Source organism: Zootoca vivipara, chromosome 2, assembly GCF_965207765.1.
Source record: "Zootoca vivipara chromosome 2, rZooViv2.hap1.1, whole genome shotgun sequence".
In the NCBI taxonomy this organism is placed as follows: Eukaryota; Metazoa; Chordata; class Lepidosauria; order Squamata; family Lacertidae; genus Zootoca; species Zootoca vivipara.
The window spans coordinates 6,056,328-6,306,646 of record NC_142584.1 but is presented as its reverse complement, the minus strand read 5'-3'; the positions used below and the strand labels follow the sequence as shown (position 1 = coordinate 6,306,646).

Genomic DNA, 250,319 nt, shown 5'->3' with positions numbered 1-250,319 from the left:
CTGAGTGTTGCAAGATTCAGGAGACCAAAAAAATCAGAAAATACTTCACACAGTATACAGTGGTACCTCGGATTATATACGCTTCAGGTTACAGACTCCACTAACCCAAAAATAGTACCTCAGGTTAAGAACTTTGCTTCAGGATGAGAACAGAAATTGTGTTCTGGTGGCCCGGCGGCAGCGGGAGGCCCCATTAGCTAAAGTGGTGTCTCGGGTTAAGAACAGTTTCAGGTTAAGAACAGACAATCTGGAATGAGTTAAATTCTTAACCCGAGGTACCACTGTAGTCAAATTCTGGATGTTTGTCCCCTTTAGGGGCAGATGGACAACAGAAGTGGCAAACAGATTAAAATTGCTTTAAAAACCTTGGCTCTGAGGACCTCGTGTGTAAGTCAGGGAAGTGTCTCCTGTAATGATAGGACACTGTAAGGTAAGGGTAACGGACCCTTGGACAGTTAAGTCCAGTCAAAGGCGACTGGGATGCAGCACTCATCTCACTTTTCAAGCCAAGGGAGTCGGTGTTTGTCCACAGACAGCTTTCTGGGTCATGTGGCCAGCATGACAAAACCGCTTCTGGTGCTACAGAACACACTGACTGTATCCAATGCTAGTCCTACTCAAAATAAACCCATTAGAATTAATAGACATCACTAACATTCTAAAATTTCCTGCTTTTTCATCATGTAAGTCTCAAAGCAGTTTCCAACAATAGAATAATATGCAAAATTTAAAACAAAAAATTGGGTCCATTAATTTTAATGGACGTACTCTGAGCAGGAGTAGCATTGTATGCAACCCACGGTGCTCCAAAAGCTTTGGTATCTCCTGCAAACTCTTAATACCTAGCAATTTTAGTGAAATCTTCCAGATATCTGGAATTTTGCTGGATAATAGATCATTCTGAGCAGAGACTGCGATGATAGGTTTTCATAAATCAAAATATACTGGTTGGGGAGCAAAGCACAGAGATCGGGTGTGGGTGTGTGGACTGGCAACTAATTTGATAGAGTAGCTATTTTTGTAACCCACACTTCAACAAGCCTACCCTTTAACTCCCAAGACATACTCCAGCTACTCTTGCCTCAAAGTGTTTACCTCTCTCCAACAACACATCTGACCACGATAATTTGCCCCTGGGTTTCATGGCAGCCAAAGTAGTCATTTGCCTGACTCAAGGTAATGCAAAATACTCACCTAAGCCCTGCCAAGGACTGATGACACAAACCACACCAGAAGTCATTACTTAGGAGAAGAAATCTGTGAAGGAAGAAAAGGTTGCCTTCCTACGACCCTCCACTGTTTCAGGTAACGTATTGCTGACTGTTGTTGCTTTACTTTCAACACTGAACCAACATGGTGCCCTCCAGATGATGCCCACTCTACATCTGGATGCAGTGAGACCCCAGAAAGTGAAAGGCAGTGGTTTTCAAACTTTTCTCTGGGCCAAACTGATTTTTTTATTGATAAGAAACATTGGAAAACAAAAAGAAACAACTCCTAGCAGTACTTAATTTAGAACATAGAACACAGCTATTTTATAATATGATCATGAGACACCCAGAAAATATAAAACAATGTAGGTACATAAGGACATGAATCATTCCTAAATATGTCGTTTAGTCGTGTCCGACTCTTCGTGACCCCATGGACCAGAGCACGCCAGGCACTCCTGTCTTGCACTGCCTCCCGCAGTTTGGTCAAACTCATGTTCGTAGCTTCGAGAACACTGTCCAACCATCTCGTCCTCTGTCGTCCCCTTCTCCTAGTGCCCTAAATATAGTTTAGATATTTCTTTGATTGTCCTTGAATCTTCCCACTACAGTTGCCATCCTCTCCTTGGGCCACAGCCTTTCAGAACCACCGGCCTTCATCAATCTGCAGGACTTCCAAGTTTGGGAACCTGAGTGCCTCCTTTTTTTTGCAAAACCTTTTTTTTTGGTAAAAAGCGCTCATACCAATAACAGTTAATTGTAATCAAAATATAGAAAAATAAAATAAAAATGTCCAGTAGCACCTTAGAGACCTACTAAGTTGGTTCTTGGTATAAGACGTGTGCCTGAAGAAGTTTTCAACTGCGTCAGACCAACATGGCTACTTACCTGAAGTTAATTGTAATGATGATGATATGGGGGGAGCAGTCACTTCAGCTGATAAGATTATTGAGGACAAATGTTCTGATAACAGTGTTACCAATGGGATGGTCATAAAAGGAGATTGTCACCTGTCACGAATGACCGTCTCTCCTATCATTACAAGTGAAGGTTGTACTGAGGAGCACTTTAAAAGGGACCAGTATCCCAGACCCATTTCTGAATAAACTTCTTTAAAAGTAGAATCTCTCTTAATTGCTTGCACTGTAATTTGCTCAACATTACTTTGCCCAACATGCTGGTCAGTTGAAACAGAGGGAAGTAGTAAGTACAGGGCTCATTTTGGGATCTATGCAATAAAATGCTATTGGAGCAAATCCATTTCGAAACTGCAGCCAACCTGGAAGCCACTAGGGGGCAATCTACAATCGTTTGAGCCAGGCTTTACTATTATTTTTTCTTTCCGTAATTGTGTATGGATTTAGTTGCAAAACTACCCAACAGCAGTATATACAGGTAAGTACTGTAAATTAATAATACAAATAACAGAAGTTGTTTTTGGACAATATTTGAATAATTGCTTCTCCAAACAAAAATAGAAAAACCTTTGCATATACAAAAGCCAAGCAGCAGGAATAAGCTCTCTCTCCTAACCTGCTGCCGCCATGTTGGATTTTTTTTATTAAAAAATGTGTGTAGGAATCCTTTTATGTTTAGCCCTGCAAGTCCCTACCTGCAGATTGAAGTGCTACTTTCAACAAGACACAGGCATGCTTCCTGAGAATGTCTCTACCAGACAGTTGGCTACTCCTAACACTAGAGGGCAGAACTGTTGTGTTTAAGAAACTGTGTGGCAGAAACAGCAGAACCACGCAGCATCTTGAAGGCTAGGGCCATGGACTCAAATCCACTTGCTGTAGATGAAGTGGTCCACAAGACAAGGATGTGGCATCCAGGCAGATTATTCTTCATTTGCTTTGGCTGAAAGCAAATGCAACATAACAGTGGGTCACAGCAGGTTCTTCAACCATCATTTAAACGGCATATTACTTTTTACAAATATGCTTTCACCCATCACCTTATAAAACACACACACACGCATTAAATTACACATGCAAACATGTGATGGGAGGCATGTGCTGGTGATTCCACAGGCGCTGTTTAATAAGGGCTCTCCACAGCTGGTTTTCCTTGACTCAAGCAGCATCACATTGAAGACTTCCAGAACCAGTTTGTTTTTATTTTCCTTTAAAGGCACTGCCAAGTTCTGTATTGAATTTGGTGAGAGTGTTTTCCAACAGACCACACTGCTCTTCAAATGCTATGCTACAGGTTTCCTTGCAGTAACCATGTTTCTCCAAGTTTATACTATTACATTGATATACTGCCTTTTCTCCAAGGACTTAACGTGACATGCAAGGCTCCCCCCCCACCACATCTGTTTTATCCTCCAGCAACCTTGAAAGGTAGGATAAGGCCTAAGGTCAACCAGTGGCTTTAATGGGAATTCAGGTTCTTGGTCTGATGTGCTTAACCATGGCACATATACCACACTGACGCTGCTATTGAAAACATTGTGCAGCCTCTGCCCTGAACACTTTACAATCAGTATGTTTGTACGTATTACACAAAAGGAAGGGATTAGTAATGCACTAAGACTAAGCAACTTGCCTCTCTCAAAAAGGGGGTGTGAGAGAGTGAAAGGAGGGAACTGAACCCAAATCGCCTTCACCACACATACAAAAACCCATTCATCTCCTGCTTGGTTTCTCATGCTTGCAACCCCACAATTCCTAATCATGAACCTGTCATCTGCACACACGCAACAACGGTCTCAAATGGACACCCCTCAACTTAACTGCAAAGAGAACACAGTTTGCCTTTTCAAATCAGATGGAAAATGCACCACGCTGAAGCATTTCTCAAGAAATTTCAGGATAGATATGGATTGTGGCGAATGTCTTGTGTACTTGGCTTCAAACACCAGTAGTGAGAATGCACTGAAGTCAGAGTAAAGAGTCCTGTGTACACAGCCTCAAACAAGCTATGTTGCAGTAAAGTGTTAGCACTATGATATGAAGGGTACTTTGGAAAGATCTATATATTGGAGAATTTCATTTATTGAGGGCAACCAATCTGAGTTTCTTTTTTAGGTCTATATATCCTTGTTTCAAATATGTTTGACAATACCTTGAGCATTTCTTTTCAAAATGGAAAGGCGGGTATAAATATTTAATAGTAGTAATGTGTACTTCTCCAAAGCCACATCTGGAAAATGCTTGATGTTTTTTAATCATTCCTGAGTGATTACTGCAGTTGTCAGGTTGAAATCAGAGCTAGGTTTAAGGTGGTGCAGGAAGTTCCTTCTCGCAGGGCACCAAGCCAAGGGAGCGCTAATAATAATAATAATGGACAGAGCATTGGGAGCTCACCCCATTGCGTGAATTCAAACTGCCAACCTTACGATCGGCAAGCCCAAGAGGCTCGGTGGTTTAGACCACAGCACCACCTGCTTCCCTAATCATCATCACCATCATCATCAACAATAATAATAATACCATCACCTATATTTATATGGGTACCAACTGAGAAGATGTTTTAAAAAGCAACTGTGCCAAAAGGAAATATTGTGAAAATACAAAAAGAAAAATTGGGAGGGCACCAAATTTTGCCCTTGCTCAGAGTGCCATATTACCAAAGTCTGCCCCTGCTGAGATGGAGGCAAGGGAATAGCTTAGCCTTTAACAAAAGTGTGATCTGGAGAGATCAATAGGAGACACTTTTCACAGCATGGAGACCAACATTTTCACCGGCTGTTTTCTGTGCATTATTAAGCCGCTGCAGGTAGAGCAGGTTGAAAAGTTGGCAGGACAACCATGGAAGTGTTATCAGACTCCAGGCAAGTGCTTTGTAATACAGCTTAGGCTGGGGACAGTCCCTCTTGTCCAGTTTACCAGAAGCCCCATATTACAAGCTGATGTTGGCAGGAGGCTCCAGTGAAATCAGATCCCAAACATATGCTGCAGTAAATTTTAATTAGAGAGATTTGGGACACAAAAGGGCTCTCTGCAGGCTTTTGCAAGCATCATAAGGGAAAAAGTTCATGTTAAACAGTAACAGCTGCAATACACCAAGACGATGCGTAGAGAATCAAGCAACGTGACAGTTCCAGTGGTCACATTTGAACTTCTGTGCAAATACTGAATTGGGAGCTAACCAATGTCAGCCTTCCTAATATTACTGAACTTAAAAAAAGGGGGGGGTGTCATTTTCCAATAATCTCCAGTTCTAACCAGTAGCTAATTATAAAACAGCCAGTTAGCTGGGGAGGAAATGGGGAAATGTCCTGGCACACTTCTGTGCTACAATAGTTTATGCCAAAACTGTATATTTGCTAGCCTTTAATGTGTGACAAGACTCTTTGTTGCTTTTGACTTAGCACAGCTGTCCCTCTGGAATTTGTTTGGTGATAGAATCAAAGAATTGTACAGTAGAGTTAGAAGGGACCCCAAGGGTCATCTGCAATGCAGGAATTTGCTCTCCCAGTGCATATATGATGTCTCTAGGGGTGTTCGGTCTGTGAGCAGAAATAGCTGAGCTGTACAACAATGACAGGTGTATTGTTTTTCACTTGGTGGCGCTGTGGGTTAAACCACAGAGTCTAGGGCTTGCTGATCAGAAGGTCGGTGGTTCGAATCCCTGCAACGGGGTGAGCTCCCGTTGCTCGGTCCCAGCTCCTGCCCACCTAGCAGTTCGAAAGCACATCAAAAGTGCAAGTAGATAAATAGGGGGAAGGTAAACGGCGTTTCCGTGTGCTGCTCTAGTTTGCCAGAAGCAGCTTTGTCATGCTGGCCACATGACCCGGAAGCTGTCTGCGGACAAATGCCGGCTCCCTCGGCCTATAGAGCGAGATGAGCGCCGCAACCCCAGAGTCGGACATGACTGGACCTGATGGTCAGGGGCCCCTTTACCTTACAACAATGACAGGTGTATTGTTTTTCACTTGTACATGTGTAGAGACAGTGCAGTATAGTGCTTAGAGTGTCGGACTAGGATCTGGGAGACGAGGGCTCAATTCCCCACTCAGCTATGCGTGTATTGAAGTAATCTTAAAGATGCAAAAACTGGGCCAGAAAATAATCCCCAACGTTGACTTAAAAGTGACGCATTTTTAATAAAGTGGGGGCTTATTTTCCTTCTGCTATCTGTAACATTCTGCTACGTATTGTTTTGGAGCCCTTGCTCTCTAATGGTTAAGGTAGGAATGGCTGTTTTTATTTTGGAAATGAGAAGCACATGATTTCAGCAACAATAACGTGAAGGGAACAGAAAGTTCACATGGCAGAAATTGACAGTGTTTTCCAAACCACAAGTCCCAGTGGGACTACCTCCCCCCTCCCCCCCCCGGCTGCCTGTTCTTTCAGTCACCTCTTCTATGAATCTCCTCTGATAGCTTGTAGGTTTTCAAATATTCCTTAAAAGGTTTTCCACATTTGTCAAAATACAGACTTTTATATGCCTAGCTACCAGTCTAAAGGCTCCTGTGCTTTTAACAAGGGCATGGCAGGAGGCAATTCAACTACCAATGCTTTCTCCTGTTATAGAGCTATAATGGGGGTGGGGGTGGGGGTGGGGGTGGGGAACCAGCACCTTCTGAATGCCTGCCTGCAGCTTTTGAAGGCCAGAAAAAGGTAACATCCAGCTATGGCTGTCAACTTTTCATCTCACAGCTGCAGCTGTGGCTTGTGGGGAATCTTAGGTCCAGCAGCCAAACCTGTCTGCAAGTCCTCTTTGTCTGGGCATACCTCTCACCAAACCTGCTCCACACCTTCCATAGGTACTTTTACCTGTATAAAATGTGTCCTTGAACTACATACAATAACACACCTTGCTATCCTGGATGGAAGACAGAGAAGTGCATATACGTGTGGCTATAGAAACCTATGAATTTTGTATGGCTGAAAGTAGCTTATCGTGCAGAGTCACATCCATTGCGCTTCTCTTTTACTTCTGGCCACACCCACTTTTGCCTATGGCCACACCCACTGCTAGCATGTGACACACACACACACACACACACCATGAAGTTTCCTGTAAAAGAATGGAATCCTCAGGCTTGAAAAAACCTTTGCCACTCCTGATCTACAAGTAAGGGTTCGCCCACACTTCCAATAGGTTCTTTTGTTCCACTGCTTTTCCCAGGGAACCCCACTATTTACTGCTGAATCAGAACAAACATCAGTCAGGTTTTCTGCAGATTGACATTTAGAAATCGCAGGACAAATGGAAGAAATTGCACGACAAAGGGATGTGTGGGTGAGCCCTAAGTGGTGGTCATTTATTTTGCCATGTCATAAAAACCTTCACCTGCTAATTTCAGCAGAACAAGTCTGCAGCCAGAGAGACTGGTTGAAAAGTCCACAACTCTAGTGTTTTAGAAATGAGTTGGAAGGTGGGAAACAGGCAGGCATGGAGAATAACTGGGAGTTGGTTGTGTGATGCTACTCTCTCCCTTGTAAATACAACTGCAATTGTGGGGCATTCTCTTTTAACTTTTGGGCCTTAGCCAATTTGGCTTAGATGATGATGATGATTTGTGTATTTCTCCCCTTTATCATATTCAGGGCTAGAAACTTGCTTGATCCTCAGAGCGTTGAAAAGCTGTCAAATTGACAGGATTGTCATGCAATTGTCCAGCTACATTGGCTGCAGATGTACAGAATGATTCTTGGTAAAGGGAACAATAATTGCCACGTGTCACAAGGGAAACTTGGGGAATCCTTCTTGCAAAATGCCTATTGGTGAGTCTGCATTCCCAGAATGCACTGCAGAATGCGGGCAAATGGGGGTGCACCAGACCTAGCTTGTGTTCTGTTAGGTGAAGAAAAAATTGTGGTGGCCATTCTCCGAGGATTGTATCCCCTGGGAAGTGCAGAAGATCAAAGCAGCAAATCTATTGTGAGGAGGTTGGTGAGAAACGCTGAGAAGATTGACAACACTGCAGAAGTGATGAATTGACATGAATGCCTGCCTTAGGTGCCCACCCAGGAAGAGGAAAATAATATACTTGCTATGGGGTGGAGAGATGTCCAGCCCAACCTATACAGGATTTTTTTTACCAGATCACTTGCACATTTGGAACCTCTGTTACTACAACCATGCAGCATCTCATCAACTGGAGACCTGATGTAATTGAGGCAACATAAGCAACCAGCTTATGGTGGCGCTGTGGTTAAACCACTGAGCCTAGGGCTTGCTGATTAGAAGGTTGGCGGTTCAAATCCCTGTGACGGGGTGAGTTCCCGTTGCTTGGTCCCAGCTCCTGCCAACCTAGCAGTTCGAAAGCATGTCAAAGTGCAAGTAGATAAATATGAACCGCTACAGCGGGAAGGTAAACAGCGTTTCCATGTGCTGCTCTGGTTTGCCAGAAGCGGCTTTGTCATGCTGGCCACATGACCTGGAAGCTATACGCCGGCTCCCTCGGCCAATAATGCGAGATGAACGCGCAACCCCAGAGTCAGTCACGACTGGACCTAATGGTCAGGGGTCCCTTTACCTTTAAGCAACCAGCTTTCTGTCCTCACTAAGCTTTCTGTCCTCACTAAGTACCAAATCCATCTTTCTTCTCATAAAACCTGGGAGTCACAAAAGGTGGTAGACCCTCCCTTAGTGGAAAGTCCAGTTTTTCCTCCTCCTCCATAAGTGTTGGACCAGTAAATAAAGGGAGAGTGATGTTTTAGTGGCCATTAGGGCTAGACAATTCTTCTCCGGGTCAGAGGAGAATTTGGGAGCTTGAAAGGACCCATCTCTCCTTCGAGTCAGGCTTTTATGAGCCTCCTCTGAGTCAGAGCTTGTTTCCCTGGCATCTCTAGCAAAGAAATAGCATGGCAATATGTACCACAGCTGGAAGAGAATTCTTATCTTGACATCACTTAAGCCCTCCCCGTCTGTCGCTGACCCTCAGCCACAATCCTGCTCAGTGAGCACTTACACGCTGCAGCCAGCTCAGCTGCCAGAAGGAGGCTGCTGGAGCCTTAAGAAGGGCAACTGTGCCAGAAGAGGCCCTCTGCAATCTCCTTCCAACCCAGCTCAGAGATGATGAATACCACGTTCTCCAGCAAGGACACTTACTCTCCTGGGGAAGCTGCTCCCACAGTGGACTCTCTCATCACCTCCTGCTGCACCCTAGTGACGGGGGCATGGGTGCCAGGGATCTCGGTGGCCACAGATGTCCAGAAGAACCAGCATGTGGCAAGGATGGTACAAATTGCTGTCCTTTGTGTCCTCTGCCTGACTGTCATCTTCGGGGTGTTTTTCTTAGGCTGTAACTTGCTGATCAAGTCGGAGAGCATGATCAACATGCTGATGAAAGACAGAAGAACCTCCAGGGAAGTCGAGGTGGTTATCATTGACACTTAACAATGGAAGCGGACAAGGGGGGAGAATTTCACCAGCCTTTGGGAGTTCAAGGATGTTTTGCGGAGTTGGCTGTTAGATCCTCAAGTTGCTACTCTTTAATGGATGCTAGAAAATGAGGTGACAGAATGGAAGCGGATTCACACAGAGAAGGATGTGCTTGTCCAAAATGTTATTTGGAAATCTGTGCTCTTCCTAGTTATTTTTTCTCTCCCCCCCCCTTTGGGTGGATTTTCCTACACAGAGACTTCATTGAGCCTGTCTGGGTTTCAAAAGCTGTACAAAAAGCCGAGACCGAGGGCAAAGGAACTGCACTTTTGTGCCGAAATCTTCGTGGAATGGGCTCATCAGTACGTTTTTGTGATCAATGTTAAAGCCTGCACCTGATGTGAGACTGAGTCTCTTTGCTGCTATTGCAATTCTGGTTTGTCTTGAGGAAGAAGTGCAGCCACACCCTGGAAGAAAGAAAGAAAGAAAGAAAGAAAGAAAGAAAGAAAGAAAGAAAGAAAGAAAGAGAGAGAGAGAGAGAGAGAGAGAGAACACCCACAGAGACACTTGAAATGCATCCAGATCATTTGAACTCTGCCAAATTGGCTGCATGTCAGAATTGCCCCCATTCGTAACCTAAAATGGCCAATAAGCATGGTCATCCCTCTGCTGAGAGACCCATGGTTGCTATAAGCTATTTCATTGTTGTTAAATGTAGTGTAAACCCAGTGAGGGTGTGTAGCAGCGCTGACAGTGATGGGTTGTTTATTGTGTCCTTTCCAAACCTATTAAATAGGCACAGAAATGGTTCTGATTGCTGTTCAGTCTCAACTCGCATCCATGCTCCTTCTGCAGGTCCTGGATACGCAAGTTCAAAATGAGAAAGGCTCAGTGATGAAGCAGTCGCCAACAAAGGTATTTCTGGGTAAGAAGTGAATTTTGGCCTGAGGTTATTGAGAATTGCATTGACAATATTTAGACCGAGTACACACCTTACCTGTAAAGGACAGAGCTTCTCCCAGAGAATCCTGCAAACTGTAGTAGTTTACCCCTCAAAGAGCTACAATGCCTAGCACTCTCAACAAACTACAGTTCCCAGGATTCTTTCTTGGTGTGTTTGCAGCATCAGTTAGGAAGGAGCCACTTGATCAGGGTCCTTGAAGGGCGAAAATGGATCCTTATGGTATAACATTCAGCCTAGACTACAAAGACGTTTAAAGGGTTAATTAAAACAGATTCAATTATTTCTCTTGAAAAGAAATATGATGGTTTGGGGTTGGCATCCCATACTTCAAGTACCAAATGTTGTTAGAAAGACAGTTTGGCTTTATTCCTTGTTGCCAAAGAAAATGTAAAAATCATTTTGCACCTGTACCATGTGCTGGGGAAAAATGACATATTTGCAATGTGTTGAAGTTAGCTCAAGGGAAGGGATCCTTACTTATGGTGGACATTCTTGTTGCCCTCTCTCCTCTGATAAGCAGGCTTTTCAGATTGGGGGGTGGGCTCAGTGCCGGATTTACGTATAGGCTAAAAAAGCTATAGCTTAGGGCCCCACTCTCTTGGGGCCCCCCACAAAATTTAAAGGAAAAAACAACTGGATGTACATTTCCAAAATATAAGATAAAAACAAATAAAATAAAACCTACATACAGCAAGTAATGCCCATTAGTGGACTACTATGGTTATATTATTATATAAAAAATGCATTAACTACAATTGCATTGTACAGGTTATAACACTTAATTTCATATTAATAAAGCTATTTCTAATTATTAGTAGTTTGCATCATATATTTACACCTATTATTATTTAATGTTATAGCAAGTTTCTAGAGACTAGATTATGAGTCTTTGTAAATTGTGTTTCTAAAGGAACTTTTGTTATTGCCAAATGCCAATGTGTTTGCATTATTAAGTTTGTTATGAATAAAAAAATCATTTTAAGTTAGAGCTTAATAATTATTTCACTATTAATATACTTCTTCTTAATTGTACAGTATTTCAGTCCAACAATTCCTTTGATTAAATACGTATTTTATTATGTGCAAATGGCTTTAGATACCTATTAGGTCCATAAATTACCATATAGTATATATTCAACCCAGCGACAAATTGTTGTTGACAAAGGACAGCTGGACATATAAAGGGCCTCATTACCTTCAGTAGCTTCGGGCCTCACCAGACCTAAATCCAGCCCTGGGTGGGCTACAGACCAACCATATTTTGTACAACTGACTGACTGCTAATAGTTCAGGATTGTTGGTTGATATTTCATCAGTGGGAGCTCATGTCAGAAGGACTCCTGACCTGAGAGCTGTCATTGCTCTCCACATTTGGAGATCGATTCCCTATCAGGTCTTGCTGAAGGTGACATTCACCAAGCTGTAAGGAGCAAACTGTGAGACAACACATAGCTCCTAGTGAGAGAATAAGAAAGAGGGAGATGAGAATTTCTTGGGGAGATGAGAAGCCGTGGGGAGCAATTTCTATCTTCTTCTTCTTCTTTGGTGATCACTCGTAGCCGAGTAAGATTGTCTTCCATACACACAGTTTTAACAATGGGTCCGTAAGTGGCTGTGGAGGCCAATTCTGGATCCACACGTCCTTCCAGAGTGGGGACATTGGTTTCCAGGCGGGTGTAGATCATGGTGTGCCAAGCGTGCCTTCCTCTTAGCACATTTCTCCCTTGCGTCCTGAGATCAAGTTTCTTCAAAGCCCATGACACCTTTGGTAAAGGCTGTTCTCCAACTGGAGCGCTCGCAGGCCAGTGTTTATCAATTGTCAGTGTTTATACAGTACTACATTTTTAAAGATTTGCCTTGAGACAGTCTTTAAATCTCTTTTGTTGACCACCAGCATTACGCTTTCCATTTTTAAGTTCGGAATAGAGTAGTTGCTTTGGAAGACGATCATCAGGCATCCACACAACATGACCAGTCCAACGACATTGGTTGCTCAGGCAGATAAAAGAAATGTTTCAATCTCCTTGTAGCGGAGACTGAAATAAACTTGACCCCGATTCCCCAAGCAAAAGGGTCTCTCCCCCCCCCCCCGGGCCTTGTGCTGCAAAATCTTTGTAGCCACACTAATCCAAGACCGGAGATTAGCGCAAATTTGTATTTCATGTTTCCCAGTTAATCCCTGCAGAGCGCTGGCTGCAAAAACTTTCCTCACAGAAGAGGATCAGAGCCGTCGCCTGCGGTGAGGGCCAGAGCCAGCGAGGGATGCTGGTCTCAAATCTCCTGGGTTTAATTCAAAGACACCAGGGACAGCAAGATTTTAAAAAGAAGGAGTTTCTCGTACTTCGGCTGAACAGCAACCCCCATCCTCAAGCACACAGGCAAGAGGATATCATTGCCTGTCACCTACATGCATGGAGCACATGCTGAACACCTGCTTTGTATGGCTGAGTTAATCCAGAGGTGGGCAACCTGTGGCCCTCCAGATGTTGGGGCTGCAGCTCCTCTCATCCTTGAACACTGGCCATACTGGCTGGGGCTGGTGGGAGTCCCATGACTTCTGGAGGGTGCCAGGTCTCCCCTACTTGAGTTAACTCATGAATGGCCAACTAGCAATCTGAAAGCTGGACCTGGTCTCCAAGCAGGAACTTTGGCAGGTAGTTAGATACAAAAAGTTCAGCTCCACAGCAGCACAAATCTGCGTAAAATGTGCATGTGGTCATTGATATGTGGAGGTGAATTTCAGTCTCGGAGCAAAATAAGACGGTGATTTGCTGGAGTCTCACCGGTATTGTGCTTTGCAGGCCTGTATGCAAAGTAAAAAAACATTTTTCCCCCAATGAATTAAGAAAGAAAGACAGGAAGTGGAAAGGAGATCTGGGGCAAAAGAGCCAGGCCTCCTGGAGCACTTTGCACTCCTATAACAAGAACCCTTGCCTTGGAGGCAAATTTATCTGCCTTTTGGCAGCCCTACCAATTTTAGAAAGACTGCCCAGTGCCCAGAGTTTCATTTTGAGGCAAAGAACAATACAGTGGTACCTCGGTTTATGAACACAATTGGTTCCGGAAGTCTGTTCATAAACTGAAGCATTCATAAACTGAAGCGAACTTTCCCATTGAAAGTAATGGAAAGTGGATTAATCCGTTCCAGATGGTTCCGCGGAGTACTCAACCTGAAGTGTACTTAACCCGAAGCATGGGTGCAATTGGTTCCGGAAGTCTGTTCATAAACTGAAGCGAACTTTCCCATTGAAAGTAATGGAAAGTGAATTAATCCGTTCCAGATGGGTCCGCGGCGTTTGTAAACCAAAAATTCGTAAACTGAGGTGTTCATAAACCGAGGTTCCACTGTAGGCAGGATTCAGCTGAGTTGTTGCTTGCACAATAATACAAGGTCAGTTTATGCAAAGCGACTTCCTCTTTGCCCCCCACCCACCTGTGCCCCCAAAATCTGCTCTGGAGGGTTGGGGGCAGGTTTAAGGGATGTGCAGAGGGAGGAGAGGGTGGAAGTCTTGTTCCGCAAGTGGACTTTGTTCTGGGCATCCATATGCCATGTTGACCACCACCCAATGTTTTCAAGTTGCAAGAAATATGTATTCCACACTTTATTACTTTCCAAATCAAAAAGTAGTTCATCAAATGTACACAGGTAATTCTTGGCATCTTCACGTAAAAAGCCAGCAGGTGATGGGTAAGTCCAAAGATCACAATCTATTGAAATGCAGTCTTGGTGTAAAGAAAAAAAAGCCATTGGCCTATGAAGTACCTACCTAAGGCCCCTTTAATCATATTGTTGGGATATCTTAGATGAAGACTCGGAGATAACAACTCATTATTAACAGCAACCCAGATGGCTGTATGTCAGAAATGGAAAAAGCCAGACCTGCTCCCCACCCTGCTTCAAGGGAGGCCTGGAGAGCAAGCATCTGGGATATAGCTTATATGATTAAATTAACAAACATAATAAAGGTCAGCGAAGGAAGGCAACAAAATAAGTTGGTTGAGAAACTGAGCTCATTCATTTTGTATTGGAATAATACAGGGCATAACACAATTAATCCACATACATTATTAGGTGAGTATAGAATGACTCAGCAGAAATACAGCAAAGTTACAATACAGGATGTGTAATGCTGGGCTGCGGAGTGTTAAATATGACCTTTGCATAGGGTTCACTTTGTTCCAGTTTAGTATCCTTGAATAGCTTTTTGAACCTCAAGTCACTTATTCTTAAATGTTTGATTGTTATGAATGATCGTCAATGTGAATCACATCACTGAATCTAAGATGCAATGATAAGGACAGGAGATAATCTCCTACAAGGGAGAAAATGATGTATATTGAAATGGATTTATGGTACATAATTTAGAGTAATTTTAGGGTTATGATGCATAATCCATCTACACTTGTTATCTTAAGCATCTTTGTAATTCAATGAAATGTTCTGTGTATTAGAAAACTAAAGTTGGGGGGAGTTAGACAAATAGTCTGATCGGATAGATGGCATTTCCCTGTTTTTCTGTGCTAGGGAGCCAGTCCCAATGAACATTTCCCCCTCTGTGGCCACGAGCAGCTTTTGGGTATTTTGATTTAGACCTGGAGTCACCCAGTATAAGGATGATTTTTTGAACTCAGGAGGAAGACGCTTGGAAGCCTTTTTTTCCACATAGCACACAGCTAAAGAATGGAATTTTCTACCACAATACATAGAACAGGATGCTGAATTCGATGGGCCTTCGGTCTGATGCAGCAAGGTCCTTTGGTATGTTCTTACTGGGGAATAGGCATGCAGGAAGGTAAGGCTTCCCTCTCACATGCCCCTTGTGTCATGGTCTGCTCTTAGGCCCCATATGCATTTAAAGCAATATTATACCACTTTAAACAGTCATGGCTTTCCTTCCGCAAAGAATCCTGGGAACTGTAGTTTCTTCTTCCCATGGAACTGTGGGAATGGTGCTGCTAAATTGTCTGCTAAGAGGCTCACAGATGTTCCACTGTCATGTGTGAAAATATCATTGACAGACCCTACAAGTGTCCCTGTTCTCCAGGGATGTCCCTGATTTAGAGAAGCCGTCCTGGTTTCTAATTTAATCCTGGAATGTCCTGTTTTTCCTTAGGACGTCTCCTTTTTTCATCAGAGAAACGCTGGAGGATATGGAGTTATCCGAACCCAGAGCCATCTGAGGGCAGCCCTGTATAGGGAAGTTTTTCAAGGTTTAATGTTTTATTATGTTTTTATATATGTTGGAAGGCACCCTGAGTGGCTGGAGCGACCTAGTCAGATGGGTGGCATTTGCAGGATTTATAAAGGGGGCATACAGCACCACCTGCTGGCAAGAGCGTAGACAACATCAGGAGAAAATTTCCTGCAAAACTACATGGGTGAACATTTTAGAAATGAAGAAGACAGCCTGTAATAGTCTTGTGTTTCATGATTAGTGGTTCATATATAGTGAGCTAGAGAGGAAGTAGAAAAATAAACAAATCCATTGCTGCAGAGGCTGAAAGCTCAATAAAAAAAAATAGTATCAAAAGTTTTCAGCCACCTGGAAGAAAATGCAGGACTTAAGCAGATTTAAAACAAATCTGTTGATTTTTCACATATCATGCAAACCATCCTTTTTCAGAATTTCAAACTAATTTAGGATGAATAAATGAATAAATGAATAAATAAATAAACACAGCATATAACAATGGCTGTCTTTCATTTAAAGACTGATACAAGCGGGTGGCTCTGTGGGTTAAACCACAGAGCCTAGGGCTTGCCGATCAGAAGGTCGGCGGTTCGAATCCCTGCGACGGGGTGAGCTGCCGTTGCTCGGTCCCAGCTCCTGCCCACCTAGCTGTTCAAAAGCATGTCAAAATGCAAGTAGATAAATAGGTACTGCTACAGCGGGAAGGTAAACAGCATTTCCATGTGCTGCTCTGGTTCGCCAGAAGCGGCTTTGTCATGCTGGCCACATGACCTGGAAGCTGTACGCTGGCTCCCTCGGCCAATAACACGAGATGAGTGCCGCAACCCCAGAGTCGGTCACGACTGGACCTAATGGTCAGGGGTTCCTTTACCTTTTTACAAGCACACCATTTCCATCTTATCTGTTTTTTTTAAATAACTACAGTTTGTGAGTTTCCTTCCATGCAGATGGAATCTGCTCTCCTACCATAACCACATTTAACAAATTACATAAAATTGGTGTTACTAGTCCTTTTTATAAAATGAGACTGTGTAACCATCTTTACCTGGTGACTCATTTGTTTTTAGGCTTTTAATTGTATCATGTTTCCCTGCACTTGTGATGGGACTATTTAGATCATTTTTGTGTTCATCTGATATTTGCTTTACCCCAACTTTGTCTAACTATTTGCTTCCATCAGCCAGGCCACCATAACTGTGCTTTTAACAGCAGTCTAATGTGAAGGTGGTATTTATTCCCCATGCTATGAAAAGAGAAGAGAAGTCACATACTGATTTCTGCCCATCAAGCTCCTTTTAAAGGCAGCACTTGGTAATATATGTATTGTATAGCTCTTCACATTTTTGGACTACAGTATCCCTCTAGGGTTACCATATTCCAAAGCCCCCAAACCCGGACATGTTTGGGGTACACACCCCACCCCACATCTCCCTCACTCGCCTCCTCCCTGCCTCTGACCCCTTCCTCACTCTTTCCTTCCCTCCCCTCTTTTACCTTTACCTTCAGCCTCCTGCTCTCCGGAGGATGGGAAGCTGAGCGGCCCTGGGAAGACCGTGCCAGGAAAGGGTGCTGGAAGTACAGCCAGGCCTGGCAGCCGCCGAAAACCCTAACAATCCCCCCCAATATAAAATTTAAGAATAATCATAATAAAAGTTCAAGGAATAAAAACCCCAAAACATGGACATTTCATATAACATACAAAAATCTGCCCAGAGGGGTATGCTGCCCCCCCAAAGAAAATCCAGACATATGGCAGCTCTATCTGACCACGTGGACTGGAGAGGGTCAGTCTGACTCCGGTGGGGGGCTGGAGGAAAAATCGCTCTGGGCCTCTCTCTCTCTATATATATATCTATGTGGCAAGTTTTGTTTTTATGCAAGTTGGACCCAAATTGTGACATGTTTTCTCAGCTAAAGAGCTGCAAACAAAGAGATGTGACTTGGCAGAATCCACTCTTTTTTCGTGGTACCTGATAAAGGGCTTGCCGCTTAAATGCTCACAAACATTAGGGGGAAACGATTAGACAAGATTAGACCATGTCCAGAGCGCATCCTCTCAGAACCAGCGGGTCCTCCTCACTCTTTTTTGTGGTCCCTTATTTCTTCATGCGTGTTGCACGTGTTTTGTTTCATTGGTGCTCTTTGGTGATGGCGAGGGGCGCAGAGCTGCGTTGCGTCAGCCTCATCCTAAAGCGCAGCTCCTCCCGGGTGTGTGTGTGTGTGTGTGCTCCTTTCTCATCAGCTCGGCGCGGGTAGGAGCGCTGGTCCCGCTGCTCCTATATTTCCTCTGATGGGAAAGAGGCTTTTCGCACATGCCCAGAGGCACTCTTCAAAGCGCGGGGGGGGGACATTGCTTATGACGTTGCAGAAGGGCTGCGCCCTGGCGCGGAGAGCGCGCGCTGCGGTTGGGTGACCCCTGGCCCGTTCAGTTGCCCGGCCTGCTGCCACTCGCCCTTGGAGAGCTATAGCCGCCCTCGCCCGCTCCCCTCCTCCTCCTCCTCCTCCTCCTCCTCCTCCTCCTCCTCCTCCTCCCGCGCTTCTGCCTCTCTCTCTCTCCCCCCCCCCCGCTGCCTGCCTTCCTCTCCCACCCTCCTCTCCCTCATCCCGCCTCCTCCAATCGCGACCGCCCTTACTGCCGGGTGGGCTGAGCTGCCCGCCTGCACGCCCAGCTGATCCGAGGCTCGGCCATGGTAATGTCTGCCGCTTTGTTATTCCCCCTCCCCCGAAGATCCGGGGCGGAGATGGGTTCGGGGGCGGAGGGGTTCGTGTGTATGCACGGTGGAAGCTTGCAAGGGAGAGGGAGGGACGGAGGGGAGACGGAGGGGACATCCTCCATGCGCCAAATTGCCCCCACGTCTTTTGCACCGAAGGGGGAATGGGGATCGTGCTCCCCACCCACCCACCACCACCTCCTCCTTCTCCTCTCCTTTCTTGCTCCCGCTCAAGAGGCTTCAGTGCAATGAGGTGGGTGCTGGGAGGAGGGTGCGCAGCCGGATAGTGAGGCACCCTGCTTTGTGCAACTAGATACACATGCATGCACCGTGCCAGAAAGGAATGGGGATGGAAAAATGCAAAAGCATCCAGATCTCTCTACAGGTGCATGCAGAACTACATGAACCCCACATGTGCAAACAGTCATGTGCAGATGTGTGAATAGGTGCACACATAAAGCATGTGTAGATTTTACACCGGCTTTATCCCAGGGGATGAATTTGAAGTGAACAGTATTCCTTGCCAAGGTGTTTTGGGATCACAAGGAGAAGCTACATTCAGTTGAGATAGCAATCTTCCCAAGGCCACCCAGTAGTGAGCTTTATGACTGAGCAGGAATCTGAACCAGAGGCTCTCGCAGGCACCCTACACCCTGCCTGCTCACTCGTCTATATCTATACTCACACACAAACACTGTCCATGGGAGCAAGCACGCAGCAATAAATGGGATGTGTCATACAAAGGTATGCACACCCTGATGTAGGCATGCAAGGATAGGTACGAACACCTACTAAAGCACATAAATGCACAAATACACGCACTGATTAATATACATAAAAACATAGGCACATTTAAACGTAAATTGCATACGAGTAATCTTTATTTGTCATGTACTTCTAAATATAGGCACATGTGGAAGGATGCATGCTTGAAGGCCCACCTGCAGATAGACATTGCAGACAAATGTGTAGGTGTAGGCACAAATACGTGGACCCATTGACCTAGATACATGTATACACATGCATAGGCAGATAATGTGTATATAAAATAGGTCTGTTCCACAGCCAAAGTGGGATCCAAACTGCCATTCGAGACAGTGAACTGGGCTTAGAAAATGACTTCAGTATTGGGCAGAGAGCATCATAGTAGTTTGTAAAAGGTTCCCTGAGGATGGAACCAGTGTCAAGTTTGCTGGTGTCAGCTCAGAAATGAAAAGGGAGTTATGTGGGAATAAGCCTTGATAGATTGCAGTAGAATGAAGTTCCATGCAAGAAGCTGAAAGAGCCCCATGGCTTCCCTGTTTAAGGTCAGTCGTTAGGAAAAGGAGCACAGCTTAGTTTCCATGCAGAAAGTCCCTGGCTTGATGATCTCTGGCATCTCCAGGTAGAACTGAGAGACTCCCCTGAAGAGCATTCTTCAGCCTTGGGTCCACAGATGTTGCTGGACTTCAACTCCCATCATCCCCAACAGGTTTGACCAATGGACAGGGATTATGGGAGTTGTTATTCAGCGACATCTGGGGACCTAAGACTGAAGAACAGTAGACAAGTGCTGAGCTAGAGAGACCAGTCATCTGACTTGATACAAGGCAGCTTGTTATGTTCTGATTTAGGGCAATAAGTTGGGGGCTAGGTGCTATGTCCTCACACTGAGATTTCCTCTTGCTCAGTTATAGAAGAGGGCAATTCAGAATTGTCTTGTCCCTGCCCAACTCTTTCCAAATCTGGGATCTACTTATGTTGGAGGGAATAAGGCATTGGTGCCATTCATGTGTCACTCCTGGAGAGGAGCCTGACGACACGCTAAGTCAATCCATGCTAACCACCTGTGCTAGAAGGAAAAAGTGGGTGGGAGTTCTTCAGGAGCCAACACTTTGCCCAGTCACGGTAAGCCAAAATTTGGTTTACTGTGAACAAATGAAGTCATTCTCTAGATATGCTACCATTTCCCACCAAATGTTGTTGCTCAAGACCCCAATGTTGCCATTACTTATTACTCTCCATCTCTGCTCCCAGTCATCCTCATCTCCTACAACCTCTATGTTCATCTCTATGGTATGTTCCCATTAATCCAAGTTTGCTTTCCAAACCTGGCCATCCTCCACTTGTCATACAGATAATGGGCAACTGAAAGGATCATTAGGCTGGAGCACTTGCCTTAAGCTTATGGTGTTTATTAAAGGGATGGCAGGATTTATGAAATTACGAATGGCGTTGGACAGAAGAAACATTTCTCTCACACATCCTGTGTCAGAACTTGGCATCACCAACAAGCAGTAGATTCAGGAGGAATAGCAAATAGAAGTGTGTTTTTCACACAGAAGTGCATTAATGGATGTTCATTATTTGTTCATTTATCCCAGTTATTTATTAGTCACTTTTCAGGGTCAAGCCCTTCTTAAGGTGATGTACAAAGAGAAATTAAAACAGTAGATCATCAAGCAGAATACAAAGCATTGACTAGATACAGGCCAGTACTGTAGACACAAGAGAGAAATGGAGTGAAGTCACGAAATCTCTCAAGAAAAAGCAGTAGGGGAAAGTACAAGTTTTTAAGACTCTTGAAAGCCAGAACTTAAATGGCCAAGTGAATGGTAACCGAGAGAGAGTTCCATGACTGTGGAGACACCACAGAGAAAGACCTGCCTTGTGGGGCTTGCCCAGTGGGATGGAGCTACAACAGTAGCCTCCACACGTGTTTAGTGGGAGGGCCAAGATCAGGACCATGTGAATGGACTGGCGGAGCCAATCTGGTACTCCCACACACAATCCCAAGCTCACTGCCTCCTTTCCTCTCCCAGTAAGCACCAATGACATTGCTGCCAAGAGGCTATTGCTGCAGCTCTGCCCCACTAGGCAAGCTCACCAAGCCAACCAATTTCACTGGGTACACAAACACATTAGGAAGTCACTACTGCAAGCTGGGGAGATGGCCATTAGCTTGCTTGCTTTTGTTATTTAAGGGCTGGTCAAATTCAGCGAGAAGAGATCTATCAGTGGCTGATAGCCATGATAGCTAAAGTCCAGACATCTGTTTAGGATTCTTTGGGTTAGCCTGTTTTCCTGGACTGGTTCTCCTAACCAAAAGGCACACTTGAGTCTCCTGCCAGTAGCGTCCCAAGTCAGTTTTCTGCCCATGTACTTCACAAAAGAATAAAGAAAGCCACTGAAGCCTACTCATTTAGGGTGAAAAGTATTTCTCATTGTGTGTCAGGATCTTAAGATTTGATTATTTGTATATTCTAACTCAGCAGGGGAGATCCAGAAAAACTAGTTTGGGGGAGCCAAAGGGGTGGGCAAAGGCAAGGATTAGGGGAGCAACACATTAAATGCAAATTATGCTGTAACTGAAAAGAGGGAGCAAGTAATTTTGTTTTGGTTGGAGGAAGGCCAGCTAACACTTGGAGTCATTCTTGCAGCTCAGACTGGCATTTTAACACTGCATGAGGAGTTAGATTACAAGAGTGTGACTTGGCAAAGGGGGATGAGTAAACTTCAGGGACTGAGCGGAGATTTATTCCTGGGTTTGCCCCATCCAAACCCAATATCTACCCCTTGCACCACTTTTCACTTTAGCTGTCTTTGCCCTCCCCAACAATAAACTTGCAATTACTACCACCCCACGCTTATTCTCTCCCTTCCCCCTCTCTCTTTGCAGTCAGCTCCAGATTCAGGCAGTGGCCCTCCGCCTGGGCAGCCAGCCCCATTTCCTCCAGCTCCACCGCCACCACCAATTCTGCCTCCCCCCTTTGTAAGTTAATTGCTTGTATCTCAGCATGTTAAGCTGCCTTCCGGTTCTTGATCCTGTGCAACGGGGTGTATGGTCTGTGTGTGTGTGAGAGAGAGTGTATAAAGGTGTTATATGTGACAGGTGATGCATTTTGCTTTATCATCACTATGTGCGCCACCTTGGGCTCCTTGGTCGGAGAAGTGTGTGTGTTTGTGTGTGGGAGAAATAAATTTAATATTAAATAAATGTGAGGATGTGTTTTGAGTACATGTGAAAGTGGTGCGAGTGTGTGTTTGTATCTACTCTTTATATACCGGAGCAGCAAAATAATAATTGTTATACTAATAACCATATAGCACCAATAGTGTGGATGATGTTTTGCAAAGTATAAGACAGGAGTGGGGAATCTGTGGCTCTTCAGATGTGGCCGAACTACAACTCCAATCATTCCTGATCATTGTCAGTCATGGGCAGTGAAATGCTTTGAAAGTCTGAAGGGTCATTACAGGCTTGGGTGGAGTTCAGATCCTGTCGTTTTTCTACACGTTTCCTTTACTTGAGTCATAGTGCGGAATTGCAGCATGTGAAACATGGACTGGAAACGGTTGTCTGGACTTCGGTCTGCCTGGTCGCCATGTCCGCGGTAGGATTTTGTTAGCTTGTATATGCGGACTAATTGCCCTCCCTATCTGTTGAAGTGCAGTGCTGCTGTGGGAGGTGTTATCCTGTGAAAGTGCCCTGATGTTGGACCCAATTTGCTTCTACTTGTCAGAGGCCCAAGTCTTGCCTTGGTTGCTGGCAGCTGTTTTGGATACATGTGACTTGGGGTGTATTCTTTCACTTTTTCTCCTTGCTCCTAGATGCCTCATCCTGGGATCCCACCTCCGTTCCCTCCAATGGGGTTGCCCCCATTGGGACCGCGCCCGCCCCCTATGCCGCCCATGCCTCCGGGCATGTTGCCTCCCCCCCCAATGATCCCACCCATGCCTGGGCCACCACCCCTTGGACAGGTAATGCCTTTCCCACAAAGCCTTTATTTGTCTTTCTGACCATCTTCTTATGACTTATGCCATTTTTTGGTTGTTTGTCCCAGATGCCCACAATGGTACCACCAATGCTGCCTGGGATGATAATGCCTGGGGTGCCAGGTGGGCCTGTTGCTGTCTCTGGAGGGGTGAGTATCTGGGAGGGGCATAGATTTCAGGGAGTTATAGTGAGATAAGGGCCCCCAGTTTGTGGCATGGCTGCTGGTAGTGGAGTTTGGTGACATGCCTGCATATCAGTAGGACGGCCTCCTGATCTTCTTGACTGTCACCTACATTCCTGCTTGCCTCTCCCTGCAAGTAGAGGGCGAAGCAACCCCAGGGCGCAAAGGGTTGTATGTGTACTGCAGTAGCCGCTGAAACTGGGTTGTTTATTACTCCGAATGTGGCATGCGGTGCTCTTGATGCAGACAAAGTCCAGAAGAAAAAGGTTGGCCACATGATTGGAGAAGGGTTTCCTGATGGCTGCTACTGCTAGGGTCACCAAGCTGTGGGTCGTGTTATCAATTTGGCCCAGGCAGATGTGGCAGCGTTGGCTGGCCTTTGATGTAGCTCGAGCATCTGGGTATGAAGATGAGTGTTGAAAGAGATAGTCGGTGTTGTTGGGCCTTACTAAATAGGCAAGAGGATAGGCCAGTGGCCTGTTTTTCAAGGGCAAAGTTGTCATGGGAGGGGGTGACTTAGAATGGTGGCGCAGCACCTGTGCGCATTAGCATGTACACACATGCTTAACTCTTCACATGCCTCCCACTTCTCTGCTCCAAATCACTTTGCCTAGCCAATATTTTTGCAACATGTAGAGTGCCTTGCGAGCAAAGAGGCTCAGGAATTCCCTCCAGTTACGGACAGAGCAGATTCCAAATGCCTTGATTTAGTTCCCATTTCTCTTTTGACAGGCAGGTCCTGCAACAGACCCATCCAATGGTGAGTATCCCAGTGGATTTGTCCTTGAGGGGAGGGTGCATCCAGATCTGGAGCAGGCTGTGTGTGAGAAATCCAACAACAGAGAAACCTTTTCCTCCTCCCCCTGGTCTTTCTTTGCAATGGAGTTACTGTGCCTTCTACGGCTGCATGCTGTATCCTCTCAGGGCAGAGAGGAGCAATAACTACATCCGTTGAATTTTTGCCTGATTCGTTTCTCTCAAAGGCACAGCACCTTTAACCAAAAAACACTGGCAGTCCTACTATCCAATGCCAGTCCAGATTATATGGTTATTTGTGTAAGCTGCCTTTTGCTACCCCTTTATAGAGAAATTGAAATTGGTTCCTAGAAGCTTGAACCTCTTCAGTGCTAAGCCACCATACCTGGTCTAATCTCTGCTCTCTTGATTTGCAGCCACGGCGACCCAAGGAGCCCCTGTGGTGAGTAACTTGCCAAGCACCAGTTTCAGAGGAAGAATTAAATGCTCTGTTGTCACTCTTTTTGTTACGGGGAGTTTAAGTGCAGCCTCCTTCAAGGTTGCACTTCCATGGCCAGCTAGTTTGCATGTTCCCAGCTCTCAAAACTCCAGCTTTTATTTCTGTTGCTGGAGAGAATGTGATTCTTCTCCCAGCTGGAAGAATTATTTGTGTCAATGTGAACGTTGTGTAGAGATGTGGCTAAGGCACTGACTGGATAGTACCTGTGAAGTGGTTGATGAGGAAGAGGCACAACTCATGGTGAGGAAGCATAGCTCAGTGGCAAGCAGAGGACCCACCCTATTCAGTTTTTAACACTGTAGAAAGTGGTTTACGGAACGCCTGCCAGTGGGCATCTGCTGTGTGTGGCTTGTGCTTTGCCGCTGCCACCAGCACCTGCCTTGCATGGTGGCATTGTAACAGGGCCGTCTTAAGCGCCCCTCGTGCCATGGTGCGCCGGATCTCTCCGGCGCCCTCCCGCCCCATTTCCCAGCGCGGCGGGCGGGCGGGCAGGCACAGGGCGATCTCTCCGGCGCCCTCCCGCCCCGTTTCCCAGCGCGGTGGGCGGGCAGGCGCAGCGCGCTGTGCGGCAAGCGGGCGGGCAGGCACAGAGCGATCTCTCCGGCGCCCTCCCACCCCGTTTCCCAGCGCGGTGGGCGCAGCGCGCAGCTGCGCGGCGGACCGGCCGGCCAGCGGGCGGGCGCAGCTCGTGGCGCCCTGCTGGCAGGCCGGCGCCATGGTGCCCTGCGCCACCCAGCCTATAGGTAGGGCCGGCCCTGCATTGTAACTTCATGGGTATTTTGTCCCAGAAACCTTGTGCTCATGTTCCTGGGCCTTGTTTTGAGAGACTGAAGAGCAATCTGCTCTGGTACTTTTTCCTCTAGTGCTGGATCTTCTGGATTTGTGCAAAAGCAAATCCCCAAATAGAAGCTGGGAAACAAGGAACAAAACTGGAGTATTTTTGGCCCTGGGAGGGGAGGGGAGTTTGCATGTGTATGTGATGGTTGAAGCTCCTGCACCAGATGAAGGGTCTCTCGCAGCTGCAAGGGGTATTTTGTTGATGATATAGAATGGAGAAAGAAAACAAAGTGTGGTTGCTTATATTTGTAAGCAAAATACAGTGTGTCAGCTTAGTTTTCATTTCCCTCTTTTGTATAATTTATTCTGGTTCTTATGGGAAGCAGTAAAGAAACTAAGGTAAAGGTAAAGGGACCCCTGACCATTAGGTCCAGTCGTGACCAACTCTGGGATCGCGGCGCTCATCTCGCTTTATTGGCCGAGGGAGCCAGCGTACAGCTTCCAGGTCATGTGGCCAGCATGACAAAGCCGCTTCTGGCAAACCAGAGCAGCACACCGTTTACCTTTCCGCTGGAGCGGTACCTATTTATCTACTGGCACTTTGACGTGCTTTCGAACTGCTAGGTTGGCAGGAGCAGGGACCGAGCAACGGGAGCTCACTTCGTCATGGGGATTCGAACCGCCGACCTTCTGATCGGCAAGCCCTAGGCTCTGTTTAACCAGGGTGCTAAAACCCCCCAACTTCTTGACTATAGGAAATTTATTACTAGACAGCCTTTCCCACAACTCTGAGACTTAAGAGATTTTCTCGTGGTGTTGCCTACATGGTTTGAACCCTATCTTCATAATCACAGGTGCTAGAAACTTGCTTTTTTAAACTACTACTTATTTATTGAAAATGGAAGCAGATATTCTCAGAATACTGATTTTTTTTAAAAAAAAAATTGCCCAGTTCGAGTTTCTTTTTTGAGATGGTGTGATTGTAAGATATCCGTGCAAGAGGAACCTGCTGCAAAGTGTCCCATTTTCTTCTTCTTCTCTTTCTCTTTTTCCTCAGAAGCCTTCATGGACTGAGCATCGGGCTCCAGATGGGCGAGTTTATTACTACAATTCTGAAACCAAACAGTCAAGCTGGGAGAAGCCAGATGAGCTGAAGTCCAAGGCAGAAGTGAGAGCCCTAGTTAGCTTTGCAGGGTGGGGTGGAGCATTACATAAGATTCAAAACGTAGATGCCTTACTCTTTGTTGAGTTATCTTGAACGCTGAGGAGCGGAGGACAGCGGACCAGAGATAGGAGCTAAGGGACAAAGGGGGTGGGGGTGGGGTGGGGGGTGGCGGGAATCCTGTGAGCTCACTAAGAAGCAGCCCAAAGAAAAAGCACATTGAGGGTTCTCAGAATCAAATCCTACAAGGAATGGTTGAAATGGCTGGGTATGTTTCACCTGGAGAAGATTAAGAGGAGACACGATAGCAGGTCACCAGATATCTGGAGGGCTGTACGAAAGAACATGAGAATAGGCCTGCTGGATCAGGCCAGTAGTCCACCAACTCCAACATCCTGTTCCCACAGCAGCCAACCCACAAGCAGGACCCGAGAATAGGCGCACTCTGCCCACCTGCAACTGGTATTCAGAGGCTTGGTTCTCACTACATCGTTCTATCCCATAGGAGTGAATAGCAACCATTTGCACATTCTGGGGATAGTAAAAATAAATAAATAAATAAATAAATAAATAAATAAATAGGGGGAGACCACTGCAGCCAAGGTGAAACTTGTTCCTGTCTTCTTGTGCCCCAATTACTGACACCCCTGCCTGCTCCCATCTGCTTAGCCCCGTCCTGCATTTTGTCTCTTGGTCACTCTGGGCTGTGACAGTGTGTTGGGCGTTGGCTTCTTCACATACAGTACACACAAATTTACAGGTGGTCCTTTTGACTTTTAAAAAGGGTGGATGGGTGGGGTGGGGTGGGGTGGAAGGTTTTCTTTTCTTTTTTTCCTCTTTATTTTTTTAATCTTTATTGTACAAAAAATAATACAAAGAATGATACATCTACATACAAACATCACACAAAGAATGAACAAAGATTAATACATACACATACATACCATACTCATACACAATACACACATACCTAAAGAGCTAATATTTATAATGTATTCAATTTCTTTCTTCTGAGTTTAAAATCCAAAGAAACATATCTGACCTTCAAGATAGGAAAAGAAAAGTTTAGAGAGAAAAGAACAAGGAAAGGAGATGGATTATAGGGGAAAGTAAAAAAGAAAAAGAAAGAAAAAGAAAAAGACAAGAAAAATAAAAAAAGAAAAACAAGGAAGAAAAAGAAAGAAGAAGCCTTGTTGACTGACATCCTCTGTCACTTCCACCACACTATACACAGGGATTTACCCTTCAGTATTTTTACACATAGAACGTGGCTGTGTTTAGAATAACTATGCAGGAATATGTACAAGAAATTTAGAGAGTCTTTTCTTTTCTTTCATAGAACTTATGATAATGTGACTATGATTTAGATTATGATTAAGTATAAGTGTTAACATGATTATGACGGGCAAACAGAGGACAGTGTGTGTGGGTGGAAGGTTTTCATGAGGGAACCTTGTCACCATCCACCAGACCTCTTCCATTTTAGGGAGAGTGTAGGCAGCTCCTAAGGCGGTCCTTTCTCTCCCTCCTCAGCTCCTGTTGTCGCACTGCCCCTGGCGTGAGTACCGCTCGGAGACCGGGAAACCTTATTACTACAACACTCAGAGCAAGGAGTCCCGCTGGACCCGTCCCCGTGACCTTGATGACATTGAAGGTGAGGGTCTGGGCCGCCAGGAGGTGATTAGGCTGCCATTCCTTAAGCGTCACCATGGTGACCACCCTCTGCCTTTTGTTTCCTCAGCACTGATCAAGGAGGAGGAAGAAGAAGCAGAGTAAGTCCCTGTGGAGGAGCTTCACGTGAGGAAGGAAGATGCTTAACCATCTGGCATCGGGTCCATTATTCAGCATCCAAAAAACTAACTTTCTTGTGTTGAAGTTGCTTTTAGAGAGAGCAAGGGGTAACGGAAGCTGTTGGGACTCCAGATCCCATCATTCCTGACCACTGGCTCTGCTGGTTGGGGTTGATGGGATTTGGAGGCCAGCAACCCCTGGAGGGTCCCAGACCCTGTTCTTGCCCTTATGGCCAGTGCAAGCAGCTTGAAAACGTCCATTCCACCTCCAGAAGAGGCTCCAGCAAGAGCCACAGTGATTGAGACTTCCAAGGCTCCCAGAGGCCCTATTTTATGGTGTGCCAGCCTTGTTCATAATAAAATAATAAATAATAATAATAATAATAATAATAATAATAATAATAATAATAATATTTGTACCCCGCCCATCCGGCTGGGTTTCCCCAGCCACTCTGGGCAGCTTTCAACAAAGATTAAAATACATTACAATGTCACACATTAAAAACTTCCCTAAACAGGGCTGCCTTCAGATGTTTTCTAAATATCAGGTAGTTGTTTATCTCTTTGACATCTGATAGGAGGGCATTCCACAGGGTGGGTGCCAATCCCGAGAAGGCCCTCTGCCTGGTTTCCTGTAGCTTTGCTTCTCGCTGTGAGGAAACCACCAGAAGGCCCTCGGCACTGGACCTCAGTGTCCGGGCAGAACGATGGGGGTAGAGACGTTTCTTCGTGTATACTGGGCCGAAGCCGTTTTGGGCCTTAAAGCATCTCTTTCTCTCTTTCCCCTGCTTCTAGCCCTTGCCAATGAGAGAAAAGATCTCTTTGGCAGGTGGCAGAATTATTTATTTAGCTATTTATTTATTTAGAGCATTAGTGCCCTGCCCTTCAGCCCAAAATGGCTCCCAGAATGGCTTACATACAGCCAATGCAGAAAAGGCCTGTTCTCATGTGGTCACCCTCCGAACCTCTTATGCAGGCATCGGCAACCTCTGGCCCATGGAGGCCGTTTATCCGGCCCACGGGCCGCCTGTGAACCGAGCCACCCGCTTGGCAAGTCCCCTGCGCGCTGCAGTAAACCGGCACAATGGTGCCGGAAATTGCGTCTACGCAGCCACAGAAGCGATTTCTGGCACACTGGACATTTTGGAAATGGGCAGCCAGCACCGGAAATCGCTCTGCGCAGCCGCGGACATGTGCAGAAGGCATTTCCGGTGTTCCGGACATGGGCAGCGCAGCACCGGAAAACGCTTCTGCGCCTGTGTGTCCCATGTCCGGCCCACGGACGATAGTCCGTGGGAATCCTCCGACCCATGGGCAGAAAAGGTTGCCGACACCTGTTCTTATGGGAGAAGGCACATGAATAAGTGCCTCAGAGGATGATTACAGGGTCTGGGTTGGTTTATATGGGGAAAGGCGGTCCTTGAGGTATTGCGGTCCTGAGCCATTTAAGGCGTTATAGGTCAAAAGCGGGGACCCAAGTGGCGCTGTGGTTTAAACCACTGAGCCTAGGGCTTGCTGATCAGAAGGTCGGCTGTTCGAATCCCTGTGATGGGGTGAGCTCCCGTTGCTTGGTCCCAGCTCCTGCCAACCTAGCAGTTCGAAAGCACGTCAAAATGCAAGTAGATAAATAGGAACCGCTACAGCGGGAAGGTAAACGGCGTTTCCATGTGCTGCTCTGGTTTGCCAGAAGCGGCTTTGTCATGCTGGCCACATGACCTGGAAGCTGTACGCCGGCTCCCTTGGCCAATAATGCGAGATGAGCGCGCAACCCCAGAGTCGGCCACGACTGGACCTAATGGTCAGGGGTCCCTTTACCTTTACCTTTAGGTCAAAAGCAGCACTTTGAATTGGGTGCGGAAACTAACTGGCAGCCAGTGTAGTCAGAACAGAATTGGCGTTATATGCTCAAACCGTCTTGCTCTGCTGAATTCTGCACCAGCTGAAGTTTCCGAACTGTCTTCAGAGGCAGCCCTACGTATAACCAGAGCATAGAAGACAGGTTAGGCCAGGCATAGGCAACCTTGGCTCTCCAGATGTTTTGGAACTACAACTCCCATGATCCCTAGCTAAGAGGGCCAGTGGTCAGGGATCGTGGGAGTTGTAGTTCCAAAACATCTGGAGAGCCAAGGTTGCCTATGCCTGGGTTAGGCTGTCCCTGTCCGGATAGGGGCGCAGCTGGGCCACCAGCCAAAGCTAATGGAAGGCATTCCATGTCACCAAGGGCACCTGAGCCTCAAGGGACAGCGAAGGACCCAGAAGTACCACCAAGCTATGTATGAAGGGTGCCAGTTTCTTCTGTGTGTGTTCTGGCGCACAATGTTCCCAAGCCTGATCTTCTCCCCTTCCTTAGGAGGCAACAGCAGCCTCAGCAACCAGAGGCGCCACCGTCGGGCCCTGAGAGCCCCGCCCCATCCTCCGCAGCCACCTCAGACACAGAAGGCACCGGGGGCATCGAAGGACAGGAAACGGCAGGCACTGAGGGCGGGCCGACTGTAGCTGAGGAGGAGATCGCAAGCAGGTGACATGAGGGGCAGGGGACAGAGAGGGTGTGGGATTAAGATTAAGGCCTCCTTGGGTCTTTTGCCGGGGGGGGGGGGAACGGACTCCAACTGCCATCAGCTTCAGCCAGCGTGGCTGATGGCCAAGGATGATGGGACTTGTGGTCCACAGCACATAGACAGCTACAGGCTCCCCCATCCAGGCTTGGCTTTCAAACTGGGGGTTTGTGGAGTCCCCCCCCCCTTGGGGAATTGGAAAGGGAACACCAAGCTGGGGGTGATGGTAACCTGTTATGGGAGTGGTATGCTATTCCTGCAAAATAAGCCTACAGCTTCCCCTCCACACACACTATTGCAGGAGGTGGTAGAGCTCTGGAGTGTGTCATTTTGCTGTGTGTGTAGCGCAGGAGGTGTGGGCTGGTTGTTGGTTTTAATATTCCCATTAGGGGGCGTATAAAAGCCTAGTACAGCAGAGAGAAAAGGTTGAGTGTAGCCCTGTTCCTGATGTGCTGGATTCGTACAAACAGGGAGGTTTTATTTTGTTATTAGGGTGCATTAAGAAAAACAACAACATGACATGCCCACCCAGCTGCCGGAAGTGGTACAGGCTAGAATTCTAGCACCCGCTTCTTTGGCTCCATGGAGGGAGGGGCTGGTGAGTTCCTGCCCTTCAAGGATGCTGAAGCTTCCACCCTTTGGCAAGAGGTTGGGGAGGGTGTGGGGGGGGGGCGGGAGTAAAGGGAAGGAAGTAGAACTTATTTAATATCCATTCACCCCCGTCCACAAATCCAAATCACTTTATTTCAGCTTTAAGCTCATAGAATCCACAAAGCCTTGTGTGTGGAAGTTGGGGGGGGGGGTGTCTGTACCTCCCATTATGGCAGGGCACTGCATCCAGTATCAGAGGTGTGGAATGGACCTGGGACTCAGAAGTATTGAGTTTAGGTCCTCCTCGTGAGTTGCCCACAGGCATCTGGCTGGCCATTGTGAGAAGGGAAGACCCGGATTTATTGGGTTTTTTGAAATGAAAAAATTAATTACAAAATTGTCTAGTAGCACCTTAGAAACCAACTAAGTTTGTTCTTGGTATGAGCTTCCGTGTGCATGCACACTTCTTCAGATACACTGAAACGGAAGTCACCAGACCTTTGACTTCAGTGTATCTGAACACAGCTACCTACCTGAATCTAGAACCTTGGGGGTTTTTTTTGTTTCTTGGGCCAGTGGTGATCCTGTCCGGAGAGACGAGGAAGAGCGTGGCACTGGCAATGCCTGGAGCAACAAGGAAGAGGCCAAACAAGCTTTTAAGGAGCTGCTGAAGGACAAGGTACTGATAGGGGCAGGTGGGTGGGCTGGAGGACCAGAGATTCCCTCCGAGGAACGAGCAAACACATAGCCTGGATTGGCACAGTCCAGGCAAAAACTTGACTACGATTGCGTTAACTGGTCAAGACCACATAACACCGGTCTTGAAACATCTACATTGGCTCCCAGTACATTTCCGAGCACAATTCAAAGTGTTGGTGCGGACCTTTAAAGTCCTAAATGGCCTCGGTCCAGTATACCTGAAGGAGCGTCTCCACCTCCATCATTCTGCCCGGACGCAGAGGTCCAGTACCGAGGGCCTTCTGGCGGTTCCCTCATTGCGAGAAGCCAAGTTGCAGGGAACTAGGCAGAGGGCCTTCTCAGTGGTGGCGCCTGCCCTGTGGAACGCCCTCCCAACAGATGTCAAAAAGGAAAACAACTACCAGACTTTTAGAAGACATCTGAAGGCAGCCCTGTTCAGGGAGGCTTTTAATGTTTAATAGATTATTGTGCTGTATTTTTCTGTTGGAAGCCGCCCAGAGTGGCTGGGGAGACCCGGCCAGATGGGCGGGGTATAAATAATAAATTATTATTATTATTATTATTATGAGATGAGGGGCGAAGTGGGTGGGGCCAGTCAAGCTGGAGTGGGAAGCATAGCTGCCAAGTTTTCCCTTTTCTCGCGAGGAAGCCTATTCAGCATAAGGAAATTTCCCTTAAAAAAGGGAGAACTTGGCAGCTATGGTGGGAAGGTGGTGGTGCCATTTTAGCTGAAATGCTGCTGCTCTCTGGCTCCAGGGTGTCCCAGCAAGTGCATCGTGGGAGCAGGCCATGAAGCTCATTAGCACCGACCCGCGGTTCAGGTACAGTCTGGAACGAACGCCCCTTCCTTCCCCACAATGTCATTCCAGCCCCCAGCCTGCTTCACTGCACAGTTAGAAATCCTGACTGTTGTAGGAAAGAGAAAAAGTCCAGCTAATCTTAGACTTTTCCTGGCCCAGAGTGTTGTCTGGCTGGGAATTCCCTAGCACTCCTGCCCCCATCCTCCCTCACCCCTTGTCACGGATGGGTGCCGTCTCTGGAGAGCAACCCTTGATGACTCTCTTGCATTGTGCCCCAGCGCTTTGCCCAAGCCGAGCGAGAAGAAGCAGGCTTTCAATGCTTACAAGGCTCAGCGGGACAAGGAGGAGAAGGAAGAGGCCCGGCTCCGGGCCAAGGAAGCCAAAGAGGAGCTGCAGCGCTTCCTGGAGCAGCACAGCAAGATGAGCTCCATCACCCGCTACAGGTAGAGGGTGACAAAGTTGCAGCCGGGTTTCTTGCAGGGGGCAGGGCTGTTGCAGAGGGACAGGATCCCAGTGCGGTAGTTCTCTTTGAGTAGGGGGGCCCTTTAAGGCTCTTCAAGGAGGGAGCTAGGATACCTGCAGGTTTCTTCCTGGCCCTTCCCACCCTGTTCTGAGTCTGATTTGATTGGCCCTGGGCAGAGGAGGTGTCACCCCATGTCTGCCCAACCAATGGGTAGAGTCAAGTGCAAGTCATCATGGTCTAGGCTCCATGTTGGGGTCTGGCATAACCCATCAATCAAGCTTAGACCAGGAGGGTGGGATCATTTTACAGCTCAGAGTCCTCATTGGTGGAACTGAGGGGGCTTGAACTGGAAATGCCGAGTAATCTGGAGTTTGAATTTCAGAGCAGAGGTAGCTTCTGGTTGCTGTTGGCCAGGCAAGGGAGAAGGCCCCTACTGCCCGTTGTTGATATTAAGCCTGGCCAATCACGAGGGCCATTGTATTGGATAAAATATATAATAAGAGTAATATAGGAGAAAACTGGGTATTGAAACTTGCTTAATCTAAATCATATATCCCAGTTTACAGCGGCCCTTTAAAGTACACTTCACGCAGAGTATACGCAGTGAAGTGTACTTGTACCTGGCTAAGAAAACACCACCAAGAGCGTAGGGAATTATCTCCCTTATATGAAACCCCTTACTAGCTGCACACTTGTAAAAGTATACAGATGAAAATACAAACGGTTGGGTTTCTTTAACTGAAAAACAAACTGACTCTAAAGAGACTTTAAACTAAAGATAAATGCTTTCTCTCTTAGCAGCTTTATCTACCCACGTTCCAACCTTCAAACCATTCCAAACCTCCCACAAACTCCCACATAACTCCCCAAGAATTAACAGCAAACTAGCTTTATAACTAAGCAACTCTCATACTAAGATTCAACTGGGAATCTCTTAAACTCTGAGCCCCTCTTACTGAGATTCAACTAGGAATCACTTAAACTGAGAATTAAATCACACTGAGAGATATTTAACTGAGAGAGTGATCTACTAAGAGATGCAGAAGACTTTCTGGCAGAGCCTTATATACAAGAAGCAGAGCCCACGCCTGTGAGCAATTAACAGAAATCACCGGCACCTGTTTCTCTTAAACAGACAGTATTTACATTAGACCGGCTCTAAAGTAACTTGACTATTCAAAAAAATCCAACACATTGTTGCATGCCCCTGCTCCCTTTGGTGCCTGAAGAAGAAACACATACCTTCTGTGGCAGATCACGGGGCATAAGTCCCAGCTCCAGCCTGCAAAATTCCCCTTTCAAGCTCCAGAGCTTCTGTTAGCTCTGCTTTTCCCCACAGTTCCAGTAGGAGTGTTCACATGTTGCAGTTAAACTTGTACGCTTATTTGCATCTGACGTGCAGCAAGCGTACAGCCTATGTACCTCTGTATACAACTAGCTGAGCTGAACAAATCAGCAAGCGCACAGCCTTTCACACAAACACTTGTACCTGTGTTCCGTGTAATGTGGGAATAAGCGTCTCGGCACTAGTTAAAAAGAGAGAGAGAAGAATCGAGCTTGGTGCTCCTGGCTGTGGCCACGGCAGAGGGCCTCTGTGTGCATGCGCCCCCCCCCTGACCACACTGCAGCAGCATCACCCCCCTGCCGCTTGCTTCCTTTCTTTTCTTGTCACCCCAGGAAAGCTGAGCAGATGTTTGGGGAGCTGGAAGTGTGGGCTGTGGTGCCAGAGCGCGACCGCAAGGAGATCTACGATGACGTTCTCTTCTTCCTGGCCAAAAAGGAGAAGGTAAAACAAAAACAAGGAGTGCGAGCAAAGGAAGGCAGAGGTGGTTGATTGTTTGCGGCAAAGCATAGAATCCAGGTGTTCCATCTCCCAGAATTCCCTCCCTGCCCATCACCTCCCCAGTCCTCATAATGGAGAAGGCTCCCGGAGCTTGGGGGCAGGAAGCCAAGTGCCCTGCTGGGGTGGGTTCCATCCCCCAATGCTGTCCTCTGCCCCCCACCTAGGAGCATGCCAAGCAGCTGCGCAAGAGGAACATCCAGGCTCTGAAGAGCATCTTGGACAGCATGAGCCGGGTCAGCTTCCAGACCACCTGGTCCGAAGCCCAGCAGTTCCTCATGGACAACCCCAGTTTTGCTGAGGATGAAGACCTGCAAAGTGAGGCACCTTCCACCTTCCTAGTCCTTCTCTCTTTCCCCCGCACAAAGCCCCCTAGGCGAATGCACACCCCTCCCAGGTGGAAGTTCCAGAATCACAGGGGCTCCTATGAGGCTCTGTGCGCACGGCAAAAATGTCACACCAGTAAGAAAAAGACTCACTAACGGGGTGGGGTGGAGCCCTTCAGTTTACAAGTGGGAAAAAGCTATCGATATCCAAATCTATATATGTTGTTAATGAATAAAACAAAGGGAGGCCCTGAGGCCCTGAAATCCTAAATTCTGAATACTGTGATTAACCCCTTGTATTAAATGTATTGGGACCCAGGTGACGCTGTGGGTTAAACCACAGAGTCTAGGGCTTGCTGATCAGAAGGTCGGCGGTTCGAATCCCTGCAACGGGGTGAGCTCCTGTTGCTCGGTCCCAGCTCCTGCCCACCTAGCAGTTCGAAAGCACATCAAAGTGCAAGTAGATAAATAGGGACTGCTCCGGTGGGAAGGTAAACGGCGTTTCCGTGTGCTGCTCTGGTTCACCAGAAGCAGCTTTGTCATGCTGGCCACATGACCTGGAAGCTGTCTGCGGACAAACGCCGGCTCCCTCAGCCTATAGAGCAAGATGAGCGCCGCAACCCCAGAGTCGGACACGACTGGACCTGATGGTCAGAGGCCCCTTTACCTTTACCTTTACCTATTAAATGTATTATGTTGGTGTGGCCATTTTGGCTGTGACCTGTTTTGAGTTTGCTGTGCTTTCCAGAAGTCATGAAAACATTGGTTCTAGGTCTATAAAGCGCAGAAGCAGTGCACAGATGTCCTGGCCTTTGGCTCTCCTTGCTGCTGCCACCCCCACCCCACCCCCCTCCAGCACCACATGCCTCTCTCCCCACCCAGATCCACCCCCAGCCAGAGATGATAGACTCCCCTCCCTGTTTCCCTGTGCTGTAGCCTGCCCCACCTTGCTGGCCCAGAGTGCTGCACCCTCTTGCCCAGCTGAGCTCGGGCCCCTCCCACCTCTTTCAGACATGGACAAGGAGGATGCCTTGATCTGCTTTGAGGAGCACATCCGGACCCTGGAAAGAGAGGAGGAGGAGGAACGTGAGCGCGGCCGGCTGCGGGAGAGGCGCCAGCAGCGCAAGAACAGGGAAGCCTTCCAGGTAGCTGCAGCTCGGGGGGAGGGGTGGCACGATCAGTGGGGGTGAACCCTCAGCTCCTGTTTGGGAAGTGGGAGGCAGCCTTGCGGAAGGGCAGAGCACATGGTTTGGTTGCAGAAGGTCCCTGCTCCGTTCCTGCCTGGGGTTGTTGGGGGGACATCTGCCTAACGCCCCAGAGAGTTGCTGCCAGTCAAAGTAGGCAACGACTAGGCTAGATGGACCAAGGGCTTGATGGGAATGAGGCAGCTTCATACCTTCTCTCTTGTAGCTGCATTTGTAATCGTCTGCTGCTTTATGTCCCTGCAATCATCTTGAGCAGGGGTAGGCAACCTAAGGCCCATGGGCCACTAGCGACCACGGGGGTCGTTTAATTGGCCCATGAGCCGCCCGCTTGGTGAGCCACCGCGCGCTGTGCTAAACCACTCATGCGCGTGTGCAATCCGGCCCACGGAGGGATCTCAGCTTGAGTGAACCATCCCAGGCGGGCATTGCTGCCAAGTACCCCGTTTTCCCCGGGAACCCCCCGTTTTTACTTACCTTTTCCCGGTGGTCCCCTGTATCACTTCGTCTCCCGTTTTTCTTCGTTATTTTCTCCTGCCGGCGGCCATTTTTTTCCTTTCTGATTTGCCCTTCTATGGGCACCAAAAATGGCCGCCGCCGGCTTCAAAAGTCGCATCTACACATGTCCGGAAGTGCATAGACGTGACTTCCGGTGTTGTCGGTGGCCATTTTTGGTGCCCATAGATGGGCGGAGCGACACCGGAAGTTGCGTCGACGCACTTCCTGACATGCATAGAAGCGACTTTCGAAGCCGGTGGCGGCCATTTTTGGTGCCCATAGAAGGGCAAAACGACACCGGAAGTTACGTTGACGCAACTTCCGGTGTCACACGGCTGCCGGTCCCGGATTCTGCAGTCCGGGACTTGGAAGGTAAGCAGGCAGGGTAAACCTTGCCATCCCCTGATCTTGAGGATAAAGAAATTGTTAAGATGGTTCGGCAACAGAGCAAAGGCAGAGCCTATTTTGCATGCTCTTGAAACAGATAGTGTTTGCTTTGACCTGAAAAGTATTCCTGATTTCCTAGGAAGCGTTTGGAGAAGAGGTCTTAAAAAAAAAAAACAGCCCTTCCCCCTCCCAGTATGATCTGTGTTTGTCATGCATAGGGGGAATGTGGGGTTTTCGGGCCTGCTTTGGAGCACATGGGCCGCCCCCGCCCCCGACAGGGCCTGTAAATGGGGGAGGGGCTGACTCCCCGATCTCTCTCGCTCTATCGTAGAATAACCAGGCTGCTTCTTGCTCAGGCCTTCTTGGACGAGCTTCACGAGAGTGGCCGCCTGCACTCCATGTCCACTTGGATGGAGCTGTACCCCTCCCTCAGCACCGACAGACGCTTTGCCAACATGTTGGGCCAGCCTGGTAAGCAGACGATGGACAGGAGCCCCTGCCCCCACCCCCTTCCCAATAGTAACCCTCATCCAAAGGGGATGTGTTGAAAGAGAGAGCACCAGCTGAGGCACACAAAAAGGTTCCACAGGAGCGGGTGAATTTTTACATTGGGTTGTGCTCCTGGTAGTGATTTAGTTGAGCTGATGTGACAAGATGGGCGTTCCAGCTAACCAATGGGAAGATAAAGCTGTCGACCGCAGAACGTTCGTAGTCCAACTTCTGTGAAGAGTGGTATTTGTCAGTGCGGCTGGGATTTAAAAGCACCACAAAAACAAAAGAGAGAAAGCAATTCCACACCCACAAGGAATTGCCCCCGAAGGAGGAAAGAACCTGTGAGGGACAGGGGATATCGCGAAGTCCCTCCCCTCCTGAGTTCAAGCCCATCCCCGAGCACAGGGGAAAGCAGAGAGAGTTCCGATGCCAGTGGGGAAGCAGGAAGTCGGGGCCGAGGCTCAGGCAAGGTAGAGGAGCCAGGGTCCCAGGTGGGACAGGAAGGGGCGAATAAGGGGGGGAGACCCATCCCCCCAACTCCGGAATTACGCAGAAAGAGGAGGGGAAAGAGGATGGGTCTGCCAAAGCTTTTGTGTTGGAGAAAGACACGCCAAAAGCCATTCGGAGGTTCTGAAACCGACTGACCACATCACTCCGTGTAAATAGCAATGACTTCAGCACTGTAAATACGCAGCACCAATAAAAGAATAAAATGCAGAGCTGCGTAGCGTCGTTACTCTGAAGTAGCCCACTCCGGCCACTGTGACAGAACCCTTTCCAAAATGCATGGGGCATCAGTAAAAATGGTTGCTTCCAGAGACAGACCATTGTCTTCTCTCTTGTTCTTATGGTGGTCAACATGGCTTGTTTCATGGGATTAAAAAAGCGCTCTTCTGCTAATGAAAAGTGCTCAGTGGAGGAAAGGGATGGGTGGAGGGTTTGGGGAGCTTCCATTCCTAGGTTCTGTCCCTTTTTTATTATTATTATTAGTTTAGTTTTCAGAGGGTATAACTCAGAGGTAGGAGAACATGCTTAGCCTGTTGAAGATCCCAGAGCCAGCCCTCATCATTTCTAATTAGATTCTAATTAGCCCTCAGATTTTTAATTGGAAACACTGAGGATTGAACCTGGGATCTTCAGCATGAAGATTGATGCTTGAAGCCCTTGAGCCAGAGTTAGCTTCATTCAAGTTTTTAAGGCAACTTATCTTATCTCAGTGTTTTTCAGACTCCCTGGCTTTTTGGGAGGGGGATACATTTCCTGCATGGAGTTTTCTGCTGCTGAATCTCTGTAACATTGCACAGGATTCTGGAGAATGTTTTTAATGCAGGGGTTGAGGAAGCTGTGGACTTCAGCTCCCATCAGCTCTAGCCAACATGGCCCTGATGGTCAGTGATGATGGGAATTGTAGTCCAGCAGTATCTTGAGGAGCCACCCCTGCCTCACCCGTGTTCTAAGGTCTTCCATTGATACAGGGTTCTTCACTTTCACCTGGCCTGAACTGAGAGTGAGTTAGAGAACACACTTTCCTGTTCTTCTGTTGTTGCAGATTTCTGGGTGAGACGGGGGACTGGTACTGGTCTACCAGGGATTGTTGTCTGCCATTTACTGGGCCGCTGATAAACTTCCAAGGAATCCCGAGGCAGTTCGATAGCCACCGTCTTAAAAAGCTTCCTTTTAGCAGGCGTGACTAACGGGATGTGTTCTTCTCCCCTTCCCCTTTCACAGGCTCCACCCCACTGGACCTGTTCAAGTTCTACGTGGAAGACCTGAAGGCCCGCTTCCATGATGAAAAGAAGATCATCAAGGACATTCTGAAGGTGTGGCCATACTGTGCATTGGAGGGACATGGAGAGAAGGAAACACATCAGTTCTTCCTGGTCTACTGCTCCCTCTCCTGAATCCCAGTGGTGACACCCAACCTGTGCTTCTCTCCATGATCCCAGAACTGGTTGTGCCTTCTCCCTGTGTGCAATCACGATTCTTCTTCCACAAGCTTCTTCTCTTGGCAATGAATCCATAGTGTCATTTCAAACATTATTCCTTCACAAGCAGAAAATCTGCCATGTTTTCATATCTCTGTCAGTTTCACTGTGGTACCTTGGAAGTTGAACAGAATTCGTTCTGGAAGTATGTTTGACTTCCAGAACGTTCGGAAACCAAGGCGCGGCTTCTGATTGGCTGCAGGAAGCTCGCGTTGGCTGCAGGAAGCTCGCGTTGGACGTTCGGGTTCCAAAGAATATTCGAAAACTGAAACAATCACTTCCGGTTTCCGAACATTTGGGAGCCAAAACGTTCGACTCCCAAGGCATTTGAAAACCAAGGCACGACTGTACAGTCTACCTTGTGTCAATTTTACTTTTTCTGAATTAAAAAAAAGTAATGAGTGAAAATTGACCTGTAACAGATGTTGGAGAGAGTGATTTGGAACAGGCTATCTTGATACTTTGTGGTTTTTGGAGGGAAATAGGTAAAGGGCCCCTGACCATCAGGTCCAGTCGTGTCCGACTCTGGGGTTGCGGCGCTCATCTCGCTCTATAGGCCGAGGGAGCCGGCGTTTGTCCACAGACAGCTTCCGGGTCATGTGGCCAGCATGACAAAGCTGCTTCTGGCGAACCAGAGCAGCGCATGGAAACGCCGTTTACCTTCCCGCCGGAGCGGTCCCTATTTATCTACTTGCACTTAGATGTGCTTTCGAACTGTTGGCAGGAGCTGGGACCGAGCAATGGGAGCTCACCCTGTTGCAGGGATTCGAACCGCCGACCTTCTGGTCAGCAAGCCCTAGGCTCTGTGGTTTAACCCACAGCGCCACCTGAGGGAAATAGGGGAATTCCTAATTCTGTTGTTCTCTTCTGTGTCCCTGTCCCCCCCCCCAAAAAAAAATCTCTCCTTGGTAGGACCGGAGCTTCAGCGTAGAAATAAACACAACCTTTGAGGACTTCGCCCATGTCATCAGTTTTGACAAGCGTGCTGCCACGCTGGATGCCGGCAACATTAAGCTGACTTTCAACAGTGTGAGTAGGGCAGGGGTCAGTCGGTGTGCCTCCAGACTGTCAGGGGGAGGGATTCCAGGGCATACAGTTTGTGCGATTAAAATGAGTTAGAGGGATCTGCCGCTCTCACATGTCAGTTCCACTTTCAAAAACAAGAAAAAACAATTGGACTGATTACTGTTTGGAAAGTGATGGGGAAATGCGTTGAAAAAAGTGGGATGCACAAATGAGCAATGGGGAGCCATGGAAATATCCCACAAGCAAATCAGGATGAATGCACATTGTAGCAATAACATCTTGGCTGAAAACCACACTAATAATCCTCAGTAGTCTTAATCTCCGCATAAGCTGTGTGCAAGCATTTCAGGATAAGTGCTCTATAAATAGGTTATCTGGAGGAGTCTGCGTTGCTTGCACAAGATGTACAGCACAATTTCCAATGGCTAAGTGCATCTGAAAGGCAGGGGCCAACATGCCCCTTCAATACAGTGACTGGCCCCTTGTTGGCTCCAAATAAATGTTCCTTGGGAGCAGTGGAGACTGTAGGGGCACATCATAGGCGGCAGGATACCCTCAACCCTCTTTCATCATACTAGGACTTGGGATTCACTGGATGAAGATGCTGGGCTAGGGGTGGGGGGTGCAGAACAGTGGTAATCTCAATGTTGTCCCAACTCCCATCAGCTCCAGAATGCTTGGCCTGTTGTCAGGAATGATGGGAGCTGTAGTCTGAAACCCTGGAGAGCTACTGCTAGTCAGTGTAGACAATACTGAGCCTATGGACCAATAACCGGATTCAGTTCAAGGCAGCTTTGTATGTTCCTATGCCTGATCTGGCAAGGAGGATAATTTTGCTCAGACAGTGCAAGGAATGGGAGAGATCCCTAAGGGCCATTCGGGTTCTGTGATAAAAGGCAAGTGGAGGATAAGAGGAATGCCCTATGGTGATGCCCCCCTCTCCCCGCTTCCTTGCCCTCAGCTGCTGGAAAAGGCTGAGGCACGGGAGCGTGAACGGGAGAAGGAAGAAACTCGCAAGATGCGGCGCAAGGAGGCGGCATTCAAGAGCATGTTGCGCCAGGCAGCTCCTCCACTGGAACCGAACACTGCCTGGGATGAGGTGAGGTTTTCTGCGCTCGGTTGCAGGACCAGCTCCAGCTGCCTTTATCTAGAGTCGCATGAATAGACTACCAGAGAGGAAAACGAGCAGGGCTGAAGTTCAGAGATAAGGCACATGCTTTGCATATAGGAGGTCCCAGGTTAATTTCTGGGGATCTGGGAGAGGCTCCAGTCTAAAATCCCAGAGAACCACCACCAGTAAGTATAGGCAATACTGGGCAAGAGGGGACCAATGGTCTGATTCTGCACAAGGCAGCTTTCAAAAGCCTAGTGTACTGACACATGCAGAGGTGCATTGGGCAGCCTCCTTTGGAGGGCAGGTAATTCTTCTGCATCAAGAGTGATCATGTGATTCTATCAAACCTAGTGTATAGCAGTGTTATTTACCCCCAGTTGAGGACGACTGGAAGGCAACAAAAGCAGACCAGTGACTTGTGCCAAGACACAGCATGCCTCTTCTGTGGGTGGGCTGCTCTCTGCCTCATGGGAAACCTTTACTTATTTTCATTTTTTGCAGCATGCACTTTGGGAATGACTGTTTCCAAAACCTAAAGTTGATTGATCTTCCCTAGAAAACTTTTTTGTCTTAATGCAGTTGATGCAAACACTTTAGTGACTGCAGGCATTCATTGCCACTGGATGCCTCCCTCCATCAGGAATAATCTTGCAACTTTTGTGTGAAGCACCTAAAGCGTTTCCTGTCTGAGGAGGAGGGGTTAGGATATCCTGTTGGGAATCTGAGGTGAGGTACCCACGCAGTAGAAGTTGCCTCCAGCTCCAGTCACCACACAGAGGCTTAAGGTCCAAAATAGTTTACTGCTGTAGAGGATAAGGCTTCAGTAAGACAGTTCCAAACATTGATGTATACATACAGCTTGTAGGCTTTGCAGATACAGATATACAAGCACAAATTATCTCTATTGCTGCAGCTTAAAGACATAAAACAGACTCCGACTCACGGACAGACTCACTGACTGAGTACTGAGCTGACATGCCTTAATCACTTATATAGACATAGCTGCCAAGTTTTCTCTTTTCTCGCGAGGAAGCCTATTCAGCATAAGGGAATTTCCCTTTAAAAAGGGGAGAACTTGGCAGCTATGTATATAGATGGTACAAGTCCATTGCCATAGCAGCTGGCTTGGCTGACCTTGCTCCCTGTTGGCTTATCTCATACTTGGGGTGAAGTGTGCTCATGAAGGAAATGAACTCTTTCCTCCATGTCCAGTTCCGGCAACATGCCCACCCCCCTTTTTGCCTTTCCTTTCCAGGTCCGAGAGCGGTTTGTCAACAACGTAGCCTTTGAGCAGATCACGCTGGAGTCAGAGCGGATCCGCCTTTTTCGTGAGTTCCTGCAACTAGTAGAGGTGAGCAGGGACTGATTGGGAGGGTCAGAGTGGTTGAGCCTCAGCGGGAACTTCCGCTATGGGGATCTGTGGGGTGGGATTGCCTGATGATGAGAGGCTGAAGTAGTGGGGAGGAGAGGCGGTGGAGAATTTAGCAAGCCAGGAAGACTGTACCAGAAGAAGGGCTAGCTTGGGATTTTTTCCCCTGCAATTTGGATGGACACCGCTCTCTTTGTCTCTCTCTCCCCACAGTCCGAGTGCCAGCATTTCCATGCCAAGGCCAAGAAACATACCAAGAAGCCCAAGAAGCACCATCGCAAGCGGTCTGCTTCGGTGAGACCAGGGTAGGAGGGAGGGAAGGAATGGAGGGGTGTGTGTGACTGAAGTCAGGGTGGTGAGACACGTTCGTCAAAGCCAAATGGCAACGAGTCTTCTTCCCCCGTCCTATTAAATCTCTCAGTCCGTGTTGGTGTTTTTGCAGCAAGAAGCAGAAACCCAGTGGTCTACACCTGCAGTGGAATAAGGTGGTAGAATGGACTGCACCCCCATATACACAATTGCCTGTGATTTTTTAAAAAAGAAATACAGTGGTGCCTCACTAGACGAATTTAATTCGTTCCGTGAGTCGCTTCATATAGCAAAAAATTCGTTTTGTGAAGCGGCTCCCATAGGAACGCATTGAAGTGCGGTTTCCCATAGGGTGCCTCGCAAGATGGGGAAAAAATTTCATCTTGCGAGGCACCCTATGGGACGAAAAAATCCATCTTGCGAAGCGCGCCGTAGGAAACTTCGTCTTGCGAGTCTCCATTGAAATCGCAAAACGCATTCATCTTGCGAAAAATTAGTCTTGCAGGGCATTCGTCTTGCGAGGTACCACTGTATCAGCAAAAAGGAGCCGACTAGCTTAGGACTTTTTCATGGAAGTCCTTGATTTTTCACTTGCAGGGAGTTGTCTATCCAAAACTGGCATGTGTGTCCACACAGCAAACACAGAGTCCATTCTATCACCCTAGGATTCTTGGCAGTGATTTATATAATTACATAAGATTTAAATAATTACAACAACAAAAGCCCAAAATTAAGTCGTTTTAATAAATGAAAGCATCTCAATATATATACAGTAAAATTAAGCAATCCCCACATAATTCATAAAAAGGTCTAACAAGATAGAAAGACATTAAACCAGTTACAGTAAAAAATAAGCATCTCCAAGGTCAAATCCTGACCACACAAAGCCTCCAGATAGTCTTCAGGCATCCTGAGTAGCAGGTTGTGCAGAGCTCACAAGCAAGACGGTCTCTGGTCTCTTCAGAAGCGGCAGGTGGGTCCACCAGGGTCTCCCAGGCCAGGTTGAAATGGGCGCAGAAAGGAGTGAGCTAGCCTAAGACCTTCCTCCTTGACATGCTTGGTGTTTACTTGTGGTGATAAGCCCTTGTGATGTCCTGTGGTTTATTAAATGGCATGCCGGGCTTCCTAAGTGCTAGTCTGCCCTCCCTCTGGGAGTGGGTGACGGACGAGTGCAAATTTCTCCCCCTCAGGGCTCAGAGTCAGGCTCAGACCACCCCCATCGCACAGCCAAGCACAAGAAACGAAACCATTCGGAATCGGCTGGTTCAGGACCATCGTCGTCACCTGATTCAGGTAAGAGCGGGGCATTTTGTGGAGCCAAGCAGCTGATTCAAACTGTCGTTCTTGTAATGGCCGCAGTGGGGAAGCTTCCTCTGCCTGAGGGCCACATTCCCTAGTGGGCCACCTTCCTGGGTGGGGGCGAGGCAATGGGGTGTCACCCTTCTTTCGGCATAGTAGGGTGCTGGCCAGCCATGCAAAAGTCAGAGGTCTCTACATGGGCATCTCTCCACTGAGGACATCAAGAGCCATTAATATGGTACGAGGATGGAGTCCAACAAGGTGGAAGAAGTGGAGGCCGAGGTGGGGAATGTCTCGAGCGCCAAAAGGAGAGGCGTGGAGGGCCGTGTGTGAGGTTCCCCACCTTTGGTATACAGAAACCCGCTCGCTGTGTGTGAGGGGCAGTGCTGGATTAAACCCAGCCCGTGGAGGCCCCTAGGCAGTCAAAACCTCAGGGGGTGCTCCCTTGCAAATTATCTCCTAATATGTTTGTGATTTTACCAACCAACCATTTTAATAAACCAAGGGGCGGGGCCCCTAAAATGCGTGGGGCCCATAGGCCAGTGCTCACTCTCACCTATTTGGTAATCCCGCACTGGTGAGGGGGCTTTGGCACCCACGCAGATCACGTGACACCCTGGCCACCCCTCCGCCTACCTGCCGAATCCAGCCAGTGTGGAATGGGCAGGGATCCACGGAGGTTTGCCCGCAGGCGCGTCTGTCTAAACTGGCTCTTTTGCCTGCTCCCCCTGAGGGAGCAGCACCCTCATGCTGTGCCTCCCCCCCTCTGCCCCCTCTGCCCACAGAGCACAGCACCAGGCGCTCCAAGAGGCAGAAGAAGAAAAGCAAGAAAAAGAGGCACAAATCGGTGAGTCCCATGGCAGCAAGCAATGGCAGGACGCGGGTGAGACAGGTGGGGGTGAGGCAAGGGGCTGGAGCAATACGTCCAATGCCAGGTCTCCGGGGACCGTTGAGGGGGAGGGATCTGTTAGGGATGCAAGGCCAGGTGTGTTCCACGCTGACCGATCGGGAAGTGGAGTTCTGTGACCTGGATGGCTTTGTCCCAGGGGTGGAGGCACACAAAGCAGGTCATTGCCTGGGTGGGAAGGAAGGAAGGAAGGAAGGAAGGAAGGAAGGAAGGAAGGAAGGAAGGAAGGAAGGAAGGAAGGAAGGAAGGAAGGAAGGAAGGAAGGAAGGAAGGATTCATTCTTCTCTATTGAGGGCAGACATAGAACCAATAATGGACAGTGATGGCAGGGAGTTGCCAATGTCGGCTCCATGTTAGAGGAGTTTCATCAGGAATTAAGTGTTGTTTGGCAGTGAGACCGGCCTCAGGAGGTGAAGAGCTCTTGTTGGCTGGAGGCATTTAATGAAGAGGTTGGACGATCCATCTGCCAGGGAGGCTGCTGCAGCTGCAAGAGCCCTGCGACTGTCCAGCAGAAGGCTGGACTAAATGGTCTCCCAAGTTCCTTCTAGTTCTGTGATTCTGTAGCGTGAATTAAGCAGATTTTCTTCTTAGCTGCATCATTTACTTTGTTGCTGTTTACTCATGTTTCTGTGTCTGGAACCAAGGTCAACGTGCTATGAAAGCCCCTTTCACCTCAAGAATTCCAGCTTGATTTCTCCCCACCCCAACTTCTCGCGCTTTTTGAGATTTTGAGTATATATTTGCAGTATTTAAGGAATTCTTTTTTTCAAAAAAGAAAGAAAGCTAAATTTCTCAGGATGCATAGTTGTACGCAGTGCAAAATTATGTTGTATTTATGGGCATCATCTCCCATTTAATGAACAACACAATAAGTGGCAGCATTTGCATAAAGCAGGAGATGGAGGCTGATTCATGCCACATATATCACTTGATATTTCATCACTTGATGGCACACAGCTGGATGTGTGGACTGAGTCCATTGAAGCGCATGGTGACTCGCAAGTTCTGTTTGTGGGATTGCAAAGGAGCCATCACATGTCCAGTCCTATAAGGAGAACATGCACTAAGGCCACACTAGTTGTAAGCAGTTCACATCTTCTGCTGTCAAATCACCCAGTGTGTAAGGATTGTGTAGAACAAAGTCAAGTGATGCACTGGCACATAAGTGTGTGTGAGAATGAGACCTGTGTGACTGCAGAGTCAAAAGGGCGGGAATGTGCCCATAGAGATCCATATGTGAGCCGTCATTCGATGCTGCACTCTTGCAGGCTTCAGACACACAGACGTACACAGACATACCTGTACATAATTTGATTTCTCTGCATCTGATTCCTGCACGCAGAAAGGTTGCCAGCTGAGTGTGTGAACTGCGATTCCACTAAAAACACTTTTATTTCAGGTGAGCTGAGCTGATATAAAAGTTCTGTGCTTGAAAGTGCCCCGAGTGCTTCAGAGACTGCTGGAAAATCCAGTGGGTTGGGCTTGTTTCGTGTTTGGAGGATCAGGACAGCTGATCTACAACACCTATGTTTTCTTTTAATGTGGTTATAGCACGTGTCCTTGGACCATTAGTCAGAACTATTTAGGTACCATTAGCCAACTATTCATTTATTAACACTTTCCTATATCTATTGCATGCTTTTGGCACACTGTAAATGACATTATGTGCTTTAATCCACAGGCAGTAAAATGTGAGGGAGTGTTTTGCTTTGGAGCACGGGGAAAAGGGATTAGAATCAGAAAATTTTTCCATGCCCTCATGATTCTGCGGTCAGAAGTGTTTGTGTGTTTGTTCTATGATGACGCAAGCACATTACTCAGTATCTGGTGCAAAAGGCAGCATCCTGAGCATCTCAGCTTTATCTTTTTCAAATAAAGATTCTAGACCTTATGATTGCAAAGATGTACTTGAAGGCACAAGGGCAATGCCTTATGAAATCTCAAGCCAGAGGAGTTTCTGAGTAAAGGTTTCAATATCTGTATCCTTTTCCCACATTTAGAGGCCAAGTGGTGACGACAGCAACAGTGCCTTTTCTGCAGTGGCCCCTTCTGCTCTGTATTGTTCTCTTTCAGAGGCGGCTCAGCTGACGCTCAACTTGGATTAGCTTCAGGCACAAAATTAAAAGTGTTTTTATTTGCCCAGGTTTTTACCACCACTGGTTCTTATTGCTTCTTGCTGCTCTTTTCTTTTGACCGTGTAGTCTTTTTTATTTGTTTATATTTTGCATTGATGTTGTCGGCCACCTTGGAAACTTTGTAGTCAAAGATACAGATTTTATAAATCAGGGGTGGGCAAACCTGTGCAGCCCTCCGGATGCCACGGGGCTCCCAGCTCCCATCACCCCTGACTGTTGCTCCATCCTGGATGCCGCTGATGTGAATTGGAGTCCCAAGAACTCCAACAGGAGGGCCTCAGGTTAGCAGTACTGTTGGATTCTGATCAGAGCAGCAGCAACCACATTACTAGGGGATCCAGAAAGAAGCAGGGTCACTTGAGTCCAGAACACAACTTGACAGCTAGTTAAGGCTCATTGATTGTCTCAGCACAGACTCCTCACAGCCTTGTCTGTAGTCTTTTTCTGCATTGCCTTAGCCCACTCCGGTTTTGCCACCTTCTCCCCTATGTTGGGCTGGTCACCGCTGAGCTGGCTGGGCCGCTAGCTGCCCCCCGTCGGCTGCCCCAGCCCAGGCCCCTTTTGCCCTCGAGTTTGCAAGCTGCTTCTTTTACAGAACAGCCCTGAAAGCGAAGCTGAGCACAAGAAGGACCCGACCCGACCAGACGAGTGGGAGCGAGAGAAGGCCCCTCCGCGACCTGAGGGAAGAGGCCACTCCCCTCCCCGGGGCACCAGGAGGGAGCGGGTGAGACTTGGCAGGAAATCAAACGGCACCAGGGATGGTGGGTGGGAAGAGGCAAGAAGGATTTGGAAGTGGGGAGGCGGCGGCAAGGTGAGGTGGCGGGCGGGCCTTGTGCAGAAGACTTCAGGAGGCGGGCAAAGGTTCTGGGGTTTCTCACTCGCTCTCCTTTCCCTGGCAGAGTGGCTGGGATACCTCAGAGAGCGAAGAGCTCAGTGAAGGGGAGCTGGAACATCGGCGCCGGACTCTGCTGCAGCAACTGGGCGACCAGTAACCACCGCAGCCTCTTTGGAGGCTCCCCTTCCACACACGCCAGACCCAATTGGTCCTTGTTCCTGCGTAGGCTGTGCCTTCCTTTGGCTGCGACAGCGCCCAAGCCAAGCGTGCGCACTGCTCTGGCCCGGAACCTGCACAATTGGGCTGCAGTGCCCCCCCCCCACAACCCCTGCTTGCTTCTGAGTCGGGAGCAGGCCCTGCCCACTGGCAGGGACAGCCTCCATCAATTCCCCCTGTCTGCATGGAGCCACCAGGACAGGGAGGAAGGATTTGGATGTACTATCTGGACCTAAAATTCAGAACCAGCCCTGGGCCTGAAGAGGATTAGGAGGAATAGGGTTAGGGGCTCCTCCCTGCATCAGTTGGCAACGTAGCACAGGAGCAAATGGCATCTCTTCTCGACGTTTCACCAGGGCTACACCTCCTTGGCCTAGAACCAGAATGGCAGGGTCCAGTTTGTTTATCACAGCATCAGCCCTGCCTGGGGAATGTGGTCCAGGAATGGGGACAGGATGTATGTTCCTGGTTGTTTTTTTGTTCTTTTTTTAAAAAAAGGTTTGTCTCAGTGACTGGATCCTTCTTTCTGGTTGCAGTACCCCTTGTGTGTTGAGGATTCAGTGGGATTTTTCAAACAATATTTATAATAAACTTGGACTAGAATTATCCTTCTCTGGTGGGCCTCCTGTAGAAGACTGGTTTAAATTTGAGAAATCCGAAGCTTGGGTTACCTTTCTTTCCTGGACCTTTTTGGGAAAATATTGGGGTGGGTGCGTTTTGTTGCATACCACAGATCTGTGGCTGCGTCTGCTCACCAGCATAGTGGGGATGGGGATTTTCGGAGGAGGGCAACAAAGGTGTGTTTTACACCGGCTTGCACATTGTGGGCAGATGTGCAAAGGAGGGAGGAGAGTCAAGTCGCAAAAGGAAAGCCGTGCAGAATCATGGAAGTGCATATAATAAACAAAGCACAAGCATATTGTGTATATATGCAACAATAAATATGCACAGAGACATTCGTCAGTAAGAATAAGCAAATTGTGCAATGCTGGTCAGTTTATTTGCACAACTGATTTTTTTTTATTGATGGATGTCACACTTTTAATATATCTAATTCAGTACACTAGTGTTTGTTTTATTGTGTGCATTTGTTTGTTGTGCGTTCCCCCACAGCTCCCATCCTGCCAATTCCTTATTCTTTTGCAAATGTGAAATGCAATTCCAAAATCTGGCAGATGGGTTCCTTTAGTTGGAACACCTGAAATGTCAGGAAAGTGTGGCAAGCTTTCAACTTCTCCATAACTCTTCCACTGGGCAAGATCTTACACAGAGCACTAGGTGGGGGAGTACATAAAATAGGCTGTTGTAACTTGTAGTCCTAAAGTCAGCTTGTAGACTCGGTTCTAAGTTGGGAGATCTCAGGATGAATAAGTCTCTTTCCCAGGTGCTACAGCTACCAGGCTATACCGTTAAGATTTTGAGATGAAGCAGCTGGGTCACACAGATCTGTCCTAAACCTTAAAAACAAAGCACACAAGTTCCTGGGGTAGGTAGAGAGAAACCCAGGAGTTTTTAAATTCAGCAAAGCCTGCGGACCGGTTCATTTGGGCCGTGTGCATGTTTAGAAACCTCTGGCTCTTCTAGAACGCAGCGTTCAATACAAAGAGGAAAGATGCACCTGTTTCGCCCAGCTTTTGGCCTCTGGCAACACACACCACTGGGAGTCCTGAATAGGAATGTGAGCCTTGGGCTAGGAAAAGGTTCTGCAGCCCATCTCTTGTCAGGTGGGCATTGTCCCAGGAGCTGAAAGCAAAGTGTGGCCAAGAGGAGGTGAGGAAACTGCACAAGTCTTAAAGCAAACGTGGTGATGGTGGGGTGGGAATAAATCAGACCCTCGGAGACAAAGCTCAGGTAGATAGCCTTTTTTTTCTTGTTTTATTTCCCCCGCCTTCTCCCATTAGTAGAAATTCTGTACAGTTCAAAGGGGGGGGGAGGAGGCACTGGCTTACAAACAGTCATTAATATTTCACATGTACAAAAAGTTACATCTAGCTACACAAAAGGACTACGATGGAGTGGATACACTGTAAACTGTCCAGAAGCAGCACCAGGAAGATCCCTGCCTGCTTGGATTTAGCCTTGCTTGCCCTGTTAGCTGTGGCAAAGGCCTTTGAAGGGGTGGTTGGTCCCTTTTGCTTATAGGGTGGGTGGGGAAATAGTGTTTGCTCCAGGGGCAACTGTGTCTGTAGCCCAGCTTCCCCACTTCCAATTAGTGTTAAAATAGTGTTCACTGCGTGTACTTGTAAGCAGTTACACACCCACCTTTATATATATATATTTAAGACTTAGAGCAGGGGTTTCCAGCACGGTGCCCGTGGGTGCAAATGTGCCCACAAATTTTGCCCATGTGGTCCCGCTCCCCAAGTTCAGCTTGAATGAAGCATTGGGGTATGTATGTGTGTGTAAGAGAGAGGCCTGCGGCACTTTCTCCGGTTTGCAAATGGGCCCATGGGCCCCCAAAGGTTGGCGGCTGCTGACAGAGAGAGAGCTCTGTTTCTTTGCTAGAAAAGGCAAATGTGTCGTGAGTGTTGGCAGTGTGTCCTGTGAGCTTTGGGTCTATAGTGCAGGAAATGCGACAACCTTGAGCCAGAAAAAACATAGATGTTCACAAGAGTCAGATTTCCTCAAATCTGCTGCAAAAGAATCATTGCACAAATATGTGAGCTTGGTGGTGGTGGTGATGGTGGTGTATTAAGGGAGCTGATTCACATATGTGTCAATCACTGAGTCAAAGCAAGGCCCACATTCTGTTTCCAAAATAAGCCAGCCAGATGCTTCCAGGAAGCTCCAAAGGAAAGCCCAGTGTTTGCTCTGCTAATTCTCCCCATCTTCTAGGAGTCAAAGGGGTACTGAGACCAATCTGGTGTAATGGCTTAGAGAATTAGGAGTAGGTCTGGGGAGACCTCCGTTCAAGTCTCCACTCACTTTGGCCAGTCACCTTCTCACACCCTAACCCACTTCACAAGGATGTTGCGAGGATGAAATTGGGCGCATGGTAAAGGGAGAAATTTGTTTGCCACCCAGAGCTCCTTGGAGGAAGGAGCAGCATTTTAATATTGCTGCAAGGAATCACTATGTACTGTCACAGCCAATATATGTTGCTTCCTCAAGGAGATGTGTGACATCTGAATGAGTGAACTAGCATAACCCATCAAACTACTCCATTTGGGATTACATGTTCTGGCTCATCTGGTGACAACTCATTTGCACAGTGCAAACCTGTGCATGACTACTTAGAAGTAGGCCCCAGTAAGTTCAATGGAACTTACTCTCAGGCAAGCAAATATAGCCTCGCAGCCTGAAACATGCAATTCCTGTTGCAGCAATCAACAGATTGCATGTGTGAACAAGACCCAACTCCTTCCTCCTGTAAACAAGTTGGGCTCATGATTTAAAGTGGTCACCCCTAAGAGCCAAGAACCCAGAACCAAGTAATTACTTAGACTAGGGTCCATACTGCTTCATACTGTTGTGGCAATGGGCTATGCAAATGGATCACTCTGGTCTAGCATCAAGGTTTAAGAGCTCTGTGTAAGCACGCACCTGGGCCTCTTCCAGATGGTCACTATTTTGTAATTCAATAATTTGCCAGAAAATTTAGATCATGCAATTAAAGTGGATTTTGCACTCATGCACAACGAAGGCACTTCCATTTTTTTAAAAATTGACTTTTTGCAGGGAAACAATGGAAGGTAAGGGGTAAAGGTAAAGGTAAAGGGACCCCTGACCATTAGGTCCAGTCGTGGACGACTCTGGGGTTGTGGCACTCATCTCACTTTACTGGCTGAGGGAGCCGGCGTACAGCTTTCAGGTCATGTAGCCAGCATGACTAAGCCGCTTCTGGCAAACCAGAGCAGTGCATGGAAACGCCGTTTACCTTCCCACCTATTTATCTACTTGCACTTTGACGTGCTTTCAAACTGCTAGGTGGGCAGGAGCAGGGACCTTAATGCAGTGCCATATAACCACACAAATCAGAATGAATGCTCAATAAGCAGTTGGCATTATCTATCTATCTATCTATCTATCTATCTATCTAGCTAGCTAGCTAGCTAGCTAGCTAGCTAGCTATCAATCATCTATCTATCTACCTACCTACCTACCTATCTCCTCACAAACTTTTTGAAATCAGGATCAACGTCCAATGAATAGATTTGCCTGGAAGAGCCTCTGATTGTGCCGGTGTCCCAGATGTACGAAGGAGTAGGAGCTCATGTGTTGGGTTTTTGCTATGCACAACTGCGTGCAACACAGTTGTTGAAGGAAGATGTGATGTCAAGAGTGGGATTAAAAGTGCAGCCATATACACACTACGTGTGAAAAACTAAGGGATTCTGGGGCATGCTTTTAGTGGGGGCAGGAACACTCATGCTTTATCCTACAAAAGCGAATTGGGGGGGGGGGTCTCCAAGTGACTGAGTGCATCACTGGCATCCCAATCCTTTCTAATACACCAGCAGGACATAAATCAAATTGAACCAGTCAGAATTTCTCTCTTGCACACATACGTACATAACACACATCCCCAGTGCCTCTATTCGTGTTTCCCATGCTCCTTGTTTCCCACACTTCACTTACAGCTTCTAAATACATTCTGCCCTGTATCTGCCCAACCCACCTACAAAGCTGTTTTTCTTCCACTGCCTTCCAGTTGCAGATAGGGCTGCCAGGTCTTTATCTGCAGCTGGGCCATCGGACCAAGAGCGCAAGCCTCATTTCCTTACCAGATTCCTTTGGCCACCCTCCTGATATATGAGCTTGCTGAAAAATAACACTAATGCCACAGTTCCATCCTCATAACCACCAACATGGATTCAAATTTCCACTTAACCTATTAAGTAGGCATCGAAATGGTGGGGGATTTTACTGTTCTTGTTTCCACACATATGCATATTACAGAGTGGTTAAAGACAGCCTTGCAAATAAAATCTGCAAGAGTTACTAGTCTACAAGAACGGCTAGTGCACTGAGTCACTAATACAGGCACCCCCAAACTGCGGCCCTCCAGATGTTTTGGCCTACAACTCCCATGATCCCTAGCTAACAGGACCAGTGGTCGGGGAGGATGGGAATTGTAGTCCAAAACATCTGGAGGGCCGACGTTTGGAGATGCCTGCACTAATATCTCTGTTGGTATTTCTTGGCCTCAGCTACCTCCCTCCACTGCCCCCAGCTTCCCCATCTGGTCACCTGGAATAAATAGCTGATTGCAAACCTATTTAAAGGCCAGTAAGGAGTCTCCACTCTTGCTTAGGTGAAATGCATCTGGCTGGTCACCATTGGAAACAGAATGTTGGACATTGGGCTGACCCACAGCAGATTTACCTGTGCCTTTAGTGGCTCAATCACACACTTGCCCCTCCTTTGAATGGGATGATGTGACTGATTTCAGTGGACATGCTTCCCAGCCTAGTGACCTTCCTCTCAGAAGGGAACCTAGCTGTTGAGGAAGATGCAAGGTTCCTTCCTTGCAGGTAACCTATACAAATTGGGAAGTTAGAGGCAGCTGTATTTTTGACGGAAGTGAAGATGGTAGTTGATATGCAAAGTATGTTGAGGTGGATATGGCTGCTAGATTTTGCAGTGGGGGTGGGGGTTGGCTTCTTTGGAATACCTGGGTTCCCAAACCTGGCCACTGATTTCTCCACCTCACCCACAAATGGTTTGAATAACGTCAGACCTTCATATTCACAGGACAGAAACAAAAGGCAAAATATATCCAGCATACAATGACCAAAAAGAAAAAGAAATGAGTCAGTCTAGGACCTGGCAGTTCTTTTGGCAGAATAATTTGCTGTTCCACAGAGCTCCAAAATTTACAACCCATTCTGCTCTGCTGCACCCCAGCAAAGTGATGGAGCCTTGCTCTAAGGCAGGCACCCCCAAACTGCGGCCCTCCAGATGTTTTGGCCTACAACTCCCATGATCCCTGGCTAACAGGACCAGTGGCCGGGGAAGATGGGAATTGTAGTCCAAAACATCTGGAGGGCCGAAGTTTGGGGATGCCTGCTCTAAGGCTTCCTTAACTACCGGTAGGAGTAAGCACCATTGACTTCAATGGCTTTACATCTGAGTTACCATGCACAGGATGAACATACAGGTGAAACTCGGAAAATTAGAATATCATCAAAAAGTGCATTTATTTCAGCAATGCAACTTAAAAAGTGAAACCAATATATGAGATAGATGCATGACATGCAAAGCAAGATATGTCAAGCCTTTATTTGTTGTAATTATTTGTTGTTAGGCGGGTCAATTATAAATGGAATGGAATTAATGAAATGTAATAGCGATGTTTATTTTTGTTTTGTTTTTATTATTGTAACTGTTTGTTTTATTACTGTGGAATTTCCAAAAGAAAGCATTTGTAAAAATTAAAATTAAGTTGCCTTACTGAAATAAATGCACTTTTTGACGATATTCTAATTCTCCGAGTTTCACCTGCCTTACACTGCATCAGTCCATCTAGCCTAGTAATGTTCGCTCTGACTGGCAGTGGCTTTCTAAGGTCTCAGGCAGAGAGGGAGAGGCCTGAACCTGGAACCTTACAAAGTGCAGGCTTTAGGCTCCTAGAGGTCTCATCTAAAATACAGGCCTCAGGTTGCCTTTGGGCAGGATTTAAATCCACAGGCGCAAACCTAGCAGGGGTGCTAGGCCCAAACCACAGAGCCAATTTTCCCCAGGACACAATAGCTCAGCCATAAGCACTGGATTCCCTGCAAGAGTCACCCTGAGAGTCTTTGGCACGGTTTATATACAGATGGTTAATGCAGGGAGATGCTTCTGCCATGACTAACACTCTAGAACACCAAGCATCGCTGCTTTTCACAGGTGTGCCCAAACAGAAGGATTTGCTGAGTCCTTCCTGATCAAGTGGTTGATTCCTTCCATTGTCTAGGTAATTGGATGCCACAGGGCCTTGGCACGTGTTCTGAAATCGCAATTATCTCTCCACAGACTTATGGGGCCAAAGTCACATAGGAGCATTCTGCTGTGCAAATGCTCTTGTGAGTAGTTGGCCATGCTTTGGAGCCTGGGATCAAAAGATCAACAGGACTCACCTGGGTCGGCCTTGGAAAGAAATGTGGATGAATATTCAAATACAGGAAAAAGGACAACTTCATATTCGTAAGCTCTGCTGGAGCCAGCCCTATCTAAAGAGCTCTTTGGTGTATTAAGATAAATAAACCTCTTTCACATAAAGCTATAATTGCTTCCTGGTTCCAGAAAGTGGCTAAACCCCCAAGGGAGTAAAGTTGATTCCCTGAATTAAAAACAACTGAAGAAGCAATCCTGCTTTCATTGTCGAATGGCTTTATCCTAATGCTATCTGCAGCTCTAATAACTTCTGGACTAACATCTTTGGTCGGGGGAAAACATTAAAGCAGGTTAAGAGGAGATAAAGCGGGTCCTCTTTTTCCGATTGTCTTAAGAAACATCATGGCCTGGAAACAGGCTGAGGTTCAGAGAGGAAGGCAGCAATTGGCCATCATAGTGCAAGGGCCAAAAGTGGTCTACCTGCCATTTAGTACGATGAGTCAGGCACCAGAGGCGGCTGATTCCTGGCACCCTCATGAGGTAACATTGACTGGAAAGTTGTTTGCTGAAAGTCTCACTGATATGAAGTGAGCTCATTCCATTTATTTCAATGAAATGTTCGCTGATGGGTTCTGCTCCATGATACTTAGTGGGAAGTAGAGAGGGGTGCCATTTTGACCGTGAGGAATTAATGGCTACAAAATGGCTCCCTCCTGCATGCTAATATCTCACTTGCTATCTTTGTTACCTGCTAGGCAGCAGTTAACTTCTTGAGGATGATTCCCAGGCTACAATTTGGTGATTTTACTGCAGGTATGCAAATGTAGGGGGGCTGGCCTTAGGGATGGAGGAGAGTTTTGTTCTGTCCCCCTTTTACGGGAATCAACGAAGTTCCCATGCAGCCACCCTGGACAAATAACACGATTCAGAACATAATTGTCCTCTGTATTTTGCAATAAAAATTCTCAGGTCAAACAATGTACCAGAATGCGTCAAAAAGGCGTATTTTAGAAAGACATGCATTTAGAAATGCATACACTGAGATAAAATACATATTTATGAACGGATTTTGGTACATTAAAAAGACACAGTTGGGAAATAAGAAAGATCCATTAAGAAGACACAGTTGGGAAATAAGAAATAAGAAAGGTTCTGAAAGATGCAACATTCATACATAACCATTGGTACTTGTTCTGAGGGGTTCAAGAGGACATAGCAAGCGAGCTAGATTTGACCCTGGTGAGAATTAAGGCATTTGGTCCAGTAAATGAGAAGAGAGCTGTATCTAAAACCCCATACATGAACTGGAAGCATAATTTGGTCCTCTGGAAAATAATGAGAATAAGAAAACTAAAAAAATTAAAAACTGGGCAGCACCAAAAGCTGCCTGTAACCTACCTAAGATCTTTCTTTTGATAATCAATGGTTGGCTCATCGCCGTCGTTTCTCTGCTGTGCGAACACCAGGGTCACTTTGTGCAGTTGAGACATGAGACTTTTGGTCTGAAGGTTTCCCCTTTTGAAGAAGGATTCCAGTGGTTTTTCGAAAGGCCATCGAAGCCTAGCTTTTAAACTCTTCGGTGCCAGCTCAATAGACTGCTGCTCCAAGAAGACCACAGTATTGCTGAAGACTGCTCTAGAAAAACGATGCTGGTCCACAAAACCAGTGCCATACACAAAGGTCTACTAATGGAAATATTCCCCCCGCCCCCCCCAAAAGAAAACATCCCACACTCCCACATTGCATTGTGACTCCAGCCATGATGATGTCCTCAATTCAGTCAAAGTGCAATTTTGGTCCGGATGCTCAAAGGGCTGAAGGGGGAAAGTCAGACACCTGCTGGCCAAAGGCATTTCTAAACAACCAAAACAGTCTTGTCCTTGTCCAGAGCTGGCTCAGCGAGGGGACAGGAGGAGCAAGGGCTTATGGGAAGGGCCATATATGTACAGATTAAAAAATACACCTTAAATAATAAAGAGAATAACAATAATACTGTCGCAGTAAGGCACTTCCTAAATGTCCCTTTGGTTCTTCAGCTTAAAATGTTTGAAAGGATGGAAGTTTTTTTTTCTTTGGCAAAAAAAGAACTAGGCCTGGGCTGTTGGGAATGCAGCATCAGCCCATTGGAAAGGCAGGATATGCAGAGCTCTGTGGGAGAAAGGAACAGCCAGTCAGGACACTAGTAAAGAATTGCTGGAGAAACAAGGCATAAGCGGTTGCTGTCGGGGGCATTAAAGACTGTTCTTGTACCATTTGGAGTGGGGTGCAAGGCAGGCGGCAGAGCAAGAGTTCTTGCCCCTTGGGGGCATATAACCACCACCACCCCGGCCACCCCTCTCCACATTCCCCCTTTTCAGGCAAGAGCATACGAGACGCTTCTTTGCCAGAGTATCAAACGATGGGTTCCGTGGCAGGCTAGAAAAACAAAGGGGCTACCCCCTCTCCCCGCCAGTGGGGACTATGGAAGAAGACTGAAGGCAGCTGCTGAGGCCAGTTCTCTGTCCCAAGGGCAAACTTTCCGTTTTGGTGTCTCCTACTTAGGCAGAAGCAGCAAAGCAGAGGATAAAAGGCTCTGGGCATCCAGAGAGCTGTTGTTTCTTACCCTCTGCTGCGGATGAATTGAGAGGGGACTAGAGGCAGATGGTTCTTGCTGCTATGGAGGGGATAAAAACAAAAATTAGGCCAAATTGGGAAGCGGTGGGGTGGGAGGGAAAGCTCTTCTCCCCTGGGGGCTGGATTCTGCCCTCACCAAGCCTTGTAAAGAGCCACAAGGTCTGGAAAAGCACCAGCTCAGCCAATTGCCAGGGATGTCATGGTGGGAGTTGGGGATGGAGCTGCTAAATCTTTAAACCAAACTCTCTGGTGCCCAGCCTCTGTGGCTCCCAGCTCTATCTGCACATCGCTAATGATGGGGAATGCCTGAGTTGCAGTTGAAACAGTGCAGCTGATTCCCTCACAGTCCACATGCGCTGGGACTTCACTGTGCTCTTGAGAAACCACTGGGGGATCAGATCAGTGCTGCCTTCTCCATGGGTGCACCCCAAGGACACTGCCTGTGCTCCCCACTGTTTGCTACTGCACCAAGCTGGCACTGTAGGCAGTCAGTGCGTGGACATGTTCGTAAGTCAGGGGTGAGGAACCTGTGGCCTCCTAGATGTGGCCGGACTACAGATCCCATCATCCCTGACCATTGGTCAGGCTGGCTGAGGCTGGTGGGAACTGGGAGTCCCAGGGTGCCTTGAAAGTCTTGGGCTTAAACCCGTCCAGACACACTGTGTGCAATCCAGAGAAAGCTAAGGCATGCCTAAATAATCAGACCTGGCATTTATCAGAGCGCCAAAAGTCCTTCGCGGACAATCCAGCCAGACTTAAATGTGATCAAGCCTATTGACCTTAAAGGTAAAGGTAAAGGGACCCCTGACCATTAGGTCTAGTCGTGACCAACTCTGGGGTTGCGCGCTCATCTCGCATTATTGGCCGAGGGAGCCGGCGTATAGCTTCCAGGTCATGTGGCCAGCATGACAAAGCCACTTCTGGCGAACCAGAGCAGCACATGGAAACGCCGTTTACCTTCCCGCTGTAGCAGTTCTTATTTATCTACTTGCACTTTGAGGTGCTTTCGAACTGCTAGGTTGGCAGGAGCTGGGACCGAGCAACGGGAGCTCACCCCATCACAGGGATTCAAACCGCTGACCTGATCAGCAAGCCCTAGGCTCAGTGGTTTAACCCACAGCGCCACCTGGGTCCCGCCCCATTGACCTTAACTGTACTTAATTTTGTATTGGTCTGTGGCCATTATGTCAACCATCCTTAGAATAACCCTGTAAGCATTATCTACCCCCATATTGCAGATAGGGGCTGAAGTTGAGAAATTGTGGCCTTAAGGTTGCCTAACAAACTCATGGCTGGCGTGAGATTTGAAGCTGGAGTTTGACAGTTGGCATTTACTACATCTCTTTGTACTTTCAGTCATTTTTATGAGTAAAATGGTGGCGGCAATGACTACTAATGGTGCTAAATACATGCAAGCATCTAGGAACACAAAAATATATGAAGCTGCCTTATACTATTGGCCCAGCAGCCCAGTAAGAACACATGATGAGGCTTCCCGGATCAGGCCAATGGCCCATCTAGTCCCGCATCCTGTTCTCACAGTGGCCAACAAGATGCTTCTTGGGCGGCCCACAAAGCAGGACCTGAGAGCGAATGCTGCTCTCTTCCCACTTGTGGTTCCTTCCCAGCCACTGTTTTTGTCCACTCTGCCTGGCAGTGGCTTTCTAAGGGCTGACGACCTTTCTTTGCCACTAGCTAGCTGATCTTCTGGGAGACTTCAGTGTGCACTTAATTCCCATTTAATTCAGCAAGATTTGGGCATGCCTCTGTATTGCGCCCAGTTTTCATATTCAGCTCTTATATGGAAACAGAAAGAAGTCCGGAGATGAAAATCCGCATGAATTTTGTCTCTTTGATTAAAAAAAACCAAGCTTGGCCAAAATATAGCCTGTTTGCGGTGGAGTGGGAGCATAAATTAAAATTATCATGCAGATCATATTTTGAACAAATGAAACTGTTAATTATTCTATTTGTAGCTCCCCTTCCTCCCAAATATACATTTTGGCTGTAATTATACAGGTACTTTTCCAGGAGAAACTCCCATGGGACTCAGCGGGACTTGTTTTTCAGTAAACATACATAGGCTTCAATCTTGATCTCACTCCATGGTTTTTTAAACAGTCTCTTTCAGATGTATTGAGTGGGTGCAGGAGGAATATTTGAACGTGCCTTTCCAAAAAGAACCATATAGAACTCTATATTAAGGCACGCTGAAGTGGTACAGTCCCTAAAGGAAGACGTACCTTGAGAGTTTGCTGCTTGTGTAAACTGGCCTTAGGTTGTAATTGACCACACTATGTTGACTGCACAGTAAGACGGTGCTGCTTTCACCCCCAACAAGAATGCAGGCAGCAACCCCCACCCACCACCCACTCTTCAATCAAGAGAGGATTTAGTAAAGCTACTCTAGTGCATTAGTGTGATAAGGTGATCTGATAAACAGACTGGAGAATGATGCATGCAAATCAAGACAGGGGGTCTGTAACAACCACATCATGCCAACCATGCAAGGTATATAGACGATAGAATTGTAGATACCAGAAGATGCCTCTGGGGCCATGCAGGGATTCTCAACAGTGAAAAGGAAGCTGCAGTGAAGGGGCTTTTTTTTTTGAGGGGGGTCACTTTTCTTTTAAAATACTTAATTTCTGGTCCTTTAAATCAACCAGCAAGTTTCTATCCTTCCTGTTAGCAGAGAGAACCCTGGAAGGCAGTGCGCAATTCTGTCCAAAGGAGAATTCTGGCAGGTGCAGCTTGTCGTGTGGAAGTGAGGGGGAGCTGTCCATGCGGAAATTTTCTCTCTTTCTCTTTGCACAACTAATTGAAATGTACCAGAGCCTCATCTTGTACATCAGGTCACCTTGGAGGCAGCCTGGAAAGAACAGCTCACACAGCCACCAACTACTGTCATGATTCCTGAGCAGCACCGCTGAGTCCACAAAGCCGACTCTCTCTGTAAACCTCCATAACAAAATTTCCATGACCTGGCTTCGGACTACAATTCCCATCAGCCCCGGCCCCATATTGGCTGGAGCTGATGGAAGTTGTGGTCAAAAGAACCTGGAAGGCACCAGGTTGGAAGTTAGGCTGCTGTATAGTATAGTGATGGCGATTCTCTGGCAAGTGGGGCCTCTGAGAAGAGGATGGGAAGCCCCGAGCTCATGGGAGGAGACAGCAAGACATGCAGGAGGGGAAGCCTGGGCTCTGTGGAGGGAGGTGCTGCATGCAGAAGAGGAAGAGACGATCCACGGGTACCTTTGACGAGGGAGAGGGTGGAGCTAACAGTTAGGCTCGTCATGGTGGGATGGCTCGCAGAAAAAGCGAGACCCCCGCTTCGCTGTGCGGGCAGTGAAGGGGACGCTCTTCAACACTGCGGGGTGGGAGGGGAACGGACAAAGACATACAAGATACGTCAGACAGCTAGAAACACGGTGGGCGGCTTATTTCACAGAACGTGGATGCAGCTGTAGTATATCACGTAGGGGTCTATCTCACAGAAAGAAGCCCAGGGCCAGAATTCTCTCATACACATTTGAAATAAAGGCTCTGGGAAGCGAAATGCATCATCATCCCGCCAGTTTCCATTTAGACACGGCTGTCGCTGCTTTGTTGTACAAGAGTGGTAGCGCCAGTGTTATTAATAACGCCTCTCGGGAGGCTACATTAGAGGTGGCCTATGGGCAGTCCAGCCTGCAAAGCCACAAACTGACCATATGGCAAGGAGGGCATATGGCTCTTGTACCTTTCAATGGGGACACAGGCAAGGGAATTCCGGGTTTGGTATGTGGGGGTGGGGAAAGCTTGCCCTGCTAAAAATTCCCTCACCTGCACAGCTGTACAAGAGCCTTGGCCTCCTTTGCAGCTGGTCACCCTCCTTTAGCCTTCACCAACCTGGTGCCCTCTGGCTGATTTGGTCTGATCCAAAGCAACTGGAGGGCACCAGGTGGGCAAAAGCTGCCCTGAGGAGTTCCCCCACCTCATGCAATGACCCAGCCATGCCAATTTTCAACACAGTGCTTCCTATGAGGTATATGCTAGGCCCGGCTCATTTTGGGGCCAAGTGCAGCACGATATGCTTCTGCCCAGGAGAACAGAGCGTCACCTGAGGCTGTAAATGTCAGCCATCTCTGCTGCTCAGGGCTGAGCACCTCAAGTCATTATTGCCATGGTAGTACAAAAGTGTTATACTGCAGGTGGCGGGGAAGGGCCTCACGGAGCCAAGCAAATACCACAACAGGGGAACATCAGCACAGAAGCAGGCCAATGTCACTCCTCACCTAAGCCTGAGGAAGGCTGTCCACAACTGGCGCCTGATTTATGAGCTGTGATATATTTTGTCTTGTGGAGCAGGGCCACAGACATGCCAAGTAGGCACAGAATGAGTGCAGAAAGCCATTTCCACACCCAAACACACACACACACTTTCTCATTTTTGTATTTTCTTAAAAAAGAAAATAGTTTCTAGTCCTTATGGGGGCAAAAATAAGACGCTGCTGTCGTGTGTGTGTGTGCTTTGCAGATATTAGGCTGCACAGGCCCTTAAGAGCCCACCTTTTGCTTTATTGTTGGAGGGGATGGGCTGGAAAAGGAAGAGCATTTGGGAAAGAAATAAAACATTGCTCCTTCGGGAGACTTCCGTTCACAGTATAGGCAAATAAAAGGGAGGAGCGAGAGGGGAGCATTATAGAGGCCCAGAGATACAGTGTAGGGTTTGGCCCTTCACTTTGAGGGCACAAGCAGTGCCTGAAACGCCTTCTTTTCTTCGCCCACACAAAGCCACAACAGTCACTGGTTGGGGGGGGGGGAGGGATATGAGCACAGCAAAGGAAGTGGATGTCCCCCTGCCTCAAGGTGGGTTGCTTACCGGTGATAATATCCTCAATGGTCCCATCTTTGCCTTCATAAACAGGCCGGTGGTCCTTGGCTTGGCGCCGCCTCAGCTCAGCAATCAACTCTTGCTGCTGCCACTTGTTGCGCTGCAAAGGCAACTGCGGGCAGGTCAGGAATTAGAAGGAAAAACAGCCCCCACACCGTGCCCCGCTGTCCATGACCCTGACTGACGCTCCTACCTGACTGACAGGTGCAGCCACTTTGAAAATGTGTGTGTGTTTGTGTTTGTGCACCCCCTCTCTCTTTCAGGGATTAAAAGGGGCCCAAAAACACAGCAAGGGCCATGCGTGGACTTTCTCGTGAGACCTTTCACTAGCAAGGAAAGGCTTCCGTCTGCTACTGGACCCAGCAGGCCGAGGCTCTGTGCTCGGAGCATATAGGCACACAGGAGAGCAGGCCAGCTTAAAAAAGAAAATGTTCTTCACGGTTTCTCTCCCAGTATGGTGTTTCCTGCTTGGCAGGGGGTTGGACTGGATGGCCCTTGTGGTCTCTTCCAACTCTATGATTCTATTATTCTATCACACTACGGGAAAGTGAGCACCAATTTAATGGCTTCCCTGTCACAAAGCCCAGAAGGCGAGTCCTTCTCAGGAATGCCGTGTGAACTGCACTGGCCGGTGCTATTCATATTTATCGACGAAGCACCGAATCAGATCCTGGGAAGCTGCCTTTTGCCAAGACAGGCTGTTATTCCATTTCACTCAGTATTACTTACACTGACTGACAGCAGCAGCTTTCCGGGGGAAGGGGGTCCTGGCCCTACCTGAAGATGCTGAGGATTGAAACTGGGCCCTTCTGCATGCAAAGCAGATGCTCTACCGCTGAGCTACGACCCGTCCCCAGAACACTGTGCCAGGTGCCGTTTCCATTCTCTCTTGGGACATAACCCGGGAGGGGATGGGACTGCAACAATAAGAGCTGCTCTTCTAAAAACCTGCCTTTGGAGCAGCAGGAGATATGAAGGAATGAAAGGCATCACACACAAGTTGACCAGAAGCTAATAACAGTATGTCAGTCCCCGCCATTCTGCAATGGCAGGAGGGGCTTCCCTTGACCCTCCCTTTCCAGAACGCATCCCCTTCTGGTCTCCTGGCCCCATACAGTGCCCTGCACAGTCACCCCCTACCTTCTCCAGCCTCTTGGCTTCTTGGGCCAGCGCCTGCTCTCTTTGGGCCTGTTCCTGCTTCTTACGCATCTCGTTGTCTTGCTCTGCATCCTGGAAGAGAAGATGAAAGCGGGGAGAAAAGTTAGCAGGCAGCCCAACCAGTAGCCAGGCAGCACCTAGCTGGGGATATATGGATATAGAGTTCCACTGAGTCAGGCCGTTGGCCAACAGCCTGCTGGGCGAGATTTGCCCGGCACTTTGCAGGCACAATCACTTGGATCAATTCCACAAATAAATAAATGTGCCCCTCTAGTCCAATATATCTTCCATTTGGCAAGACACAATTACTGCCTTGCAAATTTTCTGCAGGCTAAGCTGCAGAAAATAAGTCATGCCATTTCATGTGTGCTATGAAGCTCTATAGTTTATTTACTTTTATTTATTTGTATGGTTGTAAGTTGCTTTAAACTGTTTTTAATATTTTATTTTAATGCTATAGCTATAGACCTTAGATACATAAAATATTCTTATTACCTGCCCTTTATCCTATCTATTGTCTACACTGGCTGGCAGCAGCTCTCCAGACCAGGCTCTCAGGTGGAGATTTCTTTCTATCCATCTGCTACCTGATGCTTTTAAACAGGAGGTGCCTGGGACTGACTTGCAAAGCAGGTGCTCAACCAGAGGTACCGTATATGGGCCTTCCCTCTAAAATGACTACCATTCCTGGCCACATGGTGGGGCAGTAGACAAGAGTGTTTAGTCCGACCACAGGAAATCCAGGCTCAGCTGCACAGCCCCGCTGTCTGGTGGGTTGCCTCGAGTGGGAATCACAGAGCTGAAAAGGGACTCAATGGACCATGCACCACCCACTGCCCTGAGACAGAACGTCCTATATATAAAGGACCCCGCCCCCTTAACAAAGCTTGCTCCAACGTTCCCTTGAAAACCTCAAAAGAATAGATCCCACGCTGGACCCAGAAGTTCCTGATAACATGTAGCCGAAATCTATCTCCCGAAAACCAACTCCTGTAGCTTTTTGTTCCATTCTCAAGTGGAAAACTGGTCCCTCTTTGGGTGACTATGTCTGGCCCAACCCTCTGCCTCTTATCCCACCTCACAGGGTTGTTGTGAGTCCTACAGGCAGGACAGAAAATAAATCTAAATAAATGGGCAGAAATGGGAATGAATTTTGACAGGCTGGGGAGGGGGTGCACACGTGGATATGGTCTTTTGCCAAGAGCCGTGTGTGGATTGAATCCGTAACCACGTGGGTGAGCCAGGCACTGATTCCCTACAATCCACAGCTCTGTCTGGGATGCTAAAACCACAGACCAAAGCTTTCCTAGTCCAAAGAACCAGGTGCTCCCAGAGAGCCAATCTTCTGCCACTGCCTGCCACACGAGTCCAGGATCGTCCGGCACTCCCTCAGTCTGAGCATCTCATTGCTGAAGGAAGCCATCCCTTTGCACCACTGGAATGTTTCCCTGCCTGCTGCCCACTCCTCCCAAATGCTGAGGGCTGCACCTGGCCAGCACTTGAACCCAGGACACGGCAGCCTTCTCCAACAATGGGAACAGAGTGATGGCAGCAGAAAGGTGTGGCTGATGCCTGTGATGGAGGTTCAAGGAAATGAATTGGCTTTGCTCAAGGTACCAAACCTTGGAGAGGTGCTCTGGAGGACTGGGATGTTAGCAAAGAGCAGATGGGCTAGGGAGCATGTTGAGGTCCTCACTGGTGTGGAAGAGAAATGAAGGAGCATGCAGGAAGGGCGCTCTAAATCTCTTGCCCACTGGCCACACCTAATCACAGAAAGACAGGAAGGGCTACTTCCTGCTGGGAACAATAACAGGCAGCACCTGGTGGTGGGGGGACTGGCAAGTGGGCTCCCACTTCTACACCAGGGTAGGGCGTGAACTTGTGTGGCTTCTAGGGCGGCCTGGGTTCTCTCACACACACACCTTGTAGGATCGGATGAAGCGTGCAAAGACCGGGAAGAAAACGGACGGCGGTGTCGTCTTGGGGCTCTCGCCGAAATAGCGCACAACCGTGTTGTAGGCCTCCTGCCAACAAGAAAGCTGTGTGAACGGAGGCTGACAGTGGCCTCGGCCTTACACTCAGTTTTACCATGGGGGGAGGATGCTGGCACAACAAGTTTGGGGTCAGAATGAAAATCTATGCACAAAGAGAACTTTTGACACATGGCCTGCACGTCCAGACCTGCTGGGTGTGATCCACTTTGCACATCAGACTGGCAAATTCACATGATGAAACCGATTCTTTAAAAGGTACACAAATCTGATGTTCAGAGCGCACACAAACTCTGCTGTAGGGGATTTCGTGGGGATTTTGTTTGGTCCACATTTTGTTTAAACAAACCAACTTCACTGTGGCTTTGTACTTTTCCAAAATTTATGATACTGTTCCCAGCTCAAAAAAGTGTCAAAATGTGTATTAAAATGTAAAAAATAATAATGCACATTTTAGTGTCAAATTGTGTAGAAAAATGTGTACTCCTAGGGTGAAAAAATATGTTAAAAACATAATGCAAACCATCGTGTTTTTCTGTAAAATTGCAGATTGAAATGGAAACAGGGCTGGAAACAGACTGGAAATGGGATGGTGCACCAGAGCGTGTTGAATTTTTCAACGTCCAAAAATGAGGGGTACTAAAAAGTTCTGACGTGACTTAGGAATTCAAAGGATATTTTGGTTAAATTAATAAAATGTAGTTTTGCTTGGTAAGCAAAATGTGTGTAAAACTGCATAGAAATATTTAAAAATGATTGCCAAATATTTGCAGTTATATTATATATTAACATTTATTATTATTGAGCATTACCTGACTTATTCAGATGGCAACATTAAAAATTATTTGGTTTTCCAAAAGCAGCTTATCCGCTTTTTCATCAAACATAGACTTACCAGGCTACACGTTGTCCAACCACAAAAATAACAGATTTGAATTGCTCACACCCAAAAGCATACTTTTAATCACCCCCTAAATCGACACGTCGTATGTGATGCACCCATGCCTACTCTGAAGGGAGTTTGGCATGTAACGTAACAAAATAGGAACTGCTTACATAACACACAAGCACAAATGCACCCTGGATCCCATTGCAAAAAATCTGACACCAAGCAAGCACAGATTAGTCAAATTTGGCACAAGTACTACATCTGCAAATGTACACAGCCAGGCAGGTGGCAGGATTTCCATAAGTGAATCTGGCATGCAGCTGGAAACAAAGACAGACACAGTGTTGAACTATATGCCAAACCGATGCATTTTAACATGCTACACAGCACATACAAGGAAAGCTTGAGCTCCAAATCCTCCACACATTTTAAGGAGCCTTCTCTGCTCACCCACGAGCTGCGTGCCTGTTCCTTCTCCACTCACCTCCGCAGTCTTAGCGTCTTTCTGTAGCCGGTCCAACTTGCCCTCATTGGCGTTCAGGAAGCTGCGCAGGATGCTATGGTCACGCAAGCTGCACTCCCGCCGGATCAGCTCCATCCCACGCCCCAGCTCCTTTACATCCAGCAGCACATTCTCCAGGGATACTGTGGTGGGACAGAAGCCACTGGGTCAGCCCGGGAACCAGCTCAGATTGGGGAGTGTTAGCCCAGTTTCAAGGCTCGCGAAAGGCTAGAAGAGATGCACAGGCCTCAAGAGTGAGGCAAGCAGACTCTAAGGCAGGGATGGGGGGGACCTGTGGCCCTCCAGATGTTGATGGACCACAACTCCCTCATCCCTGACCTGTGGCGAAGCTGAGGAACTGCAAAACAGACCTGCTGTAAGCATCAGTCGGGGCTTATCCACACTTAACTTTGGCCCTGCTCTTTCCAGGCACTGGTCCCCACTTTAAAGCTCTGTGTCCACCTCAGAGCTTTCTCCGCGATAACCTGCTCTTTAAACCAGACACAGGCAAACTCGGCCCTCCAGATGTTTTGGGACTACAAACTCCCATCATCCCTAGCTAACAGGACCAGTGGTCAGGGATGATGGGAACTGTAGTCTCAAAACATCGGGGGGGGGGGCAAGTTTGCCCATGCCTGCTTTAAACAAATGGCAATTTGGGCTTTCTGATTGAGCTTTGAAGAGTGGATTTTCATGGGGAAAGCTCTGGGGCAAAAAAACAGGGTGCTCAGCTTTAAAGTGCAGCCTCTGCCAGGAAAGTTAAGTGTGGATAAGCACTCAGTGTACACGCGCTGTAAACATCCTACTTTCATGAGGGGACACCTCTGTGAGGTCTTGGCCCTCCCACTTGAACAGGCTGGTGGCTGGAAGGGTCACTACCTGCAGCCGCTTTCTCCACGAAGTGCAATTCCTGCCAGAAGGTGCTCAGCTCCGGGTATTTCTCCTTCACCATCATGGCAATGAAGTGCAAGAGGGTTAGCTTCCGGTCTGTCGACTTGGTGTCCAACAGCTTTTTGGGGTAGAGGTGGGGAAGAACAGAATGTCAAGGCACTGCTACAGCCATCTGCACAAGCAGATGTAAATTTGCATGCTGGGAGCATGTGGGCGCATGGAAGCAGATAAACAAATCTGCAGTGTGTGCATTAATTGAAACACGGGAGGTGTTCACAAGGGGCAGGGAGAGCAAATGCATGGACACAAGAAATCAAGCAAGAAATCAGATGCACAGGTTTGTAGGCAGGGCTGGGCAATTCTGCAAATAGGCGTCCGTGCATAGTTTGCTCCATGCATGTGACCGTGTGTCTGAGCAGAAGCACATACGGAAAACTCTGTGAAAGTTGCCGTGCTGTAGGGCAAGATAGGAATTTAAAAATACAAGCTTGGGAATCTTGCAAGGTGGCACAAACAAACAGCTGCCAACAGCTGCCACCTGAACGGAATGGCCATGTGGTGTGGCATGCGGGAACGGACACCATCTTCCTCCTAGGCACATTATCTGAGCACAAGGGTATGGATGGATACCTTTGCGTAAGCTTATGCACATCCAAGTGCATTTTATGTGCCCCCTTTAGTGCCCCCTCCTTACCAAATCAAGACTCTGCAGCTTAAAACCATAAACTGAACCACGTTTGCTGCTGTTCATGTAGTTGCCAAGGGCAAGGATGATCTGGGAGGGAGAAAACAGGCGTGTCACATAGATGCTTGAGATGTCTGATATTTAAGCATACAAGGGAGTCCCCAGCCAAAATATCCTGGGCCACCTGTGCTTAATTTCACTGCTTTCATGGAGGCTATGGCATTTAACCTGGAAGCCATCAGCACCTAAATAGTGTAGGAAAATGCACTGTGCTCAGAGGCACTATTTGAACCCTCACGTTGCCAGGGTTAAGCCTCCTGACATTTACAGAATCAGAGTTGGAAGGAAGCTCAAATAGCCCAACATGTTTTTATGCAGGAAATCCTCTCTGCTACAGCATCATCCCTGATACAGCTGCCCTCCAGCCTCAAAATACTTTGCAGGCTAAACAGAAATAGTTGCCCCCCAATCACGCATTTGCTATTTCTCTTGTAAGTACTTCCAATGTCAGCAGGACCCACCTCCAACATGCGTTTGAGCTTCTGTGAAGACTTGACAGATGCAGAGGCAGCAATGATTGCACTCAGTTGCTGTAGGAAGGAATAAATAAAAAAGGACAAAAACTATTATTATTGTTGGTTTTGCTGCATCTCAACACTTTGTCAATGTAAAATCATGGAATTGTAGGGTTGGAAGGGATCGAAAGGGTCATCTGCAACAGAAGTTGAACAGAAGTTCCTTTCACACGGGGCACTCTCAGACAGTTGCTGTTTTGAGGTGGGATGCAATCATATACTGTCAAATTCATATTGGCAACGAAAATGCAACGGGAAGTCATGCTCAACAAACCTCCTTCCTCATCTGAATTTGACCTTTTTTGTGATAAGGGAAAGGGCAATGCACTGGGAAGTGTTGGGGAAGACTTACTCGACGCAACACCATCTAACCTCCCTGCAAACCAACTCAGAATGAATGCTCATTTGATAGCCAACTTCATCTAATCTCCCCTCAAACTTTGCACAAACAAGTCAGGGATGAATCTCAATAGACAGACTGCCTGGAAATAACATCAGTCTGGAAATCCTGATAAACTGTCCTCCCCTGACTTTCACAGGTTTACTGTGCTTTTGCAAGCAGAGCCCTTGCATGTACTACTTGTATGCACATGGGTTCTGTTTGCAAATAAAGACTTGGAAGTTGGGTGCAAAAACATGGTCCCCCCCCCTCTCTCTGTTTGCTGTATGGTCTACTTCAGTGCTCCCCAACCTTTTTATCGCCGCGGACCAGTCGACGTTTGATAATTTTACCGCGGCCCGCTGAGGGGGGGGGCGTTGATTGTTTATATTTTATTTAGATTGTTTTGATTTAATAATTTTAATTTAATTGTATTTAAATGTTCCTTGGGCGGCCCGGTACCACTTGATCCACGGACCGGTACCGGTCCGTGGCCTGGAGGTTGAGGATCACTGCTCTACTTGACTGCCTGGAAAGGACTTGAAGGAAATGAGTAACGGTTCTGCTGCCAAGCCTGCAATCTAGTAATTATTATAGGTTAATGAAAAACCTGAAAGAAAGACAGGCCAAGGATAAATAGTTGTTTTGTTTTATTTTATCGCTATCAACATGGCATTCCTTGTTGTCTTGAGTGCTTTAGTCAGAAAGGTGGGGAGTAAAACCAAGTAAGAAGCAAAAGAAGGGAAAGTGAAAAACTGTGAGCGTAGAAACATAAGAAGAGTCCTGCAGGATCAGATCAAAGAGCCCAGCAGTCTGTTCTTACAGGGGTCAACCAGATGTGTGTTGCTCATATGCAGAACATATGAACACCACATGAGAGCTTGTGCCAGCATGGAGAGGATAGGGCTTAGTATGTATGAATCGGGACAAGAGAAGGTGTCACAAACCACAGTGGTGGCAGGTAACAAAAATGGGCCAAGAGCATCCAGGGAGGCTTGTGAGCCAGACCTTTGTGTTGTCCATCTAGCTCAGCCATGACTAGCAACAGGTCTCCATGGTTGCTTCGAAATTGAGGATAGTGGGAGTTGAATCCGAGACCTTGCACATGCAAAACAAGTGACCTACTAAAGAACTATCTGTGCCTCCCTGTCCCTTGACGTTGCTGGGCAGCACCACAAGCAGAGCCATACTGTTTGGCAAACACCCTTTGCTGCAGTGGCACAGCCAGGTGGCAAAGAATGTGAAATATGTCAATTACCCTCCGACATGACTGCTGGGTAATCTGAAGGTTATGCAAAGATGCGATGGATGTTTGCACTTGCTAGCAAAATATTCGTCGCCTGATTTCAAGGAATGCGTAGGTTTAATTTTTTTTAAGGGCAGCAGAAGTGCGTGTGTGTGTGTGTGTGTGTTTAAAAAAGCTTTTGATCACCAATATATGACTATCACAATATGGCACCAGTCTAGCCTCTTGGAGAAACTTTAAAGCAGGAAGATCAACCCTGAACTCTTACTGTCCAAACCTCTGCATGTCCCACCAGAATCAATGTGGCTTTCTCCTAAGTAAGTATGCTTGGGGCTGCAAACTTTCCAGCTGCATAAACAGCTAGAACTACTCTCTTGGTTTCTCCCTTTTTAGATATATGGAAAGGTAAAGGGGCACAAAGGTGACCAGACCAGGACAGGGAATTTAATCCCCAGACTCCCCGCCTCTAGCTTCATGACTTAACCCTTCCTTTCCAAGAGCTGAGGACAGAGCCCAAAGAGTTTGCACTCCCACAGACAGAGGGGAGGCTAGTCTCGTACCGGCATGAGCATCTGGATGTTCTCACTGAAGTTGCCCAGGAAGGCCATGATGGCCATGCGCTGCGTCAGGCGCTCCACCTTGCTGAAGTGCAGCATAAAGCGGTCCTCGTCTGACAGCTCCTCCAGCGGCTTCCGCTCCTTCTCATACTGGCGCAGCAGCTTGACCTCGTTCTCCGTCGGCAAGAAGCGCATGAGGCACTCGACAAAGTCCACCGGGAGAGTCTTCAGGTCAAACCTGGAAGAGCAGCAGCAGCAAAAACGGCCCTGTGTCAGAAGGCAGCTAAAGGAACTGGGCTGGGAGCGGGCAAGCCCAATGGAGCCCGTGGGGTGACGTGGCAAGAGGGTCAGGCTGGGGATCTGGAAGGCCAGGGTTCAACTCTTCACTTGGCTATGAAGTTCACTGGGTGGACTTTTTCTCTCTCTCTGCCTAACCTACCTCATAAGAGTTGTTGCAGGATAAAATACGCCAAGGGACAGCCACTTTGATCTCCTCAGAGAAATGGTGGAATATAAACTTAATAGATACATGTTTTTCAGGGGTGCTGTGGAAGGAAAAACCACACACACACACACACCATATAGAGATACCCACGTGTGAATGGCTTTGCATATCTCCTCTGTGCTCCTCCCTGCTTTGCGCAAGGTGATGGCAAGGTTCTTGGCCCGGTTGGCTTCCAGCAGGGTGACCTTGTTGGCTGCCTTATGGGATGCCTTGTTCTTAGAGCAGAGGAGGTCAATGGCCGGGCCTTGGGCTTTGGTCTTAAAGAGCTCCTCAAACTTGTCTAGATCAAGGTCCTGGAAGAGGAAAGAGGATCCAAAGAGTTACCTGTCTTGCCGGTAGGTAATTATGATACTTATGATAACAACAACAACAACAACAACAACAACAACGGCATACATTCTGATTTCAAGCTGCTCATAATTTGCCTTTTCACTACTGCAGGAATTTCAAAGCCGCTAACAGCATGTTATCAGATGCTTCAGTTTTGGCAGCTAGGGAGGGAACAGTGAATATAGACCTGAACTTGGATTGGGGAGAAGCAGGTTCAAATTCCTATTTAAGGATTGTTGCGAATATAAAATGGCGGGGAGCCCAGTGAGTGTGTTGGAGGAACAAATATGAAGAATCAGTACAAAGCAAAATAGAAGCCTGAAGTTGAAGAATCGGCTGGTTTGTTCCAATAATACATGAATTATATTTCTCACAGAGAAAGTGAGAGAGTGAGCGATTTGGTCTTTGTTGCTTCCTTGGGGCTACCAGCCCCAGGAGGCAGAAGTCCCCTATCAAAGGTCCCTTCCTTTGCTGCTCTCTTCTTTTCTGCCAATAGCATACTACAACTCCTGTCTCTGTGACACTGTGTGTATCTTCCCCCCATTCATCAGTTTCCCCGGCTCCCCCTTTCTTCACCTCCATTCATTCCCTCCGTCCCCCATTTTTCTCATAGACTGCTGCTTTTCAGGCCCCCATAGCACTGCGCTCTTCTCCCTTATAGTACACGGGCACTGCTGATCTCAATCCCTCCTTAGAGCCCCTTCCCTTGCCTTACTTCCCTCACTCACTCACTCCTCTCCTTTCCTGAAGCCTCATTCTCCACCCACCATTTTTTTTACACTCATTATTCTTACACTGTGCATTGCCTACTCTATATTCTTCCTTCAAACTCCTTTCTTCCGGGCACTCTCTCCCTTAGCCTCCCTGTATCTCGGGGCCTCTTCTCAATTCTTGTGTGAGGTTCTGGTGCCAGCCAAAGTGACAACTTTCCCTTCCCTCAAAGAGGCTGAACTACAAACTGTTCGGTTTCCCTCAGCAACTGAATGTTCTGTGCTGCTGCACTTGACAGGCTGATAAGGGTTTCACCTGCACAAGTACAGTAGATACAAAGACAGCGGATTAAAGGTTTTAAAGAATGGGGCACTAACAATCTTCTGTATGCGACACCTTCAGACTGGCTCCCCCCCTTTCCCTCACCTCCAAGATCCTTTCATCATCCAGCTCACTGAAGACTGTGCCGCTGATCTGGTTGGGCTTCAAGGCCGTCCAGTTAAAGACCGGCAAGCGGAATTTCGTCTTGATGGGTTTCTTAATCCGGATAGCTTGGGGGCACAGAGGAGAGAGAAAAAGTATTATTTGTCCTCACTGGTGCGGAAAAGGTCAGGGCTCAGCTCAGCTCAGCCCCAATGGGCCACTGGGAGGAAGAGAATTGGGTTGGTTCCCCTGGCAAGTTTCTGTTCCCAGTTTTGGTTCACCTTCACGATCTGCTGACACACTTTCAAGCATACCATAAAGACTGGCTACATGGTTTGTTTGGCTGTTGTTTTTAGAGACACAACGAAGATTCCCAGGAAGATGAATTCTGTACCCAGAACCATGTTCTGTGCCTTTACTCGTGAAATTACAGCACACATACAGCAAGCACCCAGGGCCTTTCATTGCTGTATCTCTTTTCGTCTTGCAGGTGGATGGGTGGAAGGAGGCAAAACGTACCTGATAAGCCCATAGTGAGAATCATAGAGGGTGATGTCCCCGGAAGTGGTGGAGCTGGCGGACACTTATCTGTGAGAGAACGGGGCGGAAAAATATATGTAGCAACAGTCGCCCTCTGGGCAACCATGTGTGAGAAGGTGGCAGGTTTCTTTCCTTTGGACTTACCGGGTAGCGGAGGAGGGGGTGGGGGGAGAGGCGGAGGAGGGGGCGGGGGTGGAGGGGCAGCCTCCATGGGAGGCAGGACCGGGAGGCAGAGGTCATCCTCGGGGATGTGGCTGAAGTTGACCTCCGCCCCTGAAGGTGGCGGCAGCGGCAGGTGGTCTCCCCCTGTTGGGCGAGAGGTATAGTGGCGTCGGAAAGCCTCCTCCTTCTCCTTGATGATTCTGCGCAGGGTGTGGACCTGGTTGCTGGCACTTTCGTAGGTTTCCTGCCCCAGAAGAGACACATCGATAAGGCCTCCCTCTTCCCACTCTCTGGAGGCCAGTCACAAGGCCAGACGCCGCTGGGTCTCAAAGCACCAAGGGACACATTATACATTCAGCAGAATTAAGTGGCAGCGCTTATGCCTGGCTGAAGCACCTCTGGGAGATGTGTGTGTGTACATATTTACACAAATTTACATTCTCCTCCACAGGGATAAATAACAGACATGTAGAAGTAGTGGGACTTCTAGTCAAGTAGTCAAGTACAACACTTCCTGTTGTTACTCCAGCCAGGAGGACTTCCTGCCACACCTGGTCTGGAGCTTCCTCCCCCTGTGTGTGACCAGGTAGATGGGTGTGACCCTGGGAGACCCCATAAAAGGGGCTGATCATGCAGCCACCTTCCTCTTGATGCCATGCTCTTCTGGTGCCATTTCTTCTCTTGGACCGCACTGCTGGCTCTCTGCCAGCAGCACATGGCTCCATCCTTACAAGGATGTAAGCCACACTGTATCTCTAACAACAAGCTAAAGCCTGCCTTCAGGGATCATACTGTGAACTGAATGTGAGTAAACTTCTTATTACTTTTAAAATAAGTTTCTTGTGTCTTTATTCTTTTTAGGAGGGATAAAAGGGGACTTACCAGGAACCAAACCCAATCTGGACAAAGCCAGATTGGATTGCTTAAGTAAAGAGATTCAAACGAATCTACCAACTAGATTCCTGCTATATACTGGGGAAATGCATTCTCCTGCTGACTCTCAAGTGTGAATTAGGAAGGATACTATTAAATCAATATATCCTCTCCTAGTATCTCCAACACTCCTGTGTTTTGCCTCTTTTTCACCACTGTTGATTTTAATAATCTTTTGAATGTTTTTAAATACCTGTTTTTAACTGTTTCCCCTCCCCAATGGATAATTTTAATGTTTATTTATTTTGCAAACTGCTTAGAGGTTTTATTACAATCAAGTGATATCTACATCTTGTTTTAGATAGATACAGTGGTACCTCTACTTACGAATTTAATGCGTTCCAAACGCACATTTGTAAGTAGAAAAAAATTGTAAGTCGAATCCCATAGGAATGCATTGGGAGAAAAAATTCGTAAGTAGAAAAAATCCTATCTAAACTGCATCCAAGATGGCGGACGGAGCTCCATTCGTAAGTAGAAACATTCGTAAGTAGAGATACCACTGTAGATAGATAGATAGATGATAGATAGATAGATAGATAGATAGATAGATAGATAGATGATAGAGGACCAAAAAGGCTTGACATGGAAATGGGGTCTACACGAGCCTGACATATTTGTTTCCTATGAGCATGTCATGTTTCCCCCCCCCCCGGGGGGGGGGCAAGGTGAGCAGGAAGCAGGGAGGGAGGAGAGAAGATGCAAATATGCTGCCCTCCACCTGCAGCTCAAGATGATCCAATAAAAAACTTTGCTTCTTAGTTCTGCTGATTGCACCAACTGGTCAGGGACATAGCTGTCAAGTTTTCCCTTTTCTCGCGAGGAAGCCTATTCAGCATAAGGGGATTTGCCTTAAAAAAAGGGAGAACTTGACAGCTATGGTCAAGGAACTGGGTTGATGCCAACACTGCCCAGGACCCCATAACAGAAGGAAAAGCAAACAGTTGGGATTTATCTGCAGGAGAATATCCACATCCTCAAACAAGGAAGGAATGGGGCCAAACCATGGACAGTCCATAGAAACCCAGCCAGCCCCAAGCAAGGGAATAGGGACCATTTACCAGCTTGTCACTTTGACCTGTGAACCAGAGTCCCATTAAAAACCCACATAAGATAGACTTAAGAAAGGATTGTTAGGGAAAATGCCCAGGTCCCAAACTAACAAGCATGTAAGAAAGAGCCTGGAAGGTAATGGCTCAAGGAGGCGAGAATTGTGCCTCCTCTCTACAGTGGAAAGACCCAAGGATGAACCTTGATGGGGCATGTTCTCGTAAATCAGGAGTCTGTCAAAGCTTCATTCTTCAGGGAACCTTTTCCACACAGGCAGGGAACGGTGGCATGTCTGCTCAAGAAATCCTGTTCATGGGGAGCATGGCCTGCACCCACTAGGCCTCACCATCATCCTGAATATCGTGTCTGAATAGAAAGTGTTCCCTGGCATACAACAGTGCTCCCCCTGTAGGCAGGAGGACTGGGAATGGTGAGCCAACTACCAAAGAAGCCTGTCCATCATTATGGATCTTTTCACTGAGAAGTGTCTGAGGAAGCATCCCAGGGAGGTTAGAAAAACCAATGCTTTAACCCAGATGGACGGACCCCCATCTCCTTAGGAAAGCCTCCACATCGCTTTCTCCTGGCCACATACCTTGACAATCTCCAACTCCTTCTCCCGCTGTAGCAGCTGTTTCTCCAGCTCTGCCACCCGCATTATGTTTTCATTCTCCAGATCCAGAAGCTTTTCTGTCAACTGAGTGGAAGAAAATAGGGATCACCAACTTTCCTTTGGTCAAAAAAGACGGTTCTCTTCTCATTATTCTGCTCAGATATTAGACAAATGTTTCCTCTGTTTTAGTATTTTAACTTGTATATTTTAAAGTAGGTTTGTAATTTTTCCTTGATTGTGTGGAAGGAGTGTGGTGGAGTCTCCTTCTTTGGGGGTCTTTAAGCAGAGGCTTGACAGGCATATGTCAAGAATGCTTTGATGGTGTTTCCTGCTTGGCAGGGGGTTGGACTGGATGGCCCTTGTGGTCTCTTCCAACTCTATGATTCTATTTTTTTATCTATTTGTAAAGCTCGTTGAGAGTTGTTGTCGTTGTTTTTACAACCATGCCGTGTATAAATTTTAAGAAATAAATTTAGCCATGAAAGCTAAATGGAACATCCATGTTTGGAAGAAGTACAGTATATTACTGAGTACCAACTGTTGGAGGGGTAAACCATGGTGGAGGGCAGTTGCCTACAAGCCCTGTTTTGGGGCTTTCCAGAGGCATGTGATCAGTCATTGTTGGAAAAAGGGTTCTGGACTAGATGGAACCATATATCAGGACTCTTCCCTAAATGGCCTTGGCCCTGAAGGAGTAATCTCTACCCCCATTGTTCAGCCCAGATACTGAGGTCCTCCTCCGAGGGCCTTCTGGCAGTTCCTTCACTGCGGGAAGCAAAGTTACAAGGAACCAGGCAGAGGGCCTTCTCGGCAGTGGGACCCACTCTGTGGAATGCCCACCCATCAGACGTCAAGGAGATGAGTAACTATATCATAGAATCATTGAATCATAGAGTTGGAAGAGACCACAAGGGCCATCCAGTCCAACCCCCTGCCGAGCAGTAAACACCATCACCCAGGCATCCCCAAACTTTGGCCCTCCAGATGTTTTGGACTACAATTCCCATCATCCCTGACCACTGGTCCTGTTGGCTAGGGATCATGGGAGTTGTAGGCCAAAACATCTGGAGGGCCGCAGTTTGGGGACGCCTGATATAACCTTTAGAAGAAATCTGAAGGCAGCCCTGTATAGGGAAGTTTTTAATGTTTGATGTTTTATTATGCTTTTATATTTTACTGGAAGCCACCCAGAGTGGCTGGGGCAACCCAGTCAGATGGGTGGCATATAAATGTTGTTGTTGTTGTTGTTAATTCCTATGTTCTTCTGGTAAACTAAAGAGGGGTATCTGTACACCTACATGTGATAAATGTTCTTCCAACTCCTCCACTTTCTCCAACGCTACGTTCTTGGTCTCGGCATCCTCCAGCAGCCCTCCTACGTCAAATACGTTGTCCAGGTAAGCCTGGATCTGCACTTGCAACTTTTCGCTTTCCGTGTGTCTCGACTTCTGTGGGAAGAAAGGAAAATCCAACAGAAGAGGAAGAAAGCTGCACGAAGGCTGTGAGCAAGGGGAAATTATCTTAAAGGGAACAAGCTTCCAGGTTGCTGCGTGATGGTACTGAGCGTCTCCCAAAAGCTACAACAGAACAGTGAGAAGCACCTCATGATAACATCCCCACAGGATGTTTTCCACGCTCCTAGTTCATCGGATATAGTACATAACTGGAAGCACTGGAGGCAGCCCCAATGATAAAGTGAGTCTGATGTCAACCCTGGTATGTGATGAAATGCCAAGATTAATGGCCTCTGGGGAGAACTTTGGCTTATGGAATCCTGGAAAATGCATTCGGGATTCTGTCGGAAATCCCTAGAACCCCTCCACAGAACTACAGTTCCCAGAGATCCCTTGAAAGGAGGAATGACGAGTAAGTCAGATTAAGTTTGAGGGCCGCTTAATTATGCCCTTGGAGGTGTCTGGAACTAGCACAAGTCTGACTTACTTCACAGCCATGCCTTGCCATCACTAGCCTCCTCAGAAGCGTGTTTCCATCCCTTCCTGCTAGATGGCTAGAACTCTTCCCTGAATGGCTCTTCAGTTCCCAAGTTCTTTAATGTGCCTCTGAAGAGGTCTGTCCTTTTGTACCACTGAGCTTCTCTATTCTGCTGTTTCATTCCTGTTATTGAATTGGTGCCTGTTTCCCTTGAATGGGCAATGACCTTGGTTCTGAGAACTTGGTCTCCTAATGACTGTTTTGGATTGAGTTTTGCTTCAGCTGAAACCAAGGCTAGAAACTGCCATCAAACTGGGATTTCCACCCAGCCCTTGAACCCAACTTCACTGTTCTGCATCCTGCCATTATCTTTAATAATCAGGAGGGGAATGTTACTACATTTCCAAAACCCACCTTCTTCCCAACTTCTTGTCCAACTGGAAATTATTTTGGCCTTTTAAAAAGATGCCCAGGTTTGTTGTCTATTTCATGTGAGGGTGGCCAGTATTCCTTTTCAATAACATGGCATTAATTTGATGCTGATGCTTGAGAAGTTTAATTCTATTGGTATTCCCCACCCCACCCCACTGCCTTGCAAAGAGTTTGCTTCCGGTTCCATCAGGCACTTGCTAAGGAGTGCTTTTGCTGGAATCGATGACTATTCCACAGCAAAGTATATCACAGCCCTTAACTGGAAGGTTTAAACTAACAGCAGGGCCCTCTTTGCCTGATGAGATTTTTAAGTGCATTGGCTGCCATCACAGCAGACGTAAACAGACCACCAGACTGCAAACAAGTATCTTGGCAACTCAAACGAAGGGAAAAGGGAGGAGGAAGGCAAAAGTTAATGTTGGTTTTAGAGGAGCTGAAGACAACTTGAAAGAGGCATCACTTTCCATGGGATCCCCTTTATTTTCTAGTCCCCTCATTGTCTTTGGTCAAGTAGGTTCTGTTGGTTTTTGAAACAATTCAAACCCCAAGGAACCTGTTTACCAGAGACAAGGGTGAGGCATGCACACATTACAAGCAGAAACCCATCCCTACCCCCAAGCTGCCTCTCTGAAAAAAGACCAGTCTCCATCTCCAACTGAAGTCATAGTGCTCAAAGATAGCACAAGGAAGAAGCAGAAGAAGCTGATAGAATTTATGGAACTGTCTGAGTTGACCGGGATCAGAGTGAAGTAGCAGTGGAAGAAGATTGGAAGAAATTTAAAATTTATTTAAAGAATAAGCGTATAATAGATTAGAATCAATGGAAGTGAGGGAGATACAAAGAGGCTGTAGATAATACAATGGTGTGGAAATAAGTATTGCTAGAAGACAGTAATAATTCAATTAAGAGGAAAGATATAGATATAGAGTGTAAAATGGTAAGATATAAAAGATAGAGAAATAAGGTAATATTAAAGTAAAATTTAGAGTTTATATAAGATTTAGAGATTACTAAGGATGATTTGTAAAGGAACGCAGAAGGAGGTGGAATGAGGAAGTCAATAGATTAGAAATAAGGGTTATAAATTAGAATTTTTGTTTTTGTATTTTTTAGTCTTTAGTATTTAGTATTTTTGTATGTTTTTGTTGTTGTTAAAATTTTTTCAATAAATACATTTAAAAAAACAAAAACAAAGATAGCACAAGGAACCAAATCTGTGTTGATTAAGGGAAACTTCTCTCCGCATGGGGAATTATTGCTTGTGAAGAAGGAAGTTTCTGTGGTTTTTAACAGAGAATTTTTTCAGCAAATGTGAAGCAGGCATTTCATAAGGGTGCTTCCAGGTGGCAGCTTAATATTGAAAATGTTGTAATTAGGTAATTGACAACTGGGTTTAAACTAGAGAGCCTAGGGCTTGCCAACTGAATCCCCACGACGGGGTGAGCTCCTGTTGCTTGGTCCCTGCTCCTGCCAACCCAGCAGTTCGAAAGCACAGGAAAAATGCAACTGGTTGGTTTAACCATGAATGCTTATCTTTAAAGGCACAGGTTAGAACTAGATATCACCAATATAGAGACTCTGGTGTGCAGAAACTGTCAGAGGAATACTTTAAATTGAAACACCGATTACATTTCTTGATCGGCAGGAAGAACAAATTATTCACTGAAAAACAATGGGAATGTTGAATCCATGCAACAGGAGCTAACAATTCTGGGCATTAGTTTCTGGAGCCCTTGTCGAGAGACCCTCCACAACTAACACCGTCCCATCTCAGACATGGTACGAATACTATTTAAAAGTATTCTGTGATGAGAGGGTGAGCTCTGTGGAGCCTCAGGACATCTCAGAATGGGCACCAGTCACAACAGAAAACGTTAAGACTTCTTATTGCCCCAAATCTAGGAAGGTCCATGTCCTGATGCAATTCCACCAGAGTTACTTAAAGTAGGTGCTGCTTTGCAGATATCAAACTGAGCGTGCAGGCGCCAAAAGGGCAGGAGCCAGCAGCACATGCAACTACAAAAGGTTCAGATCTAGCTGAACAATCCCATTCCCCATCTTTGTCAGGCACTTGGCCTATTCTTGGAAAAAGTATGACCGGGACGAGGTTCTATCAGCTGTTCTAGATTGGCTTGTGAAGAGATTGGGTGTTACCTGTAAGAACTCTTCCAGACCTAGTTTGGTGAACTCATATTGTAGGTGCACACGGAAGTTCATGTCCTCAACAGAGTGCACCACGATGTTGATGAACTGCATACAGGCCACCTGAAAAACACATTGAGAGAGGGCAGCTGGCATTATGGCGCACAACTTGAATTTGTCATTCCCCTGTGGCTTTGTCTAGAATGCCAGGGTCTTCCCCAACGTGGTGTCCTCCAGATACTGCTGGACTAAAAAAAAAGAACCTATCATACTGGCTGTCGGCCATGCTGGTTTGAGGCCTGATGGGAGATGGCAGTCCAACATCATCTGGAACACAACATGTTGAAGAAGCCTGGTCTAGATGTTCCACCAATACAGGATCAAATGTTTAAAAAGTCTACGTTCCAGGACACCACAGTTGGGGGATGCCCCTGTGAAAAGTCCCACCATCATTCCATTTGCTGGGAAGGAGAAGGAATCAGGAGGTAAGAGCCAGACCTAGGTTTGCAAAGGCATTGAGAGAGGATAATAGGCAGAAGACCTTTAAAATACATTATGGCCCACCAGGTGAAAGCACTTGGGAAAGGCAGATGGGAACAAAGGCTGCCAAGTTACTGTTTTGCACTGTAAACCATGAAGCTTGCACCGTAAACTATAAACCATTTCAGAGTTGTTTTGTTGTTGATTAATAGGTATTAAATCAATCAATAAAAATATCTTGACCGTGTGCAAGAGCGCTGCCAGTGTCTTTGGCACAGTAACTGGAGAGTAGAACAGGGATGAAGAAGCAGGAAGACACTTTCTAAACTGTTCTGTAACATAAATTGGATGCAGGGGGAAAGAGTCCCTACCCCATAGCAGAGATAGGTACCCAGCAACCTGCTGTCCATACGCAGACTCTACCAATCCAATTCACAGTGTAAAATGGGAGTGCCTGCACAGATGGGGAAGGTCTCTGGGTTTCAGATCCCTGTACCTCAGCTACCACTGTTTTTGGGAGGAGCTTTGCATAATTAAGAGGAGGGAGTTCACCTCAGCGGCAGACGTTCACTTTTCATGCTGTGGGTTCAGTCTCCAGCATGTCCAGTTTTTTTAAAAAAAAGGATCAGGTGTCAGGTGATGGAAAAAACCTCTGCCCAAGATTCTGGAGAGCGGCTGCCAGTTGGGGTCGACCAAGAGTCTGACTTGGAGTAAAGCATCTTCCTATGTTGCTTCCTAAAATTCAATTGGCTAGCATGCGGGTGCAGTGTGCTTAATACTGGGGTTTTGCAGCTCTTTTTTGGAACATGGTAATTAGAAACATAGGGACCCAGGTGGCGCTGTGGTTAAACCACTGAGCCTAGGGCTTGCTGATCAGAAGGTCGGCGGTTCGAATCCCTGTGACAGGGTGAGCTCCCGTTGCTTGGTCCCAGCTCCTGCCAACCTAGCAGTTCGAAAGCACGTCAAAATGCAAGTAGATAAATAGGAACCGCTACAGCGGGAAGGTAAACGGCGTTTCCATGTGCTGCTCTGGCTTGCCAGAAGCGGCTTTGTCATGCTGGCCACATGACCTGGAAGCTATACGCCGGCTCCCTCAGCCAATAATGCGAGATGAGCGCGCAACCCCAGAGTCGGTCACGACTGGACCTAATGGTCAGGGGTCCCTTTACCTTTAATTAGAAACATAGGGCGATCCTTTTAGGCGTGTCCAACTGGCATGTGATCGCTGACGCATGAGTTCTTTTGGACCCAGAAGAGGGCAGATCTGGGGCATAATGGGGTATAATGGAGTGGGTCGCATTTATGTGTGCTCCACCAATGTGTGGAGGGGCCGGGAATGGAATGCCTGTACTGCGTCAGAACATTGGTCCATCTATTATCCACAGCAGGGGTGGAGAAGCTACTGGCGGCTCTGTCCGGCCATCAGAACTCTTCTTGGGCCACACTCTGTTGGCCACATCCCTCACTGTCCCGAGTGTTTATACCTGGCTGGAATGTGTCCTTGCCCACAGCACGGGTCAGAGACAGCATGTATATAATCCTGCATTTAAGAGACACTGTATATACCGCAATCTGTCCTTCACATCAGATTGGGGGAGCTGCTGGCATAAACAGAAAAAGCGACTCGTGCTTTTCTGCAACTCAAGGCACCAGGGATTTTGCTCCTTACCATGAAGTCAATATTGCTGTCCTCGTTGCGGAAATACTCCATCAGCTTCTCAAAGCGATGCTGCTCTTTGCAAACCTGAGAAGCAGAGAGCACAGCAGGATCTTAAGGGTGCTTTAGTACTGGTGAGCCAGCCAAATACAGGCTGTTTCCCGGTATGCAGTCTTTGTAGACTTCTCCATAAGTACCCCTTCACGTAGCTATTCATCCCTTCTACCATATTCACATGCACATTCCGATATTCTCAAGCACATTCCTGTATTCATTCCTTTACCCAGCCACACATCAGCAGCCCATGCAGGAGGAACAAGCAGCTCTGCTTGAATACTCGACACAGAGAGAGCATTGGCTCCTTCTCCTTCTACCCTGCATGTGTAGGCGACACCTATTTTTAAATTTTAATTTTGGATTTATAATTCCCTGCCTTTGTTTCAAGGTGGCAAACAGCAGAATAAAACAATTAATAATGCTAATAATCATCATTTAAGAGAGCAGGATCCATTAAGACAAAATACACAAAGAAGTGGGGAGGAGAAGATGCCACAAAACGGCAGATCGGGGAAATTAAAAGGCTAAGCAAAGAGGTCAGGCTTTGCTTGGCACTTAAAAGATGGTGCCAGGCTCACACATGTAGGGAAGGAATTCCATAATGTGGGTGAGGAGGTCCTGTGCCCGCCTGTCTAACCTCAGACACTGAGGGTGTCAAGAGAAGGGCCTTCAATCAACTTCATCTTGAATGAAAGGCAACAGGGGTTTACGCCATCCAAAAACAGGACTGCTAGGCCTTCAAGCACAGTTATGGTGTGGAGTGGAGCTTACCTCATTGGACCTGTGTAGAGACCCACTCCTGACCTCAGGAAGGCAGAGGAAAAAAGGGACCAAAGTCTGCTGGTAATGTAGTTTGCTCCTAAGTGGCACTAACACATGGGCTCTGATTTGGGTTCACTGATTTGGCCACTGCTACTCTATCCATTTTTGACACGGGTTGCACTGTGGTCTAAACCACAGAGCCTAGGGCTTGCCAATCGGAAGGTCAGCAGTTCAAATCCCTGCAACGGGGTGAGCTCCCGTTGCTTGGTCCCAGCTCCTGCCCACCTAGCAGTTCGAAAGCACGTCAAAGTGCAAATAGATAAATAGGTACTGCTCCAGTGGGAAGGTAAACGGTGTTTCCGTGTGCTGCTCTGGTTCCGGGTCATGCTGGCCACATGACCCGGACGGAAGCTGTCTGCGGACAAATACCAGCTCCCTCAGCCTATAAAGCGAGATGAGCGCGCAACCCCAGAGTCGTCTGCGACTGGACCTAGCGGTCAGGGGTACCTTTACCTTTACTCTATCCATTTATGCTACACAACTTTTCCTCCACCTCCCTCCCTCAACTTGCGTACCTGTCTGTCCATTTGTCCATCCACCTTGTGCACACAACTTTATACTAAATTATCCCGACTCCCATGCACGGCCCTCTAGCCGTTCATTTCCACGTTCCTGCATCTATTTCCCTCTTCTTGCCTTCCCTTCCTCTTCCAAGTTTGATACCTCTCCCAGGTATGGGGAACCTGTGGCGTTCTGATGTTGCTGGGACTCCAACTCCCACCAGCCCCAGCTATCATGGCCAATGATCAGGGCCGATGGGAGCTCAAGAATAACTGCAGGTTCCCCATTGCTGATTTCCCCCATGGTGCTGTAGGTTAGTCCTCACCTCCTTGAAATTCTCAAAAGCAGCCAAAATGATCTCATGGCCACCACGCACCAGACAAACAGCTGCCAGCAGTTCTAATACCAGGGCTTTTGTCCTGGAGAGAAAAAAGAGAAGCAAGGATGTCATTTTGCTGGTGATGCAGAATATAACAATAATAATAATAATAATAATAATAATAATAATAATAATAATAATAATAATTTATTATTTATACCCCACCCATCTGGCTGGGTTTCCCCAGCCACTCTGGGCGGCTCACAACAGAAAAATGAAATAAAATAATCTATTAAACATTAAAAGCCTCCCTAAACAGGGCTGCCTTCAGATGTCTTCTAAAAATCTGGTGGCTGTTTTTTTCTTTGACATCTGATGGGAGGGTGTTCCACAGGGCGGGCGCCACCACCGAGAAGGCCCTCTGCCTTGTTCCCTGCAACTTGGCTTCGCGCAACGAGGGAACCGCCAGAAGGCCCTCGGTACTGGACCTCAGTGTCCGGGCAGAACGATGGGGGTGGAGACGCTCCTTCAGGTATACTGGACCGAGGCCATTTAGGGCTTTAAAGGTCAGCACCAACACTTTGAACTGTGCTCGGAAACGTACTGGGAGCCAATGTAGGTCTGGGAGCTGTTATGTGGTCTCGGAGGCCGCTCCCAGTCACCAGTCTAGCTGCCGCATTCTGGATTAGTTGTAGTTTCCGGGTCACCTTCCAAGGTAGCCCCACGTAGAGCGCATTGCAGTAGTCCAAGCGGGAGATAACCAGAGCATGCACCACTCTGGCGAGACTGAGTTATCCCACAATGATGACAGCATCCCTCAGATGCAACTGTTGCAGAGGCAAGCAGCAGGGGCAGCCAATGTAGTGACCTCCAGGTGTCATTGGACTACAACTCCCATCATCCCCAACCACAGGCCATGCTGGCTGGGGCTGGTGGGAACTGAAGTCCAAGAACACCTGCAGGATACCATGCTGGCGACCCCTATCATTCCAAGTTGAGGCTTTCCTCTCAGGGGACCTTGCTTCCAACAAACCGCTGTCTATTCCAGTTTTGCAACACAGGTAGAGGTTTTCTGGATCAGCAGGTGTCCCTGAATGTTCAGCATTGCCCATGCTCCTAGTGCAGTTTGATCATTTCTGGTTTCCAGCGGGACACATCCATTGGTGTGCCAACTAATGCTAGGTAAACAGGGGGTAACAGGGGGTTCCCCTCTAGGGATGCAGGGGTAGAATGACTCCACTCATGGGCGGAGCCAGGATTTATTTTACGGGGAGCAGGCTTTTATGTTAGGGGGGCAGAGCCGAGTTATCTGTGATGCAATTGGTCAGTCAGTTAAGTATTTTATGCCCATGTCTGGCATGATCCTGCCGCTTTAACAGCAGCTTTCAAGAGAGAAAGGGCTTGTTTTTCTTTGTATCCCCATGGCATTCTCACCTTACCAATTAAAGGGCAGCTTGCAGAACTTTATCTGAACAACAGTGTACAGTATCTGGTTTGCTCCTCAGGCCCCACTGCCTTCTTGGTTAAGCAGTGCTTCCCATTGGTTTTCATGCAAACTATACCTGCTGAAATTCCATCCTCTACACAATTATTAAAAGGTGCAAAATAAAAAAATTCCTTCAGTAGCACCTTAAAGACCAACTAAGTTTTTATTTTGGTATGAGCTTTCGTGTGCATGCACACTTCATCAGATACACTGAAACAGAAGTAACCAGACCCTTATGTATATTCAGAGGGTGGGGGTGGGGTGATGGGAATGGGTGATGGGCTGATAGGAGTGGTAAACCTGTTGATGACTGTTAACGACTGTTAATGACTGCAATTGGTCTTGCGGGGGGGGGGGGAAGCAAGGACTGAGGTGCTAAGGAAAGCTTGGTCATGTATAATGAGATAAGAATCCTATGTCTCTGTTCATTCCAGGTGGCTCCATGGTTTTAAGCTTGCTAATGAGTTGCAATTCAGCAACTACTCTTTCCAGTATATTTCTGATTTTTTTCCGTAATAAAACAGCTGCTTTGAGATCTTGTATAGAATGTCCTGGGAGATTGAAGTGTTCTCCTACTGGTTTCTCTGTCTTGTGATTCCTGATGTCAGATTTATGTCCATTTATCCTTTGGCGTAGGGTTTGGCCTGTTTGTCCAATATAGAGAGCTCTCTATATTTCTATATTGCACAAACAATAGCTCTCTATATTGGACAAACAGCTCTATATATAGCTATATATATATATATATATATATAAACATAACAGGCCAGATGGGTGACACTGGCTGACTTTGATTTGCTCAGATGTAATGAGGGGTGGCCATTATTTTACACACAGAAGGTCCCAGGTTCAATGCATGGTGTCTCCTGGTAGGACTGAGGAAAGACTCCTGCCCAAAACCTGCCTGCCAGTGTCGGCAGTACTGAGCTAGATGGCACCAACATTCTGATTTGGCATAGGCCACTTTTTGTCGTAAGAAACTGCTCTCTGTTCTAATTTCTGGAGAGCTGGAATGGTGTAGTGGTGTACGAAAATGCATTGTATTTGGGGAAATTGTTTGCAAGTGTACATGTTAGGCAATATTGCATGCAAACGTTTGTGTGTGTGTGGGGGGGGGGGAATGCACACTAAAATCCCGATGAAGTATTGTGAAGGCTTAAAAGAAACCAAGGAAACCTAGGCCAGTGCAAACTTATAACATCTATGCAAGAAGAAATATTGTATATAAATTTTATTTTGCAGTTCATATTGTGAGCATTACTTTGCAGAGCATACCAAAAGACCCCCAGGGACATGGTTCACTCATGAGCTCGCTTCCCTCTGTATATGTGCCCATTCATCATATAGTGCCAGGACTGGATATGTGATAAGCCAACACAACTTTGCAATGGAAGGCCTGGAAACCGCAGATGATCAATGCACTTTATATCAACAACATGGCCCAGACAGTTTTTTCTGGCTGTGCACAGAGATCTCAGTCAGGCCCAAACAATATGAGGAAACAGGAGAAAGTTGTCCAAGTGCACATCTGTTCTGCAAATTAAAACCTGCTAGAAACCAGTTTCACTAGCTGGAGGCGGGCCATTGTTTCGTTTTGTTTTTCAGAGCTGATGGCAGTTTGAAGGAGGGGTGGCTGCTAATAAGTGTGTGAACTCATCCCACTTCCATGTCGGCTAAACAGGTTTTGCAGGGTTTCATGAAGCATTTCAAAAACCTGCAAAACTTGTCTGACCAGAGGCAATATATGGAGGGATCTGTGGTATCATACAAACACACACACACACCACGGACCCCTCCAGACATCCTTTTTATTGTGCATCTGTTATGATTTGTGCTCATTGTGGTCTTGGGGCAGTTATACACGATCCTGTTTTCAATACTGTTTGTGCCAGCAAAAGTTTAAGTGCGCCTATGCTGCTTCCTTTCCAATCGGTGCATGTCCCCTAATTTCCTGCTGAAATCCTGTAACATTTCATAACACAAATGTTCTCTTTCTCGGAAGGGATTTGTGGGAGAGCAGTGATTTGAGGGGACATCTACTTGCCAGGTGGCGCTGTGGTTAAACCACTGAGCCTAGGGCTTGCTGATCAGAAGGTCGGCGGTTTGAATCCCTGTGACGGGGTGAGCTCCCGTTGCTTGGTCCCAGCTCCTGCCAACCTAGCAGTTCGAAAGCATGTCAAAATGCAAGTAGATAAATAGGAACCGCTACAGCGGGAAGGTAAACGGCGTTTCCGTGCGCTGCTCTGGTTTGCCAGAAGCGGCTTTGTCATGCTGGCCACATGACCTGGAAGCTATACGCCAGCTCCCTCGGCCAATAAGGCGAGATGAGCGCGCAACCCCAGAGTCGGTCACGACTGGACCTAATGGTCAGGGGTCCCTTTACCTTTTACTACTTGCCAGGAGGCAAGAGGCAGAGGAAGCCTCTGTTGTCTCCCCACCAAACCCCTGGCTCTGAGTCTTCTTCCCCTGCGGGTTTCCTTGGGGGTTCCCCAGCTGGTGCCTCCCACCACTCCTCTGTGCCCAGCCAGTCCACGACAGCTTCAGAGCTGGAGGTTTGGGGGCTTTACCACCCGCTCCTGCACCACTGTCTCCCAGAACCAGGAGGGGGGAGATCCATAAACAAGTGGAGGGGGAGTGGTCCCCTGCTGCTGCAACTGCTCTATAGAGTGCAGAGCTGGGAATAGCAGCCTAGATGCTAGACTGGTAGGTGTAAGTATTCAGAGTCACAGAAACTATTCTCAGTGTCCGCTTTTGTCAATGAAGAGGTAACTATCTGCCATGTGCGTTCCTTTGGCTGGGGAGCACCTGTGACACCAGCCTTGACTTCTTTGTGAAGAGTGTTTTGAGGACAGCAGTTCTCCGTGGATGTGAAATTCTTAGTCCCACCACACAACTAAGACTCCTTACTGGTAGGAGAAGCCCAAGGGACAGCTGAAGAGACTTGATGCTGGTTGTAAGGCAAGCAGGACCTGGCATTTTTAAACACATTAAGAGCCAAACAAAGGGAGCCACATTAGTCCACCTACAGAGGGTAAGTTTCCACAGGGCGTACCTGAACACCCAGCCGCCTTACCTGGGGTTCTTATTGTTCAAGCTGAGGGCAATCTCATTGACAGCGTGAGGATGAGACATGACCAAATTGAATCCATACTGACATGCAAAAAGGGAAAGAAATGCATAGAAGTATTAGGAATAGAAAGAACCAGCAAAACCTCAGCAAAACTGTATTATATACAGTGGTACCTCTAGTTGTGGACTTAAGCCGTTCCAGGGTGCTGTTTGCACCCCGTAAAGTCCACAACTAGAGCGGTGCTTCTGTGTGTGTGTGAAGCGCACAGATCACTTCTGTGCATGCGGTGAACCTGGAAGTAAACACTTCCGGGTTTGCCGCGTTCGTAACCCGAAAAGACCCAACATGAAGCAAACGCAACACAAGGTATGACTGTCGTGCAAAGCATCTAGGAAACTGGCATTACTAAAAATAAACAAATGATGCGTTTTAAAGGAATATCACACATCACACAATAATAAAGGGCTTCCTCCCTCCCTCCTGCCCCTCAAAAAAGTTCTTTTGGCTCAGATTTATTGCACACACACGTCTTATGTGTCCAATCGTCCGCACTTGTTTCCAACTTCCGCAACCCATCCCAGACCCTTTAGATGGAGCCAGGCTACAAGTGTAAATAATTAAGTACAAGCACACATTTTGATTTATTTTACTCTGCTAGGGTAGAATTCATCTTTCCCCACTCATGAAATGTTGGGTTTAGACTCGCAGCCAACAGGCATCCCTGATCCTAGCTAGAGGCAGGCAATAAGCAACGGTCCTGCCAGCATTACCTGGTAGTTCATAATGGCTCGTAAGCACAGGATGCAAACGTGGACGTCATCCTTCTGGCTAACCAGCCGTGAGTTCTTCAGGGCTTTCCTGCTGGGAAGGGTGGTGTATCTGGCAAAAAGAGAGTCCTACATTTAGCACACTCATACACACACACAGAAAAAGCAGTGAGGCTCAAAAAAATGTTTGCCCCATGCCAATGATGAGGTCACGGCCGCAGCTAAGAACAGGAAGGGAGAGCTGTAATTAGAACCACCAACTTCTGTCAGAAGGTTTGCCTAAGATGTGGGTTTCTTGCTGGCAAAAGAAAGGCTGAATGGCTACCGCTCATTTGGAGTCTAAGATCAACTCAGGGGTTTTGCTAATCTACTTAAAAGCTAAGTTCCAGGAGACCACTGTTGTCAGTTTTAGCTTTAAACACATGCAGAAACACCCCTCAAGAGATAGGGCATTCAGTTTTTATTTGCTGAAACAAGGGGGGATGAAAGTCATGCTGCTTTTCTAAAAAAAATATACAGTTCCCAAAAACATGAAGCAAAAATATTCTAAATACACTGGGGATTAAAATGGGGTTTTCCAAAAGGAATAAAGAAGTTTCTCGTCAAAAATCTGGAATACTCTCTAGGTGTTTGAGACACAGAAAGAACACAAGGGCCGAAAAGCTCAACGATCAAGGAGGAAAAGTATGTTTGGCCTGATTTGAACCTTTGACTGAGTTTGGGGCTCATCATATATATCTGCCATGTCCCTCCAGGACAATATGGGGAGACATGGATCCCTTCGCAGCCACGACCCTCATCCAAGATGCGAGGTGGGCAGATTCGCCCCCCCCCATGCTAAAAATGTCCGAACTCTTGAGCTCCCAATTTTTAAAGACATGAATTGGAAAGGGAACCAGATGACCAAACTAAGTAAGAAAATGAGTCCACCCAACCCATTTAGGCATCCTGTCTTCTGATTACATGGAGTACCCTCTAAACTCGGTTTAATTCTTTGTAGGCTAGAGGTAAAGAGTAGGAAATGATACAAAAAAGGCATTGTTTCAATGTGTTCTGTTTCCTCAACTATGTTTTGCAGGATTTGGGTAAACACAAAAGCCTCCCAAACCTATTTAGCCAGACAAAATAGCAGGATGAATGTATATACCACAAACAGCAATACTTCTTTCAAACCTTTACCCATGAATCACTGAAGGGGGAAAATGACAATAATCTTTCAGCAGCCCTTGTTGCGCAATAGCTGTCTCAATGTGTAAACTGCTTTGAGATTGTGGTTGGGTGTTTGTTTGTTTTTACAATCAAGTGGTATGTAATTTTCAATGAAACAAATAATAAACAAATACACCACAGAATTTCTCTGCTGGACCTACAAGGATATCCAGCCACCTCAAAGTACTGAATGCCTACTATTATCAAGAAACACCAGGCATTCCCATGCAGTGAAAATTGTCAGGAGCAATAGCCCTGCGAGGTAAAGCTGTTTTTCTTTCCATTTTACAGATGGGAATCAGAGTCTGAGAGAGAAGGAGCTTTTCCAAAGTCAGCCAACGGGCCTGTGATTAAGTTGGAGTTTGAATCCATGTCCATTCCCAGGACAGGAACCCCTGGACTGCGATGTACCAGGAATCTTGGACCTTGCTGTTAGATAATCCGTCCCCATTGGCCGCTTGGCCCCCCTGCTTGCCACCAACCCTGGATGTGGACTGCAGGGGGCCCCCCTCTGCGTTCCCGCACACATCTTCATGCACCTAGGCCACTGTACAGCCCGGGGAGTGTGCACAGAATTCCTCACAGAGCAGCCCAGTGCAGAAATACTTACCCAGGTGACAAGGACAGAGAAAGAGAGAGGACAGGAGACCCAGCAAAGACAGGCAAACAGAGCATGGCAAAAGACAAGGCCTGGAGCAGAGAGGAGACATGGCCAGCTACCGCCAGAGGAGCATCAAGGGGGAAGGATGGGAGTGGGGAGAAGAGATCAGCACACGGCATCCCCTGGAGGGCAGAAAGCAGGGAGGGGGTTTATTATTACAACCAACGGCAGAGCTCAGAAGGCTACACACCAGAAGGTGCAGCAGGGCAGAGGTACATACCGGAGAGCAGACTGCCGCGCAGAGCGAGCAAGGCTGTTGGCGTAGGGTGCAGACAGGGTGCTGGGGTGCTGCAGATCCTCTATGGACCTGCTCCAGGATTTCAGCTTTTCCAGCGCTCCATCCTCACCACTTTCCAGGCCCTCAAAATCAAACCTGGAGGGCAGAGACGGATCACACACCATACATATGCCCACAGACACACAGAAACAACGCCCCCCCCCCAGCCGCACACACAAACACACAGAGATGCTTGAGAACAAAAGCTGCGTAGGGCGCTCAAGCTCTGGATTCACGGGGACTCCTTCCAACAGGCCACAAGCCCAGCAGCTTGGCAAGCGACAAGGTGCCAGCATACGCGCAAATCTCCCCCTGCGTAAGCAGGATCTGAGCACAAAGAAAACCGGGGACAAGGCATATATATACATACATACACACTGGCAGGCAGGCAGGCATGTTTTTTAAGGCTGGGCCTACCCTATGACAAATTCCCAGGCTAGCATTGCATCAGATGTGTGCTCACAACATACAGGCCAATCTGCACTGTGCTACAGTAGGCTGGCTTGACATGAGGAGTGAACCACCTGACAGTCAGGCGTCGACATTAGAGAGGGTGCTGCACACACCAGCTTGCTTCCTGGGAGCTACTAGAGCTGTGTCCTCCGAATCCTGGAAGGAGTCACAGATACGGTAGCTCAGCTGGTAAAGCAGGAGAACTCTTCATCTCAGGGTTGTGGGTTTGAGCCCCACGTTGGGCAAAAAGATTCCTGCATTGCAGGGAGTGGGACTAGATGGCCCTCGCAGGCCCCTCCGACTCTACGATTAAGGATAGACCTCCAGAGTTGGTTGGTGTCAAAGAAATTCCCTTGTTAAAAGGGGAGCTGGACACCAGCTCAGCAGGGCACCAACTCACAAGTTGCCCCCATGCTGCTCTTTGCATCTCGGTGAAGAGTTTTAAAGCAACTGTACTGGCCTCCTGGTCCATTTAAAGATCCCACTTTGAAATACTGGCCTTAACCTTTATAGCACAGGTGGGGACCTTATGGTCCAGGGGTCGAATGCGGTCCTCCAAGACTCTCTCTCCAGGTCACACATCTTCTCCAGCCATATCCTCCCGCTGTTTTGCACCCTCTTCTGGGTGTTTTTGATGGGCTGGGTGTGTGTGCTTAAACTCTGATGATGTCTCTAGCTTGCCTGTATGTAGGCTAAAGCACGTGTGCAAAAACTAGCCTGCCGTACAGAGCCTCATTGCTCTGCTTACTTTTGCCTCTGGCCCCACCACTGGCACGTGGCCCTCAAAAGGTTGCCCAGAAGGAAATGTGGTCCTTGGTCTGAAAGAGGTTCCCTGCCCTTCCTTTGCGCCTCTAAATGGCTTGGGATCAAAGTGCCTTCAGGTGTATCTCCTTCCATGTGAGCTTGCCTCAAACGGTAAAAATCTTCCTCGGGGACACTCAGAAGGGGTGGAGTGGGGGCCAATGAGAGGGCCTTTTCAGCAGTGCCCTGACTTCAGTGCCAGTGGGACCCCAACCATCTGCCCCCTGAACTTGCCCAGAGACACTGATGCAAATTTGTCTCACTTCTTCTTGGAGAGGCACCTGAACTGAGGTTTTCATAATATTTGAATCATTGAAAGGCCTGATGATTAACCAACTAGCAAGCAGATTTATGCTCCTAATAAATACCCCCAAGCCAATGACTATCACATTGAAAAAGGGGAGCCATTGCAACTAAAGATGTTCCAAAAGTAAGAGTCCTGGGATGGGAAATGTTGAATTCAACAACATTCTTCTTCTGCCTGCCTGGGAATCTGAATGAAAACATGAATAGGCCCAAGACCAGGCATCCCCAAACTTCGGCCCTCCAGATGTTTTGGACTACAATCCCCATCTTCCCTGACCACTGGTCCTGTTAGCTAGGGATCATGGGAGTTGTAGGCCAAAACATCTGGAGGGCCGCAGTTTGGGGATGCCTGCCCAAGACTGATAAAAACAACAACCAGGTAGCTAATTATCCTTCTGGACTGATTTTGTCTAAAAATCTGTTTCATAATCACATAATAAGAATTTTTTTTTTTTGATCAGGCCAGTAGCCCATCCAGTCAAGCATCCTGTTCTAACACAGAATCTATGGGAAGCCTGTGAGCATGTTTCTCTCTACTCACAATGACCAGCAATCTGCCTTCAAAGTCCCACTACTTCCAATAGTGGCATGAAGAGGCGGGAAGATTTGGGGCACCTCAAAGGAAATGCAGACACTTACATCACCGCACACTGAGCAAAGGAGAGATAATCCACCAGCACGTCCAGGCCTTTGTTTTCGTCATTGAGAAACTCGCGCACCCACCTGCAAAAGAAAAACCCAGAACGGGGCTTTATTACCCAAGGGCAGCTCACATTGACTTGCGATCCATTATCCATCATACCATCATGTGATTTTCACTTAAATAGTTGCACTAGCAAAGATTACCTTATTGCCACGAGATTCCCCCTTCCTTCCACAGTACCACCCCCAAATCTGCTCTGGAGGGTTGGGGGGTGGGTGGGACCTGGAACGGATTTAGGGGACATGGAGGGGGGTGAGTGTTCTGTTGCTCAAGCAGAAATGCTTGCGCTGATGGAACATTTTGGTTCATGCTACATTGAATACGACCCATTGATGAGTGGCTGAGGATGCTACTGTAGACACACTTACTAAGAAGTACGGTAATTGCCATTGAATGTGTATTCATTTAAAAGCTGTCTCTAGATCACCTTCCAGTAAAGTGAACAGGGCAGCGTGCAAAGAAAATAAACATTATAAATATCACAATTAAAACATAGACTGCAGGACAGATCAAAATAGCAATAACAAATCAGCATGCAAATCACTAAACCCAATGCCTCCCCCAAAAGTAAACTCAGGACAAAGCTGAAGGAAGACAATAGAAGAAAGGGGAAAGTGAAAAGGAAAAGAGTTGAAAGGATGTGGTGGTAAAGACAGTGCAGAGGTGGTGAGGGTGGTCCAGGAAGAAAGGCTTGATGGAAGAAGTGTTGTTGTTGTTGTTGTTGTTGTTGTTGTTGTTGTTGTTGTTGTTGTTAAGAAGCGATCCAAAAAGGCAACTTTAGAACTGCATCAAGCTCATAAAGACTAGAGACAGACAACACCTCCACCTCCGAAATAGTTTAAGATGGTGTCAAAGAAAGAAAGGTGTTGTGGATGCTTTCACCTGCTCTAATCAGGTTCTGCAGAAAGGGTGAGGGTTATGCTATTTTAAAACCTGCACAAACCTGTTTGGCCAGATTTGGTAGAGTGGCAAAAGAAGACAGACAGACAGACAGACAGACAGACAGACAGACAGACAGACAGACAGACAGAGGGGGGGGGAGCATGATGAGGTGCAAGCAATGTCTCTCCCAGACTCCTGCCTGCCTCCAAGCCTTAAACAGAGCAGAGGCTACTAGACACAAGACTCCCTCTGTATAACACAGATCAAGTTCAGCTCATTTACAGAATTGTGTTTATTCAGTCTGGGGGCCCTGTGCCTTTGGAGCAAAGTGGGCAAACTGGAGCGGGTTCAAAGGAGACAGATGAACATGATAAAATTCAGAAGGAAGCCAGCCATGGCCCACCCAATGCGTGTTGTGGGGAGATTGCAGCATCCCCAGCTGCCGATAAATAAAGCAACTGGCGGGGCGTTATCTTTTGACGCAGGGCAGGGAGGGTTTCGCTCAGGGCCTTGCAGTCCCTTCGACATTCGCTGGGGATGTCTCTCTCCATCCTTCTCGCTCTGTTGTGCAAGTTGTGAAGGAACACGAAGGTATGAATATGATCCCAATCTGCATCAAGGGATTGGACTGAACCAGATGGAGTGTGAAATAAAGGAATACAGGAGTGAGTGTGTGGTTGTGTATCTGTGGCTTTGTGTCCCTCTGTGTGTAGGTGTGCCAACTCTGGAATATGATGGAGGCTGGTTGTTCAGTGTATGTTATTTCCAGAAGTAGTCATGGTTGAATGTGATTTTGTCCATCAATCATTTGGATACTGGAACTATGCATATGTTGTCTCTCTCTCTCTCTCTCTCTCTCTCTCTCTCTCTCTCTCTCTCTCTCTCTCTCTCTCTCTCTCTCTCTCTCTCTCTGGGACAGGGGAGCAACACTCCCGCCCATTTCCTGCCTGTCTGAACTCCAGCCTCCACCCCTGTGTGTTTCCTGTCTGACTCCAGTGGCTGCTATTTTAGGGCCCTCAACACATTTGCTGAAGGTTAAAGGGCACAGAGGTGGGAGCAGAAGCTGCCCAAGGCAAATCCAATCCTAGCCACGCTCTAGTACAGGAAAGGAGATTGTGGGCGTACAGTATGCATAAAAGGATACTCAGCCGAGTTGGTGCACATGCTTTTATGTGCTTATGAGCAGGCATGCCTGTATTCTCTGACTGTAGGTCCGTGGCAGAGAACACGTTTTGCAGGGTGGCGGTCTCAAAAAATTGAAAATCTCTCAGGAAAGACTTATCTCCCTAAGTTCTGGATTCCTATTGCCAGTAGATAATGCTGCGGTAGATGGACCAATTGTCAGACAAGATGAGGAAGTTTCACGTGTGTGTGTGTGTGTGTGTGTGTGTGTGAGAGAGAGAGAGAGAGAGAGAGAGAGAGAGAGAGAATATCACAGGCTTAAAGGTAAAGGGACCCCTGACCATTAGGTCCAGTCGTGACCGACTCTGGGGTTGCGTGCTCATCTCGCATTATTGGCCGAGGGAGCCGGCGTACAGCTTCCAGGTCATGTGGCCAGCATGACAAAGCCACTTCTGGCGAACCAGAGCAGCACACAGAAACGCCGTTTACCTTCCCGCTGTAGCGGTACCTATTTATCTACTTGCATTTTGACGTGCTTTAGAACTGCTAAGTTGACAGGAGCAGGGACCAAGCAACGGGAGCTCACGCCGTCACAGGGATTCGAACCGCTGACCTTCTGATCAGCAAGCCCTAGGCTCAGTGGTTTAACCCACAGCGGCACCTGGATCCCATATCACAGGCTTAGGAAGGACCAAATGGCTAAACAGGAGTAGTGTTGAACTTACTGTTGAACCCACACAATCCAGTCCCCTCTGGGTTACATGGGGAGAAACAGGAGCAAAAGAGGCACCACGCCATGGCTGCCTACAGGGAAAACATAGCTCCAGGTGCCTCATAATAACTCTCTTGTGTTTGCATATGTAGCTAATGTCACTACTGCTCTAGAATATGCCCATAGTAGATTGCGCTTCTGGAACTGCCTCCCTCCCTCCAGAAGGATTACTGAGTTGAACAGGCAAGGCTGCGCTGGTTACGGGAAAGAAAAAGTAAGTTCCGGAAAAACAGAGGGACTTTTCTCAAGGGCAGGCGGACTGTTTGTAGCAGATTAGGGCTGTTTGCATGCAAGCACATTTCCCCCCCCTCGGCATTTCAAAGATGAACACAGGGACTCCCTTGTGCGCTTTGCAACATTCCAATTCTCACCCCAAGGATCACGCTCCGAGCGCCTGCTCTTCTCCCTGTTGTCCCTCCCCAGTCCCAATCACACATTCCTAAAAAAAAAGGCTCTTCCCATCAAAAGTGCAATGCTGTCTCCAAAGCCAGCCTGCTTTTCAGATCATATTTTTGTCATAGCTGTGTACTTAAAACAATGACACCCCTCAATGTTGTGTACCAAGTTAGCTCACATTCTGCTCCTTGAAAAGCTGGAACCAGCAGCTGTGCAGATTATGCAAATCAAGTTGCAGGATGCAAAACACATGCTTGTTTTGCATAATTTATTCCACTTCTGCTAGTCAAGGGGAGGGACAAACAGAGAGGCATGGCACTGAAGCTGTATGTCATGACGGCTTTGAATCCTCTGCAGCTACTCCAGCACTATGACCATCATTCCTGTCACCAGTTTGATCAGATATTTCCCACAAACACTCAAGCCTATTTTTGCAGGCTTAAGGACCAGCACTTTCTTTGTTTTAAATCAGGCATCCCCAAACTGCAGCCCTCCAGTTTTTGGCCTACAACTCCCATGATCCCTAGCTAACAGGACCAGTGGTCGGGGAAGATGGGAATTGTAGTTCAAAACATCTGGAGGGCTGAAGTTTGGGGATGCCTGTTTTAAAGTAAGTGCAAAATTATGTTGTAATGTGCAGCCAACACTGCTCACTGCTTTCTGCAATTTTGCATGTGGAATATAGACAGGCTTGTTTATTCTGTTCCTCTTCAATAGCTGAATATCAGGAATAGTCCCGAAAATAACTCCCATGTATGCTTGCACTGTTATAAAGCAAAAACAGTTTTACACATATCTACTTTTAACAAAAGATGCATTCCTTTCTTACTGAATTGCAAGAGGCCCTGTAATTTATTCCTTATGATTCTTATAAACAATTTCATACTTTTAGTTCCAGTCAGTGTTTATCTTTGTAATTTCCACAACAAACCCTTTGTGGTTTTAGTAGTAATTATAATAGATTAGGTATACATGGTGCTTTATTTTATTGTGCAAAGTGATCCACACACTCTACCACATTAATCTTTAAAACAGTCCTGAAAGGTAGACCAGTATTGCACACATGATGCATTAGAGCAGGCACCCCCAAACTGCGGCCCTCCAGATGTTTTGGCCTACAACTCCCATGATCCCTAGCTAACGGGACCAGTGGTCGGGGAAGATGGGAATTGTAGTCCAAAACATCTGGAGGGCCGAAGTTTGGGGATGTCTGCATTAGAGGCTCCTAACCTTAGCACCCAAGAATCATGCACAGGGAGTAGAGATAGTTGCTTGCCTAAGGTTAATATCCCTGCTCCTGCTATACCAGGGGTCATCAATCTTTTCCAGTCCACCATCCCTCAGACCAATGCTGCTTCCCGGACCGTCCGCAGGCTGGATTTAGAAGGCGATTGGGCTGTGTCCAGCCCCCAGGCCTTAGGTTGCCTACCGCTGTGCTATACTAAACTAAGAGTGTCTGAGCTGGCATTGACACAATAATGGTGCATTAGGGCTGGATTTATATTGGGCCTTCCAGACATCATCCTGCTTTATTAGTTGTTCTGTGATACTTCCCCCAATAGTATCATGTTATTTCTGTCTGGAGGGGCACCCTTTTGCTGTATAGTGCAACAAAAGCACAACAGAAATAAACCAACAATTTGTGGCATAAAAGAACTGCAGGGTTTCAGCAGGAAGTCACGGGGCATGTGCTGATTGGAAACAAGGTAGGATGTCCACCCAAAACCTTTTGCAGGTGCGAAAGAGGGTTTCTTATAACCACTCCAACAATATCATTCCTACGAATCAGCATAAATGCACAATAAAAAGGCTGTCTGGAGGGACGCTGAGCAAAGCTACCATTCTAGAAAGATGTGAAAAATGAACCCCGCAAAAATTCAGCACACAGCCAGTACTATTTCTTGGCCACACCAATTTGTGACAGAATGTTGTGAGTTGGCTTTCATATAAATGGCTGGTCATTACCAATGTGTATGACTAAATAGCAGTTGCTAATATTATGGGCGCTCACTGGAAGGACAGATCGTGAAGCTGAGGCTCCAATACTTTGGCCACCTCATGAGAAGAGAAGAATCCTTGGAAAAGACCCTGATGTTGAGAAAGATTGAGGGCACTAGGAGAAGGGGACGACAGAGGATGAGATGGTTGGACAGTGTTCTCGAAGCTACGAACATGAGTTTGACCAAACTGCGGGAGGCAGTGCAAGACAGGAGTGCCTGGCGTGCTATGGTCTATGGGGTCACGAAGAGTCGGACACGACTAAACGACTAAACAACAACAACAATATTATGGGCTACGTGGAAAAGGTTTAATTTGCAGATAATATTAGCAAATGACTTTTGCAGTAGGTTGGGGGAGGCAGAGTTGCACTTCTGCAGAACAAGTGACCTAGCCACATATTTGGGTGCATTTTACTGAACACGTTCCTTGTTCCTCTCCGTCAGTAGACTTTGGCCCCTTTTGCTCTCCGTCAACTGCCTGCTAAAATCTAGAAGATAATAGAGCCTGTGACCTTGTGCTGGATAGGTGCCTTTAAAAAAAAAAGTCTGGGAGCGGTGCGATGACTCTTGCCTTACTGCAAGGCTTTGGAATAGATAACCTTCTTATAAGTCCTCTTTTGGCACTACAGTTGTATGATTCTCCACCACGAATCCACAGACGCCACCAACCCTGTTTCATGGAAAACTGTAATGACACCTCAAAATATTTCGCTCTCACTCACAATCTCTCATCCCCAGCATCTAGCAATCCCCCCCTTCTTTGTTATTGATTCTCACACCCAAACTGCCGCTCTTTCATTGCCTAGACCAAACAGTCTTGCTGACTAAGCAACCACTCCCCGTGTCAGCTCCAGCCACCCTGAGGAAGTCCCGCCCAGCCGGCAGTGACCAGAAACTAAGGACAGGAACAGTTCGGCTTCCTGCTCTTGCCGGCGTTTCCCTTCCAGCTGGAGCCAGGACAGGTGGTGATAGCGGCGCATTTCCTAGCTCACAACAGAAGGCAAGGGAACCTTTGGGAGAATAGGGACCTCTCAGGCAAGCTAGAGCGATATCAGCGGGCCGAGGGGAAGCGTTGAAGAAGAACGTCCTCATCTAACCCATCCCTCTTTTTTTCTTTTACTGCTTTTCTTGGCCTGCCTGTCAAATGGACCATCACCCAGGTGGACCATTTTCTGCTTTGTTGGACTGATTCCTAGGACAGCCTGGACATTAAGAGCCCAAACGGATCAGGTCAAAGGGCCAGTGAGTGAAGCATCCTGCTTCCTACAGAAGCCAACCAGCAGTCATGCAGAACCCTAAGCTTTGTCAAGTTTAAGGCCCCTTAGCACAGGCATCCCCAAACTGCGGCCCTCCAAATGTTTTGGCCTACAACTCCCATGATCCCTAGCCAACAGGACCAGTGGTTGGGGAAGATGGGAACTGTAGTCCAAAACATCTGGCGGGCCGAAGTTTGGGGATGCCTGCCTTAGCATCACCAAAAGATGTCCCCACTTCTTTTTTAACTTCCTCCCATTTACATTTTTAAAAAAGTTTTGTAACAGAAGACAAAGAACACAACAGAAAGGACACTGAAAGCAGAAATGATAAAGTTTCATATTTGCATATATACCATTACATAGGTGAGGATGCAACGAAAACCTAACACACGAAATAAAACATCTACATAGCAAGAAGCCTATTAATTTTTTAACCAGTTAGGTAAAACTTGAAATTTAGTTTTTCTAAAAAATGTTTTGGAGGCCCTAAGCTGTAGCTTACTTAGCTTCTGCACTTCCAGGAATTTTACAAAAGAGGATTTTTTTGTCCAATGTTCCCAACCAGCTACTGGTATTGATTGGCATATCTCTTGCTACCACTGATCTGGGGAGTTCCATATAACTATCATGACCAGTAGCCACCAAAAGATTCAACCTCCATGGATCTGTCTAATGGCCATTTTAAAACTATCTATCCGTATCACCCCACCTTGGGTAAATTCCAGAAATTAACTGATGTCGAGAAGACTGCATTTCATCTGGGAATCCACGTACTAGCCAAAACCTATACAGCTTCTTGTATTATAGAAGCCATCATCATTACATCCAGGTGGCGGGACCCAGGTGGTGCTGTGGTTAAACCACTGAGCCTAGGGCTTGCTGATCAGAAGGTCGGCGGTTCGAATCCCTGTGACGGGGTGAGCTCCCATTGCTTGGTCCCAGCTCCCGCCAACCTAGCAGTTCGAAAGCATGTCAAAATGCAAGTAGATAAATAGGAACCGCTACAGCGGGAAGGTAAACGGCATTTCCATGTGCTGCTCTGGTTCTCCAGAAGCAGCTTAGTCATGCTGGCCACATGACCTGGAAGCTATACGCCGGCTCCCTCGGCCAATAATGCGAGATGAGCGCACAACCCCAGAGTCGGTCCCGACTGGACCTAGTGGTCAGGGGTCCCTTTACCTTTTATACAGCTTCTTGTATTATAGAAGCCATCATCATTACATCACCCAAATTAAGCAGAAGAAGCTTTTTGACACGCACACACACACACACACACACAACAGAGAGATACCAAAGTCAAGTGGGGAAACTGCACCACTTTATTAACCCGTTTGCACACGCAGTAAATCTCCTGCCCCCCGGCTACACTCAAAATTAAGCACTTTAAAATCCCATTAACTTCAGTGGGAGAGATCTGGGCATGTGCTAAACATTGCCATTGGATTTCAAGGGGTTTTTATAATAGATGGCTCATGCCCCGCATAACTTGCGTGTCGATTGCAGCCTCTGGTTCTCTTAGTCCGCCTCCAACATGGATCTTGTTGCTTGCATTTCGGAAATACCTCTAGGCCAACAAACAGCCAGTGGCACAAACACGCAGGTCCCTGTAATGTTGGCAGGATCTAGTGACTGCCTTAAGGCAAGAGAAGCCTTGAGCAGTCCTCAGAACACTGTGTGCACCGTGGCTGAAGAAGGCTGATGCAGAGCACGTTAGAGCAGCAATAAATCAGACCTAGGGAGGGTCCACCAATGACTTACCCAATGTGGTTGGTCCTTAGAGAGATCTCCAGCTCCCTCAGCACTTTGGTGGATTCCTGCACCCTCCGGCGGAACTTCTACAAGCATAAAGACCATACTTTATTGGCAGGATACAACCAATTTACCTTCCTCATCTACAACCAAGCTTGCATATGAGGGTAGGATCAACCATCGGGTTAAATGCACCCGTTATTTCCATACCTCCTTATCTGTCTGTAATTCCTGCTTATATTCTCCTATACCCCTTGTTCTTTATGCAAATAATACTACTTCTGCAAGAACTGGAGGGTCTGTGAGATTCCTTACTATGGCACAGACCAGGAGTAGCCATCTTGGCACCTTCCAGCTGTACCCTACTACAATTCCCATCACCCCTGACCAATGACCATGTTGGCTGGGGCTGATGGAAGTTTGAGTCCAATGACACCTGCAGGGCCACAGGTTCTCCACCTCTGCTATTAGGCCTAGCCTCAGAGTTTGCTTGTCAGGATGAGCAACTGGTCTCATTGGAAAGGGCCCTGCCTGGCCAAGTGATAGCCATCTTGGAATAGGATAGCTACGTGTTCTGTTTTAAGGCCTCTATTTGAAGAAATCCTCAAATTGAAGGACCGCCTCGCCCTAGTCTGGTAGTGGTATTAACAAAGGGAGAGCAGCGGCCTTGGTGCCAACCAAGTAGCTGTGCTAGTGGGAAACAGCACATGCTAGCAACTTCCCCCTCCATTTTGGCTCAGGGGTGTGTGTTTGGAGAATCCCCAGAGCAGTGGGCTGGGGGAGGAGAAGGGAAGTTGTTCCTCTTGTGGCAACATGCCCTGAGTGGGCATCACTGTCATATTGCATGGCCAATGCTTTGTTTGATGTTTCCAGTCTTGTAAACCGTTTAAAGTAATCTATGAATGGAACTTGCATACATTAAATATTCTGAGCGTCTTACCTTCCGGGTGACTCCAGGGTCAAGGAAGCTCTTCAGTTTCTGAATGTATGTGTGGGGTGGGTTCTTCACCTGAAATCGTTCCTGCTCCAGGACAAGAGTGGGTGGGGAAGAGAAAGAAGGAAGAAGAAAGAAAGAAAGAAAGAAAGAAAGAAAGAAAGAAAGAAAGAAAGAAAGAAAGAAAGAAAGCAGAGGGCAGGAATAATGATGGTTAGGTCTTCAAAAGCACAGAGCCAAGCTTGGCCTAAGTCACCACAGGGGAAAGGTCCCCACTATTTATTTGTTAACATAGCAAGCCTTAGTGTTGCCCTGACTTGCACCAATGACAACGCTGTCTGGTGGCTTGCTCTTCCTGGGTAATCTGAATTCCATCTAATAAGCTTGAAAGGAAAGCCGTCTCCACTCTCTGCTCCACCCGTATACATTCTCTTCTGTGGCCTTTTGTCCTGCTCAAATGCTAGCAAAATCTGCACCTTTCCCCTTAGGATTGCAACCTTAGGCAAGCCCCACTGCACTCAGAGGAATTTACTTAACTTCTAAATAAGCACACACAGAACTGGGCTGTAGAACCTATGGTCTGGGAACCCACAGGCGGAGAAAAACGATATTCCATGATTTCCTAGTTGCTGTCCAAGGTGATTTATGGAACATAGGCTCTTGGTTTATTACTACAAATGCCTAACATACTACAAATGTTAGGCCCCCCTTAAAGAGCAGGGGCACCTATCCTAACCTAATGCCCTCCATCAGCCCTGACCGCTGGCTATGCTGGCTGGGATCTGAGAGGACTTAAGAGGACAACAACACACAGAGAGATACCCATGCTGGCTGCTACTGTTGCAGAGGCACAAACAGCTGCTAACAGGATTTGTCAACTGACTAGGAAAGAATGACATGGACCACTCCTATGCCTTTATCAGCACCTTGATCTGCAAGAACCTCCAAGTTGCTTATAACATAGGGATAAGGATTATCACTTGCTAATATCTTCGGATCAAGCTGATGTTAAATGTACAGGAACAGGGGAGGACTGAAAATAAATGGAGGGACAATTTCATCCCACTTTCTTCTACTAAATTTTGTGGGTTTCTTGATTAGACAGGGAGGAATCATATCGCAGTGTATTATGGGTAGCTGTGTGTGTCTATAGCTAGGGGCCTGTAGAATTTTCTGAGCTCAGCAGGTGGGTGGCAGAATGCACAGGAGCCGAATGTTTTGCTCATGGTTCTGTGCAGATGCCCCATGAAAAGTACATGAGCAAAACAGTTATGTTCCACAGTAAATGCCCAGCATGGAAGCAACCTCGAAATCAAGTGAAAGAGCTTTCCCATTGCTTAGAAACTTTGGTAATTGTGCAGTATAGAAATAGCTAAAATAATGTTATGGCCTGTAACAGGCCTTCATGGAGGCCAGATGTTTACGTTTTCCCGTTAATCATGTGGGTAACAGGGATACCATTCTCATAACAACAAAGAATTAAGCAGCCAAGTAGGAAAAATGCATTATGATAAGGGGATCTGGCCTGCTCTTTTAAAGGGAGTCAAGGAACTGTAGCTCAAGGGGAGATGAAGCTGTTTCTGGCAGCGACCCTGTCTGAGTCATCGGCCTCTACCATGATCATAGCTGCCAAGTCTCCCGTTTTCCCCGGGAAATCCCCGTTTTCCCAGCTGTTCTTTTGTTTTTCCCCAGTTTATTCTGGCACAGCGGCCATTTTGGAACTGCTCCGCCCAGTTCCAAAATGACGGCAGCGCTACTTCCGGTCTGCTATTTCCACCCGGTCTCTTATTTCTCTGACAGCAACATGGCAGGTATGGCCATGATATGATTTGTAGCTTTAATGGCAGAGAGGAATCTCACCCCATCAACAACAATCACAGGGCAGCCCCACCTTACCTGGTCGCAAATGAGGTCCCATTTCTTCTCGTTGTCATATTGTCGGAGGAGACGAGCCTTGTCAGGAGGGAGGTTCATGGAGCTCTAAGGAGAGGAGCAGAGAGACAGGTGGTGTGGATGGAGTTCTTGGACTGCTTCCATAGAATATATGCTGGGAAGCATGGAAGGACTTCCTCTTTCAAGAGAAAGTGTAGGCAAGACCCGGGATTGTCAAGGAGCATATTGGTTACATTCAGCAATGTGCTGACTTGGGGATGATGGGTCAGGCTGGCAAACTGGTCTGGTCTGGAGAGCACAATAATCTACTGACTTGTCTAGAGTCCAGAATTTTAACCAAAAACATGCCAAATCCAGGAATAAAATTACTGAAATGAACCAATGGTCTTTAACCTTTTCGAGAAACGGCCCTCCTTTAATTTCAAAGATGCAACATGGATCCACATTTACAATGCAATCTTAAGCTTGCCTACTCAGGAGTTCAATGAGACTTTCTCCCAGGTTAGACTTTATAGCAAGGGATAGCTAACTACCGTAACTCCAGTTCAGTCAATTTGTCAAGAATTTGTCAAGGAAGGAAGGAAGGAAGGAAGGAAGGAAGGAAGGAAGGAAGGAAGGAAGGAAGGAAGGAAGGAAGGAAGGAAGGAAGGAAGGAAGGAAGGTTCCCCCCAAAGTAGGCACCCTGACTGCTGAGGTGGGCACATCCCAATCCACTGAAGAAGATGCACATCACTCTCTCTGCTTGGTCATCAAATCAACCCTTTGATGAATTGAGAGGGGCCAGTAACCCCACTCCTCATCTGATCTCTGTGGGTTCTGTGCAGCCATCTGTGTACTGCCTGGGTGTGCATGTGAGAAGGTGCGTGAGAGGTGGCCACACCCACCATTGGCCACACCCACTAGTGGCATGTGGCCCTCGGAAGGTTAGCCAAGGCTGCAAAGGTTTCCCTTGTGTAGGCCTGCCATACATCTGGATTTCAAAGGTGGAACTGACATCCAGGGGGAATTTTCAAAATGTGGTACTTTGCCCTGGATCTTCGGCAACTCAATTGATAATTCACGTGTTTTTTTTTTGGCGTTTTTGAAAGGAAAGGAACTCAACAACTTTCAGGATGTCCTGGTTTTTACTTTTTGAAATATGGCACCCCTACCCTTGTGCCCAAAACGTTCCCCGCTCCTGGTGAACAGGAATGCAGCAAAAATAAATCAATCATGCTTTTATATCCTTTAGCCTAAATGTGTCTTCCTCTCCTCCTCTCTTTCTCTGTCTCCCTTTCTTTATCCTTTCCTTTCTGCTTCCCTCTCTAGTCTGATGCACCAGATGAAGACCAAGGTACTCTGCAACCCTATACAGTGATCTTTCTATGTCCCTCAGGTCTTGCTTTTCTCCATCCTTGATAACATCTAGATCAGGCATCCCCAAACTTTGGCCCTCCAGATGTTTTGGACTACAATTCCCATCTTCCCCGACCACTGGTCCTGTTAGCTAGGGATCATGGGAGTTGTAGGCCAAAACATCTGGAGGGCCGCAGTTTGGGGATACCTGATCTAGATGAAGCATGGCTCTCCCTTGCCATAGGCACAGGTTGGTAGCCAGGGGAGTTACTCCTTGTAGTTAAATTTGAAAGCCAGGAGGGCTGAGGCTTTCCAGGTCCTTGCCTCATTCAAGCTCCTTGCCTCTCCAACCCTGTACTAGCCAGTCTAGGAGTTTATAACGCTCCTCACTTTTCAGTAAAAGACTCAGGCATGCTCAATAGTATTTCCCTGTACTACAGTAAGAAATTCAAGAGAGTAAGGAAAAAGAGAAGTCACCACGCCTCCTTAATACAAGGAGGAAATTAGGACATTTATTTATAGCTTTTTTGAAAGCTTCTGTGTCACTTTTTGACTATAAGAGCAGTACAATGTGCCTGCAATATCTCCTCTACCAAGCCAAGGAAGTGCTCATTTGCATGAAATTTTAAGAAATCTCTATAAATAAAACCAAACATGACTCACTCCAAATCATGAATGTGTTGTGGTGCCCTCAGCTACCAGAACAGCACTGTTCCAGAGCTTCACACTGAAAACTGATACTAGGAGCAGCTTCTGGGTATAATAAAGCCACGAAGAGCTAAAAGGCTGCACATCCCCCACTTTGCCCTTCAGACAATAAGACCTGGATTTGAAACCACATGCATGGGCGTAGGCAGGGGGGCAGTTGCCCCCCCCAGAAGCAGAGCCGCTGGCCAGCCTGCCCCGCTGCCTGCCGCCGCTCCTTTTCTTTTACGCACCCCACAGCCAGCCGGGGAGAAGAGAGACGTTCCTTCTAGCAGGCTGGCTGTGAGGCGGGCAGAGGGAAAGCCCCAGAGCATTTGGCCAACTTTCCCTCCACCCGCCCCACAGCCAGCCAGGGAGAAGGGAGACGTCCCTTCTAGCCGGCTGGCTGTGGGGCGGGTGGAGGGAAAGCCAGCCAAACGCTTTGTGCGGCTCTGGGGCTTTCCCTCCACCCGCCCCACAGTCAGCCGGCTAGAAGGGATGTTTTCCCTCCACCTGCCCCGTTGATTGCGGAGGGGGAGGAGGGGATCGGAACAGCCCAATTTTGGGCTGATCCTGGCGCCCCCTTGCCCCTGTCAATCACGGAGGGGGAGAAGGGGATCGGAACAGCCCAATTTTGGGCTGATCCTGGCACCCCCTTGCCCCTGCCAATCGCGGAGGGGGAGAAGGGGGTCGTAGCAGCCCGATTTTGGGCTGATCCTGGCACCCCCTCGCCCCTTAACAACCATGGCTTGCCTTGCCCCCCTAGTTTTCATCCTGGGTACGCCCCTGACCACATGAACTTCTAGTTTGGGTTCGACTGTGAGGAGGTAGGATGCTGCCAAAGCACTGCAAGGTAGCTGGGAAATAAGCATTTCCCTCATTGCCTCCTGGGCACAGCTGTCACTCCAGTCCTGCAGGAGATTTCAATAATTATCAACCAAGATGTGTGGCTTTCAGCACATTTGCCTGTGGTTCATGGTCAACAGTGGTCAAGGTGGAACCTGTTTGCTACAAGAAAGCTGCTAGCATGCTATGGATGAACTGGTGAACGAACGAATGAACGAACGAACATCACTCAAGTCTCCTGTGAGTCCAAAATGCCATCTGCAGAGAAGGCCGCCTGTTACATCTCCGAATGATTCACTTTTCTGGACGTGCTTCCTCCAAATTAGCCTCCGCTATGAATAAATCTGCTGGGTGTCACTGGATTCCAATGCAGAGGTGCAGGAGAATTGCCCATTTTCAGGGGAGGGTCACCTTTGCATCTCTCCATGAGTCACTGCTCTGGACTCAAAACTGTTGTTAATGCAGAAACCCAAAGAATAAGTGGGTTATGTGCTCCTTGGTGGCTCCAGCCCCAAATGTCTCATGCATAGTTCTACTTTCTGGGCACTCAAAAAAATCAACTACTATCTAGTATTCTCTCCCCCCGCCCCCCATATTAAGAGATCAAAACATCACATTGCCTTTTTAATTGAATGAACTATTCACATGGCATTTCTAATTCAGGCTCCCCCCCCATCCCATCTCCCTCGCCGTGTATGAAAAGGAAAAGGAGGGAAAGGAAAACTCTTGAACAACGTGTATGAGAAATATTAAGAGACAGGTTTCACCCAGTCCTGTTATGAGTTTGGTATAATGGTTTGGCAATCACCAACTTCATTTGCTGTGGATATCTAATCAATCCCTTTTGGGGAAACTGCTAAATATTTCACCATGACTATTTCCTTGTGGCAGGCAGTTCCACAGTTCAGCTTTCTGCAAACATTGCCTCTGGAGGCATTGTGCCTCAGCCTCCCCATTGGTAATCTAGAAGAAGATGAGAATTTGCTGGTCTAAGTGGAGAAGGCTGTGAGATAATATGGGTTCGCTGCCAGTGCTGGTTTCCATCCCCAGGAGAGTGCTTTAATGCAACTACAGCGAGGACCATAGCTGCCAAGTTATCCCTTTTTTTAAGGGAAATTCCCTTATGCTGAATAGGCTTCCTCGCGAGAAAAGGGAAAACTTGGCAGCTATGGCGAGGACGGGTAAAGAAAGGTCTCAGGTTACACAGCAAAATTAAATAAAATGAAATGTTGCGTCATGTTATAATGGGTTTAACAAACATAGTTCTCCAAAGCCTGGAACTTGTTCAACTGGGGCGGAGGGGAATATGCCCATCTGAATATTCTTTCAACCCACTTTCTAGCAGCCTGCTCTAATGTTCTCTTCATACGGGAAAACATGAGCCAGTTGCACACTCATCCCCACGTTGCCATCATACAGAATATAATTTTGTCCCAATCACACACTAATGCATACAGACATACATAACTCTCTCTCTCTCTCTCTCTCTCTCTCTCTCTCTCTCTCTCTCTCTCTCTCTCTCTCTCACACACACACACACACACACACACACACACACCATTGAGTGCACCAGTAAGTGAGAGCCTACAAGAAAGAAGTCTAGAGGCTAGGTGGTTCCTGGGTCCGGGAAATGGGATATTTGGTTACCCTAGAGAGGGTTTCGCTTCCCGCAAAGGAACAGGTCCGTAGCAGTTAGCGGCTGCCAATATGCCACCAAGCCAGATTTAATGGGTTGCTTTTGACCTATGAAACCCTAAATAACTTGGGATCAGCTTGGCTGAAGGAGTACCATTCTGAATATCAGCTTGCCCCCTGCATTAAGACAGTCAGACAAGGCCTTTCTGGTCATACTACAACCTGCAGAGATTCACCTAGTGGTGCTCAAAGGAAGGGCCTTTTCAGTGGTGGCGCCCTTTCTGTGGAACCACCTCCCCTGTGAACTGAGGGAAGCACCTACCTTAATGTAATTTTGGTCCTTGCTGAAAACGCATTTGTTCTCCGATGCCTTTGCTGGTCGTTTATACCACTTTGTTTCTTTAAACTATCTGCCATTGACTTAAGTGTCTGCCGTTTTAGTCTGATTTTTTGTCAATGGATTGCTCCTGGGTTTTACACATCACCTTGTTATTATGTACGAAAGGTGGCATAGAAAAAAATTAATAAACATACAACACAACCCTTCTTCCTGTTCCCATTCATGCACATCCCCATACATTTTCTTGCACCATTCACAAACTTGCCCTTTGGACAATGAACGTGCACACATTTATTCCTTCCTACCATTCCTGCTTCCACACAGTCCAGGATACCATCTATACACACACCCAGAATGGATTCACAAGGGGGCCAGCTCTACTCAGAAAAGGCAGGCTACCTGCCAGACTGAAAAGCCCGCAGACTCTGACTCACTCGCTCTCTGACTCCTTGGAAATGCAAGGAGGATGGGAGTTTCAACAAAGTCACTTTTGTTCTAGCGGGGAAGGAATCAGAAGTGACAAGCGCAACCACGAGAAGGAAAAGGGCCCACATTGCATTCCTCCAAATTGCTCTCAACAAAGCCCCTTCGGCCTCTGCAGCTGCCAGCTATGGAAACCTTTCTTACTTCTCATGCCGGTAACGGAGGAGGCACGGCCGTGCATTGCAGGGGTCTCAACATCAAATGGGTTGCAGGGCCCGAATCTCCACCTAGCGGATGCCCAGGGACTATGTCCATTACTTTTTTAAAAAGAATTACGCCAATTCCAAACCATCAAGACTAACTTGGTCGAAGAATAAACTTTGAGGGGGGAAATAAGAGGCACACTCCTTCCTTTGCAGCTCTGGCATGTATGCCATCTGTTCTTAATCATTTCTAGTACTCCACTATCCTGTTCCCAACCCACAACTGACCTGCGCTGTGAATTTAGAAGGAATGGGGAGGAGAGGCCCAAGCAGCTGTACTGTGTGCTGTAGCAGCCACTGGTGACTCAGCCCCTTGGCCCTACCCAAGGGATTGGCTTCCTAGGCCTGCAGAGGAATTTGCCAGGGGTTGGCACAAGCCAGTTAGATACCCTCAATGGATCCAATAAGGCGCTTGCCACTCGTGGTACCAAAGACTGTAGGTTGTGGATAACAGGGGTGGGGGTGGGGGGCTAAGCTTTCCCTGGTAAAGAGTAATACTAGATGGCCACCAACTTGGTTGGTTTTACCTCCACTGTTTAGGTGGTCAGAAGCATCCCAGCCTCTGAGATTTCAGGGCCAAAACCTGAAACCTAAGGGTGGTCCCTGGTGATGTCATGGGGGTGGACCCTGGAGACGGAGGTTAATTGGGAGAAGGGAGAAGGGGAAGGCAGGCCCCACTGCAACGGTTTGTGGCAGCTTCCCCAATCACAGAAACTGAGGGTGGAATTTCTGTAGCCAAGTGCTACATTTTATTTTATTACAAATATTTAATGAATTAACCAAGATTCAAACATATCAGAACACTTGTACTTTTGTTTCTGCAATTTTGTATTGATGTGTGATGCCCCGCTCTCTCAGCAGTGAGTTCTTGTGTCCCCTCACCACATAATCTTTTGGGCCACGGGCCAAACATTGGGGGGTTGTGTTTAGCCAAGAGATGGAGCCAGAGAGTTGCAATGTTGACGCCCTTTGAAAGATTTATCCTTAGGGCCCCTCCAAATGACCTCTATGTGGAGCATTCATCCTGATTTGCTTTCACAAGCCCTTCGCAGGGCTGAGTTCACATGCAGTCTTTATTGAGAATTCGCTGTGATTTGTTTGCAGAGCAGTTACACTACAATGAGTTTTCCATCCGGATTATACATTCTTCCCACATTTTCCAATGCACTTCCTCATCACTTTCCAAACCGTAAGGAGTCCAGGTGTTTGTTTGTATATTTAAAGTGGATTTAAAAAAACAAAACAAAAAAAAGCATGTTGATGCATAAACCTAAAGTTTTGGCATACAAGCTGTCAGAGGTTGTTATTGCGACTACTCTAGAGTAACGACGCTCCACATTCTCGTCTTTAGACAGTTTTATTTAGTGGAGTCTATTTACAGTGGAACTGGTGTGTAGAACATGTCTGCTTAGTCGGATGCAGAATCCGGGAATGGACCGCCCCTCGACTTCTTCCAGCATAAGAGTCTCGGGACGGCAAAACTTCTTCCCCTCCTTCTCCTGCGTAATTCCGGAACCGGGGGAAAAAAGGGTCTATGCTCCATGTTTTCCTTCTCCCCCCTTTCCCCCCTCTCTCTTTCTCCCTCACGTGTAGCAGGGGCTCTTCTGTGTTGCCGGAGCCCTGCATCCCTCTTCCTCCTTCCTCACTGGACTCCTCCCCCTCCCCGCTGGCATTGCTGCTATTGGAGGAGCTGCTCTTGATGATGGGAGGAGGATCCCTGTATTCTCTTCCCCTTACACAACCAAACCACTCCCATAAAATACTGACAGTCTGGAGACACCCTTAGTAGTATGTGCTTCCGATTCTACTGAGCATGGTAAGACTTACATACCACATGTTGCAGTATAATGCTTAAGAGGTGGACACTCTCTCTCTCTGAAACACACAGAGTAACAATTGGGACCAAACACTGCAGTGCCGAGTATTTCTCAACCCTCCCTTCCACCAGCACTTTGTGCAGCCAGTGAGCATGCTCTGTCCTTAATAGACCTTACAGACTCTCCACCCAAAAGGTTTTTTTTTTGTACTTCTGCAAACCTTGGGGTTCCGCAAATCTGAGGTTTCTCCTCCTGTAGTTTGTGGATGGTGCCATTCTGGCTAAGGGTTGGCAGTCGGAGAATTAAGTTTGCTATTTGCAAATAGGCTGGTTGTGGCCTATTGTACACAACTCTTGAAAGGATTCCTGAAACAACGTAAGCGAAACACACTGCACTGCTGGAGAAATGTAAGTATTTCTTCTACCTCTAGATTTTCAGCTGCATGCTGGCCCTGACTAAACATCTCCAGGAGTCCTGGTGAGAACCTTGCAGGCACAAGAAACCAAATATGACCTGTTGGCAATGAGAACGGAAAAGGAGCTTTCAAAAGGGCCATCTGGTCCTGGACATACATTTGGGACAATCAGAAACAAAAGCCCGTCTGCCCCCCCCCCCCCGTACTCATGACCCTCCAAAGGCCACATTCATCCCATCCTGAGCAGCAGCTGAAGAGGCATCTGACCTCAACCCAGGAGGAACGAAGGATGCCTCTTCCTATCAAGTAGGGATGGAGGAGAAATTTAAAGCCAAATCTATCAAATCCACAGCTTCTGAAACAATATGCAAACCAAAAGACAGTCATCCTTTGACATTTGCAGTCATCTGAATTTTGTGGTGTCCTTCTCCAGCAAAGGAATGCCATACTTTTAATGCACGTCTGAAGTGCGTTCTAGCTAGCTCTGTCATGCGCAACCGGCTGCCATTTCCTCACACTTGGCGACGCTTAGAGGCAGCTTTACCAACGAAGTCGCGGCGGTGCTAAAAGGTAATTTCATTGATGCAAAGTCTCACTGCATCACAAAGACTTATGTTTCCTGTCTAAACCAACTTCCTGTGGTTCATCGACCGCAGACACGGAATGGCGCTGTCACTTATTTCCTGAACTGGTAGAATTGGGGCTGGAGCAGCAGCAAGGCATTCTGGGTAAGCATGCCAGATTTTTTTAGCTTAAAGAGTCTTTCTGCTTTGCCACCGCATGAAGTGGATGCCAGAGGCAGCACCTGGAGGCACCTGGGCAGCCTCAGGGTGGGTGGATAAAATAGGTCCCCTTTTCAGCTTGTGGAGATAACTTGGGCAAACCAGATTGTGCTTCTTGGCTTTGATTCAGGAATGATAACCAGTCAGTAAATCTCAGGTCAAGTGTCCAGCCCTTGATAGGCTTGCAAAAATGACCCTATGAACTGGCAGCCTGCGTTAAGCACTGCTAGATCTTGGCCACGTTCCTTTCTAGAAGGCCTCCTCTTGTGAGAGAAACAGATCGGAGTTCCCATGTTTTCGCCCTAAAGGAGGATCTAGTAGACACGAAATAATAGTTGGAAGGCCTTCCTTGGAACTCCTGATTAACAATGGCGGGATGGAGCCATACTGTTATGACTCCTGCAAAGGCCCTTATCAGCATTGTAGGCCTAAAGGGGGCAGTTGCTATGGCAACATGCCCTCAAGTAGTACGCCCAAACAAACTATGTTTGCTGCAAAGCCAGGGGGAGGGGGCACCAAAACAAGGAATTTGGCACCCACATGGTGTCACGATTCTGGAACTGAGCTGGGTTCAACGGTTAACCTGGCCATGGATTACCTGGGGGGCCATCTTCAACACATATCAGAATACGTTCCCATCATGTAAAATGGAAGAGAAATATTCTACCTCACAAGACTAGTGTGGTGAGAAATGAGATATGGTGCAGTAAAAAAATCAAAATATGCAGGGCTAAGGCCAAGATCTAAATGTGAAACATAAACGGTACAGTCCTGTGCATTTCTTTTTAGAAGGAAGCCCCATTGCATTCAAAGGCAACTACTCCCAAACGTGTGTGTACTGTATAAGATTGCAGATGCAAAAAAGTCAAAAGTATAAACTGAAAAAATATATTATTTACTGCTGAATCAGGGCAACAGATGAAACAATTCTATGCAAGGGGGAAATGGGAAAGAGGTCTGGGTCTAGGAGGTAGGATCTGGAACATGAATAGAGATAGGTCTGGAATAAAGTCCAGATAAATAGGATCAGCGCCAATCTCATAAAGCTTTTTCAAAGTTCAGTGCCAGTGATACTTTGATACCCATGGGCAGAAACATTTATACAATCACATGTGGTGTATGATCCTTGTATTGGCAATGCTATGCTGACTTTATGCATACATATTTTGGCAATGCTCACTGGAAGGACAGATCGTGAAGCTGAGGCTCCAATACTTTGGTCACCTCATGAGAAGAGAAGACTCCCTGGAAAAGACCCTGATGTTGGGAAAGATTGAGGGCACTAGGAGAAGGGGACGACAGAGGACGAGATGGTTTTACAGTGTTCTCGAAGCTACGAACATGAGTCTGAGCAAACTGCGGGAGGCAGTGGAAGACAGGAGTGCCTGGCGTACCATGGTCCATGGGGTCACAAAGAGTCGGAAACAACTAAACGACTAAACAACAACAACAACAACATTTTGGCAATGTTCTACGGCAGATGTGTTTTGGAAGCAGGCTATAAGATTCCCTGGATGAATGACTACATGTTTTATTTAACACCCTTTGGTGCACAAATGATCTTGTCCAGTTATCTGAGGGGGAGAGCTGCTAATGTAATCTTGGAGTTGGTTTCTAAGCTTGCCAACTAGAGCAAAATCATGTATCAGCTGCAGGGGGGGGGGGGAGAGGGAGAATTCTCCAAACAGCGACCTTGCAAAGGGCTCAGAGAACATGTGGTCAAAAATAGTTAGATCTAAACTGGCATACTTTGTTACGAGTCCATGGAAAAAAATGAATTATTTTTATTATTTGTTGGAATGAGGAATACAATTATAACGTTAACCCATATGGTGTTTTTTTATATATTGCAATGAAGACCCGGACTGTTACATAACAAGAAAGTATTCTAAAACATAAGTAAGCAAGCAGTTGTTTACAAAAGGAACAGAGGACAGTGAAAGGGGAGGAGGCATATAACTGAGTAGGGAGCTATTGTGGGGGCCAAATAAGAAGCCACGGGGCTTCAGACTGAGCCCCTGAGCCAGCAATTATCTCTTCCTACAGTAGGACCCATGCACCCATGCAACAGAGCTTTGCGCCATGTGCTTCCAAGGTCGTGTGAATCAGCCCTTAGCAGCGTGGGTGACACATTCTTCTGAATTGGCCTTGCACCCATCTCAGTCAGACTTTCTGCAGAAGCCCAGGCAGCCGATTACTACAATGCATGGAGCTTTTCCAAACAAAGTTAAGATCCAGCCGCTATTGTCATTCTGGCGTGAACGGGAAATGGAACGTCATACAGTCACCAAGTTCCTTCCCACCAGCATCTGAGATCTCCTCGAGCCTGCCTATCTTTTTTAGAATCAGCCAAAGAATAACAGCGGTTTAGGGGAAGGGTTGGTTGTATCCTTTAAAAAAAGAAAAAAAAGAGAGGCTCCATTGAAGAAGAAGACGAAGAAGAAAAGCGAGTGTGGGCGAGAGGAAAAACAAAAACAGAACAGCAGATGGTGGCTTCTTTCCAGCATGTTTTTTTTTTTTAAAAAAAAGTCGATTAGTGGGGAGAGCAAAGAGAGACAGAAACGACATTGTTACCAAACTATGTTGCCCGAGAGGTAACAAGACGACATTAGCTGATCAGCTGACGTTCTGGGATAGGGGGCTGCATTTTAAGGAAGGAATGGTGGGCAAACATCTGTATTTTTGGTTGACACAAATGCCTGCCTGCTGCAACTCTCAAACAAAAAGGTAAAAATATCCTGAAGCATAATTGCCAAGCCTTGTCCCCACACCCTCTGGAGGCGAAGGAAGAGCGGCATATGGGCAGATGAAAAAGGTTTTGGCCTGGCCAAAACACACACACACAAACAAACACACACACAGGCATTTAACAAACCAGAACTGATCCAATTTGGAGCATCTCCCAGGGGATAAAGGGACACACCCTGCATTAGAAAGCAGCAGGCAAGCAGAATGGGGGCTGGGGGTGGGAGGAAGGTGCAAGGGGGTCTCAAGCCGCTTTTCAGAGGCCAGAGGCCAGTGGTGTCAGTGCAACTAATTTTGCCTAAAGTGTATTAAGTTGAGATGGACAAATCTGTTAATTTTAGTTTCTCATTTTTTCAGCCTTAGTTGCAGTTATCTGCACATCAGGTTGCAATTCTTTTTTTAAAAGGAAAGGGGAAGTCTGCATGAAAATTGGTCTCCTAATATGTGCATTTCTGTATTATGCTTAGTAAATGCATTCATTTTGCACAATACATGCATTTTTGCAAGACATTTCCCATTTATATAATCATTTTAATACATTATTTTAACTAATATATGCATTCTTTGTGTGACCTTTCCCTAACAGGCACCCATTTTTTGAGGTTGGGAGATCTGTATTGCAGAATTCAACAAAGTGTGGATTTTGGAGGATAGCTGTGTTTCCGTTTCTGTATTGGTTTGGGAAGTGCAGATTACATACTTCTGCATTAAAATGTGAACCAAACCAATCTCGCCCTGTCCCTAGTGTTGGTATACCCTAACAAGAGGGCTGGTCCTGAACTGGACCACCTCAGGCTATCATTACATGAAGAAAACCTGAAGTCAGGGAGGAAGCTTCACACTTAGCCTTTCCCCATTACTTTTCTTTGTGTCATGCTTTTCCTCTCTCTGTGTGTGTAGTGTGAAAAATTCAAACATGTTCTCTCTACCATGAAGTGCTGGAGCCCAGAAAAGGGTATGGCATTTTATCTGTTGTTTGTGTAGACCAGGCTTTAAGGGAGAAACAGAAGAAGGATTGCAATAGAGGCTGGAATGCCTGTATCTATGAAGAATTAACCGTCCAGATCTGCATACTTTTCTGTGGTCCTTCAGACAGAATATTCAAGTGGCTTCCCATCCTAATACCAACCCTGTATTGAAGCCATTCCCAATTTGGGGAAAGGAGTACGACAAGGCTGTATACTGTCTCCCTGCTTATTTAACTTATATGCAGAATTCATCATGCGAAAGCCAGAATTAAGATTGCCGGAAGAAATATCAACAACCTCAGATATGCTGATGACACAACCATGATGGCAGAAAGTGAGGAGGTATTAAAGAACCTTTTAATGAGGGTGAAAGAGGAGAGTGCAAAATATGGTCTGAAGCTGAACATCAAAAAAAACTAAGATCATGGCCACTGGTCTCATCACCTCTTGGCAAATAGAAGGGGAAGAAATAGAGGCAGTGAAAGATTTTACTTTCTTGGGTTCCAAGATCATTGCAGATGGTGACAGCAGTCACGAAATTAAAAGATGCCTGCTTCTTGGGAGAAAAGCAATGACAAACCTAGACAGCATCTTAAAAAGCAGAGACATCACCTTGCCGACAAAGGTCCGTATAGTTAAAGCTATGTGTTTTCCCAGTAGTGATGTATGGAAGTGAGAGCTGGACCATAAAGAAGGCTGATCGCCGAAGAATTGACGCTTTTGAATTATGGTGCTGGAGGAGACTCTTGAGAGTCCCATGGACTGCAAGAAGATCAAACCTATCCATTCTGAAGGAAATCAGCCCTGAGTGCTCACTGGAAGGACAGATCGTGAAGCTGAGGGTCCAATACTTTGGCCACCTCATGAGAAGAGAAGACTCCCTGGAAAAGACCCTGATGTTGGGAAAGATGGAGGGCACAAGGAGAAGGGGACGACAGAGTACGAGATGGTTGGACAGTGTTCTCGAAGCCACCAACATGAGTTTGACCAAACTGCGGGAGACAGTGGAAGACAGGAGTGCTTGGCGTGCGCTGGTCCATGGGGTCATGAAGAGTCAGACACGACTGAACGACTAAACAACAAATTATAGCCATTTCCAGAGGAGTAGCCATTGCAGCAAAACAATTCAAATAATTTTCACTTAAGAGTACATGCTTTAAATTAATGGAGAGAAGTGAATCATGGTCATTAATTTCAGTGGGTTTACTCTTGTGTAAAGTCAGTTGACTGCAATAGTATTACCCCTACATCGCAGCTTCTTTTATACAGGGTGAGTCCTTTAAAAGAGGCCCCATGGATACAGAGTACACATGTTCCACGGGGCCTTTTAAAAAAAGACTCACCCTGTACCTGTACCTGTACCATTTTATTTATTTTATTCATATCCCACTTCATCCAAACATCTTGGAGCAGATGAGATAACAGCTGAAAGTGTGAGATAACAGCTGTTTGACACGATGTCGTACAGCCTCCCTCCAACAAATCTTATGAACATTGTACTACCTCCCCACACATTTTGTACAAACAAAATGGGTTGGATGCTCAACAAAAAGGTTGTCTAGAAAGTACTTCCATCTCAGCCAGAACTTTGCACCAGCTACAACAGCTTGACCCTTTGAGCTAATGGAATCATAAAATCATAAAATTGTAGAGTAGAAAGGGGCCACCAGGATCATCTAGTCCACCACCCAGCAATGCAGGGATCTTTTGCCCAATGTGGGGCTCAAACCCACGACACTGTGATTAAGTGTCATATAGTCACTGATTATCTTCGCCTTGTCTCCTGAGTACTGCATGGCTTGGAGCTCTTTGGCAGTTTTTACTATCCGTTTCCCTTAAACACAGCTTGTCATTTCATCTGCACTGGGGATCGTGGTTTATCCCAAACTATGGTCAACTTAAGCTACAGTAAGCACAGTTACTGTAAATCAAAACTCCCAGTTTGGATGAAACAACAAGCAGAGTCTAAGGGAAACTGAAAGTACATAAATGCTTCCAGAGTCCTCTTCTTAGTCTGGTGGGCAGAAGGGAAGGTGTGAGCCCTTGGCTTGTTGCAGCTTATACGTGTCATGATAAACCATGGTTTACTGTGATGTGTGAATGTAGCCCAGGGGTTGGCAATGTGCGGCCTATGGGCCAGATGCGGCCCACAAAGACCGTTTTACCGGCCCACGAGCCACCCCTGAACCAAGCCGCCCACTCGGCGAGTCCCCTGTGCGCTGCGCTAAACCAGTGCACCACGGTGCAGGGACTCTCTGAGCGGCGCTGGAAATCATGTCTGTGCATGCACAGATACCGGAGATTGCGTCTGCACATGTCCAGACGCTGAAAATTGCTTCTGCGCGGAAGCAATTTCTGGCACCGCGGACATACGCAGACGCGATTTCCAGCGTCGCGCTGCCCCAGTCCGGTCCACGAACGATCTCCACGGGAGTGATCTGGCCCATGGCCAGTAAACCTTGCCAACCCCTGATGTAGCCCATATTTGGCAAAACAGGCAGGTTGAAAGTATTAAAGCAACAGCTCAGAAATAACCCTCCTCCCCATCTTCATTTGCTAGCTTTTAGCTGAGATGATATCTGCACAATCCTTATCTCGGGGACTGAATGCGCTCAGCTGAGTTCCACAGTTCGCATGCATTGAAGTCTCTGATCTACTCCGCCCTCCCTCCACAATTTCTCCATATGGATGACAGGGACAACTATGCTACCAACTATGCTACCAAGTTGATTCCAGGGGTAAATTTCTCCATGTTACCCAGCAACACTCCCAACTCTCCTGTGCGCAATGCCAAACTATGAGGAAACACGTTTCCCGCCATCAACTTTGTAAGTCAACGTGTCCTTGTAAAGTGGCAAATTCTGTTGCTGCTGGAGAGAGAAGGCAGAACAAGAAGGGAGAGAACAGGGAATGAGAGAGAACAGCAAGTGTGAATCTGTGTGTGCTGTCAAAGAGACTAAGTACAATAAGGTAAGTAAATGACCCCTGGATGACTTCAAGGGCTATTGGTCAGCAAAGCTACCAGTCTCCCATGGGAGGCTCAAGAATGCTCTGTGTTTTTTGCTTTTCTAAAAACAAATTCTATGCCAAATTCTGCACCTGGAATAAAGTCTGAAAATGGGATTTTCACTTAAATTCTTCTTGCAAGGAAAAGGGTGAGGAGGGGCACGGGCTAGCCAACAGAACGTTTGCTCATTTTCCTGGTTGCTAAGGCTCTTTTAAGGTCTCAAGCCTGCTTCACCAACCACAAGGGCTAGAATCTTGGGAGGAATGGAGGGCCTCTGGATTCTGGGGCAGATACCAAATTTTTGCACACAGAGTATACCCAGCCATGGACTTGTATTCAGATCAGAATACAAAGAACAAGAAACCAGGCGGCAGGAGGAAACTACTCTCCACCCCCCCCTTTTGCACATGTGTTCGCGCACAAAATCTCATCTGAAGCCCAACTCCTCCCCTCCCCCCCAGCCCACCCCGCACACACACCCCACGTGTTGCTTGGCTGGAACTCTAGAGCTGTAACTTCACCTCCAAAAGGCCCAGACAACGAAAGAGCATGTTAACTCAAGCCAGCTGGACTGAGTGTCCCCCCACATACAACCTCATTTGTTTACCTCCTGTTCTCCTCCTTTTAGCTCTTCCTGAACCAGATCAGCTTTCAAGGAGCTAAAATTACACGCCATTCCCTCTTTTTTATTTAGTCCTCCCCCAGTCTTCCATGTGCACACGTGTGTGTGTGTGTGTGTGCGTGCACACACACACACACACACACACACTTTAAAAAATTGATTTGGGCAGAGCCTTGGCCCCCCTCCCCAAATCCCTCCAAGCAGGAAAGCTGCCTGCAGGAAAGGAAGCCATTCTTATCTCTCCTTCCAGATCTGCCAGCCTTGTGAGCAACTATCAGCTACCATTTCCAGTTTCTGTTAGGTTTTCCCTCTTCCTGGTCCGCCTGCCCCAGGCTACTTCTCCTGCCAGGGGCTGAAATGAGGACAAGGTTTGCCTGTGGCACGTAAATAAACGTGGAAACCCGAGAGAACTTCCTCGCTCTTGAGCAACAGTATTCAAACTTTCTGCCTGCAGGGAGCACATTCCACATCAGATTGTCTGTTGAGGGACTCCTGCAATTTGGATCAGAGTCATGGCAGTGGGATGGTGGGTTTAATACTGTTTCCCCAATCAAAATCTCCCTCCCTCCTGGAGCTGTTGCTACTCACCGAAGGGGAAACATATGGACACAATATGGGGGTCTGTGCCCCTGAAGAATTTGTCCTGAGAAAAGGCTTAGAGATACACTTCCCTCTTTAGCACAACATAACAACTAGGTTGGCTCTAGATGTCCACACATATGCATCTATTTTAGGGTTGCCAGGACACTCCAAAAGTGGCTGACTTTTTCTTCTTCACAAAAACGCCAAAAACTTGCGATTTTTTTATTGACTCGTTTGTGATCCAGGACAAAGCGCCGCCTTTTGAAAATTCCTCCCGGACGTATGGCAGCCCTAATCTATTTGATTAGCTTATGCCAGAGAAGCTAGGCTATGTTAGGGGGCTTCTTTTCTCACCCCACCCACATGTAGCTTGGGTTATCCCTACAGATGGGGCTCGTCAACCTGGGCAGGCAGCCCATGTAGGAGAAGGAAAACTCGGATCCTAAATCTCTCGTGCCTTGCGGGATATCTTCCGGAGAAGAAAAGGCTAAGGAGTAAACCCGGTGTGGAGTCCCTAGGATGGTTGAATGGCATCTTGTATGCCTCCCTCTCACAACTCCTGCAGCCAAACTGGTGCCAAACTCTTGTCATCTGGGCAGCCCAGGACTTCCATACACACTGCCCAGGCTTGTGCCCCAGGGAGGTCACTTTAGTGCTGCTAACACAGCAGCTTGACTTCACCCCCGCAGGTGCACTCCATTGTCTCGCGAGACAAACGGATGCCAGCCAATCCCTGCAGAGCTCAGTGCCTGTTCAGTGGTGATCCTGATGACATACATATGATAGGTAAAGGTAAAGGGACCCCTGACCATTAGGTCCAGTCGTGACCGACCCTAGGGTTGCGCACTCATCTCGCATTATTGGCCGAGGGAGCCGGCGTATAGCTTCCAGGTCATGTGGCCAGCATGACAAAGCCGCTTCTGGCAAACTAGAGCAGCACATGGAAACGCCGTTTACCTTCCCGCTGTAGCGGTTCCTATTTATCTACTTGCATTTTGACGTGCTTTCGAACTGCTAGGTTGGCAGGAGCTGGGACCGAGCAACGGGAGCTCACCCCGTCACAGGGATTCGAACTGCCGACCTTCTGATCAGCAAGCCCTAGGCCTAGGCTCAGTGGTTTAACCACAGCGCCACCTGGGTCCCTCTATGCTTCTTTGTCATATTTACATGTTTAGGGGGCCAGAGGCTCTTCTGTTGGGTATACTGTAATAGAAGAAGAATTACTGAAGGAGAAAAAGGTCCTATTTATGTATGCGACAACAACGGCAAGAATGTTATATGCCCAGGGATAGAAGAAAGAATCCCATTGAAAGAAGAATGGATATTGAAATTGATGGACTATGCCGAAATGGCAAAATTGACTGGGAAGATTAGACACCAAGAGGACAATAAATTTAAAAAAGAATGGATTAACTTTACAGAATATATGAAGGAGCACTGTATACACTTTAAAATGTTAGCAGGATTGGATTAGCACTTGTAATATAATTTGATAAAGGGTATCGTATTATCCCTATGTACCCTGCAGGAGTGAGGGAACCTTTGGCCTTTCAGATGTTGATGGACTACAACTCCCATCACCTCTAGCAAGCATGCCTGTCTCTCAAGGTCCCTTATTAGAGCTTAAATAAATGCAAAATAAGCACGGTGACTTATTGCAGAATAAGCTTGTGTAGCCAAGAGGCATGAAATATTCCAGTAAGAAGTTCAAACCAGCCCCACTGAGCTGCTAACTTGAATCTCGAAACACATCTGGGGCACTCCACATTAATTCCAGAGTGTCTGCTTCATTCTAATCCAGGGACACATTGCTTTAATACCTGTTGTTGTTGTTGTTGTTGTTGTTGTACTGCTGCCACTTAAAAAGGGCGCCTTCCCTGCCGTGTCCTTCCAGTGATATCAGGAGCTAAATTGTATTACCACACTCCTCTGTTGACAACACTACGGCATGATGAGGGCCAAAACATCAAGGGTCTACGCATGTAGGCTGTGTACACACCATCCTGGGAACTGGGGTTTACCACTCACAGAACTACAATTCACAGCATTCTTAACAAACTACACTTCCCAGAATTCTTGTGGGACAGGATGTGCTTTAAAATGCTGTAATTTTGGATTCCTCCCAAGTCAATGGCTTCTTCATCTTTCACTCCTTCCTGAATACCATGCAGCAGAAGGACTCAAGCAGAGACACCACTTCCACAGACTATCTGCGGTTGCCACCATCTCTTATAAAGTGGGGGGGAACACAGGTCCGTTCGTTTATAAAATAGCCTGTTGCCAAAAACTCAAGCAAAGGGAAAGGAAAGAAACAGAAAATATATCTACAGGTCAACATCTTGCTCAGGAACAAAGGAGAGAAGGCACCAATAGAGGACCAAAAGGAGAAAGAGTCCCCCAAGGGGCATGAAATGATTTTATTAAGCTGAACATGTTGCAATTACAGTGGTGCCTCGACTTACGAAGACGATCCGTTCCGCGATTTCGCACTTCTGCACATGCGCCGACCGCGCACGCGCAGAACGTGCGCGCCAGGAGGACTCCTGGAGGCTTCGACTTCGGAAGTCGAAGCCTTCGGAAGTCGAAGCCTTCGTAAGTTGAGTAAAATCTTCCATCAGAGGCACTGCAAAACAAAGCACTTGGAGCTCTTTCTGCTCTGTGACTAAGTGATTCTTTGGCATTATAACTTGGTGCACATGAGAATTTCTCTCTCCTGTAGTTTGGACAACATGCTCAGGCCCGGTTAAAACCAGCCGGCTGGCAACCACACCGGTACTAGCCATGAAGGGTTCTGCTTGTGGGCTATAAAGGTTAACTAAGTAACAATCACTAGGATATACTGTACTCTCCAACAGGGCCGGCTCTAGGTAGACCCCCGGCGGCGCGGTGCGCCAGGGCACCGGGCTGGTAAGCAGGGCGCCATGCGGCAAAGCCACGCGGAAACCATGCTGCGCCCTGCGAGGGCGGGGGTGCCGGAGCGATCTCCGCCCCTCAGCGCCAGGGCGGCCGACCTGCTCGAGACTGCCCTGCTCTCCAAAGCAGGTCCATCAGTTGCATAAAGTGCATGAAATTCCAGGGAAATTCAAACAGCCATGCAGTCGTCTCCCCTGCCATTCCTCAATTACAACTTTTGCCCTACGTGGCCAGAGACATTTTGTGAGTCCCCAGAAAGGAAGGCGATGGATAACCTTTGTTGATTATTTATTAATCATCTAAAATTACTGGGCACCACAGACAAAATAGCACTTCCAGGCCAGCAGACTGACAATCTATAGTTGCAAGGCAAACTGCGGGGTGAATAAGCCGATTGCTAAACAGAGCATAGTTACGCCTTCCCCAGCCTATCAGAATGGCTAGCTAGATCTGAATTTATGATCAATTCAGTGGCTACCTGGAAAGGAGAATGATAAAAGGATAGAGACAGTGCTGGGCAAATATAATGCTTAATTTTTGCCTAGGCTTCACTTGTTCCTGGAACCTTTCACAGCCTATGTGCAGCTCTACATATGTAGTAAAAAAGAAAGAAAAAAGCAGACGGTGGGATGGGTTAATTTGAGCATGTGCTAAATGCATTTCCTTCGCCACTTAAAAACAGAATGAAATACAATCTCACATATACCTGGAAGAGGAAGAGCAACTGCTGGATCACGTGGTATGATTCCCAGTCCAATTTTGAGGAACAAATCACTTGTTAACTCCGGAAAGACCAGTGGGGGCTGCAACGAAATGTTGTAGTGTGGAGAGCTCCTGCTCAGCTTTCCAAGATACTCCATTTGATTCCAACTTGGTTTTCCATCCCTCTACCCCTGCATAACGCGGTCAGCATTCTCGGTCCCTCTAGGTCTGCTTGGGATCCCCTTCAATTTAGGCTCCTCTCCCCTTTGTACTTCTGCAAACTTCTTTGTACTTGGGTTTCCACAAGCCCTTTATTGGTGGATGGTGTCACTGTGTCAGGCGATATAAGAACTAACATTCAGATAATTAAGTTCACTATCCATGTTAGTTTGCTAGGACTATACGCCTTGCCATCACCTGCAACCCAAGCTCTCCATACCAGGTTGTTGCTGTGCTCGAGGGCAAGTACACTGTTTCCCACATACTCTGGCCTTTAAAACCCTCCCTTGCAGGCTTTTGCTGCCAATGGCATTTAAATACCCAAAGTCCTTGGACCAGCCCGGCATCATGCGACAGGCAACTCATACGATGAGGCTTTTCATGTTCAGACTTCTCTCCTTCAGGGAACCCTTTTCCACATTGGCTTGCCTGACAAGGAAGCCTTGCGCACTGCAGAGGATTCTGGGACAGGTTCTTGGGGCACAAAGAGCACATCCAACCTCTGACGGCAGGTTCCATAACCCCCAGCTACCTTTGCCAGCAGCTGTGTTGTGCGTTGCAGGGAAGCATCCATAATGTAGAGCAAGCTCTTTTCAAGTCTCACAAGGTTACCCCGAGTTCTTACGGGAAAGGGAGGCAGTGGGGCGGGGGGGGGGGAGGATCTATCTATTTTCTCCACACCCTGTCTAAGGTGCAACTACTGTCTATCTGCTTCCAGCAGGCAGGGCCACCCAGAGCTAAATATAGGTCCCTCATAATTGAAAGCCCTGCCTTGCACAATGGCTACTTTCTGCCCTCATAATAGAACAAGCTTTTTTTATTTTGGTAACAGCTCAGGCCACAAATTGCCAGGTTGGAAGAAGCTGTAAAAGCTTCAGCTAGGCCAGGTCTCCAGGCCCTTCCCTTCAGTGAGCTGGACATTAATAGGCAAGAAGCTTGGGAGGCAGGGAGAGGAAAATGCAGGGTTTATTAGACCCAAAGCTCCCGATACCTGCTGGAGAGACACTTAAGGTAGAAGAGAGCCAGCCATTGTCCCTGCTGCAATTACCATATACTGCCAAAATGGGTCACCAGCCCACTGGCCCAACACACCAATCGAATTATCAGTTCCTCATGGGATTGTACGTATAGTCAGGGCCGGCGCGTCCATTAAGGCGAACTAGGCAGCTGCCTAGGGCGCCAAAATGGAGGGGGTGCTGGCCATCCTGCCCACCGCCTGCCGCCTCCCGGTGCTGCCTGGGGCTGCCTCCACTGTGCCTCTCAGCTGTTGAGCAGCTTCAGGCCGTTATCCGGAGGCGCATGGGGAGCGCGGGCCTGGGGCCGCCTCCACTGAACAGCTGAAAGGCGGGCGAGGCGGCCCCAGGCTCGTGCTCCCTGCGTGCCTCCGGAGAGCGGCCTGAAGCCACTCAACAGCTGAAAGGCGCAGTGGAGACGGCCCCTGACTCGCGCTCCCTGCGCGAAGCTCCACACCTCTCAGCTGTTCAGTGGAGGCGGCCCCAGGCCCGCGCTCCCCACGAGCCTCCGGATAGCGGCCTGAAGCTGCTCAACAGCTGTTCAGCGGAGGTGGCCCCAGGCCCGCGCTCCCCGCGTGCCTCCAGAGAGCTGCCTGAAGCGGCTGAGTTTGGTGCCCCTTCCGCGCCCCTGATGGCCCGGGGTGGTGGTAGTGCCTGAAGGTGATCTCGCCTACTGCGCAAAAAACCCTAGCACCGGCCCTGCGTATAGGTGTGTATGCATGTGCACATGCATGTATATTTTTAAATGATACTTTCTGCCCCTTTCCCACAGCTCAAGATAACTTACAAAGATAGTTTAGTCTAGCTCTCATTGTGACACTGTCCAGCGTGCAGCATGCAGGCCTGGGACAGAGGTCAGAGGTAAGCCAGGAGTCGAGCCAGGGAGTCAGAGCCAAGGGACACACAGAGCCAGGGAGGCCACGTTGCTCAGGAAAAGCTCCAGGCCAAACAGGAAGCCATTTATATCCCTTCCTGTCCAGGAGGGCCCAATGGACAGGCTGGGTAAGTGGAGCCACTCCTGACCCCTGAGAAGACATCACTGCCAGGTAAGATGTTCCAAAGTGCAGGCCTGTTACCTCACCACAAAGGGCAGCCACATGCACTGAACCAAAGGTTCCTGGTTCTAGAGTAGCCCCAGCAACTACTGGCAGCAGTGCCTCGTACTGTTGCTCAATAACGGGGGTGCCAAACCAGTGTCTCTAGATGACTGCAAGCCCCATCATCCCCATACAGCATGGTCTACGGTCAGGGAGGGTGGGAGTTGTAGTCCAACAGCACACCAAGACTGGGAAAGGCTGGTGTAGTCCGCTGCCTTCAGGATCACCTAGTAGCTATTGGCGTCCCAGAGCTACCTGCCAAAGCAAACGTCACTTATCTGAAACGTGCACAATGGGACTTGAGAACTAGCAGCCATAGTGGCTACAAGGGTTTGAGGGATTTGCAAAGGGAGAAGGCTGCTATCAAGCCAGAACTCTCAAAGGTTGGATGGAGGAACTCAGTGTTCCTGACATGACCTGTACAGTGTCTATTGAGGAACCACAGGGCAAGACTTCAGGTAAAAGGAGTGAGCCCCTGCATACTGGCTGAAGACTGCACCTTGGTTAAAAAGGTGAGGAGGTTTAAAATGCTGAGATTTGGGTTCACGATTACTTGCTTGAATTAGGTGGAGCACAGAATTGGTCTTTTCTTGGAGCTCAGTTATGGCTCTTTGGTACAGAAGGCAGGTGTGTCTGTGCATGCAGGAGATGTGTGGAGCCTGTGGCCCTCCAGATGTTGATGGACTCCACCTCCCATCAGCCCTAGCCAGCATGGCCAATTGTAAGGGATGGTGGGAGTTGCAGTCCAACAATTTATAGAGCATCACATCATAGGAACGGCCTTGCTTCAAAGGCTCTGTATCTTGGGTGGAGAAAGGGTTTGTTTGGTTTTTCCTTCCTTTGATACAATGGGCTCCCTTTTGCCACTCCAAGTCCTCTTTAAAATCCACAGTGCATCCTGGGATGGGAGCCACCCAAAATATAAAGACACTCACCTTGACCTAGACTGTGTTTTATAGAGCAAGCCCATGAAAGGTGTTGAACACTGGTTTTATATGTTTGAGAAGGCGGCAGACACCAAGCTGTGTGGAATTTCCTCAGATCTGGCGGCTTCAAGCTCAGGTAGCAAGACACTGAGGTAATCCTGGGAAAAGGTGATGAGAGTTTTGGAACCCCTGAGGCTAAGTGTCAGTTAGCAGGTTAGAACAGAGCTCCCTTGATGGCTGGAGCATCAGACACGACGTTCCCCAACTGCCATGTTTTGTTGCAGCAACAAAAGAAGCGGTGGCACCTGCTGCCGTCAAGCATTCAGACGACAAGGAGCTTCTCCAGACTTCCCTGTCCTGTGGCCTGACAGATGCTACGGACTTCGATTCCCATCATTCCTGGCCACCGGCCACTGTGGGAGTTGGGAGTTCCAACTACTTCTGAAGGGTGCCAGGTTGAGAAAAGCTGGCTTACCCTCTCATGTCTGGTCACATTTGCTTCCAGGGATGGTATCCCAGGATGCATTGCTTCTGTGGGTGCTCACTGGTCCCAGGTTCACAGCATAACTTAGTTGTCAGAAGACTGGAAAATGGGCACAGACTGCCCTTATCTATTACTACCTTGCTCCTTATATTTTTAGATACCAGCAAGTAATGGTACTAGCAGGGCCTTTTCAGTGGCGGTTCCCTGGTTGTGGAAGGCCCTTCCTAGCGAGGTGCGTCTTTCTCCATCATTATTAACTTCCAGGAGGAATTTGAAAACATTCCTATTTACCTAGGCATTTGGTGGCTGAAGAATACCACTCCTAGCAATCCTATGTTCACTGAATGGAATAATGTTTTTAGCTGAAAATGCTTTTACATGTTTTTAATTGTAATTGTTCTTAGAATGTTTTGATTATTTAAACATATTTTTGCTTTGTTTTTAAATTGTGTATGTGTTTGCTGCTTGGGATTCCCTGGGGAGGAAGGGTGGAGTATAAATTGAGTAAATAAATAAATACTCTGTACTAAGAATATAAATGTTCTGTACTAAGTACAGTGGTACCTCGCAAGACGAATGCCCTGCAAGACAAATTTTTCGAAGGACAAATGCATCTTGCGATCTGATGGTGACTCGCAAGACAAATTCGTTTTGCGATAAATTCGTCTTGCGAATCACGGTTTCCCATAGGAATGCATTGAAATTTAATTAATGCGTTCCTATGGGCAAAAAAAGAAATTTCAATGCATTCCTATGGGAAACCGCGATTCGCAAGACAAATTTTTTGCAAAACAAATTGACTCGCAGAACGAATTAAATTCGTCTTGCGAGGCACCACTGTAGTTTGAATTCTGTATCAAGGTGGATTTTGCAGCCTGTAGAAAAAAATGGCTAACAACTGAATGAATTTAGTTTAAAGAAGCCATTCATGTTTTGGATGAGGCAAAGGGAGGGTAAGAGCTATGTCTATTGTAACCCACCCTTTCCCCTCCTACCTTGAGTGTCAAAAGCCACCACCTATGACACTTTCAAGCCTATCCCTGGATCCTTAAGGGATAGAAACTGGCATGTAAAAAGACAGCCACAAAGCATACAGCCCATATATGTGCTTTGTGGGGTGATGGTAGCTCAGATCAGAGAGCTCAGCCCCTGCATTTCCCACTCTGCTGCAGGCGAGACTGTGGCACACGCGATGGAAAGTGCAGTTCCTCCACAACCACCTCAGTTGACCAAGGCAAGGCGAAAAAAGAGGCAGAGGTGACATCAGAGTAACGCAGTTGGAGGGTGGCGGCAGCAACTATGGGGGCTGCTCTCACACCCCCTTTCCTGTGTGGCAAAGGAGAATGAACTCCAACTGCAGGAGGAAAGATTTAGCTCAGAAAATGTCAGCAGAAATTTTCCAACCATAATAATAGCCAAGCAATGGAACAAATTACCAAGGGAGCTTGTGGAGACCCAGTGATGGGAAACTCTGGAAAATAGTCACATCAGCTTCTGTCTGGAATGGTTTAACTGTTATTCATTCTGGTCAGGGGCAAAGGAGTGGGTTAGATCCATTCATTCATATCTTTTTTTCCTATAGAGGCTTATTTGCTGTATTCTCCACTAAAGGGACTCAAAAGCATTCTAGACACCTAATAAAATAATCACATCTTAAATTGAGCAGCAGCCAAGGGAAGGAACCCAGCGCTAGACCTCTCCTGGGGCCTGCTCACCAGGAGTAGGAAGAGCTCCCTTAGCTATTTAGGACACAGGACTTAGGACAGGCATCCCCAAACTGTGGCCCTCCAGATGTTTTGGCCTACAACTCCCATGATCCCTAGCTATCAGGACCAGTGGTCGGGGAAGATGGGAATTGTAGTCCAAAACATCTAGAGGGCCGAAGTTTGGGGATGCCTGACTTAGTATCTTCTGTGGAGGCCCTTCTTAAGAGTAGTCCCATCTGACTGAGATTCAGGGAGCGGTGCCTGGAATCCTAGCTGGCTCTCCCCCAGAGTCACAGACTCCTCAGCACCCCCACCCAACTGCTCTGCTAGCTGCACATCAGTTAACCCAGAAGAGGGAGCTGCACAAAAGTACTTGCCTGGATCAGGGCCTGGCAGAGAGCCAGGAAGGGGTGGAGCCTGCAGCACCTCCTAGGTAAGCTTTCGGTCTACATCATTGCTGAAGCAACAGCTCCAAGCACAAGCATGACTGAGTGGAGGGACCCCAACATATTTTTAAAGCATCTAGGCAAGGCCAGGTACATTCTGCGGTGGAAGTTGCAGCAGCAAAATCCCTTCTGCACAGAGACAAGCTGGATTCCTATCAGCTGTACGGATGAGGCACATGAATGCATGCTCTTGGTATTTTATAAGATTCTGCTTCTGCTATCTAAGTGGCAGGGCACAGAGCCGTACAAGCACTGGAGCTCCACCTCTAGCCATTTCAAACACTGTACCTGCCTCCCACTACCTCTGAAATTGCTCCATTTGTCACCTTTCAAACCTCTTTGCGTCATTAAGGGCTGGGAAGGTGGGCTTGTTTCCCCACCTCAGCCAGCCCTCAAAGAAAGTGGAGAGTCTCTGAACTCAGTATGCAGTGCCAGTTCCTGCCATACCTGCCAAGTTGCTGTCAGAGAAATAAGGGACTGGGCCGGAAATAGCAGACCGGAAGTAGCGCTGCCGCCATTTTGGAACTGGGCGGAGCATGCTCAGAAGTGACTTTTGATGCTGCTTTGCCCAGTTCCAAAATGGCCGTCGCGCCAGAAGTCGCACTGCAGCCATTTTGGAACTGGGCAGAGCAGCACCAAAAGTCGCTTCTGAGCATGCTCCGCCCGGTTCCAAAATGGCCGCCGCACCAGAATAAACCGGGAAAAAACAAAATAATCCATTTTTTCAGCTAGGAACAGCTGGAAAAACGGGGATTTCCCGGGGGAAACGGGAGACTTAACAGCTATGGTTCCTGCACCTACACGGAATAATCACAGAATAGAATAAACATAGGCAGGAGGGTTCATATCTACCTGGTAAGAGTTACCAAGAGCACAGAATCAAGGCACCCATAAGCCTCTTCATGTGCAAGATTAGCATAAGGGGCATACCTGCATACAGACCAGAGCGGAACTGTGCTGCAACTCTGATGTCCAATCTTCTCCTTTTTAAAAACACCAACAACTGTGCTTTGTGTGTGCTTGCTATATAAAGAAGGCAAACACACAAGCTCCTCTTTGCATGCAGAGGCTCTGCGTGATCAGGGCACCCACACAGCAAGGGGTCATGATCACGTGGAGCCCCTGCATGTCAGGAGAAGCCCATGTGTTGGCCTTTATCTACAGACAAATGTGTGCAATGCATGGTTGTTAGGAAAGGTAGGTGAAATGTCAGGGGTGGGGGTAAAAGTACAGCCCCACTTTGGTCTGTCTGTGGGTGTGCCTTGCCAACCAACCTCTAATCTCATGACCGCACCCGCTACAGAAGGGGGGATCCTAAGGATGGCTCTAAGAAATCGTTTTTGGATAGATTCCAATCTGAGAAGATCCCTACGGGCACCGAGGGAAGGACTTTCATTTGAAAGAGTCTCAAGGCAGCTTTTACTGATTGAGCCTGATTCTTAGCATATAGAGATCTAATCATCATGGCTGCTTTTAGATGTGTTTGTAGTTATATATTCTCTATGAGCCAGAAAGGACCTATTTGATCGAATTACTTGTCCCAGATATTTGAAACAGTTAACCTGCTCCAATGTAGGACCATTCATCAACCACAAGTGAAATTTTGGTCGGGCGGAGAAGACCATAATCTTGGTCTTAGTATAATTAGGTTGAAGCTGATGCTGTACACAATCACAATATTCATGGAGTGCTTGCAGCATTCTCCTCAGCCCAATGGGAGATCTAGCTAGGAGTGCGGCATCATCTGCATACAGGAGAACGTTTAGTAGTTGACCAGCTAATTTAGGGGGGTGGTAAGCATTATTGGCCATGTGGGCCACCAGCGAATTAATGTAGAAATTAAACAGTGCTGGGGCCAACAGGCAGCCCTGTCTTACTCCCCTAGAGGTGGTAACAGGGTTAGACACTAGACCATTATTACCTAGCCTGACTCTCAGAAAGGTATTCGTATGCAGATTAATGATCAGATGAAGAATACGACGATCAATTGTTGTGGCAGCCAGTTTTGTCCATAGCTGTTTTCTAGAAATCCGGCCAAAGGCATACTTTTCAGCCAGATGGTTCAATATCAATATTTGGTCCATTGTAGATCTTCCGGGGCGAAAGCCTGCCTGTTCATCTGCAATGATATTATTACTCTCCAACCAGTTTGATAACTTGTTTAACAAGTACCTGGAGTAGATCTTCCCAATGACATTTAACAGGTTGATCGGCCTAAAGTTGCTCGGCTCTGTACATGGACCTTTCTTGAGGATTAATACAATCAAAGCAGAGCTCCAGCTTGAGGGAAATTTTGCTGTATTGTTTATACATGTACAGTGGTGCCTCGCTTAACAAATGCCCTGCTTAACGAAATTTCCGCTTAACGAAAGGTTTTTTCTAGTGGAGGTTGCCTCGCTAGACGAATTCGTTTTACGAAAAATTCGTCTAGCGAATTGCGGTTTCCCATAGGAATGCATTGAAATTCAATTAATGCGTTCCTATGGGCAAAAATAAAATAAAACAAAAATCAATGCATTCCTATGGGATTCGCTAGACGAATTTTTCGTTATAAGAAAAGACCCATGGAACAAATTAAATTCGTCTAGCGAGGCACCACTGTATAAAGAGCCGCTAAAAGCGGGATCCACCAGTCTTTATTGGGTTTGATGGCATCAATAGATATAAGATCGTCTCTGGGGGCCTTGCCCACTTTAAATTGGTCTATAAGAGTTTCAACTTCAGGGCAGGTTACTGGATCCCAATCAGGCAGTGGTTCCAACTCCATCATCTCCCCGTCAGCCGTATGATCTGCATATAGATCATAAAAGTATATTTCCCAGGTGTCCGCTGGGATTTGGGGTTCAGTCCTTGCAAGCGGCCTGCCCGGATATCTGAGGTGTCCATATATAGCATTCCTGGATTGCAAACCAGCAATTCTTCCGTTTGGTTTTAAGTGGGTCCAATTTAAGTGGGTCCAAGGCTTTTCCTACCCTTTCTTTCCTGGAATATTTGCCCACACAGATGTCCTCTCCCTGACTAGCTTGTTGTGTGATATATCCATAGCAGGTCCCAAAATATAGTAGCAGGTGGAAAATGTAATGGGGGGGGAGTTGAGTTGCAACTGAGCATCCCTAACCAGATGCAAAAGAAGGCTGCAGATACCTATTCCTTTAACACAGCAATGAGGAACCTGTAGGCCTCCAGATGTCCTTGGTGGGCTCAAACTCCGATCAACCCTAGCCAGCACTGAGGACCTACCGCTTTCCCCATCCCTGCTTTAATAGTAGCTGTATGAGTAGCTGCACCTGCAGAGAGAAAAACCCCTCTTCTTCACCATTGTTAAAGGCATGGGATGCTATCCTCCTTTGCATCTGGTCACCTCCCTAGGGGATTAACAGCAGAGCTAGACAGGGTTATGATCCTTTGCTTGTGAACTTCCCACTGGTATCTGACTAGCTACTGTTTGAAAAACATTTGCTAGTGATCTATTCTGGGCAGACCATCAGTCAGATCCCAGCACAACAATTCTTGTATTCTGAAAATCAACAGATAATCCCTGAGACTACACCCTCATCATCTCACCCTGAGTCACAAAGCTCATTTGCCCGTGGTTTCAGAATGATCTTAAAACCGGGGGGGGGGGGGCTCCATACAAGGCTGGATTCAAACTCCCATCATTTCTGACCATTGGCCATGCTGTAGATCTGCGAGTCCAGTCCAGCAACATTTCTGGAGGACCACCCCTCTTTGAGAACATCAGCCATAAGCAGAGATCTCCTTTCCCACCTTCCCTTTGAAGGTGTGAGACCCATTGAGTGTAATAGGACTGGCTTTCTTCTAACAGGTATGCCTAGGTCTGCAACTATCCTTGCAGCTGATACTGCCAGAAACGCTTCAAGCATTAGCCCATGCGCCTGTGTTTCCGGCCTTTGTGGTCCTGTTCCGCTCACATCACACAAGTCGGCATTTCCTTTGCTTTAAAAACACATGCACACATAAAAGCTGTTCTTCCCACCCACAGCAATTTGAATAGAAGGCAGGCTGCAAATATGATATCGAGAATTTGAAAGCCCAGGGGTTCAGGCATGCACCAGAAATGCCGGTCTTAATTGCTCTGTTAACTTCTGACCCTTAAAGCTAAAAGGTTGCCCCTTTTTCCAGAACATCATGGCGATCAGCATCCTTAATTTCAAGTGCAACACTGACAAAACAGTATTTTTAGATTTGTGGTTTCGGCATTGTGGCCATCTGTTGAAAACTGGGCAAAAGGGGAGCACACATTCAAGCCATGTCAAAAAAGGACATTTTTGTTAGGGTGTACACCCAACAGTATGTGTGCGATTACTGCTTCACTTGTCAGGGACCTGCAACTGGCTGTAGCTCTCTGTTGAGGACAACCACACAGCCAAAAGTGTTTCTCTGCTGCACTGGCAGCAGCTTGGGGTGGGACGGCATGCAATAGTATGGCGACATGAGCTTAATGTTAGTTACTATCTCGTGTGTCCCATAATGTGTCGCAAACCAAATCTTGTTGCTAAATGATATGTAGGGTGGCCTGTGTCACATTCTACAACATGGGTAGGCAACCTAAGGCCCGGGGGCCGGATCCAGCCCAATCGCCTTCTAAATCCGGCCCACGGCAATCAGCATGTTTTTACATGAGTAGAATGTGTCCTTTTATTTAAAATGCATCTCTGGGTTATTTGTGGCGCATAGGAATTCGTTCATTCCCCCCCCCAAAATATATATAGCCCGGCCCCCCACAATGTCTGAGGGACAGTGGACTGGCCCCCTGCTGATAAAGTTTGCTGACCGCTGCTCTACAAAGATCAGCGCTCCGTTGGAAAGTCCACTATTTGAAGTGTTGTCTGGTCCAAGACTTTGAAATTGCCCATCAATGGTCAGCACCTGGATAGTAGATCGAGCAGACAGATGGGTCTCCTGGTCAGAGCCTCCCTACTATTTTATTGTGTTTCAGTTCAAATTACTGTACGTACTTATTATAGCTCTCACCTTGCAGGCGTGCAAATAAAGCAGTACATACTATACATATCTTACGCAAAGCTATGTAAAATGTATACTTTTGGCAATGCATAAGTAGCCACTCTAATAACGTGTGGAATGGTTCTAAGATACTGGAATGAGGCCTGGAATCATAGAATTGTAGAGAGACTCTGAGGGTCATCTAGTCCAAACCACCTGTAATACCGGGAAAGAGGCTGTCTTGCCAGCTGTGTGTTTTTGAATGAATGAAGCTGCCTTAAACCAAGTTCCATTGCAGCCCAGGACTGTCTCATTTGAGCAGCAGTGGCTCTGTGCAGTGGGCAATCCCAGGTCTGCTACCCAAGATCCTTTAGCTGGCGATACCAGAGATTGAGTCTGCGCCTGAGGTATACAAAGCACACATCCCATCACTGACCAATGGCCCCTTCCCTTTGGAGGGCCACTATTAAGAGTAAGCAAATGAGTGTGCCCAAAAGTTATAGGGGGCATCTTGGCTCCATCACAGACTAAAGGCGATCTCAGAGCAGCCCCACTGAAATCAATGGACTTGAGTTCCTTTATTTCAGCAGGTGAATTCTATGTATGACTAAAGTTTTATGTGCAAGCATAAGAAAATAGTTTGTGGGGGGCTGCTTTGGTGCACGGGGAAAGCATTAAGCGCGTGCACACTGCTTCTCCACTCAGAATCATCCCCTCCCCAAGCTGGTTTTCGTTTAAAGCAACAACAATAAACACTGCCCAGGCTCCACTGCACAATTCTGCACATCATGTGTAGGGTTAGCCCCTTCAAAAACAGGCCCACACAAAATCTGCCTGTGTTTAGTTGTGGCAACAAAGTTTTTTCTTTCATAAATCACCGGCAAGCAAAAGCTGGCCTTTGGGATTTCCAGGGAAACGGAAAGCATATCTTTTCTCCAGTGCAGATGTTATGCTGTGAAGCAAAGGCTTCCTGGCTATTTCCTCCGGTCTAAACTTCCTAAGCTACCTCCTGCTTGCTCCTCATACCTCTTTGCCATCAAATCCAGGTTTTGCAGTTTGTTCAAAATGATAAGCATGGGGGCATCAATTTAGTTAAAACACAGAATGTCATCTCTTATGATGCAGAGTCTATGGACCCTTCCAGGTGTGGATAAATTTGGGGGAAATGGAAGGCGTGATTCACAGAGAAGCCACACGCCTCCCTCTGGCAAGTGCATCCCCCATAAACAGGAAACACATAGACAAGATGCTTAGGGCCAATGGGTGCCCTTTGGCCTTCAAACATACTACTTCTTCTTCTTTGATCACTCGTAGCCGAGTAATATCGGCTTCCATGAAAATGGTCTTAACAGTGAGTCTGTAGGATTGAATTGGGCGGAATTCAAACATACTAATGCAGATACAGCCTTAGGGAGGGAGGAAAGGATCAGTCAATTTTGATTTCTCCCAGTTTCTCATTTCTGCATCAGTTTACAATTAAGTCCTCCCCAAAATCTGCCAACATTTTAGCAGGCTTTCCCCCCCCCTTAATACATACATTTTTGTATGCAAGTTTCCCTAAAACACACATTTCATGTAACAGTATTGCATGTTTGTATGTTATTTCCACATAGATGCAGTTTATATATGCAGTTTCCCCTAATACACACATTTTTGTGCACTTCCTTTGGTTGGCAAACTACACCGCAATGTTCAGAGAAGTGCAAATTTAAAAAGAAAGCTGCATTTCAGATTACATATTAAAATATGAAAATTTAATTAAATTTCTCCTCCATAGCCCTAGCTTCCAACATGAATTAATCCACTTATTTGGAGCCTCTTTTTAAAAACCTCATCTCCAAAATTTGCCATGATTGGCTACTTCACAGGTTAGCCAGGGGTTGTCATGTGGTGCCCTCCAGATTTTGCTGGACTCCAGCTGCCACCAGCTCCATCCAGCATGGTCAATGGTCAGGGATGATGGGAGTTGTAGTCCAGGAACATTTGGAGGGCACCATGTTAACTACGCCCTGTGGTAAGCTATGCAGTCATTGGATGATTCTTCCACTATATTCCTACTCCACCCATCCCTCTTAACGCACATCATGGGATAATTGTCAGCTTACCGTAATCACACCGCCTTGTGGTGTCCGCCCTCCGAGCCACCCCCTGCAACCTACAAAATGCAGTCATTCTGTTTTAACGTGGTGCAAAGTTGTGTGTGGTGGAAGAATTGAATGCTAGCATCGACGGGTAACTAAGCCTGGGTATCAACACACCATGGGCTCTGCAAGAGGGTAATTATCAGTGATGGCATCTGTGCGGTGAGTGTGATCATCAAAAGTGATGGATTAAAGGACAAACGTAAGCCCCATGCAAAATCATTATTTGCATCTGTTCTGGTCTTGATTCGTCTCTTCCTGGCTATATTCCCAAAAGTTCACAGGTGGGGCTGCAAAATAGCTTCCCCCAGTCCTGCTACCTTCATACCACAATACAGATATATTGAATATATAGAATGTGCACATGGTTCTCCAGTGGTCTCCCATTCAAGCCCTGACAAGGCCCAAACCACCTTAGCTTGAGTAAGGTTGACACATCATGTGTCACATGCGTTAATTTGCTGCTGTTGAACTCCAGATGCACCATAAACAATACCATCTCAAATAATGACTTTGCTACAGGGCCCACTGTTGCCATGGCCTTGCGCAGTCATTCTCCTCTAAGGTTCCTAGTACAGTGGTACCTCGGTTTAAGAACAGTCCGGTTTAAGAACGATTTGGTTTACAAACTCCACACTTTCTTGGGCTCCTTGATCACTGCAGATGGTGACAGCAGTCACGAAATTAAAAGACGCCTGCTTCTTGGGAGAAAAGCAATGTCAAACCTAGACAGCATCTTAAAAAGCAGAGACATCACCTTGCCTACAAGGGTCCGTATAGTTAAAGCTGTGGTTTTCCCAGTAGTGATGTATGGAAGTGAGAGCTGGACCATAAAGAAGGCTGATCGCCGAAGAATTGATGCTTTTGAATTATGGTGCTGGAGGAGACCCTTGAGAGTCCCATGGACTGCAAGAAGATCAAACCTATCCATTCTTAAGGAAATCAGCCCTGAGTGTTCACTGGAAGGACAGATCCTGAAGCTGAGGCTCCAATACTTTGGCCACCTCATGAGAAGAGAAGAATCCTTGGAAAAGACCTTGATGTTGGGAAAGATGGAGGGCACTAGGAGAAGGGGACGACAGAGGACGAGATGGTTGGACAGTGTTCTCAAAGCTACGAACATGAGTTTGACCAAACTGCGGGAGGCAGTGGAAGACAGGAGTGCCTGGCGTGCTGTGGTCCATGGGGTCACGAAGAGTCGGACACGACTAAACAACAACAACAAAGAACGGAATCCGAACAGTGGAAGGGCACCAGCGGCGGGAGGCCTCATTAAGGAAAGCGCGCCTCAGTTTTTGGTTTTGGTTTAATAATGGATTCCGGAAGAGATTAAGTTCGTAAACTGACGTACCACTGTACAGTGGTGCCTCGCTTAACGAATGCCCTGCTTAACGAAATTTCCACTTAACGAAAGGATTTTTCGAGCGGAGCTTGCCTCGCTAGACGAATGCGTTTTACGAAAAATTCGTCTAGCGAATCGCGGTTTCCCATAGGAATGCATTGAAATTCAATTAATGTGTTCCTATGGGCAAAAAAAATTTAAAAAAATTCAATGCATTCCTATGGGATTCGCTAGACGAATTTTTCGCTATAAGAAAAGACCCGTGGAACAAATTAATTTCGTCTAGCGAGGCACCACTGTACTTAAATTGTCTCGTTGAGCTCTACCTTTAGCAGCAGCTTCATCTGCAACAACTGAACCTATGAAACAGCCTTATATTGCATCAGAAACAGGAGAAGCCGGCTTGGTCCATCCATCTTGCTCAGCATCCTCTAAACCAGGGCAGCCCAACTTTCCATACCAAGCGGGCCACAAGAGTACTTTGACATGGAACCTGTGGGCTGCACACTAACTTGTCGCATGCAGGGGGAAGCAAAGCCAAAATTTGATGCCCCCTCCCCGACATTGCCTTCCAAAAGCCAGCTAAGGAAGGCTCTGGGTTTTTGGAAGGAGGCACGAGGCCCTGGCAGGGTGCTAGAGCCCCCCAACCTCCTTTCCAAAGCTGGGAAAGTGCTAACTGGGCTTCGGAAAGGAGGTGGGAGAACTCAAGGACCCTGTAAGAGCCCCCACGCTTCCTTCCTGAAGTCCAGCAACCATTAGCCAGTGCAGCTGGAACAGGATTGGTATTGCGGTCTCAAACTGTCTTGGATTTTGATGTTTGGTGGCATCAGAAGTATTTCGATTTTCTTTGATACTAAGTTTCTAGTCCTGCAGCTTCAAAACATGACACAAACAATGTCTGGTGTAACGTAAGGGCCAGGAAGTGGAGTTTCAGGATCAGTTCTGCTCACAACCCACCCACCCACCCCTCTCAGCTATGGGCGTCCTACAAATGCCTGGGACTTGTTGTGTAGATGTGGGTATTATGACACAGAATTCTATGTCCCGTTAATGTCAGCTTTCCTTTTTGAAAAAAAGAAGAAGCAAGCTTCTATTCCTCAAGACTGCAAAAAAATAGGCTGGAATGTGCCTGGTGAAATCTAAGGAGCCATGGAAAGAACTAAGTGGGCTTTCATATTCCTTATCCCTTCCTTTAGCCAGTGGAAGCAAAGAAAAAGAGTTATAAAATAGGCAAACATATGCAAACTTGCATGACTGACAGAGGTTCTTGATGCAGAACTCTTCCTTTTTTTTAGCAGCCCAGAACATACACAGTCCTGCCATAGGCTGTTACTTATTGGCCAAAATATATGGCGTCTGAGGGCTGAATCTCCATAACCCTCTATTTTCCCAGTAATTGGGAAATAAAAGCACCTCCTTCAAAATCCATCTAGGAAACAGAATATATAGTTACGGGGAATGAGGTAGAAGGTCTTCTTGGTAGTGACGCCCGCCCTGCGGAACACCCTCCCATCAGAAGTCAAGGAAATAAACAACTATTTAACTTTTAGAAGACATCTGAAGACAGCCCTGTATCGGGACGTTTTTAATGTTTGATGTTTTATTGTGTTTTTAATATTCTGTTGGTAGCTGCCCAGAGTGGCTGGGGCAACCCAGTCAGATGGGAGGCATCTAAATGCTGTTGTTGTTGTTGTTAGGCCTGCAGATACACTGTATTTGCATAATCTCTCATATGAGTGTTTAGAAAGCATGGACTGCCTCTTAAAATGACATTTTAACTAAGGTATCTGATTAGGACAATGGGAATAGTATCTAATTCTATATACCTACAGTGGTACCTCGCAAGACGAATGCCCTGCAAGACGAATTTTTCGCAAGACGAATGCGTCTTGCGATCTGATGGTGACTCGCAAGACGAATTTGTTTTGTGAAAAATTCATCTTGCGAATCACAGTTTCCCATAGGAATGCATTGAAATTTAATTAATGCGCTCCTATTGGCAAAAAAAGAAATTTCAATACATTCCTATGGGAAACCGCGATTCGCAAGATGAATTTTTCGCAAAACGAATTGACTCGCGGAAGGAATTAAATTCGTCTTGTGAGGCACCACTGTAATTGAATCTTAGATGGTGTATGGGTTAAAGCAGGGGTGTCAAACTCAAATTCATCGGGGGCCGCATCAGCAGTTTGGTCACCCTCAAAGGGCCGGTTGTATCTGTAGGACTATGTGTCCACTCTTTATTATCATAAATTATTGTCACTGCATTCAATTATTACTGTTTTTTGTAATAATGTAAGTAATAACTAGCTCTGAAAGCAGAAACATAGTCAGAATAATGGCAAGTAGATATTCAAATGTACAATTATTGTACAATTTATTGAAAAATGATTTTTGGTAACTGCACTGGGTGGTGGAGGCTCGCTAGGGTTTCATGCAGGACCTTTGCAGAGCTACTAGTATCTGGAGATTCTGGGGTCCTTCTGCATGCAGGACAGATGTTCTGCCAGTGAGCCACCACCCTTCACCAAAGGGACTGGCTGAGGTTGACTCACTGGAGCTGCTCTCCTGGTTCCAGGGTTTAAGGGCCAGAAGTATAAAGCAGCATCCTATGTTTCTGAGGAGAGGGAGAGGGAGGGGAGGGGAGGGAGGGAGGAAGGAAGGAAAGAGGGGAGAGAAAGAAGAGTAGGAAATAAGGAAGGGAATAAAGAAGGAAAGAAAAAGAAAGAGGGAGAGAAGACGGAAAGGGAGAAATAAGGAAGGAAGTAGAGGGAAAGAAAGAATAAGAATGAGGGAGAGGAAGAAAGATGGGAAGGACATAAGGAAGAAAGGAAGGAAGTAAGGAAGAAAGAAAGAAAAGAGGGAGCAGGAGGGAGAGGGGAAGGAAAGAGGTGAGAGAAAGAAGAGTAGGAAAGAAGGAATAAAGAAGGAAAGAAAAAGAAAGAGGGAGAGAAGACAGAGATAAAGAAGGAAGGAAGGAGAGGGAAAGAAAGAAAAAGAACGAGAGAGAGGAAGAAAGAAAGGGAGGGGGGGTCGCCGCCTTGATTCAGCGCCAGAAAAGAGCGCGAAGGGACCCAGGGGCAAAAAGCATTTCCCGTGCAGCGTGAGGCAGTGGGTGTCTGATTTAGGAGAAGTGCGTAAAGCCTCAGAGTTGCACGTTCATGAGGCTGAGCCGCTGCTGAGCTCACGTTCATGAGGCTGAGCCGCGGCAGGAGGAGGAGGAAGTGAGGCAAGAGGAGGAGAAGGCGGCGGCTTGCCGGGTCGGTGCCCGGCAGCGCCGCACGGAGAGTCCCGAGCCTCTGGGACGCAGCAGTGCTCTGTAGCACTTTGAATCCTCCTCCACGCAGCGCTGCTGGGTGCTTTGTCTGTGCTTCAGTAGCAGCAGCAGCAGCCGTTTCCAGGCGCTGAGCCGTGGCAGGAGGAGGAGGATTCAAAGTGCTACAGAGCACTGCTGCGTCGCAGAGGCTCGGGACTCTCCGTGCGGCGCTGCCGGGTGCTGACCCAGCAAGCTGCCTCCTTCTTCTCCTGCTGTGGCTCGGGGCGCTCCATGCAGCGCTGCTCCGGCCGCCTTTCTACCCCCCCGGCCCCAGCTGTTTGTTGGCGCTTTGTCGGTGCGGCGCTTCAGCAGCAAGGTCCTGCTGGGTCCTGCTGGCTGGGGGGCTCGGCGGGCCACATGACGAGGTCTGGTGGGCCGGATTTGGCCCCCGGGCCTTGTGTTTGACACCCGTGGGTTAAAGAAATGAAAGGCCAGCTATATTGTGGTTCCAAATAAGAGTTCCCATGTCTTTTTATTCCACTTTTTTTTTTTTTGCAAAGCATTTGCGCCATTAAACAGCTGCATGGCAAGCATTATTTATGTGTTTTATTTATTCAATGCTTTCCACAAGACATATCCAAGCAACTTACAAAAATAAAATTCGAATACACAATACAAAAAAGATTTCTAAAAGCCAGTATAAAAGTCTAAGGTGAACAAACTCTTAAATCCCCCTTCCGCCCCCCCACAAGTGCTTGACCACCAAAGAATCACCCAGGAAAAGTACCATCAACTGCTGCAGAAAGATATAAAAAATCTACCGATTTTTATCACCACACCTTCAAACACTAGGGATACCTGTTGGATGTATGTCTGCTGAAGCTACAGTAGCCTTGCCAGAAACAAGTGACAATGCTAAAAGACAACCTGGGAATGGGAGTCAGGATATTACTCTACACTCCCCTAAGCCCTAAAACCCAGCACTGGGAGGAGGCAATGCAAACTCACAATTTATTACAAGGCAAAATGGGGCAAGTATATATATATAATTCCACAAACTCATACTGTATCCTCCAATGCAAGTATTTCCAGCATGGCCAACAACTAACAGAGAATAGAAACATGACAGCGGTTGTACTTTTCAAATAGTGTTCAGAAAAGAACAAGCAACAATTAGGCTGTACTGCTTTTTAAACATCAGGGTTCTCCCCCCCCCCATTGTTCGAAACATTTTCGCCAAAGATCCAAACAGAGGAGCCAAAGCATTGCAAGCCTGGAATTGGTTGCAGCTGCTTTCTAATTATTCCTCAATTGCTATTTTTTCAAGCCTTAATTACACCCTCGCAACATGTTGGTGGCAGATTGAAGCATTCAATGGCGGGGACGCCCGAGGGGGCCTTCATTTGTAAAAGCTGCAGCCAAGCTTCTTAGCTCCCATCCTCCCACACTGGAACTCACAGGATCCCCTCCCTCAAGCCCCTGATTTAGATACGGGATTCTTGCCCTGCTTCGCACCCCATTTCTTGCCCGTGACCAGCTTCATCCTAAGCCTAGGCAGCCATTTTGCCTGCTCCAGGATAGGCTGTGGTTGCTAAGCAACCACAAGGTACCGTCTCCCCAGCATCCTCCAGGCAAGGTATCTGCATGGCTAAAGCCGAGTGCCAGTAAACCCACCTTCCCACTTCAGCCTAAAACCCACAGCGCTGACCTCTAAGAGGCAGGGCTCCCTGGCTCGTCCCCCAGCCCCTTACCCTAGCAAAGGCTCCCATCTTTTGTGGAATAAAGTTTCCGAAACTAAGCCCTCCCCCTCGATGAGATGCTGTTTCCAGGGAAGTGATGCAATGTGACTGCAATCTGTAATGAGGCCTGAGCTTTTGGGTCTCCATTGAGACTTGGCAACCCCTCCAACTGGGCAGCTCTTCCAAACCGGTCCCCTCGTTGGACGACTCCGCTTGCTTTGCGGGGAGTCTATCTGGGTTGCTTGGGAGGCTGCGGTCTGCTATTCCCCCTCAACGTCAGTTTCCGTTCCCCCTCTGAATAGGAAGGAATTCAAGTCCCCCTGCCAGAATAAAGCCTTGGGTGTTTCTTCCAGATGGGACGCTGCGAAGATGTACGAGCTTCTCTCTCCTGCTGGAAGAATGCCGAGAGGAAACCGATAGCTATTTCCACCCTTTTTTCTACCCAATGTTGTACGGAATTAACTGCATGGGGAGGGATGCCATATGCTTCTATTACGCCATCCCGTTAGTAATTGTGTCTATGGCTGTGTGGGAAATTCAGTCCCCTGCCAGAGACAGCTCCCTTTGAAATCCCAAACCGGAAGTCCAAATTCTGAAACACAACCCAGCCAGGCAGCTGGATTCCATTGAATAAGGTTTCTCCTTGGGTTCTTTTCCTTTAATAATAATATTTTTTTATATTTTTTAAAATAAAGCTGAGAGAGAGGAAGCAGGAGAACAGAGACTGATCTTGCATACTGTGCTGTAAGTTTTGAGTGTTAACATTTAAAAAACAATGGATCAAAACGAGTACGGTAATAATGGCTTTTCCCTGGTCTAGGTATATGGTGGGTTGCAGCCTCTATTTTGCATGGGTCTTTTTGCTCCTCTGTGGAAAAGACAGGCCACTGTTTTAGCTTTTATAGTTGCTAAAATGCACTTTACAAACTATAGCTACTCAAAGGCTGAATCTAATGTGTAGAGAAGTATCAGTCACCTCATTCCATTTTAATTTGAGGCTTTGGAGATTTCAACTCTGCATAAATGTGATCTGGCATTTGCTCATAATTCCACACACACACCCTTTCAAAGGAGACACACACACACACACACACACAAAATGTTCTTGCACCCAGGGTCAGCCAAGGGGTTTTTGTGCTTGAGGGGTTAAAGCCAAATGGCACTCCACATCCTTCACTGACTTCCGGAGAATACAATTCCTGGGGAAATTCTGTATGAGCCTTGCTAAAATGCAGCACCTGTTCTTTTAAAAGGGGCCTGTAAAGATCTTCCCAAAGGATTGTAGCCCATGGGTCAGATTTGTCTGTCTTTTAGCAAGCCATCTCACCTTGCCCCAGGACAAGGACCCCCCCTTCAAAGTTCTGTACAGTGGTACCTCGGTTTATGAACACAATTGGTTCCGGAAGTCTGTTCATAAACTGAAGCGTTCATAAACTGAAGCGAACTTTCCCATTGAAAGTAATGGAAAGTGGATTAATCCGTTCCAGACGGGTCCACGGAGTACTCAACCTGAAGCGTACTTAACCCAAAGCATGGGTGTAATTGGTTCCGGAAGTCTGTTCATAAACTGAAGCATTCATAAACTGAAGCGAACTTTCCCATTGAAAGTAATGGAAAGTGAATTAATCCGTTCCAGATGGGTCTGTGGCGTTCGTAAACCGAAAATTCATAAACCGAGGTGTTCATAAACCGAGGTTCCACTGTATTGGGACTATTGCTTTTTTTGTTTCCTTCCAAAATGTCCCCGAGTTAGGGTCATCTTTGCTGACATTACCAAATCATTTATGGTGGGGAAAATTAAAAGGGATGACAAAGCGATCCAAAAGGTTCACACTAAACTGAATGAATCGGTAATAAAATGCCAAATGTGGCTTAAGGCGAGTACAATATATGTATAAAATAAAGTGATGCCCACAGATACAATCATAGGACCTGAACTGACGGAATGACTTTGAAAGGTATATTGGAGGTCAACCCAATGTAAAGCTGCTTGGGGGTGGGGAGCAAATCCCATGCTTTGAATCTACAGTCTCACCACAGTTGGAATAGGTATAGTTTTGATTGCCACATCTTTTTTGGGGGGGGGGGGAGAGAAATATTGTAGAGCTGCATAGGGGGCCACAGCAACAGTCTGAGAGGAAAGGTTTGGAGCTATGGGGACAGTGGACAGAGGGAATATTTCTCCCTGGCACCCAATGAAACTGAATAGTGGGACATTTAGGACAGACGAAAGGAAGTACTTTTCCACACAACTAAAGTATTAAAAATCTCTTATCTATTGAACATCTATATATCTATAACTCAGTTTTGAGAGGCGTGTTTAAAGCTTTGTGAACTAAAACTGTTTTAAAGTGTTTGCAGGCCACACTGGGTAAAGAAATTTCACCGGTCCAGCAAAATACACTCCCGGCCCCCACAAATGTCACAGCTTGTTGACTGACATTTCAAAAGATGGCTTTCCCAGCCCATTTCAAAGGGCAGGAGAGCTTGTGCGAGGAAGGTTTTCTCCCAAAGGAAGGGTGGGCCCAAGCCTTTCACGACTCTATAAAGGTCAGTTCCAGAATCTTAAAACTGTACTCAAGAAACTAAATGGCAGACAATGCAATTCACAAACGATATTTTGATAACCCTCCCAGTGATGTGGCGCTTTAAATTGGCTTATAATGAAGGAATCTGCAACTGGAAGGCCAATTCAGGCTTCATAATGGGTACCAGCTGGACCCTTCAGCTGCCCATGGGAGGCAGGCGAAATGGGTGGGGAGACTGGTGGTGGTTGTACAAGGCAGCCAGCTGGCAATCCACTTTAAAATATGGCTGGGGAGATGTTGCTGGACTTCCAGGTGGTGTTGGACTACCTCTCCCATCATTCTCAACCATTGGCTATGCTGGCTAGGGCTGATGGGAGCTGAAGTGCAGCCATGACTGGAGGGCCCACAGCTTCCACATCCTTTTTAAGGAACTGAAAGAGCGGGTTGACTCCCCAGTCCTTATTCCCACCTCCAAAGCCATCCAATCCAAATATTGGCCAGGTCTCTCAACACAGAATAATTCAAAATACAATTTAAAAATCTGGTTTTTAATTCGCAATTTGACCTCAACATTCAAGATGTGATTCTCAGGTTGTTTTCAACAGAATGTTTCCCAGTTGGTTAAATGCATGGGTGAAATCACATGGAAGCCACACGTAGATTTTCAAGCATTTTCAACAATCCCTTGGGAATCTTCCGTTCTATTCTTTTAACTTGCATCACCACCAATCACAAGTTATGCTTCTCTCAAACATTACAGCACCTCAACCTGCTAGTGCAACCTGCCGGTCTACCCAAGATGATGTCACAGGTTGCCCTGTGTGGCCTGACTTACACATAGCTGTTGACAGTCTGTCAAGTCAAGTGTGTAACGTTGGGCATTATCTTCCTACCTCTCTCACCACAGTTTCCTCCCCCACCTCTTCGGTCAACACTGAAATCAGGTAGACATATAATTGATATTCAGTGCTTGGAAGGAGGAGGGCAACAAAGGACGTAGACATGTCTGGAGCTACCATTAGGGTTGCCAGACTCAATAGAGGACAGGACTTCTGTGCCTTTAATTGCCCTGCTCTCTTTTGAGTCTGGAAACCTTAAAGAGAAACCAGCAGACCCTTTGCTTGGGAATTAAACAAAGGGCCTGCTAGTTTCTCTTTAAGGGTTCCAGACTCAAAAGAGAGCAGGGCAATTAAAAGCACAGAAGTCCTGTCCTCTATAGAGTCTGGCAACCCCAGGTACCATATCCCCTCCTGTCCTGAAGCCCTCCCTGGGCTACATAATAATAATAATAATACAAAACATTAAAATACAGAAATCAAACATTAAAAGCTTCCCTAAACAGGGCTGCCTTGAGATGCCTTCTAAAGGTCTGGTAATTGTTGTTCTCTTTGACCTCTGGTGGGAGGGCGTTCCACAGGGTGGGTGCCACTACCGAGAAGGCCCTCTGCCTGGTTCCCTGTAACTTGGCTTCTCGTAGCGAGGGAACCGTCAGAAGACCCTCGGCACTGGATCTCAGTGTCCGGGCAGAATGATGGGGGTGGAGACGCTCCTTCAGGTATACTGGACCGAGGCCCAGTATCATGATCTAGCACAGCATTGTGCACATGGGGGAGGGGGGTTGTTTCTGTTTTCCATCTCCACCTATACTGCAGGGACAAGGTAGCACATCTGGGATGGCATGGCAGTCAACCACATTTTTACTCAGAACAAACCAAATGACATTATGAGCATGACTAAGTTAGGTCCATTAATTCCAGTGGGTCTACTAGGAGTAAAACTTAGTTACCCCATGGTCCTTCTGTCCCTCATCTAGGGCAGGTTACTACCACCATATACTTCACTTGAGTAGAGTGGAGCGTACAACCATTTGCCTACATTATAGAGAAGAGGCACCACGTTATGGAGGTGCAGGGAATATTACAGAACCTCTGTGGAAGCGCACAGGAGAGCAGATGTGATCACTGCTTTTCCAGAACTCCAAAGTTCTGACCCGTTGATAGCAGCAATAAGAACTGGGGGACTGGATGCAGTGACTATACCAGGACTGGTGCGCCAAACCTGGAATGGACAGTGGACCAACTACATTGCACCTAGATTGGAGAGTGGATCCATCCGATTCATCACTAGCTGTTTCACACTGTAGCGCAGGGGTGGCCAAATCCTAAGAGACTGCGATCTACTCACAGAGTTAAAAACTGGCAGTGATCTACCCCCTTTGGGGGGGTTCAGGTCAAAGTTTTTTTTAGGAAGGAGGAAAGCCCATTTTTTTGGGGGGGGGTTCAGGTAAAAGTTATTGAGTTTTTTCAGGGAGGAGGTAAAATGTTGAGCTTTTTTAGGGGAGCCACAGTTGTTCAGCTTCTTTGGGGGGAGCTAATGATCTACCAGTGATCTACCAGAGATGTCTAGTGATCTACCGGTAGATCACGATCTACCTGTTGGACATGCCTGCTGTAGCACAATGGGAACGTTTTATTGTTGGCCGATACAGACTCAGTTGGGAGTGGGCTCTCAAATTACACTACAGATAGAGCTCTGATATGTGCCCTCCTCTGCAACAACGTACATAGCATAATGCATAATCCTGCCCCAGGGAAGGCAAAAAAAAAGTACTATACATCTGCTTAAATCATAAATCACCAGTATCAGAATGATGAATGCCGCTGTGAATATACAGGAACATAACATGGATTTCTTCTTCATGCCTTCGGCTATTAAGAGATACTTTCATGAATGCAGACTGTTCCACCTTTGCCCAGGGCTACAAATAGTCCGCACATTCATCCTCAAAATACAAAAAAAACAACCCCTACAATTCTGCATCTACTAAATTCAAATTCTGCATGAATAAATTATGCAACCAATATAATTTACACAAAGGGGCATAACTTTCACCAATTCTGCATAACTGCAATTGTTTACTGTTTTATATAATTTATTCTGATTTGATAGTCATGGGAATTGAAAGAACTATACAGGACATGAATTCTAACCCCACAACCACTGGAAATCTTGTTTAGCTCAGTCCCATGACTAGCACATTATGCTGTTTTTTGAAATTTCAGAAAGCACAGCTCACATGCTTTCAAGAACACACTCAAAACAATGAGAGCTAGAAACTTGCTATCTTTTAAAGAAAGAAAAGAAAACTCTGGTTTAAAAAGATCTTAATGAAGAAAGCTACTGCTATTCAAAGCATACAATATTGGACTGGCTGGATCAATGATCTGCCTCAGTATAAGCTCCTTATGTTCAGTGTATTACCAACAACCCTGTATCATGTGGTTTTTGAAACACAACCCCTTTTCCTACAAATCTGAGTGAAAATGGAACCATTCAAACAGCTGCATGCCCACTGTAGGGAGAATGGACAGAGGAGGGAACTACGGTATGTGTCACATGCTGTCAGCTTCCTGTCACTCTGACATCGTTGGAGTGGAATTTTGGGAAAAAACAAACATACTTTCCACAATCAAGAAGAAAGAAATCCCCCAGAAATCCCCAAGCATTCTCTACTACAACAAGCATCTCTAATGGCTCAGCCACTGTCTCTGAATCTCAACAGTCACATCAGATGTGTCAGAATCTGTTCATGAAAAGTCATTTAGCAGAGAGAGAATCTCCTTGGAAAAGCCAGGGAAGGAAAAGCAACTTTACTTTGCAAAGAGAAAGATGACCACAGAAATGTCCCTTTGTTCCCAAGAAACCCTTGGGGCCGTCCACTGGGATGTTCCATATGAGTACGGTAAATGGGTGGCACAAACTCTGATTCTAAAATGGTCAAATTTCCACTTCTTTAAGGAGCCATCACAAAGCCACTCTCTACTCTTCTGGCTTTAACTCTTTTGGAATGAATTCCTCCCTATCAGTTCTGCTATCACAGCAATTAACACAGATCAACCCATTACCCAATCATTACACCACACTTTGGGGTAACTTCCCCAAACATATGCTATGTACAAACAGGAGCATTGGAGCATTGTCACGATCCTGCGTTGATTTGGTTTCAACCTCCAGAAGCCTCTACTCCAAATTCTAATGCATGAAGATCACAACAACCACCTTGCACTCTTCCAAAAGGCAAAACTTATACAAAGACACAAATAAGAATACTTAAAGAGGGATAAGAGGTGAAATGATCAGGTGAATACATCCCTCGAATTCACCCATTCCCAAAGCTTGGCCTGGAACACTAAGCTTATCCTAGGCCTCCTGCATAAAATGGAACATTTCCCCACTCAAAGCCCTTTTCAGCAGGTGTGGACAATTTATGGCCCGCCAGATTTCTTAGATTACTACTGTACTCACATAATCACTGTCCACAGGCCATGCAGGGTTGGAGGTGATGAGAGTTAAGAGTACAACAGCATTTGGAGGGCTGAACAGGTCAGCCACCTCTACTCCAAAGGCGAGGGAGTATTATTATTATTAAAAATTGTATACCGCCCTTCATCTACAGATCTCACAACAGGAAGCACCATCCAGAGCCAGGCACCCCCAAACTGCGGCCCTCCAGATGTTTTGGCCTACAACTCCCATGATCCCTAGCTAACAAGATCAATGGTCAGGGATGATGGGAATTGTAGTCCAAAACATCTGGAGGGCCAAAGTTTGGGGATGCCTAATCCAGACCCTGTTTAGGAGGACCATGTTCTCTGCTTCCCTTTTCCTGATCCCTCTGACCACTTCTTCCTGGGCAAAGTTTCGGCCACTAGTAGCTATCCAATCAGACACTAATTCCTTTCACCCACAAGTTAAGAGTGGCTTTTTCTGTGGACACAGTGGAAATGCAAGAAGGTAGTCTTCCTCATAACTTTCCAGACCACGTCCGCTTCCTTCCTTCTTCCAAGGACAAGAATTTTAATCCCCACCAAACCCACCATCTGAATGCCCTCTGCAGGATGCATCCCAACAGCGTACGGTGATGCTGAGGGGCACTTGGGGTATTCCACATTTCTGCCAGTACCCCTCCTCACAAAACTGGTTCACAACACAAGCAAACAAGGCCTCTCGGTTGATAAAGGAATAATCCACAGGGTCCTGCAAGGAGAAACTGGATTGAGGGGGACTGGATATAAGAGGGTAACCAAGGAAAGATAAATGGTTCCAAGGAAAAGGATGGCAAGCGCAGGGGGATGGGGGGGTCATGCAGATCCATTAGGGTAGCTGAGGGTAGCAAGGTGATGCTACGGTTCTTCTGCAGAAGGATCCTAATGCATGGGAGCAGGAATCCAGTCTTGGTGGGAGTTTGAAAATTTAGGAGGAATTGGGGGATATAGATGCTTGAAATGCAGCTGAAAAGGAAGTGGGAAGAGCTAACCCACTGGAACAACAACAAAAAAGAGGGACTCAGATTGTGGGGTGGAGTGAGCAAAGTGTGGAAGAGGTCAAGGCAGATGGGCAAGAGGGGATCTACCGGAACATCTCAGCAACCGCGAGGAATCTGTCCTGCGGAGGAATCGACCAGAGAGCCCCGGTCAGGCAAGAGCCCAGGGTGGGAGATCTGCAGACCCCAGCAAGGGGAGATTCTGGATGCAACCACCAGGGCTACAAACCCCGCGGAAGGGCGGGGGGGGGAGAGATCGAGAGAATGGTGTCCCATATCTGAGGGGGCCAGGAAAAGTGTCTGGAAAAGTTGGAGAGGGAGGAGAAACTGTTCCTATCGAGAGGGCGGGTAGGAATCCCTCCCGCAGCGAGGATGGACTAGGGGGATTTTTCAATCCTGATGAGAGCCTTGCAACGGAATCTACCCGCAGCAGCAGCGTCGAGAAGGGGATGTGGGGTGTTGAGAGGGATCTACGAGGGGATCGGAGCGGGAGAGGGGAGGTAAGGAAGAGGGATCTCTCACCAGCACCATCGCGAATCTCTCCTCCAGCTCCCCCTGGTCCGGCATGGGCACTTTCCCCGGCGGGGGCGGCAGGAGCCCGGAGCCCCCGCCGGGCTCCCCGCTCTCGGCGTTCCCCATCCCCGGCGGCTCCCGGGGAGGCGGGGACGGCAGAGCCCTCCTTGGGTGCCCGTCGAGAGTACGGAGCCGCCGTGGCCAGGCGGCGGCGGCTGCCTCCCACCAGTCCCTCCCTCGCTGCCCGGCCGGGGACGGGACGCGGCCGTCGGCGCCGCCCCCGGCACCGCCCGCCTGCAGACATCGCCCGCCCAGCGGACGGCGAGCAACGACGGCGCCTGCCTTCCTCCCCGCCTGCTCCTCCCGCTTGCTGCCGCGCCGGGACTCCTGCGTGCGGGGCTCCCGGGTGAGGGCCAGGGCTGCCCGAAACGGTAGTTAGCCGCGACACGCACAAGCCCGCTCGTGGGGACGGAGCATCCGAATAAACACCTACCCTAATTATGTGCCCCCACCCCACCCCTTGTTCTTAAGGCCCAGCCCTGTGCACGCGCGCTTGGGAAGAAGCCCCACTTGTCTCAAGCGCCAATTTTCTCCGCGGGGCTAAGAAATGCTCGCTCTGGAAAGTCCAAGCATTGGGCAAAACACAGAACGAACACTGAACAATAAGTTGCAAGATCGTGCGCGCGCGCTTTAAACTTGGCCCAAAGAGTCCGCTGCTGTGTTTTAAATTCAGAAAGGAAAGTGTGCCTCCTTGAGAATCTCAGTCAATGCATATGAGAACACACTTTTTTTGCTTAAGAGCATAAAGATCACACCAAGTCCATCCTTTAGCCATGTTTTCTCGGGAGGAAGACTTTGAATTCATCGGGGCTTTTCTTACGCCCAAGTAAGTGCGCACGTAAAATTGCAGCATTTTTTTGCAGCAATGTGTTGTATGTGCGTGCATGTTGTGAGCGCAGATGACACACTAGAAACGGATCTTTCGCTTAGCCTGGCGATGTTCGGGAGAAACTGGATTACTGACCAAGGAGCAGAAGCCATCTGCAATGCAACGCGCGTTTACTTCGTGGCGCCCCCCCACGAGTGTGTAAAGGAATGAAACCGCGCGGGGGAATAACGATAAACTCTGGCTTCAGATCGAGCAAAACGGGATTGGGATCTGCCAAGGGTCTTTCTGAGCAATCGCGCTTAGTTGGAAGTAATTCCCGGTGAAACCCGTGCATGTGAATGCCCCTGGGATTGGGGCGAAGAAAGAAGAAACCCGCATCTCCCTCACTATGGGGGTAAAAGTGAGTTCTCTCTTCCCCTCCCCGATCACCCGGGATCATTTTACGCGCTCTCCACCCGCCTCCCCTAAAGTTCGTGCGCACGCCGTGGAGACACAAAGGGAGCCATTACTCAGCCCTGCCCATCCCACTTCGAGACATCCGGCGCTACTTGCAGGGGCTGCCCCCTCCTGGTGGAGCCCAGGATCGTCGCAGACCTCGGATCGGCCATTTTTTGGTGATCACTTTGTCCAGGTTCGCTTCGAAGAAGCAGCGGAGAGTGCAAGCCTGGAAGGCGCGCTCCTTGGCGCGTAAAACAACCCGGGTCCCTCCAAAAGGAATAAATCACCCAGTTAACGGGGTGCCATTGAAAGTTGTCCTGCCGGCATGTTTTAAAGGGCGCTCAGTCTCGAGTGCCTGTAACCGTGACGGAGAAGTGTTTAGAGATGCACACGTGTGGACAAAGATGCCCGTGCCCTGAGCAGCAGCAGCCCCGGCCCCTTCCCGTTCTAATCATGCACAGGATGAGAGCCATGCTGCGATGGCAGGCTCCGCCCGTGGCCCACACGTGTCCTGTGTTTGTCAGAACGTGTGCAGAGCCTGAGTTCTGGCGAATACAGCTTATATGGTCAGTGACTGGTCAGATGAGGAGGAGGGGTGGAGACCAACCACCACCTTAGGAGGCTTCTGGGCAGGAGGCAGGTGCAGATAGATAGCATGGACCCAGATGCGTGGTGGTGGTGGCACGCTGGGAAAGAATGGAGGAACAGGAGCAAGCTAGCAGATGCTCCAGTCCTAAACAGAGACAGGAGTCTGAAGTGGGAGAAACAGCACAGCAGGCAGGGGACATGATGTCACTTGAAAGCCTGGTAGAACCTCCTCCTCCTCCTCGAACCAGGCTTTCCCTGAGCATGGACGTAGGCAGGGGGGCAGGAGGGGGCAGCTGCCCCCCCTAGAAGCAAAAAAATTAATGTATTTTACAGACCATAACCAGCACTTTTCCCCTCCAAAAACTGAAGTGGAAAGGGCTTTGCTTTAGCAAGAGCAGCTAAGTCTCCGCTTGCTGGGGGGGGGGGGACACAGCAGTAACAAAAACACATCAAATAAATAAAGCAAAGTGGCTACCAGTAGTTAAGCAGTTAAGACAATGGAGCATATATCCCCAGGCAAGATTCGATAGCTGACCATTTCACCCTATTGTTCTTAAGTGGGAGTTGTTAATGAGCATTCAGGAGCATTAAGAGTTCTATTGGCGATTTAATGAGGGTGCAGACTCAGAGGATTCAATTTGACTAAGGTGGCTCTGCAAGGCTAAAAGGAAGTGAATAAGAAAGGGGGGGCTGTAGCTTTGACAGACACAGTGATGTTTATAAAAAGCATTGGTGTTCCAGTCTGCCCCTCCTCCTGCATCTGTATACTGTAAATCAGGGGTGGCCACCTCCCAAGAGACTCTGATCTACTCAGAGTTTAAAACTGGGGGTGATCTACCCCCTTTTGGGGGGTTCAGGTCAAAGCTGTTGAGTTTTTTTTAAAGGAAGGGAAGCCTTGTTTTTTGGGGTTTAGGTCAAACTTGTTGAGCTTCTTTTAGGAGGGAGGGAGGCCCATTTTTGTTTAGGGCTTCAGGTCATAGTTCAACTTTTTTGAGGGAGGAGGAAAATTTTGGGTGAGCTTTTTTTAGGGGTGCCAGTGACCTACCAGTGATCTACCACAGACATCCAGTGATCTACTGGTAGATCACAATCTACCTGTTGGACGTGCCTGCTGTAAATCAAGCAGAGAGAAAGCTGCTTACAAGGCTCCTGTACATGCAGAGTTCCAGCATCACAGCGTCACCCACAAATATGAGTTATCCCTCTCTCTATTTCTTCCTTCCTTCCCTCCCTCCCTCTTCCATCCTTAATAAAATACGGGGGGGGGCAGATAAGCTCCACATAGAAAGCCCATCAACATGGGGGGATGACTCTTTCAAATACGGTATTTACCAGTAATTGGGGGGGGGAGAGGCACCTAGGCCTCTGGGAGTTGGCTGCTATGCCTAGGAGTAGGACAATTCAAGAAAGCAGAACGATGCATATGGTATGGTAATATATCAATAGAATCGTAGAATTGTAGTCGGAAGGGACCACAAGGGTCATCTAGTCCAACCCGCTGCAATGCAGGAATTTTTTCCTAAGGTGGGGCTTGAACCATGGTTGAAATATTATGCTGATATGCAGCAACGCCTCGGAGCCGTCGTGGCTGCAGCCATGCCTTGCCCTGCTCTCGCCCGCCCTTCCACCCCCTCTCGCCTGCCCGACCCTCCTGTCCTCTTGCTGCAGAGTTCCAGCATCACAGCGTCATCCAGAGACACCCACAAATATGAGTTATCTCTCTCTCTATTTCTTCCTTCCTTCCCTCCCTCTTCCATCCTTAATAAAATACGGGGGGGGGCAGATAAGCCCCACATAGAAAGCCCATCAACATGGGGGGATGACTCTTTCAAATACGGTATTTACCAGTAATTGGGGGGGGGCACCTAGGCCTCTAGGAGTTGGATGCTATGCCTAGGAGTAGGACAATTCAAGAAAGCAGAATGATGCATGTGCTATGGTAATATATCAATAGAATCATAGAATTGTAGTCGGAAGGGACCACAAGGGTCATCTAGTCCAAACCCCTGCAATGCAGGATTTTTTTCCTAAGGTGGGGCTTGAACCATGGTTGAAATATTATGCTGATATGCAGCAACGCCTCGGAGCCGTTGTGGCTGCGGCCGTGTCTTGCCTCGCCCTCGCCCGCCCTGCCACCCCCTCTCGCCTGCCCGACCCTCCCGTCCTCTCCAGCCAAGCAGGGTAGCCGCCAACGCTACCAGCCCCAGAAGCACAAGGTGGCCGCTGCTGCCACCGCCACGATGTCATCAGGCCCGCTGGCCCTTTAGCCCCACCCACTTTATGGCCCCTCCCCTTCCGTGCCTTGGCCCCGCCCCTGAACGACCATGGCTTGCCCCCCCCCCTAGTTTTGATCCTGGCTACGCCCCTGTCCCTGAGTATCTTAGAGCAGAAAGCCAAAGAGAGACAGAAAGATTCCTTTGCTGGCCACCGAAGGCAGCAGGAGGGGTTGGGAAGCTAGGAAGTACCGCAAGGGGGGTGGAGCAGGCATTCTGATCTGAACAAAGTCTCAAGATTGGGGGAGTATAATTCATGGTATAATTCTGTATAATTCTGCGGGAGGCAGTGGAAGACTAGTGTGTTCTGGTCCACGGGGTCATGAAGAGTCGGACACAACTGAACGACTAAACAACAACAATTCATGGTCTCTCTATGTACTGTATTTCTGTTGATTTAAATAAAAGAACTGAAAGAAGCTCACTGTGTCTCTGATTTCACTAGGCTTGCGACACATACCTGCTGTGCAAATATGTATCAATATTGGGGGGGGGATCTTTTATGTGAAATTTCATGTGGGTGTTTTCAAAAAGGGCCAGTCACTAAGATAACAAAACAACACATGTAGCAGCAGCATTTATATAATACTTTATAGCGTTGAAAGTACTTTTCTTACACCATCTCGGGAACCCTGTAAGGAAGGACAGAATTATTTCCCCCAGTTTGGAAGAAACAATTGCTTAAGAATTTCTATGTCAGCAATAAACCTGCCATTTCCCCCAAATAATTGGGTTTTAAAATGAAATCTTGAAAGTTTGTATGATATTTTAAAAATAATAATGATAATAATGTTTTCCTGACAAAGGTACATTGCTTTTTTGGGAGCTGTCACCAGGTTAGGGTTTGAAGTTGCTCATATTAGGCATGAAGATCAATTCCCTGTACACGTCTACTCAGAAATGAGCTTCACACTGCGTCTGTTGGGGCTCATACATAGGTCAATTGGGCATAGGATTGCAGCCTACAATATATTATTATATTTTAATAATGCTATAGGGTTCAGGGCCTCTTGGATGCAGATGTCGGCTTCACTGGTAAGGCTTTCTCACAGACATAGAAGGATTCAGAACTGCAGGTGTAGTCATTCCATTCCCCATTGATCCAAACTTGGCCACAGTCCTCTTCCTGGTTTTGATAACTGTTGGGTTCTCCTTGCTTCCAGTTCCTGTGATGGAAGCAAGATGTCTCTGTCTCTCTCTCTCTCTGAGCCTCATCATCATCAACAAAAATTCACTAAACCCATTTATGTTCACCCACTAGGAATTCTAGGCCACTGTTGCCCAAACTTCTAACAGATTAATATTTTCCTCCCCCTAAATTAAAATTGAAAGCCTATTTACTTTTACAGTTAAAAAGATTTATTCCCTGTACACGTCTACTCAGAAATGAGCTTCACACTGCGTCTGTTGGGGCTTATACCTAGGTCAAGTGGGCATAGGATTGCAGCCTACAATATATTATTATAATTTAATAATATTATAGGGTTATTATATTATTGTTCCATAGGGTTGCAGCCTTCCAAACATAGGACCGGTGTGACCTAGTTGCTTCCCATATGAAAAACTGGCAGTAACACTGTCACCCCTTGTGACCTCCAGTCACTGAGGAACAACAGTGATGGGGCAGAGGCCTTCCAGTCAACCTCTGGTCGGCCTCAGGAATGGGGGGAGCAGGATTAGGTGGGCCTTTGGCCTAGTCCCACAAGTCTCTTCTTCTGTTCTTATGACCCCAGAGGAGTTGCCCAGCGCTTACGTGAAGCCTGTTCTGTAATTGCTGCTGTCCAGCCATTTCCACTCGCCTTCTGTGTGTTGGTCGTGGAGTCCAATCCAATAGCGCTCATTCCTGGTCCGGGTCTGTATGAAATTCTGCAAGAGGCAAATCCAAAATACAGAAATATGGGGCTGCGTCAAACAAAGGCATCCCCTTAGCGCAAAGACTTCCTTCTTCCTCTCCTTTCCCTCACCCCCCTCCCAATTTTTCCTGGGGTTCTCCAACGGCCAGAGCAGACTTGGGGGGTGGGGGGCACAGGGACAGGAATTCCATGGTGTAGGTGGAAGTGCTTGTGTCGATGGGTCCAGTTCTCTTGTTACAACCATTGCTTCGGTGTTTGCATGAAGATGAAGATTCTGGGGCTACCTACTTTGCAGAGAAGGAGAAGAGTTGGCAAGCAAGTGAGTGATCAAGGAAAATATGTTTCACATCTTGTTACCTGTTTGGCCAAATTGTTGATGATGACCAGCTGAGAGTGCTGCTGTTCACACTGTGCTTTGGCCATATGCCAGGACACAGCCTTCAGGGAGAAGTAGTAGCATTTCCCACTGAAATATTCCCATTGTCTGGTGTCGGCACCACACGGAAACACTGAGCAAAGGAAAAAGATGAGAGAGAGAGAACTTGGCACTAGCCTAACTTGTCAATTTAGCAGGGTCTAAAAAGTAGTCCAGAGAAGAACGACGACTGGGTGAAGGGACTTGCTCTAGTGACGCAGCGTTGTGTGTTCAATGTTGCAGATGTAGTGTTGAACTGCAATTCCCAGTAACCGTAACAAACTACAGCTCCCAGGATTCTTGGGGAGGGGGCAAGCCATGTACTTCAAATGTGATGTCCATAGCTGTCAAGTTTCCCCTTTTCTCACGAGGAAGCCTATTCAGCATAAGAGAATTTCCCTTTAAAAAAGGGAAAACTTGACAGCTATGGTGCTGTGTTCAATGTGTTGGTGGTGCATAGGCAGCCTAAATGAAATGCATCTATCCCTTTTAAACTGACTTATTTATTATTACCAGGGGACGTGGGTGGTGCTGTGGTCTAAACCACAGAGCCTAGGGCTTGCCGATCAGAAGGTCGTTGGTTCAAATCCCCACAATGGGGTGAGCTCCCGTTGCTCGGCCCCTGCTCCTGCCAACCTAGCAGTTCGAAAGCACGTCAGAGTGCAAGTAGATAAATAGGTGCTGCTCAGGCGGGAAGGCAAACGGCGTTTCCATGCGCTGCTCTGGTTTGCCAGAAGCGGCTTAGTCATGCTGGCCACATGACCTGGAAGCTGTACGCCGGCTCCCTATGCCAGTAAAGTGAGATGAGCACCACAACCTCAGAGTCGTCCATGACTGGACCTAACGGTCAGGGGTCCCTTTACCATTACCATTACCTTTACCTTTTATTTATTATTACATTTCTATTCCACCTTTCTTCCAAGGATCTCAAGGTAGCATAGGTGGTTCCCCACTCCCCTGTTTGATCCTCACAACAGTCCTGTGAGGTAGGTTCAGCTGAGAGGCAGTGTGGGGATCAGTGCTTCATGCCTGGTTTCTCAGGTTCAAGTCAAACACCATAGTCACCTCTCCCCATGGCTTCCCATCTCTAAATTTTAATTTGCACAATTTATTCTGCAATGTATTTACATGACTAATGTGACTCCAGGTATGGACACGTAACACTAATCTCAAAAAAGGACACTTTTTAAAATTTAAGTCATTAAGTAAATAAGTTAAAGGATGCATAGGTCAGAAGTACTGTCTTGCTGATTATGATCACTTCACAAGGAGAGTTAGTTTATAAAAAGCAGAAACGGTTAGTTTTTAGAAACAACTCTCTTACTTTGAGCTTGACTTGTGGGATCACCTAAAAGGACTTGGAGCAGAATTTGGGTGGAGCCTGGGAAGGCAGTCCCTCCCTGCAAAGGGGAATATAGTGTTGTAAGCTTGGGGGTTGGTTTGGATGGTGTTTTGGGGTCCCCTCCAAACTTGTTGTTTTCCACCTGTAAGATGAGATTCTGTAGCAGAAGGAAGCATTTTCTTTGTTAATGGCCAAGCTTGTTAAGGGTCAAGAACACTAGCTAACAAAAGATAGGCCTTCCTCCCTTACCTGGCTGGATGCCACGTCATCCCTAGGGGGCAGGAGAACAAATTGCCAGAGGCTAGTCTCATCTTGCTCTCTGTGCTGAACCAAAGCTATTGCTTTGTGTGTGGCGAGATGTCAGGGACTGGCTAGATGAGGAGGAGCGGTGGAATCACCTGACCAAGATCTTTCCCAGAAATCCCGGAAGAGGATTTGGATCCTAGTTTCTGGTGGTGGACAACCGGGCACACCCTAGAGCAGCGATGGGCAACCTTTTGAGCTTGGTGTGTCAAAATTCGCCAAAAAACCGAGCATAACTCGGGTGGTGTGTCACTTCGAGAAAAAAACACCATAATTCCGCGATATTTATAGTTTAAACAACAAAAATGTATAATTGTAATATATAACTGTATTTAATAAACCAAAAAACCCTTATTTATCACAAAGTGCCCAGAGTTGTTGAGCTTTTTTTGGGGGGGGAGCTGCTGACCAAAGTTTGGGAGGTTTTTTTGGGGGGTGCAAAAGTTGCTTTGATTTTTTGGGGGGGAATGCCTCAAAGCTGCTGCGTTTTTTGAGGGGGAAATAGAACAGAAATAAATGATGAATAATACATTCACTGGAACTAACACACAGCACCGACATAGTCTGCCAAAGCGCCAAAAAACCTAGCACAGAACGTGTTAGAAAACGGACACTGTTACACCCAATCATAGTCTGCCAAAGCGCCAGAAAAAACAGCACAGAAGGGGTTAAAAACCAATCTCTGGCTACCAGCAACAAACAACAACAAAAAAGGATCCGGGTGGAGACATGAGGAGGAGGAGGGGGAGAACAAATGCGGGGGGGGGGGCAGACCCCACAACACACAACAACAGTGAGGGCTCTGTGTGTCACGTCTGACACGCGTGTCATAGGCATAGCTGCCAAGTTATCCCCTTTTAAAGGGATTTTCCCTTATGCTGAATAGGCTTCCTCGCAAGAAAAGGGAAAACTTGGCAGCTATGCCATAGGTTCGCCATCACTGCCCTAGAGGAAAGGAAGAGCTTTAATAGAGAGACTGGTGTTTCCCTGTCTTCCTCTGATCTGTGATGGAGCTGTTCTCTTGGTCAGCTCCCTTGACCCAGAGGCAGGGGGAGCTCTGGAAGCCTAATGCTCCATCTTATGCTCGGGATGTACCGGTATATACGGTATGTGTAAATAGAACCCTATATCAAAAACACACTACAGTCTCTCCTGTGACCTTCATTTCAGGGAAACTGAACCTGAGGTAAACGCTGACACCCCTGAAGTCTCTGAGACTGAGGTCTGTGTAGCAACAGAAACTTACAGTGAAAATCATGTCCGTAGGGATCCTTCGCAAGGGCTGTGCGGAGCTTGCTGATTTCTGAGGATGCTAATGCAACTGGCGTGATAAAGAGGGGGGAGAAACATATACGTCAGAATCTTCCTCCATCCTGCTACCCATTTCCAATTACGTAAGAGTAGGAATGCCAAGCCACCATGAAAAGGTCATCCTGGTTATGGGTGTTTTTTTAACCTTTGAACCTTTTGGCAGCTTTTTTTTTTGTATAACAGGCAAAGGGCAGAATTAACTTTGTGCTCACAGAATGGCTTTGGATCCACCTCTGGTAGCCAAAGAGGAGGGAAGGGGACTTTCTCCCTCCCCTGTCACACCACCTTCCTCCTTATTCTGAAGGGGCCCCAAATCTGGAGCCCATTGCGAGGAAGGCATTGCAGGGCAGAGTGAGGCTCCAGGGAAACTGTCTCTCCTCTTCTGGCATGCAGGGCCGGTGCTAGGGCTTTTTGCGCCCTAGGCAAAATCACCTCCTGGCGCCCCTGCGTCCCCTCCATAGGCGGGAGGAGCGCAAGCCAAAAGGAGAGTTCAGCGCCCTCCCGCCTATGGAGGGCATGCTGTGAGCTCCTCAGTGGTGGCTGCCGCGAGTGAGTGGCAGCAGCAGCAGCAGCAGCAGCGCCCATAGCTTAAGGCTTCAGCTACAGGCGCTGCCGCCGCCGCCACCGCTCACTCGTTGCAGCCGCTGAGGAGCTCACAGCGTCCCCTCCGTAGGCGGGAGGGCGCTGAACTCTCCTTCTGGCTCGCGCTCCATAGGACCTCCATAGGCGGGAGGAGCGCGAGCGCGCACCTGGGAGGGCGGTGGTGGTGCGGGGGTTTTGCGGGGTTTTGCGCCCCCTCCATTTACGCGCTCTAGGCAACTACCTAGTTTGCCTAAATGGGCGCACCGGCCCTGCTGGCATGAGTGGAGAAGCATCCACAGGATGCGAAATCAAATCATGCGGCTTTCTGCAGAGAATCCTGGAAACCGCAGCTTACCTCTCACAGAGCTACAATTCCCAGCACCATTAACAGACAACAGTTCCCAGGATTCTTTGGGGGAAATAAATGTGCTTGAAATTTATGGTATGGATAAGTCACCTCCCGCCATCTCCGACCATGCTGCTTGTGGCCAACAGGAAATCCTGCAGGCAGGGGCAGCACATCCCTGTCACCCCATGCCACCCCACCCCTGTGCCACTCCACCACCCTCACCTGGGAACCAAAGAGGTCATGGGCGTAGGCAGGGGCGGCAGGAGGGAAGGGGGCAGTTGCCCCCCCTAGAAGCAGGGCCGCTGGTGGCCAGCCTGCCCCGCTGCCCGCCGCCGCCCGGTGCCGTCTCCCTTCTCCCTTGCTGGCTGTGGGGCGGGTGGAGGGAAAGCCAGCTTTACCTCCACCTGCCCCGGCGATCGCGGAGGGGGAGGAGGGGATCGGAACAGCCCGATTTCGGGCTGATCCTGGTGCCCCCTCACCCATGCCGGTTGCGGAGGGGGAGGAGGGGGTCGGAGCAGCCCGATTTCGGGCTGATCCTGGCGCCCCCTCGCCCCTGCCGGGGGAGGAGAGGGTCGGAGCAGCCCAATTTCGGGCTGATCCTGGTGCCCCCTCACCCATGCCGGTTGCGGAGGGGGAGGAGGGGGTCGGAGCAGCCCGATTTCGGGCTGATCCTGGCGCCCCCTCGCCCCTGAACAACCATGGCTTTCCTTGCCCCACTGTGGCCCCTCCCCCTGTGCCTTGGCCCCGCCCCTTGCCACTTGCCCCCCCTAATTTTGATCCTGGCTATGTCCCTGAAAGAGGTGGTCTCCCCATGGGTGCTCTGCCCACCCACCCCAGCAGAGCAGAAGTGCCAAAGAGATCTTGCAAGGTTTCTCTGCTGGCTGAGCTGGCAGGCTGAGGTCTCCATGGGGATGCTGCCTGTTCAGCTCCTGCTGCCTGAGGTGGCTCTTTCACCCTGGCTCATGGGTGGGCCAGTACTGTCTGGAGGGCACCAGGCTGAGGAAGGCTGTGCTGAAACAAAGCGCCTTCAGGAAGTGCAAGGGGACCAATTGGAGTCCACCAAAAATGCTGGACTGGCTGTCAGAATTTAGGGAATAAAACTGATGTATTGATTTATTTAAAAAGTTAAAACCATCAGTATCATTTTCAGTGAGTGTGTATGTTTGAACCTGTAGCCCACACATAAACACTCAAATGCCATCTTTTTTACCTCTACCAGAGCACGCAAGGCTGTGCTGTATGTTTCCTTGATCTCTGCATCTTCTGCACTCTCAGGGTTGGGAACATAGGAATCTGCCTTATATTGGACCATTTAGCTTAGTGTGGACTGCATTGGCTTGCAGCAGCTCTCCAAGGTTTCTGACCATGGACATTCTCAGCCGTATCTGGAGGTGCTGGGGACTGAACCTGGGGCTTTCTGGACACCAAGGCGATGCTCTGACACTGAGCTGCAGAGCTTTAGCAAAAACAGTCTCCACAGACTTAGCTAAATGTCAGGCTTAATGAGCACAGGAACTCATCCCTAGTGGTCTTACTCCATGAAAATCAGTTGCTGAGACCCTACCTCCTCACAGCCATCTAAAGTTCCCTCCTCTCCAGGGCTTTCCCCAAGCAGTCGGAGACTGCACCCGCATGCAGCCAACCTCTCCTCTGCCCTTTTCATGCCTTTCCTGCTTCTGGGAGACAGGAGGGAGGGGAGCTTGTTGCCACAGGAGGGGGAGATAGCCATGTCTCTTCCCCAGTCAGACTCATCTCTGCCTCTTGACCTCCCTCCTCTCACTCACCTGCTTCAGCTTCTGCCTCTGATTCTGAACTTCTCTCTGCCACAGGCTCTCCAGTTCACTGAGCCCTATAGCCCCATCGGCTCCTGACACCTCATCTACCCAGTCTTCTCCTTGCAACCACCAATTGTCCCACTGCCACTCCCTGGGCTCTGAGCCTTTTTCCTATGGTGGTCTCCCAGCTGGTTCTTCCCACCATTCCTCTATGTTTGCTACAGGCTTTGCTGCTCCCTGAGCCCATAAACTCCACCCAAAACAGTTCTCTGATTTACAGATGACATGCTGTAGGCAGTAAAGGAGAAAACGTACCTTTGGAGAGGGCCACCACAAAGCCAATGACAATCAGCAGGTAGGAGACACCCAACAGTGCATAGATCAGGAGAAATGGCCTCTGAATAAGATTTCTCCCTTCATAAGAGGAAAATGAGATGATGGGAACTTGACCCCATGCAGACTTCTCTTTGGTAAAAAGTATGGGCACGCATTTGGAGCAGACCTCTCCATTTGTCACATTCCATGTTGTCTTGCTTGCATCTTATCTTTTCAGCTAATTTATGGAATGAAGCACTTAGCCAAATGAGACTGTTCACACAGCCCTGTTTGGCTGGGGGACTGGATTCTCTTAAGGTTTCCTCACTGGCCTTCAAGAAAGGATTATGGCTGGTGCATTTTCCCTTCATAGGAGCTTCTAATCACTTTTACAGGCATACGGAGATGGAGGAGAATTTTGTTTGGTCTGCATGTTAAAGCTAACCAACCTAATCTGCAACTATGGGACAAAGACCTGGATCCAAACCAGAGAAGGATAAATCCACTAAGCTCGGTTTCTCATTTTCCCATTTTTAAATTCAATTTCCCACATTTCACACTGCATCAGTGTGCAATTTTTTTTAAGTCCTCAGAAAAATTTGTGTGAACATAATTTCTACACTATTCCTAATCAGAACATAATTCTGCCCTACTCTGAATTTTGTGATAACAGTTCTTGCGCAAAAATGCTTTTTTAGCTCAAAATGTTTAGAAATGTGTACATTGAGATACAGTATGTGTATTTAAATACTATCCTGTGACAAAGTATCTAAATACAATTCTTATTTGATTGATGGAAGCATTGTATTTATACCCCATCTTTTTCTTCGAACCAGCTTAAGGTGACATACCTGGTTCCCCTCCTCCTTATTCCATCCCCACAACAACCCTGTGAGGCAGGTTTGTCTGAGAGGCAGTGATTGGCCCAAGGTCACCCATCCAATTTTTTGTATGGATTAAAAAAAAAGATGAAAGTGGAAGCTGGATAGAAGGGACTTATGAATGCAGAATTGACAGAGCCTGGAAGTAGACTAATCCACCCCTCCCTCTATGCTTCTGGAGATATCCCCCCCCCCAAAAGCCTCATTTGGACAGAGGCTGGCTCTTCTAATTTATTTTATTGAGAGGGTAAATAGAGACTAATAGAGAGACTAACCATTTGTGGTTAATGATTTAGAAATGTGACATTCAACCTTTTTAGGCTTTTCTTCATTAACCACAAATGGTTAGTCACTAATTTTGATGGGCAAAAAATGTGGCAAGCAAATATGTTGTGTGTGTGGCACAGAAGTCACAGCCCAGCGAGTGGGGACAGAATGAAGTTCTTTTGTGTTCATTGAGTCTGCACGCCAAAGCAGCAGGCCTAAGACAAATCTGCACGGGGCTGCCTTGCGGTTTCAGCGTCTGCTCCTTGGCTCTTCAGGCTGGGGTGAGGATTTCCACACACTCCCACTGTGGCTGCCAAAATGAATGTATTATTTAGGGCAAGGAATAATTAGCAAGCCTAACTGCAAGGGTCCACTTAAGTGTATTAAGGCAATGGACTGCCACCCACACGTAATCAATATGGTAACATTCAGTTCAAAATACAAAACTCAAGAAACATTACAAGTACCGGGAAAAAAGCACCACAAACTCAGTAGCATTCCAGGTTAAAAGTGACTTTAAAAGCAGGTTAAATGCAAAGATCTTTGCTTGGGGCTGAACAAGGCTCCAAACAAGCATAACTTGGGAGAATGTTCCAGAGATTGTGGGCTGCACTTCAAGCGGATTTAGTCGCCTGGAGAGAATCCTTCCTGATGGATTCTCATTCAGCTGATGGATCTCATTGAGAGAGGATCCTTCAGGAAAAAGCTACAAAACCTTTGGCAAATGCCAAACAAGGGGAACAGGGAGATCATCTTTACCTTTAGAAGTTTGAAAGTTATCTGTATACTTTTCTTCATCCATCTCAGGAAGCTGTGTGAGGGGAAGGTGTTGTTTGCCTTTGGTGTTGTTTTGAAACACTTTTGAAAATAGGGACTTTTTGTCATTTTACTGGGGTTGCTCTGCATAAATGGTTAATGATTCATTTAGGAGACCCCTGTTCTCCTACCCTCAGACTACCTCTTTCTAGAATATACCTCCCTCTTGAAAGCATGCCCACTGCACACAAATGCAGCAAGGTTCATGGGCAACTTGTCTTTTGATGAATCTGTAGCAGAATTTTGCAATTGTACCAGATTAGCAGAAGACAGGTCATTGCAAAAAGAGGGCCTTGTTCCCTGTTTTCAGCTAGGTAATTTCGGGAAATGGGATCACCCTAAGGCAGACGTCTGAAGGTGATTTTACTAGCTGCATGGGTTGATATGGGAGTACACAATCCTACCATTTTCCTGGGCTCAAGCTGTGAAGACTTGAATGCTAAAAGCAGTACTTTGAACAGTGTCTGGGAACAAAACTATAACTGGCGTAGTCATGAAAAGATACTCTAATAATTTTAGGGTGTTAAGCGGGGTGCCAGACCCCTCTAATCTCTGGATCTGGCAAGTCCTAGAATTTAATCAAGGCTTCCTATTCTTGGAACAGCAGGCTAGTTTTCTGGAGAGTTGACAGCTTGGGTGATGATCCATTCAGGGGGATTCAGGGGCAAATGGGCAGGATAGCAAATGGGTGGGGCCCCCTCTCTCAACAGATAAAGTCATAGTTTGGAGCAGTGATGTGACCTAGAAGCAAAGCAGCGAGCTGGAGTCAGAGCAACGCAGAAAGCAATGAGTGATTTTTGTCTGAATCCAAGACTGTGGCTGCAGGGGAAGCAAGGCCCTTTTGGGGTGTTGTGAACCCCTCCAGCATAGGCTCAGGTTGTATATATGTGTAAATAAACCATATATCATAAATACAACAGTCTCCACTGTGCCTCAAATGTAAACACAAACTGGGTAAGCACAGAGGAGTATTTTGGTAATGTGGCACCCTGCGGACAAAATTTGGCATCCCTAAATATTTCTTATGGATCTTCTCAGTAAGTATTATTATTATTAATATTATTTTGGACCCCCTTAGCTCAAGGCTCTTTGTGGGGGAACCACCTGCACCTCTCCCAACAAATTTAGGTTGATGTTCAATAGCTTGGGGGAGAAGATGCTTTTCTTGTCTTTATTTCCTTTATTTTGTACATGAGTAATAAGTGTAGGTGGCTAAGACTTTAAGATCAGAGGGACCCTAAATCTCTCTTTTGGCATTCCAGGAGTTAGCAGACAGCAACAGCAGTCTAAATCAATAGCTATTGTTGGTTTAGGCTACTTGCCAATATTATAATGCTTTCTAACCCAGAGAACAGTTAAGTAAGCTGTTTACTGGATGATATGTGTGCCCATAGGATTTTTCAGAAGTGTAAAATCTTACCTATGCCATGTAATTTAGGTTAAAATGCATGTACCACAAGAGCATAGCCAGGAGGAATTATTGGAAGTTGAGCTAATATGGTGTGTGTGTGCTTGGATACAGCACTTCCCTGCTCCTCTGTTAATTTCCCTAATTTTTCTTCTTGTGCGTAAAAATGTTGTTGGTTTTTTTTTTGAGTTTTTTTTGTATTTATTTTCACAAAAAAGATAAAAATATACAAACAGCACTTACATTCTGTATTATATCTTAAAGGTAAAGGGACCCCTGACCATTAGGTCCAGTCGTGACCGACTCTGGGGTTGCGACGCTCATCTCGCGTTATTGGCCAAGGTCATGTAGCCAGCATGCCTAAGCTGCTCCTGGCGAACCAGAGCAGCACACGGAAATGCCATTTACCTTCCCACTGTAGCAGTACCTATTTATCTACTTGCACTTTGACGTCTCCCTTTCCTCGCTTCCCTCACCGCTGTGCTATCTCATTTGGTTTACCACTCCTCTCAGCCAATCACCCATTCCCACCGCCCTTCTGAGTAATACCCCCCCCCCCACACCTCTGACTATACATAAGGGTCTGGTGACTTCTGTTTCAGTGTAGCTGAAGAAGTGTGCATGCACACGAAAGCTCATACCTATGACAAACGTAGTTGGTCTCTAAGGTGCTACTGGAAGGAATTTTTATTATTATTCTTTTTTGTTTCGACTACGTCAGACCAACACGGCTACCTACCTGTAGCAAGTTGGACTACATTTTACTAAAAGCAGGCCCACTGCAATGAATGGACTCAAGTCTGCTACACTTTGCTCTGAGTGGGACTTACATTGGAAAGGCTGCAAAACCAATGGACTTCAGTTCAGTATGCTATGCAACGGATGTTTGTTTTTTTAGGTAAATAAACTGATATGATAACACTCTTGAAGTTTCAGCATGTTTCCTTTTAGAGGTGCAATCATCTTGCCAGTTGGATCTACTCTGAGTAGAATTAGCACAGAATACAACCCTCAGCTTTTCTGCTGTGACGATGTTCCAGAGCACATGCAGCCAGACTTTGAAAGTCATGTTGTCAGTGAGTGTGCAGCTCCTTGCCATTTCTCTCTGGGTTCCCATCAACTTAAATGAGATCAAGACCATGCATGTGATGGTTTCATTGCATCTCGCTCCTCACAATGGGCACAGGCTCACGGTGTAGACACCACACTGGAATCTCCAAGGGAGACAGCACTTGTCACAACACAGCCTGGCAAATCCGCCTGGATTTTGTGGATCACCTGATCCTGGAACTCTAACCCCCTTATATCAAGATGTCTGAGCCGGGGCAATTTCTGGCAAACGGCCACAATGGCTTCTGAGGAAAGCTTGCAGCAGGACTGCAGGCAGAGGTCCTCCAAGTCTAGTAAGCTGCTTAAACAAGAAAGACCTCTGCTCTCCAGAGAAGGATTGTCCCCGAGGTCCAAACTTTGCAGGTGCCGCATGTGGAACGCAATGACAGGTGTGAGTAAATTGCCAATGCTACAGTGACGCAGGGTGAGGTGCTCTAGGCCTCCTAGGTGTGCTGCTGCTGCCTGGAAACCTTCAACAGTTATCCGGTACGCCTTGGACAGGACCAGAGTCCTGAGATTGCCCTGGATGGAGATGTTCAGTAGGTGCTGGCTGGAGAAGGCAGGGACATTCTGGATTACAAGGTGCTGAATCTGTGGAAAGACAGGGCAGGTCTTCGAGGCTTCAGACACTTGGAACCACAGGGAAGGGATCTCACAGGAGCTCAGTTCCAGGGTCGTGACAGAGGAAGGGATGCAATCATAGGAGAGGGAGCGAAGGTCTGTCTCTGTCAGGCACAGGCGGTGGAGATTGGGGCATTGCCTGCCCAAGGCCTGCATTAGTGCTGGGGTAAAAACTTCTTGCTTGCGAATGGAGTGGAGGGATCCCCGTGCCTTCAGCGTCTGCAGGCTGCCTCGAAGATTGTTCCGCAGCAAGTGCCATAGGACCTTGGAGGACATCTAAGTACAGGTGTGAGGGACAGGGGATATCGCGAAGTCCCTCCCCTCCTGAGTTCAAGCCCGTCCCCGAGCAAAGGGGAAAGCAGGGAGAGTTCCGATTCCAGTGGGGAAGCAGGAAGTCGTGTCCGAGGCTCAGGCAAGGTAGAGGAGCCAGGGTCCCAGGTGGGACAGGAAGGGGCAAGTAAGGGGGGAAGACCCATCCCCCCAACTCCAGAATTACGCAGGAAGAGGAGGGGCAAGAGGATGGGTCTGCCAAAGCTTTTGTGTTGGAGAAAGACGCGCCAAAAGCCATTAGGAGGTTCTGAAACCGACTGACAACATCGCTCCGTGTAAATAGCAATGACTTGAGCACTGTAAATACGCAGCACCAATAAAAGAATAAAATGCAGAGCTGCGTAGCGTCGTTACTCTGAAGTAGTCCACTCCGGCCACTGTGACAGCAACCTCCTAATCATTTTTGGGCTACTTTGGAGTTGCCGGGATGAGCGTGTCAGAGGCGGAGAAGTGGCGGCAGATCGCTGAGCAAGCCCAGCTAGAACTGCAACAGCTGTCGCTGCAGGCGCAGGGAGAATTGAAGGCAGCTAAAGAGGAGACTAAGAAGGTCCAGGACGACCGGCTACAACTTGCGGAACAGGTGAGAGAGCTCCAGGAAAAAGAGCAGCATTTAAGGGCGGTGGCGGTAGACCTCCAAAACAAGCTGGATGCAGAGAAAAACAAGGCGGGAGGGGCACCCCAAGTCCAAGTGCTGCCAGGAAGGAGAGCCGGGACCCTAGTAAGCAAGTTCAATGGAGACCCGAAGGAGTTTCAGGGCTTTGAGACTGAGATTGTGTATGCTCTTGAGCTGCACCACGATGAGTTCCCTGATGATGAGCACAGAGTAGCGTTTATTGTGGAGCACCTTACAGGGGCGGCCAGGGAGTGGCTAAGACCGTTAATTGCAACAAGGAATCCTTGCATGAAGAATGTCAAACTATTTCTAGAAGGTTTGAAAACGATGTATTCGTCCGATAGTCATATGGACCAGACTAAGGAGGAACTTCATAATTTACGCCAAGGAAATATGACAGTTCGCGCGTATTGGGCGAAATTCACCATGCTGGTGCACAGATTGGGGTGGGATCTGGAGTCTGCCCCAATGCAAGCGGCGTTTTACTTGGGGTTGCATGAGGAGGTGAAGGATGAGCTCTCGAGAGGTCCAAAGCCCAGTAATATGGATCAACTGAGCAAAGCGGCTCTGGCGGTGGGGGTGAGGCAGGAATCCAGATGGAGCGACAAGCAAGCAACGCGCGCAAAGCGGGCTTGGTTCCCACGGTCGCAGGAGAAGCCACTCCCTCAACAACCCTTTCAAGCCACGCCTGGGGCCAGTCAGGACCAGGAACCCATGCAGATTGATAGCGCGCGCGCGCGGGCTTTTCAAACCCCAGCGGCGCCAAGACGCAAGGAGGGAAGGGGTGGGAATTGCTTTCTCTGCAACTCCCCCCAGCATCTCGTCAGAGACTGCCCACATCGCAGGGAGTGGCAAGGAAAGGCGGGAACGGTTGTGCCCTCCCCCACTGACGCAGCACCACAGCAGGGAAACGGGAAAGCCTGGCTGCAGGAGACAAGGGGCGGCAGCCAGGCACAGTCAGCAGACAACAGCCCCAGCCCACCCACCCGCACAGAGAGGAGCAGAGCCAGCCCACCCCTCCCAGAGCAGGAGTGGTTCTAGAAGTGACGCTCACGCTCCCAAATGGCTATCCATTGACGGTCCTCGCCCTAATTGACAGTGGTGCCTCAGCCAACTTCTTCTCGAGAAACTTTGCAGAAGAGCACCAGATCCAGCTTCTGCAGCTGGATTTTCCTCTGCACGTGGCAACCATTGACGGCAGAGAGCTGCTGGGAGGGGCCATCACTCATCAAACCCCCCCCATGAGAATGACGGTTGGAAGGCACTCAGAGACACTGGCATTCAACGTCACCACCATCTCAGACCCCCCAATCGTTTTGGGCATGAGCTGGCTGGCGCGCCACGACCCCTCCATAAGTTGGCATCAGAGATGCATCACTTTTGGATCGGACTTTTGCCTGGAACATTGCATGCAGCACCAACCAGGGGAGGGGCCTCCGATAGCCACGGTGGCCACCATGCACGTCAAAGGGGGTGAGGCGATACCCAAACCATACTGGGACCTGCAGGAGGTCTTCAGTGAAGCGGAGTCCGACCACCTGCCCCCACACAGGCCTTTTGACTGCCAGATCAACCTGGTGCCTGGGGCAACTATACCCCCAGCCAAGCTGTACGCCATGTCAGACCAGGAACTGGAGGATCTGCGCGCTTTTATCGACAAGAACCTCAAGCGGGGGTTCATCAGAGAAAGCAAGGCAGCAGGGGGCAGCCCGGTCTTCTGGGTGGACAAGAAAGACACGCAACAGCGCCGTCTTGTGGTGGATTTTAGACGGCTGAATTCGGTGACAGAGCCAGTGGCTTTCCCCATGCCCAGAGTGGATGATCTCCTGACAGCGGCACGCAGAGGCAAGATTTTCACCAAGCTAGACCTGAGGGGGGCGTACAACTTGATCAGGATCCGGGAAGGCGATGAGTGGAAAACCACGATGTTCACGCCTCTGGGCTCTTTTGAATATCTGGTGATGCCCTTCGGGTTGCAAGGGGGCTCAGCATGCTTCCAGGCCTTCATGCACCACGTCCTGGGGTCCCTACTCTTCAGGAAATGCTTGGTCTTTCTGGATGACATCCTTATTTACTCCAACGACCCAGTGCAGCACGTGAAGGACGTCAGGGAGGTGTTACAGCGCCTGAAGGAGAACCACCTGTATGTGAAGCTGGAGAAGTGCAAGTTTCACACCAAGGAGGTGGACTTCCTGGGCTACAAGCTGTCAGACAAGGGGCTGGCAATGGACAAGGACAAGGTGCAGACCATCCTGGACTGGCACAGCCCCAGGACGCGCAAAGATGCCCAACGCCTACTAGGCTTTGCCAACTTCTACAGGAAGTTCATCAAGAACTTCTCTCGAGTTACGGCTCCCATCACTGACTGCCTGAGAGGCAAGCAGAAGTTCAGGTGGACACCAGAGGCGCAAGCAGCGTTCGAAAGCCTCAAGAGGGTGTTCGCCTCAGACCAGAACCTGTTCCACGTGGTTCAGGACGCGCCCCTACGCATTGAAACAGATGCTTCTGATAAGGCTGTGGGCGCCATTTTGTTGCAACTGGACGCCAACAGAGAGTGGAGACCCTGTGCCTTCTTCTCCAGGAAGTTGACCCAGCCCGAGCGAAACTACACAGTTTTTGATCGGGAACTTCTTGCGATCCACGCGGCGTTCCAGCACTGGAGACACTTCCTGGTGGGCGCCAAGCACCCCATCCAGGTGTGCACAGACCACAAGAACCTGGAGTTCTGGAGAACTGCCAGGGTGCTCAACCAGCGGCAGATACGGTGGGCGGAGTTCTTCTCGAACTTCAACTTCTCCATACACTACATCCCAGGAGAGCAGAATGTCAGGGCGGATGCCCTCTCCCGCAAGCCAGAGTACATGGAGGAGGAGGCGCCACCAGCCCCAAGGCACATTTTCCCCCCGTCGGCATGGTCCTGCGGAGCAGCAGTGGTGAGCGAGGCAGAACTCACAGCACTGACGGCAGCGGATGAATTTGCCAACCGCATCTTCAGAGAACTGAGAGGGGGGAGGGAGCAGGCAAAAGACTTTGCAGAACGCAGAGGGCTGCTTTTCTACAAGGGTGCGCTGTACCTACCCACCACCCAGCTTCGACGTACGGTCCTCAAGCAGATGCACGACAACCCTACAGCGGGGCATTTTGGAAGGGACAAGACCACTCACCTAGTCATGAGACACTTCTGGTGGCCAGGGGTGAGGGAAGATGTTCGAGACTATGTAAGGGGCTGTACCACCTGCCAGCGGGCGAAGGTGGTCAGAGCAGCGCCACCAGGGTTGCTGGAGCCCTTAGCCACACCACACAGGCCGTGGGAAGTGGTGTCCATGGACTTCATCACAGATCTGCCTTCGTCCAGGGGTAAGACTGCAGTGTTGGTGGTGGTGGACCTCATGTCCAAAATGTGTCACTTTATACCGTGTGCCAGGGCAGTCTCGGCAGAAGAGACAGCCAAACTGTTTGTTGATCACATTTTCAGACTGCATGGATTACCTTTAAGGGTTATTTCGGATCGTGGCCGCCAATTTGTTTCCAGGTTCTGGCGGCGGCTCATGAACCTCCTGCAGGTGGAGGTCAGCTTGTCGACGGCTAGACACCCGCAGACCAACGGACAAGCGGAGAGGGTCAACGCCATTCTGCAGCAGTACCTGAGATGCTACGTCAGCCAGCGGCAAACGGACTGGGTGGATCGCTTGCCACTAGCAGAATTTGCCTACAACAATGCAGTGCACGTCTCCACAGGGGTGTCGCCCTTTAAGGCCAATTACGGGCGCGACCTCAGATCTTTCCCAGAGAGGGAGAGGGAGGAGGAGGAGGAGGGCCCACAGGCTGAGGATTGGGCAGAGGAACTGGAGACGGTGCACCAGCAGCTCAGAGAACACTTGGAGAGGGCCAAGGAAGCGTACAAAAAGGGGGCAGATCGCCACAGGCGACAAGGGGAGGTCATCAGGGTGGGGGACAAGGTGTGGTTGTCCTCGGAGGGCCTTCCCACCAGAGGGAGGTGCAAAAAGCTGGCACCCAAATGGCTGGGCCCCTTCACGGTCACGCAACAGGTCAACCCGGTGGCATACAGGCTGGCACTGCCAGAGGACATGAGGGTGCATCCAGTGTTTCATAGATCGCTGCTGTCGCCGTACAGGGAAAGCAGCAGGCTCAGAGACAGCGAACAAACCCCCGAGGGAGGGGGGGAGAGGGAAAGCAGGGAGCAACTCAATGAGGCCACGGCCATCCTGGATTCAAGGTGGGGGGTGGGGGGCCTGGAGTACCTCATGGCATGGGAGGATGCTCCACCGTCCCAGAATGAATGGGTTCCCGCCACTCAGATACAGGAGGAATTCTTGGTGGAAGAATTTCACGCCCTCTTTCCCCACAGACCCAAGCCCTGGCACATGGAAAGGGAGGGGGAGGAGGAGGAGGCACGGGAGAACAGCTCACCATGGCGCTGGGAAGCGGAGTTTGAGGAACCAGAGGATGAGGTATGGGTGTCGCCAAGATCCACCCAGTCAGAGGAAGGAGCAGATTGGCAAAACATTTTTACCCCCACCAGCTCTGACGCCACGGACTTTTTGGGATTCCCGTCCTCCCAGGCGGAAGGGGGGGGCTCGCAGGACTGGGGGGAGGTGTTCACACCAACGGGCTCGGAGAGCACCGAGTTTTTAGGCTTCCAGTCGTCACCGACACATGGGGGGGGCCTGGGGAGGGGTGAAGGAGAGCTTGGGAGGGGGGTGGATGTGAGGGACAGGGGATATCGCGAAGTCCCTCCCCTCCTGAGTTCAAGCCCGTCCCCGAGCAAAGGGGAAAGCAGGGAGAGTTCCGATTCCAGTGGGGAAGCAGGAAGTCGTGTCCGAGGCTCAGGCAAGGTAGAGGAGCCAGGGTCCCAGGTGGGACAGGAAGGGGCAAGTAAGGGGGGAAGACCCATCCCCCCAACTCCAGAATTACGCAGGAAGAGGAGGGGCAAGAGGATGGGTCTGCCAAAGCTTTTGTGTTGGAGAAAGACGCGCCAAAAGCCATTAGGAGGTTCTGAAACCGACTGACAACATCGCTCCGTGTAAATAGCAATGACTTGAGCACTGTAAATACGCAGCACCAATAAAAGAATAAAATGCAGAGCTGCGTAGCGTCGTTACTCTGAAGTAGTCCACTCCGGCCACTGTGACAACAGGGAAGTGAAGTTTGCATGCATATCAAAAGCCATGCAGGTCACCTGCCAAATCACTGCCAGACCAACTAATGCAGCGGTCAGCAAACTTTTTCAGGAGGGGGCCAGTCCACAGTCCCTCAGACCTTGTAGGGGGGCCAGACTATATTTTGAAAAAATATATGAACGAATTCCTATGCCCCACAAATAACCCAGAGATGTATTTTAAATAAAAGGACACATTCTACTCATGTAAAAACACCAGGCAAGCCCCACAAATAACCCAGAAATGCATTTTAAATAATGCATCCCGGACCGTCCACGGGCCGGATTAAGAAGGTGATTGGGCCGCATCTGGCCCCCGGGCCTTAGTTTGGGGACCCTGAAGTAATGCAAGGCTGCAAGGCTGTCATCATTTAGCTGGAAACAGGTCCATGAAACTCTGCGGGACTCGCACCTTGGGGAAGCATAAAGGGCAACAGATGGCAGAACACGCAGAGTTTGCAGCCAATTTTCTAAGGTCACATCCACACTGTGTATTAAAAACTTCCCCTACCCCCCGAAATCCCAGGAACTAGAGTTTGTTAAGGGTGCTTGGAATTATGGTTCTGTGAGGGGTAAACTACAGCTTCCATGGTTCTTTAGGAGGAAGCCATGTGCTTTATAGCCTGGATGCCAAATGTACTGGCAAAATACCCCGCCCCTCTGGCTGGGTTTCCCCAGCCACTCTGGGCAGCTTCCAACCGAAAATTAAAAATAATACAGCATCAAACATTAAAAACTTCCCTAAACAGGGCCACCTTCAGTTGCCTTCTAAAAGTCAGATAGTTTATTTCCTTGACATCTGGTGGGAGGGCGTTCCACAGGGTGGGCGCCACTACCGAGAAGGCCCTCTGCCTGGTTCCCTGTAACCTCACTTCTTGCAGTGAGGGAACTGCTAGAAGGCCCTCGGCGCTGGACGATGGGGGTGGAGACGCTCCTTCAGGTATAATAATAATAATAATAATAATAATAATAATAATAATAATAATTTATTATTTATACCCTGCCCATCTGGCTGGGTTTCCCCAGCCACTCTGGGCAGCTTCCAACAGAAATATTAGAACACACTAATTTCTTAAAGATTAAAAGCTTCCCTAAACAGGGCTGCCTTCAGATGTCCTCTAAAAGTCTGGTACTTGTTTTTCTTTTTGATATCTGTTGGGAGGGCGTTCCACAGGGCAGGTGCCACTACCGAGAAGGCCCTCTGCCTAGTTCCCTGTAACTTGGCTTCTTGCAGCGAGGGAACCGCCAGAAGGCCCTCGGCACTGGTCCTCAGTGTTCGGGCAGAGCGATGGAGGTGGAGATGCTCCTGCAGGTATACAGGACCGAGGCCATTTAGGGCTTTAAAGGTCAGCACCAACACTTTGAATTGTGCTCGGAAACGTACTGGGAGCCAATGCAGGTCTTTCAAGACCGGTGTTATGTGGTCTTGGCGGCTGCTCCCAGTCACCAGTCTAGCTGCCGCATTCTGGATTAACTGTAGTTTCCGGGTCACCTTCAAAGGTAGCCCCATGTAGAGCGCATTGCAGTAGTCCAAGCGGGAGATAACTAGAGCATGCACCACTCTGGAAAGACAGTCTGTGGGCAGGTAGGGTCTCAGCCTGCGTACCAGATGGAGCTGGTAGACAGCTGCCCTGGACACAGAATTAACCTGCACCTCCATGGACAGCTGTGAGTCCAAAATGACTCCCAGGCTGCACACCTGGTCCTTCAGGGGCACAGTTACCCCATTCAGGATCAGGGAGTCCTCCATACCAGCCCACCCCCTGTCCCCCAAGAACAGTACTTCTGTCTTGTCAGGATTCAACCTCAATCTGTTAGTCGCCATCCATCCTCCAACCGCCTCCAGACACTCACACAGGGCCTTCATCGCCTTCACTGGTTCTGATTTGAAACAGAGGTAGAGCTGGGTATCATCCACATATTGATGAACACCCAACCCAAAGCCCCTGATGATCTCTCCCAGCGGCTTCATGTAGATGTTAAAAAGCATGGGGGAGAGGACGGAACCCTGAGGCACCCCACAAGTGAGGGACCAGGGGTCTGAACACTCATACCCCAACACCACTTTCTGGACACGGCCCAGGAGAAAGGAGCGGAACCACTGTATAACAGTGTCCCCAGCTCCCAGCCCCTCAAGACGTCCAGAAGGATGTTATGGTCGATGGTATCAAAAGCCGCTGAGCGATCCAGCAGAACTAGGAAACAGCTCTCACCTTTGTCCCTAGCCTGCCGGAGATTAACGACCAGCGCGACCAAGGCAGTTTCAGTCCCATGATGAGGCCTGAATCCCGATTGGAAGGGATCCAAATGGTCCACATCCTCTAGGCGTGCTTGGAGTTGTTCAGAAACCATGTTGTTTCATTTGCTGTTTGGGAACTCAGGAATGGGACGGAAATGTTTCATTTTAATTTAGATGCATGAAGGGAGGCCGGGGTATGGGGGACAGACTTCAGAAGCAAATCTCACTGTGCTCAATGAGGCTGATGTCTTAGAAATTTTAGGATTGCAGCCTAAGATTCCAGTGACTAAGGACAGAGCCTGTCCTCATCCTTCCCTGGCTAATAAACCTAAAATAAATTGTAGAAAATAGTGCATTGAATTTACAGAATTTTGTACATTAAGCACATTACTTTAATTTGCCTAATTTATACAGGTTGCCAAAAAGTCTCTTGCTTGCTGTCCGCTGGATCATTTTGCTCCAGGATTCTGGATATCTGCCTAAAGCCATCCTCTAGCGTTTTTGCACTGACTCTGATCTGGCATAGCCTGCTCCTCACATGGGGGAAGGGCAATAGCTCAGTGGCAGAACACTTGCTTTGCATGCAGATACCCAGCAACTACCGGTAGTCTTAAGAGGGAGGGCAGGCATTTTTACCTTGTAAGGAGTTAGGTCCAAGTATCTCCACAGCAATTTGTCCCGCACCAAGCGACGCCATCGCCTGCAGACCCTGCAGAAAGACGAGATTAGCTGAGTCATTGTCAAGGGCCTGAGATGCAGCAGCCAGATTTGATCATCTGGCATCCTGCCATACCTAGGGTTGCCATATTTCAAAAAGTAAAAATTTGGACAGAAAGGTTGTTGGGCTTTGTTGGTTTTTTTATAGTTTTGCCCAAATCTCGAACAATCGAACCAATTGTAAATTCTTGAACTAATTTTAAGGGAAATCACCAAAAACAACACTGCTGACATGAGTTGCCATACATCCATATTTTCTCAGTTGTTTCAACGATTTCCACCTGGACGCTGTTTCCAGCTGTTTCTGATTGCCAGCTATATCCAGGAAATTCCCTAGCCAAATGGTACAGACCCAAGCAGGTGGGCAACTATACTGCTTGAATAATTACATTGCCCGGAATTAACTTTCCTGGAATCTGTATAGCAGATGACTGATGCTTGGACTCCTCTTTGCTCTGATGTGGCCTTGAGAGAACAGCAGGGAGAGAGTTTGAAGAACGGAGAGGAGGAGGCTTGGAGTTGAGCAGGCAGAAGGTAAAGTGTATTACACTGAAGTTAATAGAGGAATTTAGTTTATAGAGATATTTTTGCACTGATATTTTGGCTATGGCTGGGACTAGAAATGAGATTGATCTGAACGTTGTGTGGTTTTTGGAACCGTTAGCCATTTTGAGTTTCTTTTGCAAAATATGAAGTATATAAACTTTTAAAATAAAATGGGGGGGGATAAACACATGAATAACCGCCCCATATAATTTCACATTCGATCCTGATGGCATAATATGAACAACTCACTGGGCAGAGCACGAGACTTCATCTCTGGGTCGTGAGTTCGACTTCTGACTTGCAGGGCGTTGGACTAGCTGACCCTCGCGGCCCCGCCCCCTCCTAGTTCCCGCAGTCTAACCACAGCGCCCCCGCAGGCGAGCCTGGGCATTGCAGCCCCGCCCTGGCCGAGGAAGCGGCTTGAGAGACGAGGGAGAGCGGCAGCCGCAGGATGGACTGAACCACTTTGTGGAAGTGGGGGGGGAGAGAGGAAACCATGAAACCGGAGGAAGGAACGGAAACACCCACCGGGCCCCGCCCAGCCGGTCGCGCGGCGGCAGGCACTCCAGAATCCGGAGCAGGAGCGAGTCCGGGAGGGCGCAGAGGCCTTGCCGCTCCATTCCGCCGCCGTTGGTTCCTTCCGTAGGCTGGTCCGGCCTCGCTTCCGCTTCCTCTCGGAGAGGGTCCGCCGGAAGTAGCTCTCGGTGATTCCTCTTCCGGTGCGTGCGTGTGTCACGCGTTGCTTCCGTTTCCGCCTGATCTCCGGCTGTCAAGAGTCCGCTGAATTCAGGTAGGTTCGGGGGCGGCAAGCGGGGATACTCCGGGGCCCGAGACACGAGACACGAGACCCGAGACCGGGCCGCCTCTGGCCCTGCTGGCTGGGGAAGGTGGGGGCTGGAAGGCAACCCCCGCGGATGCTCTGCACCTGGAAAGAGCTCGGCGCCGCCAGTGCCGCCTCCGAGACGCGGGCTCTCCCGGGGCCTCCAAGACGCTGCGCTGAGTTGGTCACGTGTCCCGGAATGGCTGCTTAAAAACAAAAGCTTGGTCTGCACACATGAGTCTCTTGCGTCGAGGGGCAGAGGCCTCTTTTCTCTGGTGGACATGCATGCAAATGCCAATACCCTGAAAAACCAGCCTTTATTTTGTATGCTTCCGGTGCGGTTCATTTCCAGCTGTTTGGTATGTCGCTTTAAATGTGCTTGTGGCTGGTGGGGTTATTGTTTCGTTTCGCTAGTTTTTATTATGTTCTCTGTGGTTTTATTGTGCATTTTTATGCTGTGAACCACCCTGAGATCTTCAGATTAAGGGCGGTATGCAAATTTAATTAATAATAATAATAATACAGTAATAATAATTGTTTGGAATCCATCTGAGGATAAATGTACAGAATGTGAATCCATCCCTTTGCTACTCTTAAGCAGTTGGATTGAAATGGTGGTTATTGTGTAACTATAAAATATTGGGGGACAACTAGAAGTGGATTACTGTGTTTTATCCCAGTTACGTGCCTTTGACAGTTGTGAAAGACAACATTTCCCATGATGTCAACATTCTGGTGGGAAAAGTTGTACTGTTAACTCTTTCTTAATTTTCTTTAATCATAAGTATTCCCTGTCAGTTGAGAAAGCATTCCCCCCATTTTCTCTCGATTCTGCTTTTGAAAACTGTATACCCGACCTGTTTTAGGACCAAGTGGCATAAGACATACACTTTTAAACAAATGAATCATCCTGTCTTTTCTTCCCAACAGAGCCTCAGAAGGCAGGAGGCCAAAGGTCTCCTTGCTCAGCAGTTTCTTGGGGTTGTTCTGGTACCTGATCGGGATGATTGAAGTGGTTTGCAACGATCGGCTGGGCAAGAAAGTGAGAGTGAAGTGCAAGTATCCAAAGCTCAAAAGAAGTAGCTTCTGCAGGCGGCTGAATGGCACCTTCCTGCCCAATATGCAGCTATTGTGTTTTATTTGAGGCTCTGGTGTATGAAAAAAGAGGAGGCAAGGTAGTGATCACTTGGGACACGAGCATGGTTTGAATGGAGGTTCCATTTTTTATTGTGTAGCTGTTGTTTAGTCATTTAGTCATGTCCGACTCTTCGTGACCCCATGGACCAGAGCACGCCAGGCACTCCTGTCTTCCACTGCCGCCCACAGTTTGGTCAAACTCATGTTAGTAGCTTCGAGAACACTGTCCAACCATCTCATCCTCTGTCGTCCCCTTCTCCTTGTGCCCTCAATCTTTCCCAACATCAGGGTCTTTTCCAGGGAGTCTTCTCTTCTCATGAGGTGACCAAAGTATTGGAGCCTCAGCTTCAGGATCTGTCCTTCCAGTGAGCATTCAGGACTGATTTCCTTCAGAATGGATAGGTTCAATCTTCTTGCAGTCCATGGGACTCTCAAGAGTCTCCTCCAGCACCATAATTCAAAAGCATCAATTCTTTGGCGATCAGTCTTCTTTATTGTCCAGCTCTCACTTCCATACATCACTACTGGGAAAACCATAGCTTTAACTATATGGACCTTTGTCGACAAGGTGATGTCTCTGCTCCACTATAGCCACAGTCAGTTCCAAGTCTTGTTTTTGCTGACTGTATAGCGCTTCTCCATCTTTGGCTGCAGAATTGTGTAGCTAGCAAGAAGACATAATAAGATATCTCTTACTATGAGTGCAGGGTTTATGGGAGGGGTAATACCTTTGGTTGCGGAACACGTTGTGCTCCTTCTAGGGTAGTTTATTCAGCTTTGGTCTCCACACTGCACTCAGCTCTCGCCTGTGGCTCCTAGAAACTGTTAGCATGCGGAATCAGCCACACCCCAGGAAACAGCTTAGACTGGCTGGGGAAACCAGGTTAAGGTAGCCAACGGGAGAGGCAATGGGTATGTGAAAATGGATGTGAAAAAGTGCAGCTATAAGTACTCAGGCTTCAGCTCACTTGGGATTGAGTATTTAAGATCCCACAGAAGAGCTGGGGAGTAAAGAGAAAGGGAGAACTGGCACTGTTTAGGGAGAAGGTTTTAGGTCTAAGGCAGGCATCCCCAAACTCGGCCCTCCAGGTGTTTTGGGACTACAACTCCCATCATCCCTGACCACTGGTCCTGTTAGCTAGGGATGATGGAAGTGTAGTCCCGAAACATCTGGAGGGCCGAGTTTTGGGATGCCTGGTCTAAGGGAATGGGTGGTTTATGGGTGCAGGAAATTTTTGGGTGACTGAAGCAGCACAAGCATGCCTTTTTGTAAATTTTATGGTTGGAGATGAAGAATGGGTTCTTTCATAAGTGTATGGATTATGCATATGTGTATGTTTGGATGGTCCATGTCTGAGTCAGGAGTGGGAAAGCTTTGGCCCTCCGGGTGGTGCTGGACTGAAATCCTCCTCCTCTCTATGTATGGGCAATTCTGCCTGGGGCTGATGGGAGCTGGAGTCCAAAAACATCTGAAGGGCCAGAGGTTAGTCACCCTTTGTTTAAGTGGTATCCACCCTGAGCTTGTAACATCCAAATATGTTTCTTCTCCCATGTATTGGCAAGCATAACTCAAGGCCACTGTGTGTGATCATGTGTGCACAACCCCAATTGTGTTGGGCATCCAGGTACTAAATTGTTTGGGACTGGTAGATGGTACACAATGAACACATAGTCTGCTTACTGCTTTTGATTTAAGACATCCTTTCCTTAACTCGTACCACCACTCAGCTCTGACGACACCATTAGGGACTTGAAAAAGCTCATTGCTGCGCAGACTGGCACGCGGTGGGACAAGATCGTGTTGAAGAAATGGTGAGTAGAAATGAGCAAAGCATCAGGGCTCCTCAGGCAGCTCCCTCAGCTTGTTCTTAGCACTATCAATGCAATAGCACAGTGCATGCTTTCAGTCCAAGAAGCCCAGATCTCCAGGTCTCCACACATGACTACTGACCTGGGTGCGTGTTGTACTGCTTAGTATTGATCTTCTTAAACCACTTAACAGTATTTGCATAGTTCCTTTCAACCATAGTGGTTCTTCAAAGCAATTATAATCAAAACCAGCAATTGATAATATCAATTAAAAGCAATTAATGTTAAACTATAACGAGCAATACCAAAACAAGGAAAATATGATAGTGGCACAAAGTTCCAAAATTGCCAGGTAAAAATCAAACAGAAAAGCCATGACAAAATAAATAAGTCTTTCTTGCTCTCTGAGAGGAATAGAAAGAATGTGCAACCATACTCAGAGGAAGAGAGAATCTCACAGCTTAGGTGCAGGCTGCTGAAAAGGCCTTACTCTTCATTGATGATAGGCTAAACTCTCTAGTTGCAATGTAGAGTGGGCCTGGTGGATAGTTTTTAATGTCTAGGGTGGGTGTGCCTCATATAGAAAGAGGCTGGGGAAACCCAGCCAGATGGGCAGGGTATACATAATAAAATTGTTGTTGTTGTTGTTGTTGTTGTTAAGGACCCATTCCATTTAGGACTTTCAAGTTGCAGTAAGAAATGGGCATAACCTGACTGCAGAATCTTACTCTTGTTGCAAATGGGCAGCTATATCTGTACCAGCTGAAGTTTCTAGGCCAACTTTAAGGAGAAAAGCCTATTGGCTCTGTCATGTGTGTGTGTGTGTGTGTGTGTGTGTGTGTGTGTGTATTATCCATCGTGTTAGCTGTCGATATTTTAATAATGTCATAATTGCCATATTTTATTGAGTTATTTGCTGTGTAACAAATTATGGTTGACTAACTGCCTTTCTTGTTAATGTTTTAGGTATACAATTTTCAAGGACCATGTTTCATTGGCAGACTGTATCCTTAAACAACCTTGGTGATTTGCGGTAAAATAACAGTGGGGGGAAGGAAAAGGAAAGAAGTGGGTAATACTCTTCAGCTTGAACTGAGCAGATTTTGGTCATAGCTAATTTATTTCTTTTTTACTCCAGTTGGGTGGGGTATAAATAATAACAATAATAAATAATATAAAGTTTACATAAATTTATGTAAATTAATTCTCTACTACTTTACATCTTTAAAATAATAATAATGACTTTCCCACCATGCACATAGACAGAAACTTGCTAGATGATCTCAGGAACCATTGTGCTTAATTTTCATACATATCCAAGTACATAATGAACAGATGAACAACTTTTAAAGATGTGTAGATTGGTTTCTACTTATGAATTCTTTCCATAAAATATTAGAAGTGATTTCACATTAAAGACAACAATAAAACAATTAAAAACAATACCATATGTTTTAAAACAATATGATGACCCTGTGCAGTTGGGCCGCATTTAGAGTGAATCTGCTGGGATGTATATGTGCTTGGATAATTCATAAATTAAGTATGAATTTCAGCAGTTATGATAAATTGCAAAAGTATCATTATTCTGGCATTGTGGTAGATTTCCCCCATCATATACAGTACATCATGCCCGATTTATAAAAATACAGAAATACTTTCCAGTGGAATTTCACCTTAAATCCTCACTTCCAGATGAAATTCACGATGGCATGAACCTAGAACTATATTATCAGTAGCTTCATTGTGGCAGATGCTGCCTTTTCTATGTCTGTTTTTTTCATTCTTTGTTTCTTATTTGACAAACTCTTTATTATTTGGTTGCATGAGGTTCAGTTAAGAGTATTTTATTCCTGAGCGCAATATAACAGGAATGAATACCGGGGAACTTGTATTCAGACTGTCTTTTATTGTTTTGGTTTTTTTTAGAATCTTTATAATAAACGTGACCTGATATGTGACTCTGTGTGCAGTGTATCTTTAAAACACAGAAACTTTTAAGTGTCGTATATGTGAAAACGATATCTATAACACGTAGTGCATGGGTGGGCAGGCCTGAGTGGAAAGAATCATAGGACCATAAACTTGTAGAGTTGGAAGGGTCCCATAGGGCCATCTAGTTCACCCCCTGCAATGCAGGAATCTTTTTGTCCAATGTGGGGCTCGAACTTGTGACCCTGAGATGAAGAGTCTGGACTATCCAGGCACAGAGTCCCATGAGTTATTTAGAAATTAACCCGGGATAGTGGATGATGGGTGAATCAGAGTGGGCGTGCAGGCAGAGGGCACGTTGCAAAAACAACAACATATTCTCCATCTTTTGGGTCTCTAGGCCCCTTGGCCCTCCATATGTTTTTTGGCCTACGACTCCCATGATCCCTAGCTAGTAGGACCAGTGGTCAGGGATGCTGGGAATTGTAGTCTCAAAACATCTGGAGGGCCAAGGTTGAGGAAGCCTGCTATAGGCCACCATTCCGACGGGCCGCGGGTTGATTGGGCGCCCCTTTCTCTGGTGGGCGGGGCTTTCCTTCCTCCCTCCCAACTCTCCGCGACCAATAGCGGGCGGGGAGCTCTGTAGGCGATAGCGCGATCGCGTGCACGTTCGCGCTTGCGCCGCCGCCGTTGCTAAGCGAAGGTGGGCGTGGCCGGCTCTGCGCTTGTGCTCTGTGAGGCGAGGCAAGATGGCGGAGGAGGAGAAGCTCCCCGCGGGCTGGGAGAAGCGCATGAGCCGCAGCTCCGGTACCGCCGTGGAAGAGGGAAAGGGGCGGTCGGGCGGGCGGAGGGCGAGGGCCCGGCATGAGGGGTAGATGGGCCCGGCCTCGTGGGGGGGGGGCGTTTCGAGAGAGAGAGAGAGTCGGGGAGATGGATGGAGAGAGGTTCCCTTTCGGGGTCGGGGCTGGTCCGCTTCGGAGGCCCTTTCGCGTCACGGAGGGGCAGGTCAGAGGGGAGACGGGCGAGGGGCTGTGGGAAGGTGTCTCTTTTTTTTAGGGGGGCGGTGCAGGGATAACGAGGCCGCTGGGGATTGCGGGATGGGGGAGGAGCTTGTGGGACACAGGATTCAATGGTGCCAAGAATATGAATAGCAACAGCGACGCAGTCCTAGAACCATAGAAGTGTAGAGTTAGAATTAACCCCCAGGGTCATCTAGTCCAACCCCCTGCAATGCAAGAATCTTGCCCAACGTGGGGCTTGAACCCATGACCCCGGCATTAAAGGTCTCGTTCTCTGCTGACTGAGCTGCCCCATGGAGAACAATCGTGGTTTCTCACTGTTTTTCATAGAATCATAGAGTTGGAAGGGAGCCCCAGGGTCATCTAGCCCGCCCCCCCCGCAATTCAGGAATCTCGTCTGATGCATCCATGACAGATGGCCATCCAACCTCTGATTAAGAACCTCCAAGGAAGGAGAGTCCAACACCCTCCATCCTGAAGTCAAACGCCTCTTGTCGTCAGAAACTTTTTTCTGATGTTTTGTTGGAATCTCCTTTCTTGTAACTTGAAGCCATGGGTTCGAGTCTTACCCTCCAGAGCAGGAGAAAACAAGCTTGCTCCATGTTCCACATGACAGCCCTTCAGATATTGGAACATGGCTTCTCCCTTCCTATTCCTATTACCGCCCCCCAAATTATTTCTCCCCCTGCCCCATTTCCATTCACCAAAAAAATATCCTGAGGGCTCAGGACCACGTACACTGTTCTAATAATAATAATAATAATAATAATAATAATAATAATAAATAACACAGCCCTATGGAAAAGTATTGCGGTTTCTTCCTCCCTACTCCCACATTTTCCCCCAATTATTTTTCTTCTCTTTCCCTACCCCACAAAAAACCATACCCTGAAGGCCAAGGACTGTAATACAGTGCACCCAGTTCCCATTCCCCAGAGCCAGTCCAGGAGAGTACCATGGTCATTGGTATCAAATGCCAACGAGAGATCAAGATGCAGGAGCAAGATCACACTCCCCCTGTGCAAAGGTGATCATCAGGGGGACCAAGGCTGACTCAGTTCTATAGCCAGGCCTGAACCCAGATTGGAATGGATCTGAATAATTATGTCATCCAAGAATGCTGCCTCACCACCTTCTCTCCCCCCCGCCAGTGGGTATGGGCATCTGGGTTGTATTTAAGCAGTGTGACCATTGGGTTTATCAGCAGCTATTTTTCATGAGTTTTTCCAATGCCTTTGGAAAGCCATTCTTAGCCAGTGACCATCAGCATCCCATCAGTGAAGCATTGTGCAAAAGACTTGTTTCTATTGTCTTGAATTTCCAGCCAGTCAGTATAACTGGGTCATTGTACATTCCATTATTATGAGAAACACAATACCTTTTTAAGTTTTCTTCATAGCCCTATTATCACCCAGTAATTTGTTTTTAAAAGTATAATAATAATAATAATAATAATGCATTTTATTTATACCCCGCCCTCCCCAACCGAGGCTGGGGTCAGGGCGGCTAACACCAAATATATAAAATACATTAAAAACACAAAATCAAACACTCGGGTGTAGCCTTTACATATAGAGAAAGTAGTACAATCACTTCAATGTCTTTCCTACACCTTTTTCAACTCTACAGTATATTTTTTTGAGATGTGGGGGATTAGAACTTCATTAGGTGGCGCTGTGGGTTAGGCCTAGGGCTTGCCGATCAAAAGGTCAGCGGTTCGAATCCCCGCGATGGGGTGAGCTCCCGTTGCTTGGTCCCTGCTCCTGCCAACATAGCAGTTCGAAAGCACCTCAGAGTGCAAGTAGATAAATAGGTACCGCTACATCGGGAAGGTAAACGGCGTTTCCATGCACTGCTCTGGTTCTCCAGAAGCGGCTTAGTCATGCTGGCCACATGACCTGGAAGCTGTACGCCAGCTCCCTCGGCCAATAAAGCGAGATGAGCGCTGCAACCCCAGAGTCAGTCACGACTGGACCTAATGGTCAGGGGCCCCTTTACCTTTAGGTGAATATATTGCAGCATTCTCCCAATCTGATGCCCTATAGATGTGCTGAGCGACAAATTTTATAAGTTCCAGCCAATATGGAGTTGAAGTCCAAAGTATCTGGAGGGCACCAGGTTTGTGGAAATGTGGTATACTAAATTGCACATGTCCTCACTATTGGGGTATATGAAGGAACATAAGAAGAGCCCCCGTTAGACAAGTCCAAAGGCCCACCTAGTCCAACATCTTACTCATTCAGTGGCCAACTAGATGCATATGAGACGCCTGCAAGTAGAGCCTGAAGGCAGTGGCCCCTCTCCCCACTTGTGATTTCCCACAACTGGTATTCTGAGGTTCTGAAAATGGAGGTAAAACATAGCTAGTAGCCATTGATAGTATTCCTTCTATGAATTATAAGGGTTTGATGCCAGCTTTCTATGTTCTCTTCCTTTCCAAATCCCAACATAAAACTCACCGTTTTCTCACTGCTGCTACACATAGAGTTGATTATTCTTTAACCATGTACCACGATACCACATCATCTTTCCTGGATAGTCACATTGCTGTATGTATGAAAATGGGCTTTGCTGTTACTATTGCTCCAGTTTATTTCATTTTAAAATGACATTAAACCTCATTTGCCGTTTTCTTGCCATTCATCCATTTGTAAAGACTTCCAAAAGGATCTCTCCATTTCGCTCATGCCTTTGCCTTCCTAAATAGTCTGTCTGCAAACTTGGCAAAGTTTGCTCACCTCTGTTTCTGTGTCATGCAGATCCTCCAAGAAGCATCCGTTCCAATACAGATCCTCACTGCTTATTTCCTTCCATTGTGAATATTGCTGTGTTCCTGCCCTCCGTTTCCCATTGTTTTACCAGTTTTTGTTTTGTAAGGGCACTTGCCCTTTTACTCAATGACTGCTAAGGGTTTCTTCACTGGTGTTTTTGTTAAGAGACTTTTTGAAAAGCATTTCGGAACTCCAGGTATGATTATCCCTGGCTGCACATGATTACCAACACTCAGAGAATTCTAATAGGTTGTTGAGGCAGGACTGCACTGCAGAAGCCATGCTGATTCTTCTTAGTGATGCTTGTTGTATGTTAAATTGTACTTTGAATTGTGTTTTCTACCAATTTATATAGGACAGAAGCTCGGCCAGTAGAGTTGTTAGTTATGGACTCCCCTCTGCTTCTCCCGTCTCCCTTTATTTATTTTTCTTACATGACCTTCACCATAAGGCCTCAGGCAGTTTAGAATATAATAAAACAGTATTAAAATCAATTAAGCAATTTGCACCAGAAGAATAGGATGGGTCCTAAAAATGGATGTTGCATTGGCTACCTTAGAAAGGTGGGCTGATAGCTGTGACAAGTTTCCTATTTTTGAGTGTGTGTTAACTGACCAGGTAACATCTTAATTTGTCAGATCTAGAATATAATAATAATAATAATAATAATAATAATAATAATAATATAATATTAATAATTTATTATTTATACCCTGCCCATCTGGCCGGGTTCCCCCAGCCACTCTGGGCGGCTTCCAACAAAACATTAAAATACAGAAATCAAACATTAAAAGCTTCCCTAAACAGGGCTGCCTTGAGATGCCTTCTAAAGGTCTGGTAGTTGTTGTTCTCTTTGACCTCTGGTGGGAGGGCATTCCACAGGGTGGGTGCCACTACCGAGAAGGCCCTCTGCCTGGTTCCCTGTAACTTGGCTTCTCGTAGTGAGGGAACCGCCAGAAGACCCTCGGCGCTGGATCTCAGTGTCCAGGCAGAACGATGGGGATGGAGACGCTCCTTCAGGTATACTTGACCAAGGCCGTTTAGGGCTTTAAAGGTCAGTACCAGCACTTTGAATTGTGCTCGGAAACGTACTGGGAGCCAATGTAGGTCTTTCAGGACCGGTGTTATGTGGTCTCGGTGGCCGCTCCCAGTCACCAGTCTAGCTGCCGCATTCTGGGTTAGTTTTAGTTTCCGGGTCACCTTCAAAGGTAGCCCCACGTAGAGCGCATTGCAGTAGTCCATCATCATCTCCTGCCACTTCTATTTGACTTAGTTCTTGAGATGCCTACTCAGGGAAAAAGTGGTGAATGCACAGTTATCTGCAGCAGGTTCCAAAGTGAGAACAAATACAAATAATACATTCAGCTTATCTCCTCCTCCTTTAGTAATCCTTTTACTCTTCTGTTGTCTAGCTGCTCAGCCATCTCTCTACTTGTCTTTTCTGCTTCTGATAAATGATATTGGATTGTAATAGAGTAGGTAATAGAGTAATAGAACTGTAAAGTTGGAAGGGCCCTAAGCACAATCTAGTCCAACCCCCTGCAATGCAGGAATATGCAGCTGTTCCATATGAGGATTGAACCTGCAACCTTGGCATTATCAGCACCATGTTTGTATCCAGTTAAATTTTATTTACAGTAGGCCCACTGAAATTAATATACCCAAGTTAGTCATGTTTGCTAATTTCAATGGATGGTATTATTGTGGGAGTGGAATATTTTCCGCTTGTGCAACGGGACTTCTCCCTTCTGCCCCTATGCATGCTTTGAGACCCCCAGAGCTGATTTAGGGGGCATGCAGGGGAAGAAGGTTTCATTGTGCAAGGGTAAATTTCACCCAGTGGGTCTACTAACATTCTTGACTATATTTTTACCAATTTCATTCCATAGTTGAGGGTGCATGCCATGAATTTGTAGTCAAAGTGAACCAGCCAAGAAGAAGAGGGAAGTATTAGTATGTTTGAGAGATCCCCAAGGTTTGCAGAAATAGAAAAAAAAACTCCAGGAAATGATAAAAAAGAAAACTTGAAGCAAAAAAATGACAAGTCTGCGCATGCTTGTGGTCACATTGAGGAAGGGAGAGGGAAGAAAAAGCAGAGCTTGGATCCAGAAGTGTGACACTACTAAGACACACTTACAAGCCGGATTCAAACTGTACAGGGACGTTGATTGTGTTGGCTGATGGCAGAGGAGGAAGGAAAAGGTAGGAGATGGAAGATGGAGGGAGAAAGCTACCCCCCCCCCCAAAAAAACACCCAGATGATGAAGAGGGAATGATGAATGGAAACCATGGATGAAGTGAGTGGGTTGTAGGCTGCACAATATCTTAAGAGAGAAATTTAAAAGGTGGCACCCCAGAGAAACAGCCAAATGAAGACTTGGCATGCTCAAAATGTCAGTTGTCAGTTGGAAAAGATAAACAGAAAACTTTGGGGTGAGTTGGGAAAGTAGTGTCTTGGAGGAGCACTGGGTGAGTTTGCAAGGAGCTGGCTAGAACCCTGAACCAGAGATTTTTTTACAGATAAACATTTTGTTGCAGGTCTAACTTGTGCTCTAAATTCTTTATCATTTTTCTTGTTGTCGGTTCATATTTATTTTGTTAGGGTTTATGCTTCTTTTTGTTCTAATTTGGGTTAGACTTCCACTTTTTAAAGGAAACCTTGCATTTGCTTCTGCGACTGCTTGTCAACCACAGACATCCTCTTGAACTTGTTTGTTCCTTGAACTTGTTTGTTTCAGTTTGAGCACCACTTTTCCTATCCCCTTATCTCCTCTTTTACATTTGTGGAGGGACTTTGTGGAAAGAAACCTAATGACCCAGTGAACACAAGGAACCCTGTGCTCAAAATCTTAAAATAGAATTACCTGCCTTCAACATTTGGATTCATTTTTCCAGTTGCTCCAGGTGGCAGCGAGAGTAGTACGCTTTGTCTGCAGTTCTCAAGTGACTTCCTATGAAGTTGTTGCATGTGTGTAGGCTGTTTGAGGACTGCATACATTCAGGGTTGTCTTTTGCTTCTTGTTTATTTGCTTCTTGGTATGAATGGAGCATGCAATTAAATGTTAGTGGTTGGTATTGAGGGACTCAAACACAGGAAAACGAAGGCTATGTCTCCATTTCCTAGCAAGTAGAATAAGACAGTGGCTGATAATAAAAGTCATACCATCATTAAATCATGCAAAGAGTACATGCTTTTCTGCCTTATGTTAGTGGGGCTGTGTCACAGTATGGCTGATTGGCTTTTGATTTCATCCCAACATTATAGGATGCAATTAAGTCATGGTTCATAAGCTTCCCCCAGCCTAATGTCCTCCAGATGTTGTTGGGCTCAAGCTCCCATCAGCCCCCACCAGCTTGGCCATAGGTCACGGGTGGTGGCAGTTGTGGGCAAAACATCTGGAGGGCACCATGTTAGAGAAGGCAGAAATTGGATGGCCTTCGCTATAATTCTCCCCTATTCTTCTTGTCATGATCAAATTTTACTTTGTGCAAAAGGAGGTGTCTGTCTGGTTGATGAGAAATGTGAAGCCATCAAGAGAGGTCACTGGGAAGATCTGTGGGTCTTGCACAGGCATCCCCAAACTTCGGCCCTCCAGGTGTTTTGGACTACAATTCCCATCTCCCCCGACCACTGGTCCTGTTACCTAGGGATCATGGGAGTTGTAGACCAAAACATCTGGAGGGCCGCAGTTTGGGGATGCCTGGTCTTGCATGTTATTGTTAACGGTGGATACCTGGTTGTGACATTTCCACTCTACTTAGCAATCAAATCTAGTTCAAATACTTCAGGCTCCTGGCACCTTTTCTCCTTCAGGTGGCTCATGATCATTGCATCACTAAAAAGGTTGAAGGGCTCCAGTTGGGGAAGACTTGGTCAGGTCACAGTCTTGAGCAGTGTTAGAAACTGCTAATTGGCAAATAGCATCTTAAACCTAGATTATGGTCGCCACAGTGGAATGTCTAGGTGCCATTTCCCCCCCAAATGTGATTTATTGTTGTTTTTCATTTCATATCTATACCACTTTATATTTTAAAGAAAAAATTTCAAATTGGTTTACAACCATCAAATAAATTCAAGCTTCAAGAAAAACATTTGGCTTTCCCCATTCCCCCCTACTTAGTTTATAGAGCTGCCCCATAACAGAAGTGCTCTAGGAAGCCAGGATGGTGTAGTGGTGACATTATTGGACTAGGACCTGGGAGGTAAAGGTAAAGGACCCCTAACAGTTAAGTCCAGTCGCAAACGAGGAGAGGGAGGAGAAGGAAGAGAGAGAAAGAGGAAGGAGAAAAAAGAGGGGAGCCCCAACCTTGCCACGCCGCTGCCGCTACTGAGGAAGAAAGGTAGGAGAGAGTACCCGAGCCTACTCCACAGCGGCTAGTGCTCCAAGAGAGAAGGATGGGGCCCAGAGGAAGGCCGTGTGACAGAGGAGACCACAGAAGAGAAGATATTCTTATTTTATTTTTATTTTTAAAAAAATTATATAACTTTTTTCTATTTTTTTAAAGTGTCCCTGGATTCTTTGAAAAAATCTGGTAACCTTATCCTAGACATTCTGTTGTGGCAACCGCAACTTAGGTTTAAGGTGCCATTTGGTGACTAGCTTATATATATATCTGAGCTTCTAATGCTGGTGACTATCCCTAAATGAGTGGAGAGAAAATGTGTCAGGTTGCCATTCTGTAGTTGGTCTTCTCGCCAGTTGTCAGTTGGAGATTACACGACTACCCTACCAGAGGAAGTAGCTTTGCATTTAAGAGGAAGCTAGCATTTTTACATCTTCTGATTCGGTTGAAACTATTTTTCCCCAACAAAAGCCCTATGAATTTCACAAAAGTTACTCACAAATTATTAATAGCTGTCTGCCCCCAAACAGTCATTTATAGTACACTGACATCCCATTAAGGAAACTAACAAGCAAACACTTCCAGACCCCGGTTTACAAATCCTTCCTTGCCTGAGGACAATTGCTACTGGTCACAAGCAGCCAGGCAAGTTAGTGTTTTACAAGCCCAGTTTAATATCTATCCGGGTTAGGCTAAGTAGGTGTGTGGGGTTCTTGCACTTGAGGCAGCAAAGTGTTCAGAACAGCATTTTTCTGCTGCTTCAGGAACAGGAAGTGCTGAAGGAAAGAGATACTATAGGGTGGCTTCTATAGACTTGGCAAACAATCCCAAGTACAGGGCCATTCCATTGTCACGGGTGGGACACTTGGACCATGTTTTTTGGTATTCACACATGTGTAAGAATGTAAATATACATAAAAATTAACAACCAAAATTTGAACTATGTTCTTAATAAGATACTGAACATTTTACTAATTTTTTATTATTTTTATGGATATTTTTGACAATTTTATTAAATGTTAAAGTATTGTCACGGGTGGGACAAAAAAAGGACATGGAGCTTGAGATAAGTTTGATTTATGGAAAAACTCTGTGAGTTGGGAGGTGAATCAATTATAAACTCAGCATATCTGTTTAAATCAATGTTTATTGGTTACAACTATGCAATCAGAAATTTAGGTTAAGAAATTTAATGATACAAAATTAAGGAAAAAATGCTGTCACGGGTGGGACAATGAAATGTCACGGGTGGGACGCGTCTGGCATACACTTGATTTAACATACAATTAAGGTTGTTAAAAATGGAATAATTACAAAAAAACCTTTTGCTATTACTATACTTACTATCTACTATAGCCTACAAAGTATAATGTTGTATTTACTAAAATTAAAATCTATTTAAAAAATATTTTCTTCTAGTCCATCTCTGGGCCAATCAACCACTTTCAAACACATCTACATTTTCAGTAAATTCATAAAAAATGCTCCTTCTGACTCGTTTAACATTAGGTTGGGGTAAGATACTAAGAATATGTTCAAACTGCACATATGATATGTCTTTTTCATCAACTTGAAACAGCTTTCCAGAATTGTTAACTGCTCGCATACACATCACCTTGACTTCTCCATCATCTTCAACATTACTTTGGCATATTGCAGCATATCTATATTTAGTAGGCCTGGTTCTTTGTCTTTTTGTAGTTGTTTCAAATTCAACTAAAACATATGTCCCAATAGTCACTCCATCAACGAACGGCTTCACTCCAACCACCGGCACATCTGTTTCATTTGTACAACTTGCTACACCATCTTGTTTTTCTGTGTCACTATCAGAATCTCTGTAAACATCAGAAACTTTTAACTTGAACAGTTCTGTGAAGACTACGTGGGTGGACTTTTGAAAAGAAGGTCCATAAACTAAACTTCTTTTGTCTTTAGCTTTAAAAAAATGGTTGGACTGCACATTTGGAATCTTCCTCACCAAAGTCCAGCGCTCATCTAGCATCGCCATATTTGCACTGATATCAGTAGGCATTAAAAGGACAAACTTCACTCTCGGTACTGCTTTTTCAGCACATTTAACAAAATCTGAGGCTGAATTGATTACTACTCTCCTTTGTTTCACTGCATTCCAAACTGCTTGCTTAGTTAATCCACCAATCCCATCCACGGCACCCTTGCCGTGGGATGTAGCAAAAAAAAAAAACCCATTCCCCATCAACACCAAAGTCTTCAGGCATAAAACACAGATTGGACAGTGTGTACTTATTTTTGAACTGACCAGCACACCCATCAGAAAAGATTTTGACCTTTGTCAGTCTGTTAAATTCTTTCTTAAGTTCTTCAATTATGGCTTTTAGGCATGCATATACTGAGTATTTGTCGTGGGTTAAGTGATCCGAAACCACGGCAAAAGAACGTACTTTGCCTTGAGTCCAAGCGCAACCAGTAAATACTGTGATTTGGTTGTGGGTCCAGTGTGCACTTTGGATTTCATCTTGCGATGTTGCCAAATAGTTTTCAGCAAAATCCACTTGAAGAATCACCTCATCATCAGCTACTGTGTCCTTCATATTTTTGAAAGCTTTAGCTTGTAATTGCTTTACAAAGAAGTGCTTCTTAAATTTACTAAATTGATTTTGTAGCTCATTGACAGCTTCTTCTATGGTTCCTTTTGCTTCAAAAACCTTAGGCCGGCTAGAACAGTCATCTTTCCATTGCTTCCAGAAAATCTCAGACGACATGTTTAAGTCTTCATCAATTAGGGTGTGCAAATTAAGTACACACTTTTTGCATTCACCATTCATGCACTTTTCATTTTCCAAATCACAACAAGTAAGGCTCAAAAGATCAGAATGTGTGGAAGGGAAAAAATGTCTTTCCTACTTATGGCTTCAATTAGGAAATTGAAATTAGCGTGGTATTTGCAAACGCAAACATTGTGTGGCATTTGAGAAGCAAAGTCAATATTTTTAGGCCTCAGTTCATAAAATTTTGATTTGCTGATTTCAACTGTTGGGTTATCAATCTTAAATAAGGCATAGGCCTCTTGGACTGTCATATTCATATGCCGCTTTTGGATTTTGATTCTTTTTCCACTTGTTGGATCTTTAATAGATTTGACATCCTTAATTCCTGGTGCCTGCCTGTTAATCTCATCTGAATTATAAAACTCATGGACCTTTGAGATATTATCTTGTGAAATAATAGAACTTTTGGTGTTCTGTTTAGGGCTTTTATCAAATAGTGTTTTTGGCACTTGAGGTGAACTCTCATACACAAGCTTTCGTAACACGGCTATTCTTTTCCGTGGACTTAATGGCAACACTCTTTTAACTTTGGTAACAGCCTTTCCAAGAGATTGTGGGCATTTAAATGACCCAATCTCTGGAATAGTAGTGTCGCCAATTGGCCTAGATTCTTTTTCTTTTATCTTTTGTCTGTACTTTCTTTTGCACTCAGTTTCTTTCCGTCTGTATTCCATAAGTGATTTTGCAGACAAATTCTTTACCAACTTCATCTTTTCTCGCCTCTTCTTATCTCTGACCCTCTCCTTTTCTTTGAAGCTTTCACATTTGTTTTTATCTTGTTTTAGTTTTTCACGCAGCTTTCTCATACGTTCTGCAGATGTAGTCTTTCCCATTTTGTGTATTGATTCAAAGGTTATATTATCTGTATTACTGTATGTATTCGCATTAGGGTAAAGTAATGGTAACTGCCTTTATGTTCCAGAGGGAACAGCTACTATTGGTTCATTCAAGCAGCTGCATTTGGCTCCTTAGTCTTATTGGTTTCCACCAAAAGGCAGCTTTGTGATTGCTTGAGATTGTTCCCTCCAAAATGTATCCCTTTCTAGCTAGTTCCCCTCTCCTCAGTCCCTCAGTCTTGTTTGCCAGAATAAAGAATTGTTACATGAGGAATCTGTCTCCTGTCTGCAGAGAGCTGAAATCACTTGCTGAAATCACTAACTCAAGCTACAACATTGAAAACTGTCACGGGTGGGACAGAAAAAGAATTATTAAAATTTCATGGTGTTTACATTAATTAACTGCATTTTTATTATTGATAGGTGTGTTATACTCTAATACATACTCCCACAATAAAACAAACATAACCTATAAATTAGTTTTATCACAAAATAAACTTTTGTACCTTTTGCTGTCACGGGTGGGACACTGAAACAGCATCCCATTCAATAATAAAAATAAAATAGAAATAACTTACCTATTTAAAATTTTTCAAGTCCAATGTGTAGACAAAGTTCTTCACTTTAATAATATACTAACAATGACAACCACAATTTTTGTTTATCTTTAAAAAATAATGCCAACCTAAATGAACAAAATTAAGCTACACAATCAGAAAAGTGATACTGAAACTTCAAGCTCAAATTTCTCATGAAAAAAATAATTTCAAATTCTTTTTTCCTTTGGAATATTGAACTTTAATATGTTTAGTTAATGAAACTATAAGTAAAATAAGTATATTTTAAAAATAATTTTTTTCTTATCAGGCTCATTTTTCACGGAATGGCCCTACACAGCAAGCAAGTTGTTCTGTGGGTTCTGGACTAGGAATGAAGCATAAGTGACTAAGCAGCCTTTCCATTGTGGGTGTTGACAGAGGGCAGCTGTAAATATAAGGGGAAGGAACCCATCTTGGAGCTTTCCAAGTTTAGATGGAAGAGCGTACAGGTGGAGGACTACAGGACCTGGTGTATGTGCCTGTGTGATTTTAATAATACACTTAAATCAGATTTCAGCAGGAAATCATCTGCTAGTAGTGGGAAAGTACTTCAAATTCCTCACGAATGGGCTTTAAAGGCTATGGGGCCCAGATACTTTGGACTTCCCTAGCTTCTATCAGACGACCCAGTCTATTTCTTTTAAGATCTGCAAATGACTGCAATGCGTTTAAAATAGCAGCACCAGACCTTGCAGTATCCTGGCTTTCCATCCTCCCTTCATATGGATTTCTTTGTGAGTGATTTTTTTGGGCAAAGGGAAATGTAATCTCCCACAGCTCTGTGCCAAGAAGACCCAGCATCCTTCATTTTCAGTATAGGCCTAAAGCAGTCTTTTCTGAAAAATGCACACACTTGTTTTTTCTCGCTGGTCGAGTAGGGACAGGGCTGTTGAATTCAGAAGCTAAAGTGGAGCTAAAGGCTGCTTTTGCCAGCCATCTCTTCTAATAATTCATTAGGACCTTCAAGTACAGCGTCTTCTTCTTCTTCTTCTTCTTCTTCTTCTTCTTCTTCTTCTTCTTCTTCGATCACTCGTAGCCGAGTAAGATTGTCTTCCATAGACACAGTTTTAACAATGAGTCTGTAAGAGACTGTGGAGACCAATTCTGGACCCACACGTCCTTCCACAGTGGGGACATTGGTTTTCAGGCGGGAGTTGATCACGGTGTGGATTTGCCAAGCATGCCTTCCTCTTAGCACGTTTCTCCCTTGCGTCCTGAGTTTGAGTGTCTTCAAAGCCCATGACACCTTTGGTAAAAGCTGTTCCACAACTGGAGTGCTCGCAGGCCAGTGTTTCCCAGTTGTCAGTGTTTATACTACATTTTTAAAGATTTGCCTTGCCTTGTCTCTAAACCTCTTTTGTTGACCACCAGCATTATGCTTTCCATTTTTAAGTTCACAATAGAGTAGTTGCTTTGGAAGACAATCATCAGGCATCCGCACAACATGATCAGTCCAACAAAGTTGATGTTGAAGAATGATTGCTTCAACACTGGTGATCTTTGCTTCTTCCAGTAGACTGAATTTAGTTTGCCTGTCTTCCCAAGTGATGTGTAAATTTTTCCGGAGACACCGTTGATGGAATTTTTTGAGGAGTTAGAGATGGCGTTTATAAGTGGTCCATGTTTCACAAGCGTATAGTAAGGTTGGTAGTACAATAGCTTTGTAAACAAGCATTTTGGTTTCCCTGCGAATGTCCCGGTCCTCAAATACTCTGCACTTCAATCGGGAGAAAGCCGCACTCGCAGAGCTCAGGCGATGCTGGATTTTGGCATCAGTGTTGGCCCTTGTAGAAAGATAACTGCATAGGTGGGAGAAGTGATCAACATTTTACAACGTTACACCACTTAGTTGGATTTGTGGCTCTGCAGAGGGGTTATTTTGTAGTTGTTGATGCAGCACTTTGGTTTTTTGGATATTTAGGATGGTTTGGAGGTCATCCTCTGAGTGTGCGCACACTACATTGTCATCAGCATACTGAAGCTCTATGATGGAAATTACGGTAATCTTACACTTTGCTTTCAGTCTGCTCAGATTGAAGAGCTTTCCATCTGTTCAATATATGATTTCTACTCTGCTGGGGAGTTTCCCTTTGAGAAAGTGTAGGTTTATGGCAATGAAAAAAATGAATAGTGTTGGGGCAATAACACAACCCTGTTTAACACCAGATCCCACTGTGATTGGTTCACTTTGAGAGCCATTGTTATCTGCGATTGTTGCTGTCATGTTATTATGGAGGAGCCGAATGATGTTTACAAATTTATCTGGGCAGCCAATTTTCAGATGTACAGTCCACAGGGCATTACGATTTACAGTGTTGAAAGCCTTAGTCAGGTCAATAAACGCCATATACAGGGGTTGGTTTTGCTCTCTGCATTTTTCTTGAAGCTGTCGAGCAGTGAAAATCATGTCCACTGTCCCCCTAGAAGGCCAAAAACCATTTTGGGATTCAGGAAGGGTCACCTCGGATATTGTTAAGAGACGGTTTGCTAAGATCCTTGCAAGAATTTTGCTGGCCACACCTAATATGCCTCGATAGTTTCCGCAATCAGTTCTGGCACACGAAAGCTCATATCAATGACAAACTTAGTTGGTCTCTAAGATGCTGGCTACTGGAAGGAATTTTTTTATTTTGTTTCGACTATGGCAGACCAACACGGCTACCTACCTGTAACCTTTTTTTAAAGAGACTGATAATTTTGGCATCCCTAAAGTCTGCTGGGATCTCTTCTCTTTCCCAGACTTTTTCGATGAGCTTGTGAAGTTGTGTAAGTTCAGTTCTGGCCACTTTGAAGATTTTGGCAGGTATCCCATCAGGTTGAATGGCTTTTTTGTTTTTCATTTGGTTAATAGCTGTACACAACTCTCCCAGATTTGGAGATATTGCAAGCTCATCTCTAACTTGTTTTTGTGGAATTTGTGAGAGGACCTCAGCAGCTACAGGGGAGTTGCGGTTAAGGAGATGTTGGTAATGTTCTTTCCAGCACAGTGCAATAGCTTTTTTATCGTTTAGAAGTGTGTTACCGTCTGCTGAGCGTAGGGGGCATATGCCATGATTTATTGGCCCATAAATGGTCTTTGTGGCTTTAAAGTAACTCTGTGCATCATGGGTGTCGGCTAAGTGCTGGATCTCTTGAGCTTTTTTTATCCACCAGGTGTTATTTAGTTCTCTGGTTCTTTGAACCTCGGCCTTAGCATTGGCATAGGGTTTTTTTCCTTAGTGGCACAGTTTCTATCTCTGCCAGATCTGAAAGGCCTTCCTTTTCTTGTCAATCATGCGTTCAATCTCACTGTCATTCTCATCAAACCAATCCTGGTGTTTCTTGGTTTGGTATCCAATAGTTTGTTCACAGGCTGCAATAATGGATGTTTTTTAGCTTGGTCCAGTGTTCCTCGATGTTATCAGGGAATTCTGAAAGCAGATGGTCCTTAAGAGTCGTTTGGAAGCAATCCCGCTTAATGGGGTCTTGAAGGGCTTGAGTGTTCATTTTGCGCCTTGGTTTCCTTCCTTGAATCCTGCGTTTGAGGTATAATCTTGATAGCCATCGTGGAACGTATTAGTTGGTGATCTGTCCAGCATTCGTCAGCGCTCGTCATAGCTCTGGTAAGGAGCACATCATGGTGATATTTAGCACGGACAATAACATAGTCTAAGGTGCCAGTGGTTTGACCGAGGATGCCTCCATGAAGTTTTAAATTTATTTTTCTGTCGAAAGAGTGTGTTGGTAATAACAAGGTTGTGCGCTGCACATATAGTCAAAAGTAAGATTCTGTTCTGGTTGCTGTTGCCAACTCCTTTCCCAATAGTCCCAGGCCACAGATCGAAATCTCGCCCAACTCTTGCATTAAAATCAGCCAGGAGGATAATTTTATCTTCCTTAGGCATCTCTGATAGGACGGTATCCAGCTGAGAGTAAATTTTTTCCTTAATGTCTTCATCGGCATCCAGTGTTGGTGCGTAAGCGCTTATAATAGTAGCTTGTTGGTTTTTGGTAAGCTTTATTCAAAGGGTTGAGAGTCGTTCATTAATGCCGGTAGGTACTTCTGACAGGAGCCTCACAAGATCATTTTTGATAGGGAAGCCTACTCCATGTATTTGACGTTCTTGTTCAGGTAGACCTTTCCAGAAGAAAGTGTAGCCTCCTTTTTCTTCCTTCAGTTGTTCCTTGCCTGCTCTTCAAGTGTCTTGAAGCGCTGCAATATCGATGTTAAAACGTTGCAGCTCTCTTGCAATGATGGCAGTTCTGTGTACAGGACGCTCGCTGTCTGTGTTATCTGACAAAGTCCGTATATTCCATGGTCCAAAGTTCAATTGTCACTAGGTGGTGACCGCACTGGGCGCGGTAATCCAGTCGGGGGGAAAAGGGTGGCAGACTATCTTTAGGGCACCTCCCCCTTTTTGGAGTGAGGAGAGTGGATCCTAAGTAGGGCTGTTCAGTCATGGATACAGCTGTCGAGCTGCTCAACTGCCTCATTCCATGAGTCAGAGCAACTGAATCTGTATCCATCGCCCATGTGCCAGTTCATGACTAGGGGCTTCCAGATTTCATGATCCTGCCCCCGTTGCCATTTACCGATCACCATGGGACTTTGGGGGTTTGGGTTGTGTTTTTGGAAGACGGCTGCACGTGAATTTGTTTTATGTGTGTAGATCAGTGCACGCTGACCAACGCATAGTCTTCCCAGTAGGGCTCTTTTCTGATGACATGACGTAGTAACGACAGACCAGTAGATTCCTATCTGCTGCAGCCTTCATCCGCCTTCACAGCCGTTGTAACATACCGCTTGTTATCACCTGCCTGTTCTGCCATTGAGGACTTCTTGGATCATTCTTTGTCTGGCTGCTTCCCTTTGACCTTACCGCCTTGGGTGATCCTGCTGGGAGTACGAGATTCCCGACGGCTTTGCTCACAAGGGTCATAGGAATATGGAAGCCCACTCACCAGAACAAGCGAATTCCCACTCCAGTGAGTGGGAACAGCATACCTGCTACAGGACAACTTTATGGTTTCTTCTAACAACCAGGTTTGAGTGGCTCATGCCTTGCATGAAGGTGATATATATATGTGTTAAGTTTGTAGCAGCTGACCAGCAATCGGTACTTTGGGCTAAATTAGTGGATTTTAGGCTTTGTTTTGGAGCAAGAAGTAGTTGTGCCTAGGCAGAGGGCTGAAGCATCCTAAGTGCACACATCTGTGTATTTTCTTGTACAGTAACTGGACAGAGGAAGAAGCCCTGTGGGTACAGAATGCAACCAGGTGTTGCCATGACTTTGCCATCTAACAGAATTGTCTCCAGACTCTACAGAACTCTGGGATTCTGAGCTGACAAGTGCAGCCTCTTCTACCTGCAAACTCTGGAAAACGTGCTAGAATAAGCAAGAGTACAGGCAAGACCATGTCTGAAAATGGGACTTCCATTCATCGCGCTGCCATCACAGTCAGCTGAAGGGACCTCAGTGCATCAAAGGCGGGGGGAACCGCTCCAGCGCAGTGGACCCCCAGAAGAACCCCCAAATCGGGCGTTTTGGGGACGTGGTTGTCTGGCGGGTGCCAAAAGTGGTCTCCCCCCTCCCTGGCAAGCTTTGTTTTGAGCAAGAGCGAGGCGGTCGGAGCTGCGGCACATCGGATAAATCACTTCCTTTGACAGCATGAAGCTGCATGACTGAGAGGCATCAGCGGTCAATTCTTCCAAGACTAATTTAATAACAAGGTCTGTACCGTGAGTACTAAGATTTGGTAAAATTTGGCACGTTAAAGGGTTTTTTAAAAAACGGAAGTCGGTCCCTCCCACTGAAAGAACTGGAAGGCAGTGATTTTTTCCAAAGCCAGAAAAAATAATTAGAAATACTTAATCTTCCAAGGATTGAAATTTTACCTCCCCCAGATGCAGGGTAAGGGGGGATGAACTAGAAATTACTTAAAATCCCTGAGAAGTTCTTAATCTTGAACTGAGAAAAGCCGCCTGTCTCTCTGGAAGCGGCAACCCGACCAGATCGGCTAGACTATTGTGACGTCACAATAGGAGGATACTGTGAACTTTTGTTTCTTAGTTCAAGTCTTCGAAGCTATTGCAGCATCTTAAATTGAAACAAATTGACTGTTAAATATACGAAATAGCAACATACTTTCTTTGGACTTGACGTTTTTTAAGCTCAATAAAGAAATGAGAAAGTATGGACATTCTATGGCCAGATTGGAAATAATATTTGTTTTCTAATTTCGGAGACAAAAGCTCCTGCATTCCCAGCTTCTAAAACCCAGCTGTGTCCTTGAAAAATGACAATCGCCGGCAGGAATGGCGGACCTGTTTTCCATCCCTCTGACCTTCGTAAGGAATTTGGCGGTTGCTAGGGGAGTAAATGGCAACCCCCTACCCTCTCCGGGGGTTACGGAGAGGGGCCGCTGGCCCGCGATGCCCACAGACCCACTCCGACTGTTTATGGAGTGGGGGGAGCTTGGGCTGAAAAGCACTTACGAGGGCCAGGACTCCCGGACGCTAATCTGCATGGCGGGGATTTCCATGGTTAAAGAAGATAATTAGGCTTAAAACTATGGACATACTTCAGAAGGAGGGGAAGAAGCGCTGTTTACTGCTGAGAAATTTATGCTGCTGAGGGAGAGGAGTCAAAGGCTGTATATCATCTGGAAGAAGGATTGATGGGGACGGAGCGATAAGGGAATTGAGTTTTTTTTTCTTCTTCATATGAGTTACTTCGTACCTTCCCAGACGCGATGTCCTGGCTTGTTTGGAGTGAAAGAGAAGCAAAAGACTGTGTGAGTTGAACTTTATAAACTGTTGTTACTGAGCATATTTTTTAAAGATGTGGAGTTGCCGATGAGAAAAGCCCCCCCCCTAGTCGGACGGAAGGAGTCCTGGACGCGTTCGGAGGATTTATGAGCTGTGACGCACTTTGAATTGGAGCAGCGACCTGAAGCTAAGTTCAGCTATAGGGCAAGGAGATCCATTAATTTACCAAGAGTTTATGGTTTGATGTTTGGGTCTTCTGCCTGGAAAAGCTGTAAATTTTATAAAGATCGTTAATCTTCATGGCTATGAGAGAAAACGAAAGTGATTTGAGCTTTTTAAGATGGCGCTGCTTCGACGCAACAGGGAGCTCCAGACTAAGAAGATTTATGGGGAGGCTGGACTGATTAACCCACACAGGAGAAAGAACATTTGTGAAACCTTGTTTGATATTTATCTCAGCAGCTGGGAAACAATCGGTTGAAAGTGGAAAACATCTATGTGACTGTAAGGGGAAGATCTGGATTATTATGAACTTGGAGGACGATTTGAACTTTAGAAAAAAGACGGCAGTGGACGGTTGCGAGGAATCCCCAATTTCTTGAAGCATGGGAACCCAAATAAAAAATTCTCTAGAAGATTTGGCATAACATTCGGTTTGATTGATATATATATGTGTATAATTTGAAATAATGAATGTGATATAATTGGTTTTAATTGGAAAATTAATAAAAATATATTTAAAAAAACAACTTTTCTATGAGGCAGTGATAAGCATGCTGAAGGAAACAAAGTTGGAAATGGAAGCAGTTACACAAGACATTCGAAGGATCAGAGAACATTTTTATGATTTTAAAGAAGAAGCTGCAGTTCAACAGGAGAAGGAAAAAGAGAAGGAAAACGAGGACTGTGATGATGGGGAAGATGAAGAAAAAGAGGGGGAAAATGAGGACTGGAATGAGGATGAGGATGAAGAGGAACAAGGAGGCAGAGAATGGGAAAATGCAACAAGAAACACTATGGGATACTGCTTTCAACAAGGGGAGCGACCAGGAATCATATGAACTTGAGAGTGAAGTTGGAAATTGAAAAGACCAATATCAGAGGCTGGTTAAACAAGGTGTTAATACTTATGGGGGGCAGCAGGGGGAGAAGATTCAATTTTGGGTCAAAAGACACTACAGACTGGGAGTGGGGTGAAAAATATAATGGATGTTTTCTTTCTGATTGATAAATCCGGTATTGAAAATGGAATGGTTGGCCAAAGAAATTAAGAATTACAGTATATTCCTGCGTATAAGATTACTTTTTAACCCAGGAAAATCTTCTCAAAAGTCAGGGGTGTCTTATACGCCGGGTCGTATTTCTTATACAGTGAGTATATCCCAAACTCTATATTTTAACTGGAAAAGTTGGGGGTCATCTTAAACGCCCAGTCGTCTTATACGCTGGAATATACGGTATGTAAATAATTTATAGGTTAGATGTGGGGGAATTTTGCCGAATTGGCGGGGAGGCATTGTGACCAGGGAGATGAGACAGTTGATGAAAATTGGATTAAGTTTAAAAGTTTAGGGGAAAAAAGGATTGGCATTCATTGGAAGAAGTTAAAATATTTTAAATAAGTAGATTGATGGGATATCGGAATAGAAATGTTAAGTTTTAGGTTAAATTGATTATTAATATCATTAGGATTAAATTGGAAGGAATTATAATAAAGGAAATGAGAAGAATATATATAATGGTTAAATGAAAAAATAAAAATAAAAGGATGGTTAAGATTATGATTTATGAAACTGCCAAAGAAGAGTTGAAATGAAATTCCGATAGGGGGAGCTTGGGGAAGTCTACACAATAATGGTTAGAGAAAAAAGAGGGAAAGTTAAGAAGCTATGTGTTTTGTTTTTGTTTTGTTAGTTGTTGCTGTTATTTTGTTATTTTATGTTTTTGTAAGTGTTGTTGTAAAATGAATAAAAATTATTTGAAAAATAAAGACCATGTCTGAAAATGATGATTCAACTTTGAATAAGATTGTAGCTATCTTTCCCTGATGGCTTGCTTGGTCTTAACACACATTTTCTTATTGAAAAAAAGCTAGAAATAAACACTTTGGGTCCTGTGGTTTTTTAATACTTCCAATCTTTAAGGAACAAGTATTTTTAGTGGTATGTCTCCCACAAAACCCCTGCAAATCACTGTTAATTCTGGGGTGAATTCTGACATTCTAGGGCACCCACAGTTCACATTTGGTGCTGCACTAGCTATTGTGGAAAGTGCTATAAAACATGCCCAGCACACTTCTGTGCTTATTGCGGGGAAATATTGATAATTGGGCACTACAGCTGTGCTTCAAGGAAGCTTGTATTTTGTTGCGTACCTTGATGAGGACCATGACTCACCCCCCCTCCCATCCTCGACTAAACTTCCATCAAAGCCCAGTGCTCCCTGAAACACTGAGAGCCACTGCTCTTGGCATGGTGGAATTGTTTAAGATTTCAATGTTGTGACTCATGTAAAGTGGTACCTCTACTTACGAATGCTTCTACTTACGAATGGAGCTCCGTCTGCCATCTTGGATGCAGTACGAATTTTTAGATAGGGTTATTTATTAAATATTTATGAAGTATTTTTGATGCTGCTTAGGCCTAGGGCCTAGCTTTGCTGACGTATCTTCAGATTGCAGGTGGAGGCTCCCATTGTTAAAATCTTATCCACATGCACCTCCACACAGAAAGCTAGAATGGCAGGTGGAAGACTAGGCTAGAGAACACTTTACAGTACTGCTATCTTGCTTTCAATACAGTATGCATATCTGTGCAGGAAATATAAGCTGATGCAACCATTAAACACGTGTTTGCAGCTAAAACTTTATTGGTCATTTTGACACTTCGATGATTTTGCCATTTTGCATTCTAGAATTGTATCTGATTTTGTGGGAACATTGTGAAACTGCTGAGTTACTCTTTGGCCTTCTCTACCCTATGCAATGACAATCTGCAAGATCACTTTCCTGAAAGAAAATTACCCAGAACCTTTCAGAGATGAGGGTCTGTCTTTTTTTGGCAGAACTGTGTGTTTCTATGATATGTAAAGTTAATGCATGCAGTTTGCTTGGCAGAGTCCTGAATATTTGAGAATGGAACATGCTGCAAAGCTTGGGCAGTTAAGAGAAAGTGATAAACTGTCATGTGGGGTTGCTTTAAATACACTTTCGAAACATCAGTTGTTGCAGAATATGGCAGCAGTGCTAGCTGTGCAGAGCATATTGCAAGAACTTTGTTGGCTACCAGTCTGTTACTAGGATAAATGCAAGGTGTGACCTTAGAGCCCCATATAATCTGTGTTGAGGGATTTGAGGGAACACTTTCTCCTTTACATACCTCTCCATACATGGAGGACTAGTGATGAGATCTTGTAGGTATTTTGAGAGAATAAAATTGGATTTCTTGTTTTAGTGTTGTGTTCTCTCTTCCCTTTTTTATCTGGTGAATTTTAAAATTTCTTTATTTTTATATTTCTGATGCAGTGGGAAGGTCACATGCCCCAGCAGTTTTCCACACCAATTATTTGGGAAATTTCAAATCAAGCGATTTATTTATTTATTTATTTGGCCATTGACAACACTTGAAATAAGTTTAGTGTCTTTCCCACCACAGCCTCTACAAAGTTGACTGGTTGGTACTGGATGTTCAAATTACAGAGAGTTGATAGGATCTCATTTTGGGCACCATGTATTTTTACGAATTGACTTGTGTTGTTACCTGATGCTTGAAGAGCTTTAGCAGTTGAAAAGCAGGTGATACATTTGCATTTGAAACAGAAAATAAAAACCCTTGCCCAGTCCTAAATGTGTTTACTATGAAGTAAGTTCTACAGAGTTCAGTTGGGCTTAAGTCCTGGGAAAGTATGCTTAGCAGTTGCAACTTGGCTTATATCTATGCTTCGTCGCAATCAGTTTTATCCTTTGGTGGCTCTTTTGCAAATGAAAATTAGGCTTTTAACTGTGCCTTACAACAATGAGTTTACTTTTAGGAGATTGTAAATGTAAGCTTAATAGGTTTCACATTTTCTTTTTAAACCAGGCTTTTTTAAAACAGTCATGTTAAATTAAAGTTTGGTTTAATGTCTGTGTCTCTATGTGTAATGCCTATTTGATTATAGTAATTCAAAGGTAAGGGAGAAAATCAAAGCAATTATCTTTTTAAAAGTGGACTTTTATGCACCTTGACGGTGCATGTTACTGACATCGCAAAGAAGCTACAGTAGTGCTTTGCCTGAGTTGGTATCACATAGTCCTGGGAGGTACTTGCAGCTTGGTTGCAGCAGTTGGGGATTGAGCAGAAACACCACAAGCTGGTAATTTTGAAGGAGGCAAGTGAGTGGGAATGGGCTGAATTTCAGGTAGGTAGGCTGTAAGCTAAAATCATTGGGTGGGATGGGTCATAAGAGAATGTTTATTAGAAAGAAGCTGATCTGTTGTGCCCTACAACAAAAGTCTTTTTCTCCTGTTTTATCTTGCAGGGCGTGTGTATTATTTCAACCATATTACAAATGCCAGCCAATGGGAACGCCCCACTGGAAACAGCAAGAATGGACAGGGAGAGCCGACTAAAGTGCGATGTTCACATCTCTTGGTGAAACATAACCAGTCTAGGAGACCTGCATCATGGAGGGAGGATAAGATCACCCGGAGCAAGGAGGAGGCCCTGGAGTTAATTAATGGCAAGTAAAAGCAAAGGAAAGTGAGAGCTCAATGTACTGAAGCCCTGCTTTCCACACCAGACAGTCCAGCCCCCAATGCAGTGCTTTCCTTTCAAAATTCTGATGAAGCCAGCAGCCTCTGGACAAAAGGAACCTACTTCACTCCTCTTGATTGGGGCATTTCAGTTAGGGCCATTTGTTTTTCTACAAATTGCCTGTGCACCATATATATTAAATTTATATGCCTCCCTTCACCTGTGTATCACAGGACAGTTTACAATATAACACAAAAGTACAATATAACACTAAAGTTTACAATATAACACAAATGTACATAACATAGTAACAAACAAAAACAATACACCCCCCTCCCCCAGTTTAAAAGGCCAGAGATTGCTTAAGTAGCCAAAGGTTTGGGTAGAAGAGCAAAGTTTTTACCTGGCGCCTAAAGATATGTAATGAAGGTGCCAGGTGAGCCTCCTTGGGGAGAGGATTGCACAAGCGTGGGGCCACCACAGAAAAGGCCATCTGTCATGTGCAAATGAGGCACACAAAGAAGGGCCTTAGATGATGATTGCAGGGTCTGGGTCAGTTCATATGGTTCACATATAAAGTCTCCAGCTCTTAAGATTGTGGAGATACATATGGAAATGGGAACTGCCTCTGAAAGGCTGCCCTTTTCAAGCCCTGCATGGCTAAGTGTCCTTTCTTCATTGCCATCTGTAGCAGCCTAGTCCATAGAACCTGGCTGCCTCATCTATCCCACCTTGCCAATAATTGCAAATGCTGCAAAACACTCCTCAGTTATTATGTTCAGTATAAAGTAGGCGGACGGAGTGTGATAATGCAAAATGAATTTGCATAAGGTGGGGTTGGTGGCATGCGGTGTAGATAGCTTTTTGTTTGATGCATGAAGAGCATAATCGGAAGAGGGTCCAGTTGGGCTTTATATCTAGAGCCTTAGGACCTATTTCATACAAGCAGCTGATGAGGTGACAAAATTTGCTCCTGGACTTTCATCCTGTGATGGAGACGTTTATAATAGTTTTATTCTGTCCTGTAATATGTGAGTATATATATCTATATCTGTCTAAATCAGGGGTGTCAAACTCAAATTCATCGGGGGCCGCATCAGCAGTTTGGTCACCCTCAAAGGGCCGGTTGTGTCTGTAGGACTATGTGTCCACTCTTTATTATCATAAATTATTGTCACTGCATTCAATTATTACTGTTTTTTGTAATAATGTAAGGTCATTCCCGCCCCCACGCGGATCACATTCCTGCGTCGTGGCGCGTGTGTGGGAGGGGATGTAAACGAGGGAAATTTGAACAAAAGGTGGGGATCGATGGCTTCCAGGGGGGGGGGCGCTCAACTAAACCTTCGGCAGGAAGGAGAAAGCCACTGCTGGGATTAAAAACCTGCAGATGGAAAGAGGGCTTCCCTCTCCCGCCCTGCGCACACGCTGCAACCCACCCCATGCTTTGGAGAGGGGCAGGAACATGCGGTGCAGCGCTAACTCCCTGCTTTGCTTTTGCATCCTCCCTCCTCAGCGCCAGAGTCCCTTCCCCTCGCGCTGAGGGAGGGCAGCGGATTTCCCGAGGAGGAAGGCGGTGGCAGCCCCAGCGGACGTGCATCTTCGCCTCAGAGCTGCTCTTCCCCCCACCCGCGCTGTTGTCGTCTTCGCCGCCGCCTCTCCCTACTGGGACTGCAGGCAGAGGAGGCTTGAAAACCTCCCCCCCCCCAAAAAAATTCCCCTCCCACCTACTCAACACCGCGAGGCGACTCCATCTGGAGCCCTACATCACGAGGGGCTGAGAGGAGGTGGCGGCAGAGCGGGAAGAGCAGGAACCCGTGCCGTCGCCGCCGCCTCCCTCCCGGCCGCCCCCCGGGGAGCAGCTCCACCGGAACTGAGAAGCCAAAGGGCGGCTCGGGGTGGGGGGCAGAGCAAAAGCCAGGCACCCTCCCGAGTGTCTATGAGGAGAAAACGGGGGAAGAGGGAAGAGAAACCCGGCTCCATCAAGAGAGCGGCTGTTGCGCTTCGCCCTCAGGCTCACTCCGCGTCCCTTTCGCCCGCTCGCTCGCCCACCTCCCGGATGCAGCCGAGGAGAGGAAGGGAAGCGGCGGGTGGCGGCTCACTCGCTCTCGGAGACAACAGCAAAGCCCGCAAAAAAAAAAAAATGCAACGCTGCTCCGTCCTGGCACCAACTTTGCCGGCGGCGCCTGTAGGGCTTTCCTACCTCCTCGGCGGGCTTCCTCCTCCTCCTCCTGTATCTCACTTCCCCGTCTGGCCGCTGTGCCACCGCCTCCCTCAGCCTCATTCGAAATTGAAATTCCCTGGCCAAGGCTGTCAGCGCGGCTCCAGCGCCCCGGCCTCCGCCTGCAGCCCCGCCCCCGGTTTTGACCCTCGGCCAATCACAGGCTCCAGAACTACTGTCAGCGGTTACTGTCGGCAGCGGCTACGCGGGCCACATGACGAGGTCTGGCGGGCCGGATTAGGCCCCCGGGCCTTGTGTTTGACACCCGTGGTCTAAATATATAGAATCATAGAATTGTAGTATTCAACCTTCTACCATTATTAATGAAATGTATCTACTGCTTGCCAGGACTCAAATTTGACTCAGCCAATTCTGTTTTCTTCTGCATGTGGAATAGAGTTTTGCAGGGCTGCCATAGAATCTTAGAATTGGAAGGGACCACAAACGCCTTCTAGTCCAACCCCCTGCTATGCAGGAATCTTAGCTAAATCATCCCTGACAGATGGCCATCAAACCTCTGCTTAAAAACGTCCAAGGAAGGAGAGTCTACCACTTCCCAAGGGAGTCCCTTCCACTGTCTAGCAGCCCTTACTGTCAGAAAGTTCTTCATGAAGTTTAGTTGGAATCTCCTTTCTTGTAACATGTCCCTACCCCTATCCCCACCCCACCCCCGGAGAATGAGCAAACAAGCTTGCTCCATCCATCATGTGACAGCCCTTAAGATGGCTATCATATTTCCTCTCAGTCTCCTCTTTTCCAAGCTAAACATGCTACCCAGCTCTTTCAACTGCTCCTCATAAGGCTTAGTTTCCAGACTCTTGATCATCTTGGTTGCCCTACTCTGCACACCTTCCAGCTTGTGAACATCCCTCTTAAATTGTGGTGACCAGAATTGGACACAGTATTCCAGGTGTGGTCTGACCATGGCAGAAGAGAGTGGGACTATGACTTTCCTTGATCTGGACACTAGATGTCTGTTGATGCAGCCTAGAACCGCATTGGCTTTTTTTGCTGCTGCATCACACTGTTGATTCATGCTAAGCTTGTGGCCCACCAAGACCCCTAGATCCCTTTCACATGTACTGCTAGCAAGTCAGGTGTCCCCCATCCTATATTTGTGCATTTGGTTCGTTCTGCCTAAGCGCAGAACCTTACATTTGTCCCTACTGAAATGCATTTTGTTAGCTTAGGTCCAGTTCTTCAATCTGTTAAGGTAATTTTGAACTCTGATTCTGTCTTCTGTGACATTAGCTACCCCTCCCAGTTTGGTGTTGTCTGCAAATTTGCATCCCCTCAGTTCCTTCATCCAAATCATTTATAAAGACATTGAACAACAGTGGGCCCAGGACAGAACCCTGTGGCACCCCATGTCACAGTGGCCGGAGTGGACTACTTCAGAGTAACGACGCTACGCAGCTCTGCATTTTTATTCTTTTATTGGTGCTGCGTATTTACAGTGCTGAAGTCAGGCTATTTACACGGAGTGATGTGGTCAGTCGGTTTCAGAACCTCCAAGTGACTTTTGGCGCGTCTTTCCCCAGCACAAAAGTCTTGGAAGCCCCATCCTCTTTCCCCTCCTCTTCCGGCGTAATTCTGGAGTTGGGGGGATGGGTCTCCCCCCCTTACTTCCCCCTTCCTGTCCCACCTGGGACCCTGGCTCCGCTACCTTGCCTGAGCCTCGGACCCGACTTCCTGCTTCCCCACTGGAATCGGAGCTCCCTCTGCTTCCCCCTGTGGTCGGTGATGGGCTTGAACTCAGGAGGGGAGGGACTTCGCGATATCCCCTGTCCCTCACATCCACCCCCCTTCCAAGCTCCCCTTCTCCCCTCCCCAGGTCCCCCCCAGGTGTCGGTGACGACTGGAAGCCTAAGAACTCAGTGCTTTCCGAGCCCGTTGGTGTGAACACCTCCCCCCAGTCCTGCGAGGCTCCCCCTTCCGCCTGTGAGGACTGGAATCCCAAAAATTCCGTGGCGTCCGAGCTGGTGGGGGTAAAAATGTGCTGCCAATCTGCTTCTGCCTCTGACTGTGTGGATCTCGGTGACACCCATATCTCGTCTCCCGAGTCCTCAAACTCTGCTTCCCAGCGCCATGGTGAGCTGCTCTCCCGTGCCTCCTCCTCCTCCCCCTCCCTTTCCATGTGCCAGGGCTTGGGTCTGTGGGGATAGAGGGCGTGAAATTCTTCCACCAAGAATTCCTCCTGTATCTGAGTGGCTGGGACCCATTCATTCTGGGACGGTGGAGCATCCTCCCATGCCATGAGGTACTCCAGGCCCCCCACCCCTCTCCGTGAATCAAGGATGGCCGTGGCCTCATTGAGTTGCTCCCTGCCTCCCCTCTCCCCCCCTCCCTCGGGGGTTTGTTCGCTGTCTCGGAGCCTGCTGCTTTCCCTGTACGGCGACAGCAGCGATCTATGAAACACTGGATGCACCCTCATATCCTCTGGCAGTGCCAGCCTGTATGCCACCGGGTTGACCTGTTGCGTGACCGTGAAGGGGCCCAGCCGTCTGGGTGCCAGCTTTTTGCACCTCCCTCTGGTGGGAAGGCCCTCCGAGGACAACCAAACCTTGTCCCCCACCCTGATGACCTCCCCTAGTCGCCTGTGGCGATCCGCCCCCTTTTTGTACGCTTCCTTGGCCCTCTCCAAGTGTTCTCTGAGCTGCTGGTGCACCGTCTCCAGTTCCTCTGCCCAATCCTCAGCCTGTGGGCCCTCCTCCTCCTCCTCCCCCTCCCTCTCTGGGAAAGATCTGAGGTCGCGCCCGTAATTGGCCTTAAAGGGCGACACCCCTGTGGAGACGTGCACTGCATTGTTGTAGGCAAATTCTGCCAGTGGCAGGCGATCCACCCAGTCCGTTTGCCGCTGGCTGACGTAGCATCTCAGGTACTGCTGCAGAATGGCGTTGACCCTCTCCGCCTGTCCATTGGTCTGCGGGTGTCTAGCCGTCGACAAGCTGACCTCCACCTGCAGGAGGTTCATGAGCCGCCGCCAGAACCTGGAAACAAATTGGCGGCCACGATCCGAAATAACCCTTAAAGGTAATCCATGCAGTCTGAATACGTGATCAACAAACAGTTTGGCTGTCTCTTCTGCAGAGACCGCCCTGGCACACGGTATAAAGTGGCACATTTTGGACATGAGGTCCACCACCACCAACACTGCGGTCTTGCCCCTGGAAGAAGGCAGATCTGTGATGAAGTCCATGGACACCACTTCCCACGGCCTGTGTGGTGTGGCTAAGGGCTCCAGCAATCCTGCTGGCGCTGCTCTGACCACCTTTGCCCGCTGGCAGGTGTCACAGCCCCGTACATAGTCTCGAACATCTTCCCTCACCCCTGGCCACCAGAAGTGTCTCATGACTAGGTGAGCGGTTTTGTCCCTTCCAAAATGACCCGCCGTTGGGTTGTCGTGCATCTGCTTGAGGACCGTACGTCGAAGCTGGGTGGTGGGCAGGTACAGTGCACCCTTGTAGAAAAGCAGCCCCCTGCGTTCTGCAAAGTCCTTTGCCTGCTCCCTCCCCCCTCTCAGTTCTCTGAAGATGCGGTTGGCAAATTCATCCGCTGCCGTCAGTGTTGTGAGTTCTGCCTCGCTCACCACTGCTGCTCCGCAGGACCATGCTGACGGGGGGAAAATGTGCCTTGGTGCTGGTGGCGCCTCCTCCTCCATGTACTCTGGCTTGCGGGAGAGGGCATCCGCCCTGACATTCTGCTCCCCCGGGATGTAGTGTATGGAGAAGTTGAAGTTCGAGAAGAACTCTGCCCACCGTATCTGCCGCTGGTTGAGCACCCTGGCCGTTCTCCAGAACTCCAGGTTCTTGTGGTCTGTGCACACCTGGATGGGGTGCTTGGCGCCCACCAGGAAGTGTCTCCAATGTTTGAACGCAGCGTGGATCGCAAGAAGTTCTTTGTCAAACACCGTGTAGTTGCGCTCGGGCTGTGTCAACTTCCTGGAGAAGAAGGCACAGGGTCTCCACTCCCTGTTGGCGTCCAGTTGCAACAAAATGGCGCCCACAGCTTTCTCAGAAGCATCTGTCTCAATGCGTAGGGGCGCGTCCTGGACCACGTGGAACAGGTTCTGGTCCGAGGCGAACACCCTCTTGAGGCTTTCGAACGCTGCTTGCGCCTCTGGTGTCCACCTGAACTTCTGCTTGCCTCTCAGGCAGTCAGTGATGGGAGCCGTAACGCGAGAGAAGTTCTTGATGAACTTCCTGTAGAAGTTGGCGAAGCCTAGTAGGCGTTGGGCATCTTTGCGCGTCCTGGGGCTGTGCCAGTCCAGGATGGCCTGCACCTTGTCCTTGTCCATCGCCAGCCCCTTGTCTGACAGCTTGTAGCCCAGGAAGTCCACCTCCTTGGTGTGAAACTTGCACTTCTCCAGCTTCACATACAGGTGGTTCTCCTTCAGGCGCTGCAACACTTCCCTGACATCTTTCACATGCTGCACTGGGTCATTGGAATAGATAAGGATGTCATCTAGGAAGACCAAGCAGTTCTTGAAGAGTAGGGACCCCAGGACGTGGTGCATGAAGGCCTGGAAGCATGCTGAGCCCCCTTGCAACCCGAAGGGCATCACCAGATATTCAAAAGAGCCCAGAGGCGTGAACATCGTGGTCTTCCACTCATCGCCTTCCCGGATCCTGATCAAGTTGTACGCCCCCCTCAGGTCTAGCTTGGTGAAAATCTTGCCCCTGCGTGCCGCTGTCAGAAGATCATCCACTCTGGGCATGGGGAAAGCCACTGGCTCTGTCACCGAATTCAGCCGTCTAAAATCCACCACCAGACGGCGCTGTTGCGTGTCTTTCTTGTCCACCCAGAAGACCGGGCTGCCCCCTGCTGCCTTGCTTTCTCTGATGAACCCCCGCTTGAGGTTCTTGTCGATGAAAGCGCGCAGATCCTCCAGTTCCTGGTCTGACATGGCGTACAGCTTGGCTGGGGGTATAGTTGCCCCGGGCACCAGGTTGATCTGGCAGTCAAAAGGCCTGTGTGGGGGTAGGTGGTCAGACTCCGCTTCGCTGAAGACCTCCTGCAGGTCCCAGTACGGCTTGGGTATCGCCTCACCCCCTTTGACGTGCATGGTGGCCACCGTGGCTATCGGAGGCCCCTCCCCTGGTTGGTGCTGCATGCAATGTTCCAGGCAAAAGTCCGATCCAAAAGTGATGCATCTCTGGTGCCAACTGATGGAGGGGTCGTGGCGCGCCAGCCAGCTCATGCCCAAGACGATGGGGGGGTCTGAGATGGTGGTGACGTTGAATGCCAGTGTCTCTGAGTGCCTTCCCACCGTCATTCTCATGGGGGGGGTTTGATGAGTGATGGCCCCCCCCAGCAGCTCTCTGCCGTCAATGGTTGCCACGTGAAGGGGAAAATCCAGCTGCAGAAGCTGGATCTGGTGCTCTTCTGCAAAGTTTCTCGAGAAGAAGTTCGCTGAGGCACCACTGTCAATTAAGGCAAGGACTGTCAGGGGATAGCCATTTGGGAGCGTTAGCGTGACTTCTAGAACCACTCCTGCTCTGGGAGGGGTGGGCTGGCTCTGCTCCTCTCTGTGCGGGTGGGCGGGCTGGGGCGGTTCTCTGCTGACTGTGCCTGGCTGCTGCCCCTTGTCTCCTGCAGCCAGGCTTTCCCGTTTCCCTGCTGTGGTGCTGCGTCAGTGGGGGAGGGCACCACCGTTCCCGCCCTTCCTTGCCACTCCCTGCGATGTGGGCAGTCTCTGACGAGATGCTGGGGGGAGTTGCAGAGAAAGCAATTCCCGCCCTTTCCCTCCTTGCGTCTTGGCGCCGCTGGGGTTTGAAAAGCCCGCGCGCGCGCGCTATCAATCTGCATGGGTTCCTGGTCCTGGCTGGCCCCAGGCGTGGCTTGAAAGGGTTGCTGGGGGAGTGGTTTCTCCTGCGACCGTGGGAACCAAGCCCGCTTTGCGCGCGTTGCTTGTTTGTCGCTCCACCGGGATTCCTGTCTCACCCCCACCGCCAGAGCCGCTTTGCTCAGCTGATCCATATCACTGGGCTTTGGACCTCTCGAGAGCTCATCCTTCACGTCCTCATGCAACCCCAAGTAGAACGCCGCTTGCATTGGGGGTGACCCTAATTCCCACCCCAATCTGTGCACCAGCATGGTGAATTTCGCCCAGTACGCGCGAACTGTCATATTTCCTTGGCGTAAATTATGAAGTTCCTCCTTAGTCTGGTCCATATGACTATCGGACGAATACATCGTTCTCAAACCTTCTAGAAATAGTTTGACATCCTTCATGCAAGGATTCTTTGTTGCGATCAACGGTCTTAGCCATTCCCTGGCTGCCCCGGTAAGGTGCTCCACAATAAACGCTACTCTGTGCTCATCATCAGGGAACTCAGCGTGGTGTAGCTCAAGAGCATACACCATCTCAGTCTCAAAGCCCTGATATTCCTTCGGGTCTCCATTGAACTTGCTCACTAGGGTCCCGGCTCTCCTTCCTGGCAGCACTTGGACTTGGGGTGCCCCTCCCGCCTTGTTTTTCTCTGCATCCAGCTTGCTTTGGAGGTCTACCGCCACCGCCCTTAATTCCTGCTCTCTTTCCTGTAGTGCTCTCACCTGTTCCGCCAGTTGTAGCCGGTCGTCCTGGACCTTCTTAGTCTCTTCTTTAGCTGCCTTCAATTCCCCCTGCGCCTGCAGCGACAGCTGCTGCAGTTCTTGCTGGGCTTGCTCCGCGATCTGCCGCCATCTCTCCGCCTCTGACACGCTCATCCCGGCAACTCCAAAGTAGCCCAAAAAAGACTTGGAGGTTGCTGTCACAGTGGCCGGAGTGGACTACTTCAGAGTAACGACGCTACGCAGCTCTGCATTTTTATTCTTTTATTGGTGCTGCGTATTTACAGTGCTGAAGTCATGCTATTTACACGGAGTGATGTGGTCAGTCGGTTTCAGAACCTCCAAGTGACTTTTGGCGCGTCTTTCCCCAGCACAAAAGTCTTGGAAGCCCCATCCTCTTTCCCCTCCTCTTCCGGCGTAATTCTGGAGTTGGGGGGATGGGTCTCCCCCCCTTACTTCCCCCTTCCTGTCCCACCTGGGACCCTGGCTCCGCTACCTTGCCTGAGCCTCGGACCCGACTTCCTGCTTCCCCACTGGAATCGGAGCTCCCTCTGCTTCCCCCTGTGGTCGGTGATGGGCTTGAACTCAGGAGGGGAGGGACTTCGCGATATCCCCTGTCCCTCACACCCCACTTGTCACTTTTTCCCAGGATGACAAGGAACCATTTGGGTATGGTCAGTCAACCAGATGCAAATCCACTTAGCAGTTACCTTGTTCAGCCCACATTTTACCAGTTTCCTAGCGAGAATATCATGGAGGACTTCGTCAAAAGCCTTACTGAAATCAAGATACACTATGTCCACAGCATTCCCCTGATTCACCAAGTGTGTGTGTATATATATGTATCTATATAATCTTTGCATGTACAAATGTGTGTAAAGCCTTGGTGACAAGCTCTTTTTAAAAAATGTGCAACAAGGTATATGGAGGAGTGTTCAGTCCTGTCAACATTCCCCTTTCCAGTCTGCAGTCTGAAATTCTACTGTCTACAAACCTGTGACCATCTCATCTGGTGTATGTGCAATATATGCCCCAAATGGTGATGATCTAAAATGTTCATAAAAATATCAAGGGCTAACAAAGAAGCCTCAAGTTGGACTAGAACAGAAAAGGGCAAAATAAAGTGGGAGGTGCTGCCCAGCACACCCTGTTCTGAGAAACAGTGTCAGATTGTGGTCATAGTATTGCATTGTGGGTGGAATGAGCTGAAAATAGGCAGAGCTGTATCAAACTTTGGCAAACCTCTGGACAAGGTAAGATGCTGGGTAGGAAAAGGAAGAATGTCTGCCAGTTTGCATTGCCTGTCCTTGTTCTAGAGCAGGCATCCCCAAACTGCGGCCCTCCAGATGTTTTGGCCTACAACTCCCACGATCCCTAGCTAAGAGGACCAGTGGTCAGGGATGATGGGAATTGTAGTCCAAAACATCTGGAGGGCCGAAGTTTGGGGATGCCTGTTCTAGAGTCTGTAGAGCTCCAGGAAAGGATAAGCATTGTTGCCAGACTTCTTTTTAGCTCAGTTCATCAAACCAGAACTGGGGCAACCCTTACTTGCTAGTATTTTGAATCATTTTGGAGCTGAGGGTTTCAAATGCGGTTCTCATGTAGCACAGACACTTGGGGAAAGGTCTCAAATCACTCTTGAATGATTCGGTGCCTCAAATGCCAGTTGCCACAATTTTGAGCTTGTTCCTTATCTACTTTCCTATTTTGCACTTTCTTTTGTAAAGCCACCTGAGAGGTTTGCTTGTATTTTCTTTGTAAAAATGTGTATTTTTATATTGAAAATAAAATTTGTATTTTAAGCCAAAGCCAATGTTCTTTAACACATTTTCATGTATGTTGAATGTTCTTTTCACTCGTGCGAGGGAGGCAAGAGGGCAACATAACTGTGGGTGTGAGAATAAGATACCACCTGCATATCTTCCACATGAAATCTGGTGCAGGGCTTGTTAGTTGGCCACCCTTCGCTTCAGCTTAATTGGATTCAGCTAATTTAAAAATACTAAAATGTTCTTCTGGAAACACCGGACTCCTGATTTTTTTGGGTCCTTGAAAGTAATAAAAGTTCAGCTCCTAGCAGGGTGGGAAGAACCTTAGGTGCCAGTATGGGTAAGTAGAAAGAAAAATGTTAGGGTCTAGGAATCCTCTGGCATCTGAGCTTCATGTTTCTCGCATCCATGAAGTCATCTGTTGTGGCGGGCACAGAACAGTAATTCCTACTTAGACATTCTTCAGTGTTTGATATTGTAAGCAATGAATAGAGCATGAAGAGTGGGTTCCTTGGATTGCTCCGTGGCTCCTCTCTTTTTGAGCTGCAGGGGTGGCAACAACAGTACCTTTCTCTGCGAGGGTTTGAGTTCTTTGTTTCTAGGCATGGCCTCCTCACGCAGCAGCATTTTGTATTTGTGATCCGGAGACCTATTCTGTGGTTTGCGTGCAAGTTGCTGGGAACGGAGCCCTTCCACATGCTTTCCTACCCAAATTGTGCAGCAGGAGAACTGGCCTGCCTGGGTTTAGAAGAGGGATGGGGAGAGCTATGCCTTCATGGAGTCTCATCTTTTTAGTGCCTTTGGGGAGTTCTCTCTTTTTGGAATTGTAGCTTCCTGTTCAGTCAGGGAATGAGGCTATGCAGTATTCGCAGCCATGGCCTCTGGTATTTCTAGCAGAATTTCCCTCCAGGTTTCAGGTTGTTAGAGAGGCGCAAGAGGAACTTGGGGCTGGAATTGTGGATTTGCAACATAGGTGGTACAACCGGTGCAGTTTCCATGCTAACGGCTGTTGAGTCGCCCTCCCCACACTAGCCCACAAGTGTCAGGTGGAATTTGGACATAATCCAGCAGAAGAAAATTCGATCGCAGTGGGGAAAAGTTTAAATGGGTGCTTAATTCCCCCATTGAAATCAAGACACGAACTTCAGGTAGATTGTACCTTTATTCCTCTCCTCCCTTGCTTTTAAGGACAGGTTCTCTTAAGAGACCTTGAACTCATTCAATCTGGGATTAAAGCAATGTACTGTATACACTTCTTGTTCTGAGTAGAATATTTTTTTAAACACTTTCCCATCCTAGAAAAACATAACCTTAAAATAAAATAAGAAAAGAAAAGAAAAGGATGCATGTTTCTCGTCCCTTAAAAGAATTCATATGTCTAGCCAGGGGTCCACAAAATGTATTTGCCAGATCACTGGAGGGAGCCATATATTTTTGTCTGGCAAACATATCTTGTTCTTGATTTTGTGCTAGACTTCAGAAATCCAACATAATGCCCAAAATGAGATCCTATCTGTTCTTCCAATACCAGCCAATATTTGTAGAGCCTGTGGTAGAAAAGGCACTAGACTTATTTCAGCTGTTGTCAGTGACCAAATCAATATATCACTTGGTTTGGAATTGCCCAGATAATTGGAGGGAAAATTTATTGGGCTGTATGACTTTCCATTCCTAGGACTGAATCAGAAATATAAGATGGGTTGAAAAACTGCAGTGAACCTGTATTTAGTCAAAGCCATTTGCACTCTTTTAATAAGTACAGAAGATTGCTCTCCTCAGCTGGATGCATTGTGCATTGCTATTCTTAGATTTTTTTTGGGGGGGGGGAACCCTTCAAGTGTGTAGTTATGAGAGTGGGGAAAGAAATTAACTTCTAAAAAATGGCTTTTGTGTTTTTGGCATTGACTGCACACAGACAAACACACACTGTTTCGGCTGAGCAGTTTTTCACTTCATCTTGTGGGATTGTGCTCTATGGGTTAGATATACTTGCATGTGAAAAGTCTTGCATGTTAAGGAGAAAGGCAGACTTGACACCTACCTGCCCGGTGCTTTCTCTGTGTGGTTTGGGGACAGCCATCCTACATGCAGTTGCCCCTCCTGCAGTCTGATGTGCTTGGCGTCCTCTCTGCATATTTGGAGTAGTCCTACAGTTGTTAAAAGGGAGAACATCATACTTGTAATTAGCTGAGGATGTTACCAAACTTTTACAAGACAGATGTTCAGTCAGGTGGCAAAGCTGCTAATAAGAGGAGTAGAAAAATTGATGACAAAATATAGCTTAAAAAAAGAAATTGAACTTAGATATAAAAAAAATCTGTGGGAGCATGTATGTTAATCATAAAGTGCTTAAAATCTGATTTTAATGCAAATGTATTAAAAGTACACCTAATTGAATCCATTTGCCTATAAAATGCAGCACTGAAGAAGGCATTTAAAATAGCAAATAGGGGTGAGGAAATTTTCTTTTGAGGTTAGCATTGTAGATCAGAAGTTACAGGCTTTGAGGGGGTTAGAATCCATGAGATTTCATCCATGCCAGATTCATCTACTGAACCCATCTGGATAACTTTGTAATTCTTATGACTTCTAAATTTGTTGTACAGTGGTACCTCGGGTTAAGAACTTAATTCGGTCTGGAGGTCCGTTCTTAACCTGAAACTGTCCTTAACCCGAGGTACTACTTCCGGGTTAGCAGAGTCTGTAACCTGAAGCGTCTGTAACCTGAAGCGTCTGTAACCCAAGGTACTATTGTAGTGGCATACATGGGGTAGATAGAAATTGGTATTTTGAAGGTATTGTTTTTTTTGTAAATATACAACAAAATACCTACTAATACATCTTTCTAAGATTCTCGCTTTTATCTTCAAATAACACCCTCCATGGGTACAAAAATCAGGATTGTTCTTATTTAAGGTTCGCAGCATCCAGTGGAGTCCCATGCAATCAGGTTTTGAGATTTACGGCGGGAACCAGTTCTCAGTCCAAGAGAGTTGGAGGCAAATATTGTGGTTGAGGACAGCTTTGGGTCTAAATTCCAGAAGCAGCAGCTAACGGTCAGAGCATTTTCTGGCAACTAATGTAGTCTAGGACAGGCAATGAAGACAGTCCCACAGGCAGCAGCAAAAGCCAAGAGGTAGGTAGCATAACCCGAGAGGCAGAGGCAAGGGATCATAGCTGCCAAGTTTTCCCTTTTCTCGCGAGGAAGCCTATTCAGCATAAGGGAAAATCCCTTTAAAAAAGGGATAACTTGGCAGCTATGCAAGGGATCAGGTTCTGGAAAAGGAGTTGGATCTTAGCCAGACAGACTTCGCGGGTGAGCTTTCTCTGACAAGTGAGCAGATTCCATTGTTAGGACTTTCTGGGCCGGGATGGTTGGTTGATAGCACACTCAACTGATTGCTGGGGCCAGTGCAGCAGCCGGGATGGTGCTTTTAACCCTCTTCAAGGTTTGTGTTCAGCTCACAGCATGGGTGGCAAAGGTGAGCTCTGGTTTGATACCCCTTTCTACCTCCACCCCCTCCAGGGGAAAATATTTCAGATTGTTTGTCTTATTCCCTTCACTTCCTCATTGGTCACGTAAATGCTGGCCTATTAAGTTGGTTCTAGGCGAAGTACCTGCAGAGTCATAGAATCACAGAATTGCAGAGTTGGAAGAGACCATGAGGGTCATCTAGTCCAACCTCCTGCAGTGCAGGAATCTTTTTCCCAATGTGGGACTGTAACCCATGACACTGAGATTAAGTGTCTCATGTTCTATCAAAATAAAAAAAATCCTTCAGTAGCACCTTAAAGACCAACTAAGTTTTTATTTTGGTATGAGCTTTCGTGTGCATGCACACTTCTTCAGATACACTTGAAACAGAAGTCAGACCCATATGTATATACAGAGGGTGGTGGTGGGTATTCATTAGCAAGCTTAAAACCATGGAGCCACCTGGAATGAACAGAGACATAGGATTCTTATCTCATTATACATGATCAAGCTTTCCTTAGCACCTCAGCCCTTGCTTTCCCCCCCCCGCAAGACCAATTGCAGTCATTAACAGTCGTTAACAGTCATCTACAGGTTTACCACTCCTATCAGCCCATCACCCATTCCCATCACCCCCACCCCCCACCCTCTGAATATATATAAGGGTCTGGTTTCTTCTGTTTCAGTGTATCTGATGAAGTGTGCATGCACACGAAAGCTCATACCAAAATTAAAACTTAGTTGGTCTTTAAGGTGCTACTGAAGGAATTTTTTTATTTTGTTTCGACTCAGACCAACATGGCTACCTACCTGTAACTTAAAGGTGAGTGTTAGCAGTTGGCTGTTTGATATAACCAGGATGGTTAAGGCAGAAATCTGTTTTGCTTTCCAAGTGAGAGTTTGAATTCTCTCCCCGTCCCCTCTTAAACAAAGGAAAGGAAACTGAACTTTTAAATAAGGTAGGTAGCTGTGTTGGCCTGCTGTAGTCGAAACAAAATAAAAATATTCCTTCCAGTAGCACCTTAGAGACCAGCTAAGTTTGTCATTGGTATGAGCTTTTGTGTGCATGCACGAAATCTGAAGAAAGCTCATAACAATGACAAACTTAGTTGGTCTCTAAGGTGCTACTGCTTGGCAGGGGCTTGGACTGGATGGCCCTTGTGGTCTCTTCCAACTCTATGATTCTATGATTTTTTAAAATTTTGTTTGAACTTTTAAAGTTACACCAAGCAACCATGCCCAACAGATTGTATCCAACAAAGTTGTTCTGTTGGTGCAAGGACTTCCCACAACTTTCCCTGCCTCTCCGACACTCTGGAGCAGATTTGTGGGGGAGCCTGGGGTGTGTGCAAGGAGAGGGAGCACAAGAGCACGCCTGTTGTGCAAGCAGAGCAATTGTGTGAAATACAACCAGGTGTATGTGAAGATTCACCACAGCTCCCAAAAGCTGGGGCAGCCTTCCTTCTAGTCGGGCTGTTCCTCAGCTTGGCTTTTCTTGAACTCCTAGAGCAAACAAGATGGTATGCTGTTGTAGAGGAGGAACACATTGCCATTGTTTCCTTTACCTTGAGCAAACTTTGGCATCCTGGGATTGTTGAGAAGTTCCGTTTGGATGCAGACCACGAGAGGCTTATCAGCCAAGCGCTGTCCTAGAACCACATATTCCATTAGAAGTTCTGATAACCAGCTTTTTCTGTGCATGTTATCTTTCTCGGATAGAAGGCCAAGCCAATGAAAATTTGTTGCTGGGTGCAGCAGCAGAAGGCTTCCATCATCTGATAACATTATGGAGAGAGACATTTTAATCTTGTTTTGTATGGGATCCTGATGTAATTCTTATATTCAAGTGATATTTAAAATGTATTAAAGTACCGGTTTGATAGCCCCAGAGATGGGAGTGCTTTTGCTATCAGATAATTTTTGTGTTAGAGCAATCTTCTGTGTCACCTTAAGGACAGAGGAAAAAGCGTGATTAAAACTTATTTCATCTAGCTCTCCTGCTGTGAGGTTGATAAAACCCATTAGGAATTCATTCATTTGTCTCTTTTATTATCATTGTTTCTTTTTTTATATGAAATGCCATGATCAGGAGAGCTGGGCGTGGGGAGAATCTATTTTCTGTCAACAGCTGCATCTGTCCTTGATAAACACCATTTGTGGTAAAGGTCATAGGAGCTTGCATATAATTATTTTAAAATGGCAGTGTGCATTTTTGCTCGATAACGGTATTAAGGGAGATTGATACTGTTGACTTGGCAAGAGCAGTCTGTTATTATCTTCCTAAAAATGAGCAGGTGAAATTATGAACAACAACAAATATCTCACTAAAGAATTTATTGCATGAATGCCCACCTTAGCCACAATCAAACAGCTGAGCCTCATTGAATTTCTCTCAACAAGCCTACCATACCTGATGAACATAATTTTAGCCTAGAATTGTTTAAATAGATCCCCTGGGAAGCATCAGTTTGACAGGCGTATCATCATCGTCTTTCATGTTATTGTTTAGACAATTTTAACTCTGATATTACTGTGTTTTTCTTAAACACCACTGTGGAGGTTGAGAGTTGTCAAAGGGCTTGTGAGTGTGTGTTAGATTTTTGTTGTGTTTATATCTAGGCTTGTAAATAGCCTCTTACCTGATCTCCTGCGGCGAATAGGAATCTGGTGGAGGTGCCCCCCCCATCTGTGTGAGCAGGAGGCTGGTGTAGAAAATGTTTGTGGGCTACTGATTTTACTTTGGTGGACTTCTTTCCAAAACTGTATATCTCTGGGTAGATAAATCTTAACGTGCTGTTCCCTGGGGGTCCTGTTGAAAAACTTCAGCTGCTTTTCTGCAAAATCCTTCAGAACTCCAGCAAGAGTGACTTGTTCTGCCTTAGCAGCTGGGGCAGCGAGCAGGGTGCAGGGAGAGAGCGATGGGGAAGAAAGCCTGGGTCCTTCTCACCACCAGCATGCAGACTTCAACCACTGATGCGGAGGGAAGTTGGACCTCAACAGAAGAATGAGGTCTTCAGCACCTCTGTTTATAGGAGGCATCTCATAGAATGACTTCTGTGGGTGGTTTTGTTTTGTTTTGTTTTAGTACAGTGGTACCTCTACTTACGAATAACTCTACTTACGAATGTTTCTACTTACGAATGGAGCTCCGTCCGCCATCTTGGATGTGGTTAGATAGGATTTTATGTGTGTTCGGAACGCATTAAATTCGTAAGTAGAGGTACCACTGTATATGGAATTAAACAAATAATGAGAGGATACTAGATGTCACACTGAAATACCGTGTTTCTCATATTATAAGACATGTCTTATATTTATTTTTTCCTCAAAAAAACACACTATGGCTTATTTTCAAGGGATGTCTTATTTTTTCGCTCCTCCTCCTGCTGCGGCCGGCATTGCTGCTGCGCCTATCACTATGTCTTATTTTCGGGGTATGGCTTATATTCCTTGAATGCTTAAAATCCTGCTATGGCTTATTTTATGGGTATGTCTTAAAATATGAGAAACAGGGTAGTGTAGTGTCTATTGGATGCATAGTATTGGATGCACAATTAGAAAAAAATGCCTCAGAGATATTGAAGAGTTGCTGATAGCTGAGCTAGATCTACAAAAACCCTGGCTTGGTAGTAGCTTCCTCTTCCGCTCATGTTTCAGAAGGGATATTTTGCTGGCTGCATTGGGCTGTTAGCAGTGTTTCCTTTGGCCCTAACATCCCCAGGGTGGGAATTCTGTGTGCTAGAAAACCAGAATTGTCCACAGGAAGGCAGTCAGGTGAGAGTCAAACTCCTCCTCCTTAAATAGCAGGGTTGGCAAACACGACCCCTTTCTCAAAGAGGACCTGTTCTTCCAAATGGCAGCAGGGCTACAGAGTGGTTCCTGCTGAATGGGGCTGCACTGCAACCAGCTTGGCTGCGTCAAGACAAACCAAGAAGCCATTAGCCCTGGTAACAGCTGCCCTTTTCCTGAGTTTGCTGCATTGCTTGCTCTTGCAAGTGTTTCTTCCTCTCCTCTGACTCTCCTGCTCTATATTAAGTGGGAGGCAAATCAAACCACATGGCTCAGCTGTGAACTAGAGACTCAACATGATCTCTCCTGCCCAAGTATAGAGGGGTGGTGCTTCTGATTGGCCGCAATCCTGCGTGCCTCATTTGCTGTGCTAGATAAAATCAGCATCCTGTGCCCAGGCCCATGAAGTCACCGGGCTTGGAAGGCAACAGGGCAGATGGCCTGCGAAGCAAAGTGCTTGGCATCTAGGTTGTTGCAGTTGAAATCTTAGTGCTGGGCACAGCCTCCCCCAAACCATGGTGGGAGGTGGCTCTGCTGGAACCGTATAATGGAACAAGTGAAAACTGGCAAGAGGGAATGAACATGACCAAAGGAGCCTTCTGACTTCCCGTTACTAAATGGGACAGGGAGCAGGGGAAGAGAATTCATCCACTATCTTGGTCAAGGCAGGGCCAGGTGAGGCAAGGTGAGGCAACTGCCCTGCCTCAGGCGGCAGGATCCGCAGGGGCAGCAGATTCGGCCTCCAAGGAATACATTGCCCACTGCTGCTACTGTTTCTGAGGTGGCACATCCTTGGAGGCTTGGTCTGGGGTTGGGTGGAGACCAGCAGTGCGTCCAATTTGCCCAGAGGCTGCTGTGCAATGTCTTCTCCACAGCTGTCTCTAGCTGAATAGGAGGCTCTGGTCTCCTTCTAACCCTAGGGAGGAAATGGCCGGGGCTGCCCTGGGAGGTCTCCAGAGCCCTGCAGTTGCCTGGCATGATTCTCAGTGGGCCTCTTTTCTCCCCATGGCTGCCTTTGATTCCTACTTTGAGCAATGGGTAATGTTGATTTGACACCCCTGCTCCCTCGTTTCTGATGTAGATCTTACTCCTTGCTTGTTTCTGATACAGATCTTCATTCACTCCTTTTTCCCTGGCAGGGAGAGGGCACCATTTTGTGGTTCAACTCAGGCGTCCAAATGTCTTGGGCTGGCCCTGGGTAAAGGCTGATGGGAGAACAGGGAGACAAGGGAGGAAGACACGCCTCTGATCATTCCCCAGGGACTCTTGCTTCCTCTGCCCTTCCCATTCTGGCTTCTGATTTAAGGCAGCTGCAGGTGAGGACAGCGCTGAAGCTGAGGATGTCCAGAATCCTAGAATCGTAGAACAGTAGAGATGGGACCCCGAGAGTCATCTAGCCCAACCCCCTTCAGTGCAGGAACCGAGGACAGGTCACAAGTTAGAACTGAAGGTTATCTCAGGAGAGCTTGGGGCATGGATGGCTTTGGGTGAAACACCCATAATTTCTGCAACCCGTGGCAGGCTGCACCGGAGTAGCCTGCCAGCCCCAGGCCCTCGGCAGCTTGGTGCGAGGGGGAATCAAACCCAGGGACCTGACTCTGCCCTGGCTGGGTTAATCTGGTTGTCTCTTAAGCTTCTCTTGTGTGAAAAATCTATCCATCATGTAATTCAAATTTGCTGCAGTGGAGAAGCAGATGGCTCCTCGGTCCTTGCTCACGTGAGCTGCCTGAATTGGCATATTCAGACTAAGTGTCTCCCCTCTCCCACCTTCAAAATAACTGTTCTTAGTCAACCCAAAATATCACAGAGGCATTTGGCTTCTACGCAGGTGCTGCTGATCTGCATAAACACTTTTCACTGCAGGAAAGCAAACAGGGAGTGATTCCAGACTCCACTTCTAGAATAGATGATTGTAAAATCCAACTCGGAAACCTCCATTCATCTTTTTGGACAGTGGCATGTTTTGTATTTTCAGTCTTCTGTATATTCTTCCACTTCTACAGCTTATGCACTGGTAACATCTTCTCAACTCCCTTGCAGGTGACAAGCAGCAGGGCAAAATTTTAAGATGGCCGGGGAGGAGAAATTGGAGGCCCTGTGGTGTTCTGATCCTCCTGTGCTGTGATCCCCTCTTGAGGGTTGCATACAACATTGGGCAGATGATAAAACACAGTTCTGTCCACTTTTGTAGCTAGCCCTGTCTGGTTTATAAAAGGCTGGCAAGAGTGAGCAGGGCTATAGCTGTTTTGCTGTATGATTTTCCTGTTTCTGAAAGGAATCTTCTACAGCACAATCCTGGGCATCTCTACACGAAAGCCAGTCCCCTTAAGTTCAATGGGGCTTCCTGCCAGCTAACGGTGTATAGCAGACTTCGCCAACTGAGTGTCCTCCACTAGAAGTTCCATCAGCCCCAGTGAGTGCCACCCTCGCTTCAGGAGCTCCTCATGGCTTGGAACTGTCCCTCTCAGTCCCACAGCCACACATTGCATAGATGTGCAGTGGCAGAGGTCCCAGATTCCACCTTTGGAGAGCAACCATCAATCAGTGTGGTCTTCCCTAGCTTGGTACTCTCCAGATGTTGGAGTACAGCTGCTCTGGTGGGTGATGTTAGGAGCGGAAGTCCAGAACACCCAACCAGGTCGAAGAAGGCTGGTGTATAGGATTGCAGTCCTAAGTCTTATGTAGAGGCAGTGTAGTGCACTGGTTGGAGTGTTGGGCTTGAAGCTGGGAATTCCGGGTTCAAATCCCCATGCCTGGCCCACCCATGAGGCAAGGTGAGGCTACTGCCTCAGGCAGCAGGATCCACCAGGGCAGCAGATCTCAATGCTGTCCTTCCTTCCCCCTGGTTCCAGATGTAGATCTTCCCTCATCTCTTCTTCCCTGGCACCATTTTGGGGCCTGCCTCAAAATCCCTACAAAAGCCCTTCAAATCGCTACTCATTGGGTCACCCTCATTGGGTCACCCTCTCTCAGGCTGTAATCCAACTCCACAGGCTTGCTGTGAGAATAATCTTGTGCACTGTCCTGAGCTCCTTGAAGGAGCAGCAGGATACAATTGTGAACCAGGTTTCTACAGCTGACACAGTGACAGTGGTTTAAAAAACTGATTTAAGGTTTAATGTTTTACTATTTTTTATGTGCTGTAAGCTGCCCAGAGTGGCTGGGGAAACCCAGCCAGATGGGTGGGGTATAAATATCATCATCATCGTCATCTTCATCATGGTATACTTAGAAAAATGCAGAAGCCAGTATCCAACCCCCCCTGCACCATTGCTTTTGTGCTCCCAAGAAAAGTAGAGTTTCTTGAGAAGTTTTGCCATTTGCACAGTGGATTGCTTCTGAAACAGAACTCTGCTGTTCAAAATGAGGAAGCATCTCCGAGGGTGGAACAAAACCTTTGGGCATGCCTGAAGTAGCTCTTTCAGTCTTGCTTTGGTATCTTCGTCATATCTGCTAACGAAGGTTGAACATTGGGTAGAAAGACAATAGAAAATCAACACAAACTAAGGATGTCATCAGGACAAGACGATTTGTGCTTATGTGTAAACTATGTGCAAACTTTAAAAACACAACAAATTGTCAGAACTCAGCAGCTTAGGCAGAACTTGATCAATTGCTGCTCCTTTTGGATATAAATTGAATGATGATGATGATATAGTTAAATTGTACTGTTATTAACTGGACACAGGAACATTGTACACTAACACTGTTGTAATACACACTAAGATGCTAAACCACATTTCTGGGTTCTACCACTTTGGACAGCAGGTGGGAGCTTTCATGATTCTCCATTGCCTTGACTTAGTCTCCAATTGCTCTCTTGCCCACAGGCTACATCCAGAAGATTAAATCTGGGGAAGACTTTGAATCCTTAGCATCACAATTCAGTGACTGCAGCTCAGCCAAGGCAGGAGGAGACCTGGGTGCTTTTGGAAGGGGTGAGTAGAGCAAGGGTTTCACATGGTCCATTGTGTGAACTGCCCTGAGACGCTATGATGAAGGACGGCATATAAAACTAATCAGTCAACAAATGATAAATACCACTCCCCAAGCAGAATGAGGTGTTAAAAGGAGGACTGCCAAGCCTGCCCCTCTCTGATGAGAGGTTTCTTTCTGCACACACCTTACAAGAAATGGAGTTACTTCGGACACCAAGCCGGTTGGATGCCTTGGAATACAGTGAATCATGAAGTCAGTGATGGTGCTTCGAATCACTCACGTTGTAGGCAAGCACTGGGTTATTGGCTCCCCCGTTTGAAGAGGCACACACTGATTGAAAATAGCTCTGTGCTGAGCCTCAGCCGCCTTGGCTAATAACAGTGCAGACCTTGCTGGACAGATGGTGCATTAGGAAGCAGGTTCCCCAGCACAATTGATGTGGCCTCGATAATAGCACTGTAGAGAGAAAGGCCAGCTTATTTTCCCTGTATAAAATGTGAGGGCCCCTCTCCATTCTCTTGTCCTCAGCCGCCTTGGAGGAGGCAGCCTCCGTCCTGGGTGTCTTGAGAGTCCTGGCACACTGACAGGGAGAGACTCTCCTTGGCACCAGCCACAACTCTTTTATATCCTTCAGGGCTGCTGTTGTTGAGGGCCACTTGCCCATGGCAGGGACTGCATACTGGTGTTGTGCAGAGCTGATGATGAGCAGAGACAAAAGTGTTCTGGATTAACTCATAAAGCTTGTCCGCTTTCAACTGTCAACTTAGATTAGAATTCCCATTCCTATGCAGGCCTACTTAGAAGTAAATCCTGCTTCAGCGCCTCTCAGCTTATCTTCCTTTGCCTTCTTTCTGCGCTGCAGCTGGTTCCCCTTTTGCTAGACAAATGTAGGTTTTGTGATCGGAGATTTTTATGGCCACACTTTGCAAGACGAAGCGGCGGCCATAGAAAACCTCATCGTCTTGCGAGGCAACCTCCGATCGCAAAGCCTATTCGTTAAGCAAAAAATTCATCTTACAGGGCATTCGTCTAGCGAGGCACCACTATAATTCCTAAGTGAGAAGAATTCTGATCCTCTTGTGCTGCCCCCACCCACAAGCACATAGCAGAAGTCTCTCAAGTTGTTCTTAAAATTACTGGGGGACAATGATATACTGCCCCTTCCAATTATTCTGAAGTTGTTTGCGGGGGGCACATTTTAAAAGCCACACCTTGGCCCATAGCTTCCCACTCCCTGTCTGTTTTTCCACTGCTGTGGTTGCCCTGTGCCATGGCTGGCCTTGCCTTCTAGGCTCTCCAGTCTGACTTACTAAGGGTTTACGGGGAGGTGGGGTATCCAAATGTACCTGCACTTACTCCAGCAGCACGGTATCATATCCAGCCAAGCCAACAATGGCAGAATAGCCCCACGAAGCCCCCTGCAATTTGTCTGCTTTAAGAGGCAATGCCTCTTGAGGTGTATCTTCCCAGGATTGAGTGCTGTCTTGTGGAGTCAAACCTTGGGGGAAATGCTGCCAGTCTCTTTGGCTCGAGTGTCCTCAGAGTGGTTAGCTCAGCATGCCTGCTGGAAGCCAAGGGCTCATCACCTTGGACACGGCAAGGCTGTTTACATCCTCCTCTTGCCTGTGCTTGACTTGCTGCGACTATGACAAAGAGAAATGCGCAGAGAGGGCACTGTTGTGCTGTGCGTGCATGCTGCTCCAAGTCTCTTATCTGGACTTTGTTGTGGTCATGCTGTGTTGCTGTGCTCTTGAAAGGAGTTTGGAGCAGTTTCAGAAGAGAAGGATCCTGGTTAAGTGAACTGGCGTCTCTGGCCTCAAACAAGCCGCTCACAAAAGTTCTTTTGCTATTATTGTGGTGTTCCAGGGCATTATAGGCTGAGCACTGCATCACCTGCCCTCTTGCTCCCCAAAGGATCACAGGGAATTGACCGGTCTTTCCCATCAGTTAAAACTTAAGGCCTTTCTCGACTTTGTTCATATGATTAAGCTTTCTGTCTACAGCATCACATCAGCTGAGGCATGGCTTCTTTCCTTCAGCAGGCTTCCGCTGTGTGTTTTGTATTAAAGGATACCTGCTCTTTAATGATTTTGCCATGTGGAGGTTGTTCCTCCTCTGTATCGCACCCCCCTGCTGTGTTATACATTTCATTGATCATCTGTCCTAGCCATTGACCCAGCATCATAGAGCTGGAAGGGATACTATGGGCTATCTAACTTCGCCCCTAGGCATGTGGCCTAAGGGTGCTGGGTTTCATCCTGAAACTGAAGAAATGAGATATCCTTGGTGGGCTGCTTCTGCTATTTCCCCAAATTCTTCAAGTTTGCCAAAAGCAGCTTGGGGAAAATGAAGTAGTGCCCAGAGATGCCCAGAGTGCTTCTGTTGCTCAGAGATAGATCTTCAATGCCTTGGACAAGCTCTCCTGTCTTTCACATTTCATGTTACTTATTTTCAGACCTGAGTATGCCATGGGTTGTATCCTGTGGTGCTGAGAAAAGGCGCTTTAATTCACTGGAGCTGGAAGACTGGCTGTTTTTATTCTTATTCACCTGACCCCACCCCCACCCCTGGAGCCCTCCAAAGAGCCCCACAGGTCTCTTAACCAGACATGGGGAGGCTGCAGGGGGAATTGGCACAAGCAGCCTTCCTTCCTCACTCTGTTGATGGAAACCTCCGTGGGATCAATGTGCCTTCAGTCCGCGGATGCAGCTCCCCTTACACTTCACACTAAAAGGGGCTGTAGCTCAGGAAAGGGGTACGTTGTTTCCATGGGGACACCCCTCCCCCACCCCGCAACCGGCAGCATTTTCCAAGAGAAGGGACTACAGGGAGCAGGCAATGTATGCACCAGGAGCAAGGGAAGCAGGTGCGCAGACGTTTGCTTATTGTAAATAGTACGTTCTGCTTCTGCTCATGATGGGAAAGAGCAGAGACCATTCCTCACTGCTGAAGCCCTCCAGTTTGCCAGTTCTGTTGCAGCCCAAGCTTCTGAAGTCATGCTTGCAGGCTTAAAGGCCTGAAATTGGCTTTTAAAAATGGGGGTTGTGACTGGTGCCATTTTCTGTTCTTGCATGGCACAAGTTCTGGATATTGGGTGGGGGAGGGCATTGGATTACACTGGACAAGTGAGAGGGATTTAGGATTAAAGAGCAACACTGGGGACAATTGAAAGTGATGTAGACCAGTGTTTCTCAACCAGTCCCTAGCTAGCAAGACCAGTGGTCAGGAATGATGGGAGTTGTAGTCCCAAAACATCTGGAGGCACACTGGTTGAGAAACACTGATGTAGACAGTGGACCTCATCTATCTATCTATGGTGCTTTTGAGTTCGTATCTTGAAACTGTCCTGCACCAAAACTACTTTTTAAACTTGAAAGTTAAGGCTCTGAGAGTCTCAGTGAGCAAGACTAGCCTGTCCATAGGGTCACTTGTCCTCAAGGGGGAACTGAGCCACCAACACAATAAAATAAATTGTATGAAATCTGTTTTGCGTGTCTGTGCATTATTCTGGGGAGTGAGTCCCCAGATTTCAGCAGATTCTGCAAGGGGTTCAGGACCCCCAAAATGGTTATGAACCACTGATTCCAGAACAGTGAGTCAGTAGACCTTGGCACTCTCCCAGTGATAGCTTTTCAGGAGCACAGCAGGGCTTAAAAGCGTCTCCACAGCAAGTGACCAAGTGACCTGGATAGTTGCTTCGCACAGCACACCCTCAAGCAGGAGGGTGGGTTTCTGTCGGGAGCCTGATTGGAGACGGGTGGCAAGTTATGAGGGTCCCTCTGGCCCTGTGTGTTGCCAATGTCATTTGTGGAAGCACTTCAAGGCCAAGAGGCTGTTTCAGACTTTGATGAAGTGGGGGAAGTATTCTCTGGATTTTGACTCGGTTGAAAGAAAAGTCCAAGACTTTGGTGGCCATGGAAAGGAGTCCATCTTTGAATAGTGTCAATTTACAGGACGGTGGGGGCAGAGGAAGCCCCTGGCTTCACCCAGGATACATTTATATAACCAAAGCTCTTGTGGGCATCTCCCAATGCCATAATCCCTAGTAGGGTTGAAAAATGCCTTGGAAAATATGGCTGTATGGCAGCCCACGTTGCTAAAAAACCCAGCATTTTTTGCAATTTTTGTCTAAAAAGCTCAACAAACTTCTTTTCTGCCTTGCCTCTCTAGCATTGGTTTGTGTTTGTTTAGCTGCTAGCCAAGACACTGCTAACTTTATCTAGCCAAAACTTCTTGTCAGGAATCCGAAGTCTTGATTTGCATGGAGACAGTGTTTTAATTGCTCTTCATCTTCATTTCCATGCAGGGTGCTGTTTTGAAGACAAATGGCAAGAATTTCTTCCTCAGTCAAATATTTCCTGTTTTTTTTTAAGGAAAAGAAAAAAAGGATGGTTGCTAATATTGTCACATTATGGATTGGGAAGTAATGAAACAGCCATTAATCTTGGGCTGCTGGTGACCGGTTGTTTGGTCTCATTTAGGAACTGTCAGCTTCAGGCATGATCCTGGGTAACGTACAGAGGGAGATGCTTTTAGATATGCAGCAAAGCTGCTGGAGTCCCTTTTGTCCACTGGGGGGCACTAATGGCACAAGCAGCTGGTCTGCTCTTCCCAACGCTGCCAGTCTCCTTCTCCTTATTCGTTTTGGGGGGCTGCAAACCATAATTTATGAGAGCTATGAATCCTGGTTACGTTTAGAGATGGAACGGCTCAAGCATTCCCATTTATCTTCTTCAAAAAATATTCCAAGTAATTGACGTTTCCTCTTTTGGCTTTATTGAAGCCCAGGCTGGGAGACTAAACTTGTTTTTCCTCATTCTGAAATGAAGATTTCTTGGCTTGAGAGTGAAATTGCCTTTTAAAAAGATCAAGTTGGGGAAGGGTTGGAATGGGGCAGAGGAATGTGCATTCTTAGAGGCAAAAGGAATCTCTCTCTCTCCCTCTCCCTCTCTCTCTCTCTCTCTCTCACACACACACACACACCCCAAACTAGTTTGTACATGGGTATGCAGTACCCTGGAAGCATTATAAGGACCACCTCCCTGCCAGCCAACCATGATCCCCCATGCCTTGGCACTTGGGCTCCATCCTCCCCACCTGTTAGAGGAACATCACTTCTTCCTGACAATTCTGTTGAATCCTCTGGCTATGCTACTTCATTTCCAACCTCAGATCTTGGTTCCACCAGCAGTCTGTGACCCCAGTGCTCCATCGTTTGAGGAAAGCCTGGCACCATAGCTTTTCCATAAGCCTTTTGCTGGTAAAACATCTTCTACCTGCATCCACCCCGGCAAATGTTGGATTTTTATTGTGTGAAATTTCATCTTAGCTCTGTGGGTCCTCGTTTCTATTTTGTTGTTGAGGGCTTCCTGGGTGTGGGCTCTTCTTATGTATGCAGCGTTGTGTGAGCAACAGTGCCCTGCTCTTCAGAGATTCCACTTAAAAGCTGCCCCAGCATTATCCCAAACAGGCAAGGGCCCAGGGCGTGCTTGAATGAGAATTTTTCACAGCACCTCCTTGTTTCCCAGGAATAACCCTATCTACTGAGCCACAACTGCTACATCTGTCATAGAGGACCCTGGCAGCCTGTATTTCTCAAGTTGCTGAGAACCCTCTTAGAAATCCATCACTCTCTGGCAGAGCTACCATTTGGGGGGGGGTATTTGGGGGGTTCATGACAGCTGAAACAGTCTGTTCTGTTTGCATCCTGCTAATATAGTTAGGGATTCTTTTCACTCTGTCCTGGTTTAAGGAGAATTTGCTGGAGCAGCCTTTGCCAGCCTGGTGTCCTCCAGATGTTTTGGATAACAATTCCTGTCAGCTCTGGACATCACAGCTCGGGGGCTGATGGCAGTTGTATCCTAGAACATCTGGAAAGGTTGGCAGTGGCTGCTATCATTTTGCTTTGAAAGACCCCACTTCATACATTTGCATATAAAAATAGTTTTGAAGAGGAGGCATACTTAGCATTGAGGTCATGCAAATCTGTGTCCTGTGTGAGAGAAAAGGGGGATATTGCTTCTAAGATGATGACTACAATTTGCAGTAATTATAAATCACAACCACTAGCTTCAACGAGACGTAACTTACCACAAAGCTCATTCCTGAAACTTACCTGGTTGGTGTTTATATATCTTATTTTGCATCCTTATTTTATGTTATCTGACTATTTGAGTCGTTCATTCCTCAATGGATAATTGTGAATCTACTAGCCAGGCAGCAGGGACACTTATTTTCATACAGAAAAGTTGATCTAACCAAGGAAAGTAGGTGTCCTGGAAAGTTGCTGACGCTATTCAAGTACTAGCTTATCTTGCTTGGTGCATGTGTACAGAAACATCCAATTACAGTGGTGCCTCGCTAGACGAAATTAATTCGTTCCACGGGTCTTTTCTTATAGCGAAAAATTTGTCTAGCGAATCCCATAGGAATGCACTGAATTTTTTTTCGACTTTTTTTTTGCCCATAGGAACACATTAATTGAATTTCAATGCATTCCTATGGGAAACCGCGATTCACTAGACGAATTTTTCGTAAAACGCATTCGTCTAGCGAGGCAAGCTCCACTCGAAAAATCCTTTCGTTAAGCGGAAATTTCGTTAAGCAGGGCATTCGTTAAGCGAGGCACCACTGTATTTAGTGTAAGATAGTATGGGATTTTTTTGTGTTACAGCATCTAATTAGCATCCATATTTATTCTGGAAGTATGTGTGTTACCAAATGAGAAATATACTTACAATTAATGATATATCCAATTACAAAATGAGAAACAATTTAAATAATTGGTTTACATTGCACCCCTCCCCCCTCTCTCTTGTGGGTGGTGGTAATTACAATTAATCCATTTTGGACCCATTCTCCATGAACTGGTACAAAATCTTTTTTAATCCTTCTGAAATAGTGACCATTGGCCACATCTTGTGGCTGTGAATTCAATTCGTGCTTTTTTGTGTGAAGAAATAGTACTAGAAAGTTGCAGTCCTAAGAGGTAGAGAAGGATTTCTCTACCCATTCCACTACTTACATTTTTTGAAATTTTTAAATTTATTTTTCAATACAAAATTACAACATAAATTATACATATAAAACCTAAAAGGAAAAAGAATAAAACAAAGAAAAAACATAACATTCACAATACATAACAAAACATACATAGTTCAATCTTCTTAATTGTTGTGTTATTTTTATATTGCTTCTAGCTTTATACTTATTACAACCATTTTTTTCATTTCTTTGACCCTGCAGAACTTCACTCATTACATATTTTTACTCCAGAATAATGTTTTTTGTACTCTTTAACACAGTCCCATTCTTTTATTAATTTTTGTTCTGATTGTCCCCTTAAGACTGCCGTTAATCTTGCCAAATCTATATATTCACAAAGTTTAATTTGCCATTCTTTTACTGATGGGATTTTTTCCCCCTTCCAATTTTTTGCTATAAGCATTCCTGGCAGCCATTGTTGCATATAAAAATACTTTCTTTTTGTTGCTAAGAATATTGTTTGTGATTAAGCCCAGAAGAAATGCTTCCGGTTTCTTAATAAAAGATATTTGAAACATCTTTTTAATTTCTTCATATATATTATTCCAAAATTGTTTGATAAATTGACACTACCACCACATATGATACATTGTTCCAATTTCTTTCTTGCATCTCCAGCAAGTATTAGATTTTAGTTTATAGATTTTTGCCAATTTAACTGGGGTTAAGTACCAGGGATGTGGATGGCGCTGTGGGTTAAACCACTGAGCCTATGGCTTGCCGATCAGAAGGTCGGCGGTTTGAATCCCCATGACGGAGCGAGCTCCCGTTGCTTGGTCCCAGCTCCTGCCAACCTAGCAGTTTGAAAGCACGTCAAAGTGCAAGTAGATAAATAGGTACCGCTACAGCGGGAAGGTAAACAGCATTTCTGTGTGCTGCTCTGGTTTGCCAGAAGCTGGCCACATGACCTAGAAGCTGTATGCTGGCTCCCTTGGCCAATAATGCGAGATGAGCGCTGCAACCCCAGAGTCGGACATGACTGGACCGAATGGTCAGGGGTCCCTTTACCTTTACCTTAAGTACCATTAATACATCATTTTCAGCGAGTTCTCCCTGATTGTGTAAAACATGCTGTAAATTTAATATCATATCTCCATAACTTCTCCCATTGATCCAGCTGAATTGAGTAATCTATGTTACATGCCCACTTAATCATGACTTCCTTTACCTCGTCATCTTTTAATTCCCATTCTAGTAACAGGTTATAGATTTTGGATATATTCTTTTTTGAGTTTTGTAATACAGTGGTACCTCGGGTTAAGAACTTAATTTGTTCTGGAGGTCCGTTCTTAACCTGAAACTGTTCTTAACCTGAGGTACCACTTTAGCTAATGGAGCCTCCCCACTGCCGCCGTGCCACCGCCGTGCGATATCTGTTCTCATCCTGAAGCAAAGTCCTTAACCTGAGGTATTATTTCTGGGTTAGCGGAGTCTGTAACCTGAAGTGCCTGTAACCCGAGGTACCACTGTAATTCCTTTTGTAGTTTTGACTCTTCTTTTTCAAATCCCATTAAATCAGATATGCTGATGACACAACCTTGATGGCAGAAAGTGAGGAGGAATTAAAGAACCTTTTAATGAGGGTGAAAGAGGACTTTCAGCCAATCGTGTGGCCGTAATTACAGTCGGAGGTTCTTTCGGCTGAAAGGACCTTGGCGCATCAAAGGCGGGGGGTTCCGCTCCAGCGCAGCGGACCCCCAAAAGAACCCCAAATTGGGCGTTTTGGGGACGTGGTTGTCTGGTAGGCGCCAAAAGCGGGCTGCCCCCTCCCCGATGAGGTTCTGTTTTGAACCCCCGAGAGCGAGGGGGTTGAAGCTGTGGCGTACGGACCAATTGCTTCCTTTGACAGTGCGCAGCTGCAAGACTGTATGGCAACAGTGGTTAGCACTTCCAAGGCTAATTATAAATTAAGGACTGAACCATGAGTAATCTAATCATCGGAAAGAATTTGGAAAATTGGGCCACGGGAAAGGGGTTTGAAAAGGCAGTCAATCCCTTCCCTCTGATTAAGTTGGATAACAGATGCTTTTAGCGAAGCCAGGAAAAGTATTTGGAAGGATCGGAAAGATTGACTTTTTACCCTCCCCCAGAAGCAGGGTAAGGGGGGGAGAATGCTTAAAATTGTTAAAATCCCTGTGAAGTTATTAAATTTGGACAAAGAAAATGGCTTTTGGGGGAAAGTGAAAGTACTCAGTGAATTTCCATTATGATGTCACAATAGGGAGGAAGTTACTAACTTTCAGTTCTAAAGAGAGCCTTTTGAACTATTGTGGCAAAATGAATGGATGTCTGCAGCTTGAAGTTCTCACATCCCAGGAAAGATCCCAAATACATGGAAGGAAGCGTATATTACATTGATTCCAAAACCAGGAGCGGATGGCTTAGAAGTCAGAAATTATAGACCAATTTCTTTATTGAACAACGATTATAAGCTTTTTGCAGACATTATGTCCAAGAGATTGAAAGAAGTTTTGAATGAAATGATACATAAGGATCAAGCTGGTTTTCTTCCTGGTAGACAGTTAAAGGACAACGTCAGACATATAATAGATGTAATAGAATATCTGGAAACCAAGATAGATAAGCCAGCAGTATTAATGTTTGTGGATGCAGAGAAAGCATTTGACAATATATCTTGGCAGTTTATGAAGAAAAATCTGGAATCGATGGTTGGCAAAGATTCTTTTTTGAATGGGATTGAGGCAATATATTCAGAACAAAAAGCAAGATTGATAATTAATAACACATTAACGGAATATTTTGACATCACAAAAGGAACTAGACAGGGGTGTCCCTTATCCCCTTTATTATTCATCATGGTCCTGGAAGTACTATTGAATAGATTAAGAGATCTTTCAACTATTAGAGGAATTAAAGTAGGTGCAAAGCAATTTAAAGTGAAAGCCTTCGCGGATGATTTGGTCTTAACTCTAGAAAATCCTAATGAAAGTGTTGCAGCGGCTATAGAAGAAATTGAGAAATTTGGACAATTAGCAGGATTTAAATTAAATAGACAGAAAACAAAGGTGATGGCAATGAATATGACGAAAGAGGAAAAGCAAGAGCTACATCTAAAATATGGTTTTGATGTGGCAAAAAAAGTAAAATACCTTGGAATATGGATGACAGCAAAGAGCATTAACTTATATAGTGACAATTATGAACCAGTATGGAGAGAAATAAAGAAAGACCTGGAAAGGTGGACTAATATGAACATGTCATTCTTAGGAAGAATAGCAGCAATTAAGATGAATATCCTACCTAAAATGTTATTCTTATTTCAAACTATACCTGTGGTGAAGGGTACAAGACAATTTCAAGAATGGCAAAAGATTTTGTCAAGATTTCTCTGGCAGGGGAAAAAACCTAGAATAAAACATAAAATCTTGGTAGACAGAAAAGAAAGAGGTGGTTTCTCCCTGCCAGATTTAAGACTTTATTATGAAGCGTCTTGTATGTGTTGGATTAAAGAGTGGATAACGTTGAAGAATACTGACCTGCTAGATTTGGAAGGTTTTAACAATAGATTTGGGTGGCATGCATATTTATGTTATGACAAAAAGAAGTCTCATACTGGGTTTACCAATCATGTGATAAGAAGATCTCTGTACGAGGTGTGGGAAAGAAATAAAATGCTGTTAGAGACCAAAAAACCATGGTGGGTTTCACCAGCAGAGGTATTAACAGTGAAGAAAGTAAATATGGAGGGGAGGTGGGCCACTTATGAGGAAATTTTGATAAGAACTGATAAAGGATGGAGACTTAAACCCTATGAAGAAATTAAAGGAGTTTTAACAGGATGGATACAATACCATCAAATAAATGATGTTCTTAGGGAAGACAGGAAAATAGGTTTTGAGGACAAAAGGTCCAAATTCCAAATAGAAGTGCTAGAAGGCAAAACAAAGCTTCTGTCAAAAATGTACAATTTGTTATTAGAATGGTATACGAAGGATGAGTTGACAAAAGAAGTGATGATCAAGTGGGCAAAAGATTTTGGGCACAATATTGATTATGACGCGTGGTTGAAATTATGGACTCAAACGTTGAGATTTACAGCATGTACTGCTTTGAAAGAAAATGTGTATAAGATGATGTATAGATGGTATTTAACACCAGTTAAATTAGCCAAAATGTATAGAATGAGTGACAAAACTTGCTGGAAATGTAAAGAGAGAGATGGTGAATTTTATCATATGTGGTGGACATGCGATAAGGTAAAAAGATTTTGGGAGATGTTATATAATGAGCTGAAAAAGATGTTTAGATATACTTTCCCAAAAAAACCTGAAGCATTTTTACTAGGAATAATGGGAGGAGAGATTAGAAAAGAAGATCAAGTATTGTTTATGTATGCGACAACCGCGGCTAGGACTTTGTTAGCCCAAAAATGGAAATTACAAGAAATTCCAACGATTGAGGAGTGGCAGATTAAAATGATGGACTATGCTGAACTCGCAAGGATGACTTGCAAGATCCGCGACCAGGGGGAGACAAGGTTTCAAAAAGACTGGAGTAAATATGTGGATTATATGGAGAAAAATTGTAGATCTTTAAAAACACTTGCAGGATTGAAATAAATCCTACGAATTGACCAAACAGTTAAAAAGGAACTGCAAAAATGTAGTAAACAAGAAACCCGCATGAAGGGAGGGGGGGAAGTCGTAGCTCGGCAGAGCAAAATGTTAGATGAAAATTTATAATGTTGTGTATAAAAGAATGTTTTTTTTATTATTTTAATTGGATAAATTGGAAATTGAATAAAAATTTATTTTTTAAAAAAAAAAATGAAGTTCTCACATCCCATGCTATTTACATTCCTGCTGTGACCTTGAAGATAGAGAGAACTTAACAGCCAACATGTCACCTGACTTTCAACCGACTGTTTTGAATCTTCTTTATGAACAAAAACAGGAGCTGCAAACCATCAGAGAGGAGGTTAAAAAGTTCAAAGACTGTGGAGAATTTTAAAGAAGAAGTGAAGAAAACTGAGGGAAAAAGAGAACTGAGTAGTAATAAACTGGACAGAGGATTTGGAGAAAGTTTTGATGAGGGAAAAGATCAAGATGAAGGAAAAATACAGCAAGAAGCTCCAATAGACATTGTTTTTGATCCCAAGAGAGAACAAGAAGGGAATCTGAGAGGGATTGAAATGGCAAAGGTTGATAGTAGAGGCTGGATAAGAGAAGAAATGAAGTGGTGTAGGGGGCAGCAGGCGGGAAAGATTTATTGTTGGGTTATGAGACAAGTTAAAGTGGGAGTGGGGTAAATAAAAGGATAAGTTATTAATTGATAAAAATGGATTGAAAACGGTCTGGTTGATAAAGGTAAAATTATGTATTGTAATGAAAGGATATGGAATTTGCCGAATTGATCGGGAGGTTTGGTGATTAAGAAATGGGAAAAGAGAAGCAGAGAATAAAAAATTCTCTTTTATAATTGGGGAAAATGCGATATTATTTGAATCGGAAATTATGGAAAATCTTGGAGGGGATTATAGGCCCAGGGTTAGAGGTACTTGACTTTGCTGATTGAATACAGAGAGTTTGGGTATATAAAAATGTAAAAATGAATTTGAATGGCAATGATTTGTTATTTTTTAAAAAATATTGAAGATAATATATAATCAGAAAAGAAAGGAAGTAACTGAAGTTATGATAGAATAATGGTTAAATTGTAGAAAATGGTTAAGATTATGATATATGAAACTGCTTAAGATGAGTTGAAATGAAAATCAGATAGGGGGGACTTGGGGAAGTCCACATAACAATGGATTGTGAAATAGATAAAAAGAGAAATGTTTTGTTTTTGTTTTATGTAGGGTGTATGTGTTTTTTATGTTATATTGTATTTGTCTTGTTATTATGGTTGTTGGTATAAAATCAATAAAATTTTCTTTAAAAAAATGAGGGTGAAAGAGGAGAGTGCAGAATACGGTCTGAAGCTCAACATCAAAAAAGCTAAGATCATGGCCACTGGTCCCATCACTTCCTGGCAAATAATTTGGTGCACTCCATTCTGCCACATTATCTCCCCCTCGTTTTGCTCTCTTTGTGGACCATCCTGACTGTGAGTAACAAGGAGAGATTGGATAGCAAAGGAGGTGCAAATAAAGGAGGACAGGAGCAACTCCGGACTCTGTAGTTTTAAATGACTTGGAGTGCTTGATTTAGAAGGTGTTTGCTCACGTCTCTCAGATATTTGAGTCTTGGCTGAGGATGCACATAGCACTATACTCCCCCCCCTTTTTTTGCCGGTGAGCTCATTTAAGGCTTTTATGGATCACCCACCATGTCAATTTGGTACAATTCAAACGTTGGACCGTTTTTGCAGAGTGGAGTGTGTGTTTGTGTGCCTAGTATTAGAGACATGGCAAGCTGGAGACTTGCCAAGAGAGAGAACATTCATATATATCCAATAATGAAGAATTTATTTTATGTTAGCCCTGATGAAGATCTTGTAGATTGTCCCCAAACTTTCAGGCTCGTTCATAAGATCAGAGCAAAGGTCTGCACGTGAATCCACACTCACATCCAAATCCTAGTCTAGGGACCTGTTGTTCACTGGCACACATTGGCCACCCAAATACTTGTGCTCATGTAATTGCTTGTCTGCTTTATTTTCTTACCTTGCTCTGGTCTCTTGAGGAGCCAACAATGCCAAAATTTGCTAGCCCTTGATATGTGTTCTTGTGGCTTGTTTCAAGGTAACACTTGGTCTGCTGTCTTTTGTCCTCTTTCAGTGTTTAATTGAAATCTTTTTTTCCATCTGACAGGTCAAATGCAGAAACCTTTTGAAGATGCCTCGTTTGCGTTGAGGCCTGGCGAGATGAGCGGACCAGTATTCACAGATTCAGGGATCCATATCATCCTACGTACAGAGTGAAAGTGCCTTGGCGCGCGACACACTTGGAAAGGAAAGGGTGGCGGGGAAAAGGAACAAGAGAACCTTTATTCCAACCCCTCTGTGTGCTCTCTATCCCCGAACAAACTCCATATCTAGCTTTTCAATTTTTTTTATTTTATATATGGAAAAACACACCCCTTGTTTTTCCTATCACAATGCCTCCTTTGGCACCTCAGCGCAATGTCTTTCCCCACCTGTAGAGATGCATGGTTAGCCGAGGCAGAAAATGCATTTGAAACTAAGAGACAGCAGCATCTTTCATAGGCACAAGTGTGGAGGATGTTTTAAAGGAAATAAATAAATAAACCCACAGCCACTTGAGTCTGATATTGACGGTTTCTCCAGTTCAGGAGACACGCCTGTGCTGCAGGCTCATACTTTCTCTCCACATCCAACTTGTAATAGAGTTATTTATTACAGGGCTCCACTGATGGTGGCAAAACTTAGCTCTTGGTGTTTTAGATAGAAAGAAAATATATTCCACTAGTGTCCGCCCTTGTTTAGGTTAAAATGTAATGCCTCCTCCCCCAACCCCATCTCTATCCTCTTCTCTCGTTTGGAATTCAGGGCATTGAGTTTTCCCGTTGACCAATCATTGCTAAATTGCTCTTGGATCTGTAATGAAAGCCATTATTCTGCAGTATGGCCTGGCAGATTTCCTTTGAATTGTGAATTCAAATAATATATACAGTGCCCTAACTGAGCTAGGATAATCCACGCTTGGAGCCCACTGGGCTTCCCCATTCACTTCCATAGAAGGGAAATTTTTCCATGTGTGCAAAGGGATGTGCAGGTGGCATTGCCCCCTCCATGGAAGTGCATGGAAGAGAACTGCTTGTGCGGGAATTCAATGCGGGTGTCTGAGCATGCCCAGGGCTCTGGATCCAGAGGCCTAACTTTTAACCTGCCATGTGTTAGCTTCCAGTATGTTTTCACGTTGACTTAAAACTTGAAGATGCCTTTTAAGGACAAGCAAAGACTTTAGCCATTGATGCCCTTCCCATTCAGCTTTCCCCTCCCCAAATTTATACCTGTGTAAAATTATATTACAATTGTATGTTAGCCATTCCTGTGTGCAGTTCTTGCTGTTGAAATGCCATCCCAAAGGAAGACTGTTAGACATAGACTTCCAGGTTTTTTCACCCTTTCCCTTTTTTTTCCAAAGAGGCAGGTCATGATCCATTTGTGGTTTAAGAATACTGTAAAGTCACCCTTTCTGTTATGCTACGTTGCTTTCTGTTTACTAAGATCAGTAAGATTCCTACCAAGTTCCTTGCTTTTGGTCTGATGCAAGCAAGCTTTGTGTGTGTATATAGATGTATAGAGAGAGAGTGTTTGAGTTCTCTTATGCAAGAAGAATTAAAAAAACCCTCACCTGTTAAACATCATAAGTTTGACCTTGTCCCTTTCTTTCTTGACATCTTCTTGTACGTATCTCGTTTTGTTGTTTTTCTCTTGCAAGGTTTGATCATAAACTGGAATTCTTCAGGTATAAATAAATAAATGAATAAAGTTTTTAGTGCAGGCCCCTGCAGCTTGTGAACCACCAATCCCAAATGCCGTTTGCCTGGCCATTCATGGCGACTCCTTTATTACTTGCCAAATCCTATGTTGGATTTGCAGTGCTGAGCAGCCTGGGGGGCAGAGAAGGCTGGTGGGCAACTGCATGTATCTGCTGTGCGGTGTTTGGTTTGGTCACATGCTTGCGCTAAAAACCTGATTTGAAGTGTTTAGTGGAGCAAAACCTTTCTGAGAGTCTCCTGGACTTGTTCACATTTAGTGGGATTTTTTTCTCCAAGTCCATTTTAAACAGGAGGCCCCGCTTACAGCTGTGTGACTAATTTGGTTTGTGTGTGAGAGATGCACATTCCAATTCCAATTTAGTGAATTGGGATCTAAGTTTTAATCTTGCTTTGGCACCTTCTAAATGTTCCATATTAGAGGTTGGGTGTACATTTAACCTTGAGAGTACCAATTTTTGGAACAAAACTTGGTCTTTTGGATCTTGCATAAATTAGGAATAATTAAATAGGACAATTATGTGCTGCAGACAGAATATATTATCCCCAACCCCACAGAAAAACCCACACAATTTAGGCAGTGGGGTGCCATGAACAGAGAGCACAAGCAGTGCATTGGATCTGGCTGGGTCCCAAAGCAAACTGGTTAGATTAAGGTTGAGCTGTGTCTCTTGGTTGAGGCAGCCCTGGGTCACCTGGGGTTGGTTTGAGCCACCCAGAGCAAACGGGGGTTGTCAAAAGGGAGAGGGATGGTGTGGTGGCTTGAAAGGGTGAGAGGAAATGTGTAGGAAGCCTATGTAATCTTCCCCCACCCCCAGGGCCACATGTTTAATTTGATTTTAAAACTGTAATTAAACACTGCAAGTCCTCCAGGTCAGCTCAGGCCGGGTTGGAGCAGGGCTGCTCTGAAGCACTGGATCAGGCCTCTAATTGGATTGGGGGAACAGTGTACAGCCCTAACATAGACCCATTACACCAGTGTCAGCAGCACCCAAAATCTGACACTGGCTGTTAACCAAACAACAACAAGAAGAAATTGAATTTTGGGCAATTGACCATTTTAAAGTTGTACACCTTTCTATTTGAATTCAAGTGAAGAAAGACAATTTTTGTGTGCTCTTGTGATTTCTGTGAACCCTGGTTCTGAAGCAGCCTGGTCTTTACCAGTAATCCAATGATAGGATTAAATGGAAACATTCACTGGGCCCTTGTCTTCAGTTTAAGAAGCTTCTGCAGAACTGAAACTCATGAAAATAAGTCTCCTGAAATCGTACTCGGTTGCTATCTTGTGCCAGTTGGCTGAAGTCCTGCACTGTAATGGAATTTATGTTTGCAAGGTAGTCTCAGTGGGGATTTGGTGGACCAGATGCAGGCCAGTTGTCATGCAGGGGCTTGCTGTGTAGCAACCTTCCCCATCCTGGTACCCTCCAGAAGTTTGGGGTTTCACCTCCTATCCCCCCTGACCATTGGTCATGCTGGCTGGGGCTGATGGGAGGTCAACAGCATCTGGAGGGCAGCAGGTTGGGGAAAGT

At 46.8% G+C, this 250,319-nt stretch overlaps 7 protein-coding genes across 38 annotated transcripts; 4 read left to right on the top strand and 3 right to left on the bottom strand.

Annotated features, from left to right (window-relative positions):
• Window positions 1-9,188: 9,188 nt before the first annotated feature.
• LOC118081518 (protein reprimo A-like) lies at window positions 9,189-9,509 on the top strand. Its single transcript, XM_035108009.1, has one exon. It carries the CDS (start codon window positions 9,189-9,191, stop codon window positions 9,507-9,509), a length of 321 nt encoding a protein of 106 aa, XP_034963900.1.
• Window positions 9,510-10,160: 651 nt separating this feature from the next.
• PRPF40B (pre-mRNA processing factor 40B) lies at window positions 10,161-56,626 on the top strand. Of its 19 annotated transcripts, XM_088662887.1 has the most exons (27): window positions 10,302-10,419; window positions 15,573-15,669; window positions 22,020-22,112; window positions 22,952-23,101; window positions 23,185-23,265; window positions 24,031-24,058; window positions 24,471-24,496; window positions 26,388-26,498; window positions 28,026-28,146; window positions 28,234-28,264; window positions 30,633-30,800; window positions 32,005-32,107; window positions 32,884-32,948; window positions 33,206-33,370; window positions 35,068-35,176; window positions 35,398-35,548; window positions 36,493-36,701; window positions 38,000-38,114; window positions 39,864-39,955; window positions 41,033-41,149; window positions 42,108-42,245; window positions 43,516-43,611; window positions 43,843-43,923; window positions 45,129-45,231; window positions 46,023-46,084; window positions 48,875-49,003; window positions 49,179-50,396. In XM_088662887.1, the coding sequence occupies exons 4-27, from the start codon at window positions 22,952-22,954 to the stop codon at window positions 49,269-49,271; spliced, it is 2,544 nt and encodes an 847-aa protein (XP_088519013.1). In that variant the 5' UTR covers window positions 10,302-10,419; window positions 15,573-15,669; window positions 22,020-22,112; the 3' UTR covers window positions 49,272-50,396. The 19 variants fall into 19 exon arrangements, 12 of the variants coding, with proteins under 12 accessions (XP_088519008.1, XP_088519012.1, XP_088519007.1 ...); XR_015948354.1 differs by lacking the exon at window positions 15,573-15,669 and having other exon boundaries at window positions 10,161-10,409; window positions 48,145-49,003; window positions 49,179-49,938; XM_088662882.1 differs by lacking the exons at window positions 15,573-15,669; window positions 49,179-50,396 and adding an exon at window positions 56,288-56,619 and having other exon boundaries at window positions 10,161-10,409.
• Window positions 56,627-57,296: 670 nt separating this feature from the next.
• On the bottom strand, window positions 57,297-155,105 carry FMNL3 (formin like 3). 10 transcript variants are annotated; one of them, XR_004691735.3, is made up of 28 exons: window positions 154,864-155,105; window positions 107,081-107,164; window positions 105,191-105,271; window positions 104,260-104,336; window positions 96,010-96,093; window positions 93,754-93,906; window positions 91,667-91,775; window positions 90,900-90,976; window positions 86,347-86,440; window positions 84,654-84,728; window positions 82,517-82,627; window positions 79,296-79,445; window positions 77,980-78,081; window positions 75,384-75,645; window positions 75,219-75,287; window positions 74,703-74,827; window positions 73,326-73,528; window positions 72,734-72,968; window positions 70,495-70,563; window positions 69,983-70,063; window positions 69,277-69,406; window positions 68,380-68,540; window positions 66,938-67,039; window positions 64,998-65,087; window positions 63,846-63,969; window positions 62,237-62,351; window positions 58,971-59,021; window positions 57,297-58,516 (listed from the first exon to the last, which is right to left on the bottom strand). XR_004691735.3 is itself a non-coding variant. In XM_035102433.3 (27 exons), exons 1-26 carry the CDS (start codon window positions 154,978-154,980, stop codon window positions 62,260-62,262), a joined length of 3,057 nt encoding a protein of 1,018 aa, XP_034958324.1. In that variant the 5' UTR covers window positions 154,981-155,105; the 3' UTR covers window positions 57,297-58,516; window positions 62,237-62,259. The 10 variants fall into 10 exon arrangements, 5 of the variants coding, with proteins under 5 accessions (XP_034958324.1, XP_034958327.1, XP_088519004.1 ...); XR_009557227.2 differs by having other exon boundaries at window positions 63,846-63,957; XR_009557226.2 differs by having other exon boundaries at window positions 79,296-79,442.
• Window positions 155,106-159,608: 4,503 nt separating this feature from the next.
• On the bottom strand, window positions 159,609-169,449 carry LOC118078531 (hepatic lectin-like). Its single transcript, XM_035102428.3, has 6 exons — window positions 169,195-169,449; window positions 167,288-167,386; window positions 164,202-164,276; window positions 161,253-161,404; window positions 160,796-160,908; window positions 159,609-160,208 (listed from the first exon to the last, which is right to left on the bottom strand). Exons 1-6 carry the CDS (start codon window positions 169,235-169,237, stop codon window positions 160,043-160,045), a joined length of 648 nt encoding a protein of 215 aa, XP_034958319.1. The 5' UTR covers window positions 169,238-169,449; the 3' UTR covers window positions 159,609-160,042.
• A 1,882-nt stretch (window positions 169,450-171,331) lies between these two features.
• Window positions 171,332-182,668, bottom strand: FBXL12 (F-box and leucine rich repeat protein 12). Of its 3 annotated transcripts, XM_088662892.1 has the most exons (4): window positions 182,264-182,394; window positions 181,388-181,460; window positions 180,726-180,888; window positions 171,332-172,666 (listed from the first exon to the last, which is right to left on the bottom strand). In XM_088662892.1, the coding sequence occupies exons 3-4, from the start codon at window positions 180,828-180,830 to the stop codon at window positions 171,848-171,850; spliced, it is 924 nt and encodes a 307-aa protein (XP_088519018.1). In that variant the 5' UTR covers window positions 180,831-180,888; window positions 181,388-181,460; window positions 182,264-182,394; the 3' UTR covers window positions 171,332-171,847. The 3 variants fall into 3 exon arrangements, with proteins under 3 accessions (XP_088519018.1, XP_088519019.1, XP_034958318.3); XM_088662893.1 differs by lacking the exon at window positions 180,726-180,888 and having other exon boundaries at window positions 182,264-182,668; XM_035102427.3 differs by lacking the exons at window positions 180,726-180,888; window positions 182,264-182,394 and adding an exon at window positions 182,543-182,668.
• Window positions 182,669-182,770: 102 nt separating this feature from the next.
• On the top strand, window positions 182,771-187,741 carry UBL5 (ubiquitin like 5). Of its 2 annotated transcripts, none has more exons than XM_035102431.3 (5): window positions 182,771-182,804; window positions 183,765-183,893; window positions 185,700-185,783; window positions 186,747-186,784; window positions 187,476-187,741. In XM_035102431.3, exons 2-5 carry the CDS (start codon window positions 183,838-183,840, stop codon window positions 187,517-187,519), a joined length of 222 nt encoding a protein of 73 aa, XP_034958322.1. In that variant the 5' UTR covers window positions 182,771-182,804; window positions 183,765-183,837; the 3' UTR covers window positions 187,520-187,741. The 2 variants fall into 2 exon arrangements, with proteins under 2 accessions (XP_034958322.1, XP_034958323.1); XM_035102432.3 differs by having other exon boundaries at window positions 182,771-183,193.
• Window positions 187,742-188,439: 698 nt separating this feature from the next.
• PIN1 (peptidylprolyl cis/trans isomerase, NIMA-interacting 1) lies at window positions 188,440-248,658 on the top strand. Of its 2 annotated transcripts, none has more exons than XM_035102429.3 (4): window positions 188,440-188,519; window positions 211,358-211,558; window positions 233,209-233,316; window positions 247,137-248,658. In XM_035102429.3, exons 1-4 carry the CDS (start codon window positions 188,462-188,464, stop codon window positions 247,244-247,246), a joined length of 477 nt encoding a protein of 158 aa, XP_034958320.1. In that variant the 5' UTR covers window positions 188,440-188,461; the 3' UTR covers window positions 247,247-248,658. The 2 variants fall into 2 exon arrangements, with proteins under 2 accessions (XP_034958320.1, XP_034958321.3); XM_035102430.3 differs by lacking the exon at window positions 188,440-188,519 and adding an exon at window positions 193,568-193,704.
• The last annotated feature ends 1,661 nt before the right edge of the window (window positions 248,659-250,319 follow it).

What these genes read in the sequence shown, in the direction of transcription:
- LOC118081518 (XM_035108009.1), top strand. Translation starts at nt 9,189, where the DNA reads ATGAATACCACGTTCTCCAGCAAGGACACTTACTCTCCTGGGGAAGCT.
- PRPF40B (XM_088662881.1), top strand. Translation starts at nt 10,299, where the DNA reads ATGGTTCTGATTGCTGTTCAGTCTCAACTCGCATCCATGCTCCTTCTG. An exon ending in AGCTGAAGTCCAAGGCAGAA is followed by an intron (nt 26,499 to 28,025) that starts GTGAGAGCCCTA and finishes CTCCCTCCTCAG; the next exon opens with CTCCTGTTGTCGCACTGCCC. An exon ending in CAACATGTTGGGCCAGCCTG is followed by an intron (nt 38,115 to 39,863) that starts GTAAGCAGACGA and finishes CCCCTTTCACAG; the next exon opens with GCTCCACCCCACTGGACCTG.
- FMNL3 (XM_035102433.3), bottom strand. Translation starts at nt 154,980, where the DNA reads ATGGGGAACGCCGAGAGCGGGGAGCCCGGCGGGGGCTCCGGGCTCCTG. An exon ending in GCGCGGCAGTCTGCTCTCCG is followed by an intron (nt 91,776 to 93,753) that starts GTATGTACCTCT and finishes TCTTTTTGCCAG; the next exon opens with ATACACCACCCTTCCCAGCA. An exon ending in ATGATGAAAGGATCTTGGAG is followed by an intron (nt 73,529 to 74,702) that starts GTGAGGGAAAGG and finishes TTCCTCTTCCAG; the next exon opens with GACCTTGATCTAGACAAGTT.
- LOC118078531 (XM_035102428.3), bottom strand. Translation starts at nt 169,237, where the DNA reads ATGGATGAAGAAAAGTATACAGATAACTTTCAAACTTCTAAAG. An exon ending in TGTGGTGGCCCTCTCCAAAG is followed by an intron (nt 164,277 to 167,287) that starts GTACGTTTTCTC and finishes TTATCACGCCAG; the next exon opens with TTGCATTAGCATCCTCAGAA. An exon ending in CTACGGACATGATTTTCACT is followed by an intron (nt 161,405 to 164,201) that starts GTAAGTTTCTGT and finishes TCCTTTGCTCAG; the next exon opens with TGTTTCCGTGTGGTGCCGAC.
- FBXL12 (XM_035102427.3), bottom strand. Translation starts at nt 182,634, where the DNA reads ATGGAGCGGCAAGGCCTCTGCGCCCTCCCGGACTCGCTCCTGCTCCGG. An exon ending in GACCGGCTGGGCGGGGCCCG is followed by an intron (nt 181,461 to 182,542) that starts GTGGGTGTTTCC and finishes GTCTTTCTGCAG; the next exon opens with GGTCTGCAGGCGATGGCGTC. An exon ending in TGGACCTAACTCCTTACAAG is followed by an intron (nt 172,667 to 181,387) that starts GTAAAAATGCCT and finishes ACCTGTACTTAG; the next exon opens with ATGTCCTCCAAGGTCCTATG.
- UBL5 (XM_035102431.3), top strand. Translation starts at nt 183,838, where the DNA reads ATGATTGAAGTGGTTTGCAACGATCGGCTGGGCAAGAAAGTGAGAGTG. An exon ending in AAAGTGAGAGTGAAGTGCAA is followed by an intron (nt 183,894 to 185,699) that starts GTATCCAAAGCT and finishes ACCACCACTCAG; the next exon opens with CTCTGACGACACCATTAGGG. An exon ending in AAGATCGTGTTGAAGAAATG is followed by an intron (nt 185,784 to 186,746) that starts GTGAGTAGAAAT and finishes TTAATGTTTTAG; the next exon opens with GTATACAATTTTCAAGGACC.
- PIN1 (XM_035102429.3), top strand. Translation starts at nt 188,462, where the DNA reads ATGGCGGAGGAGGAGAAGCTCCCCGCGGGCTGGGAGAAGCGCATGAGC. An exon ending in GCGCATGAGCCGCAGCTCCG is followed by an intron (nt 188,520 to 211,357) that starts GTACCGCCGTGG and finishes TTTATCTTGCAG; the next exon opens with GGCGTGTGTATTATTTCAAC. An exon ending in CCTGGGTGCTTTTGGAAGGG is followed by an intron (nt 233,317 to 247,136) that starts GTGAGTAGAGCA and finishes TCCATCTGACAG; the next exon opens with GTCAAATGCAGAAACCTTTT.